At 40.6% G+C, this 269,871-nt stretch overlaps 1 protein-coding gene, 3 long non-coding RNA genes, 1 other non-coding gene and 2 pseudogenes across 10 annotated transcripts; 4 read left to right on the top strand and 3 right to left on the bottom strand.

Moving 5' to 3' along the window:
• Nucleotides 1-12,713: 12,713 nt before the first annotated feature.
• Nucleotides 12,714-17,242, bottom strand: LOC132527822 (uncharacterized). Its single transcript, XR_009543105.1, has 3 exons — nucleotides 17,167-17,242; nucleotides 13,828-13,865; nucleotides 12,714-13,189 (listed from the first exon to the last, which is right to left on the bottom strand). It is a non-coding gene; the product is annotated as an uncharacterized LOC132527822 (long non-coding RNA).
• Nucleotides 17,243-28,449: 11,207 nt separating this feature from the next.
• TMCC1 (transmembrane and coiled-coil domain family 1) lies at nucleotides 28,450-248,063 on the bottom strand. Of its 6 annotated transcripts, XR_009542688.1 has the most exons (8): nucleotides 247,948-248,063; nucleotides 192,251-192,310; nucleotides 187,694-188,391; nucleotides 50,216-51,150; nucleotides 42,612-42,629; nucleotides 34,852-34,987; nucleotides 33,001-33,151; nucleotides 32,320-32,458 (listed from the first exon to the last, which is right to left on the bottom strand). XR_009542688.1 is itself a non-coding variant. In XM_060161081.1 (7 exons), exons 3-7 carry the CDS (start codon nucleotides 188,267-188,269, stop codon nucleotides 32,144-32,146), a joined length of 1,980 nt encoding a protein of 659 aa, XP_060017064.1. In that variant the 5' UTR covers nucleotides 188,270-188,391; nucleotides 192,251-192,310; nucleotides 247,948-248,063; the 3' UTR covers nucleotides 28,450-32,143. The 6 variants fall into 6 exon arrangements, 5 of the variants coding, with proteins under 5 accessions (XP_060017064.1, XP_060017068.1, XP_060017069.1 ...); XM_060161081.1 differs by lacking the exon at nucleotides 33,001-33,151 and having other exon boundaries at nucleotides 28,450-32,458; XM_060161085.1 differs by lacking the exon at nucleotides 33,001-33,151 and having other exon boundaries at nucleotides 28,450-32,458; nucleotides 187,694-187,968; nucleotides 192,255-192,310.
• On the bottom strand, nucleotides 129,078-137,020 carry LOC132526766 (uncharacterized). The gene is made up of 2 exons (XR_009542689.1): nucleotides 136,382-137,020; nucleotides 129,078-129,479 (listed from the first exon to the last, which is right to left on the bottom strand). It is a non-coding gene; the product is annotated as an uncharacterized LOC132526766 (long non-coding RNA).
• LOC132526767 (uncharacterized) lies at nucleotides 136,669-138,090 on the top strand. The gene is made up of 3 exons (XR_009542690.1): nucleotides 136,669-136,955; nucleotides 137,080-137,277; nucleotides 137,749-138,090. It is a non-coding gene; the product is annotated as an uncharacterized LOC132526767 (long non-coding RNA).
• Nucleotides 160,650-160,753, top strand: LOC132528279 (U6 spliceosomal RNA). The gene has a single exon (XR_009543162.1). It is a non-coding gene; the product is annotated as a U6 spliceosomal RNA (small nuclear RNA).
• LOC132526764 (protein SET-like) lies at nucleotides 202,398-203,220 on the top strand (annotated as a pseudogene).
• On the top strand, nucleotides 215,673-216,888 carry LOC132527666 (zinc finger protein 684-like; annotated as a pseudogene).
• Nucleotides 248,064-269,871: the final 21,808 nt, after the last annotated feature.

Genomic DNA, 269,871 nt, shown 5'->3' with positions numbered 1-269,871 from the left:
TTTTTTCCTTTTCTGTCTCTCCCTCCTTCTCGGTAAGTGTCTCTCAGTGTCTCCCTGTCTCTGTGTGTCCCGCCCCCCACCCCAACTCCGTGCGTGCTGTCTCTCCTTTTCTCAGTCTGATTCGCTTTCGCTCTGCCGTCTGTTACCCCGCCCCTCCCCTTTCTCCCCTGTATTCTCTCTCCCCCTTCTCTCCTGTGTTTCTGCCTTTGGCTCTCTCTCCCTCTCTCCTGGTTCCCTCCGCGCCCGCCCCCTCGGACCCTCTGTCTCTCTAGATCCCTCTACCCCCTCTCTCCTCCACCTCTGTCCACCTTCCTCTCCCCCTGCCCTCCCTCTCTCCACCTGACACTCCACTCCCTGTCGCAGGACACTGTCCAGACCTTAGATCCCAAACCATGGACACCCCCAGGGTCAGCTGGGCAGGGGGCACTGCCCCCTCAGATTCCAAGATCCCCAGCCCGGAAAGGGGTCTGACAAGTGGCAGGGACCAGAGATCAAGGGTCAGACATATAAATCAGGGAAAAGTGAAGAGGAGCTTTCAGGTCTGTGCCAAGCCTCGGGGTACCCAGAGCGGAGCCTTGGTCCTGGGGGGTGATGGCCCCAGGAGGCCCACAGTTACCTCCTGTGGAGACCCAGCTGCCCTTCCACCCACTTTATTCGGGACTCCGGAAGGACCTAAAATCCTCCCAGATTTATTGAAGACCAGCCACAGGTGAGCTGGCACTGGGCCTGCTTCTCCTTTCACCTGGGAGGAGAAGGTGGGCCCTGGGGGCCAGGGCAGGCAGTGGTGCTTACAGGGTCACAGAGCTTACGTGAGGGTGCTCAAGCAGGGCTTGCTGCCTATCAGGCACTATGCCAAGCCCTTCATGTGTTTTGACTCACTTCGCCCTCACAGCCACCTTCTGAGGCTGGTACGATTACTGTCCCACCTTACAGATTCATAGCCTGAGGCCCGAGAGGTGAATGGACTGGCCCAAGATGCACAGCTCATAAGAAGGAGAACTACAATGTTTGGAAGCCCCAGTCTGCTGGCTCTGAATCCCACCCCCAACTCTCCCCCAGCCCAGGCCTCTCAGAATGGGGGCCTCCCACATGGTGCCGTGGTCCTGGCTCTGCGGGTGGTGTGGCCTCCCTCACCTGTTCCCGCCTGGTCAGGAAGGAAGAGCAGGGGTTTCTCTGTGCCCCATGGGGGAGGTAGGAAAGGCCAAGCCGACAGCAGTCCCCCACGCCCCAGCACTGCGCCTTCCTGCCATGTGCTCATCATGCCTACCTTTCTCCACCCCCTCCGTCAGTCTGACCACTGCTCTGACAGCCACGAGTATTCAACACAGGAAATCAAAGGTTGTTTTCGGGGCCCCATCCCCCACCCCTGGGGCTCAAGGCCACTCAGGGGGCAGCTTGATAGGACCGATGTCCCCACCTCCATCTCAGGGTGGGGAGGACTTATCTTGTGCTACCTGTGGAAGCAACCTGGGAGCCCTGCCGGGGTGCACCTCACCCCACCCGTCCCCGATCATCCCTCTGTCTGTCTCCCTCCCCATCTTATCTTTCTCAGCCTCCGCCACCCCCTCTCTGGTTTTGTCTGTCTTCTTGTTCCTCCCCGTTTCTCTGTCTCTCTCTCTCTCCCAGTCTCTCCCCCCACCCTTCCACTGTCTGTCTCTTTGTGTGTGTATCTCTTTCTCTCTCTGTGTCTCTGCCTCTCTGTCTCCCTCCCTATCTCCCACCCCTAGCTCCCCCTCTCGCCCCTCCTAGCTTCCTTCCTGTCTCTAGGCTCATCTTGCCGCATCCTGCAGCTCCCCCCACTGAACCTTGAGGATAATGCTCTGTGTGGTCGAAACTCAGTCTGGCGCAGAGTGGATGCTTCCGGGCACTTTGGACACAAACTACCTGCCAAGCTGAGTGCTGGGTCTCAGGAGCCGCCTGGAGCTGGGGATATGCAGGGCCAGGTTAGCCGCAGAAGACATAGCCGGGGTCCAAGTGTCTTCACATAAGCTGGCGGTGGAAGTACTGTGTGGCATAGGGCAAGGCACTTGCCCTCTCTGAGCCTCAGTTTCCTTGTCTGTAAAATGAAGACAATCATAATAGCACACCAGCCCCTGGGAGGTTATATGATGTGAAGAACGGAACGTACCAGAAAGCACATTGCTGGGCACATGGCAGGCACTGGACAAATGCCCACTTTTCCCCTTACACTGAGCAATGGCCCATCAGGGCCTCATGGTAGCTAGCAGAGCCACTGTCTACCAAGAGCAAACTACTGCACCCAGCACTGCCCTGAACAATCTGATGCCATCCTCACAGCCAGCTGAAAAGGCAGGGGTCATCGAACCTATTTCACAGATGGAGAAACTGAGAGCTATTAGCAAGGGGAGGATTTGAACCCAGATCTGTCTCCAAATCCTGTGCTTTCTCCCCTCTGCCCATTAGTTGGGAGCTCCCTCAGGCCAGGATGGATCATGGTGGCAGCCACCCTATACCCCCGGTTGGGCAGAGAGGTGCTGATAACTTGGGCTGAGTGAATGATGGAAGGATCGAATGAATGAAAGAACCCACATCTCCCCTGGCCTTGCTAAGAGGTGGTGCGGTATCCTCCCAGAAGGGATTTTAGAGCGAACCACGGGGATATGGATGGTACCCAGGACGGCAGGTTAGGTAGCACCCAGCATCAACTCAATTTGAATTAACTAAACCAGATTTGTCAACCCTGGAGTGACTGCCGGCTTTTACACTGTGATTCAGGCCCTTTTCAGTTTTTGTTCAAGACTTCTGATTATATCAAGGAGAAGGACTCCGTTTGGGGCTAATGTGTCTTTAATGCCTCTAACATTTGTCGTTGTCCATTTTTAATAGAGAGACGGTCTCAAGCTCAGCATTCTAGAATTTACTTATAGCTCCTTGTTTTCTTTATAATATTTGCAGTTATTTTCTGGTTTTGGCAAGTGATACTACAGGCTTTCCAAGTATAATAATGATGTAAAGCTTGCTTGATAAATGCATTTATCAAAGTTTTTATTTTATTTTATTTATTTTTGGTTGTGTTGGGTCTTCGTTGCTGCATGCGGGCTTTCTCTAGTTGCGGCGAGCAGGGGCTACTCTTCGTTGTGGTGTGCAGGCTTCTCATTGCAGTGGCTTCTCTCGTTGTGGAGCACGGGCTCTAGGCGTGCAGGCTTAAGTAGTTGTGGCACGCGGGCTCAGTAGTTGTGGCTCAAGGGCTCTAGAGCACAGACTTAGTTGTGGCGCACGGGCTTAGTTGCTCTATGGCATGTGGGATCTTCCTGGACCAGGGATCAAACCTGTGTCCCCTGCATTGGCAGGCGGATTCTTAACCACTGCGCCACCAGCGAAGTCCCTATCGAAGTATTTAAAATGTGAGTTAACTTAAAGACAAATATGGTCATAACCCTGGTGGTACAAAATGCCTAAAATTTGGGAAACATTGATCTAATCCGGTGCCTTTGTAGATGAGGACATGGCGGCCCAGACGGTGCAGGTCTTTGCCTGGACACCCAGGGGTAGGTGGCCAGGCTGGCCCAGAGAAGGAGGGCCTGGGCCTTTCACCGCTGCCTGGGCAGGGGCTTCCCCATCCTGCCCCGTCCATCCTCGGCTCTCTGGCTGCCCAGGGCAGAGCGTGAGGAGGAGGAGGAAATGTTTTCCTTCTTCAATTGGAAAAAATAACAGTGGGGCCAGGGCTGCACAGGGAGGAGGGGGTCCTTGCCCTCCTGTCCCTCAGGCCTGGCCTCAGTGAATGCTGCCCCTGCAGGAAGTGCTCCTGACATGCGCACTGCTCTAAGCACTGCCTTGGTGACAGGAACAGAGGCCTCTGGGACGGCTCAGCAACCCCAGCGTGGGCCCCGACGGTGCCAGGAGCTACCCCTGCAGTTCCTTGGGAGCTTTGCCCATCTCATTCCCCCTGGGAACAAGCTTGAGAGGTGGGTTTTATCAGCCCCTTTTTATAGATGGGGACACTGAGGGTCAGGGAGGTGACACCACTTGCCCACAGCTGCACAGCTCACCGGCCTCCGAACTCTGCCCTGGGCCACTGTGTCCCTCTCTACCTCTTGCCTTGGAGTTGAGAGACCTAAGCTCCAGGCGCAGCTCTGCCCCAACCACCTGGGTGAGCTTGGAGGCACCAGCTCCCTTTAAGCCTCTGTTTCCTTACCTGGAAAAGGGGAGTAAAATCCACCTCACAAGGCTGCTGTGAGGATGGAAAAACACACACGTGTCAAAGGCCTGGCACGTCAGGAAGTATGGCGTCCACTGACTTTCCAGCTCTTTATCACAGGGGTCCTCTCCCCAGGGTCCTAAAATTGGTCATCTGTACCCCACTCAGGAGAGCCCCCAGACCCAGATAATTACGTCATCCTCATAGCGGCTGCCCCTGAGACGCCTCGTCGGTGCCAGTGACATTAAGGGCTCGGATACAAAAAATTGCCTTAATTAACCCTCCACCAGGTCTCCCTCCCCTCTTCTCACAAACATGGACACCAGACTCAGAGAGGCCTAGAGGCCTGCCTGAGGTCACACAGCAAATAGGTGGCCCGAAGTGACCCCAGCCCCATCTCTAGACAAACTTGCCCCTCCACACTGGGTCTCCTGTCATTGCCACCATGTCCTACAGGAGTGGCCCAAGAGGGGCCGGGTGACCCTCGACTGGCAGCACTGACAGGGGACACAGGACCCATCACACTCGTGTCTCAATTACAGACCACTGGTGCTGCTGGCGTGGCTCTGCTGGTGTTTCCCCACTGCAGACTCTGTGGAAGACCACGGGGGTTACCCCCCTTCCGAGTTCTGGAGTATTCCCTCCCCTGCCCCACTGGATACCCCTGGGTGGCAGGGTGGGGAGGGGGGGTGCCCTTCTAGGTTTGGTATCAGGGCTCGGGAGGGGTGCCCGCCCTTGCCTGTGATGAGCTGAGCCCCTGCTCGTTTCTGTCTTTGTCTCCCCGAGGGGCTGAAGGAAATGGTTCTCATTCCTGTGTGTGACAGACGCCCTCTCCCGACTCTGGGCACATCCTTGCCCTCTGTGGTGGGGATGCAGCAGGCTGGGGTGGGGACCCAGAGCCCCCATGCACCCATCCCGGGCGCCTGGCCTGCCGAGCCCCCGCGTGGCCCCTTTGTGCTCTGTGAGTCGGATAATGGGCGGCATTCTCAGACGTCCAGTCATGGGTCTGGGCCCGTGAAAGGACCCCGGCAGCTCCACACTGAGGCCTCTGTCCAGCAGCGGGGGTGGGGGAGGGGGCAGGGCCGCCCCCGGGGGACCCCACCCACATTCCCAGGCTGCTGCCATCTCCAGGGGACAGCTGCCCGGGGCAGGCTGGGCAGCAGGGGCAGGTGATTCCTGAGCTGAGCGGAAGGTAGGGACTCCACGAATGGAGCCACAGGGAAGCAGGGGAGGCCCAGAGCAGAAGAGGACAGGGAGTCACGGGGGCTGAGCACCTACTGTGTGCTAGACATTTCTCAGCCAATCCTTGCAAAAGCCGTCAAACGTCCATGCTGGTGATCCCATTTGACGGATGAGTAAACTCAGGCTCAGAGAGGCAAAGCAGTGGTCCTGGATTTGAACCCAGGTCTGTCTAACCTCGCTCATTCCAGCGGATACTGAGTGAGCACCTACTGTATACCCTGGGACACAGCAGCGATGATGCCCTGAGGATACACAGAGGAGCATTCCAGCAACCAGGCCCATGGGAGCAAGCAAGGCAGGCTTCCCAGGGGAAGGGGCACCTGAGCCCAGTTTAAGGAGCCCTCACAGGATTACTGATTATCCAACATAAACTTCATCCTTCACACTGCAGGGACTGTGAGGTCCATTTACAGAGGAGGAGACTGAGGCTCAGAAAAGGGAAATGACTCGCTCGGGGCCACCCAGCTGCTCAAGGTGGAGCAGGAATTCTTAGGTCTGGCTGTTCCCTCTTCTCCAGGAGTAGGGTCCAGTCAAGGCTATGGAATTGTCATCCTGTGGTCCTGGGACCTGGGTTCAGATCCCAACCCTCTGCTTCCCATCTGCATGACCCAGGTGAGTCCCTTCACCTCTCTGGGTCTCAGTTTCCGCACCTGTGAAATGGGTCTCAGAGTTCTTATCCCTCCAGGCTGTGAGGATCAAATGAAATAATCCCTAGAGAGTGTGGAGCCTCCAGCCATCCGGCCCGTGGTAAATAATCAATGACATTTATGATTAAAGTCATTGATGGGGAGGAGACGCTGCTGCTCCCACCATCCTTCCAGCTCTGGCTTCTGGAAAGTTCTGCCCCTGCCCTAGCTGGACAGAGCTCAGAGCTGGCTTGGGTGTCACGTGCCCACAGAGGCAGCTCTTCTCCCTGTCCCTTCCTCTTCCCCCTGCCGCCAGAGCCTCACCTCAGAGGCTTTTGTCCTCTCCAGACTACACTCTCCTCTGCACCCAGGGCTGCTAGAGGATTTCCTCCTGAAACTCCAAGATTTTTATTATCAACCTTCAATAGCCTGATCTCTGTTTTGTAGCGTTCAGCCTGGCCTTGAGTGGTCTAGTCGCTGACCTTGAGTGGTCCAGCCTCTGGCCTTTGGTGGTCTAGCCCTTAACCTTGGGCAGGCCAGCCTGTGAGTATTACTCAGCCTGGCCAAAGTCCCCTCTGTTGAGGAACTTGGAGCTGGTTCTTCAGGGACTTTTGGATGACACCATCCCTCATCTTATTCAAGAGCGGCCCCCACTAACCACAGCCGGGAGTCTCAGGATGAGCCACCATCTTCTGCCTGTATTTCCCCACACACCTCCCCCAGCCCAGGTCAGAACCTGAGTCCCCAAAGCCTTGCAGTCCTCAGGGTCCTGGTGTGCATATTAAGTTTCACCATGACCCTGAACTTCCCTCCCTGCCCTGTCACCCTGGCTAAGTCCCAGGGTGTCTCCAAGACTCGGCTCTGGCCTCTCTTCTTCCAGGCAGCCTTCCCAGATCCCCCAGGCTGGATTAGTCCTCCTACTCTGGGCTCCCATGGCCCCCCTATGCTGCCGCCATCACAGCACCCACACCAGGTGACATTGTGTCTGTTGCTCTGGCTCCCCCACCAGGGGGCATCTCAGGAGCTGGATCTTGTTGGGGGCATACCTCCCCTGACTAGGCAGGAGGTTGGACTCAAAGCAGGCTCACAAGGGTGAATGAATGAATGAATGAATGAATGGGGGAGGAGATGAACAAATGTTCTCTCATCACTTTCTTGGCTGGTACCCACTCCATACAGCTCCAGGGCCCTCCTTCCCCCCGGGATCCTGCTCATATCCCCCCTGCTCTCACCCACCTGCCAGGGAAGGTCGACACCTCCTGGCCAGGCCTGGCCTGGGGAGGGTTTGCGAGTCTAAAAATACAGGTTTTCCTATGAGGACGTGACTGGGCTGGGTTGAAATTTATTGGGCAATTGCACCAGCTTCACCTCCATTCCCCCAGCTTAGGGCCACAGGCAGGGGAGGCGCACTTTGGGATCCCCGTGGGAGGCCATGGGGCCAGAGTGACCAGGTTTACATCCTGCCTCACCACTTCCCAGTGGGACCTGGGACAGAGGCCTTCTCTCTCCCAGCCTCTGTTTCCCCTTCTGCAACATGGGGGTGAGGCTGCACCTCTCTGCCTCAGAGGAGCCTCATCACCCCTTTCACAGCCCCTGGCACATGGCAGAAGACCAGGCCTAAGGCAGAAAATAAAAGCAGCTGAAGTTTATGGAGGCTGCCCACGAGGTTCACATGGATAGTGTTTATTCCTCACAACCACCCGGGAGGGAGGCCCTGTCATTACACCCACTTTGCAGGTGGGAAGTAAGGCACAGTGGAGTTAAGTGACTTGCCCACAGTCATGGACTGATGCATCGTACCACCTGGACCCAGCCCAGGTCTCCACCGCATTGCACTCAAGGCAAAACCCAGGAGGCACCCGGACACCCCGTCCCTTCCTCCCACCTGTCCAGACGTTACCCCCAATCACCTCCCATCAGTCTGAGACTACTTCATTGGTCTGAAACCGCCCCCCCCCCTTCCTGGACGCCTCCTCCTGCCTCTCCTGGAAACACTTCTCCATGAAGCAGCCTAAGGGATATTTTCAAATTGCAAATCTGTAGAATCTGTTTTTCTACAACTTGAAACCCTTCGAAAAGGGGTAAAGCGCCACCCCTTTTTCCTCATCCATAACCTCTGTGGACTCCACCGTGGGTCAGAGGCCTCCACACCCTCCCTGTAGAGGGCTCAAGGCACCTAGTTGCAGAGTTATTTGGTTAGTGTCTGCAGACACCCGAGGGCAGGTCCTCATCTGTTTGTTCACTGCTGCTGCCCCATGGCCAGGCCCCCAGGGGTGCTCCTACATTCCTAAGCAAGCAATGAATGGGTCCTTGGGCTGCTTTGGCATCCAGTAGAACACAGACTTAGTGGTGGGTGCATAGGCCTGGGTAGGGGCGCGCTGTGGACACTCTGAGCAGCTGCCCGGGGAGGGAGCCCCCCAGCGCTGGCCTAGCATCCACGGGAAGCTATTTTTAGCCCCGGGAAACAGGAAGTGAGTCAGGGCCTGAGAAGGCCAGCCGGACGCTCGGCACCTCGGGTGCGATTGATGAGCGCCTGGACGGAAGGGCCGGCTGCACCTAGGGAAGCAGGAAGGAGGCCTGGAGGAAGAGGATAGGAGGGGAGACCCTCTCCCCAGCAAAACAGGCGGCCCTGTGGGGCCCCAGCGGAAGCCGGTGAGCTCAGCACAGATGGCCACCAGCCCATTGTCCTGCCACACCTGGGGTCGGTAGGTGGGGCAGCAGCAGCCCCATGCCCAAACCCCCAATCCAACTGACATCCATCCGGGGCCCACGCAGGGCGGGCCTCTACTTGTCTCATCTACTCCCCACGTGAGCACAAGGTCTCGCTGGTACCATTTTACAGAAGGCCAAAGAGAGGCAGGGGCTTGCCAAGGCCACATCAGCAGCGAGGACAGCACGGGACTTGAACTCAGCTCTGTGTTACCATGGAGATCTCTCAGAGGGTACAGCAGACTCAGGGGACACCAGCACTGACCCGGAGGCCGCCACCAAGAATGTCTGGGGCAGGCGTCTGAGGCCCTGGCTGGACTCTAGTCCTGGTTCAGTCTCTACTTGAAAAGAGGGCCAATCAAATGCCCCCTCCCTGGCCCCAATTTCCCCATCCTCACTCAAGAGGCCTGGCTGGCCAGACCAAAGTCAGGGGTCTGAGGCTGGGACGGTCCCCCTGAGCTGAGGCTCCTTGGGCAAGGGACCAGGGGACCCGCTCCCTCCCTGCATCACAGCCCGCGGCCCCAGGATGGTTTCGGCTGGGTTTGGGGGTGGCACCACCCTGGAAACCTCCATCCGAGACAAGCAGCGGTGATGGCCAGCTGCAGTCAGCCCTGTCGGAGGTCGGGGGACTCAGGAGAACTTTCACTTCCTCAACTGAACCCATGTCACCCCATCCCTGCCCCTCCATTCTCATTTCCCCCTCCGTGCCATGGGCAGAGTTGGGCAACCCCTGCCCCTTCTGAACCAAGGGCTTCTACAGTCAGAGCTCTAATGCCAGGACATGGGCTTGGACGAGTCATGCAGCTACCAATGGGCACCCTGAGACCCCGCCACCGAGGGTGTGCACCCCGGGTTACAGGGTCGGGGAGAGGCAGAATCAGGCAGGATGAACCCTGATGCTTTGCTGGGTGGGAGCAGGGAATTCGAAGTTTTTCTTTCAAGTCTGAATGTTCTAAGTTTCATCAGAGAATGTATATTATTTGTGGTAAAGGCAACACAGGACAAGCGCCATGGGTTGGGGTATGTGGGTCCTGGTGGATTTTTGCTAGGAATCAGAGGCCAAAAGCACAGCTGCACCTACAAAGGGAAGGCGGATGCGGCAGGGAGCCTGTGGGTGGGGGGCACTCACACTGCTTCAGCCCAGCCCAGGCCCTGTCGTCGCCCCACAGCCCAGAGAGAGACTCAGCTCCACCGCAGGGGAGAGACTGAGACTCAGGACAGCTGGCCACCTGTTTGGGGTCACCCACCCAATAAGGGCTAACAGGGTTGCCCACCCCAAACCCTCCCCTCAGACACAACTTCTAGGGCTGGACTCACCTGGGTGGCCCGCAGGCCTCCTCTGAAAGGCGGCATTGGTGGAACCCCAGCTCTGCAGCTCCCCGGCAAGTCAGCGCCCAGCTCTGTGCCTCAGTTTCTTGGGCTGCCCTGGAGCATTAACTCTGAGTGGAACCAGGCAAACGCTGGGCGTGCACGCGTGCGTCTGCTATTTGACGGACAGACAGAGGCGGGGGCGGCCTCAGTGCCACGAGCATGCGTAAGGGTGGGCGGGACCGTACCATCCTGCGTGGGTGCCCATTACCTGCGAGTTACGGCCACAGGCCAGCCCTGCCTCCTTTTATCATCCAGCCCAAAGCTGCAGGTGTTTTTCCCGGTCCCTCTCTCTTTAGCCAACCTCAAGGCCTCCGGACCTCAAGGCCTCCGGACCTCAAGGCCTCCGGACCTCAAGGCCTCCGGACCTCAAGGCCTCCGGACCTCAAGGCCTGGGCATTGGTAGCAGGATCCCTGACCCTCTGGACGCCCTCGTGCCCATCCAGCGCTGTCCCCGAGTGAAAGAGGAGGCGCCGAGAGTTTAAGTGAGGAGCCTCAGAAAAGGCTCTTAAATGCTAGTCACAGCGTGATTTACTTTTGAGTCCCCACCTGACCGTAATTCACTTCCATTTGCAGGACCCGTGGCCCCCTCGCGGAGGATGCCGGGAGAAAGCAGGAGGGGGCGGGGGTCGCACTATTTTTAGCCCCAGTAGCTGAATGGGCCGCAGTGAGTTACGGGTCAGGGGCTCTGCTGTTGCCTCCATGCCCTGGACCCTCCCACACAGAGTTCCCACTGCCTCGGCACCAACCCCAGCTCCCACCCTTGCTAAGCTGGTTAAAGCACCTGCAGGGCGCCTCCTGGGGCTTGTGCTGGGGCAGTTCAAGTTAATTTCGCCAGGTGGTGCTGTTATCCCTTTTACAGAGAGGGAAACTGAGGCGCAGAGAGAACTCACTGCCCAAAGTGACACAGCGAGGGTCGTCGGAGTCCAGTCCTTGTGCACTGTCCCATCCATACCCCCTCTATGCCTGTACCCCCGACACAGAACCCCCCTGGCTTCGCATCTGAGTCTGACTCTCCCTCTGCTTTTTCCCCGGTTGCCTTCTCCTTCCCAGATCAAGACCCCTGAGCGGACAGTGAGGACCACGGTGCAGGGGGGACTGGGTCCCCCTTTCTGTGCTCTACTCAGCTGGTGTCCCCTGAGGGCCGTCTTTAGGCCCTGTGCTGAGCTGAGTCTCATGCAGAGGAGAGGGCTGTAAATCAATAGGACCAGCCCACAGTGGAAGCTGGAGTGTAATGAGAGCAGGAAGGTGCTGACACCGGTTTAGCCCTGGTGGGGGAGGTCAGGGAGGGCTTCCTGGAGGAGATGATGCCTGATCTCAAGGAGGCACAGGGCTACCCACAGGGGCAGGGGCTGAGAGCGGACAGCCCGTGCAAAGTCCCAGAGGCAAGAAGGAACACATCACTCCTTTCCCTACTGCTGGCCCTGCCTGGACCTTCCTTCCCTTTCACCTCCCCACCCAGATCCCCCCTTCCTGACTCCCCCGCCCACGCCCATCCTCTCCTGGTGGCTCCTCCAAAGACCGGAAGATTAGGTGGGAATCCAACCCCACAGCTCTCAGATGAGGAGAAACTTCTCCAAAGAAAAAAAAAAAAAAAAACCACCACCCTCACACACGTTAATTCCATTGTTTCCGCTCCCAGATCCTGCCTGAAAAACAAAAATAAAATCAAAATTAGACCCCAGCTGGGAGGCTTTCTCTGGCAAAGTGTTCACCTAGGGGGTTGAGTGGTGGACCAGCCCAGATCCCCCGGTGAAGTGGAGACAGGAGACCCCAGTGCCCCTTGGTGGGGGCACTGGGGCCTCCACCAGTCCCTCAGGGGGTGAGCGCTGTGGATGCCAATGCTCTTCCCTAACCAGTTCACTTAGTCCCCAAGCAGCCTCCCCTTCACACCCATAAAACTGAGGGGCTGGTTTGTCACACAGCAGAGCTGGGATTTGAATCTGGATATCTCTGACCCCAGAACCCACTAGCTTGCCCACAGTTCACAGGGTGCTAGGAGCAGTTAAAGAAGAGGAAGTGTTGGCAAGTCGCTTCCTGCACATCCAGCTGCCTGTGCTCATACGTCCAGGGATGGGGAGCTCACTCCTCACAATTAACCATTTTCACATATTTGCATTGTCAAGAATGTCTGTCCACTCCTGCCCCACCCCTGGCCTGGTTCCTAATCTCTGACAGTGACACTGGGAGGCTCTGCAGTGACAGGAACTGGACTGGAGGTGTAACCCTGTGGGACACTTTTCAGAAAATGGGAACAAGGGGCTTCCCTGGAGGCGCAGTGTTTAGGAATCTGCCTGCCAGTGCAAGGGACACAGGTTCGAGTCCTGGTCCAGGAAGATCCCACATGTTGTGGAGCAACTGGGCACGTATGCCACAATTACTGAGCCTGTGCTCTAGAGCCTGCAAGCCACAACTACTGAAGCCCGCTGGCCTAGAGCCCAAGTTCCACAACAAGAGAAGCCACTGCAGTGAGAAGCCCACGCACCGCAACAAAGAGCAGCCCCTGTTCAACGCAGCTAGAGAAAGCCCGCGCACAGCAATGAAGACCCAACGCAGCCAAAAATAAATAAATTAAATAAATTAATTTAAAAAAAAAAAGGGAACAAGAATGGGGAAGCCACAGGAGGGAGGTTCTTCTAGCACTGTGGTCCCTTGGGGGAGTCCCTTGGAGCACCCTCCCCAGGCCTCTCACAGCCCTGTGGGCAGTGTCCCCCTCTTGGTGCCAGGCCCAGAGGGTGCTTCTTGCCTCCCTAGGGTCCTCTGAGATGGGTGTGATTAGGCCCCTGGTGCCTCCTTCCCACTTCCCTCCAGGGTTGACCTCAATGGCCCCTGGCTGGGCTTTTCCCAGAGCTGAGGCCGGAAGCACAGGTCCCGAGTGTTTGTTCAGGCCAGGCTGGGGCTCCGGGCAGGCGAGGCGGAAATGGCCGCAAGATGTTTGTCCAAGTGGGGGTCAGACTCCGCAGCCAGGAGTTGGGAGGAAGGGCCGGAGGAGGAGAAGTCCCGAGTCAGCACGCCCAGGGCCTGGGCTCTGCCTCTAGGCCTTGGCTGCCTCTCCCGTGGGCGCAGCGCTGCACACAGTAGGCACCTGGTGGATAAGGAATCAAGGGGCAAGGAAGGGGAAGCTGGTACCTCCCTCAGCCAGGCCCAGGGCGCCATCCCCCTCCCGGCCTCCCCCCTCCCAAATCCATCCTTTGGGAAACCTACAGGCCCCACTTCCCAAAGATAACAAGAGTCTGACCCCTGCTCCCCACCCACCCTACCACCCATGTCCAGCCACTGGCTTCTAGCCTGGACTGTGGCAGTAGCTTCCTCACTGGTTTCCTCCCCAGCAGTCTATCCTACTCTTGGCCGTGGCGCCAGAGGGATCCTATTAACAGGCAAATCAGATCTTGTCTATTCCTGCTCAACCCCTACCCAGGCCCCCACTTCCCTGAGAGCAAAAGCCAACTGTTATGGGCTGAATCGTGTCCCCCCCAAATTCATATATTGAAGTCCCAACCCCCAGTATCTCGGAATGTGACTGTATTTGGAGACAGGGCCTTTCAAGGGGTGATTAAGTTAAAATGAGGTCCTATGGGTGGGCCCCAGGCCAACAGGACTAGTGTCCTTTTAAGAAGAGATTAGGACACAGACAAGTACACACACAGAGGAAAGACCATGTGAGGACACAGCGAGAAGGGGGCCATCTGTAGGCCAAGGAGAGAGACTCAGGAGAAACCAAACCTGCCGACACCTTGATCTTGGACTTCTGGCCTCCAGAACTGTAAGAAAAGAAATTTCTGTTGTTGAGATGTTGGACTTTGTTACAGCAGCCAAAGCCGACCAAGACACCATCTGACCCGGTGCCCTCACCACCCTCGGCTCTTTCCATTGTCCCCTTTGCTCTCTGTTGCTTCAGTCCACCTAGCATGTTCCCACCTCCTGGCCTTGGCCTTTGCTGTTCCCGCTGCCTGTTATGCCCCTTCCCCAGGGCTGCTGCCTTCTTATCACTCAAGTCCCTGCTCAAATGTCCCCCCTTCAAAGAGGCCCTCCCAGACCGATGTGCTCATTGGGGGCTGTCAGCCATCTCTCCTGCCAGACTGGGACCTTCACCAGGGGCTGGTGCTCTGTGCCAGACAGTGCCCAGCACACAGCAGATGTGCAATAAAGATGTGTTGAAGGCAGAGAGGCAGGCCCCTCCTAGCACCACCTCCCTATCTTCCAAAACTCAGATCACAAGGGGCTTCAGAGGCAGAGCCAGGCCTCTAGGTGCCCTGTGTGTTCAGGTGGTGGCCCCCAGAAGTCCAGCCATGAGAACTACTTGCCTGCCAGGTGCATGGGCTGCTGCCTTCCCTCTACATCCTCGGTTTCCAAACATTGCACCTGTGTTCACTCCCCTTTCCTCATTTGTCTTCTTCAGTGATTCTTCTGCTATAGACTGAGTGCATCCCCCTCAAATTCCTCTGTTAAATCCTAACCCACAATGTGACTGTATCAGGAGGTGTGATTTTTTGGGGGTGAGTAGGTCATGAAGGTGGAGCCCTCATGAATAGGATTCGTGCCCTTTATAAAAGAGATGACAGAGAACTCTCTTGTCCCTCCTGCCATGTGAAGGCACATGGAGAATGCAGCCATGTATTGAACTAGGAAGTCGGCTCTCACTAGGCACCAAATCTGCTGTTACCTTGATCTTTGACTTCCCAGCCTCCAGAACTGTGAGAAATAAATATCCGTTGTTTGTAAACCACTCATTCTAGGAATCCTGTTATAGCAGCCCAAGCAGACTAAGACAGGCTCTTTGTTTGGGATGGCTGAGCAGGTAGGACCCAAGTTGAAACCCAGTCCCATCCCTTTTGACCTGTGGACTTAGTGCCAGCTCCTTCCCCAGGGGGCTGGGCATCTGGGAAGGACCTAAGCATAAAAAGCTTCCTGCCAGCTCAGTCCTAGGGACCGATGGGGACAGGCATCTGTCCACCCAGAGTGTGTACATGGGCTGACTCTGGCCCCTCCCTGCACCTAAATACTGCCTGGAAGTAGGGTGAGGAAAGGCTGGGAAACGGCTGGGACTTTCTGAAGGCTGGTGTGCTCTGGGTGTTTGTTCATTTGTTGAGTCAATAATCACTCTCTTGAGACATCTCCATACCCACTCAAATGGCTGAAATTTAAGACTGACAATAGCAAGTGTTGACAAGGATGCGGAGCGACAGGAACTTGTACACACTTCTGGGGCATGTGTATGTGTGTGAAATGGTGCAGACATTGCAAAACAACATAGTAGTTTCTTACAAAGTCAAACGTAGACTTAGGCAAAACATCAATCCGACTCCTAGGTATTGACATGAAATGAGAACACACTTGCACCCAGAAACCTGTACGCAAATGTGTATAGCAGCTCTGTAACTGCCCTAAGCCAGAAACAACAGTAAATTCCCACAACCGATAAATAGATTAACAAATAAGATGCAGCCCTACAGTGGAATCAAAAGGAATGAGCTATGGACACACAACACAGATGAATCTCAAAGCCAGATTCAAAAGTCTCCGTACTGCAGGATTCCAGTTATGGGACATTCTGGAGAAGGCCAAGCTGTACCGACAAAGGAGGGATCAGTGGTTGCCAAGGGCTGGGATTGGGGGCAGGGACTGACTGGGAAGGAGCACCAGGGAATTATCTGGGGAGCTGGAATGTTCCGTCTTGTTCTGAGAGTTAGTTACAGGGTATAAACATGTGTAAAAATTCATTAAACTTCACATATTTGAGATCTGTCCATTTCCCTCGATGTAAATTATACCTCAATAGAAAACTAAAAACAAAAAAGTTTTTTAACCACCACTCCCTTTGCCGGCCGCCCGCGGGGCTGGGTGGGCGCTGGCCCCTAGGGCGCCGCAGTCAGGGGCCCGCGGGGTGCGGGGGGGCGGGCGCGGCGCCCCGGCTCCGGCTCCGCACGGGGGCGCTGCCTAGTCCCGCCCGGGCCCGGACGTGCGGCACCCAAAGCAGCGCGGGCCTCCGCGGTCCTGCATCCCGCCAACCCAGGCTGGGAAAGGCCGGAAGCGGAGCGCAGGGTGAGCGGGGGCCCATTGTCCGCTTGTCCGCTCCGGCCCCGCCCGGTATTGTCCCGGGGGTGGGACCCTCCCCGGGCCTAGGCGGGGCTGGGGTCCCTGGGTCGCGGGGCGGAGCCTCCCACGGCCCACTCCGCCCCTCCTCGTTTGCAAGGGGGAGGCCAGGGCTGGGGACTGAGCCCAGCGTCCCCCGCCTTGCCCCTTGCTCCGCACTGTGTAGAGCGACTGCGCTCCTGGTTCCGGCCAGCACGCTGTCCCCAGTGGCCAGGGTCACTTGAGCCATCACCCCTCATTTCCCCCTTGGGGCTTTGAGCCCCTCAGAAACCACAGACGCCTCTGGGTGGGGGTGGGGGACATTTCCTTGCCGATGGTCACGTGGGCACAATACTGGGGAATCGAGGAGGGGGAGAACATTCCTGCCCTTGCCAGAGCCCCCGCTTTGTACCAGGCGCTGGGGACACACCGGGAAACCAGATAGTGTCCCGTCCGCAGGGGCCCCCATTCCAGTGGGGGCAGAGAGGCAGAGAGCAACAAGTAGACGACAAATAAGTGACTGCACAGTTGCACAAACGGGGAGACCAGTGAAGGAGGGCTCAGGTAGTTGGGTGGTCGCCGAAGGCTCTTGGGCAGGTGATATGCTGGCAGAAAGCACGGGAGAAAAAGGCAGCCCCGGGGGATGTCGGGGCAGAGGGACCGCGTGGACAGAGGCCCGGGGACGAGAATGTGCTGCGTGGGTGCGAGGCCGGGGGTGGGGGAGGCGTGTGGCGGGCGTGAGTGAAGTCATAGAGCGGCCTCGTGGGAGCCCAGACTTGAGGCGAGAGGCCGCATCTGAGTCAAATCCAGGGAGAAGACGGTGGGGTTCGGGCCAGCAGCTTGCAGAGAACAAAGAAGTCAGGAAAACTTCGGTTCTAGCCATGATCGGCGACTTGCCCTCTCCGGGCCTCAGTTTCCCTAGTCGTAGAAAGCATCCGGGTTGGAAGTTCTGAGATTCCTACTCTCAATCCAAGATTAACGCGACCTCACCTTGGTTGCACAAGAAATGCGCCTGCAGAGGTTCACGGACGCGGACAGACCTACGAAAGGAAAATCAAACCGGCACAACCAGAGACGCCGTGGGCGGGAGGGGCTGATCTGCGGGGTGGCTGGGCAGAGGGACGTCGGGAGCCGCTGCCCGAGGCGGGTAGTTTAAAGGTTTCCGACACGGAGGGTGCACTCCCCGAAGAAGCCACCAGGCGACGCCAGAGACCGGGTTTGTGGCGCCAGAGTTTGTTTTCAAATCGTTTCAAAGTTACAGAAAAATTGTGAGAATAATACAGAGAACTCTTGGACCCCTTTCTTAACTCAGATTCAAGTTTTAGCATTCTGACCCCCTCTTTGCATATTCAAGTCCCCCTCCAAGCATCGGGAGAGTAAATTGCAGACGTGATGCCCCTTGAACCCTAAATCCTTCAGTGTGTATTTCCTAAGAACAAGGATATCCTATTACACAACCACAGCAGAGTTTTCAAGATCAGGCGATTTAATCATGATTCAATACTGTTATTTACGCTACAAAATATTATTCAAATATTGCCGGTTGTCCCAACGAGGTCTTTTATAGCATTTACCCACCCCCAGCCTCCATTCCAAATCTAGGATCCACTCCAGGATCACATTTAGTTGTTCATTTTTATTTTAAATGCAATTTATTCACTAGGCTTTCCCGGGCTGAAGTAATTGGAAAAGATGGATGTAAAGAGTTCCAGCTTCACCCTTCTAAACCGCATGAACCTGGGTAGGTCACACTCAGGTCTTCTCCACTGAAAGGTATCAGGTTCTGAGCAAGGGGTGTGAGAGAGGCTGGAAGGGGCAAAGAATGCACTTACATTCTGAGATGGAATCTTTCTTTCATTCTTCCTGGTCTGACCCACTTCCCCAGGTCCTTGGCCAAGGGGTCCATTACAGTCATCCACCACAGTCTTCAAATGGGGCACTGACTCCCTGAGAAAGCAGCTTCTTGCTTTGGGAAAGAAAGACAAATGCTCCCAACTGGCAAGGCCAGTTGGAAGTCCTGCTCTGGGACTGGAGAGGAAAAAGAGCTTAGAGTACTGGGAGACAAATCCTTTGGCCAGTCGAGTAGTTTCTATTTTTTGCTTGCAACAAAATTGCAGGAGGGCCCAATCCTTTTGTCAGCCAATAGAGAGTAAACATAGCGTCTTTAACTTATATTATGATAAATGGAAACATACACAAATAGTATAAGGAACTCTCATTTACCTATCACCAGGTTGCAACAAAAAATAATTCTTGATGATGGATTACTATTGATTTTGAGCATAAAACTCAAAGGGAGTTAAAATAATTGAGTAACATTGCTCCAATACTCCTTCCTTTCGTTTCTGTTCCTTATTTATGTGACAAGATTTCTGAGTGCTTATACCTGTAAAAATGAGAATGAGGAAGAAATGAAGCTGTAGAAATAAGCTTCATATTTATCCATGGGTACACACAATGGGGGAAATCCAATCAACTCATAAAAAAATGAAATATATAGTAACATTTTGTTTAATCAGTATCTATCAATATTCGTAATATTTATAGTTTTGATCAATCACATACTAATATTTGTAATCATACCTTTCCAGAATAACATTTTAAAAACACTTAGTGACTTATGATCACAAAAAATTTTAAAGCCAGTTTACATCCATAGCTTTTGGTACAGAGAAGATGGTGTGATCAATAAGAGATTTTCAGGCATAAGAATATAGTACATTAGGCTAAAACTTTGTGGGGAGAGGAACTGAATACAATTTTCAGAGATAAAAAAGTGAGGTGAAACCTCATTAATAAAGAAGAGCTTGTTTGCGTGCTGTTTACATGGGTGATGATGGGGACGCAATCACTATGCTCTTTAGCTTCTCTGGATGCGTCACAGAGTGACGAAACAGTTCAACCTTACAGTGTCAATATTTAAAGTATCCTGGAAAGTACATCCTTTGCACCCATTTAAGCTTTTTTTTAAAATTTCAATAAATTTATTTATTTATTTTTGGGTGTGTTGGGTCTTCATTGTTGTAAGCGGGCTTTCTCTAGTTGCGGCGAGCACGGGCTACTCTTCGTTGTGGTGCATGGGCTTCTCATTGCGGTGGCTTCTCTTGTTGAGGAGCATGGGCTCTAGGCGCGTGGGCTTCAGTAGTTGCAGCGCGTGGGTTCCGTAATTGTGGCACAGGGGCTTAGTTGCTCCGCAGCATGTGACATCTTCCCGGACCAGGGCTCGAACCCGTGTCCCCTGCATTGGCAGGTGGATTCTTAACCACTGTGCTACTAGGGAAGTCCTCCCCATTTAAGCCTTAATATTGTAGATGTCAACTATAGAATGTGTGAGAGGGCACAGTGTTTCCAAATTCTTTCGGGGGGGCCACTAGCTAAACAGTTTGCAGTTCTCCAATGGGTGGATCCAGGGAGCTGGGTCTGAAGTGTGAGAACCCACCACACGCCGGCCTCCCTCCAGACTCAAGTTCCTCTGTGTACTTGTCCCGTAGCTGGGAGATTTCTATCTCGATCACTGATTGTTTCACACTTGAAACCACTGAGAGTCTGAGGTCCCCCAGGAGAGAAACCGGCCCCTCCCCTGCTCCCCTCACAGTCCAGCGGGGCTGACAGTCATGTAAATGCTCAACCACCACTCACTGTGTAGCTGCCATAGAGCCCAACTCAGCTGGCACTGGACTAGAGACACAGAGAAGGAAGCGAATGTTTGGGGGATGTGGGGAGAAGGGCTGGTCAAGGAAGACTTCTGAGAAGGGGGGCTTTTTGAAGGAAGAAGAGAAATTCCCTAAGCAGACAGAGGGAGGGCAGGGCAGTGAGAACAGCACGCGTGAAGGTATGGCAGTGACTGTAAGCATGGGAACGACAGCATTTTGTCAGGTGTGGCGAAGGGTGTACAAGGGAGCCTGGCTTCTGATAACAGCAAGGCTGGTTGACTTTCACTGAGCATTTACTGCCTGTCAGGTGCTGTTCTGGGTACCTGACAACAGTTAACTCACGACACCCTCCTAACAACCTCCTGAGACTGGTGCCCTTTTTACCTCTATTCCTCAGTGGAGTTAAGGAGGCGGGGACAGCTGGAAGGATTTGCCTGAGGTCACAGGCGGCTGACTTGGGCAGAGACCTTCCCCAGAGGCGTGCTGCCCTTCCTGCCTGACCAGAGAGCCTTTGCAGGACGAACCGGGCCCTGAGTGAGCCCTGCCGTTCTGTCCATGGGCTGGGCTCCCAGGAGCCGCGGGGCGGGCCTGCAGCACCTGCGGGCCCTCAGCCTCCTCTCTCACTGCCCAGGGTGCCGAGGGCAGACGGGCAGGGCGGAGGCTCTGTTACGAGACCTCCGCTCCCTGTCTCCCCTCTCTCACCCACCCACATCACTGAAAGTCAAGGCATCCCCTTGCTGTCAGCTCCACCATTTTCTACCCGGCTTCCCTCGGGCAAGACACCAACCTCGCTGGCCTCATCAGCAAAATACCATTCGTATGACACTGGGCCATATGAAATGGCTGTTTTTATAGCTCAAAATATAGTTGACTATTGGAAATTTCACACAGTTCCACCTACTAGCATCCAGTAGGATCAAACAAGACACCCATACAACAACTAAGCATGGCTCCTGGGATGCACAAGCACTTGACATAAAGTCAGAGGTGTGTCCACGCAGGCAGGAGCCCTGGCAGAGCTCCTCACAGGTATGAATGATGCAGAAGTGAATAAGAAGTGGTTTGTGGCTTAAGAAGCTTGTGGGAGACATGAGACTAGGCATATTACAGAATGTGGCCTGAATTAGATTGGGCCCCCAAAGCGTGACTAGTTAGAGGCACACGGGCATGTCTTACACGACCGAACCATGGCGAGGTCTGTAGGGCCAGCGTTGGCAGCTGGGCCAGGGCCTGGGGCGCTGGGGTGTGCCCTACCTCACCTCTCTTTGCCTGCCTGGGGTCTCTCCCTGCCAACAGCTCTCACGAACTTCACACTTACCTGCTCCTATGACCCAAGAACTAGGACTAACCCTCTTTCTGGTCCCAAGCTCGACAGTACCAGGCTATGAGAATACGGCCCCTCCCATGCAGACAGCTTGGCTGAAGTGTGGGGAGGTGTGGTCCTGGAAGGGGGGGTATTGGCAGACAGTCCCTTATGAGTCCACCGTCATGTGTGTCTCCTGGCTGCAAGTGACAAAACCCAACTCAAACTACCTTAGCCATAAAGGAAATTTACTGGCTCACAACACTGGGAGGTTCAAGAGACAAATCTGTCTTCAAGCATGGCTGCATCCAGGAGTCAAACTGGTTCATCAAGAACCTGTTTCTCTTGTCCATGTCTTGGCTTTGCCTCCCTCCCTCTTGACCTCATACTTGGGTAGGCTGTGCTCCTGGCAGCTCTGGGGACAAAGGGTCCTTGTAGGTAGCCAAAGGAGAAGAGTCTCTCTTTCCCAACTCAGCCAGCAAGAGCCTCAGGACCAAGTGTGACTGGCCTGACTTGAATTACTTGTCCAGCTCTCGAGCCAGGATCATGGGATTAGTTCACCTGAATGATGGGGAGCGAGCATGGGGGAGGGTGTTTCGTGAAAAAGAGCTCAGTTACCACAGGAAGCGATGTAGTGTGGCAAAACCACACATAAACCAAAGAAGTCATAGTGAAGTAGGTGCTGTAACAGAGAGGCTCGCAAAGCCGGGGTCACCTGAATGTATGTGGGGAAGTCAGGGCGGGCTTCACAGGGGAGAGGCTGCCTACGTCCTCAAAAGGTTACACACAGAATGACCACGCGACCCAGCAAGTTCACTCGTAGGTGTACGCCTCAAAAGAAATGAAAACAGGTACTCGGACAAGTACATGGACACCTATGTTCACAGCAGAATTATTCATAGTACCCAAAAGGTGGAAACAACCCAAATAGCCATCAACTGAGAAGGGATAAACAAAATGAGGTCTGCCCCTACAAAAGCATATTATTCAGCTTTGGAAAGGAATGAAGTCATGATCCGTGCTACAACATGGATGAACATTGAAAACATTATGCTGAGTGAAAGAAGCTGGACAAAAGGTCACATTTTGGATGATTACATTTATATTAAACACCCAGAAGAGGCAAATTCATAAAGACAGAGCCCAGGATGGTGGTGGGAGTGTGTGGAAGGGGGAAATGGGGAGCGCCCGCTTATCAGGTATGGGGTTTCCTTTCGGGGTGATGAAGCTGTTTACACTAGATAGAGGCAGTGGTTATACAATATTGTAAATCTACCAAATGCCACTGAGTTGCTCACTTTAAAATGGTTAATTTTATGTTATGTGAATTTCACCTTAATAAAAAAAAATGACCAGAAAAAAACCCCAAAAAGGACAAATAATGTATGCTACCTGGCATTTGTTCCAAATGGATCCAGTTTGAGGGGAGAGGAGGGCAGGTGTGGATGAGGCAAGATTGACCACAAGTTGGTAACTGTTGATTGGGGTTTATTACCCTATGCATTTATGGCCTATGTTTGAAAAATTCCTTAATAAAGAGTAAAATAAAAGAGTAAGAGGGATTCCCTGGTGGCATAGTGGTTAAGAATCTGCCTGCTAATGCAGGGGACACGGGTTCGAGCCCTGGCCCAGGAAGATCCCACATGCCACGGAGCAACTAAGCCTGTGAGCCACAACTACTGAGCCCACGTTTTACAACTATTGAAGCCCGCACACCTAGAGCTCGTGCTCTGCAACAAGAGAAACCACTGCGATGAGAAGCCCGCACACCACAACGAAGAGTAGCTCTTGCTCGCCACAACTAGAGATAGCCCGCGTGCAGGAACGAAGACCCAAAGCAGCCAAAAAAAAAAAAAAAAAGAGTAAGAGCTTGCCAGGCAGATAAATAGGGCTGGGGGTGGGGGGTGTCACTGCAAGAAGAGGGAAGAGCACATGCAAAGGAGCAGAGAAGTGAAGCAGTACAAGGCAGGAAGGCAGGAGCGGGGGACGCGTGCGTGAGGACTTGGGCTGAGTCTGTCACATGACTAGTGGGAGGCCAGGCTTCCTTTCTTCCTTCCTCCCTTCCTTCCCTCTCTCTCTCCTTCCTCTCTCTTTTTTTTTTTTTTAATAAAATCTTGGTTTTAAGCAGAAATAGTCTCAAAGCTGCTAGATCAGCAGTCACAAAGTCCAAGCACATATCTTACTTATTGTGGGGACTCATTCAGAATCCAGTTAACCTTACTTTGGATATAATTCTGACGAGTTGGGTTATATGGAATCCCAGCCCACAGTAGATGAAAAGCAGTTTTTAGTGGGGAAATGAAAGGCTTTTAGGTAAGGCAAGCACAGTGGCAATAATGAAATGTGACAGCCACAGCCTGGGTTGGGAAGATATGGATAGGAAAGCTTATGAAAAGAGATATTAGCATAAAAACACATAAAATGCAAATCAAGACCATGAGATACCACTTCACACCCAAAGGATGGGTATAATTAAGACGTCAGATGATGACAAGTGCCGGTGAGGATGTGCAGACAGCTGGTAGGAATGTAAGATGCGTCAGCCACTTTGGAAACAGTCTGGTAGTTTCTCAAAAGGTTAAACATAGTTACTGTATGACCCAGCAATTCCACTCCCAGGTATATACCCAAGAGAAATGAGACAAAGGTCCATTCAAAAACTTGTACATGAATGTTCACAGCAACACTATTCATAATAGCTAAAAAAATGGAAACAACCCAAACATCCAACAATTGATGAATGGATAAAAATGTATATCCATACAATGCAATATTATTTAGCAGTAAAAAAGAACGAGGTACTGAAACATGCTACCACATAGATGAACGCTGATAACATCCTAAGTGAAAAAAGCCAGTCACAAAGGACCACATATAGTGTGATTCCATTTACATAAAACGTCCAGAATCGGCAAACCTATAGATAGAAAGTAGATTAGTGGTTTCTTAGGGCTGAGAGAATAGGAGAGTGACAGTTAATGGGTGGAGGGTTCCATTTTTAGGTGATGAAAAAGGTCTGGAATTAGTGATGCTGGATGCACAACTGTCAATAAACAAAAACCACTGAATAGAACACTTTAAACACCTGAATTGAATGGTATCTCATTAAAGCTGGTACTTTCAAAAAAGAGTAAGTACAGTAGTCTGGGTTGTTTTAGTGTAGGGGCAAACAGCATAACATTCCAATTATCCAAGTCAGTGTCTCTGGGCTGGCAACCTGGTCATGACGATTAAATGAATTTCAGCAGGAACTGTTTCATTTATGTTCTGGAAGATACCTAATGAAAACACGTAAGAGAGAACAAAATGCTTCCAGTGCATAAAGAAGTGTGATTGAGGGTCTCTGAGTCCAAATCCTGACTTTGCCATCTACTAGTAAAACGACTTGCCCATGGGATAAAACCCAAACACCTGAGTTTGTTTTCACCTGCAACATGGAAATTACACCATCTCCTCTTCAGAGCAACTGTGAGAATTAGCAGTAAAACAAGTGGCACTGTGCCTGGCACAGACTAGGGATTCAATATGTAGCAATTTTAAAATTCCACTTTTCAAAGAGCACCCATTATGTGCGAGGCACCATTCCAGGCACTAAGGACACAGCCATGAACACAACAACGTCCTTACCTGTGGTTAAGAAGTCACCAGTAAAATCTATTGTTAGCCCCTCAGCCCAGTGTATGTGCATCCATTAGCCAGCTTTTGTTCTCTATGGCTGGGATGCTCTCTTCTGTTGTTTCTATGGTCAGAGTATCCTTGACACATACTGATTACTTTTTGGTTTTCCAAACCAACTCAGGAGCCAGAGCTGGCTACAGACAGCCCAAACTCTGGCTACTGAGTCCTTCATCAGGTAAGAATGAGAGACACGATATAGTCTGAAGAGATTCAGATGAGTGAGACAGCTCCCTGCCCTCAAGGAATTCTCAGTCTATTAATAACAATAATTGAGACCATTTGTGGAGCTGGGTGAGGCACCGCACAATTATTTCATTTAATCCTCACAACCGCTCTCTAAGGTATAGTGGTTATTATAATTTATTTTCATCATGGTTTGCTGTACATTTTAATAGTCTCAATAACTACTGAAATGAAGTCTTCTAAAAGAATATTCCTTTGGACAGTTTAAGCATTCATTAAGACAGAAGCCTGAATAAATTTGTAAGCACTCTTGTTGTAGAATTTAACTATTCTAATGCCAGAAGTGACATACATTTATATGTATGGAGTGAACTCTGAGCTTCCTATACCCTCACTATACCCTCACCTCCCAGATCAAATAAAAAGTTTAAGCTCCTTCCATTATAGGATCAAAAGGCAAAAGATCAAATACCTTGGACAGCATTTCTCAACCAGCCAAGTGACTTGGATGACATGAAAAGGAGGCTACTGGTTCCTTCCAGAAGGGCTATAATTGTCTTTAAACACAGGATGGGTCACTACACCACTCAACACCTTCCTGCAGCCACAGGGTAAACCTTCGGCATGGCATTCAGAATTTTTCACAACTATTTTTTTTTTTTTCTTGCGGTACGCGGGCCTCTCACTGCTGTGGCCTCTCCCGTTGCAGAGCACAGGCTCCGGACGCACAGGCTCAGCGGCCATGGCTCACGGGCCCAGCCGCTCCACGGCATGTGGGATCCTCTCGGACCGGGGCACGAACCCGTGTCCCCTGCATCAGCAGGCGGACTCTCAACCACCGCGCCACCAGGGAAGCCCTTTCGCAACTATTTTTAACTTTGTCCCTGATTCACATGTTCTTCCAGGCACCCTCTCAGCCATCTGAGGCTCTGATCCATTGCTTGACCCACTCACCTCGGCCTTTGTCACCTCCGTGGTTTTGCCAATACTGTTCCTTCAACTTGGAAGGCCCTCCTCACTCATCTTCACTCACCATAAACCCTCCTCCATCCAGCTTTTCCCAACTGCCCGGTCAGAACTGCTCCCTCCTCTTCGCTCCCACACATGGCTTCCAGCTCTATTACAACACAGGTTCCTCTCCCCTTGACTGAGCACATCTCCACAGCCTGGTCTGGTACACAGAGTGGCTCTCAAATGCTGTAGGATGAATGAAGGGCTGAACCGAACAGGTGGTACCAGCTGCTGCAAGCCCACCGCCCCACGTCCTGTCTGGCACTGGGATGGCCATCTGACCACAACGCCTAGAAATCCAGGGTGGCAAGAAAGCCCAACGGGTGGCCCAAACTTGGTCCAGAGCTCCTTCTAAGGCAATCCTAAAGCAAAAGATGTTGTATTACAGTCTGGCATGAGTAACACTGTCATCTCTTTTCCACCTCTCAAGGGACCTGTTATTTTCTTTTTAAAAAGTGTTGATTTTTTAAAGATACACAAATACATTTCTATTAAGAGATTCATACTTTATAGGAGTCAAGCATGAAAGTCCTATTTCACGACCATTCCTCCCACTCCCTTTCCCAGAAGTAATTACTGGGGACAGTTTAATGTGGTTTCATTTCTGTATACTTACATACATATATTTATGCAAACAAACTATTTTGAACACACATAGACAATATACTGTTTCACCACTTTTTTTTTTTCCATTTAACACACTGATTTACGCATGAGACCGAACAGTTTCTACTGGATGCTTATTGGTGATTCATTTCTTTTTCTGTGAATCTTTTGCCTATTTTCTACTTAGCTGACGGTTTTCTCGGTTTATATTAACTCTTTGTGGACACCCATCTTTTGTTACGTACATTGCACAGACCTGTTTTCCATCACATTCATTTACCATTTCTTAACAGTATAACTTTGGGCAAGCCACTTAAGTTTCATTTCCTCAGCTAGACAATGAGGATGACAAGGCCTGTGTAAGACCCTGGGGAGAATTAAGTGAGAATTGCATTACAAGTACCAAACATTAAGCCCAGCATTCAGTAAGTGCTCAATAAATGTTAGCTACTCTTCATTACCTAGATTTGGGGTCACAAGTTGGCTAGGAGTTTAGTTTAGCTCACGGAGTTTTAAAACACTACAGTTGCACACTTCAGGTGAGGCCGACATTTTCTAGTTGGCCACACACCCATCCCCTGTCTCTCCAGTCTGTTGTCTACACCACAGCTTCTCAGATTTATGTATCCAGCCTTCCACTCTCCAAAGTCTTTAATGGATGACAATAAATCAGGCTTTCAAATTATCAGCTGCGGTGAGGGCTGTTCTGGGTGCCCACTGTGCACTGTGAAACTCTAGGACGTGTCGTTCACAGTGTAGTTTTCTTACGGCCCCTTGGGATTGGCCGGCTTACAACCTGCACATCTCTACATGGCAGCCTGGTCCATATTTCAAGAAATTTAGGGCATTCTCACAGCGAGTTTAAAAGTTTTCACAAGCGGCATCTCTTATTTTCACATCATCCACAAGGTAGGATCAAGATGGGTGTGATATCTCTAGTTTATAGATGGGGTAGGAGGCACAGAACTAGTAAGCCAGAAGTGTGGCCTAAACATCTCGACATTCAGATTGGGGGTGTGAAGGACCAAGTCATGAGGACCCTGTTTGGTACCCTGTCAAAGGCAAGATTAGGCACTTCCCTGGCGGTCCAGTGGTTGAGACTCTGCGCTTCCACTGCAGGGGCCGCAGGTTCAATCCCTGGTCAGGGAACTAAGATCTTGCATGCCGCAGCGTGGCCAAAAAAAAAAAAGAAAATTACAAAAAGGTAAGATTCGAGCTTCTCGATTTCCAGAGACCTCCCAGAGATCATCAAAGAAAAGCCATAATAGAAACTACTACATCTATACCAAAACCATAGCTGGAGTTAGGCTAGAAGATAACCCCTTTCATGAATGTAGAACTTCAAACCTCAAATGTTTTATAAAGTAAGTTTTCACTCCCATCATAACATTGGTTTATTAACAAAGCCTTGTAACAATAGACAGGGATTATCATACCCATTGTGGGCATCAGATGCTGAATTTGGGGGGTACTGCCTCTCAAGAACTCCCTCCCAAGAACTCCCTCCAAAGCACTAAAAGGCAGTCCTACCGACCAGCCTAAAGGAACTGTGGCAAAATGCCAGTCTGAAGTGAAGTGTATACAATCCAGGGAGACGGTGACAGCTAACCAGCTATCAGCTATCGGTTACAGTTTTAAGATACTGGCTAAACACACACACACACACACACACACACACACACTCACTCACTCACTCACTCACTCACTCACTCACTCACTCACTCACATACTCACAAAGTTTCTAATGCAGAAACTAGTGGGAAGTTTTCAGACTGACAAACTTGTCACCGGAACTGAATATGCAAAAATAAAGAGCAAAACAAACCCGAGTCCAACCACCTCGTTAATAGCTGAGGTCTTTATTTCAATTTGTATGTACAGTAAAAGTGCTGCTGAGAATCTGCAGCAACCAGACAAAACAAAAATGTAATTCTCTCTCAACAATTAGCAGCTTAAGATCTATCAACTACAGTGTTAATGTTCACACGTTCACAAGTGTCATTTCTGTACTTTTCAATTCGTGCAAGTGAGTTTTTATTCTTACACACTTTGATAAAACACACTTACAGTCTAGTAGTCAATCCTACTGAGGGCATCACCCAGCATACACGACACACAGACAGAAATGTTAACTCTTAGAGCCACGTTCAAAATCCCCAGCTTCACGTGGGGGTGGGAACCATAATTTTACCTGTGTCAGTTTTTTGATAATATTTGGTTTTGTTTTGGATGCACATTTTCTGAGGTTGAAAGGCAGCTCCTCACTGGAGCTCACTTGGAATTCAGCATTTCATCTGACTGTACCTCAAAGGAATATGAAATCAGAAACAAAACCAAATACAGCAAAGACCACATGAAAATTATGCTCATTGTTACGACATGGCTAGCAAGGAAGGCTTGATCTGAGTTTTTCTTCGTATCAGATTTTTACCTCAATTGGGTGGAGGGGGTACAGGGGAGAGAGAAAACCCCACCCAGTCAGGCAAGTGTAAAATTTAACCTACTTTTGCTTCTTAAGGAGCCAGTGGAATAGAAAGCCTTCCTTGCTAGGATGCACTGAATATCTTTCCAAAGAACTGAAATTGGAGCAGACAGAAGTGCTGTTCAACTATCATAAAAAAAGGTAAATGTTAGTCACTCTACAACCTGAACAGAGTCACCCAGGCTACCATAGTCAGCCTCACACACCAGCACTAACCAGTAATCCAGGAATGCTTCATTTCAAATGGAATGCTTGTAGTCTTTAAAAGAGAAGAAGCATTAGAGTGACAAGTTTCCATCCACAGAACTGTTAAACCATTAGAGCGAGGTTATAGAAGAGCTTTGAATAGATAAGAGAACCCAGGAACAGTCACAATGCAAAGAAGCTCAAAGGCAGCAGGTATAGGCAGCACAAAGTGGAAGGAAGGCAAGAAAATAGATGCACGGTTACAAACAGCATTAAATGCAGACAACTGTTGGGCCTGGTGAATAATCAAGGGACAAGAGATCTAGAAAGCCATTACCGTGCCTGACCTAGCCTGGAGGTCCTTCCGAGGACATTTTGAGAATGGAGGATGGACAGTCAGCACGGGCCTGTTTGGCTGGGAGCTCAGGGGGCTTTCCAGAGGTGAAAACCTTCCTTTGACAGAAACTGTCCCAAGGCAAATGGGAACAATTTCAATCCATCTAGCCAGTGACTTCCAGTGCCCACAATACTTTGTAGTCTCTACACAGTTCAAGGGACTCAGAAGTTCTGTCTTAGAAAAACTGGAGGATTGTGGCTAGAGCATCTTTCCACTAGCTTTGTGGGACTGTCTTTCCCTCACTAAAGCACAAAATTAGGAAAAACTGTGCTAGTTCGACAAGGTCATGGTGTCCTTTGGCACTTCTGCCTAAAGTCACTGCAATACCTTTAGGCAAAGTTAACATTGTAAATACATAGGCTTGAGAACAATTTGTTTTTGGCCTGAACATAAATTGGTTCCAATTATTTTTTAAAAGAAAAATCACCCCTGTGGTGCCTGCTCTGGGCACTGATTTTGAGAGGTCAACAGAGCTAACAGGTGTACTACAATCATTGGAGGATGGAGTGAAGATTGGGGTACCTGAGTTAAAATATGAAAATGATTATGGAAACAACATGCTGTTTCTGAGAAGGCCAGCCTGCCAAGCCACAGGAGGCTGGAGCTGTCATGTAAGCCATCCTCTCAGACAGACAGGCAGTGTTAACCCAGTTCCAGAAGAATTTCCTGGTATAGGGGAGATGGGCAGGGCATGCTTTGCTACTCTTTTCAGGGCAAAGTATGTGCCCCTTGCTCATCACCTGGTTGCACAGAACAGAGGCCAAGAGGCAACAGCATTTGTGATTCAATACTATGAATACGAAAAGGTTGGCCAAGCTTTCTAGATAGGCTCTAAAAGCCCAAGTTCCGCCAGGATGGTAGAACTGGTTATAGGATGGCGAAGAAGGCTCAGCCCATTTTTCTAAACTGTCTATAAAGGTCCACTGAGCATAGTTATGTTAACAAGTCAGTTTAGATGAAGAGGACGCTGACAACATTTTATACCCCAAACGTGAGTCCTTCTAACCTGACATTTGCTTTTCTGCTCTTTAGGGAGAAATCACCTTCAGTTGATTCTCTTGGGCAGACAGAATAAAGCTTTGAAATTAAAGATGCTGGGCCCAAAATGCAGACAGAAGATTCCACATCACTTTGGTTTCAGTAATTAGGGGGTGTTAAAAAATGAACTAAGAAAACACAAGGAATTGTTTATGACTCTCATAGTACAGTCTCAATTTTTCCTACAGATAATCCCAGCCCAAAGTCACTGGGTAAACATATTGTTGGGGCAAAAAAAATCTCTACCCTATCATGCTGGCTTGTGGAAACAGCCTCCCCCTCTCCCTGCGCACCCCTTTCCTCTCCAACCAAGCCAAGCCCATAAAGTGGTGGTGTGGGGTGGCAGGACACCAAAAAGCAGTAGCAGCAGCCAGAGGATGGAGTTTAAGCTGGGTCTCAAAACAAGGGTGTCAGAGGGTGGCATTTACAGCAAGTGTTCCTTTACTCAAATTGTTTCAAGACAAGAGGGAGCAGCACACTTAAATATCCACACATTTCTTCATTTAAAAACATCACTTCTTTATTTCAAAGGAAAAAATAAAAGACCCTCCCAACCCTTTCCAAAAAAACCCAATAATAATAATAACAATAATAAAAAATCCTATTAGAAACCATAAGGAAGCACTGAGAGTTTGAGTATTACATTCTTCAAGTATGCTGTTCAGATTTTTTGTTTTTTAAATTGGTGACTATACACATATTTAAAAAAACCTTAAAAGTGCGGCCATGGGATTTGCTTAAAGTTAAGTATTTAGAGGGCTACTTCAAAATACTGTAGTAGGACTGTGCAGAGATCCTTTGGGGCATGATGCTCTCACTTGTGTATCCTAGCAAAGGTTAAGGGACCAGGTTCAAAAGTGATCATACTTCCAGGGTTACCATGAGTGGCCAACTTGGGTGAGAAAGCCAGGGAGATCCATGTGTTCTTCCACGGACAAGGAAAATCCACCCTGAATCCAGAAATTCAGACATGGAATGTGGTAGGACTTCACAGTAAAGTTAGTCTGGGAGGGGGAGAGGTGGTGAGCCCAGACAAGGCAGGGTGTTAGGTTTAACTGGTTTCCCTAATCAGGTTTTCGCATCTTTTTAGTGGATTTTAGTGCAGTCCTTCAAGCCACAATTTAGAATGCCCTTCAGTGTGCTCCAGATTGTTGGTTCATGTTAAAGGACTGTTTAAGATCTGCATCCCAAGGAAAATCATGCTACATAAAAATGATCCAAGATTTTTGCCCAAAAAACTTCTTGGATAAAATCTAAAAAATACTATTGCAATTGCGTCTTTTGAAGAAAAAAACATTATTCTAAATGTAAACAGATTCACTCAACTCTTTTGTTGTTGTAGAAAACTTCAGAGTAGGTAAGTTGCTGTCTAATTCTTCGCCGCATGCACTCGCCAGAGGGTAGGGGAGCACTGCCTTCTTGTGCCAGCATCATCTGGAGGAGGAAAAGAACCGTTCCACGTAGCTGAAGAGGGCATCCCAGTGCTTCCAGAGAAAGGCAATGAAAACCACAAGGAATAAAGTGCTGAACGTCCTGTTGCGAGTCTTCATGAGGGGAACCACGCAGTTGGCTACCGTGGAGACAAAGACCAGAAGGACTGCCATGACCGCCAGGAGGATGTTGATGAGTTTGCCCAGAAGGTTCCGGGCAGTGGCATTCTCCAGCCCTTCCAGCTGTACCACCTGCTGCTGCTGCTGCTGCAACTCCATCTTGGAGATGCGGGTCTGGCACGCCTCCAGGGCCTCCTGTGGGCCAGACAGGGAAGAGTTAAGCTTTCTGCTCACAAGGACTCTGAATAGCTGACATGCCCCTTGGGCAAGCCAGATGCATCTTGAGCCACGCCAATGATTTAAAATATGCTAGAGTCTTGAATGTGAGAGGCCAAATGCATAACTCACAATTCAAGTAACTATTATACACCTAAACTGCCTTCCATCGCATTCCTGTGGGACAGCTCACAGGAAGCAGTTGCCACAATTAGATTTGGTCTTGAATATTTTAATAACAAGATCTCAAATATATGATTTTGTTTCTCTTTTCTTCCATTTAAAAATTATTAACTTGCACAGGACACACATAATTGTTCAACATAAAAACATTTCAAATAGGACACAAAGGCAGTCTCTCTTGGTATTTTCCTCAGTTCCAGTCCCTGCCCTTGACATAACTCTGTCAATTTGGTGTGTGTTCATCCTTTCACCCGTGTTTAAGTCTATACACATATGTCCCTAGGGATATGCGTGGAATTATTTAAAAATTGTCTGCCTTAATGAAAATAGTACCATACCCTAGGACTGATCCACAGCTTGCTTTTTTCACTTGACAGCGGGTCCTGGAGATCTCTCCGTGTCAACGCGTAGAGGCCCACCTAGTTCTTTTTAACGGCTACCTAGCATTTATAGCTTGGATATGTCACAGTTTATTCAGCCAGTTCCCTACTGGAGAGACATAGGTTATTTCCAACTTTCCCACTATAACAATGGAGAGGTGAACATTCTTTGGACATCCCTGTACACACTACCTGGTGTTTTTCAAGTTAAATAACTCCCTGACATCAGGGGAAAGGGCTCCCTGCTCTGTCTTCTTAAGAAGAGTTGATCTCTGTGAAGAGGACAGACACTATGCCCAAACACTTGACCAAACATTTCAGGTGATCTGCTCCTCTCAAGGCCATAATCTTGACCCATGAGTTTATATAAAATTTACCATAACACTCAGAGGACAGAACCTATTTCCTTAGCAATGGTCAGATACCCTCCAAAGCTCAGCAGTGGTGGGAGCCCTGGGTTTTTCTGATCTTGGTTTCAGTGGGCCCTGGTTTCCTGGGATTTGAGGTGAAGGCTAGGCAACTTCAGACTGAAGCTAAGCTAGAGAATGGACATACAACAGATACATTCCAGCCCAGAATGACCTTGGGGAAAAAAACTAAAACGTAAGCAGAATTCCAGGGCATGGAGAAGATGGCATCTGGGCAAATGATCTAGACATTCCCTTGATTCTTTGTAATAAAAGGTTCCCGGACCAGTTCCCTTCTCTAAGACTAGTTTATTTCAAGATGCTTTCATATGAAACCACCAACTGTTTTCTTAGAAATATCTCCCAAATGGGATGAGTAAAAGTTAAATATCGTATTTTCCCAGAGATTAAACTAGAGGAGTATTAGCCTTAAACATTATTGCCTCATGTGTTATTCTTGTAAACTGCCTGGCAATGCACCTGTAAAAGGTTTGGATTTGGCAGCTAGCACAAAAGCCCCCTTTACCATAGAAGATAGGTAAGATGGTCCTGAGACGTGTCACAGCAGCTCCTGAAGCAGCAACGAACAGACGTAACACATGTGCTTTTCCATGTACTGAGACAACTGTGATCCTAAGAAACATTTCCTAAGAACGCAAGCAAGCATACCACCTCCAAATGGCATAGACTTTTGAGAAATGCACCTCATCTGAAGAGCAGGCATATTACAGTTGGTATAAGCTTCTCAATATTCTACCCTCTCCATCCTTTTTTCCCCTAAACATTTTTTTTATTGTGGTAAAATACACATAAAATTTACCACTTTAATCATCTTAAAGTGTTTAATTCAGAAGCATTTAGTAAATTCACAATGTTATGCAACCATCACTACTATTAAATTCCAGAACATTTTCATCATCCCCAAAATAAACCCCTACCTTTTACCTATCACTCCCTTCCCCCTTCCCTTAGTTTCGGCAACCACTAACCTACTTTCTCTCTCCACAGATTTGCTTATTTTAGACATTTCTTATAAATGGAATCATACACTATGTGGCCTTTTGTGACTGGCTTCTTTCACTGAGCATAATGTTTCAAGGTGGATCCATATTGTAGCATGTATCAGTACTTCATTCCTTTTTTTCTTGTGGTAAAATACGTATAACATAAAATTTACCATCTTAACTATTCTTAAGTGTACAGTTCAGTGGTATTAAACATTTATAATGCTGTGCAACCATCACCACCATTTATCTCCATAGCTCTTTCATCTTATAAAATTGAAACTCTGGACCCATTAAACAATAACCCACCCCCAATCCCCCTAATGCCTTAGCCCCTGGAAACCAACATTCTACTTTCTGTTAGCCTTTTGCTTTTACACCTGATCCTTCATGCTGACCTGAATGTCCCGAGCCCGTTCATAGGACTGATATGCAATTTTCTCTTCCATGCTGGCCAATTCCTGCTTCAAGTTCAAGATTTCATTCTGGTGGAGCTCTGTTAGGTCATTTAGTTGTTCTTCTAATCGTTCACATCTAAGAAGGGGGAAAAGTTAAATTTTTTATGCATTCTGTATTTTTCTTGGTATTATTCACATCCAATCCCCAAAATCCATTCTGCAAAGGAAGAAAATAAAAGCACAAAGAAATTAAGTGAGTGGCCTGAGGTAACAGGGCATGCTAGTGGGTACAGCTCTTAGTGCCTGGAATGGACAGCTTGTCACAAGGCCATATCATAGCAGCAACATGGCTCTTCCACATCTCTCAACACACGGTATTTGTAGTGAGGCCAGCAGCCCTGATTAGCTTTAAGCATACCCATTATAAACGAGGCAGTTCTTATTCTGTTCTGAGAAGTACATGGGAGAGGCAAAAACTACAGCAACATTAAGCGGGTCTTATCAGAAGATAAACAGCACATAAATGGAAACTGACCTTCTGGCAATCACCAGTAGCTTATTCCAACACCCGGCAGGTCACTCACCTGTATGTTCATTATTCAGAGCCCATCATCACTATAGCCAAGCACAGTGTCTGTGACAGTGTCAACAGATATTTACTGAGAGCCTTGTGTGTGCCCGGTATGTTCAAAGTGCTGCGGACACTGTGGTAATAAGCAAGACAGAACGCCTGCCCTCAGTTTACGTTCTGCAGTCGGGGTGGAAGGCAAGAAAACCAAGATGACCGCAGGCATGGATAAGTAAACCAGGAAAGATCAGTATGGGCATATGGCAGAGTGCCCAGCGGCTGACGAAGCTGGAATGGTCAGGGAAGGCCTCTCCCCCATTCAATGCTCTAAACAATGAGAGCTGAAACCTGAGTGATGACATGAAAAAGCCCCGTGAAGCTGTGAGGGAAAGAGTATCTTAAAGCAGAAGGAATTGCAAGTATAAAGGTCTCAAGATGGGAATTAGCTTGGCAGGTTTTAGGGACAAGAAGTAGGGACAGTGTGGCTGCAGGTGAGTAAAAAACTGTGAGAATGCAGGGAGATAAGGTTACTCAGGAGGAAGGATCATTTTGTTCATCTTGCACCTCTAGTATTTAGGACGACATATGAAAAGGTTTATTCTACATAAATATGGGACCTGGGCAGGGCATCTAAGGACCAGTAGGATTGGAATAGTTTTAAAGGACGAGATCAGAGATTCCGGGTGGAAAAAGAACACAGGTAAAGGACAGGAGGTGGAAATGTATAGGCTAACTGGAACAGTAGACCTAAGTTGGAGAAAAAAAAGGAAATTTACCCGTAAAAGGTAGGTAGGGGAGTGGAGATTCTGGAATAGACAGTACAAGGGCCCAAAGCACACTGCTGGGCGGGGGTGGAGTGCGGTGTGGTGACATGATGAACACGGTGTTTTAAGAAACTGGGTTGTCTGCTAGTGGTGAAGCTTGGGGCAGGTTGTGGGTGGAGTTCAAGGAACCAAAAAAGGAGCTAAGTAGGTAGGAGAAAGGTTGACGACTACACACTAAGAAGCCTAGAAAGGGAAGAATAAAAACAGGTCTAGCTTAGGGCTACTAGAATGGAAGCGTCTCAGTCAGACAGAGGGCTCATCCAAACAGGAGAATATATACAGTTGGGGTTCCACATCCTGCAGGTTCCACCAACCTCGGAGTGAAAATATTTAGGAAAAAAAAATTCCACCAAGTTCCAAAATGCAAAACTTGAGTTTGCTGTGCGCCAGCAAATATTTACATAGCATTTCCATTGTATTAGGTATTATATGTACTCTAGAGGTGATTTAAAGTATGTGGGAGGATGTGCATAGGTTATATAAGGGACTTGAGCATCTGCAGATTTTGGTATCCATGGGGGTGGAGTAGGGGGAATGTGTGTCCCGGAACCAATGCCCCGCAGATGCTACCGCTGAGTGCTGCCCAGGCAAGCACACACCTAACACTAGCATGTGAGTCTCAGCAGACTTCGTATTAAAAAAATAAAAATGTCAGAACAAACTCAAACATTTAAAAGTACCCTCCCTTTTCCTCTTGTTTTTAACCACATGTATAGTACACAAACTTTTAAGGAATACATGCAAGTTCTCTGTTCAAGGTAATTTTTATGTGGTGACATCACCAACATTCTCCCTTCTAATAATTGTATCATGAATAATTATATTCATTTATATCCTAAACTCCATTCCTTCGCTATGAAACAAGGATTTAAAAAAAAGGTGCAGCTGACCCTTTTTACTATGTTACTGAATCCTATTTAGTTCTCCTGTGTCCTTGATAAGAATCTTTGTGCTGCTTTCTTTCCCACTGAAACTGTCACTAAAGTGACTGAACAATTGATCAGAAAGGTTTCCACTTTTTGTCCGTAACTAGGGCGGATTCTCTGTGACTCTGCCTTTTTTTTTTCACTTTATCTGTGACCCTGGGCATGCTCAGAAACAGATGCCACCTCTGGAGTTGATTTTCCACCAAATTTTAAGTTCAACAAATGCCACAAGATTATGTTAATATATTGTCTTTTTATGATTGTCCTATTAAGCTCATCGTTTGTGGTGTTTTCAGTGTTCGATGATTTCGTTATTCTTTCTCCTCACCAGAGAGGGGCTAGACACTTTTTAAAAGTGGTGTTCCATTGTGTCAGTCCCTTGGGATTTAAGGGAAGGGCTGGGCCTGGCAGCAAAGAACTGTCCTAAGCTAAGGATTAATGTGGGGTGGCAGGGAGGGGAGCCTGGTGGTAGTGGCAACCAGCCTGCATGCTGATGAAAGCAGACCCAGATGACATCTTTGGCATGTGTTCCATAGGCTACCACCTCAACCCCTTAGCCCACAAATTGTATAGTCTTTCAGGCCTTTCAGGAATGTTGGAGAATCTTATTTGATATTAAACATGGCTCACAAATACCATTAGAATAAATTAAAAAGTAATAGCAGCAGCTACCATTTATTCAGTGTCTACTATGTAAATTAACTTCCACAACCCCAAGAAGGGAGTAGGTATTATCTTCACTTTACAGATGAGGAAGCTGTAGCTCAGAGAGGTAAAGAGACTTGCCCAAGGGCACACAGAAATTAAGCAGGGGAGCAAAGATTTGAATCCAGGTTGGTTTGACTTTAAAGCCAAAGTTCTTAACCTCTGTGCTATGATGCCACTTTGAAACAATTCAAGAAGCCCAGATAAACTAATTCCCTTCATAAGTAAGAAATGTGAGTCAGGTCTAAAGCTGATCCAAATCACATAGCCACAGAGGGGCCTGGACAGTACTACACTGATGTGATGGTTTGAAGCTTTATGTCAAGGTGGAGTCAATGGGAGGAGGAGTGTAAAAAAAAGATTATGGACCTAGAATAAGAAAGAAGATAATAACAAGTGTCGGTGAGGACGTGGAGATTTCGAACCCTGGTATACTGCTGGTGCAACTGTTCTGGAAAACAAATTTGGCAGCTCCTCAAAGAGCTAAACATAGAGTTACCATATGCTTCAGAAATCCCACTCCAGGTATACACCAAAGAGAAATGAAGACTTATTTCCACTCAAAATTTGTACACAAATGTTCATAGGAGCATTATTTATAATGGCCCCGAAGTGGAAACAACTATCAACTGGCGAGTGGATATATAAAGTGTGGTCTATTCATACAATGCAGTATCACTTGGAAAGAAAAAGAAACGAAGTAATGACACATGCTACAATATGGATGAGCCTTGAAAATACTATGTTAAGGGAAGCATGCCAGTAAGAAAGACCTGAAAAATGTATGATTCCATGTATATGAAATATTCAAAATAGGCAAATCTATAGAGACAGAAAGATTAATGGTTGCCAGGGGCTGGGGCAGGACTGAGAAGATTGGAGACTGATGAAAATGTCCTAAATAGATTATGGTGATGGTTGCATATATCTATGAATATACTAAAACAATTGACTTGTGTATCTCAATAAAGCTGTTAAGAAAAATTATGGATGCCTGTAGTTTACTTTGAAATGCATCAAAAAAATACAACAGATAAAGGATGGACAGATGGAAAGATATACAATAAGACAATATTGTAAAATGTAGAATCTAAGAGGTGGGTGTACGGATGTTCACTGTACAATTTTTTTCAAGTCTGCAGTGTGTTTGAAAATTTTATAATAAACATTGGGAAAAAATGATTATAGGTGTTATAGCCAGGAGCACTTGGGTTTGATTTCTGGTTCTACCTCTCAAAGTTGCATAGCAAGTTCCTTCATCTATAAACTGAGGGTAATAATCTCTACCTTGTATATGCATTTGAGTACACAGGAGGTGTTAAAAAATGTCTCTCTCCTTTCCATCTTCACAGTCTACTAAGAACACACTGGCCCTTTCGAAAATGTTTCTACTGCATTATGAAGAAGGCATCGCGTGAGTACGTGCTCCCAGAAAGGAATTCATGGGCAATTTGAAAACCTTTTTAACTAACCAAATATTTCCTGTGGTGACTGACTCATGGCCTTAGTCTCATCTTAGGCTCATCGGCAGTCCACATCACTGTGCTAACTACAAAATAAATCCAATATCTCACACCCTGTTTTACATGTCTCTAAGATGATCACTATTTCACATACCTCCCCCTTCCCCTTTAGAGTTGTTAAAATCAGTAGGTTACAAAGAGAAATACACCACAAACAGTTAAAGTATTGTTTGAAAGATAAAAATAAGTTCCCTGACTATAAAGAATCTTAAATTCTAGGGATGAGAAAAAGCCTACTTAAATCTCTTTCCATCAAGGAACTATTTCTACAACATCCCTGACAAGCAATCTCTCTGTGAACACCTCTAGTGGCAGGGTATGGTTTTTCCTAAGGCAGTTGTTTTCACTGCTAGATAGATACAGATATCCATCTAAAACTGAACTAAAACCTAGCGACTCATAACTCTCACCTCAAGCCCCCTCTCTCATCTACATTACCTGTGATACCTGCATTCAGCAATAGGAGATAGTTCCCTATGGATTTCCACACAACTAATCCCTAAAGTCCTGACCGCACACGCATCTGTCAGTATCATTTTTTTTTTTTTTTTTTGCGGTACGCGGGCCTCTCACTGTTGTGGCCTCTGCCGTTGCGGAGCACAGGCTCCGGTCGCGCAGGCTCAGCGGCCATGGCTCACGGGCCCAGCCGCTCCACGGCACGTGGGATCCTCCCAGACCAGGGCACGAACCCACGTCCCCTGCATCGGCAGGCGGACTCTCAACCACTGCGCCACCAGGGAAGCCCTGTCAGTATCATTTTTGAACTCAGGCTGCTGACTGGATTCTTTCAACTCATCTCTCTTGCCTTATGTTATTTGTAAAGATAAGCCTGTCTTCTATTCCACTTGTCTTCATCCTGGGTGAAGACACAAAAGGCAGGAGGTAAGGGCAAGGCCACTCAGAGCTTAGAGTTTGCTGCTAGAGAGTATCTCAGCCCCTAAGCCTGGTAACTGTCCTTGCTAGGGTGATATACATTTTGTTGTATATCATAAAAGGTCAGGTGAGAAGAAGAAAGAATAAGTCAGCCTATTTTGTAATTTTTGCCTAGGGCTCAGGAATTTCATACATAAACCTCTAATTGAAAAGCAAAATCGCATTTGCATTTGTGTTTTATTTATCCTCATGCTCTTGTGAGCACCCATCAATTTAAGGGGACAGGAATAAAGTGAACAGAAACTTGCCAGGTGGCAAGTGACAGGCAGATTAGGGTATAAGAAATGTTTTTTCTCCCAAACTTTTAACACTTTAACATTCCTTTGAAATGCAACCCTTGAATCCTATATTCTCTTCCAGAATTTTAGATCCAAATTGATGTAGACATTAAGAATTTTCAATATATATAATTTTAAGTCCCCACCTTAATTAGATTTACCAACACGCTTTATTGATTTCTTTCACCAATGGTGTGAGTTCATGTTTTTTCTTCTTGAAATATATCCTGTAGTATTTCTTTCAGCAAGGTTTTATAAGAGGTAATTTTTATCTACATGAGTCTGAAAGTGTCTTGATTTTATCCTCTTCCTTGAATAATGAATCAGGTGGACAGAGCAGCCTACATGTAGTTATTCTTCCCTAGCACTTGGAAGGTATCATTCTGTTGTTCTCTGGCAGTATAATGTCTCATTTATTTCATCTGTTTCACAGTGGGTTTCTTTCATCAACTAGATTTCCTTGTGACATTTGCAGCTTTTGTTTGAGAGTATTTTATGGAGTTCCCTCCTGCATGTATCTCTTTCAGGTTCCTTTTTGGGCTGTTTCATGGCTTTGGGTTGTGACAAAACATGTTTTGGATACTTACACCTATGAACAGCTAAGATGATTTATTAAATAACACCTGAGGCTGCTCCTCAGATTTTTTAACCCATTTGTGAAAGGAGAAATTCTATAATTATTTAACGCTATGCATGAGTATGTAATACTATATATAAATAATGGAGTACTTGCAAAAGTCCTCAGCACTTGTTTCTAACTCTTGAAGCTTATAAACCAATGTTTGTCATATAATGGTCATTAACATGTCACAGATTCTGGAAGCCATTTTAGGACCGAATTTTGTTCACTCCACATTATAACTAAAGGCTCTCCACCTTCACTGCTTCTGCTTTGCACCTTCTTTTGACTTAGGGATGTTTTTATGCTGTGTTATGCAGTTTGTACAAGCAGATGTATCAGCTCATCCAGGTTTTGGACTCAAATCCTGGCTCTGCGACACACTGGTGTGAGTGACCCTGTTCATCTGTTAAGAAGAAATCTATCTACTCCAAAGGGCAACTGTGTGGATTACATTGGAGGTAGATGCCTGGCAAAAAAGGCTACAACCCCTAGGTGAGGTGGTTCAAAGGCACCGCTTGTCGACTGCCATGTGATCCCAAGTACTACTATATGGCTCCACTGTTCACGGCTTCCTGCTTCTGAGTTTTTCCTCTAATCCTTCATTTCTTCATCTATCTCCACATTCTCAATTTCATATATTCTGGAATTTTCATTGTTTCCAGTATATTCATGTTGTTTTTTCTATGACATCACACAAATGGGCACATATTCTGTCCTTCTCAACTCTGGGCACAAGCCTCTTCTTACTTCCTCACCAGCAGGGCCAGCACAAGCATACAAATGGCTCCTGCCATTATCTGGCTCAAGTCTGCCAGATAATTCAACTAGTTCCATTCACTGGCCTGTTCCAAGCTGTCCTTTAAATTGATAAAAACCTCCTATCTACCTTCCTTTCATGGCATGTGTTTTGTATGTGTGTGAAGGAAAGTCTCTTAAATAAATTTTAGCTGATCTTTGCAAATCTTCAGAAAGAGTTGAGTAGAAAGTGCTAATCCTTACCATGGATTACCATACCCTTGTAGAAAATGAAGTCTTTCAGAAGTTGAACAATTTACTCACAGTTACGTGGGAATTAACAGCAAGATCTCCTCAAGCTGAGTCTTCCTAAATGGGAAAAACTCCAATGGGGTAATTATCGCTCCCAAAGATAGCACTTTATTAGCAAGTAGTTAAATAGCAAAGTAGCATTTCGGTAAGTAAAATGAGCTCCATTTTCCCACAGATGAAACACAAACAAGTTAGGAGACTTGCTGAGGTGACACAAAGCTGCAGAACTCAGGGGTGAAGCAAAACCCACAAAGGGTCCAGATGAAACAGCCCCATTAATTCATCCACTAATGACTACCAGCATTTACTTCCCTCTTCAAGTCATAAGAATTACCTGGAGAATGATGGCTTTCTGAAAGAACAGAAAAGTTGAAGCTGTTATTGTGTAGCTGTAACCCTATGACACTCACACAAACAGTTGTGTTTGCGTTACCATAGTAAGCACCTCCAATCTGCAGGAAACATCAGGGAGGAGACTGAGAAAGCCATAAAATTTGAGGCTTTTGCAAAACATGATGAACAAAGAGGTTGGCAAGATGCCCCTGGTGTCCTGCAATGCAGTCTTCTGGGTTGCCTCAGTACCCTGAAAAAACTGTACTGGCTTGTCATTATTAAAACTTTCCCTAATTTTTTCACCTGGGTCACGGAAGTTTGTTCCTCAGCTCTTTTCACAACCTCACGACCTGCAAACTGAAAGCACAAACCTGACCATGCTTAGCAATTTCCAATCAAACATTTTTTCAGTGTTATCAGCCTGAGTGGCTTATGTAATCCACGTGTGAAATTACGGTCTGCAAACAGGTTAACACAAAGAGCCCAGTGAAAATGATGTGGTGTTATTTGGGGTGGAGGAGTGTGTGTGGTGGATGAATTTGGGGTTCAATCTAACCTACTTAATCACTGTAAGCATCAAAACATCAGCACCAAAAATAACAATAACAACGACAGCTACCCGGTGTCTGCCTCGGAGGAACTCAAATTCATGATGACATTTCTCCATTAATCCTCACCTCCTTCCTCTCTGGGACGTACTTCAAATTATAATTAAGAAATGGGAGACTGAGAAAAACGCTGCAACCTTCCCCTGTTAGTGAGGTGCAGGGAGGGTCTGAACTGCTTGGTTCACGCTACCTGTTTTTTGCGGTACACGGGCCTCTCTCTGTTGTGGCCTCTCCCGTTGCGCAGCACAGGCTCCGGACGCGCAGGCTCAGCGGCCATGGCTCATGGGCCCAGCCGCTCCGCGGCACGTGGGACCGTCCCAGACCGGGGCACGAACCTGTGTCCCCTGCATCGGCAGGTAGACTCTCAACCACTGCGCCACCAGGGAAGCCCAACGCTACCTGTTTTTTAGATTTGTTTTATTGTTGTCTTTTAACATCCCCCCCATTAGTCAAACGCAAAATCTGAATAACAAAAGGAAGAAAATACTTCCCACCAACTTCCTACTCCTCCCGTTTTTAATATTCTAAACTCCTTTGCTCACTTTACTTTCTAGTGTTTACTTCCTGTCTAAATTCTAAAATGGAGAAGCCAGATACCTAGGGAATTCATAGAAAGGACACCTCCATTCTCTCATTAAATATTAACACCAAACCAGCAAAGGGAAAAAAGGGAAAGTAAATTGTGTAACAGCCTTTCATATGTGATTTTTTAAAATCAAGAACTCCCTGTAAGGGATTTTAACCCCTTCATAAGACACTAATTAAAACTCTCTGGACATGAAGGGGGGGTGTTCTTGATCCTACTAGTATATGATTTTGACTGGCACATGCTTTCCATGTCATTCCATCTGGAACAAAAAGTAGCATGAGATTAATATTCTCATTTTGAGACTTTTTACTTAAAGGTCCTTCCTCAATCATTACAACTCAAAGGGAACATAGACAGCTAAATATGATTTGAGCTTAACTATTAGTAAACAGAAAGCTTGAACACTGTGAGATCTTTTTTAAAAAAGGAGGTTATATTATATTTGGGCAGGTGAAATTCTTCCCCCAGAAGCAAGACCTGCTCTATCTACAAAGTATTAAAACACATCCAGATTTTGTTGTAGGTTTACAATTCATAAGTGAATATGGGTCTTGGAAAGTGAAAATTCCAAATGGTCTTAGAAATTGATCCAATTTCATCCACTGGATCAGTCAACACAGTAGTCATCTTCCTAGATCAAAGATAAGCCAGGGCTCTTTTGGGTCAAATTCCTGACAAATGAGAAATTTTGGTGAGTGCACAGGTTGGGAATGCTTCACTTAATGCACCTCTGTTTGGGTGTGGCTCAAAAGTCTGCAGCCACCTCTGAGAGCCAGTGGTGCTTCCCTAGTTGGGCAATAGGTCACCTAGGACAGGATGGCTGAAGAATCCTGTACAACAGGTATTGAGAGAAACAGGAAGAATTAGGTCCCAGGGCTGACTGACACCAATAGGCAACTATGAAAGCAGTCTACTGTATTATTATTTCCCAAGTGCATACCGGAGACCTGAGGTAGTTTCTGCCAGTGTTTGACCAGAATGGACAGACATAGCTGGGGCAGGAGATTATGACATGAAATGGGAGCTTGAATACACTCCTGGCTGAACTGGGGAAAGCAAGTGAATTTTCCCTCCTTACCTTTTGTTACCATATTTGTGTTGAAGCCCAAAAAGAGTCTAGTAAACACTGAACTAGCTAGCCTTCAGTTGAAAAGGAAAAAGCACAGAATCAGTCCCCAATTAACAATCAGTCCCCCAAACTTTCAAGAGAGGCAGGGCATTATCTTAAAGTCAAAAAGCAGCAGATGCCTAAAGCATATAGGGAATAAATAAAGGCTATAGGGGCTTTCTGGGCAATTTGCAGACTTGGTAATGACAGCTTTCTACTATCCTGCCACTTCTCAGACCATATCAGGTGCTTCCACAAACATTATCTCATTTAATAATCTCAACAACCCTGTACAATAGATACCATTACCCTGTTTTTACAGCGGAAACTGAGACTCGGGTGAGTTACATAAGGTCACACTGCTAATTAGTATCAGAACCGGCAGGAAAATTCAGGCTTGTCCAACCTTAATTAATTAATGAAGTAATTAATTTATTTGCTCTCCTTCTCTTCCCCTGTTCCTCCTTCCTCCCTCCCATTCTCCCTCCATTACCTCTTCAGTGGCTAAACTGGGAAGAGCCTATCTGTATGAAAGATCTCTTTGATGGAAGGTCTTACCCTTCTTATGAAGCATCTATTATGAGCACCTCTCAACTGGGCTTTTTTTCCTCTTATAAATGAAGAACTAATTTGATCCAATATTTTCAGTTTCCATTTCAAACGTATGGCCAAACTTAGTCTACATATCCTCTGGAGAGTCTCAGATCAACTTACAGTTGACAAACAGGTCTAACACACGGAATACGGGGCTAACATAGCTATATCTGACCATGTCTGTGTCTTATGCCCAGTGATAGTAAAAGTTCATACTTAAACAACAATTTCTTTAGTTAGAACTCCAATGGCCTGTGCCTAACTGGGTGAGCCTAGTTACTGACTGTTCTACTGCATGTGATGACTGCTCATGGTGACTGCCTCCTTCTGTATTTTTGCTCTTATGACTCAGTGCAATTTAAAATATCCCTGGGCTTAATACAAACAGTCTCAGAAGCCGATTTCCAAAGAACACTAATCCCCTTAAAATAGAAGCTTTCAAATGGCATTACTGTTCATCAACACCAGGAGTGTTTTCAGCCTGCCTAGCATGACACTGCTCTCTATACAGGCAGTAGCTGAGTAAAATTCCGGGCCAGATTCCCTAAGGGGAAAACTACAAAAGGAACCTGTAAAACTGTTGATGAATCGTTTTCCTAGTTCTCTCTTATTTTCAATGCATTTTGCCACAGCTGAACTTTTTCCTACTGTAGCTCAATACAGGATACCCACTTTGGGAACAGACTAATCCTCCAGCTTTTAGCAGCAAGTTAAATATATGTTAAACCATTTTACTGTGTGACCTGGCAAAAGTCATTTTCTCTCTCTGGGGCTCAGTGTACTCATCTGTAGAATGAGATTAAACTAGATATCTAAGGGCCCCTTCTATCTCTGAAGTACTAAAGTGAACCCTGTTGCCACTAACAAATCTGTAATAATGCTCTAATGGGATGAAGAGATTAGCTGGATAAGGAGAATCTGAAGTCAGCACAGATCCCATCACTAAAAAAAAAATGTCTAATTCTTGTCTCCTACCTTCCCAAATTCATGATCCCACTTATATCTAAGAGTCCAATACAAAGCTCAAAGACTAAGTACCTAGTTACTGTCCCAAGGTTGAGGTGGAGTTCAGATCCGAGCTCAGCTACAATGACTTCCTGGGCTAAGTGCATGTGGGTGCTGAAGAAACACTCTTCCGTCATGGCGCAATCACGTGGATGCTGAGAGGTTTCTGAATGCTTCTGATTATTCCAAAGTAGATGGTCTTGGGCAAAACTCTTTACCCTGGTGCTACTCACTGGGGTAGAGACCAATGGGAAGCACATTAAGTGAGTGACAGTGTTGAGAAGGGCCTCTGAAAAGGGGGAAATCAAGACGGGGGTGGAGGTTTACTTAAATAGGGGGTCCCCTATTACTTACCTACACCTGAGAAAACTAGTGTAGATACTAGCTTGAGAAAACTTTCTAGAACTTGTGCATTCACAGAATTTTACAGAATATGTTAAAACAGGGACAACTTTTAGGAAAATATACACTGTGACCTGGAAAAGGCCTAATACCTCTTGCTAATAAAGTCAATGCTTCTTAGAGCTAGACTATAGGTTAGTTTTTCAATCATACAGATGTCAGGTTTGAGTTTGGGAAAAAAACTTGTTCTGGTATGAAAAGAACACAGGCTTTGGAGTCAGATAAAACTGGGTTTGATTCCTGGCTTTACCACTTAGAGAGTAATCTTTGGCAAAACTTAAAAACCTCACTGGGCCTCAATTTCCTCATCTGTAAAATGGGGTAATACAATGCACCTGCAGGGACAATGTGAGGATTAGCAAATATACATGAAGCATCCAGCACTATGCACATCATAGAAGTTTAGTGAGAGAAGCTGCCAGAGGTAGAGTCCTCCTCCTCCTCATTTAATACTGTGCATGGCCTCCCTCCTGTCAACTCAGATATTAGTAAAATAAACTACAGCAGAGAAAATAAGCAGAAATGCATCTAGAGCAGCCATGTACGCGTTAACTGGTTTCTTGGTCACAGAAGAGTCCCTTAAGTCCATCCCTCCCTACTTCCTTCCTAGACAAAAAGCCAAGCCTGTAACAGAGTAGAAATAGAAATTAGCAAAGAGAGGCTGCTGCAGGCAGCTCACTAAGAGTGCGGAGAAGATGTGGAAAGGAGAAAGAACAAACTAAAAAGGCAGACGACAGAAGTTTAAAAAGCAAGCTGCCTAGGACCATTTATTGCAGAGGCATGTAAGCTGACACCCTCACTGAGCTGAGAGTATAGCTCTAAGAACACTACTGTTTGTTTGTTTTTTTTAACACTACTGTTTTAAGCTATTTCCAATCATGTTAGGCTCAATGTAACTACTCTGTTAAAAGAAGGTAGAGAAATTCTGCAAAAACACTTAAAATGTTAAAAGTTTTGGTGCTTAAAAGAATAAACTACAATCTGTGGGGAAAATCTCACTTATGTAGAACAGTTCAAAGACCAACAAAATTAGATAAATATATTTACCGTGTAAAGACATATGGAACGGAGGAGAAATCCCTTACTGGAAATACATGGAAATCTATACATGGAAATACTGGTGCGACGAAATAGTTGAGTAAAACAGTTGTGAGTTTTCCACTGCTTTTCTTGGGGAAAAAAAAGATTCAAGATTCTGTTTTAAGGAAAGACCATTTTCAAGCTGCAGTGATTTGACAGTCAGATTACACATCACATTATGTATCCCTCTCGCCCCCTCTGTTTTTGAAAATTCACAAGTTTCCTTTATTCTCTCTTCATTCCATAAAACAAGTCATTCACTTACTACCAAGAACCCAAAATGCGATGAAAGAAATGCACTTCTCCTTAACGTCATACGTGGCTTGGACATGATTCTTTTAATGAGGTAATAATGAGGACCTAAACTTCTGTCCTGTCTGTGAATTATTTTAAATGGATACAAAGGAGGCCTTGGGAGACTCGTTTTTCCTCCCTGATTTTCTCACGCTGGCCTACACCTGACTTGAAGACGTAACAAACGCTATATGAGTTTTAAGCTCTGGAAGAATTTAAAAACTGGAATGTTTTGCTATCTTTTCAAAATAAAGGGGTCAAAACAACTGACCGTGGAACGCCCAGGTCTCCATGTTCAGAGGGGTGTATTTTAATAGCAGCAGTAGCAGCTGCTACCTAACATCAATCAAGCACTTACTGGGCCAGGCACTGAGCTATGTGCTTTACATAAATTATTTCATTGAAATGGCACAATAATCTTATGAAGGACTATTATTATTTCTATGTTAGAGATGAGAAAATCAAGACTTAGAGAAGTTAAGAATCTTGCCCAGTTTTCAAGATTAGTAAGTGACAGAACTAGAATTTGAACCCGGGAGTTAGGTTTAATGTAGTACAAAGGACCAGGTGTTTTATTTTAAAGTCCATCTGAGTATTATTGCTCGCTGCTTTAGAAATTGTCTTCTGAGTATATTAAAGAATATACAACACAATGAAATAAGAATAGTCATATACTTGCTTTTAGAACTTCATTTCTCTCTCCCACACTTCTCTGTTCTTCTCCCTTAAGTCTTAAGTCAGAACCGAAGGACGGAAGTGAAGATAAGTGGTAGGACTGAGTGATTGATTAGCATTTTCTCCATCTGAAAACAGCTTGCTGAGGTAGCTCCTTTCAGAGCTAATTGATACACACGAACAATTTATTTCAGGCCCTGAAATTATCTCATAAAAGTAAACTTAAAAAAAAATCACTTTTATTATATATTTTTTTACAGGAGGTAAAAGGACCTTAAGAGACTGTCTGTTCAATCCTTGACATTATAGTAAAAGTACTGAGGATTCCCTGTAGATCGTAACTGGGACAAAACCACAATCCAGGCATTTCAGGGCCTAACCTGTGGCTGTTAACAGGCTGTGTGGCTCCTGTAATATTGGCCCTTAATCTGTATCAGTGAGGTGGCCTGGCTCTGGCTGACAAAGTTTGGATCTGAATGAGTACTCCACGTGGATATTATTTCTATCTGCACGTGATGGAAGCAAGGGGAAGGGACACACATTTGGAGAAAAGCTTAGAGTGGTCTAATGTGAATACAGTTTGTAATGTGAAACACAAAAAAGAGACCAGCTTCTACCTTTAGCAGATTATGACTCAAAGCACTTAGTCCTTTGCGAATTCTCTAACTACTGTAGAACGATTTCATGTTTAAGTCCACTCTCGTTCAAACATTTGCCAATTCATAAAAGTAACAGACAGGCTTATCTGGATTTATTTCCAGTCTAATCTTTCTATACCAATTGCCCAGATAAGTGTGTTTAAAGTCAAATATCTACAAGGTTCATTACATTTTGGCTGGGCTATATCTCTGATTTCTACAGAGTTCAGAGGGCTATAGATCTTTTAAATTCAATGTATTATAACTATAGGCTGCAATTGTTTGTGGTTCTGTGATTATAAATAAGTAGGTGGAATGCCTTAGAAAGCTTGGGTTTCATTTGAAATTTGAAGACTAGAGGGCTACAGTAATCATTAACCCCTGACTGAAACACTCCACTCGTGTGTGATCTTGGGAGTCATTTAACTGTGCTTGCCTCTCTTTTGCTCTCTATGATAAGAACTCATGCAAACATCACGTAACGTATCTAAAGTGCTGTGAATACTCCAGAGAAAGACACTGTACCAAGACCTTTTAAAGCTACTCCCCAGTATCCAAAGGGAGGGGAACCTAAACATAAATAATTGAGGATTTTAATTCCACGTAACTTACCTATATCGCTCCTCCTGTAAGGCCTGCATTATTAAGGAGTAGTCCCTCTGATAATGTTCCTTGAGGGTCTCAAAGGATTCCTCTAGTCTGGCCTGGGTCTCCCGGATCTCCTGGATCTCATGTAGTAGTGCATCAAATCCTGAGCTCTGCATGTCCAGGGTGTTTGTTTTGGAGCTGGATGCTCCTACAGCAATGCCTCCAGTGGTGCTGTTGGCTCCCACTGAGCCTGACGTGGCACTAGAACAATCTTCCTCACTACCATATTTGGGGCTGGACTGAAAGTTTGAAATTACTCCCAAAGCCTTTCCCGCATCATCCACTTGCCCTTCCTCTAAAGAGTCCTTCAGGTTAGGGATATTGTCTGCACTGCCAAACTTATTCCGAATTAGTGAAGCGATCTCTCTGGGCTTAGAGACCACGGCCCCTGCTGCTGAATGGGTTGCCTGGGAGAAGCTGGAGAGTCCACCTTTAACACTGTCCACTACACCTTCACTGAAGCCGGTCACCTTTGCTCCCACATCCTTCAGACCCTGGTGCATGTCCCTGAAGACGTCCTTTGGCTGCCGGGGGATCCCATTCTGCTCCACCTCTCGGAGCTTCCTATGGTAGTGCTCAAGCTTCTTTTGTAGTTGGAGGATGGTCTGGGCAGATTTCTGGTTCTTCTTCTCAAAAACCTGCTTGATACGGGCGGCCTGCTGCTTGTCCGCACTGTTGGCAAGCTTCAGATACTCGGCAACGTTGTCGTCCCGGGCTGTTTGTGCAATTTTGATTTGTTCTGTGAGCTTCAGGATCTTCTGCTGCAAGTGAGCAATAGCAGCCTTTGTGCGCTGAGGGTCTGGTGTTCCATCCACAGCGTCTGTGTGGAGGCTGCCATCAGTGCTGGAGGCCACCGCACTGGAAGTCTGGGGGAGGCTGCTTACTTCCAACCGCTCGATCTAGCATAAAAGCAAGAGGCGGATGTTAGAAGGAGCCCAAAAGGAGTAGCTCTCCAGAATCAATGGGCCCAAATGTATTGAAAATTTACTTACTCAGCACAGATAGCTGACCTAATTCCTCCTGCCCTGTACAAGCCCCATCTCCCTCTTGGATACTGTCCTCATACAAGTACCCTTTGCTTTAAGCATGAGTTCTATTTAAGTCTTTTGCTTTAAACAAAAAGACTTACACAAGACGTAAACTGGGGGTATTCTTACTTTGCTAGAGGATTTATTACAGTATTTCTTTAAATAATAAACCTCTCCTAGTGGGTTTAAAGCATGAATTAATTCACAAACATTCAACACACATATTTTTGTTTAGAAGCATATCTATGTACAACAAGGTACATCTGTATTTCAATTTAATTATATGAATATCACCTTAGTATTCAGACATCACTGTATTCCAATTCATGCTTTCAGATTACGGTCATCTGAAAATGTTGGCGAGAAAAGGTAATTTAAGTGGCTAGATATAAAAATCCAATTGTTATCACAGTGTCTTTTTATCAAATCATGTCAAGGTTGATGCAATCATTCTCTCTGTTCTATTAGGGGCACTTAATGGGTAGCTGCAGACAGGTGAAGGAGGGAATGGGAGGGTACTGCTGAAAGGGCAAGGATGAACGTGGTATGTTCTTGAGAGTTCAAATCCCAAATCACAAGTAAATGTGATAAACTTAGGCAAGATAACATAGACAGTCAGGGACACAGACAGTAAGAGGTTAGTAATTAACAAGTCAATGACGAAGTTCAGACCTTTTGAAGCTCAAATTTTGTGAGTTCTATCTAGCAAAAGATTTTTATTAGGCAAGGGACTCTAAAACACATACAATGACTATCCTCTGGTATGCATGAGTGATCATTCAAGGAAGTTGAAGAAAAAGACAAATCGTTCAGATTTGAAAACTTACACTATAATGCTTCAAAGCCATTAGCCAAAGCTAAGGGGAGGTCATGTTTCTCTAACTCAGGAGAAAGAAGTCCTTCAAGAAGGCGCCCCTGGGTGTGGCTTGTGGTAGTGAATTAGGGAAGGGCCCATGGAAAAAGGCTTTAGAAACTTACTCTCTATTGAGTAGTAACCGAAATAAATAATAAAATAACAATTGCAGGGAAACAAAAATTCCCAGTAGGAGTGACAGTGTACAAGTTTACCATCCCGGAGACTAAGGGCACACTCTTTTCCTTGGTTCCCATCCCTAATCTGTCACCAGTAAACAATCTGCCAGGAAGAACTATATGTAGGTTACTCTCATATTTTAAAAAGTTGAATTAATTCTATAATGACAGTAATAAAACAAATCTGAAATATTCATGAAATGCTGATAATTAACTTGTCAGTCTAGAGATGCATTCTCCTTTTTTCATCTTGGCTGTATCTCCTCAGTTTTACTGTCTGAGCACGGACTATGCTGATCTCTAAAACACATTTAGTTCGTTACTGGATTCAATATATTACTACTAATGTGAACAGAAACAATATTATTTTCCTTCTAGATGAACAAACGTAAAATACTGTACATTTAAATAAAAGCAAAAGAATAATTTAAAACTGAAATGAATAACAAAAATGACATTAGGCTCCACTAATAAAAAGAATATGCAGAATAGTTAGGGACTAGCACAGTAACTGTTTTGTGTCACTTCTCCATCTGTCCTGTTCATCTTTAGGTGCGTGCTAATAAGCAGTGAAAGGGCCAGAGGGAAGGCAGCAGAAGAGAGGATGAGCCAGAGTTCCAGATAAACCAAGTCGCCAAGACTTGCAAGAGAAGCTCCTGGAAACCCACTCTCTTCAGTTCCTTCGGTTCACTCTCTTAAGCTGTACAGAGTTCCCATTGTGTGATTTTCCTTCTGAATGGAATTTCAGATCCCATAACTATTGTATGTAATATGACCCTGATTGTGTACTTATGTTTAATAGCTCAAAATCTACCACGGTATAAAAGGAAAGCAATATGAAACGTCTCTGGGCTTCCCTGGTGGCACAGTGGTTGAGAGTCCGCCTGCCGATGCAGGGGACACGGGTTCGTGCCCCGGTCCGGGAAGATCCCACATGACGCGGAGCGGCTGGGCCCATGAGCCATGGCCGCTAAGCCTGCGCGTCCGGAGCCTGTGCTCCGCAATGGGAGAGGCCACAGCAGTGAGAGGCCCGCATACCGCAAAAAAAAAAAAAAAAAAAATATATGAAACGTCTCTAGATCTAAGACTACAAGCTTATGCATGGTCTAGTTTTCTTAGGTTCTTTCTTATTACTTGAATATCAACTGATATGCATTCTTGTTGTCTAAAGAAGTGTAGACATGGAAATCAAGTTTAACTGTTACTCTGGAAGGACAGAAATTGATCATACTGTTCAAAAGATGGCTTTGGGACTAGAATCAAGGTTTGTTGTTGTTTTCTAAATTATTATTTATTTATTTATCAAAAAATAGTTGATTTACAATGTTGTGTTAATTTCTGCTGTACAGCAAAATGATTCAGTTACACATATATAATACATTCTTTTTTTTATTATATTTTTTTCCATTATGGTCTATCACAGAATACTGAATATAGTTCCCTGTGTCATACAGTAGGACCTTGTTGTTAGAATCAAGGTTTGATTACATCTCTAAAATTGAAAAAACCTGAATAAAGTTTCAATATAATTATATACAAATCATCAGTTTAGATGTGTCTTTATTTCCCTGCACAGTAACTACAGAAATAAACCAGACTGTCTTTATTCCAACTCTGTCCTACCTGGCTGTTCGGAGCCCCACTATGTCCTTCCAGTGTGTGACTCCCACTTAGAATCATCAATATGGCTGCAAGAGCACAGCTGACAGAATCCACTGTCCTCGGCCTTGAGAAAGAAAGCTAACCCACAGCTTCAGCAGGAGGGTAGTTTACACTTGAAACCATGAATCACTGGATTACTCAGTAACTCCTCCCAATCCTGGCAGGCACTGTTCTTAAAAAGGAAGGCGAGAGAGAGCAGGAAATCAGGAGAGGAGAGGAGAGGAGGGGAAGGGAGGGGAGAGAAAGAGGAGGAAAGAGAAAGATATATTGAACTACAGAATTATAGGACAGGGGTTGTGCATACTCTCTCGGTATCTTTTGAATTATGAACCAAGTCCTTGGTGGCCTGAATACTTAGCACTGGAAGGGCCTGACTTAGCTTTGAGTTGTGAACGTACCAAGTGAAAAGTTCTCTTTTCCAATAGTCTTTGCTAGCATACTAGGCTATCCACATAAAACAACATAAAATTAGATTCCTACTTCACTCCAGACAAACAACTATTGCAAATTTGAAATGTATAATTGCAAATGTGAAAAGCAAATTTAAAACCTTTTAGAAGGCAGTACTGGAAAATAGGAAAGGGTTTTCTTATACAGGAAAAGGCATAGATCAGAAAAACAAGACTATTAAGTCTGGCTACATTTAGTGTAGCAGTGAAGCATGGATTCTGGCATAAACTGCTTGGGTTGGAAACTGGCTTTGCTACTTACTAGCCATGTGACATTGGGCAAGTTATTTAACCTCTGTCTATATCCATTTCATCAACTGTAAAATATGGATAATACTAATGCCCATTTTCAGAAGACTGTTGTGAGGAGGAAGTGAATCAATGAACATAAAAACTCTCAAAACAGTACCAGGCACAGTGTAAGCTGTTAGTACTGGCTATTATTTTTGTACCATGTAAGCGGTTCTTTTTGAAAAATTCAAATATTAAAAGATTCCAGAATATACTTCCTTCCAAGATCTTTCACATTTCAGGCATAAACTAGGGGATACGAAGAGCCTGAACCAAAGGAATAATGTAATTCAACATTACATAAAGTAACAATAGTCATCTTTCTTGACAGTTGGTCTTGTGGCTAAGCAGCTGGTTGCCTAATCTTCCAGTTCTCACAATAACCCTACAAAGTAGACACTGTTATCACTAATTTACAAGTGAACTGACTGTGAGGTGCCTCCTACTACCTTATCACTTGGCAATTTGACAACAGCAGCAGCAATATCACCTTCACAACAGGGTTTCCTATGACCATACCCCCTGAAGGGCTTTCAAATCTAATCATACCCACTAAATAGCAAGCAGCAGCCCACTTATTGCTGAGGTTAGAATTAATTTGTATAGAAAAAGCTAGGACCAAAAGTCAGTCAGTTAAACATATTTTGACTACTTATTGTAAGTTAGGCAATATGCTACAAGGCTAGAGATATGGTCAGAAGCCACAATTAATATCTAACTGTTGCTATAACAAGCAGACTATACTGCTTTGTTTGTACTTTGTCTCTTACTATTGAGAATTCATTGTTGAAATTATCTATTCACTGATCTGAATTAACTGACCAGAAAACAGCCCAAGAGAAAATTTTCAACAGCTATACCTCAAAACACTGATTAATCAAGGACAGAACTGGAGCCATCTATGGCAGAGTTTTGATAAAGCTTTATAATGGCTTTCAATTTTCATTTGCAAATATATTAAAGATCTGTCGACTTTCTCTAAGTGGATTAAAGTGTTAGAACACGGCAGGACCCAGCTCTGAGAACAGTCATATATAAAGGCAACACGGTGGAAAGGGCAATTTCAAGAGTAAAAGGACCTGGGTTCAAACCTGACTCTGTCACCTCACAGCTGTGTGTCTCTGGGCCATCTACTAGTTCTCTTTGAACCTAAATTTTCTCTTCCATACAATGGGGCTATCATTTTCTCATGAGATTATTTGAAAAGATGTTAAATGTGTGTTATGCCTGCCAAGCGAGGTAAGCATTCAAGAAGTTACCTTTTTCTATTCCTTACCTGGTTCATTACTCAAAATCCAAGATATGTATATTTGTAGCTAAAAAAGATTCAGAAATCCCTGACTTGACATTGCTATCTTCAATAAAAGCCACAGTCCCATTCTGCTTACTTAGTATGATGAAGTCATCTTATCTATGCTTTATAGAGTATTGTCTCTCTCAGGCAACCTCATACTCTGCACATTAAATAATCCGTATCTTTTCTGAGAAAATGAAGAAGGAATTTTACGATAAAAGAAGAAGGGGGTAGAGAGTGAGGAAGTCTTTGTAGTTAATCTGAAAACAAATACAAGCTTGACTATCTTGGTTTTTTTGAAAGGGTATCTTTTCCAAAGCCAATTTCACAGAATGGGTTGTGCCGTCGCCTGTGCAAGTTGACGCTGGGGCACCTGCAGACCACTGTTCTGCCAAATATTTTCTCAGAGATACAGTAGCCATGTTTCGAATCAAAATTGGAGTGTATGGTTCAATTCAAGTACACTTAGTGGGGGCAATAAGATAGAATATTTGATTTGGGGGAGGCCACTCCCCAAATCCAATACAAATGGTAATCCCTAGAGATTCTTAATCTTGGCCCTAAGAACCACAAGGAATCTACCTTCTAATCGATAATAAACATGAACAGGCTCTGGTTGGTCTTATAAGCTTTTCTTCTTCTGCCAGGCGGATTGTGTTGAGAACATAAAACACAAGAAAGAGTCCTGCCTTAGGTGTTACACAGCTCTGGATCTGAATTTTGCATCATCTCCTTCAGGCTTGCCTTTCCACCTCCCCCATGTCTCATCCCTAACAAAAATAAAAGAAACCCCACAGTCTATCAGCACTTTGTGAAGGAAGTATATCTTAATCATGACAATGTTTTTTCACCTATCTTCACAGTCTCACTGTAGAAACAAATGCCCTTCCCTCCTCACAGTCAGCACAACTCTGTTGAGCAAATTTCTCCTGTGCGATTCTGACCGAAGTTGAATTTGCCATGCTGTGAAATGGAGAGTAGATCTCAAGTGGGTGTAAAAGAAAATAAAAATAGACTAAATTCCACTATCCCACAGCAAGCAAGCCTTTTCTCTAAGCATTCCATATTCTGCTTTGGACCTAAAACCAAGATTCATGTCATAGTCTAAAAAACAGGCCTTTTCAGTTGTCATAAAATTTTTTCTTAATTTGATAAATAATTCTTATACAGACCGAAGAGTTTCCTATAAGTTCTAGGAATCACCTTTGCACTTTTTTACACAGAACTTTAGTACATGAAACAACCCTAGGTTCCGTGGAGATGTGTCTGGATCACCACAAAGGGGAATAGTGAAGCCAAGTGAGCAGGACTCCTGGAACCCTGATTACCTCTTCTTTCATTTATTTTATATGGGTATCCTGGGAAATTTTTGCTTAGAAAAAGAAAAGGAAACAATGTTTTATTGTTTATTTTTAAAAAGTTTGACAGGGATGCAAGCATGGTTCAACATCTGCAAATTAATCAATGTGATAGACCACTCTAACAAAATGAAGGATAAAAATCATGTGATAATCTCAATAGATGCAGAAAAAGCATTTGACAAGATCCAACACTCATTTTTGATAAAAAATTCTCAATAAAATGGGTATAAAAGGAGGATATGTCAATGTAATAAAGATCATATATGACAAACCCACAGCTAACATCATACTCGATGATGAAAAATAGAAAGCTATCTCTCTAAGATCAGGAACAACACAAAGATGCCTACTCTCACTATTCTTATTCAACATGACATTGGAAATCCTAGCCAGACAATTAGATAAGAAAAAGAAATAGAAGGTATCCAAATTGGAAAGGAAAAAGTAAAACCATCACTACTTGCACATGATATGATTTTAAACACAGAAAATCCTAAAGATTCCAAAAAAGTACTAGAAATAATAAACGAATACAGTAAATTTGCAGGGTACAAAATCAGTATTGAAAGATCTGCTGCATTTCTATGCACTAATAATGAACTAGCAGAAAGAGAAAATAAGAAAACAATCCTATTTTCAATCACAACAAAAAGAATAAAATACCTAGGAATAAATTTAACCAAGGAGGTTAAAGACCTGTACACTGAAAACTATAAGACGTTGTTTAAAGAAATTGAAGAAAACACAAAGAAATGGAAAGATATTCCACTCATGAACTGAAAGAATTAACATTGTTAAAATGTCCATACCACGTAAAGCAATCTACAGATTCAGTGCAATCCCTACCAAAATCTCAATGACATTTTTCATAGAAATAGAACAAAAAATCCTAAAATTTGTACAGAACCACAAAACACCCTGAACAGCCAAAGCAATCCTGAGAAAAAAGAACAAAGCTGGACATATCACACTCCCTGACTGCAAATTATACTACAAAGCTTTAACAATAAAAACAACATGGTACTGGTAGAAAAACAAACATACAGATCAACAGGACAGAATTGAGAGCCCAGAAATTAACCCACAATTAATTTATGACAAAGGAGCAAACAACATACACTGGAGAAAGGACAGTCTGTTCAATAAATGGTATTGGAAAAACTGGACAGCCACATGCAAAAGAATGAAACTAGACCACTATCTTACACCATACACAAAAAATTAACTCAAAATGGTTTAAAGATTTGAAAGTAAGACCTGAAACCATAAAAATCCTAGAAGAAAACATAGGCCTTATAGTCTAACATGGGTCTTGCAATATCTTTCTCAGTATGTCTCCTCAGGGAAGGGAAACAAAAGCAAACATAAACAAATAGCACTGCATCAAACTAAAAAGCTTCTGCACACCAAAGGAAATCATCAACAAAACAAAAGACAACCTACTGAATGGGAGAAAACGTTTGTAAATGATATGACCGATAAGGGGTTAATATCTAAAATATATAAAGAACTCATACAACTCTACAATAACAACAACAAAATACAAACAATCTGATTAAAAAATGGGCAGAGTGGGACTTCCCAGGTGGCGCAGTGGTTAAGAATCCACCTGCCAATGCAAGGGACACGGGTTCCATCCCTGCCTGGTTCAGTAAGAGCCCACATGCTACGCAGCATCTAAGCCCGTGTGCCACAATTACTGAGCCTGCACTCTAGAGCCTGCGAGCCACAACTACTGAGCTGCATGCTGCAACTACTGAAGCCCACGTGCCTAGAGCCCATGCTCCACAACAAAAGAAGCCACCGCAATGAGAAGCCTGCGCACCGCAACAAAGAGTAGCCCCCGCTTGATGCAACTAGAGAAAGGCCGCACGCAGCAGCGAAGACCCAACGCAACCAAAAATAAATAAAAATTAAAAAAAAAAGTTACTTCACACCCATTAGAATGGCTATTATCAAAAAGAAGCCAGGGCTTCCCTGGTGGCGCAGTGGTTGAGAGTCCGCCTGCCAATGTAGGGGATACGGGTTCGTGCCCCAGTCCGGGAAGATCCCACATGCCGTGGAGCGGCTAGGCCCGTGAGCCATGGCCGCTGAGCCTGCGCGTCCGGAGCCTGTGCTCCGCAACAGGAGAGGCCACAGCAGTGAGAGGCCCACGTACCACAAAAAAAAAAAAAAGAAGAGAAATAACAAGTGTTGGTGAACAGAGAATAGGAAATCCTTGTACACTGTTGATGGGAATGTAAATTGGTGCAGCCACTATGGAAAACAGTGGAGATTCCTCAAAACATCAAGAACAGAACTACCATATGATCCAACTATTCTACTTCTGGGTATTTACCAGAATAATAGGAAACACTAATTTGGAAAGAGCACCCCTATAATCATCACAGCATTATTTATAAGCCAAGATACGGAAACAACTTAAGTGTCCATTAACTGACGAATGGATAAAGAAGATGTGGGGTGTGTGTGTGTGTGTATGTGTGGTGTGTGTATACACATACATATACATACACACAATGGAACACATACATATACATACACATATACACAATGGAATACCACTCAGCCATATAAAAAGATGAAATCTTAACATCTGTGACAACATGGATGGACCTTGAGGGTATTATGCTAAGTAAGTCAGATGGAGAAAATTTCACTCATATGTGGAATAAAAAACAAAATAAAACAAATAAATGAACAAACAGAACAAAAACAAAACACGTAGATATAGAGATTAGATTGGCGGTTACCAGAGAGGAAGGAGGGTTGGGGGAGGGCAAAATGGGTAAAGGGGGTCAACTGTATGGTGCCAGATGGAAACTAAACCTTTGGTGGTGCACATGAAGTAGTGTATACAGAAGTTGAAATACAATGTTGTACACATGAAACTTATGTCAAGTTACAGACCAATGTTACAGCAATTAAAAATACACACACACAAAATCACACTCAAAAAAAGTTTGAAAAATCATTGATACACAAGTAATACTCATGACAAGAATCCTGGTCACTTGTGAATTTGGCACTACAGTCTAGTTTGTCTCAAACTTCCCTTTTCAATTGAGAACCACTTAAGGCCCCACTCTCTTTTCTACCACCAGCACTTTTCAGGTCCATCTTCATCAAAAACAAAGTTTTAAAATCACTTCATGGGTGACGTGCACTGAAATGTGAATTCTGGTGGGGTTTACTCTCTAGCTTTGTAGCTGAAGATCCTACCATGTGCAAAATTTTGACAAAAAAACTATATCATGGATCACTTGGAAATAATGGAAACTTTAAATCTATATATGCTAAGGGTCAAAACTATAATTTGGTTCTTCTGACATGGCACACTGTTTCACACTTCCAGGCTTCTGCCCACAAGGCTCCCTCGGCCAGTCCAGGGCATATTCTCCTTTCCTTTTCTGGCTGAAGGAAACCCAGTTCAGGCATAACCTCCTTCAGGAAATCTTTCCTGACAACCTCCCTCTCCCAGCTGGATTAATGGCTCCTCCTTTATATTCTTTTACCTATGTTTCTGTATCACTTGTCCCTATCACATTATGCTGAAATGACTGCTTGAGTGTGTTGCCTCCACTGACAGTTCCTGAGGGCGGGGGTCACATCACATTCATCTTTGTGCCCCAAGAAGGTACCACAATGCCTTGGACAAAGAAGATATCAAGTAAATGTTCAATATAAATGCTCATCAGCATCTCCTTAAAATGATTCTTTTAGATCTCATATGCCATGCAGTGACTGAGCCTATGTTACTCTGAATGGAAAAAAGGTCAGAATTTTTGTAAGAAAAATAGCTTCCAACAGATGATATTCATCCCTCCAAGGCTGCTGAGGAAAAACTGCTGACTGAGTTGAATATGAGTTTAGATTATTAACATCCTAAATGGCCAACCTGTTCCAACCCCACTGCAAAATATCCATTATGGAATCTAGGGCTGTTGCTCTGAATTGCTTTGTCACAGGAGGACTGATTTCCTGGCTTACGTGAAATACATCATTGAGGATTTGCACTGCCAGATGTACTTCAGGCCCGATGTTTGGATTTAATAGGTTCATGTGAGACTGGGAGGGAGGGAGGAAAAGGGAGGAAAAGGAAGGAAGAAAGGAAGGAAGGGAGGGAGGGAGGGAGGGAAGAGAAAGAAAGAAAGAGAGAAAGAAAGAAAGAAAGAATGAAAGAAAGTTAGTCCATAAGGAGCCTACCAAATCACAGTATCGATGGTGTAAGTATAAAATTATATTCTGCTTTGTTATGGTTAGGAGTTTTTTTTATAAGCACAGATTCTTTGAGCTAGAAAGGAACCAAACAGGTCATCCAGTGAGCCATGGCCGCTGAGCCTGCGCATCCGGAGCCTGTGCTCCGCAATGGGAGAGGCCACAACAGTGAGAGGCCCGCGTACCGCAAAACAAAACAAAACAAAACAAAACAAAAAAACTCATATAAAACCCATGTGTGGATAAGCCAATTTGTAAAACTGCCACCAATGAGTTCCCCTTTACAGGTTAATTCCCTGCAAATACTTTTATGACACAGTCTAATTAAGACAAAAGATTTCTAAGCCTCAGCTTAATCCTATTTATTTCAAGCAATTCTGATAAAACAAATTCTAAAAAGCAATGAAAGAATTTGGAAAGCTCCATGGGTTTGTGATAATCTGGCTGTCTCTGAACTGGCTACTGTTAGGCTTGTTAGCTTGTGAAGAGTAAAGGCTCTAAGCAGGGGCTGTCCAAACTGTATACCCCCAATTCCATTTTATGGCTTAATTACTCTTCTTTCTCTTAAAATGGTCTTAAATATCATTTATTTGCTAACGGCTTCCAAATGCATACCGCAGCCCATACTTCCCTTAACTCTAGACTCATATATCCAACTACCTACTCAATATCTCTACTTGGATGTCTAACAATCATTTCAAATTTACTATGTACAAAACTGTGGGGCTTCCCTGGTGGCGCAGTGGTTGAGAGTCCGCCTGCTCATACAGGGGACGCGGGTTCGTGCCCCGGTCCGGGAGGATCCCACGTGCCGCGGAGCGGCTGGGCCCGTGGGCCATGGCTTCTAAGCCTGTGCGTCCGGAGCCTGTGCTCCGCAAAGGGAGAGGCCACAACAGTGAGAGGCCCGCGTACTGCAAAAAACAAAACAAAACAAAACAAAACAAAACTGAGTTCCTGACATCCCACAAACCTGCTTCCCCTGCAGTCTTTCCCATCTCAGATAATGGCTACTTCACTGATCCACGGGATCAGATCCAAAGCCTTAGTGTCATCTTCGACTCCTCTTTCTTTCTCATACCTTACCCAGTTAACATTAATAAAGACAGATGCTAATACATATAGTATAGTACTTACTGTGTGCCAGGCACTGTTCTAAGTTCTTTTTCAGTTTAGTAAATTGTTCAGTTCTCACAATGACACTGCAAGATGACTATTATTATTATCTCTATTTTATAGCTAAGAAAACCAAAGCATAGAGAATTTAAGTTGTCCGAGATCACAAAGTAAAGAAGTGGCAAAGCCAATGTTCGTACCCAGATAGTCTGGCTACAGAGTCTGCGTTGTTACCCCCTATGCACACTACACTGCCCCAGCAAAATGTTTTGGGCTCTACTTGCTAAAGAGATGCAGAATCTGACTACTTCTCACTATATCTCAACTGCTGCCACCCTGGTGTAAAACACTATCAGCTCTTGCCTGGACTACTGCAATGGTTTCCTACACTATTATTGCAATGATATTTTAATAATCAATTATATGAAGAGCAGCCAGAGTGGCCCTTTAAAAATGTAAGTCAAATCACAACAGTCTTTTACATCTAAAACTTTCCAGTGGCTCCATAACTCAGTCAGAGTAAAAGCCAAAGTCCTTACAATGGCCTAAATGACTATGATCTGGCACCTGCCCCACATCCATAATCTCTCTGACTCCACCTCCTACTACTTACTCATCCCTTCACTCCACTGCCACCAGCTACAAAGGCTTCCTTGCTACTCCTAGAATGTGCCAGGCATGCACCATTTCAGTGCTTTTTCACTTCATGTTCCTTCTGTCTGGAACGCCCCTCCCCAGACACCTGCATGGCTTACTCTATCTACCTCTTTTAAGTCTCTGCTCCAATGTCACCTTAGTAGTGAGGTCTTCCCTGACACTGTATTTAAAATTACAGCCTCTGCTTCCATTATGAACTCCCTATTCTAGCTTCTAGACTTCTTTTCTCTCCATAGAACTTTTTACCTCATGACATATATTTTGATATATATCAACAAAAACTAGAATGTAAAGTCCACGAAGGTAGTGATTTTTGTGTGTTGTCCACTTCTGTTTCTCTAACACCTAAAACTGTGCATATAGCACTTAATAGCTGCTTAAATGTTTCCCGAATGAATGAAATTATTTCCTATTCACTTATCTATTCAGAAACTATTTTGGGTACTGGCTGTTTACAATTCTCTTTCATTACAACCTAAAGTGTTTTTGTTTATTGTAATACCAAGAGGTCTTAACAAGGTTATTTATAACTTTATCTGCATTATAATAGGATCCTATTAAATCAAAGACTGACTTCTAATGCTCCTTGAAATATCTTACCGTCATACATTAAGAATATTTGGCTCACTATGGAAAATCATGTGGAGGTTCCTCAAAAAACTAAAAATAGAGTTGCCATATGATCCAGCAATCTCACTCCTGGGCATATATCCAGACAAAACTATAATTCAAAAAGACACATGCACCCCAACATTCATTGCAGCACTATTTACAATAGGCAAGACATGGAAACAACCTAGACATCCATCAACAGATGAATGGATAGGAAGATGTGGTACATATATATAATGGAATACTACTCAGCCACAAAAAGAATGAAATAATGCCATTTGCAGCAACATGGATGGACCTAGAGATTATCATACTAAGTGAATTAAGTCAGAAAGAGAAAGATAAATAGTGTATGATATCACTTATATGTGGAATCTAAAATATGACAGAATTGAACCCAGCTACGAAACAGAAACAGACTCACGAATATAGAGAATAGACTTGTGGTTGCCAAGGGGCAGGGAGTTGGGGGAGCGATGGAGTGGGAGGTTGGGATTAGCAGATGTAAGTTATTATATATAGAATGGATAAACAACAAGGTCCTACTGTGTAGCACACGGAACTATATTCAACATCCTATGATAAACCGTAATGGAAAAGAATAATAAAAAAATGTATATATATGTATAACTAAATCACTTTGCTGTACAGCAGACATTAACACAACACTGTGAGTCAATTATACTTTAATAAAAAAATTTTTTTAAATATTTGGCTCAGACATCAGACATTTTTCAATTCGAAAGGCTTATGAATTAAATGCCCAACATTATTACTTTCCTATGTGAACTATTTGAACATTTCTAGGATTATCTCACTAGGTTTATTCCTCAGATAGGTATCTTCTGAGGCTATGAAAGCTCAAGGTTCAATCCGCCTTATACGTAAATCTGATGATGATGGTGATAGTCTTAAATGTACTAGTAACTGAATGTTTACTATGTACCTGGTGTTGCTGTAAGTGCTTTGCTTATATTTACCTAGTTAACCCTCAAAACAACCTTAGGAAATATATGCTATTATAATCCCTAATTTTACAGCTGAGGAAACTGAACTAGGAGAAGTAAAGTAACAAGGTCACACAACGGTAAGCAGCAGGGCCAGGACTTAAATCCCATAGGTTTTGGCTTCAGAGCCCTTGTCCTTAACTATTTCCCTATAATGCTTTTTGTAACAGCCACGATTACCACCAGTTGGATCAACATAAAAAGGAGGCATTGATGATTTCTACAAAGTCAGACTCCAGATGGGAATCCCATATTTAGGATTACAACCCCCTTCCTAAAGTCTATTAAATATATATATTATATATATGGAGCATGAAGTGAGGTACTACTAGAGCTATCCAGATAGTAGTAGTATGGCACTGTCCCAAAGCAGCTAACATAAAGGGAAGTACAGGCAAAAAGTAATTTAACATTTCTATGATCTTTAAAAACTGATGACTCTCAAGATATTAGATAGTTTACACAGCAGGTATTCAAACTTTATATGTGTATCTGCTTTATTCTACTGTACAAAAAAGCAGCTATGTTCTCAAAATTAAGTACAAATTCTAAGAAAGGTAAGAGCCTAGAGTATCACTTGTCAAAGATTTTATATATTTTTTAATGAACAGAATTGATCTGAGAAGAGTTTATCAAGAGTGCAATAATGATCTGTCCCTCTTTTTAAATAAATTTATCTTAAAATAATTTTTATTTAGTTGCAAGTAATCAAATCATGGGAGAACTACAGTCATTCCTTTGTGATATAATGTTTAGAGCTGCTTAGATTCTTCTCATTCAAGATCTGTAACGACAATGGATGATATATAAACCAACGTTCTCAAATAGAACATAAGGGATACAATCTAGTTCATATTTCCAAGTTATAATGGGACAACTACGCTAAAAGAAAGGTCTAAATTGAACACATCTATATAAAAAAAGCATAAATATGTGACTGGTATAAATTTCAGAGGGTAGTCCAATTGTCTCTCAGGTTTTTAAATGGAGGTATCTATAACTCCTAAAAGGGGTAAGAAATCACTGAAATTCAGGCTTCCAAAGAATGAAAATCAATACATACAAATATTAACTGAGATAATAGGAAGGAAATTCAACTATTTAAAGATGTCTGAAGAGACAAATTGAATGCTTAAGCCTCTGTGAAAGAATTACTTAAATGGGAAGGAGCCAACCTTCATAACTTGTTTGTGCATTTCTACACTCTGTTCCCTGGGGGGAGGCTTGCTCAACTGTGGACAGTGCTATCCTATCAGGGAGCACTAGGAAATATGTGGGTCACGCCTCCTGCAACGCACAGCCTTACCCAGTCTTAAACGCCAATAAGTGACCTCACTGAAAAAAGTACTGCATGGGTTCTAGAATTATTCCAGAGAATGGGAAAAGAGGAGACACAGAGAACAAGATCAGCCATGAATTCTGGTCCTTCCTGTCTTGGTCAATTCTTTCACGTGTGATAAGTAACAGCAAGATTTCAGTTTTTCTGATAAATTACAAATAAAGTAAAAGTAAAAAAGTATGTGATGAAAATGACTAGCTTAGGGATTTTGCGTATTAAAGGAAGAACTTTTCTACTATGTAGGTAGAAAAGTTGTATGTAGGTATCTATAAGGTACAAATGTAAGACAGCCTAGAGAAAATGAGTAGATAGATGGACTTCATGGTGCTATGAGACTAAGGAAGCAGGGTGTAGAAAAGATCAAGGCTTCTACTATTTAATTAATTTTGCAATTATCCTTTGTTCTTCTTAGCTAACGTACTGAATAAAGGTGGAATCCCTGCTCTCAAGAAACACACAACCTAGTTGGTGAGACAGAGAAATGAAACACAGGTCTGATTAAGCAAATGATATGGTAGATATGAAGGCAAAGTACTTCTTGAATACAGGAACGGAGAGGGAACAGGGAAGGCTTCTTGGAGGAGGTGAAAAACGAAATGAGCCTTGAAGGAAGAAGTTTTTGATAAAAATGAGAAGGGGTAAGGAAAGGCATTTCAGGTTGACCGCCAGTATGAGCAAAGCCCCAGAAGAAGGAAATGTAATAGCCTCTTCAAGACGACTGAATGGTTATTGAGACTGTAAAAGTATGGCACAGGAGAGGGCTATGGTGGGAGATAAGCTCCCAAGGTACGTCTAAACTGTTTTGGACTTTATTCCGAGGATATCACTAAAGGTTTCCCAATGGTAAAGGTAGTACAATCTCCTTTGGAATCTAGATGTACAGATCCAAAGGGCTACTTGACTATATCAAAATCTACATGACCAAAACCAAACACTGTGATCCTTCTCGAAACCTGGTTCTCTTACAGTATTCTATACCTCAGGGAAAGCATTACTATCCATCAGGTTACACAAGCCAAACCAAACCATGCCAAAGCCCAGGAATCATCCTTGACATCATCTGCCTTCTACCTATATCCAATCCAATACCAAGTCCTATGTATTTTACTTTCCAAATTTCTGTCAAATTATAATACTTCCCACCTATCTCTACTTATTTCTACCGTCAAACCCTTAGGACAAAATCTTGTCCTCTCAGGACTTCCCTGGCGGTGCAGTGGTTAAGAATCTGCCTGCCAATGTAGGGGACACGTGTTCTAGCCCTGGTCAAGGAAGATCCCGCGGAGCAACTAAGCCTGTGTGCCACAACTACTGAATCTGTGCTCTAAAGCCCGCAAGCCACAACTGCTGAGCCCGCACTCTAGAGCCTACGAGCCACAACTACTGAGCCTACATGCTGCTACTGAAGTCCGTGCGCCTAGAGCCCGTGCTCTGCAACAAGAGAAGCCCACGCATGGCAACGACAAGTAGCCCCTGCTGGCTGCAACTAGAGAAAGCCCGTGAGCAGCAACGAAGACCCAACGCAGCCAGAAGTAAATAAATAAATACATAAATTTATTTTAAAAAAAAGATTAAATTGAGGAACAGAACTATTAAAAAAAAAATTTTGTCCTCTCTCTCCTGAATCACTTGCCCTGACTGATCTAGCTGCATTCATTTAGGCCCTCAATTAAACTAAAGAATTAAAAGAAGAAAAAAAAGGAAATCCTAAATCACCCAATGCTTAAATTATTTTAGTAGCTTTCCACACTCTTAAAATATTAAGAACAAGAATGTGAACTTGGTCTATAACGTCCTATGTGATTGATTGGGCTCTGGACCTCTCTCTAGCTTCATCTTATAGCATGCTCCTCTCACTCTAGCCACACTGGCCTTTTTTAGACCCTGCTGCTCATCCTGTTTCTTCTCACTGTGGATGAAGAATTGTTGCTCACCATCTGCCTCTACAAGGATGAAGTCACTAGCCACCATAATTGCTGACCTTCAACACACCCTGAAAGGAGCCAGGGCAGAGATCAGGAATGAGGCACTCTGTGCTCCGGGAAAAACTGGCAGAACAGGGCTTCAGATCGTTAGATATTTTTCAGATTTTATGATCCCAATTTCTTGCATCTTCTCATATTTAGAAAAGCACTTAAATCATTAATGGAGGCATCTGCTCCTTGTGACTAGTGGCAACTTTCTGTCAACATGTGTGCTTGACTGCATGAATCCCCCTTCACCAAAATCACATATATACTGAACTCCCCACCTACCTCTTTGGAGTAGTTCCTCACAGCTATCTGAGAGGCTGTCTCCCAGGCTACAGTCCTCATTTTGCCCCAAATAAAACTTACTTCACAACTCTGACATTGTACATTTTTTTTTCAGTCGACATCAGCATAGGGTCTTTACACATGTAATACTGCCTATTGTCATTTCTTCAACTCTCAGCCAGGCGTTTTGCTAGGCGCTTTGGCATATATTGACAAAAAAATAAACTCTCTGCCTTCACGACACTTAGGGCTGAGTGGGGAAAAGTGGCAGAAACAGAAAAACGGGTAATCAAATAACATAAACTGTGAAAAGTGCTGCAAAGAAAAAGAACACAGTGCTGTGAGAAAAGGAATAATGTAAGGCCGAGAAACCTACTTTAGACTGGGAGGTCACAGAATAATTCTTTGAACAGGGGCATTTAAACTGAGTTCTCAAAGACAGAAAAGGAAGTTTTTACTTTAACTGGCCCACAAATGAAAAGATGTATTAATACTGTAGGTTTCATGTGCCAAGAAAATATAGAATTTGGAATTTTAACATAATCAAGATGAAAATACACAGTTAACCCAACAATTCAATAGAAGAAAAAAGATTTGTCTATTCACTGCTTCTTAGAACTCACTTGGTGAAAGGTTGAGACTGTGTTACCAAAAACTTAAGGAAGAAGCAGAAGGGTGATGAGAAAGGAAAAGGCCAGTAAACAAGGAGGGGGCCACCTGCCCAGTAACCTAATGGAGTATATGGATAGCTGTATTTACAAGGCTTATATAACCAGTGAGTCAGCAAAAAGCCAGGTGTCAATGGTTTTCTTCTGTGCCCCTCTAAGCAGCTAGAAAACTTGGCTCTCTCCACTGGTGAGAAGTGGGGGGGCTCAAGGACAAGGTCTGAGGTAGGCTAATAAAACAGTCACCATACCATCCAGCAACACTTGCCTAAGAAAGGATGAGGAAAAGTAAACCTTCATGCTTAGAAAAACACAAGAAACAGGATCCAACTTAAGGCAGATTAGAGTAAGGTAGGATTTCACAAAACTAATGTGACTATTTCTTTAACTTGCAATAAAATGCTTATTAAAGATCCCCAAATCAAGACTCCAGAATCTGCTGAAAGCAAACCCTAGATTTTAAAGAGAAAATATCTTTACCTTTCTTGAGGTCCATAAGTATTTCAGGGCTACTTTCTACAACCATCTTTTCTCTAATAAACGTTAATATGTATTAATAATAACAGAAAAAGGCCTCATAATGATACAACTGGGCCTGGCAAAGAAAAATTGTACAAAATAAAACATAAAAGGGATTAAATCACAGTACAGGCAAAGAGATAAAGCACTAACAACTACTTGATAATGAACATCAATGCTAATGAATCTAAGATAAACACCCACCAATGCACAGCTATGAAAATAGCAGACTCCTCAACCTGCCTTCCTCCACCTCCATACTTATATTCTCAGCCTATTACTGTTCCAGTGGCAACAATTTAATAAGAGCAAGAAGACTTTATTTTTTCTTCTCCACTTCAGGCCATAGGGAAAGCTGGGGGGGTGAAAAAAAAGGAGCGGGGGTAATTATGACTGTTCAAAGAAGAGAAGGGATATCTTATTGTTAGCGTTCTTTGCTCTGGAAATTCCTAGCTTCTGCCTCTTCATGGATATGGAGAAAACTTGATGATTATTTCTGAAGGTCACAAAACTGAATGACCAGAAATAATGGTTTCCTTTCAGCTCCCTTGGCTATCCCTTACCACCAAATGTGAATCTCTAAAATGTTTTAGTTATTGTTAACAGTCAATTCTATATAGCTGATACAGAAAAGTAAAACCAAAAAAACAAGAAAAGATGGGGGGCAAGGTGGTGGAGACCCAAAACACAAGCAACACATTTATCTTACCAAAACCCCCTGTCAGGCAGTCTGCTGATTTTGCTTGCCACAAAGCTCATCCTTCATTTGTGCACTGCCAGAGCAAGCTTGGATCGTGCAAACAATCACAACCTCTTTTGGCTCTAAGCTCTTTCCATTTGTCCCAGCTTCCAAACTGCAGAGGAGCTGTGGCATAGTCTGTCAAGGCTGCACATACTTGGTTTCCGAGAATAACGCTGTAAATGAGGACAGCTACCACTGGGAATGCATTCCCCCGCCAACAGCCGGCCGAAATGAAGCTTCTAGTTGATCCCTGGGCTTCTCACCTTCACAGCTTCAGAGAAGTGACTTTCACAGAACAGGCAGGTACAGCCACACCACATCAACATCCCTGCATAGCCAATCCTCCGCAGTGCCTTCCTCAGCCTTCATACAGTTCCGGTTCTGTCTCCTGCATCAACTCTTAGAGCTTTCTACATCTGGGAGCCAGGGAGGACTCTGCTGAATAAACAGAAAGCTTCTGCCAAACAAGCATCCGTGTGTGTATGTGTGTGCGTGTGTGTGTGTGTGTGTATGTGTATGCGCGCGCCTGGATGTGGGTGCAGTTTGCTAGAGCTGCTAATGCAAATGAATAGTTGAATAGTTTGAGAATGGAGATCACAGACAGTAGCTGCCTCTCTTCTCGAGCTGTGAGCATCTTTTATAAGAGACAAAAGCACCAAACTGGCTAATTTAAAGCTACAGAACATTAATTCACCATCCACATTTGTATTTTCCTTTAAAACCAGATAAGGTTTAGAGAATAGCTTAAAGAAGGTTAAAAACATTCTAAATAGGATAACACTGTTTAGGTAGCTTGGTTCAATAAATACAAAGAGAAAACAATCTACCCATGTTTCGACAAAGGACTAAAAGATCGGCAGGACAAATTTCTATGCTTTTCTAATGTTTCTTCTCTTATTTTCATTTTAGGTTCACAAAGTCATTTAAATGAAAACTGAGCAAGAGAAAGACTTCAGAAAGACTTCTTGTGCAGAGCATGAGACCCTGAAGTCTTTTTCACTATGGAAAAAGGGAGAAAAAGCTTCTGAATGAAAAGCATTAAGGTCTCTGAAGTTTAAGCAACAGATTAAAACACCACAATCGTAAACCTGAGCTCAGCTTCTGTACCATCACATACTATTTATTCAATACCCACGATACTGCATGAAAGAACTGAATGTCTTGAAGAAACTGTTTCTGCACTGAAAAAGTCACTTTGGGATTTATCCTTAAACAACCTATCAGATCTGAGCTTTATTTCTTCATTTATAAAAGTAGTTTTGGGAAATGCACACAGGAAGAATTTTAATGATTATAAAATATAGTGTAGCGTGTACAATGTATAATAGCTAGTAACATTTTTTTGAAGTTAACATGCACGAAGGTTAACATGAAGACAATTTGATATAGTACAGTATAGTCCTTTCTATGAGCCTAAAGCTGTGATCATTTCTATACTTAAATTTAAGTATGGGGCTGGAAGCTCAAGCCAGCACAGTACTGAGAGGTCAAAGAAGGTTCTTCTATCAGCATTCACCAGCTTCCTTAGCATTTTTCATTTAAAATCAGAGAAAGTACTCTGAATGGAATCCAAAGTATCTTGAATGAATTTGAAGAAAATTCTGGGTTAAAATCATGGCTCCAGAAATTCCTCTTTTATCTCTAGAGGCACAGAACTCAGACCCTGACTCTCCAGAACAAATTAATAAAGAATTTTATGACTTAATATAAGTTGTGTCTTTGCTTAAAAATTAGGTTATAAGGTTTCAACAGAGTAAATATTTGTTTCTACAAAAACAATGACAAAAAAACAAAAAAAAACCCCCAATCCTGCACTGCTAGCATCAACATTAGCAGATGTTTGCTCAATTCTGTTTATTAGCATTTTAAATATACCTTCTTTTAAGACAATTATGTTCACTGTAGAAAACTCTGAAAACACGAGTGGGCGTAAAAGAAAGCAAAATTATGTGTAACCTCATCACTTAGAAAAAACCAAACCAAACATTTCTGTCATGAGCTCTTTTATTCTCTTTCCTTCCCACTGAGATCACTGAAGCAAGTGTTGAGACAAGGTGTCATAAGATCAAAACTGCCTTGACTGGATGAGCTGCCATATGTAGAGAGCAGCCCTGAAGAGTTTCCTGGGTGTGTAAGACCTTGTGTGTAAGAAATGTTCACTGTGTATTTATATGAGGGTCATGATCTTACCTTACAAAAAATTATTCTCAAACAGTTTTTGAAGTTCCACCAAGATGCTAATGAATTTACCCAAGTTGTCAGAGAAGTACCCCTCACTGGCTGCCTTAGCCTGGGTACAAGTCTTCTTGGCTCCCAAAGAAAATCTCAACTGGCAACAGAACATTAATTTTGCTACTTTCTGGTTCTTTTGATTTTTTTTCTCTTGCTGATTTTGTTTGTTTCTGCTTTATGATAAATTACTCCTCATTGATGGCAGCACAGAATGAGAATTTGATTTTAATAATTTGACCATGTGGTGGTCTCTTCAGAAAAGTGATACACAATAGATCTATTTTCTGTTGGGTAATAAACCAAAAGAGAATTCAGTTTGTTAGACTTTTCTTTTTGCATTTGTCTACATTGAGCTCAACTCAATTTGTCTACATTTGTCTACATTGAGCTCATTTGTCTACATTGTCTACATTGAGCTCAACTCAATTAAAAATGCTGTATATATTAGAAAGGGGAACAGCTCTTTGAGATCTGTACTGGTAAGGTTTTGCGCTTACTTTTGATTCATGGCTGAAGTTGTAGAACTGAAGCCATAGCTCTCTGTGTGTCTGTGTCTGTAATTCAGAAAGATCTTGACTTCTTGTTGTGTAAGTATAAAATGTTTTCCTATTTTTAGAAGACATTAAAAATTAATTATAATAGCTCTTAAATTAAGGGGTTCTGTTCTCGTTGGTTTTATAGAGCTAAATAAGCACTTACGTATCAAATATTCTTAGAAGTCCAAGAAAACGAACTGAACATGTAATACTTCAAATATGTTAGACAAAGAAAAAAAATCCTTCCTACAGAAACTACTGGTTCTGAAACATTTAAAAAATCCAAATTCATATAATTAAGTTAAATATTTTGCAAATCAAGACTAGATTTGTAAACAAAAAAAAAAACAAAGAAAAAAGATTAGTTTTGTCCAAGTATAATACTGCACACATTTTAATTTACTTGGGTTTGTTTTAATTCAGATTAAAATTAATCTGAACTTCCTAAATTTACTTATACAGGTTTACTGATCAAACAAGTTAATAGTATTCTTCTTATATGATGTCTGATATTTAGAAAAATGAAAATTTGTGTTCATCTAAATTGAGTCGTAATACTGAAGAACTTTTTTTTTTTTTTTGCGGTACGCGGGTCTCTCACTGCTGTGGCCTCTCCCGTTGCGGAGCAACAGGCTCCGGACGCGCAGCCTCAGCGTCCATGGCTCACGGGCCCAGCCGCTCCGCGGCACGTGGGATCCTCCCGGACCTGGGCAAGAATCCTTACACTCCGCATCGGCAGGCGGACTCCCAACCACTGCGCCACCAGGGAAGCCCCCCTGGATAACTTTTTATATCAATAGCAATTATGTGTCAGCTTAAATACCTCCAAGATCTTATGGCAATTTAAAATCTTGGACTAACGTTAAATGAAGCTAATTAACAAATAATTCTTAGATGCTCAGATAAATTTCTAAGTAAATAGAACACTAAATGTTGATTATTAAGCATAGTTTTAAGTTGATATACATTTGCTTCTTATTTCTATATGCTGTTAGAGTGGCTATATCTTCAGGTCATATTACCAATCGGGTTCATTTTGCCACTTTAAGAAGGTGTAAGAGAAGTGTGGGGCTGTAGAAAATCTGTTATCTGTATTCAGGAGCCTTTCTGTTCTGCTAAAATCCTTGTGTGTGACAGATATTTCTTATTATCCATTCCCTCCACCTAATCTTCTCTCTGAAATATAATTGATATAAGAAGTTCGAACTACGCTAGGAGCAACAGTACAAGGTGTAAAGTCCTTTTGTTTCTGAAGGAAAAAGAGCATTTTTGTCCCAAAGTAAAGTGGCAGTTTGTTCCAGAATTTGAAAGAAAGACAAGTCTTAGAAACTGAATTTGATTTGCCTTGGTTTATACTACTGGGATCTGAAAAGAAGATATGAAATATGTCCAAATTTTGCAAAATTCAATCAGTTTTGATGGGCTAGTTTCTTTGGCTTACTGATTAATGCCTTCATCTATAATATGAAAGATTATTCTTTATCTTCTGTGTAATTTGCCTAGATAGCAGAATAACTTTCTGGCCTTATGTTGGATTTACAATGTTCTTAATGATTAAAAAAACAAAACAACCAGAAAGAACAAAGGTTTTTTACTTGTGAAAGAGCTAAGTTCTTTAAAATTGCATTCCCTTACATGTTTATTATAATGTTTTATTGTCATTTTGATTAAATAACCAAGTACTGTTTCTCATCAATGCTCCTATCTTAATGAAGGGTCCAAATCTCTTTCAACAATTCTTTTGATTTGGCCTTCCCAAGACTGGCTCCTAAATATAGAAAAATGAAACTTTCAGGTTAACTGTTACACCTAAAACTATCTTTGAGAGTCTCATGGAAAGGAATGTATAAGTTACTCTACAAACTATTGCTATTCCAAAGAACAGACCCTTAGGTACATGTTTCTGAGCTGACATCACTTAGATAACTTTCAGGATTTACCAGTGGACTAGACCAGGATTTCCATGATGCTTTTCAGTCCAGAAGCAGATGTTTCATGAAAGCAGACTGCTGACCCAAGTTCCATTTGAGCAAGAACTAACTATACAGGACGGAATGAACTGATGAAGGAAATTTTATTGTGGTTTTTTGTTTAGAATACTGTTGATGTTCTCTTAATGTTCTATTTTTTGTGGCTACATGAGAAAGCCCTTTTACTTTCTTCTTAAACTATTTCTAACTCACATTTTAGTAGACTCTGCTTTTGTGATCTCAAATAAAACATTAAGTAGTATCTGATTTTTACTGAATCAACAGCATTCAGAAACTTACTGAGTTTTCCTTAACTTTTTATGGCAATACAGTTATTTGTATAGGATCAATACTAGTATCTTATCTCCTTTTTATTAGGATATAATTGGATTTTGTAACCATACATACCTGGAATGTCATATTTGAGAAAGATTCTCATTTAATCATACATGAAAAATCATATTAAGAATAGTTGACTTTATATATGGAGCCAATGTCTAAAAAGAAGCCCTCCCAGGAAAACCGACCTGATGCCTGATTTACAGGGTCCCTGGCTTAGCGGTGGTAAGGAAGGTCACTTACTTCCTAGCAAGCCTCAGCAAATGCTGGGGACCTAAAGATGAGATTAACTCATTCAAATTCATCAGCTCTGTAGATGAAATCTAGTCAGAGAGTTTCTTAGGTGTGGTTTCCTAACCTTGGGATAGTAAATAATAGAGGTGTTTAAAAGTCCAATCTAAGATTCTTTACGAAAACTTCCATACAGAAGTTAACCTTGTAGCCTTAGTAATTGCTCAAAACTGTATCACTGTGGATTTTCAAAGAAAACTCAAGGCTGTCTGTATGATTAATTAGCACTCTTAACGCATCTATATAAATAATCAGGTCAAATCTAAAGAGACCAACTATTTTGCGATCAAGAAAAATCTTTGGAAATTATTTATGATCACAAGAGGGATGGGAGATTGTCAGCAGAAACTGTGAAAGACTAAAATGGTAAAAAATTTTACGTGCCCTTTCAAGGGAATATCTGGTGTTGTCTATTGGATATTTTGGAGTTATCTGATAGTATAAAGGTCTGCATCTTTGTCTCTGGCTAGGTTATTGTGAAACTCTGTAGAGACGGAAATTACCTTGTGGACAGCGCTGGTGATGAAATACAAATCAATTTTGTCTGGTAGAGAATATAAATTTCCGTAAGTCTAATTCTCATTTTAATATCTTAGTGGCTCCTAATAATTGGTTAATTAGTGAGTTAAATACAATCTTTGACATATGTTCATTTTGTATAAGAGTCATAATTTTACCTTTGAAAATAACCTTTAACATTTGGGTCCTTAATTTTTATTAATATTTTGTAAAGCATCTAATTAAAAAGCAATTGTTTAATTCTGCCTGTTTTAATAAGGATCTTACAAAAAAGCTAAGAACTATTTTTAAGAGTTCTAAGAACAAAAAAACAAAGAAGAATATGTAATAGAGCACTTTTGTGGCCCTCAAAGCCTAAAATATTTACTATCTGGCCCTTTACAAAGAAAAAAAAAAGGTTGCTAACCCTTGCTTTAGATCAAAGTTATAGTATCTCAGTTGGCATAGATATTTTAATAAGTGTGATCACTTGACAAACTACAAGACACCGAGGATTTAGCAGTAAAGTTAAGTTAGGACCCAGACCGAGAAAATAGGCTCCTTTACTAAATACCACCCAAAGATATATCAGGGATATTTTAACGATAATACAAAAAGTTTCCTTTACAAACAACTAAAAACGTTTAAGTGTTACTTTATAAAGAAACTGTTTAATACTATTTTTTCATTGAGTAGTTTTCAGACTTCTCAATACTGATTAAAGTTTACTGAACATGCCTTCAGATGGAAACAAAGCTGAACACAAGTTTCACTAGAATCTAGTTTTTGAAATAATTTCACACATTGCTGTATAAATAAAACAATCTGGACAATAACAAAACAAAAATAACAAAAAACTGTACTAAATTCAGAATTATATCTGACAAGAAAATATTTTTTCCCTCAGTAATACAAACCTACAATAGTATCCTCATGGTGTTCAACACTGTTGAGTATTGCGGGGGGGATGCTGAAAATTTCATAAGGAAATAGATTTTATCCTTCCAAAATTCCTGGGGAAAAGATGTCTTTTAAAAACCTCTTTGTTATACAACATTTCAAATATATATAAAAGTAGAGAGGATAATGAATTTTATGCATTCTTTATCCAGCTTCAATTATTAATTCATGGCCGGTACTTCCTCCCTCCCTTGCAATTATTTGGAAGGAAATCCCAGACAAAAGATACTCCTTATAAAAACCAAGACTAATTCAAGAGGCTTTTCTATATTATTAAAACCTACCTCAGCTGTCAGACCTCATGGATACTACTTTATTTTTTGGATAAAATGCCTAATGTTCTCCTTCTCTTTCACGCTTTACTATATTTTATTCATGAAGGATCCACTGGGGAAAAAAGTCCGAAGACCAAGGAACTTGTTCTGTTTCTACAGACTGACCTTCTTGATGTTGATGCCTGATGACTGGCTGGATAAATTTTTCCAAAAGTGGCAAAAGATGGGGAAAAGTAAAGTTGAATCAAGGAAGAAAAATGATAAATCTAATAAATCAATTACTATCTGTACTTGTAGAAAGCAGAGAACAGATCTGCAAGGAAGGCACTGAAGTTAAAACCTGTCGCATCAGTTGGCTGTGCATTCCTCAAGGAGTCTCTTCTCTTGCCCTCCTCCAGCTGGCAACCAGTTCAGCTAAAAAGTCTCTAACTGTATGAACCTCCCACTGGGATTCAATAAGAGGTAGCTTTTGACTTCAGCGGCTTTCTTTATGAAAAAGTAAACCCCCATAACCAGCCAGTGGGTGGGGGAGCAGAAAAATGACAAAGCGAGGAACTGTAAAGGAGTTTAAACTCTTTTGAGATTAGTATAGTCATATGAACCTCTAAATAAGGCAAGTACTTTATTTTACTGCTTAGAACCAATTAGTTCAGAAAGGAGAGCAACAGAAGCTTTTGCTTAGTGCCAAAGCCAATACCAGAATTATGAGGTTTTAGGAAGGAAGAACAGAGGCACTGACCTTCTTTAGAAATTAGTTAAATTACCTGCCTTCATATTCAAGACAATTAACTGAAGAAGTACAATAAGCAGTGAAGGTTGCTTATTTAGGCTCTGCCTACCTCAAAGGAATCATGTACCACCTAAGGGGCTCAAAGGTGTTGGGGAGCTATCTCACATCTGTAAAGTACCATAAAGCCCTGATGGGAATATCAGCCTCCAATCAAGGAAGGGCCAGGTAACCCCCAAGCACCACCTGCAAAGCAAGTACAGAATCATACAGCAATTTGTGTCATAAGATGAAATGGTATATTAAAATAGTATCTATGATGTCATGAGACATAGTATAGAACAGTGGTCTCCAACCTGAGGTGTGTAAAAGGGTCAAGCTGTTTTCCAGATTTCCAAGGGCCCAATAGAAAGTGTACATTCACCCATAATGAAGTCGTATATGCAGATTAAAATGACAAATATTTAATTTTATCTGGAATTTTAAGGACTCCAGGTGGTATCATTATACTGGTGCTGCTCAAAAATGCTGACTGGCTCTTAGTTCCTAATTACTTTTCTTTTTTTCAGGAAAAATAATATATGTTGTTTGTAAACAAACATTTTCAAAATAGCAGGCTTATGAGGAAGAAAAAATATAGCCTTTAGTGGGACCAGGTTGATTTCAGTTTTCTAAGTGAGGTCATACCTTCAGTGTTTTTCAAAAAATTTTTTTCTTTATTGAGGTAATATATACAAAACACAAAATTTACCATTTCAACCATTTTTAAGTGTACAAGTTAATGACATTAAGTACATTCACAATATCGTGGAACCACTACCATTATCTATTTCCAGAAATTTTTCATCATCCAAAACTGAAACTCTGTACTCAGTAAGCAGTAATTCCCCATCTCCTCTAATCCCAGATCATACCTTCAATGTTAAAAAAAAAAAAAGGGGCATGACATGATACTATACATAGAAAAGCCTAAAGATGCCACCAGAAAACTACTAGAGCTAATCAGTGAACTTGGTAAAGTTGCAGGATACAAAATTAATACACAGAAATCTCTTGCATTCCTATACACTAACAACGAAAGGGCAGAAAGAGAAATTAAGGAAACAATCCCATTTACCATTGCAACAAAAAGAATAAAATACCCAGGAATAAACCTACCTAAGGAGGCAAAAGACCTGTACACAGAAAACTGTAAAATACTGATGAAAGAAATCAAAGATGACACAAACAGATGGAGAGATACACCATGATCTTGGATTGGAAGAATCAATGTTGTCAAAATGACTATACTACCCAAAGCAATCTACAGATTCAATGCAATCCCTATCAAATTACCAATGGCATTTTTCACAGAACTAGAACAGAAAATTTTACAATTTCTTTGGAAACACAAAAGACCCTGAATAGCCAAAGTGATCCTGAGAAAGAAAAACAGAGCTGCAGGAATCAGGCTCCCTGACTTCAGACTATACTACAAAGCTACAGTAATCAAGACAGTATGGTACTGGCACAAAAACAAATACAGATTAATGGAACAGGATAGAAAGCCCAGAGATAAACCCACACACCTATGGTCATCTAATCTACAACAAAGAAGGCAAAAATATACAATGGAGAAAAGACAGCCTCTTCAATAAGTGGTGCCGGGAAAACTGGACAGCTACGTGTAAAAGAATGAAATTAGAACACTCCCTAACACCATACACAAAAATAAACTCAAAATGAATTAAAGACCTAAACGTAAGGCCAGACACTAGAAACATAGGCAGAACACTCTATGACATAAATCACAGCAAGATCCTTTTTGACCCACCTCCTAGAGAAAGGGAAATAAAAACAAAAATAAACACATGGGACCTAATGAATCTTAAAAGCTTTTGCACAGCAAAGGAAACCATAAACAAGACGAAAAGACAACCCTCAGAATGGGAGAAAATATTTGCAAATGAAACAACAGACAAAGGATTAATCTCCAAAATATACAAGCAGCTCATGCAGCTCAAAATCAAAAAAACAAACAACCCAATCCAAAAATGGGCAGAAGACCTAAACAGACATTTCTCCAAAGAAGATATACAGATGGCCAACAAACACATGAAAAGATGCTCAACAACACTATTAGAGAAATGCAAATCAAAAGTACAATGAGGCATCTCCTCACACCGGTCAGAATGGCCATCTTCAAAAAAATCTACAAACAACACGCTGGAGAGAGTGTGGAGAAAAGGGAACCCTCATACACTGTTGGTGGGAATGTAAATTGATACAGCCACTATGGAAAAGAATATGGAGGTTCCTTAAAAGCTAAACACAGAACTACCATATGACCCAACAATCCCACTCCTGGGCATATACCCAGAGAAAACCGTAATTCAAAAAACCACATGCACCCCAACGTTCATAGCAGCACTACTTACAATAGGCAGGACATGGAAGCAACCTAAATGTCCATCAACAGAGGAATGGATAAAGAAGATGTGATACATATATACAATGGAATATTACTCAGCCATAAAAAGAATGAAATTGGGTCATTTGTAGAGACATGGATGGCCTTAGAGAGTGTCATACAGAGTGAAGTAAGTCAGAAAGAGAAAAGCAAATATTGTATAACAATGCATATATGTGGGATCTAGAGATGATCTTATCGGCAAAGCAGAAATAGAGACATAGATGTAGGGAACAAATGTTCAGATACCAAGGGGGAAAGGGGTTGGGTGGGAGGAGCTGAGAATGCACTGTGGTAACCTAAATGGGAAGGAAGTCCAAAAGGGTAGGGATATCTGTATGTATATGGCTGATTGATTTTGTTGCACAGTGGAGACTAACACAACATTGTAAAGCAACCATATTCCAATAAAAGTTAATAAAAAAGGCAAAATAAAACAACTCAAATTTCAAAAGTATATGGTAAACCATTAGAATATGTTCAAGCATATTCTATGTCTGAGAAACTACCAATTGGAGGAAATACGTAGGTAATGCTATATTGTTTTAGAAAATGTTATTCGCCACAGTAAGGAGCTGTTTTCTTGCTATGCTCCATGAATGTCAGATCTACATAAGCTATCTACTGAAAATCCTTACTTAATATCTATTTTATACCTTCCAATCACAGGTGAAGAACAGACCATACTGGGCTCTCAGGAATAAAAAAACAAACACATTTTTCACATTCTCAGAAAATATAAAAATTGCTAAAAGAGCAAGAAAATGGCTTTTGAGGGCTAGTTCAAGTCCATGTGAGAAGAACAAGGATTGACTCAATTTATTCTTTCCAAAATCTTACTAGCCGTAGATGGCTTCGGCAGGGGAAGATATGAAGCTTTTACATTTTTAAATAACCTGGCTTCATTGTTCTTTGTTGTTTAATTTCCCACTAAACTGCATATAGCCCTAGTGGTTCCAAATATTCTCTAAGAATAGCAAAATAAAAATACAACCAAGAAGGAGTAGGAAGCAAGTTGAAGACACGTATGCTATTAACTGGCTACTTATGGGAATATAATGCTTTCCAAACTTCTTAAAGTTTGTTATAAAAAAACAATATAAGGGCCAATTTCTCATTCCTTTGCCCTTTCTCTTGAGATACCATCACATTATAGTATTCCATTGTTTCATGTCATTAAGCTTAGACAACAGGCCTTATTATATTAGTAAGATGCGGTTGGAAGGCTGCTGGTCTGCAGGAGAGATGGAGTTGAGTCCTTGCTTTGCTATCCATCAGTTTTGGAACTTGTGTGATGTATGGAGCTTAAAATGAATCGAGGTTTAGTACCTAAGAAATAGGACTAGAGCTTGCAAGGTTGAGGTTGAAAAACTAGAGAAAGCATAAATAGGATAATTGAAGACAACACATGAATTGTCAAAGGAAAATGCAAAGACAATAAATATAATATTTAGCTATTTACACCAGAACATATACTTAATAAATACTATTAAATATTTATTAAATGAAGGAATAAATGAGTAAGTAAAACTCTGGGAATAGTTAAAATTTAGGACAAAAGACAAAGATAAATTTTACTCTGTTGCAGATTAGATGATCTCAGAGTAAATATTCACCTGTCTCCTGTTTTTTCCTGAGACATTATGTCTTAACGCATTCTGCCATCTACTTTGGTAGTTTTAACCTGAGAAGTCAAAAGCTTGAAGAGAGCTGAGAAACTAGAGGTGTTCTTAGTGAAACATGATAAGGATTGGAGTAAAGTAGTGGCAGAGGAAATGTGAAAGAAAGGCCTAGTGATTCTTCTGAAGAAGGAACCAATAGGATTTGTTGACTACACATTAGAGATGAAAGAGAAGAATGAATAAAGATGAGGCCCCTATACGGGAAAAGAATCTAAAAAAGAGTGGATATACGTATATGTATAACTGACTCACTTTGCTGTACACCTGAAACTAACACAACATTGTAAATCAACTATACTCCAATAAAATTTTTTTTTAAAGTTAAAAAAAAAAAAAAGATGAGACCCAAGTTTCCAGTCTAAGAGAGTGATGACGCAATAGGGAAGATGAAAAACAGGGTTAGTTTTAGGAAGGACAATTATGAATTCAAATTTAGATATTTTGAATTGCAATAAGGAAAAGATAATCATTTAGAAATGGTTAGAAAGAAAGTGAAGCTGGTATTCTGATCCAAAGAAAAGGATCTCCTAGACAAATTTCTATTAACTAGTGTCAACATTTAATGTAAGATGACAAATATGAAGCCAAATATTTACATGTTCTTTGGCCCAAGTGTGCTTACATTAAATAGGAACAGCGTATAAGGGAACAAGTCTTGCTAAGGTCAAAGCAACTAACTTCTAAATTCCAAACTCACATCAGGTTTATAGTAGTCAAAGTGGCTGAATGAGAATCTGTACTGTTCCTGAAAATATCACAAGCACAGGTTCACTAAGCTGAAGCTAGGAAACAACTCACTCCAATGAACTCACTTCAGTGAACTGCAATCAATGTATATACAACAGATATATACACAGCAATAGTATACTTATGATTATAATCACAGAGGGGAAAAGGAAGAAGACAAGGAAGATAACGCACACCTTCTACTGGGGTCAATAAATATGTTCTAATATAAAAAGTATAGAGAATTAATGTCCCTTCAGATGCTAACTCATTTATTATATTAAAAAAATCTTAAACTGATGTAGAGTTGATTTACAATGTTGTGTTAACTTATGGTGTACAGCAAAGTGATTCAGTTATATATATTTTTTCATATTCTATTCTATTATGGTTTATTTCAGGATATTGAATACAGTTTCCTGTGCTATACAGTAGGACCTTGCTGTTTATCTATTTTATATATCATAGTTTGTACCTGCTAATCCCTAACTCCTAATTTATCCCCACCCCCACCCCCTTTCCCCCTGGTAACCATAAGTTTCTTTTCTATGTCTGTGAGTCTGTTTCTGTTTTGTAAATAAGTTCATTTGTGTCACAGTTTAGATTCCACATATAAGTGATATCATATGGTATTTGTCTTTCTTTTTGTCTTACTTCACTTAGTATGATCATCTCTAGGCCCATCTACATTGTTGCAAATGACATTATTTCCTTTTTTATTGCTGAGTAGTATTCACATTGTGTTATCTATGCCACATCTTCTTTATCAATTCATCTGTCAGTGGACATTTAGGTTGCTTCCATGTCTTGGCTATTGTAAATAGTGCTGGTATGAACACTGGGGTGCATGTACCTTTCCAAATTAGGGTTTTTTCTGGAAATGTGACCAGGAGTGCAATTGTATGACAACTCTATTTTTTTTAATTAATTAATTAATTTATGGCTGCATTGGGTCTTCGTTTCTGCGTGTGGGCTTTCTCTAGTTGCAGTGACTGGGGGCTGCTCTTCATTGTGGTGCATGGGCTTCTCATTGCGGTAGCTTCTCTTGTTGCGGAGCACGGGCTCTAGGCACGCAGGCTTCAGTAGTTGTGGCGTGCAGGCTCAGTAGTAGTGGCTTGTGGGCTCTAGAGTGCAGATTCAGTAGTTGTGGCACACGGGCTTAGTTGCTCCGCGGCACGTGGGATCTTCCCCGACCAGGGCTAGAACCCGTGTCCCCTGCATTGGCAGGCAGATTCTTAACCACTGCACCAGGGAAGTCCAGCAACTCTCTTTTTAATTTTTTAAGGAACCTCCATACTGTTTTCCATAGTGGCTGCACCAATTTACATTCCTGTCAACAGTGTAGAAGAGTTCCCTTTTCTGCACACCCTCTCCAGCATTTGTTATTTGCAGACTTATAATGATGGCCATTCTGACTGGTGTGAGGTGGTACCTCATCATAGTTTTGATTTGCATTTCTCTAATAACTAGCGATGTTGAGCACTTTAGATACTAATTTAGACATCAATGTTTCCTCAGAAAAATATCTTAGATGAAAAAGACGGAATGGCACCAAATAAGTGCTGTGACAAGAGCACCAGGGTGCTAACAGCATACTGCTACCCCTAATATCTGTACTGCTGGGGTTCTCCCTTTCCAGTGAGAAAAGAAAAGAAGAGGGAAGGGCAGAGGGAGATGAAATATGCCTGGGGGCTCTGCTTCCAACCAGGGTTACTCCTGACATTTTGGCCATTATGTCATCCATGGGCTCTATTCACTAAAGCCAGAATCACTCCCCTCTCCACATCTTTGCCACAACCAAAATACCCTCTCACATTTCCAAAAGCCAGGGTGGGCAGTGGGGTGGAGAGGTGGAGGTGGGGTAGGAGTTGATAAGTTCCTGGACACCTGAACTTTAAAATTCAAGAATTTTCATGAAATATGGTTCATTCACTAAATATCTATAAGTCTTCAATCTTGATTTTACTTGTCAGAATCCAGTAATAAATGCCATCATGTTCACTGGCCTGATTTCCTTAGGCTCAACCTATTTGAAATACTTCCAAAAAAAAAAATCTAATATAGCAATAAAATGATGTATTCACACAAGAGAGAGGAAACCCTGTTCCGAGGTTCCTGTATTCCGTTAGACTACACGTAGGTTTGCTACAGTATTTGAATGGGTTAATTAACACAGGCTATCACTAAACTCTGTAATTTCACCACGGTAACAGTGAAATAAGGACTTACAGCCGCAGGTCAACAACCTGGGGTCCCAGTGAAACTACTCATAAAGTAAGGCTCCCTAAAAGTTATGAGACCAATTTATTTATAATTACATAAAAGAAGGGGGATACATATGGTGGGGCCTACATTTGCTTCTGGTTCTCCAGGACCAGGCAGACAATGTAGGCTCAATAAATGTCTGTTGAATGAATCCATAAGAAATAAGAATATAAATCATATCACCTCAAATACATGCTTATGCTATTTAAATCTACAGATAGTTGTGGCTGGTTTCTGAATTGGAATCTTCCATTTTTTTGCATTCAATGTTTTACAGAGCCACCTCTGATTGCTAGACAGTGTTTGCCTATGAATTAATTTTAGTCCTCTAAGGACTGAGTTAGTTTCTGATATTCTACAACCACATAAAAGGTAGAGTTACAAATTTTTTTTCTCCACAGAATTCCAAGCCAGAGTTGTAACAGACCGTAAAAGACAGTTTACCCCATGATTAAGTGAAAGCATCCACAATTAAAATGAGGAGACAAATTTCTCACATAAGACTAAGAAGCAATAAATATGGAAGACCTCTGTTTCCAAGCCATTATTTAGAAAATCAATATGGAACTGCCTCTCGTTTGTTCTTGACTTTGGCAGTCACTCAGGAGAAAAACATTTTCTATCCTCCCATGAATATTTTCTGACAAAATTACCTCTATCTCCTAATGATTTGATAAAAATTAATTTTCAAAACATTTTAAAGTTAAAATTAACTTTAAAGTTTAGATGATTGCTAAGGCTTCATAGGGTATTATAGAATTTGTAGACAATTAGTCTAGGGAGCTGGAAAGGAAAAGTCCTAATTAAAATTCCTAATAACTTCATGCTGTCTCTCGTGCACGTTAAGGGGAAAACTTTAATAAGACAAATTTGCCCATGATCAACTGACAACAAATGTTCTTTGTTCTTAGTGGCCCCTTGTAAACAAAACTGAGATGGGGATATTGTTAAGCATCTCTCTTATTCTTTTCAACTACTGGGAACTCTGTTTTCTCTCAGGGTGTTTTATGTTGTAAGTATATCAACAACAATGTTTCTGTTATAACATCCTAATATTAAGGTAATATTAATAATGCTTCTTTTCTAGAATTTCAATTTCAAAGAATGACTAAGACAACCTAATTTTTTTTTTTTCCTTTGGCCACGCCGCACAGCTTGTGGGATCTTAGTTCTCTGACCAGGGACTGAACCCAGGCCCTGGCAGTGAAAGCACCAAGTCCTAACCACTAGACTGCCAGGGAATTCCCAAGACAATCTAATTAAAATGTATTGCAATGTAACAAGAGCTTTGTCTAATTTAGGTTAATTAAGATCTTACCCACTAGGTAAGATCCCACAGTATCTAAAATACTTTGAGTTAAGAGATCTGCTAGAGAACCTAGTCACAGCATCTAATTTAGTCCCCGTGTTTGCTTTCTCTTTACTTGAAAATGGTGTTAAGAACAGTTGATCTTTCCATAAATCACATAATGTGGTGACTTATGTTTTACGTCTGAGAATACCACTGGATTCCAACTTTACAGCTCAAAAATTTAATTATTCTTTTCAGCTGCTTGACATCTTCAACTCTAAGCATGGCAATGTCTTTAGCCAAGGATTAATGAAGAGGTTGAAAAGGACAGGAAGCAAATTGCAACAATTCATCAGGAAGCAAATTGCAACAATTCATCAACAATTCATCATTGCAACAATTCATCAAATGCCGCGGAGCAACTAAGCCTGTGTGCCACAACTACCGAACCTGCACTCTAGAGCCCGCGAGCCACAGCTACTGAAGCCCACATGCCTAGAGCCTGTGCTCTACAACAAGAGAAGACACTGCAATGAGAAGCCTGCACACCGCAACAAAGAGTAGCCCCCGCTCACAGCAACTAGAGAAAGCCCGTGCAGAGAAGCGAAGACCCAACGCAGTCAAAAATAAATAAATTAGTTAAAAAAAATTTTTTTAATGTACTGCTGAAATCTAGATATTCTATGTCTTCAGAATATCCCTACTACTATAGTAATCCTATTAAAAAAGGAAATGAATTTAATCTAGGGTAATTAAACTTAGAAAATCTAATGCCCTAGGAACTAGGGCTTCTTTTGTAAAGTACTTATTTATGTACTCCTAACCTTTAATAGTAACAATTTAATGCTAAGGAGACTGAAAATTTGTCCATTTTTCGAAGAATTAATAGCAACCAGAAAATACCTTTTTACACCTAATTTTAACATTAATAAGAAAACTGAGTTCAGTTCCCCGACAGGGAGCCAAAAAAAAAGAAAAAAAACCCCTGAAGCATTACAGTTTTACCTTAAGACTCTCAATGTTTTAGAAACGTTAGATCAAGTAAATGTTTAAAGTACATATATACACCATATGGTTACACCCATTTCACTGTACATTTTTTAATTAATTTTAAATTTCTATTTATTAATTGGTAGGCTACAGAGATTAATCTCATGTAAATTAAGGTATGCCATTCTCACTTAAGGCAGATTTTGTTTCAGCAAAATAATGTGTAAATTAAGGATTTACATATAGAATGATATTTATTACATTTAAAAATATTATACTGGACTTAAAAGTGGCTATTTAAAGGAATCTAGAATGCCTGCTTTTGAAAGTAAATAATCACCCTACCAAAAATTATAGGGCTTTGTCTAAATCCAGATTTTCCTATATACTAGTAGTTCCAGTTTAAGTCCAGTAAAATCCCTCATTTAACTTCTATGAGTACTTTGTAATCAAAGAAAAATAATCAGTTAAGAAATTGCTTTTTAAGTCTAATAAACTAGAAAGAGAAAATATGCTAAGTTTGAGACCTGTGTCTGTCCATTTCTGAGTCATAGGAAAATGTGTTACTTTATTTTTAAAATCAATCTATACATGTCTGTACCTGTAAATTCTGAATCTGCTAAAATCTAAAGATCTTGAGAGGTTATCTTGTGAAATAGTCTTATTTTACAGGTGAGGAATAAAAGCTCTTGCATGTTAAATGAATCCCCAAGTTCCTATCTAGTTGTGATAGGGCTGGGACTATAAACCAGGTCTCTTGAGCCTCAGCCTCTGGCTGATATTATTCTTCTCTTTAGAGACAACTGAGGCTCTAGTGGCACTACAGCCTAGAACCCTTGCCTCCAAGGTGAAAATGTTCACTCTGATCGTCAAAACCACAACCACCTGGTCAGTGAGAACCAGTAAGAGTTCTGCCTTACTCTAATCCTGCTTTCATGCCCCCAAAGAAATAATTAATTGTGTATAGTCTTTAGATCTTGCTCATTGTTTGAGGTATGAACAGCTGCCACCTGGATGTCCTGCACTTGGCTTTACTATTTCTCCCTACCCAGCTCCAAAACTCAGAGGTAATTTGTATATAATTAACTCAGTGGAGAGTAACAGTGAGTCAAATGATGCAAGCAATTTACCAGAGCTTGTACTGGGGAAACCTAAGATAAACAGACAAAAATTAGATTGTTTCATATAATAACCTTATTTGATAAATCATGTATGATAAAATGTATGTAGGATAAATGTAAATGTAATGATGTAGAATGTAAAAGCAGCATTAGTTTAGGAAGAAGTATGTAATAAAAGTTCCATCTTCTTCTACTGCTCTTGCAAATTTTGTGACCTAGTTGGCAGTTCTCTTCTTCAAAATGAAAACAGAGCTTTTAGAAATTAAAAGAATTATCTGAATAGAGAGAACAAACTACTGGTTACCAGTTAAGGAGAGAGGAGAGGGAAGGGGGAAGGGGCACCATGGGGAGAGGGGATTAAGAGGTACAAACTACTATGTATAAAATAAATAAGCTACAAGTATATATTGTACAGCACAGGGAATATGCCAATATTTTATAATAACTATAAATGAAGTATAACTTTAAAAATGGTGAATCACTATGTTATATACCTGAAACTTACATAATACTATAAATCAACTATAGTTCAATATATATATAAAAAAGAATTATCTGAAGATGCAGAATTATGGTAAACTTCCTCTAGACTACTCACTCCCCCATTTCATTCACATACTAATCCATGTAGTCTTTACTTCTTTTTTTTTTTGGCGGTACGCGGGCCTCTCACTGTTGTGGCCTCTCCCGTTGCGGAGCAGGCTCCGGACGCGCAGGCTCAACCGCCACGGCTCACGGGCCCAGCCGCTCCGTGGCATGTGTGATCTTCCCGGACCAGGGCACGAACCCGTGTCCCCTGCATCGGCAGGCGGACTCTCAACCACTGCGCCACCAGGGAAGCCCCCTAATAGCTCTTTTGTGAGAATCATCTTGGAGTATTAGATCTTTCTGAACACCTCATCTCCAGTGATGGCCATTAACAGAATAAATGAAAAGCCTTTAACTCCAGGACACTTAAAAAAATTCCTGTGAACCCACCAGATAACTGTAAAATAGGATGATATAGGATCCAATTCCCTAATAAGGAAGAAGGCTTCACTTTGGTGCAGCAGGGGATGTCAAAGACATTTAATATTGTTGAACTTCAACTGGGCATCAAAAGCTCCTTGGGACCCTCATAAGAATGTCTTCCCTGAACTTGCAATCAGTCCCTAGATTGATTAAATTGATTGATTAAATTGATTGATTAAATTAACAGGTCCCTAGATCTTTCAAATAGACAATATGTATGAGGAACCACTAAAAAAAAAGAAAAAAAAAAAGCCAACTTGAATTAGGCTTCTCCACTCCCCAGGAATGATTCTGTATAAACTTTTCCTCACAAGGTTCTACCGAACAAAAAATACTGTCTTCCACCCAAGTACCAATTCTAAACAGTTTGAATTCTCTATTTATCCTCAGACTTCAAACAACCACTAAACTTTTCATTAAGAGCAGATAATAATGAAAGGACATATTCTAATCATATTTCCTGGGATTCTATATCTCAACTTTTCTTATTTTATTTGTCTGGAAAAAGAATTCTAAATTGTTCCCCAAACTATTTAAAAATCAAAGACAGGCTCCTAAATATATCTAACTGGTAGAGGAATCCCTGTACTTTAGGTACTGAAGATGCACATGCAGTTCATACTCATACACACACATACACATGCACACGCACACTCGTGCCCTTCCCTTGCCATCAACCCCCAACCCGCCCCTTACATATGGAGGTTAGGACTATAAACAAGAAGATGACAATTATGGTGATTTAGAAAGGAGCATCTCTGAGGTTGTCTCTTCTGTATTAGACCTCTTTAGACTATTTATTGAAGAGAAGAATGTTTTCCTTCCTACCTCCAACCCTGTCCCCATTCCACCTTATAACACACACGCACACACACTCCTGTCCACGCTCAAGGTGAAACGTATATGAATTTAGGTACAAATGAGCCTACTTTTAGTTTAAAGGACTGTTATTTAATTAGAATCAAATTAGTGACATTCCTTACTCTCCAGCTGAAAGTAATCTCCCTTCTCTGAAGTTCTAAACTGTATCCTTTTTGTTATGTATTACCTTCTTATTTTCATTTTTTTGCAAGCTTTTATATTTTCTAATAGAGACCACAAGTCCTTAGGTCAGGGCTGTGTCCTACACATCCCTGAACTCCTTATAGCACCCACCACAGTACTTTATACTGAGTGGCCAGTCACTGTTTTCATTCTTTTTTTAAAAAATTATTATTTATTTATTTGTTATTTATTTTTGTCTGCGTTGGGTCTTCGTTGCTGTGCACAGCCTTTCTCTAGTTGCCGTGAGCAGGGGCTACTCTTCGTTGCGGTACGCAGGCTTCTCATTGCGGTGCCTTCTCTTGTTGTGGAGCATGGGCTCTAGGTACGCGGACTTCAGTAGTTGTGGCACACAGACTCAGTAGTTGTGGCTTGCGGGCTCTAGAGCGCAGGCTCAGGAGTTGTGGCGCACGGGCTTAGTTGCTCTGCGGCATGTGGGATCTTCCTGGACCAGGGCTCGAACCTGTGTCCCCTGCGTTGGCAGGAGGATTCTCAACCACTGCACCACCAGGGAAGCCCTGTTTTCATTCTTATATTAAATGAGTTCATATTTGTAAAGTGCTCTGAATAGTGCCTGCACATGCAAGTGCCACTGAAGTTTGTTAAATATTATAAATGAAAGAAACATCATTTTTCTCTTCTCTCTACTGAATTCTTCCTATCAGCATGATTTTTTTCCATCTCCCACCTTAAAGAAATTTCTTTTTGACTGCATTTCCTCTACCAGTTACTCCCTACTTCTCTGCTCCTTATTACAGTAAAACTCATAAAAATGGTATGAAACTCACTGTCTTCAAATTCCTCTCTTCCCATTCTCAAAGCCATTCAACTGGATTTTATCTCATTCTATCAAAAAGTTTTTGTCAAGGTGACCAATCATCGTCACATTACTAAATCCAAAGACGAGTTCTTAGTCCTCATCTTACTTGACCTATCGGTGTGGCATGTGACACAGCTGATCTTTCCGCCCTCCTATGAAGTCTTTCTATAGTTGGCTTCCAGTACACATACTCTCATTTCCCTCCTCCCTCACAGGCTCCTCTTCCACTTCTCAAACTGAAGTGCTCAGGGCTCAGAGCTTTTTCCTCTTCTCTTCTTTACACTCATTCTCTCTCTTGATGACTTCACCTAGTCTCATGACTTTAAATATCATCTAATTGTGATACCTTCTTAAATTTTATTTTCGGTCTCAACATCTCCTAAATTCCAGTCTCATACAGCCAACTGTCTATTCGACATTCCCACTTGGATATCTAATAGACATCTCAAACTGAACTCTTCCTCTTTCCCACAAAACCTGCCCCACCAGCAGACTTTTTATCTCAAGGACAAATCCATTCTTCCAGCTGTTCAAGCTAAAATCCTTGTAGTCATCAATTTCTCTCTTATAGCCAATCCACCAGAAAATCCTGTTGGTTCTACATTCAAAATACATAAAAAATCTAAATACTTCTCATTATCTTTACTTCTACTACTTTAGTCTGAGCCATGATCATACCTCGTCTGGATTAGTACGATGGCCTCCTCACTGGTCTCCCTTGTTGCCATATAATCTATTCTCAATACAACAGCCAGAATGATCCTTTAAAAACCTAAGTCAAATCACGTCACTCCCCTGCTTAATTTTTTCTATGTGTCCTCCTTACACTCAAAGAGAAAACTAGTCCTTAAAAATGGCTTTCAGGGGCATACCTGATTTGGCCCTCTGTGTGGCAGATTAATAGCACAAATTCACATCCAATCTAGTATGCCCTTCACTTTACAATTTGACTTTCCCATTCCTCCCATCAAGAGATGGAATCTATTTCTCCATCCCGTGATAAGGTCCAAGGTTTGGCCATGGACTTGTTTTGGCCCAGTGAAACATTACCAAATGTCACACAAGCAGAGATTTGAAAAGTGTTTGTGCCTGGGGCTTGCTTTCTCTTGCTATACCGAGACCTTCAGCAGGCTTTACAGCTCAGTCAACGACAACTCTATCCTTATAGCTGTTCAGGCTAAAATCCTTGTACCACAAGGAGAGAGGCTCAGCTGTACCAACCGCCAAACATGTGTTGAACGACCGAACAACTACAGTGACTCCCCAGGCAAGACCAGCACAAGAACACCTAACTGAGCCCAGTCCAAATACTTGACTCGTAGAATTATGAGCAAATAAAATAGTTGTTTAAAGTCACTAAGTTTTGGGGTGCTTTGTTATACAGCAATAGATAACTGAGGCACTCGATTACATCTTTGACACCCCAATTACTATCACTCTACACTCCCTTATTCTTACTCTAGTCACACCAACCTCTTTCCTATTCCTTGTATCCATCAGGAACACTCTTGCCTTTGTTCTGTACCCTCTGTTGGGAATGCTCACTGCTCAGACAGCTGTATGGCTAACCTGCTTGCCTCTTTCAAGCCCTTCCTCAAATGTCTTCTTTAATGAGGCTTACACTTACTATCCAATTAAAAATGGCAGCCCAGGGACTTCCCTGGTGGTGCAGTGGTTAAGAATCTGCCTGCCAATGCAGGGGATGTGGGTTCGAGCCCTGGTCTGGGAAGATCCCACATACCACGAAGCAACTGAGCTCATGCACCACAACTCTTGAGCCTGCACTCTAGAGCCCACAAGCCACAACTACTGAGTCTGTGTGCCACAAGTACTGAAGCCCCTGCGCCTTAGAGCCCGTGCACTACAACAAGAGAAGCCACTTCAACGAGAAGCATGTGCACCACAACGTAGAGTAGCCCCCGTCTGCCGTAACTAGAGAAAGCTCGTGTACAGAAACGAAGATCCAACGCAGCCAAAAATAAATAAATAGATAAATCTATCCCCCCCCAAAAAAGGCAGCCTGCCCGCAGCACTTCCAATCTCCCTTTCCCAGCTTTATTATTTTATAGCCCATACCTAACATACTCCTAGTTAACTTAATAGGCTTATTACTTGTTGTCATCTTCCCCAACTAGAATGTAAGCTGATATACAGCAGAATCTGAATAACTGTTTGTTCAGTGAACAAATGATTGGTCTATACCATCCTCTCTTTCAGATAGGATATACTGGAGCTCTGGCATTTAATTTCTGGCGTGAATTAAAATAATCAATGACAAATGACAAATGTTTTTAAGCATTAGGTCAGAGTTCTCGACCTGTTTTCCCTCTAACAGTCTTAAGGGATATAAAACATTCTCATGAGGAGAAGGAAGGCATTTTGAGCACTGGGAGGAGGGAAACACTGCAACATGAAACAGTCTCCTGCTGCTGCCTTACTGTACACTTCTCATCCACCATTCAAATCACTATTCTAGCTATTTCTTTTGAATGAAACTCAATTAAAAAGAAATCCCACAATTACAAAATAATGTGGGCAGAACTTTGCATCGTTCCTATGGAATCTGACTTTTATGTGGCATTCTGAGCTCTATGGAGTGATGAGATTTAGGTCAAGCAGCAGTTTGAGGGTTTAGATGGGAGGGGAGTTTTGTTTTATCTTTCAAAAGTTCACCATTTAATAAAGTGACAGCCCAATGTAAATAACAATTGTTTAAAAGATAGCATCTATACAGAACCAAATGATTACACATGCTATGTTCTAAATTGTCACTGTAATTTCTGTGCATTTGTACAGAAAAGCAAGGCAACTTATACAGATGAGTGGTGCTGCAGGGTTATTAAGAAAGGAAAGAGGAAATTATTCATCTTTAAAACTGGTCAACAACTGGGAATATTATCTTATGTATTTAAAATATAAGTTCAATATATATACAATGCATTCTATAATATCCCACTTCCTGAAACTCTCCATTTATTTCCTAGAGTCCGATATGTTTTCCCCCCTAGAGTTTTCTTCCTTCAAAATGTTTATTCTGTAGCTTTCACAAAGTGTGTTGCAACCTCATGCAAGGAGGTTATATGTAAACCCCTATCTAGAGCAGTTTGATGTATCCAGATAGCCATATTAAGAATTTCAGAAACTAGAGCAAGTACCTCATTTCTGAACATTTTAATCATTGTTTCAATAGGAGTATTTTAGTTCACCAGATTTGACGAATAGTTTGGGTAAGTGAGACAGAGACATGGGTAGTGAAGCAAGGAAACACAATCATTCACTCAGGTACTAAGTATACACTTTTGGCAAGCTTCCTCTACTCATGGATTAATGCAATAAATGGAGAAAATAAAATCAATTATAAATATTTAGATTATGTTTTATGTTTCCCTCCTCTTTTTGGACTGTCAATAATGGTGAAAAAGGAGTTAACTTCTGTTTTACTATCAGCCTCCACCCCCTATCCTTTTAGGGTTTACCTATGAATTCTTTCCTTTTGACCACCCCATTCAACCTGGGCTCGCATTCTTAATAAAACATAGATAAGTAAACTGACCTTTTATTACCTCAGAACAAACAGAGATGTGCCAGGGTTTTAAAATCCAAGAGACAGAACAAACAACAGAAAAAAAAAGGGTACAGAGCAGGGAGGGGTACAATCTGTTAATAAAGTTGGCATTTAAATTATCAACCATAAGGAGTAATAGGAATTTAATATCAAACTTCAGGGTGAAAAATCTGTTTGGATCTTAAATCCAATGGCTCACACCAAACAATATTAATAAACGTTAGTTTTAGAATCAGGTAAAACTACAAAGAATCTGCTTTTCTTTAGCATTTATCTCAGAAAATATCTATGCATCGTTTTTAAAGCCAACACCAAAAAAACATGGTAAAATCAAGCTATAGGCAAGGTTTTGTACGCATGACTATGGATGAAATGTGAAAACGGTGGTTGTGCTGCATAAAGCTGGATCACCCTCCCATCTAGCTGTATCTCAGGGACTTGCTCTGGTGATCTGAAAACATGAACTTAGCACCAAGATATGTGCATACTGCTTTACAATTCAGAAAATTGCCAAGTCTTCGGGAAAAATACACTGAAAACAAGTAGCTGAGTAATAAGAACCGTTTTTGGTTTTTTTTTTAATGTGAGAAATATTTCAAATGGTTTTAATCCAAATTCTCATTTGTTATGCATGCCTGGCATCTTCAAATTTAACCCAAGCTTTTCCCAAGCTGCCAAAGGCAAAACGAAACTCTTTTGTTCATTGAAGAAAACACTTATTTTTGGATAACTATTTAGCCTGAGAGAGTGAGGATGACATTTACTCTGGACTGAAACAGCCCATCATATGGGAGCATGGGGACACTCTGGTATGATCTCAGCATGACCACACAGCCAAAGAACACCCTGTGCATTCTGCCTAAACACCTATGGGTAAAATGAACAACTAGGAAACACATAATATGCTTCTCAGTTATTGCAGTCTCACACAAGTCAGACCCAAAATAGCAAATACCCGTGGCTGAGATCTAGTGCTGAAAAACGCTAAGTTTCAGCAGCTCACAGCATTTCCTGTGTCTGTCTATTCAACCAGCCCCCACTTAAAGCTGTAGAATTATAAGATTAAGGAAGAGATTTTTTAAAAAGACAGATACACACACATATACAACATACGGTTTCCGAGGAGAGTGAGGGTTCCATGCTTGTGAGGGAGGAGGAGGAGGAATGTGTCGAATAACCCTCGGGTTTCTCCCAGATTTGAACATGCTGTACTGTGGCATGAGGTCAGCAGAGACTGACACCAGCCCTGTGAGGCTGAATTCTACCCTGACAAAGCAGTATCACTGTAATATGAAGCAAGAGGATCCAGGGCATGTTGGCCGGTGTACAGAGTGGCTGTTCTAGAAAGTAATGGCAATTCCAAAACAAGAGATCTATGCTGTCACATGAGATAATCTTCAGCCCAGTTAAGCAATAGGCACCCAAAATACATTGAATCCCAAACACAGGCAGCTCAAAGCATCAGGAAAATACTTTTTTCCTCAAACCTATTTTGTGTCTGGAGGAAATGAACAGGAAGTGGGAATCTGAAGAACTATTGGTTACTTTGTTTTGTATCACAAATAATATACTGATTCTATTCTAAGACGAGGCACAGTCTTTTGGCCACTGTGACCTAGCTGCGGAGCCCCAAAAGTTCTCTGTGACTTTACAAGGAAGAAGGGAGAATATTCTGAAAAAATATTTCTGGTAATAGATATATGCTGGAACTTAAGGTATGGTTAAAAAACTTCATTTCTCACATACACCCAAAAAGCAGAGGTTGCTACGAACCTAATGCATATTATTGTTTCTTTTTAGGTCACCAAGAATGTATACAACTGTACTGTTAGAAATTCTTCCCTGAAATAAGGGGAACACACAAAAAACGTCCTAAATAGAAAAAGGAACCAGAAGATGGAATTTTTGTCAAGAAAAAACATAGGACAATGTATATAATCCTTTACATTTTGTGGTCTCCCTTACATTATGAAAGTTTCACTCTAGACCAAAAGTGACGCAATCCTTTTATCATTCTCAAAAAGACAAAACTATGGTGAAAAGAATGAATTATGAATTATGGATTAATGGTGGGGTTAGGTGTGACTAACAAGGCAGTCTTTCAGAGTGATGGAACACATGAACACACACATGCACATGCAAAATTAGCACACAGCATCAGCTTTCTCTCAAATGTCTCTCAAGTTTTCTTCTGAATCCCAGTTCTGCCATTTCTGAGAAGCACAACAGTATTAATGAAAACAACTCAGGCCTTCATAATTTCGGAGACTCTTACTTCCTCTTCAAGTGCTTCAGACTGCCTCACATAAAGCATGAGCCCAATGTATATTAGCTACCTTTTCTATTCATATTTGCATCACAGATGTATTCTCATAGACACCAATCACCATGGATTTCTATGCAGAAACTGAAAGTTTGCAAATCAGAATGAGAGTTCAAAGTTCTTTGCTTCCCCTGTGGCAGCTGACGACATCTCCAACAGATAAACTGCATCAAAGAGAAGCATGTCTACTGCTTGTTAATTTAGTAGCAGCAGCAGCAGCAGCAGCAGCAGCAGCAGCAGCATGACAACTAAAGCTTGAACTTTGCACTTGTTGTCAAGAAGAAAATGGCACAGGATAAATCAATGAATAAAAACTGTTCTGCTCTTGTATTCTTTTCTGGTCTTTCTATACTCTTTTTCTGGTCCATTAGTCTTATATTTCCAAACAATATTTCTCAACTCAACCATGGGAAGGATAAGAAGTGTGAAAAGAGCTGAGAGATCAAAGCTATGAAGCACTCAAGACCTGCTTAGTTCCATATTTGGAAATTAATCATAGATATTTTATTGGTGGGGTGAGAAGGGTCTTCAAAGGGTATGAATATGAGAATTAATTCTAAGAAGTGACATCCTCTTGGTTCAAAGCAAAGTCTACCCATCTCCACAAACTATAGTACTATTTTGGCCTCTTGTACTCACCTCTGTTTTCCACTCAGACTTCATTACCTCACCAGTGTTCTGTCCTCCCTGTCTCCTGAAGAAAAATGTCCAAGATTCCAGAAGACACATGGATAAACTATTATATGACTGTGCTTCATAACATTTAGCTCTTCTGGGACTTACAAGTTAATCAAATGGGATATACCTATGACCTTATTAACATGTGGTAGTGTTCCACCTCACCACTGAGATCACCAATCTCAGGACTTTGGAATCATCCCTTTGGAACTACATCTTAAGCTTTCATATATAATAAATTAAATCTCACTGGTGCTACCCTATTCCTTCCCCTCCTCTGCCCACCAGGATCTACTATCTTTCAAGACAAAGTCAAGGTGGTATAAAGAAATCAGGCAGAACTGGATTAGAAACATGACTCTACTGATTCCTGACTGTGCAACTTTCATAACCACTGAACATCAGTTTCTTCATCAAAATAAGAATACAGCACACCCTTCAGAATTGTTTTGAGCACTGACACACATACTATCAGATGCTACTACTACTACAGTGAATAAAACCAAATTTCAAGAATTATCTCTTCTATGTACATGGCTCTTTATGGAAGTTTTCAGAGTAATTAATTCAATATAATCTCCATTTTACAAAAAAGGAGATTGAGGCTTGCACAAGGTCCGGAATATGGTAGGGCCTCTGTAAATATCACCTACTATTCTTTTTTTTTTTTTAGATTTTTGTTGTTGTTGTTGATGTGGACCATTTTTAAAGTCTTTATTGCATTTGTTACATCATTGCTTCTGTTTTATGTTTTGGGTTTTTTGGCCCCGAAGCACATGGGAACTTAGCTCCCTGACCAGGGATGGAACCCGAACTGCCTGCATTGGAAGATGAAGTCTTAACCACTGGACCACCAGGGAAGTCCTTATCAGCTACTATTCTGAAGACTGACTTACTCAAGGTTACATAACTAGTGTAGGTTAGGATTAGAATGGAGGAATTCTGACTCTTCACTAATATTTTTTTTTGTTTTTAAATTGATTTTTGGCTGTATTGGGTCTTCGTTGCTGCGCGGGCTTTCTCTAGTTGAGCAGGGGCTACTTGTCGTTACGGTGTGCAGGCTTCTCATTGTGGTGGCTTCTCTTGTTGCGCAGCATGGGCTCTAGGTGTGCGGGCTTCAGTAGCAACATGTGGGCTCAGTAGTTGTGGCTCACAGGCTCTCGAGTGCAGGCTCAGTAGTTGTGGCGCACGGGCTTAGCTGCCCCGCGGCATGTGGGATCTTCCTGGACCAGGGCTCGAACCCGTGTCCCCTGCATTGGCAGGCGGATTCTTAACCACTGCGCCGCCAGGGAAGCCCTAAAGCACCTTTTAAAAACTGCTTTTTGGGGCTTCCCTGGCGACGCAGTGGCTGAGAGTCCGCCTGCCATGCAGGGGACACGGGTTCGTACCCCGGTCCAGGAAGATCCCACATGCCGCGGAGATGCTAGGCCCGTGAGCCATGGCCGCTGAGCCTACGCGTCCGGAGCCTGTGCTCCGCAACAGGAGAGGCCACAACAGTGAGAGGCCCGCGTACCGAAAACAACAACAACAACAACAACTGATTTTCTGTTACTCATGGCACCCGTTTCTCTTTCCGTTTTTTCTGTGTAGCCACTGGGACTCTCTTTCTTCCACTGCCAGTGGCGGGGGTGGGGGAGGGGGAGGGCTTGCTTTGGCTTTGTGTGTGTGACATGAGTGGGACCAGGAGGATCCGAGCCTGGCAGCGAGGTCTGGGTGATGGGGGTGGTGGTGGTGGTGCAAGTTAAGAGCCCAGTCAAGGTGGGGTTGGGGTTGGTTTGCGCCTCTGTCCGTGATGACGAGTTCCTTGGCCAGCAGGACGCGGCTGTTCAGCTCCTCTCGGCCCTGGGAGGCGCCTGCATCCTGGAACCACTAAGGCAGGAGCGCCAGGGTCCCGGCTCCTGGCTCCCGCCACCCGCGAGTACAGGCGTCTTCTGCCTTCACTAACATTCTTTCCACTATTTTGCCATTCAGTTATTTGCATCCATTTCTGTGCTTCTGTGTTTACTTGGAGGAAATAAAATTATAAATTATATTTCTCATGCTCTAGCTCTGTCATTTATTTTTTCTACATTGGCTTTACCTTATAAATTTACAGCAGCTTTTGCATACTTAAAGTTCCCTCAAAGTTTCTCTGTACATTCATCTTAATAACTGAAGATTCCATGACTTACTTCAACAAAAGAAGTTAAGACCATCAGGTCATTTCTTTTGTTTTTTGCGGTACGCAGCCCTCTCACTGTTGTGGCCTCTCCCGTTGCGGAGCACAGGCTCCGGTCGCACAGGCTCAGCGGCCATGGCTCACGGGCCCAGCCGCTCCGCAGCACGTGGGATCCTCCCAGACCGGGGCACGAACCCGTGTCCCCTGCATTGGCAGGCGGACGCTCAACCACTGCGCCACCAGGGAAGCCCAGGTCATTTCTTGATAGACTTCTAACACTACAACTTAACTCTGTAATTCCAACACTGTAATTCCTCCTCAGCAGATGTCTCATCTATTACTTACGGTTTCCAACGGTCTGCCATGGGGAAAGGACCCTCTGATCTAAATATCTTTTTTTAAAAAATATATTTATTTTACTTATTTATTTTTTTGGCTGTGCCAGGTCTTAGTTGTGGCATGCGGGATCTTTGTTGCAGCATGCAGACTTCTTAGTTGTGGCATGCATGTGGGATCTAGTTCCCAGACCAGGGACCGAACCCAGGCCCCCTGCATTGGGATCGCGGAGTCTTACCCACTGGACCACCAGGGAAGTCCCTGGTCTAAATATCTTGACCTCACACTCTTCACATAATTTACCTAGAAGCCAGATCAGAATTCTTTCATTTCTGCCATTTACAGCTCTCCTTTTAAAACAATGCTTAAGAATCATTTCCTTTGCCAAGACAACTCAACAGTCTTTTCAACAAATGATACTGGGACAAGTGGCTATCAACATGCAAAAGAATGAAGTTGGACTCTTCCTCACACAATATACAAAAATTAACTCAAAATGAATCGAGGATCTAAATGTAAGACCTAAAACTATGAAACTCTTAGAAGAAAACATGGGTGTAAATCTTCATGACCTTGGATATAGTCAATGGTTTCTTAGATATGACACCAAAAGCATAAGCCACAAAAGAAAAAAAATAGATAAAACAGACCAAACTTCAAAGGACACCATTAAGAAACTGAAGAGACAACCCACAGAATGGGAAAAAATGTTTGCAACTCATAAGCGTTATAAGGGACTTGTACATAGATTATATAAAGAACCATTACAACTAAATATTAGAGAGAAAACCCAATTTAGAAATGGGCAAAGGACCTGAAGAGACATTTCTCAAAAGGAGACTGACAAATGGCCAATATGCACATGAAGAGATGCTCAACATCATTAGCCATTAGCGAAATGCAAATCAAAACCACAATGAGATACCACTTCATACCTAACTAGGATGGCGATAATAAAGAAGACAGACAATAACTAGAATTGGTGAGAATGTAGAGAAAATAGAACCCTCATAGACTGCTGGTAGGAATGTAAAATGGTGCAGTCCCTTGGTAAACAGTCTGGCAGTTCCTCAAATGATTAAATAGAGTTACGAAATGATCCAACAATTCCACTCCTAGGTACATGCCCAAGAGAAATAAAGACAAATGTCCATACAAAAACTTGTGCACAGATATTCACAACAGCATTATTCATTGTATCAAAAAAGTAGAAACAACTCAAATGTCCATCAACTGATGAATATGTAAAATGTGATATATCCATATAATTGAATATTATTTGGCAATAATAAGGAAATACTGATATACAACATACAGTATAATCTTATAAATTTATTTATTTTTATTTATTTATTATTTTTGGCTGTGTTGGTTCTTCATTGCTGTGCACGGGCTTTCTCTAGCTGCAGCAAGCAGGCGCTACTCTTGCGGTGTGCGGGTGTTGCGCAGTGCGCGAGCTTCTCGTTGCGGTGGCTTCTCTTGTTGTGGAGCACAGGCTCTAGGTGCAGGGGCTTTAGTAGTTGTGGCTCGTGGGCTCTAGAATGCAGGCTCAGTAGTTGTGGCGCATGGGCTTAGTTGCTCCGCAGCATGTGGGATCTTCCCAGACCAGGGCTTGAACCAGTGTCCCCTGCACTGCCAGGTAGACTCACAACCACTGCGCCACCAGGGAAGCCCCACACAGTATAATCTTGAAAACAGTATGCTAAATTAAAGAAGCTAGTCACAAAGGACCATATATTTTATGATTTGATTTGTATAAAATGTCCAGAACATGCAAATATATAGATACAGAAACTAGATTAGTGGTTGTCTAGGGGTGGGGTGAATGGGAAGATTGGGCAGTGATGGCTAAGATGCATGGGGTTTCTTTTTTGGGTAATAAGAATGTTCTAAAATGAATTGTGGTGATGGTTGCAAAACTCTGAAAAAGGTAAAAATCACAGAATTGTAGAGCTTCAATGGGTGAATTTTATAGTATGTGATTATACTTTTAAAAAACTGTTAAAACTTGTTGAAAAGCTGTTAAAACTTAAAAATCATTCTGTGATGAAATACTCCTAACAGGATTTGTGCCCTCCTCGGCCACCCCAACTCTTAAGATCAATACAGGTTTACTGCATAGATGTACTTGATTACAGACAGCATGGTATATACCAAAGAAAGAGTCCTAGCCAGGGAGAGAAGAAAACAAACTCAATTCCAGTTTTAGCACAAATAACCTGTGCAGACAAATCTCAATTAGCCCCAGTTTCCTCATCTCTGAAGTCTCTTATGATAAAATTCTTGGCTGAATCAACTCTCTTAGAAAGATTTTCTTGTAGTTTGCACAAATTTGAACTTAATGAGCAGTTGAGAACTCTAGGGAGGCTGGGATAAGGGATAAAAAAAGAATTAAACATTCCTATAAAAGGCTTCTGTAGAAAAGTGTCATTGTACTTCATGGTATCTATTATGGTGAATCTTTGGAATATGCAGCTACTCCTCTACTGTTATATAAAGTATTCAGAGTAAAAAATTTTATCATGAAACAAGAAAAACAAAGTTGTATTTACATTACACAAATGGCACTGTGAAGTATATGTGATTGACACCAGAATTAGAAAATACTCATAAAGCTGTTACGCTCTAATGCACCATTGATTCTTTTGGATAACAAAATGTCTTTTCATCCCAAACAACATGTTACTATTTTCATTACAACTACTACTTTCGGGACTTCCCTGGTGGTACAGTGGTTAAGAATCCACCTGCCAATGCAGGGAACACGGGTTCGATCCCTGGTCTGGGAAGATCCCACATGCCGGGGAACAGCTAAGCCCGTGCACCACAACTACTGACCTGCACTCTAGAGCCCGCGAGCCACAACTACTGAGCCTATGTGCCGCAACTACCAAAGCCCGTGCGCTCTAGGGCCCATGTGCTGCAACTACTGAAGCCTGTGCACCTAGAGCCTGTGCTCTGCAACAAAAGAAACCAGCGCAATGAGAAGCCTGCGCACCGCAACGAAGAGTAGCCCCCACTTGCTGCAGCTAGAGAAAGCCCGTGCACAGCAACGAAGACCCAACACAGCCAAAAACAAATAACTAAATAAATAAAAATTTTAAAAGATATATATGTATTTATATATAAACATATATAATATATACAACTACTACTATCAATAACCACCAAAAGAATAGTGACCTTCTAAGTACTAGGCTCTTCATATACATTACTTCATTTAATCCTCAAAATACCCCACACTCTACTTATTCATTGGCCTCATTTTTAAAGATGGGGAAATTAAGGCTCAGAGAAGGTAAGCCACTTGGTTACCTTTGCTATTCGATCTATCTTCGATGTTCTCATAGAGGGGCCTACTTCAAATGACAAACCAAATCCCAAGGGACAGGCTTCATTTTATTCTACCTATCCTAAAGGAAGGTAGCTACCTTGCTAGCTTCATTTTTGTTCCTATGTCTTTAGATTCACATTGTGACAGCAGCTCAAAAGAACTGGATGGTTTGTAAACAACGTATACATTAGGACGGTATCCATCACCATTGGGCCTTGGCTCCTGAACCTCTCTCATCCTGGAATGCCCTTCTAACTCTCTCTATATCCGAGATCACCATGATCTTAAAGGCCCAAATGCCAATGCTCCCATGAAGCTTTCTCTGAGTTCCCTTTCAGGAAATCCTTTTCCCAACTCTCATAGCATTTCACGAATGAATAATAAAATACCTACTCTGAGCCAGATATTGTGATAGGCACTGAGTTAGTTATATTTACTTTTTTATTATATGGTACAGACCAAGGAAATTAACTGTATGTATGTTTCGCTCAGTGTATAAAAACTGGTAAATAGGTTAAATGGTCCGCAAAATGCACTGCCCCGATAAAGAAAAAAATCTTGATCACAGCTTCAAAAACACGGATAGGGACTTCCCGTGGTGCTGTGGTTAAGAATCCGCCTGTCAACGCAGGGGACATGGGTTTGATCCCTGGTCCGGGAAGATCCCACATGCCTCGGAGCAATTAAGCCCATGCGCCACAACTACTGAAGCCCGCATGCCTAGAGCCTGTGCTCCGCAACAAGAGAAGCCACCACAATGAGAAGCCCACGCACTGCAAACAAGAGTAGCCCCCGCTCACCACAACCAGAGAAAAAAGCCTGTGCGCAGCAACGAAGACCCAACGCAGGCAATAAATAAATGAATAACTGACTGATTGAATGAATAAATAAAAACATAGATAATGGAGGGTGAGAGAGGCATTTTTGAGTTCAGTTTCTAAACTCTAAGAAAAACTTAAAACTCATAACCTGGTTGCTATTTATTAACTTATTTTATTAACTTATTTAAAATTCAGGTTTTAAAAAATACTTTCACTGTTTCATAAAACCTAAATCAAAGTTTTTCTTGTACTTTGGTAGGTTTCGACTGCCAAGTTTCATTTGTTTTAAAAAACAATTACAGTCATAACAGCATCTAATGAAGCTGTTCACAGTGAAAAGCCTCTTTAATTCTAGTGACACCAAAGAGTATGACTTTTAAAAAGCTTCTTTGAAATTATCCAAATCTCTAGAGTAAATATGACTAATGTTGTGTTCCATGTACCTAATTAAATTAGGTGCAAAATGGATGCTTACATTGCTGATAAGATATTTAAACCTTAATTTCACCTTGTAACTTTAACATTGGTACCAAGTAGGTATCTAAAGGTGAGAGAGCTCTTGTAGCAACTTCAGGGAAAGAGGTAGAAGGTGGCAATGAGGCTGGTTTGTTGTAGAAGTTTTTAGAAAATCAAGTATTTTTAAGTTGAGACAACCCATTTATCTTCACCATTTTCTAAAAAAAATAAGAATAGCATATTATGTAATCTTAGTATACTACTATATTGAGAGTTTTACACATATTCACTATAATCTCATAACAGCCCTAGGAGGAAGTTGCTACCACCACCATCTTCAACTCAAAGATGAAGCTGAGAGGATAAGAAACTTGCTCAAGGTAACAGAACTGATAAGTAAAGAAGAAGGGATTTGCACCTAGGTTTTTCCAGCCTATAAAGAAAGCCTATCTGTGCTTTCAACTTGTATGATAATTTTTGGTAATCATTTAGAACACAGCATGAATTTTCAAGACTTCCCCATTATCACACAATATAAAGAGAATAAAATTTCTTAGAAAACACACACTTCACTGTCATGTGTTAAATCAAATTAAACTAGATTTCAAGGTACCAGCTATTAGTGCTGGAGACACTGATCTCGTAGGAAAATTCTTCTATTCAGGAGTACAAAAAAAAAAAAAAACAAAACAGAGAAAAAAAATTTCCCAACAGTTTTAAACATGCATTCACATTTCTTGAAACTCACTCTTCTCTTTGGCTTGTATCATGAGATTATAAAACATTTTGTTGTCATGTCCTGCACCAACTCCACACCTTCTCTTGTGGGCTCATAATCAGAGTAACACCAACAGCTTCTCAGCCACAGTGCCAAAGCCGAGCGCTTCACTCTGTAGCTCGACCTCTTCCAAGAGCAGCTTCACATTTCTCTAACCCCAGCTGTTGCCACAAGAATCCTCCCCCTTCAAAGCAAATGCCCTGATGGGAAACCTCGTACATCTACAGTTGTGGTGTGTAGCCTCTAGGGCAGCGTTGCCAGATGTTCTGGATCCTAAGGGTATTGGTCTCTCTTTCTCCACTTCAGGAGCACAAAGCATGCATGTCCTCTCTACCCAAAGAGACAGACATGGCTGAACCTCTCTTCTTTTTGTCTATTTTTTAAATCCCAGAAAGGGAGGAAAAGAAATTAAGTACTCTTAGAGAAGATTTAATGAATATACATGTAGCTTTAAAAACTGTTTTAATTTTCAATAATATGCAGACTGATGACTACTGTGTAATATCAAGTGTTAGAAAACTTGGTCCTAAAGTGATTCCACTAATAAACTCGATGATAAGGAGACAATCATAATTACACTCAACACTACTTGTGCATTTGTATAATAAATGTTTTTTCCATAAGGATATTGGAAGGCTAAGGAAATTCAATAAAGCATTCCCAGCATTCTTAAAAGAGAAAATGGACCACTGTAAGGAATATCTGAAATACTTACATTCTCACTAGTTTTAAAATTAGATGAAGTCACACCAGGTTTATTATTCTATATACTTAGTCCCCTCACCTTCTTTTTGAGACAGAAGGGGACAGGGGCAAGTGTCTGCTGTTTTCAACACTGTGGCAACAGCATCTGTGCAATGCCCAGCATGTCACCAGTACTCAGTTGGAGATAATAGTATGGAGGAGCAGAAAGAACACCTACTTACTTTCTTATTTTGTTTTGTAAACTTGGGCAAGCTTTTTGAATTTCAGTCTCAGTTTCCTCATCAGTAAAACAGGAATAATATTTACTTTGTATAAATGCTGTGAGAATGAAATGAATTAATGTATGAGAGCTTTTTCTTCTAGGCACATAACAGGCATTCAATAAAATGTTAATCCCCCATATACTTGAAGCCTAATCTAAAATATAAATTTAACCCTGAACGCATGCTCCATTAATGCAGGCTGCAAAAGGATTCTTAAAAATGAATTTTTACAGGTTCCTCAGTTACCCACCCTCTTTTTGTTTCATTTTATTTTATAAATAGTTTATTTTCCCTACAGTTCAATTTTTTTTTTTATGACACAATGATTTTTTTTAACATCTTTATTGGAGTATAATTGCTTTACAATGGTGTGTTAGTTTCTGCTGTATAACAAAGTGAATCAGCTATACATATACATATATCCCCATATCTCCTCCCTCTTGTAATTTTGTTTATTATTTTATTTATTTTTCGCTGCATTGGGTCTTCGTTGCTGCGCACGGGCTTTCTCTAGTTGCGCTGAGCGGGGGCTACTCTTCGTTGCAGTGCGTGGGCTTCTCATTGCGGTGGCTTCTTTTGCTGCGGAGCACAGGCTCTAGGTGCGGGGGCTTCATTAGTTGTGGCACGTGGGCTCTAGAGCACAGGCTCAGTAGTTGTGGCACACGGGCTTAGTTGCTCCGTGGCATGTGGGATCTTCCCAGACCAGGGCTCGAACCCGTGTCCCCTGCATTGGCAAGCGCATTCTTAACCACTGCACCACTGGGGAAGCCCCCAACCCAGTTCTTAAAAAATATTTTTAAAGATGGTTTACAATAAGAAACAGGGACATCCCTGGTGGTCCAGTCCTCAAGACTCTGCGCTCCCAGTGCAGGGGGCCCAGGTTTGATCCCCCATCAGGGAACTAGATCCTGCATGCCGCAACCAAGAGCCTGTGTGCAGCAACCAAAAGATTCCGCACACTGCAACGAAGATCCCGTGTGCCGCAACTAAAGACCCAGAACAGCCAAATAAATAAATATTTTTTAAAAAAAGAAGCAAAACAAGACAACTGAAACAAGGAGAAGTAAATATGTACTACCATATAAGTAAGTAGAGAAATAATTCATAAACTTAGACTAAATATTACAGCACTTGCTAAAACTAGACCTAAAGTTTAAGTCGAAGTCTTCCTGGTAGACAAAAAAAGTAAAAGCAAAACATGATGAGCAACTTTTCTCTTCTCATACATAAAAACACGGATTCTTTCAAAACTGGAATTTTTTTTTTTTAACTCTGTAACATTTACCATCTCCGCTGTTTGCCATACCTAGAAGAGTAGCATCATTACTCAGCCTCCACTGCTGATCAGTTGAAAGCACAGACCTGGTGATTTTCTAGGCCTCAATATAAAGATTACAAAACATTCTCTCTTCAGGCTTTAAACATGACCAGCTATCAAAGTAAATTAAATGTTGAACCAAAGTTTCCCTTCATCTAGGCTTTGACAATTTCCCCAATGCCATTATACAGTTAAGCACTTCCTTTCAGTTTGGTTGTGACAACAATGGTCAAACTTCTCACTTCCTTATGATAATAATAATTCATGAGATGCTAAAGGGAAAGTAGGCTGATACAGTTCCTGCAGGCAGAACTGTAATCAACAGGTGGGGGTGAAAACTGCAAATGGGGGCTTCCCTGGCGGCGCAGTGGTTAAGAATCTGCCTGCCAATGCAGGAGACATGGGTTCGAGCCCTGGTCTGGGAAGATCCCACATGCCGCGGAGCAACTGGGCCCGTGAGCCACAACTACTGAGCCTGCGCGTCTGGAGCCTGTGCTCTGCAACGGGAGAGGCCGCGACAGTGAGAGGCCCGCGCACCGCGATGAAGAGTGGCCCCTGCTCGCCGCAACTGGAGAAAGCCCTCGCAAAGAAACGAAGACCCAACACAGCCAAAAATAAATAAATAAATTTATTTTTAAAAAATCACAGCGGAAATTAAAAAAAAACTGCAAATAGAATTATAAATCATTTAGCGATTCAAGCACAAAAGAAATCATTCTTTTCAGATACTCCAAAATATTTTTTGGAATAAATAATTTTTAAATTATCTCTGGTTGGCTTGGTCCATTTTAGGTGAAAGATGGATAAAAGTTGCAGCCTGCAACACTGTACTACTGATTCAATTCCAAAATTTCAAATACTCAGGAAACAAAACAAAAACCTGGGCCTCTACTTAAAAACAGGAATTTTATGACACAGAGCAAGAGTTTTAATGATCCAGCAATCCCACTCCTGAGCACATACCTGGACAAGACTATAATTCAAAAAGATACACGCACCCCTATGTTCACAGCAGCACTATTCACAATAGCCAAGTCATGGAAACTATCTAAATGTCCATTGACAGATGAATGGATGAAGAAGATGTGGTGCATATATATATAAAACAGAATACTACTCAGCCATAAAAAAGAATGAAATAATGTCATTTGCAGCAACATGGATGCAACTAGAGATTATCTACTAAGTGAAGTAAGTCAGACAAATACCATATGATATCACTCATATGTGGAATCTAAAATATGACACATATGAACCTATCCACAAAACAGAAACAGACTCAAAGACATAGAGAATAGACTTGTCGTTGCCAAGGGGCGGGGGTGGGAGAGGGAAGGACTGTGAGTGTGGGATGTAAACTATTATATATAGGATAGATAAACAAGGGCCTACTGTACAGCACAGGGAACTATATTCAATATCCTGTGATAAACCATAATGGAAAAGAATATAAAAAAAAGAATGTCTATATGTGTATAACTGAGTCACTTTGTTGTACAGCAGAGATTGGCACAGCACTGTAAGTCAGCTATACTTCAATAAAAAAAAAAGAAATCAGGCACAAGTCTTATAATAGGTGATGAAATGGTTAGAGCCTATTATGAACAATAACTGCTTTAAAACTCTAAGAAATGGAGAGGAAAAAAAGAAAAAAGAATGCTTTTAATATTGGTATTTTTCAGCATAAGATCCAGTATTTATTGGCAAATAACTTTCTTATAAAAATAATTATCGGGGTGGGAACTGGGAGAGATCCTATGGTGTAAGTGTTTGTGTCCCCCCGCCAATTCGTATGTTGAACCCTAAACCCCAAAGTGATGGTATTAGGAGGTGTGTGGGGGTCTTTGGGAGGTGATTAGGTCATGATGGCGTAAACTTCATGAGTGAAATTAGTGTCCTTACAAAAGCAGCACTAAAAAGAGGCCACAGAAAGCTTCCTTGCCCCTTCCATCATTTAAGGTTATAGTAAGAAGATCCCCGAATATGAGGAAGCAGCCTCTCACCAGAAACTGAATTCTGCCAGCACTTAATCTTGGACTTCCCAGACTCTAGAACTGTGAGCAATAAATTTTCATTTTTATAAGCCACCCAGTCTATGTTTTTTTTCTGGTATAGCAGCCTGAATGGACTAAGACAGAGGGCTTTATAATCATCATCGTAGTATGCAAGATTTTTAGAATTGTAGAAAAGGAAAAGTTTACCTGACTCTTAATAAGTGACGTGTAAAAGACTGGCAAGTTTGGATTAACTATGAGTAATGAATAAAACTGTAATTTCTCATAATTCAGTAATTATCAGCACAGGCTGTGGAGAGAGGCACCTTCTAGTTGACCCAGAATTCGAAGGAATATACATATTACAGTATTAGAGCAATCTATACCAGGATATGAGGTCATCAGGATTCTAGACGGTCCTGGGTTGCAGAGCTGAACTATATTATTCGTGTATTTAGTCAGCATCCAACTAATTATCCTAATTCAACTATCTAAAAGTAAGAAGAAATTGTGACCTTCACTGTAAGAGTTTGGGAATCTCATTTCTATTCTGAAACTGAAACAAAAAAATAGAAATATCACCTATGTAGAAGATTTTGAGAGGCATTTTCCCGGACTCTGATTCAGGCATACTTGAAGCCAAATTTGTTTGGGCTAGTGTTCTCCTTAAAAGATCTACAGGAAGATTAAACCACTACTTCCAGAAGTAAATATAAAGACTGAAAGCTAAAGATGGGTTGCTGACTACTCGAAATAAGGAACAAACAGAAGGAGGGCAATGCAATAAATGCCCTCTTCTTCCTTTACTTCTGTGGAAACAGCAAAAGCAAATCAGAATAATTCTTCCATTTGATACAATCATTAATCCCCATGTGAGCTAAAACTGCTTGCTAGGTCTGAGACTATACTGACAAAAAGAAAAGGAGAAATCAAAACTCTGATGTCCTGGGATGCCAAGCCAGAGTGCTAAATTCATTCGTTCATAAATTCATATATATAGTCATTCATCCAAATGTTTTGAGCTTATGGCATTTGTAAGGCTTTGTGCTAGTATGCATGGAGAATACAAAGATGACTGTGTTGCTGAAAAGCTGTATGGAAACTAAAACCTAATGTAAGAAAATGTAGGTTTTCAAGTATTTAGCACAATGCCTGGCACATAATAGGCAATTAACAAATGCTAGCCATTATTCTCAAAAAATCAAATGGTTATTTAGATGATATAACAATGTTCACTAAACAATTCTTTTGATAAATATTTTTTAAATCACTTTGAGATATAATTCACACATCATTATAGTTCACCCATTTAAAGTGTACAATTCCATGATTTTCCTTATATTCACAGAAATGTGCACCCATCACCACAATTAATCTTAGAACATCTTCCTCACCTCAAAAAGGAACCCTGTACCCCTTAGCCATCACCCTCCTATTCCCCCATCTCTCCTGGCCCTAAGTAACCACAAATCTACTTTCTGTCTCTATAGACTTGCCTATTCTGGATATTCCATATAAATGGAATCATACAATACGTAGTCTTTTGTAATTGGCTTTTTTTCCTTAACATATTTTTAAGGTTCATTCTTGTTGAAGCACATATAAGTGCTTCTTTTGGATATTTTCTTAAAGTGAAGCCTTCTTTTGAAAAGCAAATAATCACTCCCTAATTTTAAGAATAAATAAATATTTCAGTTCACTTGGGGTTTGTTATAATAGATGCCAAGACACAGCTCTTCCTCATAAGTTTGAAGACATTTCATTACAAAGTAAAATTTTAAAGTCCCCAAATCTAAACAACTTCTGAAAATCATTTTTTTAAATGCCCACATATTTAGACATAAGGACCTTAATGTGTCCATGAGTTTATTACAAAACAAAAAAAAAGTTTAGTGAGAGGTGCCTAGTGAGAGATAAATGATTTAAGCAACTAGGTTTAGGTATTTTGTTTTGATTTATCATAAATCCTACTGAATAGGTGTTTCTTTCCCTCTCCTATTGTCCTCTGCCCTGAGAAACTTAAACCAGCCATTCTTTTTCTAACTCAAGAATAAGATTTGAGGACTAAATTGCAAAGGAAAACGGATCTGGTTTAAGGCTTTACACCACAGTCCCAAATGAAATTAATCTATCCCACAAGAGAAAATCAGGATAAAATATAACACGGCTATTTATTTAGTTCAAAGGATTTCTATTCTCACATTTAGAAGAGCCAGGCAGGCAGGATTTTTTCATCCACAAAATAAGGGGTTGAATTATGTACTCTTTAAGGTCTCTTCCATCTCTAAGAGACTATGATTTTCTCTTTAATCCTTTTGAAAACAGGCATAAGGACAGAGCTGTACTATGACTTGCCTGAGGCTAAACACAAGCTTGTCAGTATGGCTAGGGTTAGACTCCCAATTCATCCCTGCATTCACTGGGGATAAACAGAGAAGTCAGACTCATTTCTGACCTCACAGAGTTCACAGTCTAGTAGGGGAGGAAAGACAAGTAAATGGTAATGGATGTGACAGATTTTTAGATAGAGAACCAGGGGTAAGAGCTGGGAATTTTGTCCTTTCTTCTTTCAAGTACTTCACATCTCTCTGTCAAATATGATTCTTTTATAAAGCAGTCTAGATTAGACCTCATTCACTTATGTTCTTACACTAATCTCTGGAAATGATGTAAAGTTTCACATATTTACTCTTGACCAGGGGTAAAAATAAACCAAGAATAATTAAACCACTTTTCTTCTTATGGCACATTAAGTTATACTGATTTCAAGAGGGGAACAAAACTGCAAAATTTATTTTTTAAATGCTCTTTATTATTAATCAGAAACTCTGCCTGGATCAGAAGCAACAAAGAATATTTTGCCTTTAGCAATTAAAGGTCTTTCTATAAGGTGATAATTACCAAAGGATTATTTTAGCCAACATACTCTTTACTTTCTCATTTTATTATGTTTGTCATGAATTCAAATGGACCTATCCTGCACCGCATTTTTGGTGCAAAATGTAACTTTCATTTCCCTTATATTATTAAAGGGAAACGTTCTGTCCTTGGCAAGCGAACAATTTTGCCTGAGGTTGGTAACTATTTGGGTCTCCAAGGGATTCTGTAATTATCTCAGGTCCAATTAAATGAAAGAGCAAAAAATTTAAAATTGTAGATGTATTTACTGAGGCATTAAGAACACAGGTTTGGGGCTTCCCTGGTGGCGCAGTGGTTGGGAGTCCGCCTGCCGATGCAGGGGACGCGGGTTCGTGCCCTGGTCCGGGAGGATCCCACGTGCCGCGGAGCGGCTAGGCGCGTGAGCCATGGCCGCTGAGCCTGCGCGTCCGGAGCCTGTGCTCCGCAACGGGAGAGGCCGCAGCAGTGAGAGGCCCACGTACCGAAAAAAAACAAAAACAAAAAAAGAACACAGGTTTGAGACAATATTTTAAACACTATCAAAATACTCCTAAGCTACAGATTTTAATTCTAAAATCTATCAACTTAGAGGTTATCTCTAGAGAGTGTGAAAAATTTCCCACACCTATAGAGAACCCACTCTGAATTTGAGCTCAGGGATACTACACAGTAAAACTGAATTTGCAACTGCAATTTGTACACTTGAATAAAAAGATGGACTATAGTTAGGTTAAACCTAAAATTAAATTTCTGGTCTAAGCACTCTAACAAAAATGAAGAGATGTGGATAACAGAAGTATCACTGGCACTGCCCTTGGGAGATTAGATGAATCAGTTAAGAAAGTGTTTGTGCTGTTAGTGTTCTGTCAGTGTGATACTACCAGAATACGATTTATCAAAATCTCTGGATCTCTGATGACTCGCTCTAATACTTAATTCTAATGGTCCCCGACTAGGATACTCTCAGAAATCAACACGACTGTAGTAAGAAATGTGAGAATGGTAGAGGAGGGGTATTATAGGAAGGAAGCATCTGATCTTGGCTTAAAGAATGGGTAAGATCTGGATAAGGTGATTGGGGTGGGAAGGGGACGATAAAGTGATCCAGGCTGTAATAAAAATCTGAGTGAAAAACAAGAGTGAACAAATATGGGAGCCTGTATAGGAAACAAGGAACAATTCAATTTGGCTGAACATTAGGCTCACTGGCTAATGAAGTTAGGTTAATTGGTGCTATGTCATGAGGGGAGTTAAACAATAAGCTGAGGAATATGAATTTCACTCCAAGTACGGAGGGGGCAAATGAAGATTGTATGGCATGATTAAGACTATGAGAGACATAGTTTAGAAAGATTTATGCGGAGCATAGGCAAAACAGATATGGGAAAGGCAAAGCTGGAGATGGGGTGGGGAACAGTTAAAAAGCTAGATTTCTCTGAATGTACCCTGTTTTGCAGATTTGACTTTGGAAGCATGTAAATGTTTTATGTGGTTATGTTAAAATCAAATTAAATCAGAATGGGAAAAGACCCTCTAAATGTAAAAAGTGAAATGAAAGAAGCCCAACAAATATCAAGTTGGTAGGTTAACAACACAGAAAATAAAATTATTTCAAGTGATTTTAAAACTTTTTTTTACCTGTTAATCACATTAGTAAAAAAATATATATATTTTATATATATATAATATATATACATTTTTAACATCTTTATTGGAGTATAATTGCTTTACAATGGTGTGTTAGTTTCTGCTTTATAACAAAGTGAATCAGTTATACATATACATATGTCCCCATATCTCCTCCCTCTTGTGTCTCCCTCCCTCCCACCCTCCCTATCCCACCCCTCTAGGTGGTCACAAAGCACCGAGCTGATCTCCCTGTGCTATGCGGCTGCTTCCCACTAGCTATCTATTTTACATTTGGTAGTGTATATATGTCCATGCCACTCTCTCACTTTGTCCCAGCTTACCCTTCCGCCTCCCCGTATCCTCAAGTCCATTCTCTAGTAGGTCTGCATCTTTATTCCCATCTTGCCCCTAGGTTCTTCAAGACCACTTTTTTTTTTTTAGATTCCATATATATGTGTTAGCGTACGGTATTTGTTTTTCTCTTTCTGACTTACTTCACTCTGTAGGACAGACTCTAGGTCCATCCACCTCACTACAAATAACTCAATTTCGTTTCTTTTTATGGCTGAGTAATATTCCATTGTATATATGTGCCACATCTTCTTTATCCGTTCATCTGTCGATGGACACTTAGGTTGCTTCCATGTCCTGGCTATTGTAATTAGAGCTGCAATGAACACTTTGGTACATGACTCTTTTTGAATTATGGTTTTCTCAGGGTATATGCCCAGTAGTGGGATTGCTGGGTCGTATGGTAGTTCTATTTTTAGTAAAACGTATTTTTTACTGTACTTTGTACCTTAAAGACCGAAAGAACTACAAAGAAATATTAAACTGTTTTCAGTTGTCATACTGGCACAACACAGAAGCAATGAGCATACTTAGTGCTCAGAATGGTCTCTAAATACTATTTCCTCCTAAAAGGAACCAGGGCTCCTTGGAAGAACATAGCTTATTCTAGGTCTGGAGAAGAAAATTTCTTGGCTTTTGTGTTACATAAGGACTGCTGGGGTCATGTCATAAAGTCTATGGGCCATTTCCAAGAATAACATTATTCAGGCCACTGATCAGTTTATCATTTAGCCAGAGGTATCAGTTTATTTATAAACTAAATATATTGAATATTATTTCTATAAAAATTTCAGTAGGCTGAATAAATTATTGTACCCCAAAATGCTATGAATGTTCTATTAATATACTACATTTCTTACCACAGATCACCTTCAAGAAATGTATATTAAGAATCTAGAAGTTGGAAGTATAATGGTGAACATGGAAGAGTTCACCCCTGTCCTCATGAAGCTTACAGTCTAGTGGAAAACAACAGCAATTCAGAATACTGAGATAGTGGCCTGGTGGGAGGTAGTACAGGGTGCTAAGAGAACACAAAAGAGGGGCAACTGGCTTACAGCTGGTGGGTCACAAAGTTTCTCTGGAGAAATGACATCTAAGCTGAGACCCAAAGGACATTCAGGAGTTTTTATACATTTGCTTGTTTCTTGGGGATGGAAAGTGGAGAGTGAGTAGCAAGAGAATTAGGAAAAGGGAGGGAAAACAATGCAAAAACAGTCACAGCGTGGCTCACTGAGAAAAAATTAGTAATTTAGTGTGGCTGGTGGAGAGCAAGGGTGGGAAGTGTGAAAGATGAGGAAAAAGAGGTGAGCAGAGGCCAGGTCATAAAAAGTCTACAGATTATGTTAGGGGAGTTTTAACTTTATCCTGAGGGAGCCAATGAAGAACTTTCAGCAGAGAAAAGCTTTAATTAAATCTGTCTGCAGCATCCAGAATAGATTAGAAAGGGGAATGATACACGATACAAGGAGACCAGTTAGAGGTCTGCTGTTGAAATTCACGTGTGACACAGGGCATGGAGACGTGCACTCAAATACTTGCAGTGTGAGAGAGATTTAGGAAGCGGAATCAGTGGCTTTTATTGGTTGGGGGTGGGTGTGCCGGGGAAAAGATAAGACTGAAGATAATGCCTAGGCTTCTGTCATAAGTAACTGGGTACATAAGGGGTGACATTTAATAAGAAAAACACTGGGAAAGAAGTAAGTTTCAGGGAAGGGGAGGGAAAGATGACTTCAGTGCTCACCATATTAAACACTGAGTGACTATGAAAGATCCCAGAAGAGACATCAAGTAGGCAACGAGCTCTTTTTCTCATTCCCCACATTTAATCCACCACCAAATACTGTCAAGACCACTTTCAAAAATCAAAATATAGTACTAATCTGTCCACCTCTCTTCATCTCCACTGTTAACCACCCTACTGCAAAGCATCAGTATTTCTCTCAATGGTCTCCATATATCCACTTCTATTATCTAGTCTCCATACTGTAGCTAATCTTTCTAAAATATAAATCAGATCACCCTTGAAGGGATTCCTATTGAATTTTAGAATGAAATCAAATTCCTTACCATAGCCAAAAAATTCCTCCATGATATGTACCCTTTTTCATCTTTCATCAACTGCTCTCACTTATTAGGCCTTACCTACACTGGCCAAGTTCTCTGCTTTTAGAATCCTTGCACTAGGGAACTGCCTCACCTCCCTTTATTCCCCTTTCCTCCCTCGACACACAAGTCCCGTTCTTTGCCTTTAGCTCTCATCTCAAATATTGATATCTCCTCAAAAAGTCCTTCTCTAACCACTCTCTACCACATTGCCATGATTTACTGGACTACAATCTGTAATCCTGTTTGTTTAACTATTCCCTACAACATAAACTCCATGAGAATTGAAATCTTGTTTATCTTTTTCACTGCTCTACTTTGTATAGATGGTACAGAGTTGCCCTTCAATAAATGTTTGCTGAATTAACAAATGAATAAACAAATAAATGGAACTGAAGCTCAGTTCAGAAGGAAAATCTCTGCTGGAGCTACTAATTTGGGCATCTTCCACATGTGCATGACAAATGATACCAAGGAAGTAGGTATTTTCCATGGGAAGTATAGAGAGAAAATAAAAGAGGGCTTAAAACAGAGCCCAGAGGAACATCAACACTTAAGGGATGAGCAGAAGAAGAGGGGTTGTACACAAAAAGGAACAAAAAGGAAGAACCAGAGATAAAAAAGGAAAACCAGAAAATATTCCCAAAGTGCTGAATGCTGTAGGAGAGCATTCTTTATTAGAAAGGCAGCTTGGCATTAAGGAAAAGCATGTATCACTGAAGTCAGACATATGTTCAACAAACATATTAAGTGCTTACCATGTGCCAGGAACTATGCTAGGAGTTGGGACATAAAATTAAACAAGAAAATAGATCAAATGCTATTTGATGACTATTCAAAGACTGGTACATGGTACAATCTTCTCTAAGTGTGCTATGAGAAAGTCCCAAACTGAATCTTAATTATCACAACTGCTTAGAAGATTAAATGAGATCTTGTTGGTAAACTGCTGAGTACAATTTCTGGTACACAATAGGCACACATTCAATCACAGCTACTACTATAAAACTATCTTCCCTTCACTGATAAAAAAAAAAGTACAAAAAATTACAGCACACTATAGCAATTTACAGTAATCTTCCTAGGGGAATAATTTGATTTAAAAATTCCTATCTATTCTGAGAACACTAAAATAAGCAAAGGGACAGGATTCTTTATAGGGAAACAACTGATAAGTACCAATCCAAGGTTTCTTCCAAGATTCCAGTTTGGTTTTAGCACAGGTACAGAAGTATTTAAGTGACTTAAAAGTAGGTCAACTGACTCACTTCAATACACAGCTATGTTAAGTTCCCCACCCTTCATACACAACTCAGAGAAAGACCATATACCTGCCTTTCCCCTCAAAACACAAGCTCCTTGGGCTTATCTTATTCCAAAACAAGACTTCTTGACTTTTCTAAAACTAGACAGATTAGAAGGAAAAGTATCATAGTTCAGTTATATCTCATTTTTTTGGCTTTTATTTTGTTAGATTATATTCTTTAGTTATCCCCTTTAGAGTCAACAGGTTTGCTTGTTTTTAAATAAACAACAAAAGTCAACTGAACTGAAAGAACATAGATTCCTCAAAAACACTAAACAAGATAAAAATGCCAGAATATTTCTCACTTAAATTCCAACTGGGAACATGAGGCTGAAATACCATTGAGCAATAGGAACCTTTATTCTGCATGCCATGCAATCCAACCCCCAACCAGAATGCCTCCTTCCTACCAGCACACACTATTTTCCATTGATTTCCCTCTACTTCAGTTGTTGTCTAAACTCTAGAGATCAAGGCTTCAGTGATATCTTCCAGGCAAAGGAAAATTATTTTCCTTGCTTCTCTTTTGTTCTTCTCTAACAGACTGCTACTTCTTTTATCCAGACCATGTGGGCAGCAGGGCTAAAGAACTTCTGCCAGTCATACATGCTTAGCAAGCAAAAAGTAAACAAGACACATTCTTCTAAGCTGAAATGTTTTAAAAGCAAACTACAGCATTTAAGTTTCTGAATATTCCCAGGTAAACAGTCTATTTACTAGGGTATATTAATAGACTAAGGTGTGGAATAAAAAAAAAATTCAAAATTTAAACAGAGCAAAATTTTCATTTAATATTAAGGCCAAAAGAGCATGAAATTGGAAAGTGAGACAGAGAAATCCTAATCCTGATTGTATCACTATGCAACTGTGCTTTTGCCTTTATTTGCTCATTGATGAAATAGGCTAAAGTTACTTTCCCCTTTTCTGCCTTCAAAACAGGTTGAATTTCACAATATCTGATCTCCCTGTAATACAGCATAATTGCCAGAAGTGTACTACTTTCTCAAGGTAATATGCTCCCTTTTTAAAAAGTTAATGAAACAGCCTAACTCCATTCTAACACGGCTTTGTTTTGAGGTTGTGTGTGTGTGTGTGTGTGTGTGTGTTTTCTTCCGAGAATCTAGCGTCAAACAACTGTATCTTGATTTGGCAATTCGTCCGGAATTCAATGACTTTGAGCAGAAGCACAACATTCTCCATCATGATATACAGAGACTCTCTAGCAGCAGTAAATCAACTAAGAGTGGTCATGTGCCCACAGAAATAAATTGGTAGCAGAAATTAAACACCAAGATGTAATTTCTAGCTTCAAACTCCCTTGTCAGTTTTTATTTCTAAGACATCATTGCAATATTAAAAGAATTCCTATATTTTACCTATTAATTTTCTACATAAGGCTAAAGCCTAGGAAGTCTCTTAAGATCACTTTTTTCTAATAACAACCATAATATAAATCGATATTCTGGGTCCTTAACAATCTTCAATTGTTTCTCTTTCTCCAACTTATATTCTCATTGTCTGTAATCACCATTTCAGTAAAAGTTCTTTCTAATATGACATCATACTTTAAAGCTGTAAAAAAGTATCACCTGAGGTGCCTCTTTGGAGTGGAGGGAATCAGGGAAACTTCTTCTCCTACACCCTAGCTTTACTGAGATATAAATGACATACTGAGGCACATTTAACTTACATAGTGGTTGGTTCTTTAATATCATGGGAAATATCCTCAGACTGGTGGTTAGGTAATTAAAAGTTATAAAAAAAAAAAGTCCTTAAAGTATTCACGCTAAAAATATGTCTCTCTGAATTCCTTTTAGATCTTAGTGGATCAAGTGGCCTGAAGAACAGGAAATATTATGAAGTCATATCTTTCCAAGTAAAATGCCAATCACACCAAAAATCAACATCTTAAACCAAAACAGAATAATGAATAACATGCAGTAAGGCATGACTCTTTTTCTGTATACACACAATCAGAAGGTTTGGTCATTAAATAGTTTCAGTAGATCTAAGGACTATTTATTTCTGGCTCCACTGATGATAATCTTAAGTCAATTACTTCATACTCCTAGGCAGCAGTAAGAGGAAGGTACGACTACTTTGTCCCTTTTATCCCCTGCCTCTCATGCCAGAATATTCAGTGATATTTCTGTAACCAAAAAAACTTCGGTTTGATTTTACTGCCTCTTCCAATTGCATTCCATTTCAATCTCTTTTTTTTTCACTGCCAGCCTTCTTAAAGAAGCTGCCCACAGGCTTCCCTGGTGGCGCAGTGGTTGAGAGTCCGCCTGCCGATGCAGGGGACACGGGTTCATGCCCCGGTCCGGGAAGATCCCACATGCCGCGGAGTGGCTGGGCCCGTGAGCCATGGCTGCTGGGCCTGCGGGTCCGGAGCCTGTGCTCCGCAACGGGAGAGGCCACAGCAGTGAGAGGCCCGCGTACTACAAAAAAAAAAAAAAAAGCTGCCCACACTTACTAATTCCATTTCTCTATCCCATATTCCACTTTCTTATCACTGTGCTAGCTTCCAACCTGCTCTACTGAAATTATATTCTTCAATAAGATTTTCCTGTTTTGCCAACACAATGGGAAAAGGAGTAAATTGAAGGGGTCGGCAGACAATTTAGGTTCAATACTTCCCTTTGACATTTACAAGCTGTGTATATTTAAACATTTCATTTCACATCACTGAGCATCACTTTCCTCATCTGTAAATTGAATGGACTGATTAGATGACAATCTCTAGGGTCTCTTCCTCTACGACACCTATAGTTTTATGACTAAATTTAATCAGTCTTCATCTTTTTCTCTTTGGCATATGACACTAATCACCACCTTCACTCCTCTATTATTTGCTCAAAGCTCTTCCACTCATGACTTCAGGTATTATCTCTAAGCTAATATCACTACCATTGCTAACCCCAAATTCTGTTTCCAAATACACAGTCTCTCCACTTAGTCATTCTACCTTCACCAAAGACATAATATACCCAAACTTGTATTTACACCCAAACCAACAAACCACCCTTCAGCTTGCTCCAAATGTCCTATTTCCTTAATAATTCAATTCCTCATTACCCAAAGTCTTGGCTTAAAAGGCAAGTCTGAGTCTTCCTTCTTTCATCTCATTTATTAAATCCTGTTGTTCCTTCTTTCTAGATAGCAGATATTCTCCCTTTTAAAATTTCATCATTCGTGCCTGGATTACTCTAAAAGCTTACTACTTGTTTTCTTCATCCTACTCTGTTCACTCTCCACACCATCCAATATTCTCTTGTACTGTCCAATATGGTAGCCACTGTGGGTGGCTTTTTAAATTAAAATTAAATAAAATTTAAAATTCAGTTTCTCATTCACACTAGCTACAGTTCAAGGGCTCAACAGCCACACGTGGCTAGTGACTATTATATTGGACAGCATACATTCCCATCCTCACAGAAAATTCTACTGGAAGGAGATATAATCTTAGACAACACTTCTTAGCACCCTATTTACATCATGGGTTTTCTTCTATTTAAGAACATGGGCTGGATTGCTAACACAATCAAACCAGTCCAAAATCTGTATATGGGCATCTACACCTTCCAGGCTTGGCTTCATCAAACGTCTTTCTATATCTTCTTTGCCAACACATACTCTGTTGGCTAAACTGTTCTCACTGATCATGTAGGCGATAATGCTCTCATTATCACATTCATTCATTCTTTCATTCAATAAATAAACAAACTACCTGTGAGACACTTACAGGTTCCAGGAATAATGCAGAAAAGAAAAGACAGTAATCTTCCGCCTGGCTCTTTGCTTCCTCTCCTCTCACTGGCTTTCTGCCCATCTATCTGTCAAAGCCCATCTCCTTCAAGCTCTCCTAGCTTACCTTCCCCTCTCTAAGTTCTCAGAGCACTAGTATATAGCCCACATATGGACACAATTAAATAGAACTTAGTTTTGTCTTCTTTCATTGCTTTATCTTCCCACCTAGAATTTAATCTACTTAAGGAATTTGGCATTTACTACCAAAACAGGAGAAATTTCTGTGTTAATATGAATTTAACTAAAATCAAATAGTTATAAGAAACACTGAAATCTTATTTTATATATTTACTAAGTAGGACAATAACATTTGTTCTATCTAGTTCGTAGGATCAAACTAAATAAGACTGAATAACTTTGATTTTTCTTGTTGGCAAGAAGAAATCTCTAGGGATTTATTATTTATAAAAAAGCTAAAAAATAAAGACTAGGCAAAAGATCAGTTTTGCTGTTGTTACATTCAAGGGAAACGATGAAATCACTTTTAATAAGTTAAACACTAAGATTCCTGTTCGATAATAAAACACAATGATCCATGGAATATTATATTCTTAATTCAGGATGGCTCTTTTCTTTCCTTCCATTTCTTCAAATAAATGATTCATTCATGTATTCAATAAATAGGAACTAGACATCTACTATATTCTAGGTGCTGAAAATACATTAGTAAAACAGACAAAAACTCTCCAAGGAATTACATTCTTGAGGTGGGCGCGGGGAGGGGGAAAGAGAACAGACAAAATAAATTAGTAAATTATATAGTATATTAGAGTTATTATATACTAGAAGGTAATAAATGCTAGGAATAAAAAATAAAACAAGGAGATATTGTAATTTTATATTTTAGAGTGCTCAGAGAAGGTCTCACTGAGGAGATGTGAGAAGATGACATTTAAGGTAAGATTTGAAAGCCATGACCAAATGAGTGATGTAGCTACCTGGAGGAAGAAGAACCCAGGCAGATAGTAAAGTATACTGCAAAGGTACTGAGGGAGGAGAATGCTTGGTATGTTCCAGGAATACATAGAGGGCCAGTATGGTCAGAGAGTTTAATGAAGAAACTGATTGTGTAGGGCCCTAAAGGCCATGTAAAAGTGAGTGAGAGAGGAAAGCACTGGAGGATTTTAATCATATGAATAATATCATCTGGCTTCAGTTTTATTAGTATCATTGTGTTTCTTGTGATAAGGATAAATTCTAGTGGGGCAAAAGTTGATGCTAGGACACTGGTTAGGAGGTTAATACAGTAATACAGGTGAAAGAGGGTGGCAGCAGAGAACAGATATTGGCAAATTTTAGATACATTTAAAAGTGGAGTCAAGAGGATTTAATGATATATTGGGAGTGAGAAAGAGGCACCAAAGATGACTCAAAGATTTCAGGCCTGAAGGGTGGAGGTGCCGTTAACTGAGAAGGGGAAGTTCAAGAGAACCAGGGAGGGGAAAAGATACCAGAAGCTTAGTTTTGGACATATTAAGTCTAAAATGTCCAATAGACATCTTAATGGAGATGTCAAATAGGCAGCTGAATATACAGGTCTGGAATTCAAGGGGAAGATCAGGACTGGGAATATACATTTGAGAACTGTCAACATATAGATGGTATTTAACACTGTAAGACAGGATGAAATCACCAAGAAAGTAGTGAATTGGACTAAGTCTAGGCCATAGCTACATTAATTAAAAGATCAGCAAAGGAGATTGACTAGTGGGGACTAATGAGGTGGGGGAAAACCCATGAGTGTGGTATCCTGAAAGCCAAGTGAAGAAAGCGTTTCACTGAGGACAGAGTGACCAACATGCCAAAAGTTAAAATCAAGATGAGAACTAAGAACTGATGACTGAATTTAGCAACACAGAGGATGCACTGGAGATCTTGGCAAAGCATATGTGGTGAAGTGACATGGGTGAAGTTAACAATAATGCCAGAGTGAAGGTCTCTATTTCTAAGTCTTCAAAGCTATACAATTAGAGTGGTACTGACAGACATAGTCTCCCTCACTGCTTACTCCTCCTTTGACTCTCACGGGGAACTACTTTTACTTGAGTAGCAGGACTTGGGAGAAAAGGGAGACGGGCATCTATTGGGAATGTGTGCCATCTTTTCTATGACTTTTCAGGTGCTTGCTGAGTACAATTTGATTATCATATGAGCTGTAACATGTTATTACAATATAATATTGTATAGTAGTTGTAATATGTTATTTCCTTCTTTTTTTTCTTTTATTTGAGGCTAGACACAGGAAATACGAAGGGTAGTGGTAGAAAGAGCTTCCACTTATCAGCTAAAGCACAAGTATTCCTGACAACTTTAGAAGATGAAAAGTTGTTTAAAAACTCAGCTAATTTAGAGACCAGAATGGGGAATTCTATTTAGCTTGTCCTATAAGATAAGCTATTTTATAACAGCCTTTTGCCCTTTCCCTTATATTGAAAAACAGGCAAGGCGACTCTTGAAGCCACTATATATATTCAAACACAAATGTGTTTTGTGGTTAATACAACAGCTGGGTTAGGTTTGTCAAACCTAGTGACAGCTCAAGTGTTGGGTCACTATTCTCTTCAGCAGAATGAAGTATGAGTCCTTTTTCTCAGTTTAGCCAGACTGAAAGATGTCAGGTCCCTAAAAGTCTCTACATTATAATGTCTAAATACCTAAATGTATTTGTTCATTGAATAACAGAGAAAGGAAATTTCATTAGGATTTTAGTTTCTAAGTAGTGATGCTTTTATGCAGGAGTCTATATGACAAAATCTATAGAGGAACAATTTCCTAAATCTCAAAGTCTAGGAAAAATGCAGATATAACACAGAAAACTTCCCAATAGTCAGTACAGCTCTAGCATTTCTTTTGTGATCATTTTTTTCATACGATGTAGCACTCAGTAAAGGTGGCTATCACCGCTTGACACAGAGCTTTAAAAGGTGGGGAGGGAAAACCTCTATTTTCCAACATGTAATCAAAGAGAGAGAGAGAAAAAAAAAAAGACTGAAAGCCACATCAGTGGCCTTGACTATTTAGAAGTATTTGATAGTTGTAAAATGTGATTTGTAATATTACCTTATATTTAAGAGTTTTAAATACCATTTCAAACATATTCAATGTTTACTTGTTTCTATGAGGTAGCAAGAGTATCATTATGCTACTTTAAGATTCAGGAACTGAAATACAGAGAAATCAAGTGATTTGTCAAAAATCACACAGAACAGGAAACCTGTGGGTTTCTACTTCTGGGCTCTTTTCATCATATCAAAAAGATGAATTTTAAAATGTGGATACCAATAATTCAAGAACTAGAGTGAGGTTGACAATTTATTGCCATTTCTGATTTTTAGACTTGTCTGATATCTGGGAGGGAAGGTAATATTAGCAGAGATTCATCGAATATTTAGCTGGTGTCTACTAAGTGGCAAGTCTTATCAGACATGAGATTACTGTGCAGCAGAAGGGAGGCTGGATTAGAAGCAGCCTGAGGTGGTGATGGTGGTACTAGTATGGGAAGAGATGGAAGAAAGTAGACTAGCCACTTTTTAATTATTCTTTATACTCAAATTCATTCATAAAACAAATATATATTTAGCACTTACCAAGTACCAGACACTATTCTATGTTCCTGTATATAGACATGAACAAAATAGATAAATATCATTACCATAAAGTTTACATGATTGGGGGGCAGAGTAAGAAAAATATATAGCACATATATCAGATGACAATAAATAAACTGGAGGGGTAAAAGAAAAGAAACTGAGAAGGGAAATAAGGAGAGCTGGGGAACAAGTGTGTGTGTAGGGAGTAATTTTGCTATTTTAAAGAAAACAGTCAGCCAAAGCCTTGCTGAAAAAGTGACCTCAGAGCTGAGACTTCAAGGATTTACAAGCCAATATTTCGAGAAAAAGGATTACAGGCAGAAGGAAGGACAAGTGCAAAGGACCTGAGGCTGTGGTGCATTTGAAAAAACAGCAAGGACAGGGTACAGCTCAAGCAGCTTGAGTAAAGGAAAAGAGTAGTAAGATGTGAGGGAGACGCTCATCTACATGCACGACCTCATTTACTGTGTTCCAAGTTCTCTCCAAGTTAGAATATACACAGAATTTCTACTATATGCTCTAAAATTTCTTGAAGTCCCAAACGTTGGGTGTTATCTCAATACAGTGATCAATAACATCATTTCCTAAGACTCAAAACTAAAATAAACACTCACCACTAGATACTGAATAGCCTGGGTCAGATTTTCAATTTTGTCCAAAGAGAATTTGTTAATTGAGACCAACCTTTGTGGCTAGTTTCCTAAGTCTCAACACACAGACACACACACAAACACTCTGCAACAAAAAGAGAATGGGCAATTATACTCAGGTGTTGTTTGTATCATTTCAATGTACATTTCATCAAATGATTAGAAGATGGAAAGAATGTTAGAGAAGTATGCTAAGACTCTGCAGTTAAAATTCCATACACTAAGCGGCAATATTAAACAACCCACATACATTATCTAGAAGACAGCTTCCTAGTTTTACCCCTCTGTTCACTCCACAGAAGTTACGGCATTTAGGCTGGCAACCCCCCTCATTACCTTGGTTAAATTTCCCCATGGAAAATATAAACTAACTCTTGGATTAGATTTTTAAAGGATGTTCACATTAGAACTCCCTAAAAATAACAGATATTGAATATGACATACCTCTCCCTCTCAACAAAACCATATCTGGTGATCTTGCCCCCTTCCTGGAATATTTTCCTCTTGTCCTTCATCGACATCAATGATTTGCAAAGGAAGGGGTTCTCCAGGAGTATGCATCAGAAGGGTGAAGGATTTTGTAAGTCACCTTCCAAATGACTACTACCTTAAGCCTAAGTCACATTTTTTTTTCCAAAACCAAATGACAATTTTATTACAGATGCAACTAAAATACCTAGAATATATAATTCATATCAAACTATAAAGTTCAATAGAACTTCCAGGGACGTAAAAAAGACTAAGGAATCTTTTAAGTTTAGGTGATTAAAATTAATGAGAGGAAACGTTCATTTCTTTGTTCACTACAAAGAGTTATTGGACTAAGTTGCAATTCTGAAGTATGTTGGGGCTAACAGGAAGGGAAAGTCGAGAACCACTAATCCAAATCCTTTAGGTCCAGCTAAAATCCCACTTCCTCTACAGGGCTTTTCAAGCCCACCTCAGGTTCAAAGGACGAGTTAATTGGTAAAAATAAGAAGCTTCTATTAGCTTTTTACCTTTCTCCCCCCTCTCCCCCAGTTATGATTAACTTTTCCTTAAGAGTAAGAAGAGTGTGTTTTGTCCAAGAAAAAGGACTTGGATTCCAATATACCATCATAAGAAGAAAATTCTGTTGTGTATAAGGTAAATTTCCATTATAAGGAATATCTGTTTCCACAGAGAAATTTTAAATTTTCTCCTGACAAAGAAGAGGTAGAAGAAATGTACATCATCTCAGCGCTCGGTCTCTAATAAGTGTAAAACTAATTTTCTTGCTATTTTCAAATCTGAATTATCCAGAGCCGGCTAGAATCTAAACTCTAAGCCTATCCATTAGAGTCATGAATTTATTTACTTTAGCTAAGAACAACTGTGTAACATTAGATCCCTCCTGGTATAAAACTACATACTTTCCCTGGTGTTTACTATATAAAGTCATTTTTCTTAGGACTATAATCTGGCTCACAAACAGATCACATAATTTTACATCTCTCAAGGATCCTCGATGACACTTTTCAGATGAGGAGAAAGAAAGCTTCAGAGAGGTCAAATTACTTGTCTAAAGTCACACAGCCAGCCACAGTTTACTTAATTTCAATGATGAACACCTTTGGGATAAATTTTATTGAATGAAAAGGAAAGCTGTGAAATGTTTATTATACGTGTTACCTTTGGATTTTAGACACTGCTGGCTTTAACATGGATTCTTCTCAAACACTAAATTTCTAATAAAGGCACACAAAGTAATCTGTTTCTTACAAAACTTTTGATGGAAACAGGTTGAAATTTAATGGCAATTTCCTGTGCTACCACAAGGCAAATTCAATTTGCATTGTTTTCTTTTTTAAAAAAAATTTATTTATTTATTTTTGGCTGCATTGGGTCTTCGTTGCTGCGTGCGGGCTTTCTCTAGTTGCAGCAAGCGGGGGCTATTCTTCGTTGCAGTGCGCGGCTTCTCATTATGGTGGCTTCTCTTTGTTGCGGAGCACGGGCTCTAGGCACGCGGGCTTCGGTAGTTGTGGCTCACCGGCTCTAGAGCACAGGCTCAGTAGCTGTGGTGCACAGTCTTAGCTGCTCCACGGCATGTGGGATCTTCCCGGACCGGGGCACAAACCCATGTCCCCTGCAACGGCAGGCGGACTCTCAACCACTGCGCCACCAGGGAAGCCCCCTGCACTGTTTTCTTATTCAACATGTTTTGCGGTAGGACTGTTACAGGTCCATATATATAGCAGAGGTTAGTCGTAACTAACCCCAACGTATCCAAAAGAGCAAATTCTTCTAATTTTCTCATGTAAGCCAAAATGATTAAGAACAAATCAGAATATTTTATTAAGTATTACATGCCACTTCTACATACAGATATAACAAGTAAAATGTCTTCTTGCCTTTATACACCATTCCCAAAATGTGCTTTCATTATAGTATGGTTAACTTACTCCAAAGAGGTCCATCTAAAAAATTTCTTAAAGGGTTGGTAACTCTATACTACAAACTTATGTGTTACATGCAGAAGTTATCTTCAGGGCTTCCCTGGTGGCGCAGTGGTTGACAGTCCGCCTGCCGATGCAGGGGACACAGGTTCGTGCCCCAGTCCGGGAAGATCCCACATGCCGCGGAGCGGCTGGGCCTGTGAGCCATGGCCGCTGAGCCTGCACGTCTGGAGCCTGTGCTCCGCGACGGGAGAGGCCACAACAGTGAGAGGCCCGCCTACCGAAAAAAAAAAAAAAAGTTATCTTCAATCTGTGAATAACATGTATGGTTGGGAGAAAGTATCAAGCCCAGAAGAATATCATCTTCCAACCATTAATGTTTAAGTAAACTATTGGCAATGGTTTTCACTGAAGAATAATGAGTCTGAAATTCAATTCTACATTTTGATCTTTTAACACATTTGACTTAGACTATTATTTAACAAAGTGTATGTACATGGTAAATAATTTTTAGAAAGCAAGTCTCCCAGGCTTACCTGGTGGCGCAGTGGTTAAGAATCCGCCTGCCAATGCAGGGGACACGGGTTTGGGCCCTGGTCCGGTAAGATCCCACGTGCCGCGGAGCAACTAGGCCCGTGCGCCACAACTTCTGAGCCTGTGCTCTAGAGCCCGCGAGCCGCAACTACTGAAGCCCGCGTGCCTAGAGCCCATGCTCCACCACAAAGAGAAGCCGCCGCAATGAAAAGCCTGCACACCGCAATGAAGAGTAGCCCCCCCACTCGCTGCAGCTAGAGAAAGCCCGGGTGCAGCAACGAAGACCCAATGCAGCCAAAAATAAATAAATAAAGTAAATAAATTTATTAAAAAAAGATCTATAACACTAAAAATGGGGATATCAATTTATTAAAAAAAAAAGTTAGTCTCCCTCCCACCCCCAACCCAAGTCTCCCAGGTCCAATCTTCTCAGAGGCAATCAACTGCTACCTATCCAAAGATAGCCTATGTGTATGAAAAAAAAGGTGTGTGTGTGTATATGTGCATATTTCAAAGTGTAGTTTTAAAGTACAGTCACTTCTTTGCAACAATACTTACAGAATGACAGAATAAAAACACCATAATCTTAAATTCTTATATTAATATAGTGCTTCATAGTTTTCAAAGTGCTTTCAAGTATATCAGCTCATTGATCTTCAAAACTAACAGCCCTTGGTAAACATATTCCAACTTCAAAGAATCTAATTGAGTCATTTAATATAGCCATCTCTTTCAGGAAAATGATACTCAAGTCAACACCAAATGAAAGTTGTGTACTTAAAAAACAAAAAAGCAACGCACTCCAAGGAGATTTTACTGTGTCTTCTCTTGGTAGCATATTCCAGTGTCTCAAATCTATAGTCAATAACTTACTGTTATTGACTATTATTTTTAAATAATAAACTGGCATCAACATCATGAAAACATTTCAGAATTACAATACACATATTTTTAAATTAGTTTCTCTATTTCAGCCTATTATTGCCAATATAATTGAATAGGAAAGCCATTCTCTATTCCTTATCTGTTCCCACCACATCCACAATATATGGAACTGATTTTACTAGGGTCTCATTTCATGTAACAGAAGAGCAGCATCCATCAGTCTTCCTATTTTGGTTATGTAATGCATCAGAATGACCTTATAACGTTGATGACATTACTACCTGACTTAAGCCTCCTAAAAGTGGGTTAATGATTAACATGAAGATGTAACATTTAACTGATAGCAAAATATAAATATAAAACATTATATTTACAAGTATGAAACAAGTTGATGTCTGAAGTAACTTATAGAAAATTAAATTTTAAAAGCTTGAAAAAGAAAAAAAAAAGCATGAAAGAAATGTTGTATACATTTTCATTATTTAAAAGCACCCATCTGGTACTGACTCCCTGGCCTATGTATTTGAGTTGTTTAATTACATAAAATACTACTTCACTGTACCCATATAGTATTTATCATTAAAAGGGTTTGAAATATTTTCTTTTTAATTGTGGTAAAAATACATAAAATTTTAGCCATCAAAATACTTTTTAAAGACCCCAATTAATGTACTTAAAATGGAAATGAGAGATCCCTATTCCTTTTACTAATAAGAGTACATTCATTGAAAGATTAAGTCAATCATGTATATTATCACAGGTCATAAACCCAAAAGAAATCAGGTGGAAATTCAAAGGAGACTACGTTTGAAAATTTAATAGTTTTAAGAATTCAGATTATGACCAACACTTCTCTAAATCTTAAGTCTCTTAAGCTGGTACCAAACTGACACCAAATAATAGGACACTATCAAATGTAGGAAGGGCAAGAGTAACCTTTTTAGACAAAAATATTTTCAAGTGCTCTACAAGTCTGAATGAAATTATTTCAGTAAGTCAACAGGTGAATTGGGGGACAAAAGTCCCACAACTCCTATTTCTCGGCCATTAATCTCTTCACAGGCCAACCCAGAATACACTGGTATGGTTTTTATATTCTATGTTTTTCACCAAATGAAAAATTTTAATATAGCCAAAGAAAGCTCTCCAACTGAGTAGGAAATAAATGTGATATGAATGAAAAAATAATCAAGTCATCATTGATTTGCTGTTATTTTAATTATCTTTGATATAGAAAGTAGATTCTGTGTGGCTATATCTGTCCTAAAGGAAGTAAGCCTCCTCTGAAAATGTGAAAATAAATGTGAACCCCAAACTGAGATAACTACTGAGCATCCATTCCTGGAAAATTAAAGTTCAAGCTATTACCTTAGAACAAACTGTATAGCCTTCATCTTTCATTTTAGAAAGGTCAGAAAATACATGTTCACATTTTCTTACATGTGAGTAAAGAAACAATGGAAGGCTAAACAAGAAACTGGTTACCTATGGAGGCAGGGATACGAAACCGTTGAAAAGACATGGAAGCAAGAGTTCACAGTTATGTAATTTCTTATTTTTGAACTACAGAAATGATTACTATTAAAAAATAAAAGAGTATAATATTCTTACCAAAACAATCTTAAAACTATTTTCTCAGACTCTCCTCAGCTTTTACCATACCTTCTAAAAAACTGAAATTCCAGAAAAGAAGAAAAAACCTGATTTTCTATTACCCATTTAAAAGATTTGAGGGGGTTGGCGGGGAGGGACAACAGAGCCAGAGTGAGTTAAAACAAGACTTTCTGAATTTTTAATTCATTGTATTTCATCCCTTAAACATTATTATAGAAACTCAAGAGTAAATTCTTCTCCTTAACAAAGACATTTTCTAAAAGGCAATACAGTTTATAAAGTTTCATGTAAGTACATGCAGTTAAGCTTCAACTACATTTAATATGGCTTTATTAAATCAACTATCTTACTCAAATTGATGTTTCTCTGGCCAAAGAAAACAACTTTGTGGAAAACACTTACCAAGTTTGACTGATATATTCAAACCCTATCAGACATTAATTTCAGCCCTATTGAAAAGGGCTGCTCCAAAGCAGTTACCTAAGTTATTTACTACACTGTTTTCTATAAGCATGGAGAAATATCATAGTCCATGAGAGTAAACTGATTAATACACCAGAAATTTAGGGAGGCAGTTGGTGTGGGGAAGCAGAATGGGTTTAGAGTTAGACCTAAGTTTAAACCTGAGTCTGCCTCTGGCTGATCTTGGGAAAATTAACTTCTCTGAACTTTTTTTTTCTTTTCTTTTCTTTTTTTTTTTTTTTGGCGGTATGCGGGCCTCTCACTGTTGTGGCCTCTCCTGTTGTGGAGCACAGGCTCCGGACGCGCAAGCTCAGCAGCCATGGCTCACGGGCCCAGCCGCTCCGCGGTATGTGGGATCTTCCCGGACCGGGGCACAAACCCGTGTCCCCTGCATCGGCAGGTGGACTCTCAACCACTGCGCCACCAGGGAAGCCCCCGTTTTTTGTTTTTTTTTTTAAAGTAATTTATTTATTTATTTTATTTTTGGCTGCGTTGGGTCTTCGCTGCAGCGAGCGGGGTCTACTCTTTGCTGCGGTGCATGGGCTTCTCATTGTGGTGGCTTCTCTTGTTGTGGAGCACAGGCTCTAGGTGTGCGGGCTTCAGTAGTTGTGGCATGCAGGCTCAGTAGTTGTGGCTCGCAGGCTCTAGAGTGCAGTCTCAGTAGTTGCGGCACACGGGCTTAGCTGCTCCGCAGCACGTGGCATGTTCCCCGACCAGAGCTCGAACCCATGTCCCCTGCATTGGCAAGCTGATTCTTAACCACTGTGCCACCAGGGAAGCCCCTGAACCTGTTTCTTTAATGACAAAATGAAGCTGATACCACCTAAGTTTAAGGATCATTAGGCGAATTAAATGTAATGTCCAAACTGGCAGGTTTCAGACTATTTCGGCTGGCTCATGAAGAGGACTTAGGGAAGAAAGAAAAAGCTTTCCTTAGCGACTATTGTGAAATCACATGTGAGAAAACTATAAAGGAAGAAAATAATCTAAAATGGCAAGGAAAAGGAACTTTTCTGGGAGTCAGGTAACTGGGATCTGGTCAAAAAGAATAACTGAGCATCTCGCTTTTAAAATGAAGATTTTTACTTCATCTATTTAATTTACTTCCTCCTTTTTACTTAGTTCAGATGTCAAAATACACTAGCCTGAAGGAATCATTTGAATATTCTAGGGGAAATACCCAGTGTAAGTAAACATGACTATCAAACTTAAAGATAAAAAGCAGCTAAGGACGGCTTCCCTGGTGGCGCAGTGGTTGAGAGTCCGCCTGCCGGTGCAGGGGACACGTGTTCATGCCCCGGTCCGGGAGGATCCCACATGCCGCAGAGAGGCTGGGCCCGTGAGCCATGGCCGCTGAGCCTGCGCGTCCGGAGCCTGTGTTCCGCAACGGGAGAGGCCACAGCAGCGAGAGGCCCGCGTACCGCAAAAAAAAAAAGCAGCTAAGGAATAAAAAGAAGTTTGTTGGTGGAAAAAAAAACCATTTAAATTAGATACTGGGTTTTAAATCACTGCAAACATTTATAAATAATTTCTTTCAGAAAATTTCCAACAAAATTTAAAGATGATCACAAGAGTATTTCTTCTCATCAAAATAGGAAATTGCTTTATAAATATGAGATCATCTTAAGACAAGTCTACATTTGTGGGAGATTATCTCTTATTGACAAAAACACTTGTTCATAAAGCTGGAATCATATGAAATTGCCATTGTTCAACTGTTTTTGACCTGCAAAAAACCAATTTCACTTTAAGTGTTCCACGTGTGCCAGAAATACCATGCACTGGGGTACAACAGGGCCTCTGTTTTCAGGTAATGTGGATTTAGCCAAAAAGACAGAATAGGGGCACAGTGCATTCACTGTAGTTAAAAAAATTTTTTTGACATAACTATTCAGTTTCTCCTCCATATTTTAGTGCCATACAGACTGAAACAATTAAGAATATTATTTTTTCAATTCATTACTGAATTTTTTTCAATTCATTACTATGCTAAGGACTCTGGATAGAAAACAAATTTCCTTCGATTTGGTCCTGACCATCCAGTTTAGGACCCAGAAACCATGTTAAAATGGAGAGGGATGTTAGAAAAAGGAATTAAAAGAGGTCAACTCTTGGAGTCTTTTTACATAATCTGTACCTTTTATTTCTTCATGTTATAGAGAAGATGTGCTCCTAATCCCCCTAAAAGTGTTCCCCCCGCCCCATAAATCACAGTCATGCATACAGTACAGAGTGAAAAGAGTGTTAAAAGTTCACAAAATTATTGGGAGAGAAATACCTAGAAAGCAGTTATTTTCTACTTAGAAACTTATCACCTAGCTCTCACTTGTTTCAAACATCCTTATGCAGAAAGGTCACTGCCCTGACAATCTACACAACTTCCGTTTTTTAGTTGTACTATATATTTGAAAATACGTGATCAGAGGATCACGTGAAGGAGAAACAAAAATGACTCTCTTTATTGTTCAGGAGAAATGTGGAGGCCTCCCAGCCCCCTCACCCCCACCCACACACCTGGAATGAGGAGAAGGGAAGCAAGGAAAATTTATTCTAATACTCCTAAAAAGTCCCCGTTAGGCTTGGAGATGCAAGAAAAAAGACAAAATTTGACATGGGGATGAAGGCAAGAGCTTTGCTCATTTTTGCTTGCATGCACACATCCTACACTGAGGTCACCTGTGAGGAACTAAAGGTTTCCCCTTAAGACAATAACGCATTTCAGGATTTAACAATTCTGACTAACAACCAAGGAAGTGTAGAATGTCTACTGATTTACTATTTGTTTAAGCTTCTGTCTGCAGAGAATGAACTGTGACACAATTTAGCCACCAACTGCTACATTTTAAAAATAGAGCTTTTAAAAAACAGAATGGGTTTCTGAAATAAGCTCAACTCTCAGCACACCTCTTTCCAAAGTAGTTTCTGCACTCACTTAAAAAGAGAGCTCAGTGACTGCGTCAACAGAGGTCCACTGCCAAGGCTGATTCATAAAATCAGCAGCCCCTCTTCTAAGAGGGCTTTGCTTTCTTTCTTTCTTTCTTTTTTTAAATTTAAGTTTGATTTTCTTAGTTTAAAAGTTTTCCCCCAAAGCTGCACACGTGAAACCTGTTTTTGAAGCACAACTCTATAAAAATTGATTCCTGAGCCTTCAGGTACTGCTTTTCACACACTCCTTAATGAAGGAATAAGCGAGTTTCTTAATACAACCACTCATGTTAACATTTTCAAGGCGGTCATGCTTATTGAACTATTTTATGGTAGTTTTCCCCAGTTTAATATTAAACTCTGTATGAAAGCACTGATTCCAAAGACCAATAAAGCTTTCTCATTTTGGCCAAAAGCTGCTACATGAATTGCTAATTAAACATGCACTTTTTACTCACTATTCTCTCCTTCACTCACACCCTCTGGAAACTGTAACTGAGAAGCAGACTACAACTTCCTGCAAATTCACAGATGATAGCTTTAGTTTTAGGGGAACAAAATCTGGGTTTCCAGTGCAGTCAGCCTTAAACCTTTGTGTCTGTCTGAGGAAAGAACAAAAGGCGGCGCTTCCTCCCTCTGTCCCTCCTTAGCACCGGAGGAGGCAGGCTTGACAGAACAGTTCTAGCGAAAAAGGAGACCACGCCAAAGCTGGTGAGAGTTTCCCCTAAACACACACACAAAGCTACCCAAGGTACCCACCTTGGATAGCTGCCTCCTGAGGCTAAAGCGCTGAACCATGGTCACCCTGAGTAATCTTCAGACAAAGCAATCCACGAAGGGAAGGGCTTTTTAAAAAACAGCTTCTTGTAAAAGTCGGTGGCAAAACATTTTGAAGACTATCACAGAAGTCCAAAGAATGTGCCTGCGAGTCTTAGCAAACTTGGAAGTCCTTCATTGTTCTACGGGAGATACGGCAAAGCCCACGTAGGAGGGAGAGGGCGGCAGACGCGGCGGGGAGGGCGGAATCCTGGAGCTGCTGCGCCCAGTGCCCGGCCCTGCTAGCACTTCCTGTGAGTCAGCCGAGAGGGGTCCAGGCAGAAGGACCACCCCTTCCCTTTCCACCAAATCATTAGCCTAGGATGCCGCCGTGGTGCCACCTGAGACTCCGGGGACGGACCTGATTGTCTGTGTGGGAGGTGGACCGGAGCGCTGGGGTCAGAAGGCATCTGCCTCCAGGAGAAACTGGCAACCTCGACGATTCCTCCCACCCGACCCCTCCCAGTGGAGGGGGTCCGCGGCAAAGACAACAACCCCTACTCAACCTCCGCCGCAGGTAATCTTGCTGGGCGAAACCGTGTGAAAGAAGCCCTACTCCGAGAAGGAAACTCCTCCCCGCCGGCTCGGCAGCCGTCCGGCTTTGTCTAAGTAATTGGCCAAGCCTTTCCTCTTACTCACAGGGAGGGGTCCGGCCGGCCTGGGGCAGGAATGTCAGGTGCAGAGACGCCTATTCCGAGGGTGACTTCAACTTCGTGAGCAAGTTAAACAAATTGAAACTGTCTCCTGAGACGCTTTCCCTCTCTCATTAGAACAATGTAACTTTAAAAAATCTACACACAAAAGGAACAGCTCAGACTGAATTAATGCAGGTAAAAAAGGTATGAAAAAATGTCAATTGTGAGGGCAGTTCCAAAGATAAAAAAATATTTTGTTATCATTTACTAGTCTCTTCCTATTTGATTCTGCTTCCAGACAGCAAATTTAAGGAAAAAGCTTCATTTTAATGAAACTGTCCACTCTATATGCTCCTCTCCAAATTTTTCATTACTTCTGAATGAATTTAATAACTGACCAAGGCAGAACTTTTTGGCATATATTAATTTTTTCCTGCTCCAGTGACTCTCAATTCTCTGTGAGGAGGACGACGTGTTAGGCTACATACAGCCTTTTTGAAGTGAACCTACTATATGCAGTTGTTGAGTACTTAACATCTTTCATCCCATTGATTTCTCAAACAACCCTGTGAAATATGTATTAATATCCAACTCAGATAAGCAAAGCAGGCATCTTCTCTCTAAAATCTCAATATTATAAGTAAACCATATAGTGTTACTAAATTTTTTCTTCAGGTGAGAAAAATGAATTCGAAAAGATAGATCTTGGGGCTTCCCTGGTGGCGCAGTGGTTAAGAATCCGCCTGCCAATGCAGGGGACATGGGTTCGAGCCCTGGTCCGCGAAGATCCCGCATGCCATGGAGCAACTAAGCCTGTGCGCCACAACTACTGAGCCTGCACTCGAGAGCCCACGAGCCAAAACTACTGAAGCCTGCGCGCCTAGAGCCTGTGCTCTGCAACAAAGAGAAGCCACCACAATGAGAAGCCCGCGCACCACATCGCAGAGTAACCCCTGCTCGCCGCAACTGGAGAAAGCCTGCGTGCAGCAACGAAGACCCAATGCAGCCAAAATTAAATAAATCAATAAATAAAATTTTAAAAAAAGATCTTTGAGCAATGGTTATTCTCAACTATGCCCATATCACATACTACTGTTTCCAATTATCAACAAATATGATGCACAATTTTTAAAAATTCACCTGAAATATGACACATTTCACAGTACCTTCGGAAGAGGAGAAAAGAGGTACCAAATTCAAACAAATAGCAGGATGCCAAGGCTCCAAAAAATTACTCTAACCCAAACGCATATATGAAATTTTTATTCCAAAAAACTTTAAATGGAAAAGAATTGCACATATTTAACTAAACTTTGTGAAATTCCAAAGCTTACAAAAACTACTAGATGAACAGCTCTGAATGAAAGTGAAGACTCCTTCATATCTGGGTTCAGAGTATGCAATGTAACCTAACAGTTAAACTAACTGATTGAAATTTAATTCGAAGTGGAAAGTAGGTTGACAGAGAACTTGAATTCCGTGTGTTTTCTTTTTAATGGTAAGAGTACCAGTACCTCCGTTTTTCTCCTACAAAGAAAGAAACCAAGTAATCAGAAAACTTCTCCTGGGAATGCAGAAGAATTAATGAGATGCTTTCGGCTTGCATGATCTTAGTTCCCCAACCAGGGACTGAACCCACACCCTTGGCAGTGAAAGCGTGGAGTCCTAACCATTGGACTGCCAGGGAATTCCCAAGACATAGTGTCTTTAAACATAAAAATGAGGTGTTTCTGATACAAGCAGCCAGAATCCCAGACCATTGCTGTAAGATTCTTTCTAACCCTACCCCCACCAACAAAAAAAAAAAAAAAAAGGAAAGAGGAAACGGAATTAGAAAAAAATGTCAGAAGTCTACAGACTCAAGTACACATTAAATATCAATCATAACTGAACAGGGTATAAATCCTCAAAGTGCCATATACACATAAGAAGACTTAAAAGGATGGTGTCTTCATTCTAGGAGGAACCTACTCAGTTTTTGCCTATTAAAATAAAGATAAAACTGGAATTGTTTAAATGCAATAAAACCTGTTAAAAGTAATTCAAACACATGAATCCAATTCATTCCTTGATAAAGCAAAAAACTGAAAAGATCCTCAATAAATTGAGCTGTTAGGGGAAAGACTAGAATCTCTAAATTTCATTTATTTTGAGGAGTCTGGCAGCTTTCTGGATGAGAACAGCAGATCAAGATCAAAGGTTACAAAATAATAACAGGAAACGTTAAAATGCATAACCGAGAGAAAAATCAACAGCCCTGTAATCATTCCCTATTACTCCGGGATCCAAATATACAATGCCATTTTCAGTAGTCTGTGACTAAAAATCCACATCTTCTTTTTTTTCTTTTCTTTTTTAAAAATAAATTTATTTATTTAATTGATTGATTTTTGGCTGCGTTGGGTCTTTGTTGGCTGCGTGCGGGCTTTCTCTACTTGCAGGGAGCGGGGGCTACTCTTCGTTGCGGTGCACAGGTCTCATTGCGCTGGCTTCTCTTGTTATGGAGCACGGGCTCTGGGCACATGGGCTCCAGTAGTTGTGGCACACGGGCTCTAGAGCGCAGGCTCAGCAGCTGTGGTGCACAGGCTTAGTTGTTCTGTGGCATGAGGGATCTTCCCGGACCAGGTCTTGAACCTGTGTCCCCTGCACTGGCAGGCAGATTCCCAATCACTGCGCCACCAGGGAAGCCCCACATCTTCTTACACTCTATGCAGAAGCAGATAAGAACTGTCCATAGTGTTCTTAATACTTTTTGCATCATGTACTCTTTGTGAATCTGTTAAAACCTATGGACTCAGTCACTGGAGTGACATACAGGAAATGCATGAATGGACATACTCAGTGTTTTTGACACCATTCCAAATGGTTCATGGATTCCACTAAAGCTTGTCGACAGACGCTATATTAAGAACTCTTGGAAAAGGGAACCCTCATACACTGTTTGTGGGAATGTAAATTGGTGCAGCCACTGTGGAAAACAGTATGGAGGTTTCTCAAAAGACTAAAATAAGTAATAATAATAAATAATAGCTACTATGTAAAAAAAACAAAAAAACAAAACCTAAAACAAGAACTACCATATGACCCAGCAATTCCACTCCTGGGTATATACCCAAAAAACCCCGAAAAACACTAATTGGAAAAGATATATGCACCCCAATGTTCATAGCAGCATTATCTACAATTCCCAAGATACGGAAGCAAACTAAGTGTCCATCAACAGATGAATGGATAAAGAAGATGAGGCAAATATATATATTTCATTCTTTTCTACGGCTGAGTAGTATTATATATAATGGGAAACTACTCACCCATAAAAAAAGAATGAAATCTTGCCATTTACAGCAACATGGATGGACGCAGTGGCTATTAATGCTAACTGAAATAATTCAGAGAAAGACAAATACTGTATGATATCACTTATATTTAGAATCTAAAAAAGTACAACAAACTAGTGAATATAACAAAAAAGAAGCAGACTCACAGATGTAGAGAACAAACTAGTGGTTACCAGTGGGGAGAGGGAAGGGGTAGATATTTTATAATAACTATAAATGGAGTATAACCTTTAAAAATTGTGAATCACTATATTATACACCTGTGACTTATGTAATATTACTGTACATCAAGTATACTTCAATACAAAAAAAAAAAAGAACCCTTGTTCCTGTCATGACTGAAAAAGAGCTGATCATCATCAATCACTAAGCCATCTTGTTTTCTGCTTTCCCCCATAGGTAACAGTTCTTAGTAAAACTGGGAAACAGAAAGAAAAAAAAAAGCCTGTTCCTTACATTTTCCTTACTGTATGTCATAAGATAATCTACCTCCAAAGCCACAAATGGTCTTTATATGGTCTTTTATTTTGTTTTAATTTTTCTTCATTACCATTATAGAAAAAAAAAGAAAATTATTTTATTCTCCTTGTTTTATCCATCATGTACAACTCCACACTGAGGATAATATTAAAACTTATTGAACTGTATGTTTTCCTGCACATGTATAAACATATTCATGTCTGTTTGTTTGACAAAACTAGGACTGTACTGTTACTACTGAAAAAAAAATTCAGAAACACCTTGGATGAAAACTTATGAAATTTAAATAATTATCCCAATTTAGCTGGTTTCTATATTCAAAACACGTGCCCCTCCCTTTACACCAGCTTAATTCTTAAAATTCTCTGTAAACACATTTTAAAAATAAACTGATATTAAAGTTTTGTATTTACTATTGAACATCATGTATTACAAGTTACACTTTTACAGAGAAGGAAACTAAAGTTCAAAGAGATTTTCAAACTTGCCCCAAATCACAAAATTGGTATTAGAATTGGGACTAGAACCCCAAATACCCAAATACCCCAAATACACTGCTTTTCCCATTACATCATGCTTCCTCCTATTAGGCTAGCCCAAAAAGTTCAATCGGTTTTTTCCGTAAGATGGCTCTAGTAGCACTTAGTTGGCTCTAACTTCATTCGAAACAATTTTGTTATACTGTATTGTGACAGCTGTCATATCAGCATGCATTAAAAAAAAAAACTCATCAAAACTGGTGAATTTTTGGGTAGCCATTTTAATAATGAAGATGGAAGAAAAAAAGCAACATTTTTGGCATATTATGCTTTATTATTTCAAGAAAGGTAAAACCTCAACTGAAACACACAAAAAAAGATTTGTGCAGTGTATGGAGAAGGTGCTGTGACTGATTGAACGTGTCAAGAGTGGTTTCTGAAGTTTCATGCTGGAGATTTTCTTGCTGGACAATACTCCATGGTCAGGGAGACCAGTTGAAGTTGATAGCAATCAAATCGAGACATTAATTGAGATCAACATCATACCACAGGGGAGATAGCCGACATACTCAAAATATCCAAATCAAGTGCTGAAAATCATTTGCACCAGCTTGATTATGTAAATCGATTTGACCTCTGGGTTCCACATAAGTGAAAAAAACCTTCTTGATGGTATTTCCGCATGTGATTCTCTACTGAAACGTAATGAAAACGTTTCATTTTTAAAACAAATTGTGACAGGCAATGAAAAGTGGATATTGTACAATAATGTGGGACAGAAGAGATCGTGGGGCAAGTGAAAGGAACCACCACAAACCACACCAAAGGCCGGTCTTCAACCAAAGAAGGTGATGTTGTGTACATGGTGGGATTGGAAGGGAGTTCTCTATTATGAGCTCCTTCTGGAAAACCAAATGATTAATTCCAGCAAGTACTGCTCCCAATTAGACCAACTGAAAGCAGCACTCCACAAAAAGCATCCGGAATTAGTCAAAAGAAAACTCATAATCTTCCATCAGGGTAACGCAAGATCGCATGTTTCTTTGATGACCAGGAAAAAACTGTTATAGCTTGGCTGGGAAGTTCTGATTCATCTGTCACATTCACCAGACATTGCACCTTCGGATTTCCATTTATTTTGGTTTTTACAAAATTCTCTTAATGGAAAAAATTTCAATTCCCTGAAAGACTGTAAAAGGCACCTGGAACAGTTCTTTGCTCAAAACGATAAAAAGTTTTGGTAGGATGGAATTATGAAGTTGCCTGAAAAATGGCAGAAGGTAGTGGAACAAAATGGTAAATACGCTGTGTGATAAAGTTCTTGTGCTATAATATAGGGACAGTGGTGGCACAAAGAAGGGAAAGATGAACTTTCTGTGGGACAAGAAAAATCTTAAAGTTGGAGTCTTTAAGGCTGGATAGAAATTCTGCAAATGGACAAAAACGGGGAAGGGCATTCCAGGCAGAAGAAAAAACACAAGTTAAAGACACAGAGGCGCAAAACAAGTGATGGGCTTCCCTGGTGGTACAGTGGTTGAGAGTCTGCCTGCCGATGCAGGGGACACAGGTTCGTGCCCCGGTCCGGGAAGATCCTATATGCCGTGGAGCGGCTTGGCCCGTGAACCATGGCCGCTGAGCCTGCGCGTCCGGAGCCTGTGCTCCGCAACGGGAGAGGCCACAACAGTGAGAGGCCCGCGTACCGCAAAAAGACACAAAGGCGCAAATCAAGGGATAAGTAAAATTTAGTTTTTCCACACTAACAAGGCAACATGTTGTAAGCTTGAATATTTTTCAGAATACTTTTTCTTTGTGGAATGGGAATATAGATTATAAAAAATTCATTTATTCCTTCTTTCTAAATTGCACATGTTTTTTAACTATTTTGCTATAAACTGCCCAAATGGGTATAGCCCATCATTAACGAATAATAATGTGATAGGTTCTTTCTTTACAGAAGTTATGATTGTTTCAGTTGTTGTCTGTCTTTAAAGCAAAGAGAGAGAAAAATCTATTTTCAAAAAGTTTAGTAAATAATATCTCCAGTTTCAGGATTCCCTATGGCAATTCAGGCCCCTTGAATGATATGATCATTCTGTCTTGCAGAAATAAATTTCTTTTGGGAATCCCACAATAGATAACAATAAGATACCATATTTTATCTACCCAAGAACAGATTAAGTAACTTGTGAAGTTATTTACAAAAGTCCAAGCCACTGTCAATATAAATAACCCTGAAAATAGTATAATTTATTAAGTAGTAAGATGTTAAAAGATATTGATGATTAAAAAAATTTGAACACCTGGGCTTCCCTGGTGGTACGGTGGTTAAGAATCCGCCTGCCAATGCAGGGGACACGGGTGTGAGCCCTGGTCTGGTAAGATCCCACGTGCCGTGGAGCAACTAAGCCTGTGCGCCACAACTACTGAGCCTGCGCTCTAGAGCCCGCGCTCTAGAGCCTGCAAGCCACAACTACTGAAGCCCACGCGCCTAGAGCCCATGCTCCGCAACAAGAGAAGCCACCGCAATGATAAGTCCATGCACCGCAACGAAGAGTAGCCCCCGCTCTCTGCACCTAGAGAAAAGCCAGCGTGAAGCAATGAACACCTACCACAGCCAAAAATAAAATAAATTTAAAAAATTGTTTTGAACACCTACTTGTATTCAATTCCATAACTCATTGTAATGGCTGATTTAAGCAGCATCAAACCATGTCAAATTAACATTTTTATTTTGATGAACTGGACATGGCTCTTTTAAATATGCTAGATTAAGGCTGCCTCCTTTTATTACATCAGCAATGTTTTAGGATTTGCGTTTATTTCTCCCCCAAAAAACCCATGCCATGCATCACCTGCACTGAATGCATACAAGAGGGAGAAAAGTAAAGGGAGAAGAGAGGGAGGGAGGAAGAGTTTATAATGTGCCTACTAAGTACCAAACAACCAACATGATTATTGTTTGCTATGTTGCAAAGAACACCCAGCAAGATTATGTATTTGAAATATTTAAACACTACAAAATCAAGTTCTTAAAACGGTTTACAACGTGTTTCCTGTGCTGGTCCCTGCTTTCCCTCTCCAGACATCTCACATTACTTTCAACTTAACTCCAAATCTCAGTTTAGACTTCTGCTCCTTCAGGAAAACCTTCTCTATCAACCCTCAACGACCTCTTTCTCCACCTTACTAATTGATTCTTCCTTAATACACTGTAATTTCCTTGTCTGCATCCCCTTCATCAAAACATAAGCTCCTTAGGGGCAGGGACCCTGGCACCTACTAGGCCAAATATTTATTAAATATTTACTGAATGAATGGCTTAAAAATATAATGACTCTATAAAACTTTAAAAGTTTCTAAGATATTCTGGATTTCCCTCTCTCTCCCTCAACCATCTCCCTTACCCATAAACTCCCTGATCTCCCCACCTAATTCTACTCGTTCTTCTATTCCACTTTGTGAAAATTAATTTTATTAACTATTTGTCAATTACTTATCTCCCACTTATTCTTTATAATTTAACATTTTCCAATAAAATGGTTCCTGTAAAAATTCAGAAAATACAGTAAAATATAAAGAAAATTTGTTAATAATCTCACCATACAGGAGTAACCACTAATTGTGTTTACACAAATTTTCTTCTGGGCCTTTTCTTTATTTTTAATTATACAAGTAATTTATAGATGCTTAATTGTTGTAACCACTGTTATCAGTTTAAACTTCCTTTAGTATGAATTTATATATTATTTACTTATAAAAGTATACAGTATTATTTGTAGGTTTGTTTTTAGTTTGGTTTGTTTTTTAACCCAACTAATATCATACCATACATATTATTTGAAACTTCCTTTGCTGTGGTCTGAATGTTTGTGTCCACCCAAAATTCTTATGTTGAAATCCTAAAACCCAGTGTGATACTATTAGGAGGTAGGGCCTTTGAGAGGTGCTACAGTCGCCATGTGGGACTAGTGCTCGTATAAAAGACACCTCAGAGCTCCCTAGTCCCTTCCAACATGTGAGGATACAAAAAGAACTCTGAGACCCAGAAAAGGGCCCTCACCCAACCACACTGGCACCCAGATCTCGAATGTCTAGCCTCTGGAACTGTGAGAAATAAATTATTGTGTTTATAAATGTCTCAGTCTGTGGTACTTGGTTATAGCAACCCAAATAAGCTAAGATATCCGTTTTTAAAAAAATTTACTTAGAAAATTTTGTCAGTACATATGGATCTCCACTATTTAATTGCTACACAGCAGTCCACAGTATAGACAGAACAGTTTATTTATCCATTCTCTTTTTTAATTAATTAATTAATGGCTGCATTGGGTCTTTGTTGCTGCAGGTAGGCTTTCTCTAGTTACGGTGAACAGGGGCTACTCTTCATTGCGGTGCAAGGGCTTCTCATTGCAGTGGCTTCTCTTGTTGCAGAGAACGGGCTCTAGGCGCATGGGCTCAGTAGTTGCGGCACACGGACTAAGTTGCTCTGCGGCATGTGAGATCTTCCTGGACCAGGGCTCAAACCCATGTCCCCTGTATTGGCAGGTGGATTCTGAACCACTGCGCCACTGGAGAAGCCCTATCCATTTTCTTATGACCATTGAGATTATTTCCACATTTCTGCTAGTACAAACATACTGCCTATACATGCCTGCTTTGGGATGTGTGATTTTTTTTTCCTCCAGGATAGACACTAAGATAAGATCCTACCTACTGAAGGTCCATTTTTTTGGAAGCCATTCCTGTTCAGTTCACTGTCATTTCTGCTTCTGCATAGCTCACAGTGATAGTTCTTGTACTTTTATATTTCGTATGTAGATCCTGTACTGTTAGTTTTTTATGCATTAACGTTGTCTTTCATCAAATTAAAAATGAGCACCTTGAAGGATTACATCTCATACTTTCTGTATCCCAGTTGCATAGTACCTTACACACAGTAAACGTTCAATTAAATATTTGTCAAATGCCCTGAAAACCATAAAAGAAAACATGGTCTTATCTGATAGGATTACCTTATTTCTTTATTCCAAAATAAAACATTACATAGGATATCACTGCTTTAGATTTCATCTTCTCCATTTACAGACATGAACCTCACAAAGGACAAATTACCTTACTCAAGTCCAAAATATTACATTTTTGATTCCCTTTTACCTACATGTCTTATAAAGAGAAACATTATCTGGCAGAATTTATATTTCAAAAAATGATACTAGGGAGAGTGATGTCAGCAAAATGGCAGACTAGGAAAATACAGGCCCTCCTTCCCCTACAGAGACACTGAGTTAACAACAACAGACCGACCAGAATAACCACTGCAAAAACTCTAGAGAACACTTAAGAAGCTATAGCACCTAGGCTATTGTAAATCCAACACAAGATTCCAATGAAAGGGGTAGGAAATTTTGGGATGTTTGGCATACCCGTTCATGCCGCTTCCCCTGCAGAGCATAGTGTGGAGCAACCAGGAAGAAACCCCTCATGCCAGGCTCTTCCCTTGGGAACACAAACAAAACAGACAATACATCCATTTCTGGCTGGTCTGGGAACTGCCTGAGGGACTGGCTTCTGTCTTAGGTAACTCAGAGCCCTAAGAGAATAGGAACCAGAGTTGTAAGACACTGTAAACAAGATGCAAAAAGCACCTTACAGCTGCAGTTCTGCAGGCAAATCCCAGGGGGAGCTAAGATCAGAAAAGGCTTGAGAGGTCCTAGAAGGAATCCAGTATGCAAAGGCAGGGGGTAGGTGACTGTTTTTTTCAAATGCCCCCAGCAAAAAACCACAAAGCATATAAAGAAACAGGGAGGTAGGGCACAATTAAAGGAGCAAAATTAAACTCCAGAAACCAACTCTAAAGAAACAGATCTATGAGTTGCCTGACAAAGAATTTTAAATAACTGTCATAACAGTCACTTCAATACATGGTATTGGAAAAACTGGACAGTCACATGCAAAAGAATAAAACGGGACCACTAGCACAAAAATTAACCCAAAATGGATTAAAGACTTGAATGTAAGACCTGAAACCATGAAACACCTAGAAGAAAACATAAGCAGTAAGCTCCTTGACATGAGTCTTGGCAATGATTTTTTGGATTTGACACCAAAAGCAAAGGCAACAAAAGTAAAAATAATCAAGTGGGAATACATCAAACTAATAAGCTTCTGCAAAGCAAAGGATCCCATCAACAAAATGAAAAGACAACCTACTGAATGGGAGAAAATATTTGTAAGTCATATATCTGAAAAGGGCTTAATATCCAAAATATATAAAGAACTCATACAACTTAACAACAAAAAATCAAACTGATGAATAAATGGGCAAAGGATGTAAACTGACATTTCTCCAAAGATGACAAAAGACAGCCAACAAGCATATGAAAAGTCGCTAAACATCACTAATCATCAGGGAAATGCAAATCAAAACCACAATGAGATATTGCCTCATACCTGTTAGGATGGCAACTAACAACAACAACAACAAAAAACCAGAAAACAAGCGTTCGCAAGGACGTGGAGAAACTGGAACCCTTGCATACTGATGTAAATACAAAACAGTGCAACTGCTGTGGAAAACTCATATGGCAGTTCCTCAAAAAATTAAAAATAGAATTACCATATGATCCAGCAATCCCACTTCTGGGTATATATGCAAAAGAATTGAAAGCAGGGTCTCGAAACGCTATTTGTACACCCATGTTCATAGCAGCACTATTCACAATAGCCAAGAGGTGGAAGCAAACCAAACATCCAACAGATAAATGGATAAACAAAATGTGGTCTATACACACAAGGGAGTATTATTCAGTTTTAAAAAGGAAGGAAATCCCGTAACATGCTACAAGATGGATGAACCTTGAGGACATTATGTTAAGTGAAATAAGCCAGTCAGAAAAAGACACATACTGTATGATTCCACTTATCTGAGGTACCTAAAGTAGTCAAATTCAAACACAAAGTAGAATTGTGGATACAGTGGCTGAGGGGAGGGGAGAAAGGAAGAGTTTTTAAATGGGTATAGATTTTCAGATTTGCAAGATTAAATGGTTTGGAGATCTATTTCACAACAAAGTGAATATATTTAACACTACTAAATTGTACAGCTAAATAGTAAATTTTGTTATGTGCTTTTACCACAAATTTTTTAAAGTTACACTAATTGTATTTCTGTCTATTTCCAAGTATGCTCTTTGATTCAGCACTTTTCTTTCCTTAAACCTCTCTCCTTTTCTTACATTTAGGCATGAAGATCAACCAACAGATGTCTTTTTCCAGAAAAATGGAATATTCTCTAAATAACAGGACATTCTCTCCAGATAGAAATGAAGATTTTTGACAATAACACATCACTGCAGGGCTTTAAAAACCTAATACCAAAAAAAAAAAAAAAAAAAAAAAAGGCTTACTAACAAGAATCCAGCTTCTCCTTTCTGATTTGTTCTTTATAGTACCTTATTACTCATAATCACACAATGTTAAAAAAGAATTCTTTGAAACATCACGTCTTTAGTCCTCATCTAAATTCTATTTCTCATGCATGGCATGTTTTAAAGGACAATAATTACATTAAAAGTAACTACAACACTAAATGAAATAATTATAATTGTGAGGCTTTGCTCTCTCAGGTGGTACCCCACACAATCGTTTACAACGCCCAGAGCATGTGCTAAAATGAACATAACCACAGTCAGACACAAAGCAACAACAACTCTTCCCTCACAGACTTCAGAAACATCTCTAGCAGTGAAAAATGACAACACTCGTGAAAAGAAAAGACCCAAACACCACACATGTATGGTCAGCAAAGCAAACAACAAGAGAAGGTTGCTTAGGATTGTTATGTCTTTCTACTGAGAGGACCATTTTAGCATTATGAAAATGTCGTTCTTTACCTTTAGCAATACTTCCTGCCTTAATGTCTAACCTATCTGATATTAACATAGCTTTAACAACAGCTTTCTTTTGGTTAGTGTTTGCATGGTCTTTTTTCTGTCTTTTTACTTCCATCTTGCTATTTGTTTTAAATTTGTCCCATGTGTTCTTTATTCTTCTTTTCTATTCATCAAGTATTTTTAATATTCCATTTAATCTCTTCTATTATTTTTTATGCATTTTGTGTTATCCTTTTAGTGGTAATCCTGTAAATTATAGGGTTACAGTCTACCTTAACCACCTTCCAAACAAACCAATCCTTCCCCCAGTCCTTTTTGCTATTGTTGTTGTATATTTTATCTCTACAATGTTTTAAATCTCACTGACAGTCATATTATCATTTTAAAGTTCAACTTTTAACTAACTTAAGGAAATACACATAAAGGTTGTATACAGAATATACAATACTAAGTGATACTATTCCAGCTAAATTGATATTTGCTGAAATCCTCTACAGATTTGTAGCCTGGCAGCCAGGTACTCAGGTAGTGTGTGTTAGTGTCCAAATTCACAGGCATCGTGTATCTAATTGGCACTCCATGGAATTTATAGCCTCCAGCCTCAGTAGTGTGGAGCTTCTAGAACACCACAGGAACCCTGATGCAACTCTTGGACGTACAGTTATACTGAACAGGGACCTCAACTCTTCCTCTTACTTATCATTTTATCTCATCCTTTCCTCCTACTGGAATATTTCCAAAAATGCTATAGAACAAATTCCTACATTGGACAGAAAGGACTGTTAACTAAACTATTAAGATCTTTTAACTTTGTTATGTTGAATCACATAAAATTACCATTTTTATAGGCTAGAACTGCTCAACTATTGGCAATTTCATATGGCTCAAAGTACTACTTAAGTATAAAACATAATAAAAACCACAGTTTGGTTAAACTTAATCTAGATTTCCTTCACCCAAATCAGGATTTCGAAAACTAAGCTTTAATATACAAATTCAAATTTTAAAAAGATTATTCTGTCTATGACACTCTAGGTCAATGAAAAGAGAATGAACTTTATGTTTAGCTGTAACATATGTTACAGCTAAACATGTTTAGCTGATTCCAGTAAAAAGAATCTGAGACAGAAGATAACTACAAAATTGCTATAGGAATGCTATTTTTTAAGTGGCTACAGAAAGAAACAAATGGATCCTAGCCTTTTCTACTTTACAAGAGTGGGACCCTATATTTCAAAAGGCTCTGTATGTGCTGAAAAATAGACTAACCTGGATCACAACCAGTAGAAATGAAATTTTTGCTGATTTCTACTTTGAGGACAAAGAAGACTTTAGAGGGCAATTCTATATCAAAGTCCCTCACGTTTCTGTTGTAATAAAAGCTTCCTTAGAAAGGAATCATGGATTAAACATGAAGAACTGAACATATTTATCTTGGCTTTCTACTAAAATTGAATAACAAAAGGCATATACCCAGAAAGGCACAGCAAACTTGAAAGGAGACAACAGTAAATAAGAGATGTCAATAAAACTCTCTGGGAGGTGAAAAAACGATGGTCCGGTAATAAATGACAGCTTTTGGGTTTTCTCCAGTCAGATAAGTACTTGGCAGGGTAGTGGGTGGTGTGAGGAAACCAACAAGAAGCAAGCCTATTTATGCCAAAAGTATAGAAAGGTCAAGACTTAGAAGTATCAAGGGCTACTCAAAAACAAGGGCATTGGGTTGGGCCTGAAAACAGAAGGATTGGTTGTAAGTATTTATAATGAACACTTAGATCTAGATCAGCAGCTCATTCTCCTAACACACAGGAAGGTGACTGGTCCAGAGTTTTATTTTCTGGGGAAGACTGAAACAAGGGACGAGAAGGATTCTAGACTGAGAGACTCTAGACACAGCTGAGGGCTGGAATGAGGTACCATTCTAAGGACAGAAGGATTAAACTGATAAATGAGAATTTTAGTCCTCTTCCTCCTAGCGGAAGGCACTAAGCCACAAGGCAGCCAAGCTATTACCACCACCATCATTCATCCACCAGCAAATGCAAAAGTTTGAAGATTCTCTCTTGAAAAGGTGACTGTAGAACTGAAGACAAGACCTACAGATACTGACAAGTGGAGGGGTCTGCAATAAAATGGGTCTCTGCCTAATTACTCCATAGTAAAAAACCATAAACCTACAAGCCTTTCACAAAGAAGAGCTTCCCACAACATTTCAATGCCTCCCTCAAATACGAAGACAAAGCCATGGCAAGAAAGATACTTGAGAAAAGCCTGTAACAAAAAAGACAGAAACTGAAACACCCAGGAAAAAAGAAAAAGGGAAAGAAACTCTGAAGAGACAGAGACTATATAGGAAGCAAAAAAAAAAAAAAAAATCCTTCGACACAAAAGAAAACATAACCTATAAAAATAGGTTGTTATAAAAAAGTTTTCATAGAGGAAAAGCACTTCAAAAATTTAAAACATGATAGAAATGAAATATTTTAATGGAATTACTGGAAAATAAGTTTTAAGGAAATTTCCCAGAAGCCAGGATACAAAAGAGTCAGAAAATAAGGAAACAAAACAAAATAGGAGATCCAACCTCTGACTAAGAAAAAGATAAATGGGGGAGAAAATTAAATAAACAGTACAAATGAACTACAACTGTATGCAATAACATGGATCGACCTTAGAAAAATATTTCTGTGTAAAAAGCAAGCCACAGAAGACTACATAAGCTATAATGTCATTTTATAAAGCCCCCAAAACAAGTATAACTAAACAGCATCACATACAATATGTAATTAAATATTTTTTTTTAAGTAAAGTGAGTGAAATAAAAAACTTTCAACAGTGGGAGAATCCCATACAGTTCCAAGAACATGGTGATGGTAATGTTCTAATGTTCCCATTCTGTTTTTTGCGGTACGCAGGCCTCTCTCTGTTATGGCCTCTCCCATTGCGGAGTACAGGCTCCGGACTCGCAGGCTCAGCGGCCATGGCTCACGGGCCCAGCCGCTGCGCTGCGTGTGGGATCTTCCCGGACCAGGGCACAAACCTGTGTCCCCTGCATTGGCAGGCGGATTCTCAACCACTGCACCACCAGGGAAGCCCTAATGTTCCCATTCTTTACATTACGTGGTAGGTTCACAGGTCTTGTGTGTCATAGTACATAAGTTTATTTTTATATGAATAAAATATTATATAATAAAAATTTAAAACAAAATCAGCTTTTCTCCCATCAGGTAAATGCTTGGCAGGTTAGTGGGAGGTGTGGTGAAAACAAATTTGGGAGGTTTGATGGAATAGAAATTAATATTGCAAGATAGTTTTCTAAAACTACTGTTTCTAGATCCAGTCTTTGAGTTGTCCAGATTGAAAGGACCCACAGTATACAGACCAAAAAATGCCAGGACTCACACCAAGGCACATCACTGTAAAACTTCAGGAAAACAGAGATAAAGAGAAGACTTTTAAAAACTGCTACCCAGAGGACTGCGAATCAGTATGGCACCAGAAGCTAGTAATACTAGCAGCTAGAAGATAAAGACACAATGCTTTACAAAATTCTAAGGGGAAATTATTTCCAACCTAAAATTCCACACCCAGTCAATTAAATTAAGTATTAGAGTAAAATAAAGAAAATCTGAAATGAGCATAATTTCTGAAAAATGATCTCCCATGCATCCTTTTTCATAAGGCTCCATGGAGAATGTGCTTCATAAAAAGTAAGGAATAAGTCAGTAAAGACAACAACATGAAACCAAGGAAACAGGGATCTTTTATTAACAGAGGAAGGAATTCTGACAAAAGGTGTGTGGTCTTGGACAGCAATCAATTCAGACTATAGGAGAAGTGAGGGCTCCAGGAGCTATACCACCAAGAAAAAGATAAAACAGAAGAACATATGATGCTTTTGAAAGTACTGAGAGAAGATTTATAGTTCTTACAGAATCTGGAGATGACCCAATTACAGCTATAAAGAACAATAAAAATTGAAGCAATTAACTCCATAGACAACAAAAAATTGTATAAAAAGGGAAATGTAATCATATACTATAAGGTTAAGGTGTAAAAAATTTAACATTGATATTGTAAACAATATATTGAAATTTAACTAAAATCTTAGTAAGATGTGAGCAGGAGAGATAAGCCACATCATCATCTTCATCATAGGAAATCAACAGATGTTATCTAAAATAGAAAAAAATAGAGTTAAGCATATTCCAGAATAAAAACTTAAAAGTTTAAATATGGTTGCCTGAGGAAAGTAGGAAATAGGATCAAGAGTTCCAGTTATTAGAACCTTGTACAGCATGGCTGTTTGATAAACATAAAAATTAAAATAACTTTTCCTTGGGTTAGATATACTGAAGAAAATACTTGTTTGTGAGAGCTCTGAGAACGAGAAAGATGGCAGTAAATGAGTCTATGGATACTTCTTCACAAAAAAACGTAAGGGAATTCCCTAGCGATCCAGTGGTTAGGACTCTGCTCTCTCACTACCAAGGGCCCAGGGTTCGATCCCTGGACAGGGAACTGAAATCCCACAAGCTACATGGAGCAGCCAAAAAAAAAAAAAAGTAAAATAGCAGATTTGCAAGCAAGTAAAATATTTTATACTTCTATGTTGAAAAGCGGAAGTCTGCGACTTTTCAATTCTTGGTTTCAACAATTCTCTGAAGGACCAAAGACACAAACACATATTGAAATAAAATTAATTTTTTAAACATCATTTGTTCCTGTAGCTTATTGTTGCCCTAAAGTCACAATTCAGTCTTCCTTTATCAGAATGCTTTTCAGTGTTTCCAGCTGTGATTTTAAAAATGGTAACTAGGGGGCTTCCCTGGTGGCGCAGTGGTTGAGAGTCCGCCTGCTGATGCAGGGGACACGGGTTTGTGCCCCGGTCCGGGAAGATCCCACATGCCGCGGAGCGGCTGGGCCCGTGAGCCATGGCCACTGAGCCTGCGCGTCCAGAGCACAAAAAAATGGTACTAGGACAATACTGAATTGTGAAGCCACAGACAGTGAATGACAAGAGATGCAAACTAACAGGAAGAAAAAAATCACAAGGGTACAAATCTTAAAGAAGAGAGATAAAAGACAGTATCTATAGAAAAACATATAATTAAAACATTCAAATTACACAAAAAAGAATGGCTTTTGTTATTTTTCACATTGAACATATGATATTGTGATTTACAATACATGTCTATTTTGGTCTTGTGTCCATGGTTCCTAGATCATGGCTCCCAAGACTCTTGGAATTCTTAAGGGTAAAAGCAATGGGAGCGTCTTGTTATAATATTTGGTGTTTCGTCCTCAGTTCCTAAAATAGCTTCAGAGTATAAAGGTGAAATGGGTGTCTTATTATTCATAACAAACCCCTTTCAACTACACCTGAATTTGTGCTAATGAGGTGACTTTTATAAAGCCCCTAGGTAACCTGGCGGCTAGTTACCAGGGGAACCAAACCATGTGATTTCAGTCCATCCCATCCCACCCAACCCAACCCCTACCCCAGGGAAGGAAAGAGGGACTAGAGATTACACTCAGTCACCAGAGGCCAACGATTTAATCTATCATGCCTATGTAATGACGCTTCCATAAAAATCCCTGAACCACTGGATTTGGAGAGCTTCCAGGTTGGTGAACACACGGAGGTCCTGGGAGAGGGCAGGGAAGCTCTAAGTCTCATCCCACATACCTTTCCCTATGCATCTCTTCCATCTGGCTGTTCCTGAGTTACATCCTTTTGTAATAAAGCTGTAGTGTAGTAAGTAAAATATTTTCTCAAGTTCTTTTATCCGTTCTAGTAAATTAATCAAACCCAAGGAGTGGGTCATGTAGAGGTTCTGGAACCAGCTGGTCAGAAGCACAGGTGACAACCTGGATTTGTGATTGGCGACTAAAGGGGAATGGGAGGCAGCCTTGTGGGACTTAGCCCTTGACCTGTGGGATCTGATGCTATCCTCAGATAGTGTCAGAATTGCATTAAACTGTAGGACACCCAGCTAGTGCTGCAGAGAATTGCTTGGTGTGGGGGGAAAAAACCCACACATTTGGTAACCAACAGAGAAGTGTTCTGTATGAGTAGTAAAGGAGAAACACATAGGAATGTTTTTTCCTTTATACAAACATCAATGTCTTTTGCAAAGATTTTTTGCCAGTTTCAAGGGTAGTTAATTTTTTTTAAACCTCATTTTTAGGTAAATCCCACTAAAAGTAAAAAAATAACTACCCAGTAAAGTTAGTCTGGATGTGACAAACTGTGTCTCATCTAAATGAGGAAACTGATTTATTTTATTCAATTGATTTTATTTAGTAAAACACTAGAGCCACAAATCCTCATAATGATGAAAACAAGATGTAAAAGTCGAGGGACCTAGAGTCTGTCATACAGAGTGAAGTAAGTCAGACAGAGAAAAACAATTACCGTATGCTAATGCACATACATGGAATTAAAAAAAACGGTACTGATGAACCTAGTGGCAGGGCAGGAATAAAGATGCAGATGTAGAGAACGGACTTAATGCAGATGTAGAGAATGGAGGGGAGAGAGGGAAGCTGGGACAAAGGGAGACAGTAGCACTGACATATACACACTATCAAATGTAAAATGGATGGCTAGTGGGAAGCTACTACATAGCACAGGGAGATCAGCTTGACGCTTTGTGACCACCTAGAGGGGTGGGATAGGGAGGGTGGGAGGGAGGCTCAAGAGGGAGGGAATATGGGGATATATGTATACATATAGCTGATTCACTTTGTTGTACAGCAGAAACTAATACAACATTGTAAAGCAATTATATTCCAATGAAGATTAAAAAAAAAGATGTAAAAAAGTCAAGCTTATCTTGATCTCTGTACCAACCTACAAACCTCTGTATCCTAATGCAACAGAAGATAATGAGACAGAACTGTAAGCAGACAACAAGGAATACGTATCACAAACTAGTAGGTAGACCCAAGGCAGGTAATTTATACTGTGGCCTAAATTCTCCTGAGCTATAATCAGATCATAAACCTTTATTCCCACTCTCACAAAGCTAAACTTCTGATAATTAGAAAATAGGCTGAATTCTATCTTTATGCAAAGAAACTTAAGCAAGGTCACCTTATACCCTAAGGCCCTCTGGGCAAACATCCCTAGGAAGAATATATTAATCTCACGCATATTTATCTACTTAAACTTAATTTGATTCTATGTTCAGTGTAACTCATCACAATTCATGTAAAGACAAAGTATGATAACCAAGGAATATGGAAAATGGAAGAAACCTTATCAAAGAAACATTTCAAGTCATAACAATCGCACTTAACAGTAACAAAATGGGGTAGATTATTTTCTTCAGCTGTTTTGCATTCTTGCATCAGACAACAGTTCCAAGGAGTAGAAAACTTGGACCCTGTTCTTTTGCTAGAAGAATGTACAGTTGTGACCTGAACCATCTACGATCATTGAAAACAAGTCTAATGTTTTTGGAAAGCCTGTGGTGAGCTTAAGCCAGAAAGCAAAGTTTAAGATATTCTAGTCCTACGGTGGTTATTTAAATGTGCATTTGCATAACTGCTTAACAGGAGGCTTTTACTAATAAACCAAGAGTATGTTCCCTAAGATTGTATATGTTCTAATAAGCCTCTATTTTGGTAAAGTCCTAGAAAACATTTTCCACAGAGCATCCATATGGGGGAGGTTATACCAATCTTCAGTTCCTCTGAAGCACTAGTCCACTATTAAACTTCTTATAAAGAAATGCTCAGAAATAAATAGATCAGAATTAGGGCTCTCTTTCACTCTTACGGCCTTTCATTCATTTCGTGATTTTTACATTGTTAAGAGAAAAGTGCTGTTGAGATGCAAATCTTCTCAATAAATACAGGATCAGCCATTACGAAAAAAAAAATCTCAAATTTTGGTGATTCCAGTATCACTTTTAGATTCACTGGTGCAGAAGGGCTTTTGCCTCTGTGTTAACAATGAGAGAGAACAGGGTATTATATAAACCAGGAAAGAAGAAATCCACCACCACAGCAAAAAAACTTCAGCAGGTACTCTATAGCACTGGAGTCACATTCACAATACTCAAATCAAGATATGTATAGTGAAGAAGTTGTAGGTTTACTGCTCACTTACCTTTGTTAGTTGCATTTCACAAACCAACCATCCCCTCACAGAAAACAAAAAAGGGAGTTTAGGGAGAAGCTAAGGTTTTTGTTTTTAAGGTGATAGAATTTTGAGGTTTAAAAGATGAAGCTGTTCAAGTTCTACTGCAGAACAGACTAACTTTAATGAAATAGTACTTATATATGCTACACGGAATTTAACAAATCGAAACATATTTACTAAGCCATCTGTGATACTATACACTTTAAAATATTTGCTCATCTATTCTAAACTTGTTTTCATTTCTCTCTCTTTGATATAATGAAGCGGAGTAAATGATAAAGTCCATTGTTGGAATCCCTTGTAGCTTATATATTTACTCTCCCATTTAGTCAGGCTATAGGCTTGAAAGAAACCTTAATACTTTTTCCTACGTAGAGATGGCTTGAGAATCAGAAACCTTCAGATTTCTAAAGGTGACAGCAGAAGAGCTGAGCAGAGGTTTGGATGAAGTTCAACAACTTCCTAGCATACTCCTGAGCCAGATCTTCATTCACAGCCTAACTTCCCCGCAGTGTTTTAAATTTAAGTGCTCAACCTATGAATTCCTATCTGTACTCCCAGAATCTTAGAAGAAATATCAGAAGTCGTTTCGTCCAACTCTCGATTGGAGTCGTGGATTTTTCCTACAACATGCATGATGTGTGGTTCTCCAGCCTTTGCCTGATCACCCCAAGGCAGCCTACCTCAAAACTGGACAGTTCTACTGTAAAATTTGTTCTTATATTGTACTAGTGTCATATTTCTCAGACAAGTACAAATGATTTTCATATTATCCAAAAATTCTTTAGAGGGAAATTATCCTGACTTTTAATTTTGGCCTGAATACAGGATACATGCACCCCAGTGTGTATACAAGACAATCAATGAGTCATGGAAAGAAAACATTATAACTTTCATTTATATTTTTTATTCATCCCTTTCATATCTATTTTTGTGTTATATGAGATATATAATATACAGGAACAATTATATAAAATATTAAAATACATAAAATATAAAAACATTAGAGATACACTAAAAGGTGTGGGTGAGCAAAATAATTTGGAGGCCACTACTCTAGACAGTTAATGAACTTTCCGTTATTTTTTTTAAAAATTAGGTCATAGGAGGCCTACCTATGTGATTATGAATTTTTAATAGATATTAAATACTCATAAACAGTGTATCACCAACCATGTATAAATAAATGTTCAGCATCAGACCTTAAGGGCACCCAAATAATCTTTCAAAATATCAAAATAATAAAGTGAGTTTCTTGGCAAAAGAGTGCAGAACTAGTGGCAAAGAAATGGACTATCCAACTCTCCATCAAGCTTACACCAGGCGTGTGGCAATTGTGTACACGTACACATACACTTATACATACGTACAAACATACACACACGCCCAGAGAGGGGATAAAGACCTGTGAGGATATCTTTCATTATCCCTCCAACCTAAATCTAAAAATTCAAACTAAGTTGACTGAATTTATCTACCTTTAAAGGCCTAAGCTGGATTCTCCAAAATCTTAATATTGTAAGTGACCCCCAGAACATACCAAGTCCATTTCAATTAACATTGAAAATACTGTTATCCTTGAAATTAGTTTTCAAGTACATTACTGTTTAGAGCACACTATCAAAATGCTTTATTATTTGTTCATGTTGTCATGAGTAGTATTCTAAAAAGAAGGCAAGGGAATAATGAATGAGTCTTTGGAAAATCACTATATCTAGCACCTTTAGAAAGACGAGCACATTTAAATTAAATTAGGTTTTCAGGGCTTCCCTGGTAGCGCAGTGGTTGAGAGTCCGCCTGCCGATGCAGGGGACACGGGTTCGTGCCCCGGTCCGGGAAGATCCCACATGCCGCGGAGTGGCTGGGCCCGTGAGCCATGGCCGCTGAGCCTGCGCGTCGGGAGCCTGTGCTCCGCAACGGGAGAGGCCACAACAGTGAGAGGCCCGCGTACCGCAAAAAAAAAAAAAAAAAAAAAAAAATTAGGTTTTCACAGCACATTGTCTACTTTCTGTTATTTAAAACCAAAACAACCTTATTGACCAAAGTAAAAATCCTGAAGTTATTTACCAACCACAGGGTCTCTGCAAAAGTTCAGAATTTGTGCCAACATTTGTTAAAAATTAGCTCCAAAACAAGATTGGTAATTAAAAATAAGACTTTGGGATTATTATTAGGGTTAACCAAGAAAATTATGTTTAAAATACACTGCAGCCAGTAAGAATCACTAGTACAATGCAGAAGAATTAGCAATTTCATTAAATACTCTCAGCAGTACCAGAAGGTACCAACAGAGGGCCTCTAGAAATAGTGGTAGTAAAGCTTTCTAAAAACATCTTTCCCAAGTAAGCTAGGGAATGAATTAATTCCCTAGTACTGATTTTTGCTAAAAAGAAACTTTAAGTTCAAATTAAATTGTCAACAACTGATTAAGACTCTAGCTCAGAAATTAAATCTGGGAATTTCTCTTAAACTAAAAAAATTCACCCCCAAACCAGGACAGCAATATTCAAATGTCAAATACTGCTTTCCAGATTACAACTTTGCACTGTAGGATCAAACTTTTCTAACAGTTTAAACAGAAGTGCCAGCTCTTCAGAATATTATTTTTTAAAAAACTATGTGACATCTAAGAAGATCATAAAATCACAAATATGGTGGAAAAGGAACATTTGCTATCTTACTATCCTGAAAATAAGTAAATTGCTAACAAGAATTTCTTCCTCTTAGGGCCCTACAGACCCAGACCAATCCATATCATCACTTCTGATTTTCTGAGAGATACTTTATTACAACTTCAGAGGCTGAAATTTCTATTATTTTGAGCTGGGAATTTTTTTTTTAAGACAAAACAAAAAGTTCACTAGAAAAGTCTTCTAACATTCTCAAAATTACTGAGCATCTATATTTTTAAAGCACTATCTACAAAATTTTCAACTGCTCTGAATTAAATTCTATGATTTTCACCAGGTGAAAATCAAAGATGATATGAAAAATAAGTCAAACTGCAAAAAGGAAAAACAGCTTCAAAATAGAGCTGTGTATATTAAAAGAAGCATATAAGACCTTAGAATTAGAAAAGCAATAGCTAAGCTCTAGTCACCACTGTAACCATATATGGACGTTGTATTTTGTTCTGGAGACCATCATTTAAGAATTACCGAAGAACTAGAACAACCAAGAGTTGATGGACCAGTGTGACTAAGTATTCAAAATTACAATGTGAAAGAACACCCTAGTGCTTGCTTCAGCAGCACATATACTAAAATTGGAACACAGAGTGCAGTAACACGGCCCCTGAAAAAGGATGACATTCAAATTCGTGAAGCGCTCCATATTTTTCATGGGCCTCTAGGGTCCTTAGTGAATTGTTTAAACCACAAATTTAAATCTGTGACTGCCAAGAATCTTCCTGATTTGGAGCTTCCTGGTAGAGCCCAGGGAGATTCCAAATTCATTTGGCAGCCCAGAATCTCATAGCTAGAAGGCCATTCTTTAGGTCAGTTTTCTCTTTGAGCTATCTGCTCCAGGCCTTACTGATGGCTACAAGATTTTTCTTGGCAAGACCCACAGCAGCAAAGGGTAGTGGTCAAAAGCATGACTTTTGGAGCTAGAAAGACTTGGTTCTGATATCCAATAAACTTTTACAAGTTGTGTGAACTTGACAATCACTTCAACCTCAATTTTTTGTTTCCTCACTTATGATATAGAGATAACTTCACAGTACAGTGTTCGCGAGGATTCACTACTGCATTCTACACTTAGAATGCTTGGATAAATAAATATTTGTTGAATTAAAAACTAAAAAAGAATATCCCAAGGACTACGGATTATTAGCCTCTAGAAGGGACTATTCAGAGACAACACACTGCCAAAGCAATTCATACCTGCAGAGGCAGTACACATTCTGATTGGCCCTAACTGGAGAAATACAAGGAACCAGATTTTGGTTTAACATGTTAGATTTGCCTAACAGAGGCATCCACAAGTAGAATGGGCTTCTTTGGGAGCCCAGACAACCACCTGGGGAGAATGTTACCAAGCTTAATGACTGTAGAAGTACCCCCCAATTTAAGATGTTGTGTTAATTCAAGGCTTAAAAAAAGAAGTAGAACTTTCTTAGGACAATGCTCCAGCACTCTTGCCTTACCCCTCCAGATGGCTATAGAAATGTGGCAGGGCAGGGGATGGCAAGAAAAAAACACAATTAAAAATAATCATTGCTACTAACTGCCATGTTACCTGCCACCAGTCAGATTACCTGGAGGCAAAGATAAATCAGTCAATTACTTCTCATTTCCTACTTTCTTTTTTTTTTTTTGCATTATGTGGGCCTCTCTCTGTTGTGGCCTCTCCTGTTGTGGAGCACAGGCTCTGGACGCGCAGGCTCAGCGGCCATGGCTCACGGGCCTAGCCGCTCCACGGCATGTGGGATCTTCCCAGACCAGGGCACGATCCCGCGTCCCCTGCATCGGCAGGCGGACTCTCAACCACTGCGCCACCAGGGAAGCCCCTCATTTCCTACTTTTAAAACAGTGGAGGTTATTAAGACTGTGGTTACTTTTGGACTTTGAGCAATTTCACTGTGGTCTTTTGACATAGATATGAAAATGAGAAACACTTCTTTCTTTTAGTTAAATTCCTACTTTATTCATTTCTAACATAAGAGTTGATTATCAGACTTCAAATCTTGTTTTAATTTAATCATTAAGACCAACTGTTTAATTTTTTTCCTTAGGTGTTTCAGGAAAATTAGTCTACTTAGATGTATCTTCCAACCGGTTGGGAGGTTACCAATTTTTTGGCAGTCTAGAGCCTTCTAAGATTTTCTACACTCTATGCCCTTATATTATACTCTTCACACTAACTACATGATAACAAACTTACAATATTAAGGCACCTGTGCTTAGTAGAGTCGAGCAAGCGACTTAGACTCAGCCATGTAAGCTCACTAGTCTTAGGCAAATTTAAAATTTTCCCTAAGCCCTACTTACCTCATTTGTAAAAAAGGAGATCAGACCTACCTCAAAAAGCTGACATGCAACTTAAATTACACAATGTGGATGTGTAATTTAAATTACACCAGATACTCAAAAAGCTGAGTATGATCTCATACAATGATATTAAAACAAAGTCACTTCCATAAAACATTCTTGCAAAGACTACTACCAACTACACGGAAAAGATTCTCAATTATCAAATGAGTCATTAAAACTCAGTATTCTTGGGTTTCCCTGGTGGCGCAGTGGTTAAGAATCCTCCTGCCAATGCAGGGGACACGGGTTCGAGCCCTGGTCCGCGAAGATCCCACATGCCGCAGAGCAACTAAGCCCATGAGCCACAACTACTGAGCCCGTGTGCCGCAACTACTGAAGCCCGTACGCCTAAAGCCTGTGCTCCGCAACAAGAGAAGCCACCACAATGAGAAGCCCGTGCACTACAACACAGAGTAGCCCCCGCTCGCCACAACTAGAGAAAGCTCAGGTGCAGCAACGAAGACCCAATGCAGCAAAAAAAAAACAAACCCTCAGTATTCTCAGGGCAGGTTTCTTGGTATCTTAAGGCCATAAGAAAGATGATAAAGGATAGTTCTCACCTTCATCCCTTAACTATAATTCTGCGAATTATGTTATGGTTAATATTAGACTTTAAGTATGAACTCTCTTTTCCACCCCAGTCTCAACCTCACAATGCAGAAATAGCTCCATGGAGGCTATTTAACTGCCTATCTAACTAAATAGAAGAGGCCTTATTTTACATACTATATACAATTAATACACTTTTCCTTATTATTTTATTTAGATATCTGAGAGTCCAGAATGTCATTGCTCATATTTTAATTATAAACAGTATTAAAATAACTCTAGGGAATCATTACAGTATTCTATTTCCATCGTTACTGTAAAAGATGACAAGAGTTATTTAAAAGTATTAACATAAGAAACCAAACAAGGGTAGTGTTGAAATCAGCCTTTGTCACTGCTCTTAGATTTCTGTCCTCATTCAAAAAGCTTATCTAAGTTACCAATGTTTGGAAAAAGGAAAAACTTTCTTGTCCCCTTTTCTTGTCCCCTACATGGCAGAACTGGTGTTCTTCAATTCTTTGACATAGTCAACAGGATAAAGAGGCGAGAATGCTGAACACAGAATCAGAAGGAACCCAGGGATCTGGTCCTGATATCACTCATAACTTAGCTGCATTACCTCAGGCAGGTTTTAACATTTTTGGACCTGTAAAATGAGGAGCCTGATTAGGATTAGCCCAAAGGCTGAACAGTCTCTGAGTCTTTGCTAATCACCTGGCAATAGCCAGTGATCTTTTGACTGAAAATCATTTGTGTTGCAAGGGACTCATTTTGTATCCGAAGGTTTCTAAATTCTTAGCTTCCTTGTTATTACAATATCGAAATCTGTGTCAGGGCTCCTCACTCTAGTAAGATGTTACCGTGATAAAATAAAATGTAATTGTCAGTTCTTAATAAATATTTGACTTGATCTTGGGCTGAAGATATGAATATTTTTATAATATATAAACCAATAAATCCTTGCTAATCCTTTTTACAAAGGGATTTGTCATAATATTAATTTTTGAAATCAAACATATTTTATATATTTTAAATGATTCTATTTAGGAAAAAAAGATGTTTTCAAAGTCTAACTATACATAAAATGAGAGACACAAATTAATGCATAATAAATATACGCTGACCCTGAAGTATGAAAGCTCAAAAGTGAAATCCGGTCTGCTCCCGCTGACTGACAAGATCACAGGACATAATGAGGTAACATCAAAATAAGTCAGTTTTTAACAAACACTTACTAAAGCCCAATATTATGCTAACTGGCCAAAGTTGCCTATCTTTCTTTAGATAAAATGCTGTACTATGATCGCTGAAGAAAAACCAATCTGTTCTAGTGATTATCTTCTATAATACACAATCCTGGTCTGTCCTTCTGCCTATTTATTTACCTATAAGTCTTTGGAAGCTAACAGTCACAAGACAAATCCTTGTATCAGTGTTCTGGATAAACAGAAGAGTAGTGGACTTTGAGTGCTAAAATTCTCCCCCACTCCTAAGATTCAAGGCTATTGGTAAAGTACTCAAATCCCTTGTGAATAAAAGGGGAAAGCAGAAGTTAAGTCACATACTACAATACGTTCCTTTACAGGTCTAATTACTCTCAAGACTCTATTTATTTTGCAATATAAAGGAAAAGGAGGTTAAATTTAACTTAAAGAGTGAACTTGACTTTGCATTATGTTGAGCGTTCTCACAAAAGCTGCTGCTTGGAACAGAAGGAATACAACTCAGATTTAAAAAACAAAACCAAACAAAACTTGAGGAGGCATCCCTATGATGATAACTGTGCATGATAAACTTAGCAAGGTCAAGAACATCCTATCTATACCTTCAATTCCACTCTTAGGACAACCATATTAAAAGTCAACATAGGATCATTAAGGATAATAAACATATCTTTTAGGTCACTACATAAATATACTATATTAAAAGAAACATACACATTCTGGACATCTAAGCTAGGGTCAATAAACCTAAAAGTTACTTCCTTTGGCACGCAAGTTTTGTTCTATAAAGTACCTTTACTGGAGAACAACTAAAAAGCCAAAATACATCTTCATCTCTAACTTATTCCTACTTTTGCATTCCCATATGATTCCCTTGATAGGGAATAAAATATTCCCTTAACAGCATCAGCTACCTAACTGACACTAAATACACAAAAAAGAGAGATCTGTATTGGTTTTCATTTAAAAACTACAATTTTCAACTGTTTTTTAGGAAAACAGACATTACTTTACTAGTTCTCCCAAGCATATCTTTGGGTTTTAAATTTTGTTTGTCTTTAACTATTTTAAATTCTAACATTGTCATTAAATTCTACCTACTCTACTGTTGTCTATTCCATTTCCATAGTTATCAATTCAGTTCAGTATTTTAAAAGAGCACCTACCACTATATAATAGTCACTACTCAATCCAGCCCATATCCTAACGATTCCCTGTAGTAGTTACTTCTCAAGGTATAATCCCGTCATTATTAATGGCCTGTCAGTAGGAGTCATCCCCTCACTTCCACCTACTTCTCCTGGTCTAGGGGCACCACCTTGTGGTCAGCAACAGGAATTACCCTTCCCATCATCTCATTTCTTCCCCCATGGGAGAACATTACACCTGGGCCTTCTGGTTTTGCTTGCAGCTCAATTAATTCAATCTTACAAATCTCCCTTTCATTTGAACAGAGCAGAATGTCATCCTGGTGCAATTTACCACAGAGGATAGAGTTCCTTATTTATAAACGCTGGATAATTCACAAACTCTTAAGTCTACAAATTATTTGTTACTGAGTAAGAATGAGAAGGAATGGGTTTTTGAGAGGTAATTCAAAGATGAACTCCAGACAGCAGCGGGTGCTGAGCTCTGCGCGCCTTTTCCAGCGTTGGCCTCAGCTGGGAAGTCCTTCCGGGCCTGCTTAGGCCCGATCCCACCTTGTGGAGATACGGGCCAATGGGGAAAGACGTCTGAAGCTCCTGCTGCTCCTGAGGTGCCAGTGTGGAAGCAGTGTAAGCAGCTGGGGCGGTGCTGCGTGGGACCTCCAGTACAGGAGGAAGGTGACAGGTGGTGCCTTTCCCTTGAGCCCTGCCCACAGCTATGTAGTCCCACTGTATGGAAAATCCACACGTAGGCCTGGAAACCATAATTCTATCAAAGGTGGTTCAGACTATTATTCAGTGTGAAATCATCCCAACATTTTGGGCTCTTAGCCACCAAAAAGTGGGAGTTACAACAGGAAGAGTAAACCTACCTCTCTCCTTCTACCTCACCTGCCTGCCTCAACCCTTTCCTCTTTTCTCTAATCTCCAGATTCAGCCAGGCATTACCAAAAAATTCCCTTTCTTGAGAGAAATGTGCTCTCATGCACCTCAGGAGATTTGTTTGTGGCCTGTGGTTTTAAATAGCCCATTTATTTCCCAGTGGGTAGAAAATCAATTTTATGGATCTTCAAACAAATGTAATAACCATCATGAATAATAAAATTAAATATTAAAGTGGCAAAAAAAATTCCCTTTCTCTCTGTCCAAACTGAAAGCAGCCCATGAAACTTCCCTAACTGCAGCCTAATAAAGGTATATTACTTTTTCTAAATTCATCTATAAACAGGGAAGTGATACAGTGAGCTCTGAAGTGATAGTAACCTTTAAATAGAGAACCAGGATCACTAACCTCAAAGTTTCCCTTCACACTTGAATGTTGTCTTAGAAGTTGGTGGATGCTTATAATACAAGGCAGCAACTTCTTAGCTGAGCTCCCTGTTACCTCAGCTTTTTTTTCTTATTTCATTCCACCTTGAACATAACTATTTAAAAAAAGCAAATATGATATTTTCAACAAGCAACCCCCCTTTCAAAAATAATGAGGGGTCCCTATATCCAATCACATCATCAAAATTATTGTTTCACATTCAATATGCTAAATCAAAGACCTACCCTAAACTGAAATTTTAGAAATCAGCTATATATAATCATATGCTCTTCCAATCTTATCTTTCATTACTTCCTCTAAATTTCTTACTGGTCCTCATACTGGTTAGGCCCTAGGGTTCTATGTGGGGTATAAATAAAGATAACTAGCACATGGTCCTAACTCTTGAGAGGCTCACAATTGGGGTTTCTTCTTCTTCTTTTTCTTCCCTTTTTTTTTTTTTTTTTTGTAAAGGTCTCACATATTTATTACTGAGCCAAACACTAGTGCAGAAACACTGACACAAAGAGAAAAATGATTTTCCCAATAAAACACATCCAGCTGTTCTGATGGTAGTGATGTTTTCAGAGTGATATGGTAAGATGCAAGTGACCCTGACACAGCATAAATATGTGTGCCATCCCATGTGTGGGGCTCCTTACAGACCCAGCTTGGTTCTTCTCCTATGTCTTCTCTTGGAGACATACCTGATTTTATTATCAGCTTTCATTCGAATCCTTTGGGGAATGGGACAATTCTCTTTTGTTTCTTGGCCAGGAATCGCTTGACCCTGAAAGTTTGCGAGAAGACATGGCAAGGAGCAAATTCAACCGCACACAGGATGGCGGAGAAGAAAGAGGAATTGATTCTTCTTCTTTTTAAAAGCATATCTCAGCTATTTTGAAACATGAAATCTGCATGTATTGTGCTGTCTTACAATGGAGAAGATCTATACTGAGTGTGCTTCATACTCCTAAAACATCTCCAAGGAGCACATTCTCTATAAAGCCCCCGTCAACAACTTGACCCCATACTTAGCGCTCCCTTCTAGGAACTTCTACTGTCCTTAATTTCAGTAACAGCTGATTATAGAGTGTTCTCTAACAAAGCTTTTAACTGATGAGAAAAGGTTATAATATGCTATAGATATTAGTAGCCTCAGACCTCTTAGGTGGCCAAGTAGAGCCTACAGTGATTGGATCAACCACCTCAGTTGTAAACATGTCATCACTTTATCCTGCTTCTAATTTTCAAATTAGAAGTAACTTTAAATATTATTTAGTACAATGATCTCATCTTGAAAATGAAGGAAATGAAACCTAGAGAATTTAATTTGTTTAAGGTCACGCTGATATAAAAAAAAACAGAAATAAGGCATTCTTAGAACCCAAAACTGTACGCTCCTGACTTCTGGGCTTGATTATACCACATCACACTGCTTCTTTAATTGCCACTTAACATAAATCTTGCTGTCCCAACAAGACTGTGAGGTCTCTGAAAACAAGGTTGTAACATGATTTATATGTAGCTCTCATCTCTCTCAAAGTGCCAATCTCCAACTGAGGAGTACTTAAGGGATAATTGTTGGTGGGATAAAAGTATCTGTTGTAAAGATAGGTCTCATTTAATAAAAAAGATAATTTTAATTTATGTATTTAGAAATGTGTTTGAATACTATAAACATTTGTGTGTATTCATATATGTACATAAATAGAAAATGAGAAAGAGGACAAACACACTTTAGAAGAGTGACCTGAAACTACACCTTAGACTAGGCAACTTGACTATTCTAAAAGCTACATCTAAGCACAGTAAGCTTGTTAAAAACAAGACAACAGGCCCCAAATGGAGTCACTTATGCTAATCCTCACATCGTCAAACTGAGAACTAAATTACAGTTTTGTCTCTCCCAGAAATGGACTCAAACCAGCCAATCAGGAATTGCCTGATCAGCACTAGTTAGGTAACCCCTGCCATCTTCTACAGGGAAAGTAATCTAGCAATAACCAATATACTTTTTTGCCTAGTATAACTTCCTTGTTCCTGCTCCCTTCGGCCTATAAAAGTCTTTCATTTTGTACAGCTCTTCAGAGTTCCTTCTATTTGCTTAGACTGAAGGCTGTCCAATTCATGAATCATTGAATAAAGTCAGTAAGATCCTTAAATTTGCTCAGTTGAACTTTGTTTTTTAACAAAATGAAAAGTACTAACACTTAAACCATACAACATAAGTTTAAATAATGCATACAGCTCAAATTCTCATTGGTAAGAACTATTCTAAGTATTGCTCCTCACCTATCTGGCACATGTAGACAGGAGGCTATGACTTACGGCCTTGATGTGCATTATCATTTTCTCCCCTAAACAATGCCCCCCAAAATCCAATTTCAATAAAATTTCTTTATAGTATAGGCCTTTGGGACCTTCCCCTTTGCTCTTCCCTCTGCCTGGTCTGCTCTTTCCCTAGTTATCTCCTCACATCCTTCAGGTCTTTGCTCATGTATCAGTGAGGTTTTCCCCGATCACTCTGCTTAAAATTTCCTACCCTAGAATTCTTTATCTTCTTTCACAACTGTCATATTGTGCATTTTACTTATATGTTTTGTTTACCTCCTCTTAAACTTCACCAGGGCGAGCATTTTTGTCTGTTTTATTCACTCATATATTCTTAGCACCTAAAACTGTGGTGGGCAAAGTATGGGCCAAGGCCCAGATACTGTTCACCACAGTCAAACCCAGGCATGCCCATTCATTTACATATTATGGGTGACTGCTTTCATGCTACAACATGGTTGAGTAGTTGCAAGACAGACCACATGGTCAAAAATATTTAAATGACTCTTTACAGAAGAAGTCTGCAGATCCCTAACCTAAAACAATGCTAGGTCAAACACTCTATAAACAATACTGAACAAATGTACAAACAAACATACATAGGGGGAAAACATTTCTGATCCCACGGTATTTTATACAATATATAACAGAAGAGCATCTAAACTATCACCATGAAAGCCTTTAGTATGCTTAACCAGGCTTGCACTTTCATCTATACAATTTTTCATATTCCACATCATAAACAAAGAAAAAAATGGGCAGGAGCACTAAAGATGAGATAGTTAAGTGACTTCCCTAAAATCACGTGCTAGTAAATGGCAAATCAAGGACAGAAGCTTTTTTTTTTAACACTATTTTCCATTATAATCAAGCACATTTTAATCAATCATTTTACACTCTTCTATTTGAGAATGAGGTACAGAATTTGGCTTTATAATGTTACAAGTAACCTGAGTGTTTACAAGTTTGACTCATCATAAAACAACAATTACAATATAAAAAACTTGAGGGAATTGAACCAAATTAAACTACCCTGAATTAGCAGGCCTCCTTTCTCCTCTAACTCTACTGTCCATTTCTCCTCTGATGACACCACGTTATTTTTAAATATAACACTAGCCTAACACTGTGGCACATTTATATACAATTGACCCTTGAACAACAGGGGTTTGAATTGCACAGGTCCACTTACATGTGGATTTTTTTCAATAAATATAGCACCTGTATTTTCATCCTACAGATCTTTAACTAAGTGTGGGGGGAAAGTCTGTGTTTGATTAGAGATCACAATAGTGAATTCAAAAGAATTAGGGTTTGAGTCCGGATTCTACCCAAACCAAACTGTTTCAGCTTCCTGTCCTTGGGTGAGTAATTTATCAACTCCTTTGGGGGTTTTATGGGGTTTTTTGTTTTGGTTTGGTGTTTTAGGCAGTTCTACACTTTATAAATCATTTCCCCCCCCTCAAATCCTTTTCCCAATCAGGTTGCCACACAATACTGAGCAGAATTCCCCGTGCTACACAGTAGATCCCCGTCGGTCACCCATTCCAAACATAGCACTGTGAACATGTCAATCCCAAACTCCCCAACTAACCCTCCTCCCCACCCTTCCCTCCCTCCCAACCATAAGTTCGTTCTATATCAATTCCTTTGTTTTTGATGCAGAGATGGCAATATGTGGATTTTCAACTGGGTGGGGGATTGGCACCCTGAACTCCCACTTTGTTCAAGGGTCAACTGTACTACACTGAAATTTCAAAGCATTTACTTAAATAATCTCAATTTACACCATGAAATGTATACTTGACTTCTGAACCACTATGAATCTTAGCATTGCTTCAAAACATGGCCTATCTCTAACCTACTGTCATGAAAACATGTATTCAATTGCCAACTCCTTAAATTTTGATTCTTTCATTGGGCCTCTGCTGAATAATTTAGTAGTTTTTCTAAAATGTTTTATGATGTTGCATAAAATCTACATCAAAGCTCATTATTCTTTTCTTCATAGAGAATCCCTTTCTTGACATACTGTTAATTAACTCCACTTGCCTTCCAGGGACATACTATTGGGACCTTCAAAATCTTTCAAACTGACCATTGTTATTCTCTTGCTTTGATCTCTCTGACTGCTCTATTTGAGGCAGCTAAGACCCTGCTTTCAGTATCATTCTTTCTTGCCTAGATTCTACAACAGACTCCTAACAGGTCCTCCGAGTATCCACCCTCAACCCCCTGCAGTCTATTCACACAGCAGCCAGAGTGATCCTTTTTAAAAAGTAACTCTTTTTTTTTTTTTTTTTAGATTCCATATATATGTGTTAGCATATGGTATTTGTTTTTCTCTTTCTGACTTACTTCACTCTGTAGGACAGACTCTAGGTCCATCCACCTCACTACAAATAACTCAATTTCATTTCTTTTTATGGCTGAGTAATATTCCATTGTATATATGTGCCACATCTTCTTTATCCATTCATATGTCAATGGACACTTAAGTTGCTTCCATGCCCTGGCTATTGTAAATAGAGCTGCAATGAACATTGTGGTACATGACTCTTTTTGAATTATGGTTTTCTCAGGGTACATGCCCAGTAGTGGGATTGCTGGGTCACATGGTAGTTCTATTTTTAGTTTTTTAAGGAACCTCCATACTGTTCTCCATAGTGGCTGTATCAATTTACATTCCCACCAACAGTGCAAGAGGGTTCCTTTTCTCCACACCGTCTCCAGCATTTACTGTTCATAGATTTTTTGATGATGGCCATTCTGACTGGTGTGAAGTGATACCTCATTGTAGTTTTAATTTGCATTTCTCTAATGATTAGTGATGTTGAGCATTCTTTCATATGTTTGTTGGCAATCTGTTATGAAGAACCTAGGGGCAGGACAGGAATAAAGACACAGACGTAGAGAATGGACTTGAGGACACAGGGAGGGGGAAGGGTAAGCTGGGACGAAGTGAGAGAGTGGCATGGACTTATATATACTACCAAATGTAAAATAGATAGCTAGTGGGAAGCAGCCGCATAGCACAGGGAGATCAGCTCAGTGCTTTGTGACCACCTAGAGGGGTGGGATAGGGAGGGTGGGAGGGAGATGCAAGAGGGAGGAGATATGGGGATATATGTATATGTATAGCTGATTCACTGTTATAAAGCAGAAACTAACACACCATTGTAAAGCAATTATACTCCAATAAAGATGTTAAAAAAAAAAAAAAGGTAAGTCAGATCATATCACCCTTATGCTCAAAACCCTCCAATGGCTCCCTGTCTCATTCAGAGTACAGCCAAAGTCTTTATGATGTCTATGAGGCCCTACCCCATCTGGCTACCTGTGACCTCTCTGACCCCATCTCTTACTACTGTCCCCTGCTCACTCAGCTTTTCCTCACTGGCCTCCTTGCTATTCCTTGGACATGTCAGGCAGGCTCCCATCCTGGAGTTACTTCATCTGCCTAAGTACTTATCCCCTAGAGGGCCAGCCTTGTGACTTAACTCCTTCATCTCAAGTCTGCACTCAAATGTTACCTTCTCAAAGAGGCTTACCCTTATCATCCTACTTTATACTGCAACTCACCTCCCCTCTATACACACTCCTGATCTCTTATCTTGGTCTAATTTTGTTCTTTTTTTTCCGTAATACTTATCATCTTCCAACATAACATACCATTCATTTATTGTATCTATTGTACGATATCTCCTTCAATACAAAGTAAGCTCCATAAGGACAGAAATTTTTGCCTGTTTCATTTTTTGGTGTATTCTAACTACCTAGAACATTGCCTAGTGCATAGTATGTATTTAATAAGTACTGATGAATAACTGAATGAAAGCTTACTCCATTTCAGAAACTTATCCATGTACATTCTCAAACTCACTAATTAGACATCCTTTCTTGCTCCCTATCTCTATTTACTACTAATTCATCAAACAAATAATCCAAAGGCCAAAGTATTAGGCATGGGGAATTGAAATATGAATAAGACACACTCCTGCCCTTAGGTAATTCTTCTTTCCACTCCCATCATCACTTCTTTGATCCAAACTACTGTCATCTCTCACCTGGACACGACAGCCATCTGGTTCATCTACCTGCATTCCATCTGAACCCAGTCAATCCATTCTCCATGCTATAAGCATAGTGATATTTTCTAATCACAAAGGTGAAACTGCCCCCACTTGCTTAACACATTTTTGACTGGAGATGTATTACGGCCCCAGGTGTTAGTTTCTGCAAAAATCGCCCGGTCAGTAACGTGTTAAAATGCTTTGATGCTACTCATTCCTCTTAGGTAGAGAAAAACCCCTTAACACTCTCTGCAAACCTCTGTATGAACTGCTTCCTCTCTCTCTCTCCAGCCTTAACCATTGAGTGCTTCCATGTGCACACACACAGACATACACACCTGCCATCCTATCCCTCATACTCAGTAAACTTCCTTCTATCTTAGCACCTCTACACCTGCAGTTCTCATTCCATCACCTAATTACCCCAGCTTATCCTACAGATCTCTATCACTTCCTCATGGAAGTATACCCTGACTTCCTTAACTAGGTCAAATGCTCCAGTAACAGGCTCTAGTAGCACTTGTCACAGCTGAAAATTTAGATTTGTTTGAATGATTTTTTTTTAGTTTAGTTTTGTTTGTTTTGGCCGCACTGTACAGCATGCAGGATCTTAATTCCCCGACCAGGGATCGAACCCGCCCCCCCTACAGTGGAAGCATGGAGTCTTAACCACTGGACCGCCAGGGAATTCGCCAAATGATTATTTAATATGTGTACCCATCCGATAATAAACTCCATGAGAGTAAGGATCACATCTGTTTTTGTTCATCACAGTATCCACAGTGCCTAGAATATATCAATATATGTTTGTTGAATGAATGACAATGAAAGCATAAGCCAAAATATGGAAATAGGAAAAACTTTAGAGGAAGAATAAAAAGTGTGGGAAAGGAGTGCTAGTTGCTGTATGAGCTGGGAGTGGTATGAGGTAAAGAAGTCCACATGGGCTAAATCATAGAAGGTCTTGCATGTCATTTCAAGGAACATATCCCTCAGGAAATGATGGAGCCAGTGAAGGGTTTTTAAGCAGTGGAAATGACAATGATTTGTTTTGATTTTAGACAGCTCTCACAAGCTGTGCACAGCATGGAGAAAGGCTTTGAAAGGGCAATGAGATGAATGAAGGCCTAAACTAGGACACTGATTTAGGAATGGAGAATGGGGATCATGTGATTAAAGAGTAGGAGGGGTCCAGATAACTCAAAGCTTGCCAACCCGGGTGACTGGTGGCTCCAGAAATTCAGATCCAGTAATTCTTAAACTCATGGGCTGACTGCACTAGAATCATCTGACGCCTTGATTAAAAATATACATTTCTATACTGAGCCTGCGCTCTACAGCCCGCAAGCCACAACTACTGAGCCTGCATGCCACAACTGAGGCCCACAAGCCTAGAGCCCGTGCTGCGCGACAAGAGAAGCCACCGCAGTGAGAAGCCCACGCACTGCAATGAAGAATAGCACTCCCTCGTCGCAACTAGAGAAAGCCCTCACACAGCAATGAAGACCCAACACAGCAAAAAATAAATAAATAGATTTATTTTTTTTAAAATATACACATTTCTAGGCTCCATACCAGATCTTCTAAATCAGAAATTCTGGGAATGGGGCACGGAAATCTTATTTTCAACGAGTGTCCAAAGTGATTTTTACTGTGTTCACTCAAGTTTTGAAACAACTGAGGTAAAAAACACAATAGAAGGCAAAAAAGTTTATGAGAGATGATGATGATGAATTTAAATTTGTAAATGATGAGTTTGAACTGTCTATGCAGACAACCAACAGATGAATAACCAATTCCAAATATCATATAGGATTGGTCAGGTTGGAGACCAAAATTTTGTGGAAGCATTTAAGTTCACAAAGGAGTAAAAAGAGTGGTACAGGCTATGGTTAAAACTTAGAAGGACACAACACTTAAGATATAGACAGAGAAGAGGATTTGCTCAATAGTTAGTAAATACCCTAAAATGCTATTTCTGCATGAGGTATTTGTGTGTCAAATGTTGTCCTTTTAGGTGCTCGGAGGGATACAAAGCTAAGACCTGGCGCCTGTCTTGCAAGCCCTGTGGACACTAGGCACTCTCAACATATCATCCAAAATGTCACAGGCCTTATTGTTCAAGTCTGTAATATACCTTGAAAGACTGTAAGTTTACTAAGAAAACACTAGTTAGTTTTATTCCAAAACGTCTTTAACGTAGAGGATATCCTTACTCCCTATTACCCCCAACAATATCCTGCTGCCCTTCCTTCAAAGCTTTCCCAGATTCCTCTGACCAATGCCCAATACATAAAAATGGAGAGAGAGTTCAGTATGATAAAAGATTTTTCGAATCAGATAGTGTCTAGCACACAGCAGTTACTAAAACATACCTAATCAAAATATAAATGGCCTAGACTTATTATTTTAGTTCTGAAACACTCTAGTTGGAAATATGCTAGCTGTGAAATCATGGCATACTTAACTGTTCTATGCCTCTGTTATTTCATCAACAAAAAAGGGAAAATACAAAAGAGAGGGCTGTTTTAGAATTAATGAGAAAATTACATAACTTGTGTAAACACACTGTCTGCCACATAATAAGCACAAGACGAATGGTAGCCTATCATTATCATCACTACCACTAGGTACTCCTAAATATCTCTTGATTAATATTTCATATAGTTTTACATAAAGGAAATTATATTGAAAATGTAAATATATTAATTTCTCCAACTGAATATCTAAAAATGGTTAACACAAATTATGGCATTACAAAATATGTTATAATATTATGCAGTCAGTAAAAATCTATGAAGAATATTTATAAGTATCTAAAAATGATCACGATAGAACTTTAATAAAAAATAATAGAAAAACAAACTGTGCATTTAATAAGATTCTGGTTTTATCTTAAAATGTTAATCTTAATAAAACTAAATAAAAATAAATTTAAATTTTCTTCTATATGTTTTTCATATGTAAGTAATATATTGAGAAAAAACACCAAAATATTTGGTATTTTCAAAGTTTTCTACACTGGACATATTTCTTTCGAATTCAAAAAAATTAACTTTTTAACTTTCAAATCACAAAGCACTTATAGATAAAACTGCTTATGACTATATCAATCTGCCTGTGTAAATTTAAAGATGATCCTTTAAATAATGTAATTTGACCAAGTATATACAAGTACTGTAGCGGACTGAATTTGTCAATAAGATTTTTCTGCAAGAAAAAGATTGACGTTAGTAAACCTGAAAAGAAAGGGAATACAGAACCTTTGTATTCAACATGTCATGGCTGTTCCAACCAGGTCCCATTTCCAACATTAAGTCAAAGCCATGGTCTGCACATATTAGGCACAAATAAATACTTGCCATATTTGATTTTTTTTTTTTAAAAAAGTAATCGAGCTTAAAGGCCAAGAATCTAATTTAAAAACTAGACTGGGGGCTTCCCTGGTGGCAATCTGCCTGCTGGTTGAGAATCTGCCTGGTTGAGAATCTGCCTGCTGATGCACGGGACATGGGTTCGAGCCCTGGTCTGGGAAGATCCCACATGCCGCGGAGCAACTAGGCCCGTGAGCCACAACTACTGAGCCTGCGCGTCTGCAGCCTGTGCTCCACAGCAAGAGAGGCCATGATAGTGAGAGGCCCACGCACTGCGATGAAGAGTGGCCCCCACTTGCCGCAACTGGAGAAAGCCCTCGCACAGAAACGAAGACCAAAGGCAGCCAAAAATAAGTAAGTAAATAAATAATAATAATAAAAACAAAAACAACTGGACTGGTTATGTGGCAGATGGCTAAGGCAAAAGCAGGTAGCTGTCAAACACAATGTATACACTTGAAAATCAACTCAACATTTGTCTTCCAGTTGTGTGTGCGCATGGTTACATGCACGTGCAAGTCTATAAGAATGATATTAACTCCATGGGACAGAAATAGCAGTGTACTTAAATGTTTATAACCAGTACTGAAACATTTTCATACTCAGAACTTTGACTCAAGAGAGAAAAAAATAGATATAAAAATAGAGGAGCCAATATTTAGAATTCCAAATGATCAATCTCACATACTAAGATACAGCAGAGTAGAAGTTCTCCAGACTAATCTCTACTTAACCAACTTGTCATATTATTCTTTTTTTTTATGTCATATTATTCTTAAACTCTCTCTTTTCTTCAAAAGACATATGGACTTTATGCCCTCATGAGAATCAATGTTCATGGCTAGTACTTTCGTACATATCTTGCTCCCGTATCAGTTTCTTATACTCATTATAATTAAATAGTTTAACTAAATAAACCAATCAGATATGAGTAGAAAAAGGGCTGTTGTTTCTATGAAAACTAAGTAAAGCACTTTAAGACTCAATACAGGTAAGCTGCTTTTAAAAAAATGAATTTAAGGTGGGCAAGACATTTCAAGAGATTATTAAAACCTAAGATTCGGACCCCAACTGCTTCACAAGTGTCATTAAGATATCACTCCACTTTATAAAAATTAAATCTAGAAATTACAGTCCATACAATGAGTACAAGAAAGGAACAGAAGTCCAATAGTAGATTTATGTTTTTAAAATGTTATGCTCTGGGGCTTCCCCCAGTGGCGCAGTGGTTGAGAATCCGCCTGCCAATGCAGGGGACACGGGTTCGATCCCCAGTCTGGGAAGATCCCATATGCTGCGGAGCAGCTGGGCCTGTGCGCCACAACTACTGAGCCTGCACTCTAGAGCCCATGAGCCACAACTACTGAAGCCCATGCGCCTGGAACCCGTGCTCCGCAGCGGGAGGAGCCACCGCAGTGAGAAGCCCACGCACCGTGACAAAGAGTAGCCCCCGCTCACCGCAACTGGAGAAGGCCCGCGCACAGCAGCGAAGACCCAACACAGCCAAAAATAAATAAATAAGTAAATTTATTTAAAAAAAAAAAAAAGTTTGGCTTTAAAAAAAAAAAAAACTGTTATGCTCTTTGACATCAGTCTTAGCCGTATTTTTTTTTTGGATCTGTCTCCTCTGGCAAGGGCAATGAAAGCAAAAATAAAAACTCAAAAGCTTTTGCACAGTGAAGGAAACCATCAACAAAACGAAAAGACAATCTACTGAATGGAAAAATATATTTGTAAATGATATATCCAATAAGGGGTTAATAGCCAAAATATATAAAGAACTTACGCAACTCAATATCAAAGAACCAAACAATCCAATTAAAAAAATTGGCAGAGGACCTGGAAAGACATTTTTCCAAGGAAGACATACAGATGGGTCAACAGATACATGAAAAGATGCTCAACATCACTAATCATCAGGGAAATGCAAATCAAAACCACAATGAGGGCTTCCCTGGTGGCGCAGTGGTTGAGAGTCCGCCTGCCGATGCAGGGGACACGGGTTCGTGCCCCGGTCTAGGAAGATCCCACATGCCGCGGAGCGGCTGGGCGCGTGAGCCATGGCCACTGATCCTGCACGTCCGGAGCCTGTGCTCCGCAACAGGAAAGGCCACAACAGTGAGAGGCCCGCGTACCGCAAAAAAAAAAAAAAAAAAAGAAAAAAAAACTACAATGAGATATCACCTCACAGTTCTCAGAATGGCTATCATCAAAAAGACAACAAATAACAAGTGTTGGCGAGGATGCAGAGAAAGGGGAACCTTCACGCACTATTGGTGGCAATGGAAATTGGTGCAACCACTATGGAAAACACTATGAGGGTTCCTCAAAAAAATTAAAAATTGAACTACTATACAATCCAGCAATTCCACTTCTAGGTATTTATTCAAAGAAAATGAAAACACTAATTTGAAAAGATATATGCACCCCTATGCTCACTGCAGCATTATTTACAATAGGCAAGATATGGAAGCAATCTAACTGTCCACTGATAGATAAATGGATAAAGAAGATATATACACAATGGTGTATTACTCAGCCATAAAAAAGAATGAAACCCTGCCATTTGCAGCAACATGGATGGACCTAGAGGCTATTATGCTAAGTGAAATAAGTCAGAGAAAGACAAATACCATGTGAGTTCACTTATATGTGGAATCTAAAAAACAAGACAGAGAGTGCCATAGATAGAGAAAACAAACTGGTGGCTGCCAGAGGATGGAAGGGTGGGGAGGCGGGCAAAATGGGTGAAGAGGATGTAATGTACAGCCTAGGAAATATAGTTAATAACATTGTAATAACTTTGTATGGTGCCAAATGGTTACTTAACTTATTGTGGTGATCAATTCATAACGTATGTGAATGTCAAATCACAATGCTGTACATCTGAAACGAATATAATATTGTATGTCAACTATAGTTCAATTTAAAAAGGAAAATAAAATGTAAGACAACCTTAGTTTTAAGTTAAAATAAAATATTCAAATATACTTCAATAAAATTTTTAAAATAAGGGAATTCCCTGGTAGTCCAGTGGTTAGGACTTGGTGCTTTCACTGCCGGGGCCTGGGTTCGACCCCTTGTCAGGGAACTAAGATCCCACAAGCCATGCAGTGCAGCCAAAAAAAAATTAAATTAAAAGATAAAAATAAAATAAAATATTCAAAGTACATATCTTTTTAAATAATTTTTTTGATAATAAAATCTTTTACTGACTGTCTGTAAGACCTATATCCAAAAGTTCATAGCAGTTTAATTCATTATAGCCAGAAAATGGAAATGATCCAAATGTCCATCAGCTGGTGAATGGATAAACAAATAGATACACAATGGAATACTATTCAGCAATAAAAATGATGCAAGAACATAGGTGAAACTCCCAAGCATTATGCCAAGTGAAAGAAGCCAAACACAAAAGACTATGCACTGTATGAGCCCATTTACATTAAATTCTAGAAAAGGCAAAACAATAGTGATAGAAAGCAAATCAGTGGTTGCCAGGGGCCAAGGGTTGGTTAGAGAACAGAGGACTTACAGCAAAGGAGCATAAGAAATCATTCTGGGGTGATGGAGATGTTCTATACCATGATTGCTGTTACATGACTATTCATTTCTCAAAACTAATAAAACTGCACACTTAAAATTACTGGGTTTTATTGAAGTATATGTCAGTAAAGTTGACAAAGAACATTAAAAAAACAATTTTATTAAAAAAGATTCTCCCTTGGCTTTGTTTCTATGAAGTTTTCAAAACAATATAAATGCATACAATATGCTTTACTTATGCTTTTTCATTATAACATAAAAGTCTGTAATCCTAAAATCACTACCAATAAATTTCTTAATGTTCTCTGGTACAGATTAAGACAAATTATACAATCACATTGTTAGTTTGTATTGCCAAGTATTGCATAATTGACAACAAATGTCCTTTTTACTTGAATTACATCATAAATATATGCTACTTTTCCTCATTTATACTTTTAATTTTAATGAAGTGAATCATTATTCTGATGATTCTGTTATTCTGGTGGATTTGCTTTTCTGACACATTTAACTTCTTAAAGTGATTTACTGTCCACTATCTGTTTCTCTTTAGTGTCTTTTTTATTTTATTTATTTATTTTATTTATTTTATTTACTTATTTTTGGCTGTGTTGGGTCTTCGCTGCTGCGTGCGGGCTTTCTCTAGCTGCAGAGAGTGGGGGCTACTCTTCGTTGTGGTGCGCGGGCTTCTCATTGTGGTGGCTTCTCTTGCTGCGGAGCATGGCTCTACGCATGTGGGCTTCAGTAGTTGTGGTGCGCGGGCTCAGTCGCTGTGGCTCACGGGCTTCTCATTGTGGTGGCTTCTCTTGTTGCAGAGCACAGGCTCTAGGCGTGTGGGCTTCAGTAGTTGCGGCACACGGGCTCAGTAGTTGTGGCTCACAGGCTCTAAAGCACAGGCTCAGTAGTTATGGCGCACAGGCTTAGTTGCTCCACAGCATGTGGGATTTTCCCAGACCAGGGCTCAAACCTGTGTCCCCTGCACTGGCAGGTGGATTCTTAACCACTGTACCACCAGGGAAGCCCCTAGTGTCTTCTTTAGATAGGAGAGGTTTAAAGGTCCTAGACTCAATATTTAGATTTCTAGGTTAAATATGCTGTAAAATAAACTTACTAGTGCCAGAAGGAGACATAGAATGAAAGTGATTTACTATCATAAAAGCCTTAAGGAATACATAAAAGTAAAGCCAAAAGATAGCAAGTTGGTGACACTAAGGGACAGACCTCACCCACAAATGTGTTCTGTTTTGGCTTGCACAGTATGTTAAAAATCAAGAGATTATTCATTTAACTTTCTAGTTTCTCTTGAAAATTCAGAAGCCTTGGCAATACTGGGCTCACAGTCCTAATTTACAACAATCAGCTAAAGTTCAGAAGACACTGTCCCTTTAGACAGGGCACATACTCTTTCTTTAGTCCATCCAAGCCTCTAACACTTGAGTTCACTCATTGTCACTATGTACCTGGCTACACGTATCTGAGTTTTCAAACCCTAGTTTGAAATAATTTGAGGTTAGTGCCTCAACTAAGCATAACTGAGAGATGAAGTTAGAGTTATATGAATGGAGTTCCCCCTAAATTTGTTATGCTTAGTTCTCCTTCCAGGCAGACCAAAAAAACCTGTTCATTAAGAGTAAATGATAAGAGTCCCTCCCATCAGGAAACTTACACAAGCCTCTTAGGTAGCCTCATCCACCAGAGGGCAGACAGCAGAAGCAAGAAGAACTATAATCCTGCAGCCTGGGGAACAAAAACCACATTCACAGAAAGACAGACAAGATGAAAAGGCAGAGGGCTATGTACCAAATGAAGGAACAAGATAAAACCCCAGGAAAACAAATAAATGAAGTGGAGATACGCAACCTTCCAGAAAAAGAATTCAGAATAATGATAGTGAAGATGATCCAGGACCTCGGAAAAAGAATGGAGGCAAAGATCGAGAAGATACAAGAAATGTTTAAAAAAGACCTAAAAGAATTAAAGAGCAAAGAAACAGAGATGAATAATACAATAACTGAAATGAAAACTATACTAGAAGGAATCAAAAGCAGAATAACTGAGGCAGAAGAACGGATAAGTGACCTGGAAGACAGAATGGTGGAATTCATTGCTGTGGAACAGAATAAAGAAAAAAGAATGAAAAGAAATGAAGACAGCCTAAGAGACCTCTGGGACAACATTAAACACAGCAACATTTGCATTATAGGGGTCCCAGAAGGAGAAGAGAGAGAGAAAGGACCTGAGAAAATATTTGAAGAGATTATAGTCGAAAACTTCCCTAACATGGGAAGGAAATAGCCACCCAAGGCCAGGAAGCACAGCGAGTCCCATACAGGATAAACCCAAGGAGAAACTCGCCGAGACACACAGTAATCAAATTGGCAAAAATTAAAGACAATGAAAAATTACTGAAAGCAACAAGGGAAAAACGACAAATAACATACAAGGGAACTCCCATATGCTTAACAGCTGATTTCTCAGCAGAAACTCTACACTGCCAGAAGGGATTGGCATGATATACTTAAAGTGATGAAAGGGAAGAATCTATAACCAAGATTACTCTACCCAGCAAGGATTGCATTCAGATTCGATGGAGAAATCAAAAGCTTTACAGACAAGCAAAAGCTAAGAGAATTCAGCACCACCAAACCAGCTGTACAACAAATGCTAAAGGAACTCCTCTAAGTGGGAAACACAAAAGAAAAGGACCTATAAAAACAAACCCAAAACAATTAAGAAAATGGTCATAGGAACATACGTATCAATAATTACCTTAAACGTGAATGGATTAAATGCTCCAACCAAAAGACACAGGCTTGCTGAACGGATACAAAAACAAGACCCATCTATATGCTGTCTACAAGAGACCCACTTCAGACCTAGGGACACATACAGACTGAAAGTGAGGGGATAGAAAAAGATATTCAATGCAAATGAAAATCAAAAGAAAGCTGGAGTAGCAATACTCATATCAGATAAAATAGACTTTAAAATAAAGAATGTTACAAGAGACAAGGAAGAACACTACACAATGATCAGGGGATCAATCTAAGAAGACGATATAACAATTATAAATAAATATACACCCGATCGACAGTAACACAATAACGGTGGGAGACTTTAACACTTCACTTACACCAATGGACAGATCATCCAAACAGAAAATTAATAAGGAAACACAAGTTTTAAATGACACAACAGACAAGATAGATTTAACTGATATTTATAGGACATTCCATCCAAAAACAGCAGATTACACTTTCTTCTCAAGTGCGCACGGAACATTCTCCAGGATCGACCACATCTTGGGTCACAAATCAAGCCTCAGTAAATTTAAGAAAATTGAAATCATATCAAGCATCTTTTCTGACCACAACACTATGAGATTAGAAATGAATTACAGGGAAAAAAACGTAAAAAACACAAACACATAGTGGCTAAACAATACATTACTAAATAACCAAGAGATCACTGAAGAAATCAAAGAGGAAATCAAAAAATACCTAGAGACAAATGACAATGAAAACACGACGATCCAAAACCTATGGGATGCAGCAAAAGCAGTTCTAAGAGCGAAGTTTATAGCTATACAAGCCTATCTCAAGAAACAAAAATCTCAAACAATCTAACCTTACACCTAAAGGAACTAGAGAAAGAAGAACAAACAAAACCCAAAGTTAGCAGAAGGAAAGAAATCTTAAAGATCAGAGCAGAAATAAATGAAATAGAAACAAAGAAAACAACAGCAAAGACCAATAAAACTAAAAGGTGGTTCTTGGAGAAGATAAACAAAATTGATAAACCATTAGTCAGACTCATCAAGAAAAAGAGGGAGAGGACTCAAATCAATAAAATTAGAAATGAAAAAGGAGAAGTTACAACACACAGCAGAAATACAAAGCATCCTAAGAGACTACTACAAGCAACTCTATGCCAATAAAATGGACAACCTGGAAGAAATGGACAAATTCTTAGAAAGGTATAACATTCCAAGACTGAACCAGGAAGAAATAGAAAACATGAACAGACCAATCACAAGTAATGAAATTGAAACTGCTTAAATATCTTCCAACAAACAAAAGTCCAGGACCAGATGGCTTCACAGGTGAATTCTATCAAACATTTAGAGAACAGCTAACAGCCATCCTTCTCAAACTCTTCCAAAAAATTGCAGAGGAAGGAACACTCCCAAACTCATTATATGAGGCCACCATCACCCTGATACCGAAACCAGACAATGATACTACAAAACAAGAAAATTACAAACCAATATCACTGATGAATATAGATGCAAATATCCTCAACAAAATACTAGCAAACAGAATCCAACAACACATTAAAAGGATCATACACCATGATCAAGTGGGATTTATCCCAGGGATGCAAGGATTCTTCAATATACACAATCAATGTGATACACCATAATAACAAATTGAAGAATATAAACCATATGATCATCTCAATAGATGCAGAAAAAGCTTTTGACAATATTCAACACCCATTTATGATGAAAACTCTCCAGAAAGTGAGCATAGAGGGAACCTACCTCAACATAATAAAGGCCATACACGACAAACCCACAGCAAACATCATTCTCAATGGTGAAAAACTGAAAGCATTTCCTCTAAGATCAGGAACTAGATAAGGATGTCCACTCTCACCACTATTATTCAACCTAGTTTTGGAAGTCCTAGCCATGGCAATCAGAGAAGAAAAAGAAATAAGAGGAATATAAATTGGAAAAGAAGAAGTAAAACTGTCACTGTTTGCAAATCACATGATACTATACATAGAGAATCTGAAAAATGCCACCTGAAAACTACCAGAGCTAATCAATGAATTTGGCAAAGTTGCAGGATACAAAATTAATGCACAGAAATCTCTTGCATTCCTATACACTAATGATGAAAAATCTGAAAGAGAAATTAAGGAAACACTCCCATTTACCACTGCAACAAAAAGAATAAAATACCTAGGAATAAACCTACCTAGGGAGACAAAAGACCTCTATGCAGACAACTATAAGACACTGATGAAAAATTGAAGATGTTACCAACAGATGGAGAGATATACCATGTTCTTGGATTGGAAGAATCAATATTATGGAAATGACTATACTACCCAAAGCAATCTACAGATTCAACGTAATCCCTATCAAATTACCAATGGCATTTTTTACGGAACTAGAACAAAAAATCTTAAAATTTGTATGGAGACACAAAAGACCCCGAATAGCCAAAGAAGTCTTGAGGGAAAAAAATGGAGTGGGAAGAATGAGACTCTCTGACTTCAGACTATACTACAAAGCTACAGTGATCAAGACAATATGGTACTGGCACAAAAACAGAAACATAGATCATTGGAACAAGATAGAAAGCCCAGAGATAAACCCACGCACCTATGGTCAACTAATCTATGACAAAGGAGGCAAGGATATACAATGGAGAAAAGACAGTCTCTTCAATAAGTGGTGCTGGGAAAACTGGACAGCTACATGTAAAAGAATGAAATTAGAACATGCCCTAACACCATACACAAAAATAAACTCAAAATGGATTAGAGACCTAAATGTAAGACTGGACACTATAAAACTCATAGAGGAAAACATTGGAAGAACACTCTTTGACATAAATCACAGCAAGATCTTTTTTGATCCACCTCCTAGAGAAAGGGAAATAAAAACAAAAATAAACAAATGGGACCTAATGAAACTTCAAAGCTTTTGCACAGCAAAGGAAACCATAAACAAGATGAAAAGGCAACCCTCGGAATGGGAGAAAATATTTGCAAACAAATCAACAGACAAAGGACTAATCTCCAAAATATATAAATAGCTCATGCAGCTCAATATTAAAAAAACAAACAACCCTATCCAAAAATGGGCAAAAGACCTAAACAGACATTTCTCCAAAGGAGACATACAGATGGCCAAGAAGCACATGAAAAGCTGTTCAACATCACTAATTATTAGAGAAATGCAAATCAAAACTACAATGAGGTATCACTTCACACCAGTTAGAATGGGCATCATCAGAAAATCTACAAACAACAAATGCTGGAGAGGATGTGGAGAAAAGGGAATCCTCTTGCACTGTTGGTGGGAATATAAATTGATACAGGCACTATGGAGAACAGTATGGAGGTTCTTTAAAAATCTAAAAATAGGGCGCTTCCCTGGTGGCGCAGTGGTTGAGAGTCCACCTGCTGGTGCAGGGGACACGGGTTCGTGCCCCGGTCCGGGAAGATCCCACATGCCATGGAGTGGCTGGGCCCGTGAGCCATGGCTGCTGAGCCTGCGCGTCCGGAGCCTGTGCTCCCCAACGGGAGAGGCCAAAACAGTGGGAGGCCCGCGTACTGCAAAAACAAACAAACAAACAAAAAAAAACAACTAAAAATAGAATTACCATATGATCCAGCAATCCCACTACTGGGCATATACCCAGAGAAAACCATAATTCTAAAAGACACAGGTACCCCAATGTTCATTGCAGCACTATTTACAATAGCCAGGTCATGGAAGCAACCTAAATGCCCATCGACAGACGAATGGATAAAGAAGATGTGGTACATATATACAATGGAATATTACTCAGCCATAAAAGGAATGAAATTGGGTCATTTGTTGAGACGTGGATGGATCTAGAGACTGTCATACAGAGTGAACTAAGTCAAAAAGAGAAAAACAAAGATCGTATATTAACGCATGTAGGTGGAACCTAGAAAAATGGTACAGATGAACCGGTTTGCAGGGCAGAAGTTGAGACACAGATGTAGAGAACAAACGTATGGACACCAAGCGGGGAAAGCTGCAGGTGGGGGTGGGGATGGTCGTGTGATGAATTGGGTGATTGGGATTGACATGTATACACTGATGTGTATAAAATTGATGACTAATAAGAACCTGCTGTATAAAAAAATAAAATTCAAAAATTTTTTAAAAAAGTAAATGGTAAGAATGCATACATTCTACTGTAGAAAGCAAAATGTATACTGAATGCTGATAATGTAGTACAGTGTGTAATGAAATTATAAGCAATTTAGTATATTTCCATGCTAAGCACAAACCCAGATTCCAGAACTCTATTCATTATGTTCACTAATGTAAGAAAGCCAGTTCATGTGCAAAACTAAAGCAACAAGAACAAACAAAGCAACTTTATTTCTCTACCATAAAACTGAGCCTTTTCATATAATACATGAAGAGCACATGAAATATACTGAAGGTTTTAGCAAAAGGTCAAAATAAATAAAATATAGCAATATGTTAGAAAGCAAATAGGAATATAATTATAAGCATTCATTATTAGCTATAACGATTATTATTCATCTCACTTATTTAATGAAAAGGGAAACCATCTTTTGCCACAACTTTGAGGTACTTGATGAGATAGATACCTCTTTTTTTTTCTTTCTTTTTGTGGTACGCGGGCCTCTCACTGTTGTGGCCTCTCCCGCTGTGGAGCACAGGCTCCGGACATGCAGGCTCAGTGGCCATGGCTCACGGGCCCAGCCGCTCCGCGGCATGTGGGATCTTCCCGGACCGGGTCCCGAACCCGTGTCCCCTGCATCGGCAGGCGGACTCTCAGCCACTGCGCCACCAGCGAAGCCCAGATACATCTTTTTAGTCACCAAAGCAAAGTTTGCAGAGTCCTAGATACAAAGAACAATAAGTTAACAGATAATCTAACAGACTTACCCGTTCTGCAGATGCCTCATCCCCTGGCAGACACGCAGCAGCAGCAGCAGCAGCAGCACAAGCTATTTCCATCACAGTGGAGCTGGTAGGAGCATCAGTAGTGGATGAAGATCTGGGTCGGCCGGACTGCATAACAGTTGCCATCTCCTGGCCAGACTTCCTGTTGATTTGGGGACTTCCCTTTGGGGCCTCTGGCTTGCCCCGCCTACTATGCAAGCTCGTCCCTCTCTTCATCTTGGGTGGCACTCGGATCTGCTGCAGGACACGATTCAGAGCTGTGGGGTGGGTGGGGACACCATCAATCTCAGCACACGCGTTCTGGCTTTCTAGATCCATTTCAGGTTCTGGGTCTGCCTGAATTTGTTGCACATCATGTGGAGACACTGATGACCTCCTGCGCTGGTGCTGGAAGAGGTGCTTCAAGCCTTGGCCAATCACATTAATGTTCTCCAAAGCATTGTGGGTCATTTTAGACAACTTTTGTTCTGATTCTGTCTGCCTTCTGGCCTCTGCATCTTGGGATCTGCCTCCAGGATCAGGGTCCTCAAATAACTGTTCACTGCCCGAAGGCTCCATCAGTAGACTTAATACGATTATTTGCAAACTCAAAAATTTTTAAACACACCAAGACTGTCAAATTAGGTAGGCATTGCTTCAACAGTAACTACACATGCAGCTTTGAGGCGAAGGCTTCATGCCTATCTAATGTTAAAAAAGAAAAGAAAAAAAAAAAAAGAACCTCATATTATAAATCCATGCAGAAACTCCAGGGTTAAAACAAAGAAAAACATGCCACTAGCCAAACAATTAAGCAATCTTTAATCAGAAGATTAAAAGATAGTTTTCCAGATAGTGGGTAATGATTATCTTCTAGAATAGGAGAAAAAGCTCAGAAACAAGTACACAGGAAATGAAAAGAGCAACGTTTTAAAAAATCCCTGCAAGTTTCAATATGAAGAAGAACTGAATACTAGAGGAGTCATCTTGGAATGGAAACCATAATATTTAAGAGAACAGCCATTACTTGGGGCATAAGAGAGAACAGAGCACAGAGCATTCAATATATATAGTCTTGCTGAGGCAATTTAAATTATTCCTCTCATTCAAAATCACAATTATCTGTACGCTAAAGCTCAGTAAATTCAAAGAATAATAGTGAGAAGTGAATATCCCAACCTAACTATATGTGGATTTTAATGGAAAAGAGGAATTTCTGGTTAACTTTCATACTCATCAAGGTCACTGGCAACTAGAAGTGATAGTTCTGCTCTTTTGAGAAGAAAATGTAAATTAAAATCTTATAAGTTGAATTCTCTGCTGAAGCCCAAATGACCTTTTGGCACCATATGAGTGAATGATCCAGAGAGAATCTGTCTTCAGAGAGACTAAAGCTTTGCTCAGTACCAGCTATCAAGATAAGATACTCAAAGAAATGCTTTTCTTTGAACAGTGTCAACCCGGACAGAGGCTTCCCATACACAGTCAGTCCTCCATATCCACAGGTTCCACATCTGCAGATTTAACCAATTTCAGACAGAAAATATTGGGCGTGGGGGAGTTCCAGAATGTTCCAAAAAGCAGAACCTGAATTTGCCATGTGCCCAGCAACTATTTACATAGCATTTACATTGCATCTATAACTATTTTCATAGCATTTACATAGTATTAGGTATTATAAATACTCTAAAGATGATTTAAAGTATATGGGAGGATGTGCATAGTTATATGCAAATACTATGCCATTTTACATAAAGGACTTGAGCATCTGAGGATCTCTGTATTTGCAGGGGTCCTGGAACCAATCCTCCAAGGATACCAAGGGACAACTGCATTCACAAAAATTCAAAAGCAAAGAAGTGACACAGTAACTGGGTATGACTGAAAGTAGAGAAAAAGAAAGGTCAAATAGCAACCACATACCAATATTAAATGCAGGAAATTAAAAGGAAGTTGAAACTAAGAGATGCAAGGTCAGCACAATTGCCATGGTTACAGGAATCACATGCCCAAAAAAGGAGGGGATGGTAAGGATGAGATTTTTCAAAGCAGAAAGTGTGTTTTTTTTTAATTGAGTTTCTGCAAATATATAAAACAAAATTGTATTAATGTACAGAACCTGCTAGGGAGGGCAAAATATGGTGTAGGAAGGTCTTTATTTCCATATTTTACCTCAGACTTTCATTCAAACAGCTTTAAAACTCCCCTACACTACACCAAGTACTTTGAACAGTCTAAGTCACTACTAGTGAAGCACCTAAGGCGGTCACGTTCTGGGGATATGCAGACCCCTGGCCACCAAGTAGCAATCTAAAAGGCATAAATTAGCTGGATTTAAGAGTTCACTGTGATCTCTAGGCTACTAGAGGTCAAAGGGACAGGAATGCAAACCCACTAGACCTTTCTTCCTGGTAACTACTCTCAGAAGACCTTCTCATCATGTATATGGACATTGTCACTGTGGCTCTGCTGACCATATTCTTTCATGCCTATTTTCCCATCTGCTAACCTCTTCATGACTCAGGAGAGTAAACTGTGCTGACAGGGTTAAAGACCTTTGTCTCTTACCGGTACCTTCCTACTGTCTAAATACCACAAAATTCTTTGCTCCCAAACTAAGCAAATGAGTAGGAGCCATGAGAATGGGAAATTTCACGGCCTTTCACTCAAATTCTTTGTGGCCACACCGAAATCTTGCCACACCACTGGGGGCCTCCTACCTTTTTCCTGACTGTGTATTGCTTTATATTTCCTTTTCCCTTTTCAAGAGCCAAGAAAGAGGCCCTTAATCCTTACTAGATTAACAACTGTCTTGGTTTGTACTGGAGTTTTCTGTGGCTCCTTGTGGGGAAAAATGTTGACAATAGTGTATGTGTTTAATTATCCTCATCTTCTCTCAAGAGTTTGTAGCACATACTAATAGTTATTGAATTATTTTCACTCTGCAAAGCATTAAGCTTCTCAGAGAAAAAGGGCTATGTAACCAAGATAATCCAGTAACAGTGTATATCAAGTAATCTCTTCTTCCACTGTGAAAGCAGCAGGCTGATAATGAGGAAGTAATTTACTTTTTTTCTTATTTATATTGCATTAGCTAAATAATACAACTGATTTTTTTTTTGGTTGATTTTGAAAGTAAATATGTAAAATAAGCTTCTCCCATGAGAATAAAAGATACCATGAAGAGAGGAATGGTGTCAAGGTTAGCTGGAAAACCAAATGACCCACTTGTCTCATATATAAACATATCAGGAATTTATTACTCAGCAAATCAGTTTTATTAGGCAGTATTATAAACTAATCAGGTGGTCACCTGCTTCTTATTTTTTAAAAAATGGAGAATCTGGTATATTTTAAATGTCAGTAACTTCATTTGAGATTTCACTAGCATGTCTACATTATTTATTTTCAAATAATTCAAAATGATCAATTACAAGGAAATTCCAGCATGTCTAGGAAAACCTAGAAATAAAGTGTTAATTTTCAAGCCAAAGCTTGCACAGGATATCGACATAGCTGCGAAGATTACCTAGAAGAAGAGTAATAAATTCTGGGATTTCTAAAGGCAAAACATATATTAATGATACTAACAGAAGCTTACTTAACATGGAACACTAAAGAAACTTAATTGAGCTTTGAACATCAAGTTGTTAGACAAGAATTTTGAAAAACAACCTGTTGCACTGATTATAAAATGTAATCTGGTACTTGTACCTATCATCTGCATTATTGCTGTGATATCAACACAAACAAGAAATATTGCTTGTCCAAAAAAAAAAAAGAAAAAGAAAGAAAGAAGTATTTCTTGTCAAATACTGTGAAACTTGGTAAAACTTTCTGTAGGCCAAGAAAAAATCTTTAAGGCCACCTTTTAATTTGCAACAAATATTAAGGAAGGTCAAATGCTATGCCAAAAATACCAAAGACAGTAATGCTATAATAATTAATTATATAAAACTTGTGACAGTAAGAAAAGCAAGCACTAAAGGAATTCAATAATGTGAAAGTTTTTTAGAACTCCCCTATTTTCTTCTGTAAAACAGTAGTAAAATTCAAATCAATAATAACTGTTGCTCAGTTTATAAAATTTCTCAAATAACCATATTGGGGTCTCTGGTTTAACACAAACAAGTACAACAGTAAAGCTAAGTGTGCTTTCGAAAGAAGGAAATGTTAGCTTCTCTTTTATTCATTCAGCTTCTCTGAAAAGTAAAGTTCTTTTAGTAAACCAGAGGAAATGGGTAAAGAGCAAAGGGAACAAAAGGACATGGGAGAAAGGGGGCAGGGGGAAGGGGTGAAAAGTGGGGAAAAAAGAGGAAGAAAACTGGTAGCCACCAACAAACCAAGTATTTCAGATAACTTTGTTAAATTCTCAGAATTTTTAAGAATTTTTCTACAACAGTTTTGCAAAAAAATTCCAAATTATATATGAATTATCTTTCTTTTTTTCCTTTAAGTTTTTCTTCCCAACTGTTTAGTTTTTGTGATAGATATGGTGACCAAAGCTTTCTGGTTTGGCTATGAACCAAGTTATTTCATTGATGATAAAGAGTTGGATACTTGCCTTTATCACTCTTCCTCAAGCACTTCTAAGGTGTTCTGGAATCGTTTTAGGAAAAGCTGAAAAGCAAACATTAAGAAATACAAAGTGAGAAACTTACAAGATGGAAACATCTATATAAACAAAGAAAAGTAAGTATACACATAACAAAATGTTAACATTTATCTCTCACTGGTGGGAGTAGGGTAATTTTTTCTAGTGTTTTTTAGTATTTTCTAATTTTGCAAAGGTATAATAAAAAACTGTAATCAAGGAAAAATACCTTGGGAAAAAAAGAAACTTGTCAATACTTAAAAAAGAAAGTGGCGTGTTTTATAAATAGCAATGAATATTTTTACACTATGATACTGAATTAGGAATGGTTATTCCATTAATTCTGATCTTAAAGTAACATGAAATGCAAAACAAGTACATACATGAAAAACAGCATAATTTTATAAGCAAATATTTTTCAAGTAGCTTCCAACTGTCTATCTGCATTTTATATTTAAAAGCAACTCTTAAAAACTATATCTACCCTGAACAATTGAGGCTCAAGATGCACCAAAATTGAAAATTTCCTGGAAAACAAGTTTCTGACAGCCATTACCAGAGAAGCAATTTACTTAGGCACATATTTGGGGGGCATCTGCTTTGTGCTCAGCATTATACAGACCAAATAACGTATCCTATCTTACCCTCAAGGAACTCACAATCTAGGATGGAAAGTAAGATTTACATACTTGCAACTTAAGGAAAACAGCACAAAACAACATAATTAAGTGCTAAATTGTGGGAGGAAAACTGTGATTACCATCAGAAGCAGAAGATTAGTTAGATTAGATTTGTTCAGAAAAGCTTCAAGAAGGAGAAAGAAGCTTTAATGAAGGATGAGAAGATGGATGAATAAGCAGGAAAATATAGGCCAAGATTCCCAGCTAGAGAGCAGTAAACACAGCACAGATCAGTAAATACAGTATACGTTTGGGGGCTAGTGAAGAGGCCAGATGCCTGTACTGGTGGATACTCATTTCTGAGTCATCTGGAGAACTAAGTGGCTGGTGGGCAGATGTGAATGGAGGATTTTCCATCTTTAAACTTCTTCTACCTTTTGAATTTTGTACTTTATGACTATTATTATATTGAGAAAAAATAAACTTACATATTTGAAAAAAAGAAAGTAAATACATGTTTACATGTTTTAATCTCTAGGGTAAACATTTAAAAATAGTAGAAGAGTATATAACTACTAGGCTAATAGAAAGGAAAAGTAGAATTAAAATACCCAAATAAATGCAAAAAGGTGGGAAAGCAAGATCACAGATAAGTAGAACATATAAAAAGCAAAATATAAGATGTCAACTGTAAACCCAAATATTCTAGTAATTACATTAAAAGTAAGTGGACCAAAAGAAAAAAATCATTGTACTAAATAAAAAACAGGGAATTGGTGGTCCAGTGGTTAGGACTCGGTGCTTTCACTGCAGTGGTCCAGGTTCAATCCCTGGTCTAGGAACTAAGATCCCACAAGCTGCGCAGCATGGCCAAAAAAAAAAAATTTCAATCTTATGGTGTCTAAAAGAATCACACCAAAAATATAGAGAACAATTAAAATAAAACGTATGGAAAAGGTCACACAAACATAAACTAAACAAAAGCTGCTCTAGCTTTATAATAGTACTCAAAGTAGATTATAATGCAAAAAGTGTTAACAGAGGAGTAATTCATAGGATTAAATGTAGAATTCATCAGGAAGACATAATTTTAAATTTGTATGCATGCAATAACATAGCCTCCAAATACATAAAGCACAACTTAGCAGAACTACAAGGAGAAGTGAAATATATCCATAATCATAATGGGGAAATTTTTAACATCTATCTCAGTAATTGATAGAATAAATGACCTAAATAGGAGGAAATAAAGAGATAAATATAGATTTGAATAGCATGGTTAACAAACTGGAACTAAACAGACATTTATATAACACAGCACCCAGTAACTGCAGAATAAATACTCTATCAAGCACAAAGAGATCACTTACAAAAACTGATCCATATGCTGAGCACTAAGGCAAGTTTCACAAGTTATTCTCTGACCACAATGTGGATTCCTAAGGTTTAGAAAGAGTAGATGAAATCACATTCTCCCCACCACCCACACTGTCTCCTGACCCAACCTGTCGGCAATACAGATGGGATGAAGCAATACAGAGGCTGGACAAGCACCCAAAACCCTAAAAGACAGAAAGCTTTCTCTCTAACCAAAGGAAATATAGCCCCAAGAGCATGACAGAATCCCATTGCGGTCAGGAAGATTAAACCACAAATTATGATAAATTGCTGAAGACTGAATGTGGGCTAGCATGAGAGTGTAAAGTCTCTGGGGGCTGCAATCATAGGAGAGTTTCCAGCCTATTACAGGCTTTTCCTCCAGAAATCCCAAAAGGCTCTCTAATGCGGGGGCGGGGGGGGGGGATCTGAGAGAATGCAAAGAAAGTTCCTCATCCCTGCCCCCACCTCTGTGGAGCTTGGCAGCCAATGCCAATCAGCCCAGATCTATTTCCTCTATCTCCCTATGGAATGAAAGACTTAATCTGCAAGAAAAAAAAAAAAATCACCAAGGCCTGTACCCTGAGAACACTGGCAGAATCTCACTATAGCTGGAAGAAAGAAAAGGAGACTACACCCAATCTTCACTATTTCTCTAAAGTAACAATCTTAATACAGGGGGAAAGGGCTTTAAAAACTTTAACTTAGGGACTTCCCTGGCGGTCCAGTGGTTAAGACTCCACACTTCCATTGCAGGGGGCATGGGATGGATCCCTGGTTGGGGAACTAAGATCCTGTGGTATGGCCAAAAAAATAAAATAAAATAAAATACAGGGGCAGAGAAGGCTGCTTTAAATAGAAAATTCAAATAAAGAATAAACCATTATTGGTTAAAATCTATTTAAAAAAAAAACTTTGCCTTAAAAAAAGGGGGTGGTGGTGTTAGAAAACCTAACCCAGACGCAGCAGTTGGGGAAAAACAAGGACGGGGAACAACTCCACTCCTAGAAGTAGAAAGTTTTATGAAGGCCACAGCTCCGAGATCCAGGTTCTAGTGCCTGCCAAAATCTGAGGTTTAACAAACCACCACAAAACTCCCCCCACCCTCCACTACCAGGCTAATAAGCTTTGAGTAAAAATAACAATGGAATATAGCTGCAAAGGACGAACTCACTGTGTGAAACAGCACAAAGGGAAAACCCAAAGCCAAGCAGGGAGATAAGAGACACTAGGGAAATCTGAAGTCTCTGGTTTCCATGGCAACAACAAATGTCAACTCTGGTAACCATAGCAATAATAATGTTTAAACATAGCTCAACCCCTAACAGATTAATTCAAATTCCACCCTAAAGGACTAGCAGAAGGAAACTTGCAGTGTTCTCCAAGCATATCAGATATTTACCTCAGTACTTCCTGTTCTATACAAAATGGTCACGTTTCAACAAGAAATTATGAAGCATGCCAAAGGCAGTAATAAAAACACAGTTTGAGGAAACAAAGCAATTATCAGAACTAGATTCAGACATGATATAGATTTTAGAGTTATCAGGGAATTTAAAACATGATTAATATGGTGAAGACTCTAATGGAAAAGGTAGACAACATGCAAGATCAGATAGGTAATTTCAGAGAGACATGGAAATCATAAGAAAAAATCAAGTGGAAAAAACATGGTAATAAATAACAAATGCTTCTGACAAGCTTATTAGTAGATTTGAAACAGCTAAAAAAAGAATCAGTGAACTTGAAGACCAGCTAATAGAAATTGCTCAAACTGAAATGTAAGGAAGAAAAAGAATAGGAAAATAAAACAGAAAAAAAACATCCAAGAACTGTGGGAAAATATCAAACCGTGTAACACTCAGAGTGCCTGGAGAAGAAAGAACAGAGCAGAAGAAATATTTGAATGGCCAAGAACTTACCAAAATTAGTAACAAGACACCAAACTACAGACTTAAAAGGGTCCAAAAACATCAAACAGGATAAATAACAAAAAAACAAAAACAAAAAAACTAAGCATATCATATTCAAATCGCTGAAAGGCAAAGAGAAAATCTTGAAGGCAGTCAGAGAGGGGAAAAAACATATTATATACAGAGGAACAGGATAAGGATTATAATAAGCTTCTTGTCAGCAACTGTCCAAGCAAGATGATACTGGAGTAGCAACTTTAAAATGTAAGAAAAAACTGCCGAACCAGTATTCTATATCCAGTGAAAATATCCTTCATAAATGAAGAGGAAATAAGGACTTTCCCAATGTAAGCTGGTGCAGCCACTATGGAAAACAGTATGGAGGTTCCCTAAAAAACTAAAAATAGAGTTGCCATACGATCCAGCAATTCCACTCTTGGGCATATGTCCGGAGAAAACTCTAATTAAAAAAGATACATGCACCCCAATATTCATAGCAGCACTAGTTACAATAGCCAAGACATGGAAGCAACCTAAATGTCCATCAACAGATGAATGGTTGAAGAAGATGTGGTATTATGTATACAATGGACTACTACTCAGCCATAAAAAAGAATGAAATAAACTTATTTACAAGACAGAAACAGACTCACAGACAGAGAAAACAAACTTACGCTTGCCAAAGCGGAAAGGGGGTAGGGATAAACTGGGACTTTGTGCTTAACAGATACATACTACTATATATAAAACAGATAAACAAGGCCTACTGTATAGCACAGGGAGCTATGTTCAATATCTTGTAATAACCTAAAATGGAAAAGAATCTGAAAAAGAATAGATACATGTGTGTGTGTGTTTGTGTGTGTGTGTATAACTGAATCACTTTGCTGTACACCTGAAACTAACACAACGCTGTAAATCAACTATACTTCAATTTTTAAAAAATCCTGATTTCAAATTTCTTACATCATCAAGCAGTCACAATATGTCATTCAAAAGAAAAAGGAAAAAACACTCATAATAAACATATAACATATGTTACATTTCAATACGCCTTCAGAATGTCAAATTTTGCTCAACTGCCACAGAGCCAGTCGTAAATCTCTCTAGAGTAAATGGATGAACACAAAGTTTAGAAATGAAACTTCGTCATGTTTTTCAGATTTTAAAAAAGTCTCTAACTTATGCTCTTTCTCCTTCACTGTAGGTCATTTGAGATGGTTTCAATGGTAACACATACTTTATGCTTTGCTACACTGCAAATTTATTCAACAGTTCTATTCTTGAAGTCATTATTTCTTCTCATGCTTCTATTTTATAAGGGACAACATTTTTCCAGCTACCTCCTAAGGGGATTTGTGATTTAGCAACATCTTTTCCCAGCCCAGTCATTCACACTCAAAACAAATCTTTCTCTTGAGACAGAAATGAGAAAGATATAATCAAGGAAATTCAATAGACATTTACTACTTTGAAAAATGTAATCTCTTCAGTCACAAATACAGTTTTATCACCCTTCCTTGAGTTTATTCAATAAATATGGCCAAAGCAAGAGGACCTTACAGTGACTACAAAGAACAGGTAGTTATAGGGCCTTAGCTTAAACTGTTCTGTGAATGAATGAACACGCAAACATGAGAATACAAAATACTAAGATACAGTGTTTCATTAAAGTGAGAAATATGGTCAAAGTGAGACTGCCCAGTGAGTAGTTGATAACTGCTAGACAGCAAATGCACTGGCAGACTCTATCTGATGTATTTTGGAACTATGGAGTCTATTTAAGGCTTGGATCTTCCAAGGGGGAAGGCTTGGACAATAAGTTGCATTTAATTTCAATTTCAACTCTTAGCACTGTAGCAGCTACACAGCTTCCTCCAGCAACATGGACGTGAGCTGAGCAAGGTTCCTACAACAGCTTGGACACAGCTTGTGGGACCTAGGGTGGGCAAAAAAAAGACCCTGTCTTCCAAATATCACAGATCTATGCCCTGATCACTGATTATTGCTTCTGATCACAAAGCTGCAAAGAGACAGGTGCCCATTTTTGTTGCACCTTACCTCCCCACCACCCCGCACCACCCTGTAGTTGCAAGGCCCTCCCTCTCCAGCTAAGTGACTTCCAAGGGATTTATTTAAAGGACTGGTTTCCTGTTCTCCCAATCCTTCTCCCCGCCTCCTTTCCCCCCTATCGGGAGCAAGAGCCTAAAGACTAGGATGTTGGAAAGCAACTGCATACACATTCTTCTCAAGTTCACATGGGACACCTTCCAGGACAGACCATATATTAGCTAACAAATTCCTAGAAACACAAAATCTACCAAGACTAAATCAAGAAGAAATAGAAAGGGACTTCCCTGGTGGCGCAGTGGCTAAGAATCCGCCTGCCAATGCAGGGGACACAGGTTCGAGCCCTGGTCCGGGAAGATCCCACATGCCGCAAAGCAACTAAGCCCGTGTGCCCCAACTACTGAGCCTGCACTCTAGAGCCCACGAGCCACAACCACTGAAGCCCGCGTGCCTAGAGCCCGTGCTCCACAACAAGAGAAGCCACCGCAATGAGAAGCCCACGCACCACAACGAAGAGTAGCTCCCGCTCGCCACAACTACAGAAAGCCTGCGCACGTGCAGCAACAAAGACCCAACACAGCCATAAATAAATAAATAAATAATTTTTTTTTTTAAAAAAAAGAGGAAATAGGAAAATAGACCTATAAAGAGTAAGGAGATTGAATCAGTAATCAAAAATCTCCCGACAAATAAAAGCCCTGACTTGATTTGTTTCACTGGTCAATTCTACCAAGCATTTAAAGAAGAACTAATACCAATCTTTCTTAAACTTTTCCAAAAAATTGAAGAGGAGGGAATACTTCCTAATCATCCTATGAAGCCAGCATTACTGATACCAAAACCGGACAAAACCACCTCAAGAAGAGAAAACAACACGGTTATTATCATAACCCTTATTATAATATTGAGACATTTTTTGCCTTTTTCACTTTCACCCTCTCATGAGGATAACGTGACGTTCTCATGGCTCTTAGGGCTAATGGGATATAAGAATCTAGCTGTCTTGTATGAAGTCAAACATTAAAGAGATTGGCACAAATGTAAAATAATCCTACTCTTATTAAATATTATTTTAGAAAATGACGTGTTATTCATATTAACATGTAATGGGTTTATTACTTTTTAAATTAATTAAATATTCTTTAAAATCTGTTTTGATTGCTAATACAGTAAATATCAATAAACATAACCCAAATAAACAAAAGCTTTTTGGGGTCCTCAATAATCTAAGTATAAAGGAGGCCTAATACCAGTTTAATACTGGTCTAACTCACGAAAGTTAAAGAAAGACTGAGGAATCGTCCCAAATTAAAGGAGACTATACCGACTCTGCCCTAGATCTTGGACCGGGAAACAAAAGAAAAGATAATTGGCAAAATTTGAACAGGATTTATAGGTTAGATAACAGTATTGTATTGATGTTCACTTCCTGATTTTGGTAATTGTACTGTGATCAATAAAATGTGAACTTTGGGGACTCTGGGTGAAGAATTCGGGGGATTCTTTGGCTAGTTTTGCAACTCTTTATAGATTTGAAATTATTTCAAAATGAAAATTAAAATTCTTTTAATTAAATTGATTTAAAAGATCACTCAAACTAAGTATCAGAGAGGATGTGGAGCAACTGCAGCTAGTGCTAATACTAAATGGTATAACCTCTTTGGAAAACGTGTGGCAGTATGGTAGGCAGAACGGCCCCCCAAAGATGTTTCTATCCTGTGAATATGTTACCTTACCTGACAAGAGAGACTGCAGACGTGATGGAATCAAAGATTTTGACACTGGGAGGTTATCCTGCATTATCCAGGAGGGCTCAATGTAATCACATAGGTCCTTATAAGTGAAAGAGGGAGGCAAGAGTGTCAGAGTCAGAGGCGATGGGACACAGAAAGAGAGGTCGGTGTGATTATATTTTGAAGATGAAAGGGGGTCATGAACCAAGGAGTATAAACAGCCTCTAGAAGCAAGAGGCAAGAAAATAGGATTCTCCCCTAGAATCTCCAGAAAAAATACAGCCTTGCCAACATCTTGATTTTAGCCTAGTGAGATCCATTTCAGACTTCTGGCCCCCAGAAATGTAAGACAATAAACATGTGTTGTTTTAAGCCATTAAGTTTGTGGTCATTTGTTACAGCAATAGGAAGCTAACAGCACTTTCTTAAAAAATTTAACAAACACCCTCCATATGACCTATCCATTCCATTCCAGATTTTTACCCAAGAGAAATGAAAACATACATCCAAAGACTTGTACATAGATGTTTACAGCAGCTTTATTTATAATAGCCCCCAAACTAGATGGATAACAATCCATATGATAGAACACTGCTCAGCAATAAAAACTAAAAAAAAAAAAGATCAATACATGCAATAACATCAATGAACTTCAAAAGCATTATGCTGAGTAAAAGAAGCCAAGCAAAAATACAAGCTTTATGATTCCATTTATATAAAAAATTATATATAATATACATATATATGTATGCATATAAAATTAACCTACAGTGATTGCCTGTGCATGGAATTGGAGGGAAAGATGGATTACAAGGGACAAGGGGAAACTTTGGGGGGTGATGAAAATATTTATCTTGATTATGGTGATGGTTTCAAAAGTGTATACTTATGTCAAAACTCACTAAATTAAAAACTTTATGTGCAACTTATTGCATGTTAATTATACTTCATTAAAATTTAAAAAAATTTAATAAAGTGATAAAGAAACAAACATTAGTTTTGAACACCTACATACTCAACACTGAGCCAAGAACTGTGAAACAATCAGGAAAGAAATGCAAGGAGTATGAAATAGTAGATAAGAATCTAGACCTTAGAACCAATCAGTCCTATATTTGATTGTCAGTTTCAATAATTGGTAGCAAAGGGAGTCTTGGCTTTCTAAGCCTCAGTCTCATTTTCTATAATAATATCTAACTCATATGGTTGTTGTAAGAATTAAAAGAAATAATATATGAAAATCACCTCTGCCAAATTTGGAAGTACGCAATTAATGGTAGCTATAAGAATACTATCTTTTTTTCCCCCCAGAATCTGGTGAGCTGCATGCTTCTTTACAGGTGAGGCCAATCTAATTCTTGACTTACATATTAATTCTTACGTTTATTTAAATAAAAGAATTATAAGAAGCAGCGTGCACAAACTATAAGAGAACTTAGAGCAAGGGAAAAGAAAAAAAGTAGTGCATTACAGTGAAATAAATTAACTGATGGTCCTAACAAAAGCCCTGAGTTATCAAGAACAGATTCATTAGGGACTTCCCTGGCAGTCCAGTGGTTAAGATTCTACGCCACCAATGCAGGGGGCCCAGGTTCGATCCCTGGTTGGGGAACTAAGATCCCACATGCCATGGAGTGCAGTCAAAAAATTAAAAATAAATAAATAAATAAAGAACAGATTCATCATACACAGAAAACTGTCTTTAACAGGGTGAAAATTTTTTTCTTACAAGGCCAAAAAGGAACACACATTTCAGAAAAATTACTATTCTAAAATGGTTAATTTCTTTGAAAGCTACATTTCTTCAACAGAGGTAAACTTTACCAATCTGGAAACATTTATAACTCTTTATCCCCTTTCAATATTAAACAAATGAAATATTACCATATATGACAAAACATTTTCTGTAGCTCTAAATAATTTACTTTGTATGATTCTCAACAATCCTAAAGATATAAATTCCTCAAAGCTGAAACAAAATGGTCTACTGAAATCAGACTTTCATACAAAACCTTTCAGTATTTCTTAAATGAAGTAAAATTTTAAAACATGCAGTACATGCTATTATGGCACACTTGCCTACTAACTGTGGGTCCTTGAGCAAATTACTGAATTTGATCTCTAAAGTATGGATTAAAATATTTCCCATCTCATGGGGTTACTGTAAAGAATAAATGAGAAATGCATGCATGGAAAGTACTTTATATAGTGCCTGGCAAGAAGTAAGCAAATACTCAGTAAGTGTTAGCTGCTATTTTTTTTTTTAAACACATACCTCTAACCTAGCCTTACACCTAAAGCAACTAGAGAAAGAAGAACAAACAAAACCCAAAGTTAAAGTTCTCAGAGCTCCTGGTACGAGCCTCTTTCCTTGGGTGGATTCTTGGCTTTTCTCCCAGCATGGCCCCCAAACACCAGTTTTCACTTCCACCCCAAGCAAAGAAACCGAAGAAACCGAGACTGACTCCTGCCTCCAGGCCAGAGGAAATATCTGCTTCTCCGAACTTGCCGAAGGAAGAAAAAGAATAGCAAGAAGCAATTGAACATACTGATGAAATACAAAATGAAAACGGACAGACTTGACGAACAAGCCAGTGAGGAGATTTTGAAAGTACAACAGAAATATAACAAACTCCGCCAACCATTTCTTCAGAAGACGTCAGAATTGATCGCCAAAACCCCACATTTTTGGGTAATATCATTTGTTAACCATCCGCAAGTGTCTGCACTGCTTGGGGAGGAGGATGAAGAGGCGCTGCATTATTTGACAAGAGTTGAAGTGACAGAATTTGGAGATATTAAATCAGGTTACAGAATAGATTCTTATTTTGATGAAAACCCTTACTTCGAAAATAAAGATCTCTCCAAAGAATTTCATCGGAATGAGAGTGATGATCCGTCTTCAAAGTCCACTGAAATCAAATGGAAATCCAGAAAGGATGTGACAAAACGTTCAAGTCAAACGCAGAATAAAGCCAGCAGGATGAGACAGCATAAGGAACCAGAAAGCTTCTTCACCTGGCTTACTGATCATTCTGATGCAGGTGCAGATGAGTTAGGAGAGGTCATCAAAGATGATATTTGGCCAAATCCATTACAGTACTACTTGGTTCCGGACATGGATGATGAGGAAAGGGAAGGAGAAGAAGGTGACGATGATGATGAAGAGGAAGAAGGATTGGAAGATATTGATGAAGAAGGGGATAAGGATGAAGGAAGATGAAGGAGAAGATGACTAATGGAACACTGATGGATTCCAACCTTCCTTTTTTAATTTTCTCCAGTCCCTGGGAGCAAGTTGCAGTCTTTTTTTTTCTCCTCCTCCTCTTGTGCTCAGTCGCCCTGTTTTTGAGGTCTCTTTTCTCCTTTATACCATGGCTCACAACTTATTTTGGGGGAAAATACCTTGAGCAGAATTCAGTGAGAAAAGAATCTCTACCCCTTTCTGTTTCAAATTCATTTTTATCCCTTCTTGTCTCAACAAAAACTTTATGGAATCAACACCACCATGCTCTGTGGGAAAGAAGAAAAACCTTCTGCTCCCTTAGCTCTGCTGGAAGCTGGAGGGTGCTAGGCCCCTGTGCAGTAGTGCATAGAATTCTAGCTTTTTTCCTCCTTTCTCTGTATACTGGACTCAGAGATTGCACTGTGTCTCTATGTGAATATGGACAGTTAGCATTTACCAACATGTATCTGTCTACTTTCTCTTGTTTAAGAAAAGAAAAAAAACTTTAAAAAATGGGGTTATAGAAGGTCAGCAAAGAATGGGTTTGAGATGTTTGGGTGGGTTAAGTGGGCATTTTGACAACATGGCTTCTCCTCTGGCATGTTTAATTGTGATGTTTAATGGACATCCCTGCAGTTTAAGATGACACTTTTAAAATAAAATTCTCTCCTAATGATGACTTGAGCCCTGCCACTCAATGGGAGAATCAGCAGAACCTGTAGGATCTTATATGCAATTGACATTCTCTATTGTAATTTTGTTCCTGTTTATTTTAAAAGTTTTCTTTTTGTTTCTCTGGAAAGGAAAGATGATGCTCAGTGTTAAAGTTAAAAGTGTACAAGTTGCTTTGTTACAATAAAACTAAATGTGTATACACACACACAAAAAAACCCTAAGTTAGCAGAAGGAAAGAAATCATGAAGATCAGAGCAGAAATAAATGAAATAGAGACGAAGAAAACAATAGCAAAGATCAATGAAACTAAAAGCTGGTTCTTTGAGAAGGTAAACAACATTGATAAACCTTTAGCCAGACTCATCCAGAAAAAAAGGGAGAGGACTCAAATCAATAAAATTAGAAATGAAAAAGGAGAAGTTACAATGGACACCACAGAAATACAAAGGATCATAAGAGACTACTACAAGCAACTATACACCAATAAAATGGACAACTGAGCAGAAATGGACAAATTCTTAGAAAGGCACAACCTTCCAAGACTGAACCAGGAATAAGTAGAAAATATGAACAGACCAATTACAAGTACTGAAATTGAAACTGTGATTAAACTCTTCCAACAAACAAAAGTCCGGGACCAGATGGCTTCACAGGCATATGCTATCAAACATTTAGAGAAGAGTTAACACCTACCCTTCTGAAACTCTTACAAAAAATCGCAGAGGAAGGAACACTCCCAAGCTCATTCTATGAGGCCACCATCACCCTGATACCAAAACCAGACAAAGATATCACAAAAAAAGGAAATTGCAGGCCAATATCAATGATGAACATAGACACAAAAATCCTCAACAGAATACTAGCAAATCGAATCCAACAACACATTAAAAGGATCATACACCATGATCAAGTGGGATTTATCCCAGGGATGCAAGGATTTTTCAATATCTGCAAATCAATCAGTGTGATACACCACTTCAACAAATTGAAGAATAAAAACCACATGATCATCTCAATAGATGCAGAAAAAGCTTTTGACAAAATCAACACCCATTTATGATAAAAATCTCCAGAAAGTGGGCACAGAGGGAACCTACCTCAACATAATAAAGGCCATATATGACAAACCCACAGCAAATGTCTTTCTCAACAGTGAAAAACTGAAAGCATTTCCTCTAAGATCAGGAACAAGACAAAGATGTCCACTCTCGCCACTTTTACTCAACATAGTTTTGGAAGTCCTAACCACAGTAATCAGAGAAGAAAAAAATAATAATAAAAAGAATCCAAATTGGAAAAGAAGTAAAACTGTCACTATTTGCAGATGACATGATACTGTACATAGAAAATTCTATAGATGCTACGAGAAAACTACTAGAGCGCAACAATAAATTTGGTAAAGCTGCAGGATACAAAATTAATACACAGCAATCTCTTGCATTCCTATACACTAACAACGAAAGATCAGAAAGAGAAATCAAGGAAACAATCCCATTTACCACAGCATCAAAAAGAATAAAATACCCAGGAATAAACCTACCAAAGGAGATAAAAGACCTGTACACAGAAAACTATAAGACACTGATGAAAGACATCAAAGATGACACAAAGAGATGGAGAGATATACCATGTTCTTAGATTGGAATAATCAATAATGTCAAAGTGACTAAACTATCCAAAGCAATCTACAGATTCAATGCAATACCTATTAAATTACCACTAGCATTTTTCACAGAATTAGAACAAAAAATTTTACAATTTGTATGGAAACACAAAAGACCACAAATAGCCAAAGCAATCCTTTTTTTAAATTTTAACATCTTTATTGGAGTATAATTGCTTTACACTGTTGTGTTAGTTTCTGCTGTATAACAAAGTGAACCAGCGATATGTATACATATATCTCCATATCCCCTCCCTCTTACATCTCCCTCCCACCCTCCCTATCCCACCCCTCTAGGTGGTCACAAAGCACCAAGCTGATCTCCCTGTGCTATGTGGCTGCTTCCCACTAGCTATTTTACATTTCGTAGTGTATATATGTCAATGTCACTCTCTCACTTCGTCCCAGCTTACCCTTCCTCCTCTCTGTGTCCTCAAGTCCATTCTCTATGTCTGTGTCCCCAAGCAATCTTGAGAAAGAAAAATGAAGCTAGAGGAATCAGGCTCCCCGACTTCAGACTATACCACAAAGCTACTGAAATCACAACAGTGTGGTACTGGCACAAAAACAGAAATACAGATCAATGAAACATGATAGAAAGTCCAGAGATAAACCCATGCACCTATGGTCACCTAATCTATGACAAAGGAGGCAAAAATATACAATGGAGAAAAGACAGTCTCTTCAGTAAGTGGTGCTGGGAAAACTGGACAGCTACATGTAAACAAATAAAATTAGAACACTCCCTAACACCATAAACAAAAATAAACTCAAAATGAATTAAAGACCTAAATGTAAGACTGGATACTATAAAACTCTTAGAGGAAAACACTCTTTGACATAAATCACAGCAATATCTTTTTGGATCCACCTCCTACAGTAATGAAAATAAAAACAAAAGTAAACAAATGGGACCTGATTAAACTTAAAAGTTTTTGCACAGCAAAGGAAATGATAAACAAAACGAAAAGACAACCCACAGAATGGGAGAAAATATTTGCAAATGAAGCGATCAACAAGGGATCAATCTCCATAATATACAAACAGCTCATGCAGCTCAATATCAACAACAAAAAAACCCAATCAAAAAATGGGCAAAAGATCTAAATAAATATTTCTCCAGGGCTTCCCTGGTGGCGTAGTGGTCAAGAATCCACCTGCCAATGCAGGGGACATGGGTTTGAGCCCTGGTCTGGGAAGATCCCACGTGCCGTGGAGCAGCTAATCCCGTGCACCACAACTACTGAACCTGCGCTCTAGAGCCCACGAGCCACAACGACTGAAGCCCGTGTGCCTAGAGCCCGTGCTCCGCAACAAGACACCTCAGTGAGAAGCCCGCGCACCACAACGAGTAGCCCCCGCCCGCCACAAATAGAGGAAGCCGACGCGCAGCAACAAAGACCCAACGCAGCCAAAAATAAACAAATAAATTAAAAAACAAAAAATTTCTCCAAAGAAGACATTCAGATGGCTAAAAAGCACATGAAAAGATGTTCAACATCAGTAATTATTAGGGAAACACAAATCAAAACTACAATGAGATATCACCTCACACTGGTCAGAATGGCCATCATCAAAAAATCTACAAACAGTAAATGCTGGAGAGGGTGTGGAGAAAAGGGAACCCTCCTACACTGCTGTGGGAATGTAAACTGGTACAGCCACCATGGAGAACAGTATGGAGGTTCCTTAAAAAACTAAAAATAGAGCTACCATATGATCCAGCAATCCCACTCCTGGGCATATATCCGGAGAAAACCATAATTCGAAAAGATACATGCACCCCAATGTTCACTGCAGTACTATTTACAATAGCCAAGACATGGAAGCAACCTAAATGTCCATCAACAGAGGAATGGATAAAAGAAGACATGGTATATATACACAATGGAATATTACTCAGGCATAAAAACAGAATGAAATAATGCCATATGCAGCAACATGGATGGACCTAGAGATTGCCATACTGAGTGAAGTCAGAGAAAGATAAATATCATATGATACCACTTATATATGGAATCTAAAAAAAGGGTACAAATGAACTTATCTGCAAAACAGAAATAGTTACAGATGTAGAAAACAAACTTATAGTTACCAAGGGGTAAGGGGGAGAGGGATAAATTGGGAGACTGGAATTGAGATATACATACTACTATATGTAAAACAGATAACTAATAAGGACCTACTGTGTAGCACACAGAACCCTACTCAGTACTCTGTAATAACCTATATGGCAAAAGAATCGGAAAAAAAAAATATATATATATATATATATAAAACTGAATCACCTTGCTGTACACTTGAAACTAATACAACATTGTAAACCAGCTATAAAAAATTCAATAAAAATTATTTTTTAAAGAAATGTACCTCATCGTGATCATAAATTTAATAGTAAGATTTAAGAAGGATTACATTTAATGCAAAATTGTAAACTCTTTTCTAATTAACACTCAGATTAGGTCTCATCTGAAAACTGTTAGTACTTTACTGAAATGTCTGCATTTCTTTTGTAAATATAATTGCATAATCTGTAACCAAATCTAAATCCTGATAGTCAAAAATGTAGAAGGATACAATTACCTCATCAATTCATGTTCTTCTACTTAACACTGTTCAAACACTGAATGTCCTGTTCTTCTGTCTATCCTTTTCCCACAATTCAACTAAACAAATGTTTGAATGCCTTAAAAATGCAAGACATAATATCCTAGCTGGATCAACAGAAATTAGAAAAGAATCCTACGGTTTTTTCCACTATGCTTTCCTGAAACCAGAAGAGAAAGCTTATGTTATATCCAACTCACTCATGTTTAACAATATCTACTTAGGCCAGAGCTAAGATATATTTAATTTCACGTTTTGTCTTCCTATCACACAAAGTCTCTTCCATGAACTAACTTGCGTCCAAAAAACTGGCAGTTCCTGCTGAGATGAGGCAAAGGTTTAATCACTGGACGGCACTCACAGAAAATTAAACCAGTGAACCCAAGACCTGTTCAACAGTGGGGTTCCTCGGGTGGGTTTTTTTTACTTCCCTCAGAAATCGATACAACAACTTTCCAAACTGTACTCATAATGTATTCATTCCCAAGATCACTACTCAGAAGCATATAAATAAACCATGGCACAGCCAGAACCAACCAAACCTGTTTTGACAGATCCAGGCCAACCAACTGCACAGCTTCTGAAATATGCACCCCCACAGGCCTATGCAACATCAGCCTTTGGCTCCGGAATACGTTCCTTTCCTTCCTGTAGGCCTAGTTCTGGCTTTTGAGGAAAGAAAAATAAAGCTGTCAGCTGAGTGGATCAAACTTCCAGCAGGGTAAACAGAAAACGCTTGTCATTTAAATCCCTTCGAGCAAGCATCTGCTCAACAGAAATGAAGGCAACTTAGTTATAAAAGACAACAACGAGGGGACTTTCCTAATGGCGCAGTGGCTAAGAGGCTGCCTGCCAATGCAGGGTACACAGGTTCGAGCCCTTGTCTGGGAAGATCCCACGTGCCGCGGAGCAAATAAGCCCGTGCACCACAACTACTGAGCCCGCGCACCTAGAGCCCGTGCTCCACAACAAGAGAAGCCACCGCAATGAGAAGCCCGCGCAAGGCAATGAAGAGTAGCCCCCGCTCACCCAACTAGAGAAAGCCTGTGCTCAGCAACAAAGACCCAACGTAGCCAAAAATAAATTAAATAAAATAAATTTTAAAAAAAAGACAACAATGGGGCTTCCCTGGTGGCGCAGTGGTTGCGAGTCCGCCTGCCGGTGCAGGGGACACGGGTTCGTGCCCCGGTCTGGGAGGATCCCACATGCCGCGGAGCGGCTGGGCGCGTGAGCCATGGCCGCTGAGCCTGCGCGTCCGGAGCCTGTGCTCCGCAACGGGAGAGGCCACAACAGTGAGAGGCCCGCGTACCGCCAAAAAAAAAAAAAAAAAAGACAACAATGAAAATTCAATATAGTTTTTTTAATGATCAAAAGAATAATAAAATAAATTTTAAAAAAAATGAATTCAATATATTTTAGTTTTTTTAATGATCAAAAGAATAAGAAAATACTCAAATATGCTACTTTCATCAAATTATAAACCAGCTAGCATAAGTAGAGAACAAAATAACTCAAAGCTAAATAATACCATGCAGATAGCTATTTTTAATTTTCTATGTTGATTCCATTAGGTAACATGCTTCTGAGCAATCAGGTCATGGCTTATGGAAGGGGAAGGGGTTGTTGGGTAAGGAGAGTACACTATTATTAAGTGCAAATATCAATTAATAATGCAGCCTTAATTATCTGCCAACATGAGAAACATGAGCAGGAGAACACTATTTCTGGAAAGCATTAAAATTACTGATCTAGTCATTCATTCAGGAAATATTATCCAATGCCTACTCTTTGGTTAAAACTGCAGTACAGGCTTCCCTGGTGGCGCAGTGGTTGAGAGTCCGCCTGCCGATGCAGGGGACACGGGTTCGTGCCCCGGTCCAGGAAGATCCCACATGCCGCGGAGCGGCTGGGCCCGTGAGCCATGGCCGCTGAGCCTGCGCGTCCGGAGCCTGTGCTCCGCAACGGGAGAGGCCACAGCAGTGAGAGGCCCGCATACGGCAAAAAAAAAAAAAAAAAAAAAGCAAGTCTGGGGAGTTCCGTGGTTGCCTAGTCATTAGGATTCCAGGCTTTCACTGCGGTGGCTCCAGGTTCAATCCCTGGTTGGGGAACTGAGATCCCACAAGCCATGTGGCACAGCCAAAAAGAAAAAAAAGAAAAAAAACAAGTCTGACTTTGTCCTTTCTTGCTTAAAGCCCTCTAACGGTTCCTTGTTCCTCTTAGAATAAAGGCAAAAACTTAACAAAATCTTTAATAAAAACCTGCAAGAGAAGGCCTATCTCTCCACCTCAAACCATTTCATTCTCCCTCTAGCTGTCACTTCTCAGGCCACACTAGCCTCATTTCACCATTTTCCCTTCTACCACAGGGCCTTTGCACCTGCTGTTCCTTCTGCCTGGACAACCATCCTTCCTCTCTTTGCCAAGTCAATACCTACTCTTCCATCAAATCATAGCAGAAGTACCATTTCTTGAGGATGCATTTTCTAACCTGGTCAAGTTTCACTAATATCACTTATACCACTGCTGCAGTTATAATTTTACATTTAATTTAATATTAATATTTATTTCCTCCACCAGCCCACAGGTTCCATGGGGGATGGTATCACATCAGGGTTTCCTCCACATTATATCCTCAATGCCTGGTTACTTCAATAAAAATATGTTGCATGAATGATCAAATGCATGAACCATGCTCAAGAACCATCAAACATGGTCCACATTGCCTAGGTCAAAGTTCAGGTGCCTGAAATCACAAAACGTTCAATACTAGGTCAAGCTCCCAACATCATGATCTTTACTACATCTAATTTCCTTTAACAAGGTCCCTTTAGCAGAGATAATGAAGTTTATTCATCACAGGCCTTCTTCTGCTGGCTTCCTATTTACATGAGGAAACCATCAAAAAATCAAACTCCATTGAATACTCTAAAATAAAGCAATCTAAATCTAAGTTTGATTACAATTTTCAAAACAAAATTATTATTTTTTTAATATCTCGCTGTCAAGTCCCAAAGCAAAGATAAATCCCCGTTTGTCTTGGAATCTGAACCTCCTACTCAACTTATCTCAAAACAAATTACTGAAAATAAAAGTCTACCAAAAAATAACATTTAAACAAGTTTACCCATACAACTATGGTCAATTAATCTATGACAAAGGAGGTAAGAATATACAAGGGAGAAGAGACAGTTTCTTCCATAAATGGTGGGAAAACCGGCCACATGTAAAAGAAAGAAATTAGAACACTAACACCATACACAAAAATAAACTCAAAATGGACTAAAGACCTAAATGTAAGACCGGATACTATAAAACTCTGAGAGGAAAACATAGGAAGAACACTCTTTGACATAAATCTCAGCAATATCTTTTTGGATTCACCTCCTAGAGTAATGAAAATGAAAACAAAAATAAACAAGTGGGACCTAATTAAACTTAAAAGCTTTTGCACAGCAAAGGAAACCATACCCAAAACAAAAAGACAACCCTCGGAATGGGAGAAAATATTTGCAAAAGATGAGACTGACAACAGATTAATCTCCAAAATATACAACAGCTCATGCAGCTCAATATCAAAAAAACAACAGCCCAACCAAAAAATGGGCAGAAGATCTAAATAGACATTTCTCCAAAGAAGACATACAGATGGCTAAAAAGCACACGAAAAGATGCTCAATATCACTAATTATTGGGGAAACACAAATCAAAACTACAATGAGGTATCACCTCACACTGGTCAGAGTGGCCATCATCAAAAATCTACAAACAGTAAATGCTGGAGAGGGTGTGGAGAAAAGGGAACCCTCCTACACTGTTGTGGGAAACTGGTACAGCCACCATGGAGAACAGTATGGAGGTTCTTTAAAAAACTAAAAATAGAGCTACCATATGATCCAGCAATCCCACTCCTGGGCATATAACTGGAGAAAACCATAATTCGAAAAGATACATGCACCCCAGTGTTCACTGCAGCACTAATTACAAGAGCCAAGACATGGAAGCAACCTAAATGTCCATCAACAGAGGAATGGATAAAGAGGATATGGTACAGGGACTTCCCTAGTGGTGCAGTGGTTAAGAATCCACCTGCCAATGCAGGGGACACGGGTTCGATCCCTGATCCGGGAAGATCCCACATGCCGCGTAGCAACTAAGCCCGTGCGCCACAACTACTGAGCCTGTGCTCTAGAGCCCACGAGACACAATTACTGAAGCCCGCGCGCCTAGAGCCCATGTTCTGCAAGGAGAAGCCACGGCAAGGAGAAGCCCACGCATCGCAACAAAGAGCAGTCCCCGCTCACCACAACTAGAGAAAGCCCACAGGCAGCAACAAAGACCCAACACAGCCAAAAATAAATAATAAATTTTATTTTAAAAGAGATGAGATGTGTATATATATACAATGGAATATTACTCAGCCATAAAAAAGAATGAAATTATGCCATGTGCAGCAACATGGATGGACCCAGACATGATCATACTAAGTGAAGTCAGACAGAGAAAGACAAATATCAAATGCTATCACTTATATGTGGAATCTAAAAAAAATGATACAAATGAACTTATTTACAAAACAGAAACAGATTCACAGACTTAGAAAAGAAACTTATAGTTACTAAAGGGGAAAGGAAGGGGGGAGGGATAAATTAGGAGGTTGGGATTAACATATACACGTTATCATATATAAAACAATCAACGAGGACCTACTGTATAGCACAGGGAACTCTACTCAATACTCTGTAATAACCTATATAGGAAAAGAATCTGGAAAATAGATGTGTGTGTGTGTGTGTGTCTGTGTGTATAACAGAATCTCCTTGCTGTACACCTGAAACAGTGTAAACCACTGTGTAAACCACTATACTCCAAAATAAAATAAAAATTTAAAAAAATAAATTTTTAAAGAAGTTAAATCTCTAGACATAAAAAAAAAAAAACCTCAGTAGGAAAAGGAAAAAACATTGGGGCAATGTTTGGATGAAAAACCCTCTTCCACCATACAAAACAAGAAGACAACGTCCCCATGAATTCTGGCAAAGTCAATACTCAGCCTTATTCACAAAATTCTTGGATAGCTTCCTTGGCCTAAAAACCCCAGGCTATTTCAGTGACTGAGTAAAGCCTGTGTATAGATATGGTTGCTTAGGGGAATTGCCTGTTTTGACGGTAAGCAAACAGTTCTCAATGGTGTTTCAATAATTCAAAGTCATTAAAAACAGTGGATAAAATAATTCATGACAAAATATTAGATGTAAAAAATAAGGTTAGGCCTTGTTCACAGGGTTACACAATGGCACACGTAGAAGGAAGACTGGAACTCACAGACCTTGAACAACTTCTTCATTCATCTGCCCAAACAACTTTCCTTTTCCCACTTACTTACAACTTTCCAAATAAACTGACTTTCAGACAACCCAAAAATTTTCAGGAAAATGTCTACACAGAAAAGAAAATGCTGGTAAATAACACTGCCCCTTTATCAGTGTAAAACTACTCCCTCTGGGAACATCCCTGGCAGTTCAGTGGTTGCAATTCCCCCTTCCCCTGCAGGGGCTGTGAGTTCAATCCCTGGTCAGGGAACTAAGATCCCACATGCCTCACAGCCAAAACCCCAAAACATAAAACAGAAGCAATATTGTAACAAATTCAATGAAGACTTTAAAAATGGTCCACGTCAAAAAAAAAAAATCTTAAAAAAAAACTACTCCCTCTGTAGCCTGGATTAAAATTTTATTAGAAAAGCATTTTTACACAATTATGCCTTATCTATTTCTAAAAGGCTAAAGACCTTACGATCTACAGATCAGACTTTATTACAGGTTTCAAGATTCAAATTACTGATGAAACATAAAAGATTTGCCCTCACTGGCTTTCTTTTTCTTTTTTTGCGGTACACAGGGCCTCTCACTGTTGTGGCCTCTCCCGTTGCGGAGCACAGGCTCCGGACGCACAGGCTCAGCGGCCATGGCTCACGGGCCCAGCCGCTCCGCGGCACGTGGGATCTTCCCGGACTGGGGCACGAACCCGTGTCCCCTGCATCAGCAGGTGGACTCTCAACCACTGCGCCACCAGGGAAGCCCCTTCACTGGCTTCCTAATATGAATAATAAAGCACTCAAAGTGTTCAAAAAGAGGGTACTGACTGGAAAGGGGCATAAAGGAATTCTAGGGGGAGGAAAATGTTCTACGCCTTGGTCTGACTGGTAGTTATAATTATACACATACAGCAGCATACATATGTAAAAATTCATTAAGCTATATATACATCTTAAATTTATGCATTTACTAGAAATTGTACATCAAGCTTTTTTGGTTTTTGTTTTTTGTTTTTGCGGTACGCAGGGCTCTCACTGCCGCAGCCTCTCCCACCGCGGAGCACAGGCTCCGGACGCGCAAGCCCAGCGGCCATGGCTCACGGGCCCAGCCGCTCCGCGGCATGCGGGATCCTCGCAGACTGTGGCATGAACCCGCATCCCCGGCACCGGAAGGCGGACTCCCAACCACCGCGCCACCAGGGAAGCCCCATCAAGTTTTTTTAAATGAAATTTTTAAAAAGGTTCCAAAGAATTACCTCATTATCCCAAAGCACATAATGTAAGAACAGTCAGATTTCGTCTTCTATTAGTAAAAAGAATCAAGCATAGAGAAGTAAAGCAATTTGCTTTGTTAACTCAAAATGAAGAAGGAAAACAAGTCTCCCAACTCTTTTCTATCACTGATCTAACCTATGTGTGTCACAGACAATGAGACTGAATCTCGAGAGCCTTCTACTGAGAGTAAAAAAAAAAGTCAGAGAAAGAAAGAGGACACAATCAATCCTAGTTCACCAAGTTACCCAGAATAAGGCTAGAAAACTGAGGAACCAAATCAACATCCTCTCTATCCCCAAGTGACATATTATTATTCACAAACAACATAATTATTTTAATCTAGAACTGGTTATGAAATAATGCAAAGAATGCAAAAGAAGTTTCAGCTTCATACTTCCTCTAAACACTATCACAGTGCTACCTCTTGCTTCATTCTGTAGTTTTTCTAAGGGTCTGAGGCACTATACTCCCCGGCCTTTACTTTAGGCGATTTACATGTCTTGAGTGAGATAGTAAGAAGTGTATACAGTTTAGGCTTCAATGGACCAAGGTAAAGTATGGCTCTTATTTCATAGTCACAGAGTTTTAGAGTTGGGCTAGATCTGAGCAGCCAGTTATTCACTTAATGAATAAAGAAAGTAAATCTTAAAATGGTTAAGGGACTTGCCTAATATCTCAGAGCTAATAAGTGGCAGAGTCAAAATTGAATCCTGGGTGTTTCAGTAGTGAGCGGCGGGTGAGCCAGAAGGGCTTGAGGGACAGGTGGAGAGCAGAGATCGGCTTCTCAGTTCATGTGAAGAAAGCAAAATTGAAGGCTGTGTAATTGAACCTGAGGGTCCCTCTTGTATATTCCTGCCTGTTTCAGTTTCCAGCGGCCCTGGTTAAAATCTACAAAAAGCCAACCTAGGGCCACAGGATGGGATCAGTGACATTCCAGGATGTGGCCGTGGACTTCACCCTGGAGGAGTGGCAGCTGCTGCGATGTGCTCAGAGGAAGCTGTATTGGAATGTGATGCTGGAGAACTTTAGAAACCTCATCTCAGTGGAAGTTATCTGCTTACTTGATGATGAGCTAGAGGGACAGGAAGGAGAAGGAAGCAAAGACAAATTTTTAAACCAAGGTATGTTCACCTTCAAGAAAACACTGACCAACAAGACAGTCCAAAATTGTAAACTGAGTATAAATTTTATTTCTTCAAGACAAAAACAACATAAGTGTGAATCAAATGGAAAGTGTTTGCAACCTAACATACTTTCTTAGTTAGAATAAAAGTTATATCAGAGAAAACTCATGAATACAAGGAATGTGGAAAAGCCTTCAGAAACAAGTTGTGTCTTATTAGACATGAAAAAAAGCACAGAAGGAAAAAAACCTTTGGGTGCAGTGAATGTGGGAAAGCCTTCCAAAAAGAAGTCTCGTCTCATTAGACATGAAAAAAGCATACAAGAAAAAAAAAACACCTTTGAACGCAGTGACTGTGGGAAAGCCTTTAACAGTAAGGGACACCTTGCAGCTCATCAAAAAATTCATAGTGGAGAGAAACCCTTTGTGTGCAGTGATTGTGGGAAAGCTTTTACGCATAAAGCACAACCCGTGGTCCATCAGAGACTCCACACTGGAGTGAAGGCTTATGAATGTGGTCAATGTGGGAAATCATTCACCTGGAACTCCTCCTTTACTCAGCATGTGAAATCGCACACACCTGAGAACTCATTTGAATGTAGGGAGTGTGGGAAAAGCTTCAAGTATAGCTCATCCCTTTATAAACACTCCAGAATCCATACAGACGAGAAACCATACCAATGCAGAGAATGTGGCAAAGCCTTTGCAGACTCATCAGTGTTGATCATGCATCAGAGAATTCATACAGGCGAGAAACCCCACGGGTGCACTGAATGTGGCAAAGCCTTCATCAAGAGATCACATTTCCTTAAATATTACTCAACTCACAGCAGAGCAACAAAATAAATGCAACACATGTGGGAAATCTTTTAACTGGAAGATACATCTCAAGCTCCATCAAAGAAGTCATAAAAACAAGGGAGCTTTGTTAAATGTGGGAAAACTTAAAATTAGCCTTTTACTGAAGCAGCAGCAAAGAATTCATCATGAGAAAAACCCTATCAGTTAAATAAATGTGGAAAAGCATGTTCTGAAATTCATGTTCTATAAGTGATATTACTAATTTTATTGAAAAGATTACAGGAAATTTTGAGCTACAGACAACTTTACAGTAAAACTGAGGAAGTTGTGAAAAAATTGAATTAAGGCATCAGACTGACTATAATTGCATGTGTACACTGCCCCTAATTTATGATTTTTACACAATTTATACAAATGTCTGCATTGCTTAAGAAATTTGTATAACTGTGGGTTTGAAATATATGCTATGCACATTATACAAAATTATATCTGTTATAACGATGGTTGCACAACATTGTGAACGTACTTAATGCCAATGAATTGTACACTTAAAAATGGTTTAGGGCTTCCCTGGTGGCACAGTGGTTGAGAGTCTGCCTGCCGATGCAGGGGACATGGGTTCGTGCCCCAGTCCGGGAAGATCCCACATGCCGCGGAGCAGCTGGGCCCATGAGCCATGGCCGCTGAGCCTGCGCGTCTGGAGCCTGTGCTCCGCAACGGGAGAGGCCTCAACAGTGAGAGGCCCGCATACCGCAAAAAAAAAAAAAAAAAAAAAATGGTTTAGATAGTACATTTTACATTCTGTATATTTTACTACAATAAAAAATGTATAAAAAAAAAGTTGAATCCCACCTTCTATTCACCACACCACACCTATATCGCTGCTCAAACAGAACCTGGATACCACCTTATCTAAAGGAATAATTATACTCTGGAGAAAAAATGGTTCATATTATCCAAAGTCTCACACTCATCTGTCCCACAGCACTATTATTTTAATTTATAATCAGAATTATAACTGTCAACCAGTTTACAGTCAGTACCTTCTTTTCTCAGCAGTAAAATCCCTGGTAATTAACTGGTAAACTGAATTAATACCAAAACGTTACTTGGTAAATGAATAATCAAAGCAAACAGAGATAAGTGGTTTTAAAGAATACATGCGGCAAGTTCTTTTCATGGCAAACCACCTTACTTCATCTAAGACATTCATACGGTCATTCATCCATTCAGCAAACACTGAAATGTCCACTAGGTGTCAGGCACTGTTCTGGGCTCAAGGAATACAGAGACAGATACGGGGGACTTTGGTTTAAGTAGACAAACAACGGAATGCAGTAAGGGCCATGATGGGACAACCAGGGTGCTGTGGAAGCCCAGAGGAGCAACATCTACTCTAATCTAGAAGGTCAGGGAAGTCAGACCAGCTTCTTACTCTCTCAAGCAAGCAGGCTTCTCATCATTCTTTTTATTTTTTTTTGGGGGGGGGGGGTATGCGGGCCTCTCACTGTTGTGGCCTCTCCCGCTACGGAGCACAGGCTCCAGACGCGCAGGCTCAACGGCCATGGCCCACGGGCCCAGCCGCTCTGCGGCACGTGGGATCCTCCCGGACCGGGGCACGAACTCGTGTCCTCTGCATTGGCAGGCGGACTCTCAACCACTGCGCCACCAGGGAAGCCCCTCATCATTCTTGAAATATACCATTTTGGGAATTGCCTGGCCGTCCAGTGGTTAGGATTCCGCCCTTTCACTGCCAAGGGCCTGGGGTTCAATCCCTGGTCAGGGAACTAAGATCCCCCAAGCTGTGCAGTGCAGCCAAAAAAGAAATATACCATCTTGAACACTGGTCTCTTATTGACACAAAAATCTCCAAAACCTATGTCTGAGGCAAAAGAAAAACAGCATTATAATATTATCCTATTTGTGTAAAATTACTTCATATTCATACATCTATATGTGTAGATACATTTTCAAAGACACACGTATGGAAAAATATTTACAAAACTTTTAATGGTAATCATCCACGTGAGATGGAATTTCAGATTGTTTCAACTTCTTTACACTTTTCTGCTTTAATTTTTAAGAATACTCCTGTAATTTTTTTAATTTTCCTGTAAACAAGGTGAGTGGGAGAGGGCAAGCACACAAAAGAAAACTGAATAAACTATTAGTGTACTTGTATCAACCTGTCTCCCCTATTTGGAGTATTATTTGTCACATGGGGGACACTAATGCAGCACACTTGAGATCTTTTATTTACACTTGTAAGAAGGGCTACTTCTGGGAAAGTTTCTAGAGAAACAAGAAAGTGAGATGGTAGAAACCTAATGGGTGGTAATCACTACGTTAAGGTGTTCAGACTTCCTTCTGTGGATGAGAGAAAAACACTGAGGGGTTTTTGAACAAAGTAACAATCAACTGTTTTTTAACAAGATATCTTTGGTAGCATTTATAATACAGACAGACAAGAAAGGGAGTAAAGGCAAAGAGATGCATTAGAAAGTTTTGGTTACATTGTTTTTTCTAATCTGGAGAAATGGTACCAAATTTTTATCACTGGTATCTCTGGTAGATGAAAATATAGGGAGTCTCCCCCTTTTGGTGTTTATACATTTCAACAACTCTTGCACTTCTTAAAATAAGAATGTATTATACTTATAATCAGAAAAAATAAGAATGGCTATCACAGAAACTCAAAGAGGGTGCAGGGGAAATGATGAAAGCTTGGACTATAAGCTCTAAAAGGGCAGGAAATTGATCTGTCTTATTTATCACTATATTCCTAGTACCTTGCACACTGCCTAGCACATATGAGGTGCTCAATAAATGTGTCAAAATAAACAAAAGAGTGAATGAGTGAACAAATGAATATCCTGAAGGCTCAAAGAAGAAGACACATTTCAGAAGTAAAATATACGTTTGTTGATCAACATAAAGGCCAGCAACAGGAAGAAATCAAAGATAACCCTAAGTTTTTTGGACTACTTGGCTGAGAGAATAATGAGCCATTAATCAAGATAAGTAAATCTACAGGAGGTATAGGTATAGAGAAAAGCAAAGAGATCATGGCAAAATGCCAATGAACTTGGAAGACATTAAGTTTCAGGAACCAGTGGGGAATCTACCCTGAAGATACAGATTTGGAAGTCACTCCTAGAAGTTTAATATCAGAGATCAGAGCTACCACACACCATAGTTTATGGACCCTCATGCTCTTTGTCGATGACAGAGTAGAACATGCAGATCAAAACAGAATACACCACTCTTCTGGGTGCCCTGATGCCCTAACCTGATCTTTTTGCCTCACCGATTTTTAAACGCAGATTATGAATAAATATACTTTATAGAGTCTTCATCTCTCATTTGCTTCCTAATAGGATACAAAGGCCCACAGCTATATTTCATATTTTCACTATTTGCTACAGACAGAATTCTGGGTTCACAGATACAGGAAACATAAGAAATTCAATACACATGGTATTATTTACCATAAACATACAAAATTTATATACTAGTTTTATTCAACATTATTCACTGGCAAACTGTCATGATACAATAATTTTCCACATACTACTGACTTTTTAAAGTTTCAGTTTGAAACTTGAAATACTTTTGAAAAAACAAGTGTTTTGAGAGAGCATCCTTTATCAATAGACCATGTCTTTACAGATGTTTATTCACATGATAGGGCAGGAAAAGGGTTTTTTTGATACTTTTTTCCAACTTATTCCGGGATTACAACATGATACTTCCAACTATCCTCACCTATCCGAGTCTCTTCCCCCTCCAATTCATTCTACCTATGAATTGAAAACAAAATCAAAACCTTCTCATTTCCTTTGTTCCAACTCTACCTCTCAAAATCCATCCTTCATATTTTAAACTGACCTTACTCTAAGCTCAAAAGGTCAACAAGTAGGTTAGGCTATACTCTAAATGCAGAAACACACAACATAAGGCTAATCTGAATTGGAAACGAAGAAGTAAAACTATTCATTGTTTGCAGAAGACATTATACAAAGAAAGTCCTAAAGACACTACTAAAAACCTACTAGAGCTCATCAATTAATTCAGGAAAGTTGAAGGATACAAAATTAACATACAGAAATCTGCTGCATTTCTATACACTAACAACTATCAGAAAAGAAATGAAGGAGATAATCCCATTTACAATCACATCAAAATGAATAAAATACCTAGGAATAAGGAGGTAAAGACCTGTGCTCAGGAAACTTAAGACACTGATAAAAGAAAATGAGAACAACACAAACAAATGTAAATATATACAGTGTTCATGGATTTGAAAAATAATGCATAATATGCATAATAATTTGATTTACATACATCATGAAGTGATTATTACAATAAGTTTAATAAAAATCCATCATCTCATATAGGTACAAAATTAAAGAACTAGAAGAAAAAAAATGTTTTTCTTGTGATGAGAACCCTTAGGATTTATTCTCTTCACAACTTTCATATATAACACAGAGCAGTGTTAATTATATTTATCATGTTGTACATTACATCCCTGGTATTTTGTAACTGGAAGTTTGTACCTTTCGACTGCCTTTATCCAATCCCCCCTTGACCCACCCCATCCCCCCACCTCTAGTAACAACAAATCTGATCTCTTTTTTTATGAGCTTGTTTGTCTGGGTTTTTTTGGTTTGTTTTTTTTTTTTTTAATTTATTTTTGCCCTGCGCCGGGTCTTAGTTGTGGCCTGTGGAATATTTTAGTTGCCGCATGCGGACTTCTTAGTTACAGCATGCATGCGGGATCTACTTGTCCGACAAGGGATTGAACCCGGGCCCGCTGCATTGGGAGCGGGGAGTGTTACCCAGGGAACCACCAAGGAAGTCCCTGTTTGTCTGTTTTTGAAGTATAATTGACCCTTAATACTATGTTAGTTCCTGTTACACAACATAGTGATTCAATATTTCTATACATTTCAAAATGATCACCATAATAAATCTAGTTACAATACATCACCATAAAAAGATATTACACAGTTATTAACTATACTCCCCATGCTGTACATTTCACACCCAAGACTCATTTGTTTTGCAACTGGAACTTTGTACCTCTTAATCTCCCTCACCTATTTCTTTCTTCCCTCCGCCTTCTAGTTTACTTTTTAAATGGCCAAGTCCATCATCTCATTTTAGGACCACAAGAAAGAAAAGCCTAATTACCAAACCACAGTAAAAGAAAGTTATTTCTGCAAAATAAAAGAGAAAAAGGCAATTCTTATTTCAGAATACTTGAAAGAGCAATGCAAATTCTCTAGGTACATAAAGAAATTAAGCAGCAGAGGGCAGACAGCAGAAGCAAGAAGAACTACAATCCTGCAGCCTGTGAACAAAAACCACATTCACAGAAAGATAGACAAGATGAAAAGACAGAGGTTTATGTACCAGATGAAGGAACAAGATAAACCACAGAAAAACAAATAAATGAAGTGGAGATAGGCAACCTCCCAGAAAAAGAATTCAGAATAATGATAGTGAAGATGATCCAGGACCTCAGAAAAAGAATGGAGGCAAAGATCGAGAAGATGCAAGAAATGTTCAACAAAGACTTAGAAGAATTAAAGAACAAACAGAGATGAACAATACAATCACTGAAATGAAAAGAACACTAGAAGGAATCAATAGCAGAATAACTGAGGCAGAAGAATGGAGAGGTGGCCTGGAAGACAGAATGGTGGAATTCACTGCTGTGGAACAGAATAAAGAAAAAAGAATGAAAAGAAATTAAGACATCCTAAGAGACCTCTGGGACAACATTAAACACAACATTCGCATTCTAGGGGTCCCAGAAGGAGAAGAGAGAGAAAGGACCAGAGAAAATATGTGAAGAGATTATAGTCGAAAACTTCCCTAATATGGGAAAGGATATAGCCACCCAAGGCCAGTATCACAGAGAGTCCCATACAGCATAAACCCAAGGAGAAACATGCCGAGACACAGTAATCATACTGGCAAAAATTAAAGACAAAGAAAAATTATTAAAAACAGCAAGGGAAAAACGACAAATAACATACAAGGGACCTCCCATACGCTTAACAGCTGATTTCTCAGCAGAAACTCTACATGCCAGAAGCAAGTGGCATGATACACTTAAAGTGATGAAAGGCAAGAATCTACAACCAAGATTACTCTACCCAGCAAGGATCTCATTCAGATTCGATGGAGAAATCAAAAGCTTTACAGACAAGCAAAAGCTAAGAGAATTCAGCACCACCAAACCAGCTGTACAACAAATGCTAAAGGAACTCCTCTAAGTGGGAAACACAAGAGAAGAAAAGGACCTACAAAAACAAACCCAAAACAATTAAGAAAATGGTCATAGGAACATACATATCGATAATTACCCTAAACGTGATTGGATTAAATGCTCCAACCAAAAGACACAGGCTTGCTGAATGGATACAAAAACAAGACCTGGGGCTTCCCTGGTGGCGCAGTGGTTGAGAGTCCACCTGCCGATGCAGGGGACACGGGTTCAGGCCCCGGTCCGGGAAGATCCTACATGCCGCAGAGCGGCTGGGCCCGTGAGCCATGGCCGCGCGTCTGGAGCGTGTGCTCCGCAACGGGAGACGCCACAACAGTGAGAGGCCCGCGTACCACACACACACACACAAAAAAAAAAAAAACAAGACCCATCTATATGCTGTCTACAAGAGACCCACTTCAGACCTAGGGACACATACAGACTGAAAGTGAGGGGATGGAAAAAGATATTTCATGCAAATGGAAATCAAAAGAAAGCTGGAGTAGCAATACTCATATCAGATAAAATAGACTTTAAAATAAAGAATGTTACAAGAGACAAGGAAGGACACTACATAGTAATCAGGGGATCAATCCAAGAGAAGATATAACAATTATAAATATATATGCACCCAACATAGGAGCACCTCAATACATAAGGCAACTGCTAACAGCTATAAAAGAGGAAATCGACAGTAACACAATAATAAGTGGGAGGCTTTAACACCTTACTTACACCAATGGACAGATCATCCAAAATGAAAATAAATAAGGAAACAGAAGCTCACAACAGAACAGATAGATTTAATTGATATTTATAGGACATTCCATCCAAAAACAGCAGATTACACTTTCTTCTCAAGTGCGCACGGAACATTCTCCAGGATCGATCACATCTTGGGTCACAAATCAAGCCTCAGTAAATTTAAGAAAACTGAAATCATATCAAGCATCTTTTCTGACCACAACGCTATGAGATTAGAAATGAATTACAGGGAAAAAAAACGTAAAAAACACAAACACATGGTGGCTAAACAACACGTTACTACATAACCAAGAGATCACTGAAGAAATCAAAGAGGAAATCAAAAAATACCTAGAGACAAATGACAATGAAAACACGATGATCCAAAACCTATGGGATGCAGCAAAAGTACTTCTAAGAGGGAAGCTTACAGCTATACGAGCCTACCTCAAGAAACAAGAAAAATCTCAAATGAACAATCTAAACTTACACCTAAAGGAACTAGAGAAAGAACAAAACCCAAAGTTAGCAGAAGGAAAGAAATCATAAAAATCAGAGCAGAAATAAATGAAATAGAAACAAAGAAAACAATAGCAAAGATCAATAAAACTAAAAGCTGGTTCTTTGAGAAGATAAACAAAATTGATAAACCATTAGCCAGACTCATCAAGAAAAAGAGGGAGAGGACTCAAATCAATAAAACTAGAAACGAAAAAGGAGAAGTTACAACACACAGCAGAAATAAAAAGCATCCTAAGAGACTACTACAGCAACTCTATGCCAATAAAATGGACAACCTGGAAGAAATGGACAAATTCTTAGGAGGGTATAACATTCCAAGACTGAACCAGGAAGAAATATGAACAGACCAATCACAAGTAATGAAATTGAAACTGTGATTAAAAATTTTCCAACAAACAAAAGTCAGGACCAGATGGCTTCACAGTATCAAACATTTAGAGAAGGGCTAACAGCCATCCTTCTCAAACTCTTCCAAAAAATTGCTGAGGAAGGAACACTCCCAAACTCATTATATGAGGCCACCATCACCCTGATACCAAAACCAGGGAAAGATACTACCAAAAAAAGAAAATTACAGACCAATATCACTGATGAATACAGATGCAAAAATCCTCAACAAAATACTAGCAAACAGAATCCAACAACACATTAAAAGGATCATACACCATGACCAAGTGGGATTTATCCCAGGGATGCAAGGATTCTTCAATATATGCAAATCAATCAATGTGATACACCATATTAACAAACTGAAAAAGAAAAAGCATATGATCATCTCAATAGATGCAGAAAAAGCTTTTGACAAAATTCAACACCCATTTATGATAAAAACTCTCCAGGAAGTGGGCATAGAAGGAACCTACCTCAACATAATAAAAGCAATATATGACAAACCCACAGCAAACATCATTCTCAATGGTAAAAAACTGAAAGCATTTCCTCTAAGATCAGGAACAAGACAAGGATGTCCACTCTCGCCACTATTATTCAACATAGTTTTGGAAGTCCTAGCCACGGCAATCAGAGAAAAAGAAGAAATAAGAGGAATACAAATTGGAAAAGAAGAAGTAAAACTGTCACTGTTTGCAGATGACATGATACTATACATAGATAATCCTAAAGATGTCCCTGAAAACTACTAGAGCTAATCAATGAATTTGGTAAAGTTGCAGGATACAAAATTAATGCACAGAAATTTCTTGCATTCCTATACACTAATGATGAAAAATCTGAAAGAGAAATTAAGGAAACACTCCCAATTACCACTGCAACAAAAAGAATAAAATACCTAGGGATAAACCTACCTAGGGAGACAAAAGACCTCTATGCAGAAAACTATAAGACACTGATGAAAGAAATTAAAGATGATACCAACAGATGGAGAGATATACCACGTTCTTGGATTGGAAGAATCAATATTGTGAAAATGACTATACTACCCAAAGCAATCTACAGAGTCAATGCAATCCCTATCAAATTACCAATGGCATTTTTTACGGAACTAGAACAAAAAATCTTAAAATTTGTATGGAGACACAAGAGACCCTGAATAGCCAAAGCTGTCTTGAGGGAAATAAACGGAGCTGGAGGAATCAGACTCCCTGACTTCAGACTATAGTATAAACCTACGGTAATCAAGACAATATGGTACTGGCACAAAAACAGAAACATAGATCATTGGAACAAGATAGAAAGCCCAGAGATAAGCCCACGCACCTATGGTCAACTAATCTATGACAAAGGAGGCAAGGATATACAATGGAGAAAAGACAGTCTCTTCAATAAGTGGTGCTGGGAAAACTGGACAGCTACATGTAAAAGAATGAAATTAGAACATGCCCTAACACCATACACAAAAATAAACTCAAAATGGATTAGAGACCTAAATGTAAGACCGGACACTATAAAACTCTTAGAGGAAAACACTGGAAGAACACTCTGACATAAATCACAGCAAGATCTTTTTTGATCCACCTCCTAGAGTAATGGAAAATAAAACAAAAATAAACAAATGGGACCTAATGAAACTTCAAAGCTTTTGCACAGCAAAGGAAACTATAAACAAGACGAAAAGACAACTTTCAGAATGGGAGAAAATATTTGCAAATGAATCAACGGACAAAGGATTAATCTCCAAAATATATAAACAGCTCACACAGCTCAATATTAAAAAAACAAACAACCCAATCCAAAAATGGGCGGAAGACCTAAACAGACATTTCTCCAAAGAAGACATACAGATGGCCAAGAAGCACAAGAAAAGCTGCTCAACATCACTAATTATTAGAGAAATGCAAATCAAAACTACAATGAGGTATCACCTCACACCACTCAGAATGGGCATCATCAGAAAATCTACAAACGACAAATGCTTGAGAGGGTGTGGAGAAAAGGGAACCCTCTTGCACTGTTGGTGGGAATGTAAATTGATACAGCCACTATGGAGAACAGTATGGAGGTTCCTTAAAAAACTAAAAATAGAATTACCATATGATCCAGCAATCCCACTACTGGGCATATACCCAGAGAAAACCATAATTCAAAAAGACACATGCACCCCAATGTTCACTGCAGCACTATTTACAATAGCCAGGTCATGGAAGCAACCTAAATGCCCATCAACAGACGAATTGATAAAGAAGATGTGGTAAAGATATACAATGGAATATTACACAGCCATAAAAAGGGATGCAACTGGGTCATTTGTTGAGATGTGGATGGATCTAGAGACTGTCATACTGAGTGAAGTAAGATAGAAAGAGAAAAACAAATATTGTATATTAACGCATATGTGTGGAACCTAGAAAAATGGTACAGGTGAACCAGTTTGCAGGGCAGAAATTGAGACACAGATGTAGAGAACAAACGTATGGACACCCAGTGGGGAAAGCGGCACGGGGGTGGGGGTGGGGGTGTGATGAATTGGGCGATTGGGATTGACATGTATACACTGATGTGTATAAAACTGATGACTAATAAGAACTTGCTATATATAAAAAAAAGAAATTAAGCAAACTCTCAATAAAATCAAACTAGAAATCTGACAATCATAATACTACACTTCTTCAGTACACTTATATCCATTGTCCAAAACATGACATATTTAAACATGGGAAAAATGTCTACAATTCTTTAAAAAGTTTGGTCAACTGGCTAGATTTTTCTAAACCTACCTTAAGAAAACAATTTAAAAAATAAAAAAATAATAAAAAAGCTTAAATAGTATTCATCTGAACCCGAACTACACTGCACACAGCACCATTTAGGGTTCTATATGACTGGAAAAATGATCAGTCATTTTACGAAGCTCCCATTCCATCCTCTTTGGATAGGTGCTAAAAAAAATCTAGTTATTGATAAATACCTAGTCCCAACTGAGTATGAGTAGAAAATCTAAGGTAACTCTACTAAAGAAAGAACATGTGGCCAAGCAAATACGTGAAACCACAGAGGGTGTGTAATTTCACAACACTTCCCAGTTCAGCCTATCTGGTAATTCTGTGTTTGCTTGTTTTCAAGAAACTGACTTCAAGGCCATACTGAAACTAAATTTTTAAAAATAAGGTTAAGAATAAACTGAGTCGCAGAATCAGAGCTAGAAAGGATTCTAATGATTTTAAAGATAAAAAATGATATTCTACTTAGTTTACACAGGTAGTTGGTAGCAAAGGTAGAACTGAGGCTTCTAACTCCTGGAAGAGCAACAGGTGTATATTGAGTGCCTAATACCTGTGGCGAACTCTGCTAGGCACTGTGTTAGACCACTGCCCACTACTGTATATCAAGATACCTCCTGGAGACGTTCAAAAACATTTAAGGGTTACATTCTCTCTAAGTAAATTTCTCTATAAGGACAAGGCCAAGCATATTAAAATAAGCAGACAGAGGGGAAAAAAACCTTTAAAGTAGGAACGAATTTGGAACTCAAACAATTTACCCTTCCTTCCTGGCTACGAAAGTTCACATGCTGTTTACCACTAAAAAGATTTAAACCATCAAAAGACATCTCTACCCAAATTTCATGACCCAACAGTCTAAGAAAAATGAGCCTTATTCCTGTCAGAAAAATGATCTGTTTTTATCACACTAAAGAATTAGCTCTGTCACAGGATTAGAGTACAGCCATCTGAGGACAAAAGTCTAGGCAGAAAAAGAACTGATACTGGAATTTGATAAAGACCCTCCGGAAAATGACATTTAGCTGTTTCAATGGCACCTTTCATCTAAGGATCTCAAAACAAATGTTATTTATATTACCAAGAATCAAAACGGTGGCTCCATGGCCCAATAAAGAAACATATCAATGACCTAGAGGTAATTCAATACTGATGTTCTGAAACTCAGCCTTCTACTCTAAAAACAAAATCTAGTTTTATGTAATCGTACTACGATTGAAATCGTACTATGATAAGAAATACATATTTGGTCTTTGTCTCCAGTTCCTGACACAGAGCTCCTGAAACTCTTGGAATTTCCTGAGTTACAGCAGTGTCTTTTGTTATTCAAAACAAGTCTCTTTCAACCATACCTGAGTTTATGCTAACAAGACGACTCTTGGTGGGAACCCTAGATAGCTTCCAGATAGAAGCTGGTTGCCACAGGAACTATCCCTGTGATTACAGGTTTGGAACTTTCAGATCCTGACCCCAATCTGTGGAAGGGAGAGACTAGACACTGAGTTAGCCACCAATGCCAATGATTTAATCAATCATTCCCAGGTGATGGAAACTCCACAAGACCCCCTAAACAATGGGGTTCAGGGAGCTTGTGGATGGGTGAACACATCAAGGAACTGGGAGAGTGATGCACCTTCAGAGGGCAAGGAAGCTCCCCATACCGGCCCTATACATCTCTTATATTTGGCTGTTTCTGAGTTGTATCCTTTATAATAAACCTGTAACTGTAAGTGAAGTGGTTTTTCTGAGTTTTGTGAGTCATCCCAGCAAATTATTGAACCTGAGGAGGGGGTCATGGGAACCCTAGAATTTGCAGCAAAGTCAGAAAGGAGTACAGGTGGCCCAGGGCTTACAACTAGTGTCTACATTGGGGGCAGTCTTATGGAACTGAGACTTTTAACTTATGGATCTGACACTAACTCCAGGTAGACAGAGTCAGAATTGAATAGCTGGACACTCAGTTGGTGTCACAGAATTGAACAAATGGTTGTGGTATGGAAAAACCCACACAAAAGTAGTTAATTCCTAGTCTATATTTGTAAAGCTTGAAGATACAACTGGATTTGTTGATATAATCTCCCAGCTTACCTTGCTGCACACACATGAACAGAAAACCCACAAATTTAAGCAATGTTGTCAGAATAGTTGCTACCAATAATAATTAGCAGTAATTTTATGCCATCTATGTGCTTTGTACCAGGCATTAAACTCAGGATAAATTATTTCCAGTGTATGCAATTCTGAAAGGTAGACATGGCCCCCAAAAGCAGATAAGAAAATTAAATCTCATCGTTAAATTTCACACTGTACACAGCAAGTGGCAGAGATGGGGACGAAATCTAGTTTTAACACACACATCCCTGCCTTCTTCTACACTATAGCAGCCTTTACTTTTTATTATGCAGAGTAAAATTATAAACTCTCTAACAATCCTTGAGGATAACATGTCCCAAATTATGCCCTTGAAAGACTAGTCTTAAGAGATGCTCTGTTGAAAAAATAATTATAAAGTAAAAATGAAATTCTATGTACAGACCTAGTATTCTACTTTACACACTTTTTAAAAAACTGCCTTTTTAAACTGTACTCTCTTGCTGGTTGGCAAACATTTCATTTTTTTTTTCTTCCCCTTATTAGGGAACTAAGTCAGTAAGATTTTTTATTACTTTCTCATCATTACCGATATTAGCACTAAGGAAAGAGACCATTTGAAATTAGAAAATCTTAAGAGCTCTGAGGGATGAGAAAAACCATGCAGTCCAAACTCTTGCAGGAACTCCTCTCATATTATCTCCAGAAGACAAGCATCCAGCCTACATCTGAATATGTCTAATGACAGAGACCTCATAATTTAGCTATTCCATTGTTGGACAGATCTTATGTTTGAAAGGTCTTCCCCACAGCAGGATGAAATTCACCTCCCCTGATGTAGCTTCTACCTGATGTCTGTCCTCTGGAGCAATACAGAAGAGAAGTCTGCTCCCTCTTGCTTAAAACTCTACAAATATATCTAGATAGTTAAGTTTCCAAGTGTTATCTTCTACAGCAAAATAGCTCCTGACTCTTCCACTGTTCTTCACTAGATAAAGGTAGCTAGAGCTCTCAGTAGTATTCTGTTCACTTTAATCTGGACAATTTAGATTATCATTGTCCCACTGAAGTGTAGAATCCATAGGTGGACACAATACTCAAGACATAATCTGACAGTACAAGAACAAAGGGACTATTACTTCTTTTAATCTTTACATCTATAAATGTTCATCAATGTTAGCCTCTTTTCACAGCTACATCATACAACTACTTTATAGATTATGGTGGCTTTCAAATGAAAAACAATTTGGGGCCAGATCATTTCTGTTAAAGAGTAGGACCTTCCATTTCTATCACACCTATCTTGCCACTTTCATACTTCATCCTGCTTAGATCACCTTGATTTTCTTTGATGCAACATATTAGATACCCTCAGAGTTTTAGCATCATTTACAAAATTTTTGGTAAGCATGCATGTTATAGCACTATATTCAAATTCAAATCCAAATCCATATAGGTTGGCAAAAGCAGAACTTACAACCCTGTGTAATCACTGTGCTTTGTAACAAAATAAATAAGCAAATTAAGTTTAAAAGACAAACCAGGAAAAGATATTTGCAATACATAGTAATAGGCTGATTTCATTACCAAAAATGGCTCCTACAAATTCATAAGGGAAAAAAAATCAATTAATCAATGAAAAAAGAACCAGGACTTCCCTGGTGGCCCAGGGCATAAGACTCCGCGCTCTCAATGCAGGGGGCCCAGGTTTGATCCCTGGCTGGGGAAGTAGATCCCACATGCATGCCGCAACTAAAGAGATCGCATGCTGCAACTAAGATCCCGCTTGCCGCAACTAAGACCCAGCACAGCCAAAATAAATAAATAAATAAATAAATAAATATTTTTTAAAAAAGAAAAAAGAACCGAAGTCTAACATGAACAGCCAGTTCACAGAAAAGGAAATACAAATGATTATTATATAGATGAAAAGATCTTCAACCTCTCCCCTCAAAAAGGGCAATGTAAATTAAATCTATCAATATAATGTGGTACCATTTTTTACCTGAGTGGTAAGATCAAAATGTCTGATATTGATAACACATCTAATTTGTAAGGAGTGTGGGGAAACAAGCACTCTTATAGATTGCTGATGGGAATGTAAACTGATTCCAACTCTTTAGAGTACAATGTGGAAATATCTATTAAAAATTTAATTACACCTATCTTTTCTATGGAACATGGATATTCAGCACAGCATTATTTGTAATAGAAAAAGTGCTAGACACTGTTAGTGGTCCACCCAACATCCATTTTTCCCTTCTACCTCCTTAATCAGAACTCAAATTTTGTTCAGGGTGGTTATTTGCCCAACCCCAAAAGATGACTCCTAATTGGCTGAAGCCAACTATGGCTATCACATTCTCTTTGCCAGATAATCACTTTCCAAAACACGCTGGAGGTCAGGGGCAGCAACATGACCCTCACTGAAATGTAAGAAGATGGCGTACACAGCAGTGCTACTCAAACTATGGTTTGCTGATCCAAAGCATCAGCATCACATGGGACCTCATTAGAAACACAAATTCTCAGGCCCCACTCTAAACCTACAGATTTCAGAATCTCTGTCAGTGGATCCCAGGAATTCATATTTTAACAAGCTCCCTAGGTAAGTCTTACACACACTAAAATTCATGAAACACTGTTTAAGAGACTTCTGGGAATTATTTCCTTCCCATTTAAAATGACAGTCTTGGACTCCCCTGGTGGTGCAGTGGTTAAGAATCCGCCTGCCAACACAGGGGACACGGGTTCGAGCCCTGGTCCGGGAGGATCCCACATGCCGCAGAGCAACTAAGCCCGTGCACCATAACTACTGAGCCTGCGCTCTAGAGCCCGCGACCCACAACTACTGAGGCTGCGTGCTGCAACTACTGAAGCCCGCACACCTAGAGCCCGTGCTCTGCAACAAGAGATGCCACTGCAATGAGAAGCCTGCACACCACAACAAAGAGTAGCCCCTTCTTGCCGCACCTAGAGAAAGCCTGAGTGCAGCAACAAAGACCCAACACAGCCAAAAATAAATAAATAAGTATAAAAAATTAATAAATAAAATAAAATGACAGTCTTCCCAGGAGAAAAATATTTTGTCCTCCATTCCCTTTCTTTAACTGCAGCTAGTTGTACTGCTTAGAGCTGAGGTGGCCACCCAACAACCATGAGGCTACACGGGAAAATGGAAAAGCCAACCTACTGAGGATTAACTGAGTTAATGACTGGAAAAATGTTGGTCCTAAGTATTACCAAACTATTGAACTAGCCCTGAGCCACCTATCTCCTTACTTCTGTTTATATCAGACAATTTAAACTTTTTACTGTTTAAGTCAGTGTTAGATATTCCGTTACTTTTACAACTGAATGTATCCTAAATGATACACTTCATGTCTATCCATGGAAACTAATGGAGCTTAAATACTTGTGGAAATAAAGTGGCAGATTTGGGGCCAAGACTTGCTAGTGGTCTCAGACTAGTCCTGGTTGTCTTAATGTTGGGCACATGGGAAACCGAAAGAAATAAAATTATAGTAAATACATGACATGGAACACTATGCAGCTGTTAAAAAAAATGACAAGTTTTTAAGTAGTGATATATTTTATGAGAAAAAAGCTCTGCACACAAAAATGGAACTGTTGGAATAGTAGGGCTCCATGTGAATTTTTAAAAGGTGAGATATAAATAAATACATATACAAACATGCATGTAAAATATCTCTGGAAGGATATACAAAAAACTGGTAAAAAAATAAATGGTCGCTTCTAAGGAGAAGAACTGGGGGTTGGCCATCAGAGATTAAAGGGACATTTTTTTTCATTCCTAAATTGTTGCAACATTTGAGTATTTCTATTCAAAAAATGTTTGAAATAAAAAAATAAAAATTGCTTTTAGACTTACATTATGCAAGAAAAAAAAGAATTTAAAAAGTGGGTCAGGGGTTTCCCTGGTGGCACAGTGTTTCAGAATCTGCCTGCTAATGCAGGGAACACGGGTTCGATCCCTGGTCCGGGAAGATCCCACGTGCCGCGGAGCAACTAAGCCTGTGCACCACAACTACTGAGCCCGCACACCTAGAGCCTGTGCTCCACAACGAAAGAAGCCACCGCAATGAGAAGCCCGCGCACTGCAACAAAGAGCAGCCCCCACTCGCCGCCAACTAGAGAAAGCCCGCGCATGGCAACGAAGACCTAACACAGCCAAAAATGAATAAATAAAATTTAAAGAAAAAATACACTTTACTTAAAAAAAAAAAAGGGCCAGAGTAGTGACAATGTCAAAATGGAAGTCAGATCATGTCATACCACCGCCCAAAATCCTCCAAAGGCTTACTTCACTCAACATAAAGCTAAAGTCTTGGGCTCCCCTGGTGGTGCAGTCGTTAAGAATCCACCTGCCAATGCAGGGGACACAGGTTTGACCCCTGTTCCGGGAAGATCCCACATGCCGTGGAGCAACTAAGCCCGTGTGCCACAACTACTGAGCCTGCGCTCTGGAGTCTGCAAGCCACAATTACTGAAGCCCGCGCGCCTAGAGCCTGTGCTCTGCAGCAAGAGAAGCCACTGCAATGAGAAGCCCATGCACTGCAAAGAAAAGCAGCCCCCACTCGCCGCAACTAGAGAAAGCCTGTGCGCAGCAATGAAGACCCAACGCAGCCATAAATAAATAAATAAATAAAGTTATTTAAAAAAAAAAGCTAAAGTCCTAGAAGGACCAACAGGACCAGCAACAACTGGAAGCTTAGAAATGGGCCCCACCTCAGACCTAAAAAATCAGAATCTGAAGTTTAACAAGAACACCCTAGGTAATTTATGTGCACATTAAAGTTTGAAAAGCACTTCCATAAGGCACCATAAGATAAGAACCTACCCTCCCCAACCCTTGCCATTCCTCATGCAAGCTTGTGTCTCAGGACCTTTACACTTGCCATTTGCTATGCCTGGAATGCTCTTCTCATATTTCTGCATTTCTCTCTCACCTCTTTCAAGACTTGACTCAAATGTGACCTTCTCTGTAAGGTTGTCTGTGACCACTAAATCCCTCCCCTCAATAAGCCCTATTCCTCTTTCCCACTTTTACTTTTCTCATCAGAACTTGTCATCATAGGTTAAAAAAACTACATTTTTACTTATTTGTTTATTCTATCTCCTCATATAACATATAAAATAAGCTCTATAAAGGCAGAGATTTTTGTCAGTTTTCTTCCCCGGTGCCTAGAACACAGTAAGCACTCAATAAATATTTTTAAGACATAAAATAAACAAATGAGGTCTCTCTTCAAAACACTACCCAAAAGATCTTGTAAAATGGTTCCTTACCATACAAACCAACATTTTCTCAGCATTACATTACACAGATCCACTTTTTATAATATAATGAGCACCTACTATATAATTAGGCACTATAAACACTAATGTCCAACCATGATTAAATATGGAGATTTAAAAATCTGATTCATACAACCTAAGTGTCCATTATCGGATGAATGGATAAAGAAGTTGTGGCACATATATACATGGAATATTACTCAGCCATAAAAAGAAATGAAATTGAGCTATTTGTAATGAGGTGGATGGACCTAGAGTCTGTTATACAGAGTGAAGTAAGTCAGAAAGAGAAAAACAAATACCGTATGCTAACACATATATATGGAATTTAGGGGAAAAAATATGTCATGAAGAACCTAGGGGTAAAACAGGAATAAAGACACAGACCTACTAGAGAATGGACTTGAGGATATGGGGAGGGGGAAGGGTAAGCTGCGACAAAGCGAGAGAGTGGCATGGACATATATACACTACCAAACGTAAGGTAGATAGCTAGTGGGAAGCAGCCACATAGCACAGGGAGATCAGCTCGGTGCTTTGTGACCACCTAGAGGGGTGGGATCGGGAGGGTGGGAGGGAGGGAGACGCAAGAGGGAAGAGATATGGGAACATATGTATAACTGATTCACTTTGTTATAAAGAAGAAACTAACACACCATTGTAAAGCAATTATACTCCAATAAAGATGTAAAAAAAAAGAAATTTAAAAAAAATCTGATTCATGACTGGGCTGTACCATCAAAAAGTTTGCAGAAATAAAAACTGAGTCTTTGAGTGAAAATAAAACAGATATGCCTACAGCTCTCTCAATGCAATAACAATCCTTTATATTGATAAAACAGTCTTCCAAATTTTTTCATCTGATCCTCAACAATCCAATAAGGTTTGTGTAAAGCAAGCACCGATAACACATTTTAGAGATGAGAAAACAAACACTCTTTAACTCTCAAAGTATGGCCATAATAATGTCAAAACTGGGACTGAAGTCTCTCAATATTTAGTTCAAAACTCTACAATATCACACCTCCTCTTGCAAATGATACTGAACGAGACTATAAAATCATATAGCCATATATTATGCTGAAGACAGTGAGCTTTCCCAAACCACCCAGTGCCTATGCAGAATGGGAGCAAACAAACTCATCAAAGTCACAACCTCAAGTTGAGGAATAAGGATTCGGACTGCTTCTTCCTGTTACTTTATAAGGTTAACCCAGAGTCCAATGACATTCACCAAGAATATAAGAAATGAGGGGCTTCCCTGGTGGCGCAGTGGTTGAGAGTCCGCCTGCTGATGCAGGGGACACGGGTTCATGCCCCAGTTCGGGAAGATCCCACGTGCCGCGGAGCGGCTGGGCCCGTGAGCCATGGCCGCTGAGCCTGCGCATCCGGAGCCTATGCTCCGCAACGGGAGAGGTCACAACAGTGAGAGGCCCGCGTACCACAAAAAAAAAAAGAAATGAGCTTGTTATATTGCACATCAAGAAAGTTATTCCTGGGACTTCCCTGGTGGTCCAGTGTGTAAGACTCCGTACTTCCACTGCAGGGGGCAAAGGTTCAATCCCAAGGAAATAAGATCCCGCATGCCTCGCGGCGCAGCCAAACAAAAATAAAGTTATTACTGAGCTATGATGACTGCTAGAAAAAAGGAAGAATAGGAGAAAGTAAGATGGAATAAATGAGAACTGAGTTCTACTGAGGAAAGAGTCAGCGTTATAATATGATGTCATACTGCTGAGTGCCTAAGTGATGCAATTTTGCAACAGAAGAAAAAAGACATACCTCCTCAAAATCCCAGCACAATGGCTTTCTTTTCTTTGCATAGGTGAGGATCAACAGTTGTAATCCAATGTTTCCCAAAAATTTATTTTTAAAAAAGACAGAGAAGGGCTTCCCTGGTGGCGCAGTGGTTGAGAGTCCGCCTGCCGATGCAGGGGACACGGGTTCATGCCCTGGTCCGGGAAGATCCCACATGCCGCGGAGCGGCTAGGCCGGTGAGCCTGTGCGTCCGGAGCCTGTGCTCCGCAACGGGAGAGGCCACAACAATGACAGGCCCGTGTACCACAAAAAATAAATAAATAAAAAGACAGAGAAGTAGAAGATCAATATAAAAAGAAATTTAATCTGGGAAGATGGAGACTGTCTTCTAAATCTTATGCTCAAGAGCAGCTGTTCACCAACTGTGAGCATCTTAATAAAGTGCTGTCGAGTAAAGAGAGTAATACCTGCTGGAACAGAGGAGCTAGAAGAGAGTCTTAAGAGTCTATTACTCTCAAGAGAGTAATACCTGTTGGAACAGAGGAGCTAGAAGAGAAAAAAATACTACTGAATGCAAACGTCTGGCTAGCAAACAATTACCAGTTGTTACTCTGCAACATTTTTCAGGTTGATATAGTGAACATCAGAAGATCACATGGAGGTAACACAAGTGACCTAGCCCAGTCAGACTGGGGTTATCAATGACAGCAGCAATCCAGCTCTCTGATTAATAATAAATAAGCAATAAAGAAAATATAGAAATCTATTTCATGTTTTTTATTGCAAGATGATGGTCATATCATACAACCAAACATAGGCAAATAATATTGCCAAAAACACCAAAGCACTCTAGTGCCTTATAAAACAAATACTGTAGAACTACCAATGCAGATGTCTATGTCAGCAAAAAATACAGAATAATCATGCAAAAAATACATATTTAGGTCTCACAGAAAAGCAAAGTTAATGTGGAAACTGAGGGACATCAAAGTTAATTTAACACATAGGGTGATTTTGTGTACCCCTGTTAGGTATCTTACAGAATTTGTTATATCTTGGCGGCAGATTAAGGTAGTGTTTCCTAATACCTGCCATATCACCACATTTCTATCACACTACAAATTATAGAATATATAGAAGGCAGAAATGAAATACAATTGACCCTTGACCAACATGGATTTCAACTGTACAGGTCCACTCATACATGGATATTTTTTGATGGTAAATATTACAGTACTACGCAGTTCACGGCTGGTCAAATCCGAGGATGCACAGGAACCTTAAATACAGAGGGCCAACTATAAATTATATGTGGATTAACTCCTGCACTGCTCAAGGGTCAACTGTACATTGAATGGCATTAACAGAAGATAGGGACAATGCATTAGAAAGGATTAGTGAATGTAAAGACATAACAACAGCAACTATCCAAAATGAAACCTGGAATACAAGAAGAAGAAAAAGAGCAGAGTATCAGTGACCTATGGGACAAACTCAAGGAACCTAATAATATATGTATAATTAGAATCTTGGGTGTGTATGGGAGTGGAGGAAGTTTGAAAAAATAATATACAAAAATTTGCCAAATTTGATGAAGACCATATACCCACAGAGCCAAGAAGCTCAATAAACACCAAGCACAAGAAACATGAAGAAAATGAAAATTCCAACAAGGAATAACCAAAGTCAAAATGCTTAAAATCAGAGATACAGGGGGAAAAAATCTTAAAAGCAGGTAGAGGAATACAAAATGGGAGAAAACATTTGAAAATCATATATCTGGTAAGTAATTAATATCCAGAATATAGAAAGAACGCCTACAAATCAATGATCATAAAAAAAAATCCAATTCAAAATGGGCAAAGGACTTGAAAAAGACATTTATCCAAAAATATATGAATGGCCAATTAGCACATGAATGATGCTCAACATAACTTATCAAGAAAACACAAATCAGGGCTTCCCTGGTGGCGCAGTGGTTGAAAGTCCGCCTGCCGATGCAGGGGACACGGGTTCGTGCCCAGGTCTGGGAAGGTCCCACATGCCATGGAGCGGCTAGGCCCGTGAGCCATGGCCACTGGGCCTGCGCGTCCAGAGCCTGTGCTCCGCAACGGGAGAGGCCACAACGGTGAGAGGCCTGCATACCGCAAAAAAAAAAAAAAAAAAAAGAAAACACAAATCAAAACCACAATGAGATACCACCTCATACTCATTAGGATGGCTACTATCCCAAAACAAACCAAACAAACAAACAAAAAGAGAAAATAACAATGTTGGCAAGGATGTGGAGAAACTGGGACCCTTATGCACTGTTGGTGGGAACGTAAAACATTCCACCTTTCCACAGCCGCTATGGAAAACAGTATGGCAATTCTTCAAAATTTAAACACAGCATTACCATATGATCCAGCAATTCCACTTCTGGGTATAAACTCAAGAGAATTAAAAGCAAGATCTGAAATAGGTATCTGTACATCTCTGTTCACAGCAGCATGAAGCACAATAGCTGAAACATAAAAACAAGCCAAGTGAAAACAAAACAAAGAACAACCCAAGTGAAAACAAAACAAGCAAACAAAACAACCCAAGTGAAAACAACAGATGAATGGATAAGCTAAATGTGGTATATACCTACAATGGAATATTATTTGGTCTTAAAAAAGGAAGGAAATTCCAACATATGCTACAACATGCATGAACTTTGACAACATTATGCTAAATGAAACAAGCCAGTCACAAAAGGACAAATACTATACGATTCCACTTATATGAAGTACTAAGAGTACTCAAAATCATAAAGACAGAAAGTAGATTGGCAGTTGCCAGGGGCTGGAGGGAGGGGGGAATGGGGAGTTATTGTTTAATAGGTATAGCATTTCAGTTCTGCAAGATGAAAAGCGTTCTGGAGATAGATGGCTGTAATGTTCACAAAATGATATAAATGTACTTAATACCACTGAACAGTACTTAAGATGATTAACATGGTAAATTTTATGTTATGGTAATTTTATGTTATACCAGAATTTTTAAAAATTGAAAGAAAAATGAAAGGTAGCCAGAAGAAAACAATCGCACATTATGTACACAGGGATAAAGACAAGAATGACAGCCAACTTCTTATTGGAAAGAATGCAGGCCAGAAGACAGTGAAGCAACATCTCTAAAGTACTGAAACAAAAAACAAACAAACAAAAAGACTGCCAGCAAAGAATTCTATATCCAGCGAAAACAGCCTCTATAAATCAAGGCAAATTAAAGACTTCTTCAGACATACAAAAATCCATGAAAGGATTCATTGCCAGCAAATCTGCACCACAAGAAATGTTAAAAGAAGTCCGTCTTTCAGAAGGAAAATGTACCAGGTAGAAATCTATAACTACAAAGAAAAATGAAGAGCACTGGAAATGGTAAATAGAATACACATACAGTACTTGACAAAGCCTTCAATTACAATGAGATAGCAGATTCACCTACATTATTAAAATAAAGGGTTAGGGTTAACACTAACAAGATACACATATCATAATACACGTTAACTTCCAAAATGCCTGTCTTCCAAAATAAAGTACCTTGATTAACCAAACTCATTTCCCATCACACATTTCTGTAAATTACAGAGTCAATATTATCTTTTTTATAAAAAGAAACCCCAAGGTACAAGTTATTTGTCCAGTAATAGTGAGTCTTTTAGAGAAGTGAAATTAAAATATTCTTGGTTCCAGTCCAGTGTTCTATTACACAAACCCTTTTAAAGGGCCTGCCTACAGACAGTTCCCTGGAATAAAGTATGATGGCAGTTAATATATAATTTATCTATTTTCCATCATCTCCAGGGAACCCCAGAGTCACTTAGAAGCTACAAAGACAGCAAAGAATGTTCCTTGCTTTCAAGAAGTCTGAAAAACAATATTAGCTTTTAATAAATTGGTCAGGTTACCCCAAATTGGCAAAAGAAGAAAACATTTGCCAAGTCTTCTTGAGGAAAATGAATTTATCAAAGCAAAGGTGTCAAAGCAGTAACAGCAAAACAAAGCTTCAGGGTTGGGTGCTGAAATAGGAAAAAGAAAACACTAATATTTAATGCCACTCTATTATAGTCCAAACCTCAGAGGGAATGTGGTTAGTAAGAATAAAACCTCTGTAAAATCACTGATGCCAAACAGACTACAGAATGGGAATCTTGCCTACTATCCCTCTGAATACAAAATGTTAAACACAATTCATACACTCAGATTCCTTGAGACCACAGGCAGATCTTATAATCCAACTTCACAGTGAGTGAATCTCACTCTCAGAAAGACTAAATGGTACACAGCATAATTCAGGATATTCCTCTAACAGAATTCTGGGGGAAAGCTACTGCTGTTACCCTATCTGGACCAACATTCTTTACTCTGTAAAGACAAAAGGAAAATTATGTGATTTCATAATGAATATCATGCCAAGAGAAAGTAGCATTCTTTCAGCACTTTACTCCAAGTAAGCCATCAGGTAACTGTCCTCTTAATATAAAAATAAAATTTATCAAAAGAAATATTATTAGTTATAAATCCAAGAGAATTTAAAACATATGTTCAAACAAAAACCTATACATGAATGTTCATAACAGCATTATTCATAATTGCCAAAAAGTGAAAACAATGCAGATGTCCATCACTGATGAATGATTCAACAAAATGTGATCTATCCATACAATGAATTATTATTCAGCCATAAGAAAGACATTAAGTACTGAAACATGCTACAACATAGATGAACCTTAAAAACACTAAGTAGGGCTTCCCTGTTGGCGCAGTGGTCAAGAATCCGCCTGCCAATGCAGGGGACATGGGTTTGATCCCCGGTCCGGGAAGATCCCACATGCCGCGGTGCAACTAAGCCCGTGCACCACAACTACTGAGCCCGCGCGTCTAGAGCCCGCGCTCTGCAGCAAGAGAAGCCACCTCCATGAGGAGCCCGTGCACAGGAACGAAGACCCAACGCAGCCAACAAAAAATAAATAGTAAAAATAAATAAATTTTTTAAAAATTAAGTAAAAGAAGCCAGAAACAAAAGGCCATGTTATATGATTTCATTTAAATGAAATGTACAGAACAGACAAACCAATAAGGACAAAAATCAGACTAGTGATTGCCAGAGGATGAGGAAAGGAACTGCTTAACAGATGTGAGGTTTCATTTTGGGATGATGAAAATATTCTGGATCTAGACACTGGTGGTGGTGGTGGCTGCACAACATTGTGAATGTACTAAAAGCCTCTGAACCACACATTTTAAATGGTGAAAATGATGAATTTTGTTATGTGAATTTTACCTCAGTAGGAAAAAAGAAGTATTTTCTAAGTGTTAGTTATTTAGTACCTGTATCTCTCACTACTTAACCAAATGCTGTGTTCATAAAAATCTTTCAAAAACACTTTTTAAAAATTTAATATACTGACATTCTAGAAAAGAATAGAGACCGTACACGGATCACTGGTTGTCAGGGGCTGGTGAGGGGGGAATTAAATAGGTGAGGCACAAGTTTTTTAGAGCACTGAAACTACTCTATATGACACTGTAATGCTGAATATAAAATATTAAAAGTTTGTCAAAACCCATAGAACTTTAAAGCACAAAGAATAAACCTTAATGTGTGCAAATTTTGAAACAATCATTTGAGAGATAAAGAGATCTCAGCATGGAATGCAGAATGCAATAAAACAATCTAAATCTATTACACATATGAAACCACCTCATTTGGGGGTGGAGGAATAAGGTGCTGACCCCTAAGTAATGCTGGAAATAAGTGGAGTCTATCAGTCTAAAGGCAAAAGGAACTATCCATAAGCACTATACTCTAGTTGATAAAGTGTTTTCCCACAGGGGGACAGATTAACAATTCTCAAACCACTTCACATTAATACTGGAACTGAAGAATTAAGTAAATGGATGCCAGAGGGTGGGAGCCAGGTTTCTCATTGGTGGAGTGGAAGAGGTTACAATGATCCATGTGGTAAGGAATTAGCGTTGGAAATATCAGTATGAATTCATGTTTAGCTTCATAGACAAATGGCTACATACAGAAATATTTATAGATATGTGTATATACACAGCTTAATATATACACCCATCTCCTTGCTCTGTCACTCAGACTGCCTAGAAGCAACAACACTCTGGTAGCAACCAGCACATCTAGCACCCAAATCTTGGTTTCAAATACCAACCATTTTCCAACACAAGGAACTAGAGCTCCTTAGAAAAATGACTGTACGACTGAGGAATGACATATAAAAGATGAGCCTGAAGCATTTTATGTTGCCAAAAAGAAAGTATTCACACACAAAGGGGAGGGATACAGGAGCCAACTGAAAGGGCTCCCAGTGGCCAAAGCTGGACAATTTGAGCAATGATATTTATGTAGATACTCTACCTTTAAGGAGGTAGAGCATAACTCATCACTCACCAAGTGTGGGCTATGCATAGTGACTTTCTTCCAGAGTATAGTATAGAAAGGGAGGCACAAAAGGGTAGCTTTACAGTGGAGAAAACAAACACCAGCACAAGTTAAGTGATGAAGGTTAACAGTAACACTGATAAATCATGTGTACTCTTGATATGTGATGAGAATGGCACTTTACCTCTGTGGTCTTCCTTCCAAAATCATATTACATCAGTCTAACCATTAGAAAAACATCAGACAAATGTCCAATTGAAAGACATTCTACAAAAATACCTGATCAGTTATCTTCAAAATTGCCAAGGTCATTAAAAACAAGGAAAGTCTGATATATTGCCTCAACCAAGCGAAGCTAAGGAGACATGACTATTAAATGTAATGTGGCATGCTGAATGGGATCCTGGAACACAAAAAAGGACATTAAAGAAAAAACTGTGGAACTCTGAATAAAGTATAGACTTAGTAACAATGCATCAATATTGATTAATTGTGACATATGTAACACACTAATGTAAGATGTTAATAATTGGGTGTGGGAAACCGGGTGTGGGATACACAGGAACTCTCTGTACTATCTCTACAATAATTCACTAAATCTAACACTGCTCTAAATAAAACATTTATTATTCTTTAATTTTTTTTGCGGTGCGCGGGCCTCTCACTGTTGTGGCCTCTCCCGTTGGGGAGCAGAGGCTCCGGACGCACAGGCTCAGCGGCCATGGCTCACGCGCCCAGCCGCTCCGCGGCATGTGGGATCCTCCCAGACCGGGGCACGAACCCGTGTCCCCTGCATCAGCAGGCGGACTCTCAACCACTGCGCCACCAGGGAAGCCCCTAAAACATTTATTTTTAAAGTTTATTTTTATAAAGTTGTAAACATTTATACATGGTCTTGGCCCTCAAGAAGCTTGTTGTCTCATTGTGAGGTAAGATACATGCTCATGAAAGAAGTATAAAATACAAAAGTAAGAAAATATTAAATTGAGAAATACAGATAAAAGTATTTAGGAATATGGAGAAGGTCTACAAGTGTAAGGGAAAACTTCATCAAGGAGGTAAAACTTAAGTTTGTACCTTAAAATGTACTTCAGGGTACCAAAGTAAAAAAGAACGATGATAAATTGGTACACCTACAAGAAACAGAAGGGTGAAGAAGCAAGGAAAAACTAAAAGAAATGAAAGTATTTAGCCCTGAAAAGTGAAGACTTAAATAAGAGGCATAAGAGCAGTGTTCAAATACTTCAAGGGTCATGTAACAGAACTAACAGAGTTACATCATATGCCCATTTAACTTACTAGCTGACCTCTGGTAAAATGTGACCAACACTCAAGGACAAAGAGAGTGACAGCTGCTCTACAGAGCCACAACAGGAAATGCCAATTTGGAAAGACAGGAAGCAGGTGGCCAAGTTCTTCTCTACAACTTTCAGAGGACAGTGTGCATGTGAGCCCAATGAAGCAGAAACTTAGATTCAAATCCTGCAAACATTTATTGACCACTTACCATGTGCCAGGTGCTTCCATACATATTATCTCATTTAATATTCATAACATATCGATAAACATTTATTAATGTTTTGTATTTATACATTAACAGCCTCAATGTACAAATACAGTAAAATTAATCCTGCAAGAAAGCAGGAACACATTAAAATTCTCCACCATCCCCCACTCTCTGATAAGCATTTGATAGCTCTTAAAAGGCAAAATTTTTTTGAAGGCCTACATATCTACATAATTTTCTCCCTCTTGCTCCTTCCTTCAGTCAAGCTGAGTGGCTCTCGGTCTGTAAAATGCTTAAGAACTAAATAATTATAAATGCAAAAACATGCACACTACGCTTTTTAAACAATTTAAGGGATTTTCAAGTACAGTTTTCATCTTATGTAATTTTTGTCTCAAGCACTGACTTTAGAGCCAAATCCTGTGGATGAGGTGCAGCCCCATCTCAGGCTTATTCCATGGGCACTGTAAGGCAGCATCAGGGAAAGGAGGTAGAGAGGCTGACTCCTACTGCAACATGAAGAAGAACATTCTAACAACAATCAGAGCTATCTAAAAATGGCACGGGCTACCTCAAAGTAATGAATTTTCTGTCATCAAGGGTGTTCAAACAGAGGCTGAAAAATCACTGAGAACATTTGAGAAGAGAGCAATTGGGTAAGAAGCTAAAATCTCTTCCAAATCTTAGATTCTATAATGGGGAGACTTTTAAAACCTGACAGGTGGGCAATCTAGCTAAGAACAACAAAATGAAGAAAGACACCAAGGCAAGAATGACATGGTATGTGGAAAAGCCCAATGCTGGGGAAACACAGAAGCTCATTTCCATCAGCAGATGCCTGTATTTGCTATTTCATCTGCCAGGAAAGCTCTTCCATCTCTTAGGCCACAGCTCAAACATCTTCTCCTCTTTGAGGCCTCCCCACCACCCCCACCAGTCACTCACTTGTCACATCAGCTTGTTTTATTTTCTTCATGGTTCACATTAGGAGTCAGCAAACTTTTTCTTTAAAAGGCCAGATCACAGGCCAAATCCAGCTTGCCCCATGTTTTTGTATGGCCTATGAGCTAAGAATGGTTTTTACATTTTTAAATGGTTGAAAAAAATCAAAAAGCAGAATTCAAACGTTTTGTGACACGGGAAAATTGTATGAAATTAAAATTTCAACGTCCAAAGTTTAATGAGAACACAGACACACTCGTTCATGTACTGTACTGCCGGTGGCTGCTTTTGCACTAAAACAAGACAGTTGAGTAGCTGCAACAGAGACTGTATGGCCCATAAAGCCTAAAATATTTAGTTTCTGGTCTTTTACAGAAAAAGTTTGCTAATCACTAATTTGTAGCATTACCTGAAATTATCTCTATTTGCTTATTTGCTATCCTCATTCTCACACACACAGAATAAAGCTCCATGAGGGCAGGGACTCTGCCCCCCACTGTTGCTCAGTACTTACCTAGAAAAAAATCCTGGAACAAAATAAGGGCTCAACAAATACTTGACTGATAAATTAATGAGTGATCCATAAATACCACTCTGAGGAGTTCAAACTTAAGCCTTCAGCCATTATAGGTTTTGTACATATATGACAGGCAAAAGAAAAGGGGAAATATTCCAGTAGAGGGGAGCAAAGAGTTTAAAGTAATGGTGGTCATCAATTAGTCCAAGTTATTGGGTTTCTTCATTAAATTGTACAGGTTTTTTGTGCTCATAAAAGATTCTCTCAACTACTGCAAGGTGGCACAACACTGTCAGCTGACTGTGCTTCTGTTTATCATAAGATGCAAATACTCTGAGAAATCTCATTTCCTATACCTGGTACACAGCAGCCACACCATGCCAAAGCTTAATAAGTACTCATAATTTTAACAGATCTAGATCACGTGCTAATGAATTTTTAATATCTGAATCCTTCCTATGCTGCTGATCATCAATCTATTCTGTAAGCAGCTGAAAACTCTTCAGAAATTAAAAGGTTACCGCCCACAGACCAGAAGCAGCTTTATAATCTTTCTATACTAGCCAGAGAGTGGGTGTGTGATTTCAAAAAAAAATACAAGTCAACTCTGTCGGTAGAGGACAAGGTATTGTTGCATTAAAATCCCACCCATAAGCATCATTTGTTACACACTAGTAAAACTACCACCTACTCATAATCCGAGTCTCACTCTTCCAATACAAGTGGAGAAAAAAATGTATCTACCTCCTGGAGGAATCTTGTCATTAACACATTAACATTTTCATAAGGTTCTCTCCTTCCAGGCTTCGCAACAATTTCTATACACAGGTACTTCAAAGACAAGGATTTGGTTTAGTCAATAACTTCCAAATGTAAGATACTGGTCAGACGGCATAAACAAATCAAAGTTTTGCTTTATTCTAAAGCAGCTACCTGCTTTTTAATTTAGGAATTCAGACCTTTCATAGAGATGCTTATGGTACAGGTACCTCTGATAAGTATGTCAGACTTAACAGCAACCATTTTGGATTAAGACAAGTGTGTGTTCATCTTCCTTTCCTCTATGACAAGTCAGGATGAAAAGGCAGCCTGCAAAAGCACTGGCTAAGATCTACCAAGACTAATGTGTAAAGTGTCATAAAGAAGAGAGGGGAAATCAGCCAACAGTTTAAGTGGGCTGCTTCAAGAAACTACTGCAGATTCACCTGGGGGATGTTCACCATCAATGTTAGCGATGAACCAAACCAACCCCTGGACAAACACTACACATACCTTTGCTTAAGCTGAAAAAGCTGGGGTCTGCAAGCTATAAATGGATCTCTGGCCCTTTAGAGAAGGTGCAACTCACTGAGCCCCTCTTCCCTTCCTAAAAGGGTTAATAAAAGGCACCTGGGACCCAGCCCAGACTCGCATGCCACCGCGCACCACCAATTCTCCCCGTTCCCAGAACTGCCGGCTCCCTCCTCCCCTCAAACGACAAGTTCAAAATCAAAACAAAAGGTGCAAAACTGCTTTCAGGTGGCAACGGCTAAGCCCCAGTGGCCAACTTCTAGGGACGCCAGGGCAAGCGAGGGCTCGTAGGATCTCCGACCCCCTAGAGCCAGCTTCCAGACAGTCCTTCGGGCCTCGGCCCACCTCCTCACACGTCCCTCCCTCCCCGCGGCCCTGGATGGGGTGCTGGGAAGGGGGCGAGGCGAAGGGGAGGGGAGAGAAACCCCAGGGTCAAAATGACAGCGGAACGGGCCAGGAGAGGAAAGAGGCCCGGAGGGATGCTGGGGGTCGAGCCCTAGGCCCAAGGCTTCAGCCCCGAACGGTGGCGACCAAGGGTCCCACCCGCGCCAGGCCGCGAGCGGGAGGCCCGGGACGCGTCGGCGCCGCCGCCCGGCCACGCTCCCCTCACAACTCTCCCCTCACGGGCCACAGGGGCCGTTGAGGGGCCGCGGCCGCCGCCAGCGTCGGAGGCGGGGGCACTCACTCACCGGCGGGGAGGGGAGGAGCAGCCGGCGTCTCCGCCAGCGCCGTCGCTCGCGCTCAAGCACCGGCTCCTGCCGCTGCGGCCGCCGAGCCCGGTCCATCCCCCCCCCAACCACCCCCCTCCCGGCCCTCCCCCCGCGCCGCCTCAGCCGCCTCAGCCGCCGCCTCCGCAGCCGCCGCGGTCGCCACAGCCGCCTCAGTCCCAGCACGGGAACGCGGACCGGCGCGAGGAGGCGAGAGCGCGCGCGCCTGCCGCCACCACCCACAACCTCCGCCCCCGGCAGGCGACGCACGCGCGAGGCGGCGGCGGGCGCGCGCACGCTGCAGGGGGGGCACGGCCCCGAAAGACGTGGTCCCGCCCACCCACGCGGTCCCGGAGGCCTGGGCTGTTTCGCTGCAGGTTAGCTCTTCACCGCCTGAAGCTCTGGGAACCGAGCTCCTCTGGCCTGGCCCCGATTTCTGAGAGCGAAGGGCCACGGCAGCTCAGGTGTGAGCGGATTTCTGACCGCCGCTCCGGGTTCCTCACCTGTTCTGCTTACCTTCAATCGTAAGGCCTTCTTTCCTCCTCGGATCCAGCAGGTTTTCGGCCGCTGCTGGCAGGGGCTTATTACTATTTCACGTCCGCTTTTACCACTCAAGGGAACACAAGCAGCTATCAGCCTACCCCTTTATTACTGCATTTTCCTAATTCATTTATTCGTTCATCGCTTATGTATTGAGCCTCCTTCCGTGTGCTAGGCCCTGTATGAGTTACTGGAAGTACAACGTGGGGATAAAGAGTCATGAAGTTAGAACCCGTGAAGAAGGAAAACGTTAAAGGGAGAATCTCAAAAAAATTAAAATTTGCAAATAGTAAAATCTCTTCTGAGAGGTGCATGGTGCTAAGAGAGCCTGTATTAGGGGGAGGAAGGAAGGAGATTGATTCAGGCAAGGATTTTCCGGCTGGAATCTGAAGGCTGACTTGGAGGGACTTAATTATGTCCAGGGGATGAGAGCTTGGCGTGGCCGGAATGGGGCACTGAATGTGGAGTGGAGTGTGAGTCGGGGCAGGGGACCAGTTAGGAGGCTGCCTTAACAGTCAAAGCAAGGTAGACTGGTGGTAGAGAAGCGTCCTTTTTAGGGAGTTAATGGACAGGACTTGATAGATTGATTAAGATTGAGGCCAAGGAGGTGGCAAGGTTGACTGTTAGATTTGAGGTTGGTGGGGATGTATCTGTAGATCTCAGGAGCTCTTGAAGAAGGCCGTTGAGGAAAGTAACTCAGAATGGATGATAAACGTAAAAGCTAAAACTATTAAGTAAATTTCTAGAAAAAAACATACAGAAAAAAGTCTTTGTGATTATGACATAGGCAAAGATTTCTTAGGACACAGAAAGCATGAACCATAAAAGAAATGATTCATAAGTTGAACTTAATCAAAATTTTAAACTTTTGTTCTTTGAAAGACACCATAAAGAAAATGAAAAGCCAAGCCATAGATAGCAGGGGGGATTTGGAGTACAATATATTTGACAAAAAACTTGAATCCAGAATATATAAAGAACTCTTATAAGCGAATAGTAAGACAACCCAAAAAACAATGGGCAAAAGATTTTAATAAACACTTCACTGAAGAAGATATAAAAATGGCAAGTAAGGGACTTCCCTGGTGGTCCAGTGGGTAAGACTCCAAGCTCCCAATGCAGGGGACCTGGGTTTGATCCTGGTCGGGGAACTAGATCCAACATGCATGCCGCAAGTAAGAGTCCACATGCCGCAACTAAGAAGCCCACGTGCCGCAATGAAGATCCTGCATGCTGCAACTAAGACCCGGCGCAGCCTAAATAAATAAATATTTTCTTTAAGTGGCCAATAAGCAACAAAAAGACGTTCAGTATCTTTTGTCATCCAGGGATTTGCAAACTAAAACCACAAGGAGATGCCTCTACACCCTCATTACAGTAGCTAGAATTAAAAAGACTGATGACCCAGCAACCACATTCCTACACATATCCTTAACTATACTTAAGCTCCAAATAAAGATAATAACAAAGTCATACTTCCACCTAACATGACACAATTAACCTGCATACAACCAAAACACATATAACACTTTCCACAAAAGAGGATGCAGCGCTTTCCTGGTGGTGCGGTGGTTAAAACTCCGCCTGCCAACGCAGGGGACACAGGTTCGAGCCCTGGTCTGGGAAGGTCCCACATGCCACGGAGCAACTAAGCCCGTGTGCCACAACTACTGAGCCTGTGCTCTAGAGCCCACAAGCCACAACTACTGAGCTCTCATGCCACAACTACTGAAGCCTGCACAGCTAGAGCCCGTGCTCTGCAGCAAGAGATGCCACTGCAATGAGAAGCCCGCACAACGCAATGAAGAGTAGCACCTGCTCTTGCTGCAACTAGAGAAAGCCTGCATGCAGCAATGAAGACCCAACACAGCCAAAAGTAAATAAATAAAATAAATTAAAAAACAAAAGAGGATGCAAACTTCTTGGGTGATATTCCCTTTCTGCTTTTGACATCCTGTAACTTAATACTGTGCTATAAAGTTAACTGTATTATTAATACATCTCCGTCGTGCAGCAGCAATCAAATCTTTGCCTGTTGATTGAGAAGCATGAGATTCCCCAAAAGACCAAATGACAACCTCAACTTCCAATTTAACAAACATTTTTGTGTCTCCTGATGGAAACATTTTTCCCTTTGGAACTAAGACCTCTAGACTAGCAGAGCTTCTGGCCATTTCTCCTTCCAGGCAAAATGAGCAACCAGGTGCACTGCTTGAGGTTTTGCCAAAAGGTAGGCTATTCCTTCACTGTTATTCTTCAAGAGTATCCCAGAAAGGGGCTGCAGTGCTGCAGCAGTCTGTTTTCACCGAGCCTGCATATTGTACGGGACCTGTGTAAACCAGGCTGTAAACCACGACTGAATTTTCTCTTCCCCAGTCTGCTGGTCATAGAGGATGCCCCATGAGACTGTAGGTGTGGGATGAGAGAGAGAAGACAGTGCAGCAGGAGCAGTGGCCGTGGGCATGTGGGCCACTTCTTCACACAACTTACTTGTGCCTTATGTGTGCTCATTCAAGCCCAGTCTCATACATGCCACTTCACTGAAAATGGAGCGCAGCTGGGCATGCACAACTTTATAGCTTGTGGATCAGACAACACCCAGGTCATTCGTGATGGGCAGCTCCAGTCACATGGTAACTTGATGGCTCATGGTTAAGAGTTCAGTCTCTGTTAAGGCTCTGTAGCAAGCCAAAGGCTGTTTCTCAAAAAGAGAGTAGTGGGACCTCCCTGGTGCCACAGTGGTTATTGCATATATAGTATACCCTAATGAAGTTATTGTTAAAAAAGAATTCATTTGATGGGATTTATAGCAGGTTAGAAACAGAAGAACAGAGGATTAGTGAACTAAAAGACATGCAGCAGAAAGTATTCACATTAAAGCACAGAAAGGGACCTCCCTGGTGGCGTAGTGGTTAAGAATCCTCCTGCCAATGCAGGGGACACGGGTTCAATCCCTGGTCCAGGAAGATCCCACATGCCGCAGAGCAACTAAGCCCGTGTACCACAACTACTGAGCCTGTGCTCTAGAGCCTGCGAGTCACAACTACTGAGCCTGTGTGCCACAGCTACTGAAGCCCGCGTGCCTAGAGCCCAGGCTCTGCAGCAAGAGAAGCCACAGCAATGTGAGGCTCGCACGCTGCAACGAAGAGTAACCCCTGCTTGATGCAACTAGAGAAAGCCCACGCACAGCAACGAAGACCCAATGCAGCCAAAAATAAATAAATAAATAAAAAATTTTTAAAGTTTATACAGAGAGACAAAGACCCAGAAGAGTCAACACAATATTGAAGAAGAGCTTAGAGAACAGACACTATCTGACTTTAAGCCTCACTATAAAGCTACAGTAATTAAGATGGAGTGGTATTGGTGAAAGAGTGGACAAATAGATGAATGGAACAGAATACAGAACCCAGAAATAGATCCATATAAATATAATCAACTTTTCTTTGACAAAAGAGCAAATTCAATGCAATGGAGAAAAGCAATCTTTTCAACAAATGGTTCTGGGACAACTGGACATTCATATGCGAAAAATGAATCTAAATACAGACTTTATACCCTTCACAGAAATGAACTCAAAATGTATCATAGGCCTAAGTATAAAAGACAAAACTTGAAACTCCTAGAAGATAACATAGGAGAAAATCTAGACAACCCTGGGTATTGTGATAAGTTTTTAGATACAACACAAAAGCATGACCTATATGTCTTAGTCCATTCAGCCTGCTATAACAATGTACCACAGACTGGTTAGCTTGTAAACAGCAGAAATTTATTTCTCCCAGATCTGGAAGCTGGAAGTCCAAGGTTGTAGTGTTGGCATTGTTAGGTGAGAACCATCTTCTGGGTTTCAGACATCTTGTATCCTCACATGGTAGAAGGGGCTGAGAAATCTCCCTGGAGCCTCTTTTATGAGGTACTAATCCCACTCCTGAGGGATTTAAAAACCTCTTACAGGCCCCACCTCCTAATATCATCATCTTTAGGGGTTAGGATTTCAACATATAAATTTTGAGGGGACACAAACCTTCAGACCATAGCACCATGAAAGAAATAATTGATAAACGGAACTTCATTAAAATTAAAAATTCTGATCTGTGAAAGACACAGTCAGGAAAGTGAGAAAACAAGCCACAGACTGGGAGAAAATATTTGCAAAAGACATACCCAAAATATACAAAGAACTCTCACAACTCAACAATAAGAAAATGAACAACTGATTAAAAAATGAGCAGAAGATCCAAACAGACACCTCATCAAAGAAAATATACAGGTGGCAAATAAGCACATGAAAAGATGTTCCACATCATCTGTCATTAGGGAAATGCAAATTAAAACAATGAGATACCACTACACACCTATTAGAATGGCCAGAATCTGTAACACTGACAGTACCACTCTTGAGAATGTGAAGCAGCAAGAACTCCCTTTTTATCGCTGGTGGGCATGCAAAATGATACAGCCACTTTGGAAGAAGTTTGGTGGTTTTTTACAAACCTAAACATACTCTGACCAAACAATCCAATAATTGTGCTCCTTGGTATTTACCCAAAGGAGATGAAAATTTATGTTCATGAAACAAACTGCATACAGATATTTATAGCAGCTTTACTCTTAACTGCCAAACCTTGGAAGCGACTAAGATGTCCTTCAGTAAGTGAATGGGTAAATAAACTGTAGTACGTCAAGACAATGGAATATTTTTCAGTGTTCGAAAGGAATGAACTGTCAAGCCTTGAAAAGACATGGAGGAACCTTAAATGCTTATTACTAAGTGAAAGAAGCCAACCTGAAAAGGCTATACATTGTATGATTCCAACCATATGACGTTCTGAAAAAGGCAAAACCATGGAGACAGTAAAAGGATCAGTGGTTGCTGGGGGAAGGGGGAGAAGGAGCTGAATCTGCAGGGCACAGAGGATCTTTAGGGTAGTGAAAATACTTTATATTACACTATAATGGTGGATACACGTCATTATACATTTGTCAAAACGCATAGATTGTACAACCCCAAGAGTGAACCCTAACATGAACTATGGACTTTGGGTGATAATGATGTGTCAATACAGGTTTATCGGTTGTAACAAATGTACCACTCTGGTGGGGGATGTTGATACGGTGGAGGTTGGGGGTGGGCAGGGAATATGTGGGAAATCTCTGTAACTTCTGCTTAATTTTGCTGTGAACCTAAAACTGTGTCAAAAAATAAAATCTATTTAAAAAAATACATTAGCACAGTGACACATAGTAAGTATTCAAAAAGTGCTAGCTATTATGATTATTCCCATTATTTCATATGTCCTATCCAGCACTGACATGTAATGATTCTATGACAGTAAACAGGCGAGCACAGTAAGAAAAATAACTGTAAAAATATGTCCAGTTCCTATTTTAAATCCCCAAGTTTAAATTCCCAAGTGTAAACTGACAGAGAAGGGGACACTGGAAAACATAAATACTGAGCACTTATTGAGTACCTACTAGGTGCCAAACAGCTTTATTTATTTTTTTTTGTTTTTGTTTGCTGTACGCGGGCCTCTCGCTGTTGTGGTCTCTCCCGTTGCGGAGCACAGGCTCCGGACGCGCAGGCTCAGCGGCCATGGCTCACGGGCCCAGCCGCTCCGCGGCATGTGGGATCTTCCCGGACCGGGGCATGAACCCGTGTCCCCTGCATCGGCAGGCGGACTCTCAACCACTGCGCCACCAGGGAAGCCCCAGCTTTATTTATTTACTCATATCACCCTCACAACATCTGCTGATGTAGCTTCTGAGAGGCAGTAGAATCCCTCTGCAGTTGGGCTGCATGATTTTGAACACTGACCCTGCCACTTACAAGCTGTGTGACCTTGGGCCTCAGTTTTCTTTCTCTCTTTTTTTTTTTTGACCATGTCGCATGGCTTGCAGGATCTTAGTTCCCTGACCAGGAATAGAACCCCGCCAGGGCCCCGGCAGTGAAAGTGCCAAGTCCTAACCACTGGACCACCAGGGAATTCCCAGTTTTCTCATTTGTTTAAAATAAAAGGTTTTCATACCAATCTTAGAGGGATGTTGCATGGATTAAATAAAGCACATAAGACAGGGACTGGCACATAGCAAGCATTTTGTGTTGCTGATACTATTTTAGAGATGCAGAAACTGAAGCACAGAGAGGTTAGGTCACTTGCTCAGGGTCACACAGCTGGGAAGTGGCAGAACTGGAATTTAAACTCAGGTATTCCCTGATGATAGATAAACAAATGTAGAGGCAATTACAAAGGTACTATAAGTGCTGTGATAGGAGTTACCTTGTAATTTGTGGCAGCCCCAAGGAGGCCTTTAGGCAGGTCTGAGACAGGACTGGAAGGCTTCCAGGAGGAGATGGTGCCTGAGTTGTGACTTAAAGGATGGGCTGAGGTTTGCCAAGTGACCTGGTGAAGGATAGCAGGGGTTATGTGCAAAAGCCTGGGATGAGACAGGCTGGGGGAGCTGCAAGGTGTTTAGGGCAGATGGATTGAGGGGTGTAACTTGGGTGTGACGGCAGCTGAAGTTAACCACAGACCACGGGAGCCAGAAAAAACCTTCACAACCTTGAAACCTCTCTATTTTAGTAGCAGAACCCTTTTTCAGATGAAACCTTATGATTCCTAGGACAGAAAACAGGTGAAAGAAGAAGAGCTTCAGGTGAAGTGGGGATGGTTCCCAGGGACCCCCCCACCCCAGCTTTCCTGCCAACTTCCCTCACATCTTTGCAGAATCCCACAGGGCCTCACCCCTCACTCCTACACCTGAAGGAACTGAGGCCCAGAAGCAGGTGACAAGTGAGGGCCCACCTCTCCTGGGAGACTGGAGCCAGGACTTTGAACTCGCAGTGCAGCCCAGCCCGTGGACTTTTCTTCTCGGGATCCTTAGAAGCTTTTGTGGGAGATAACAGCTTTGAATAAAGTTGGGAAAAGGCAGGGCGGGGCGGCGGGGGGGAAGGCAGTGCAGGCAGCTCAGAAAGCCACAAAGCCTCCCCTTTTGGGGACTCATCGTTTCCAACTCTACAAAGGGGAAGGCTGGCCAAGATGACCTTGGAGACACTGTCCATCCCTGGATCCTGAGGCCATCAGCTGGGCCTCAGCCCCTCTTTAGGAGACCCCCACCCCTGAGCCCCAGATCTCAGGCTCTGTCTCTCCAAATCCCACTCCGCAGTGTCAGAGTGGGGAGTGGGTGCCCCAGAGATGCCAGTGAGTGAAGCCCACACGGAATGCCGAGCAGAGGCCGGGCAGCCTGGCGGCCAGAGGCTGATGTGATCCAACCTGGCTCACAGTATTTTTAGGCCTCTGTGCCCCTGTCACTGGGCTGGAAGCATATTAGAGAAAAACAAAAATGGAATGACCTCTGCCTGACCTGACAATGCCACCAAAGGGAAGGAAAGAGTTTGAGAAAAAGCTAAACACCTTTTTTTTTTTTTCCTCCCTCTACTCTCAGCAGTACGAGCAAGGCTGGGACACACGAGGGGTTTCAGGGGCATGGGGAGAGCCCCTCACTCCTGCAGATACCTCTCTGGAGACCAGGAATGTCCTCCCATCTGCCCTCAAAACCCATGCACCTGCCTTCACTCCCCTTTGCTTAGGGCCTTGGGTGGGTCTCCAGTGGGACTTACAGGAGCCTCTGTAACCTGCCCGCACTCCCCAATCTCGCCCTCGCTCAACACCATTTATTTACTTCACAAACACATACATCCCAGGCTTTACAGTCTGCGCTTCCCACTACCCACTCATTTAATCCTCACACAGCCTCACTTTGACAGACGAGCAAATTGAAATCAGAGGGAGATGGACTAACCTGCGGAGTCAGGCAGCCTGGCTGCAGAGAACCCTGTGAACATCCACGCTACAACACTTCTCCAAAGTCTGATTCGCTCCAGGCTGCAGGACACCAGGCGCCCCACCTCTGAAGTAGCCCCGAGAACCCTCCAGCCCCCCACCATGACCCCTAGGGTCACTCACTCGCAGTGGGAGCCTGTGGTCCCAGAGTCATCGTGAACAGATGAATTGCTTGTTCACCCCGTCCATCAGCTGCCTCTGACCTGCTGCTCTGGGCTGCCGGGCAGGTTGTTCTGGGACCTTCCCACACTGCTCCTCTCCAAATTCCTCTGAGGAGCGCGAGTCCAGCCTGGAGTCCTTACACAATCTTGCTGAAAGCCCAAGGGAGTGAAAGGAAAGCTGAAACCCAGTCAGTAGATATCTGCCCTGGCCAGCTCCTGCCCTGGAGAGCCCTGCCCTGGGGGCCCCTGCTGGCTGCTTCTCTCCTCAGCCCTTTGCCTCTGATTTTAGTGAGCGGCCACGCCATCAGAATCCCTTGTTCTCTTCCCAGAGTCTAGGAATCCTCACTTCCTAGGCCAGGCCCCAGCCAGAGCAGTAAACCAAGAAAAAAACCCAACAGTCTCTTCAAAGTTGCCGCCTCCTTGCTCTGGCAGAACTCTGGGGCCAAGGTTACTTCCTTCTAGAAGAGGGATCTCACTTTATCTTAGATAATAGAAGGGCCCTTGGAAGTGCTTTTCCAACTAAAAGAGCGATCTTTGCCCAAAGGGTAACTCTAGTGCCACCAAAGAAATGGGCCCCTATTAAGAACAGCTTTTCCCCTCCACTCCCTGACAAAATACAGGTAACAGCTGTAACGACTGAGCAATCTACTCATGAGGTAGAATCACAAATGTTTATTTTGCTTCCCATTACCTTTTTAAAAGGCATTCAGTGGAGGAAGCTCTACCCTTGTCCCTGAGTGAAAATGTGGACACTCCCGGAGGTTTTCTGATCATTCCCAGGTGTGATGGTTCATTTCATATGTCAATTTGGCTGAGCCACTGGGTGCTCAGATATTTGGTCAAACGCTATTCTGGGTGCTTCTGTGAGACACCCAGATGAGATTAGCATTTGGATGAGATTAGCATTAAAATCAGTGGACCCTGAGGAAACAGATTGCTCTCCAGAATGTGAGTGGGCCTCACCCAATCAGTTGAAGACCTAAATAGAACAAAAAGACAAGCCTTCCCTGAGCAAAAGAGAATCCCCCCCAAAAAGAGAGAGAGAGAGAGAGAGAGAGAGAGAGAGAGAGAGAGAATTCTCCAGCAGACAGCCTTGGACTCTAATTCCTTATAATAAATTTCTCTCTCTCTCTCTCTCTCTCTCTCTCTCCCCGTAGATAGATAGATAGATTGATTAATTGATAGATAGGCAGAGAGAGAGAGAGAGAGAGAGAGGGATTTTGCTTCCCTGGAGAGCCCTGACAAATACACCAGATTAAGCAAGCAAACAAACAAAACTCTATTCATTTTAGGTTTGTAAACACAGCCTTAGTGCAGAAGTTAGAATGTCCGGTATGGGGAATAGCCAAAGCTTCCAACTTTTTGAAAAGTTACAGATGGCCCCTCCCCCTACTAGCATGTGGATGGATCCTTCTTTCTCTTTTCCCACCTTAAAGCCTCCTCTATCTTGCTCAGGTGGTTTCCAACCCCTGCCATGGGACAGGGGTGGAGAGGCAAGGAGGAAGGAAGGGAGGAGATGTTGGGAAGCGGAAAAGTCCTTACCGGCCTGATGCTGCTACACAGGATGGTTTTGTCCTGACCTGTGTGTAAAGCTGATCCCTCTCAGGGGATGCTTTCGTAGATTCTAGAGACCCTTGAGAACATTTCATTTTACCTTTTTGATTTGGGCAACACATTTACCTCCTGCTGGTGACTCTCAGCTCCTGTTTTTATTCTTCCCTCCCCACAACCTGGACATAAACAACATGGAATCTCTGTTAACATAACATCATTCCTTAGATGTCCTCTGGGGCATGATCAGGTCAGCTCTCCTGAGGGGCCCACATCTCATGTAGGGGAAATCCTCACATTTGCTCATTCTTCTGACAACCTGGAAGGCAAGGCTTCCCTCTCAGCCTCTTCTCTGAAGCTCTTTTTCTCCAGCCCTTTAGAGTGCTCTCCCTGTGGGTGGGGCAGGGCTGAGGGAGAGGAAAGTCAAAGTTCTATTCTCTCCAAAGAAGTTCTCCTCACAAATTTATTTAACCTCCAATAACTACATCATTAGATCCTCAAAGCTGGGAAGACCTTTTCAGGTCTTATAATGGGTTTTTGCTAATTTCCTCTGAACATTTACCTCTTGGTCTGGAATGTCTTATCTATTTTATCTTGGTGACTGAGTAGGAAGTTGCAATTTAACATCCTGTTACACACACAATTACATGTGCAAAGAGATAGAGAACAGTTTATACTACTGAATTTTTGCAGGGAGACCTCCATGTGTTTCTGTACAGGGGCAGGAAGGAGAGTTGGCTTGGGGGTAGAAGTTGAGGGCTCTGCACACTCTGATTCTGGTGCCTTCCCTTCCCACCCTACCCTTTTACAACTTCCCTGCCCTACCAGCCCACCCCCACCCCTAGCTCCCAGGTCAAGAAGGTGAGAGAAAATACTTTGCATGATGAAGAAATAATTTGAAGAGCAAAAGTAAGGGAGGGGAAACAGAAGCAAGGGGGAAAGTGCAGTGCAGAAAATGTGAAAGATGGCCTGATACCTAGAACTCTCTCCCTAATGCCAAAGCCTGACAAAATTCTTCTAAAACTCACAAGCAGAATTCAGCCCCTCCCCTGTGAACAGATGCCGAACCATTCCTTCTCATCCCTTCTGTGGAGCCTGCAAAGGCAGGGATGACTGGGTCTGCCTTGGCCACCACTAGATCCCCCAGAGGAGATGAATAAAGGTCAGATGATTGACTAGGGAGCCAGGGCCGGAACCGAGCTTTGGGATGGGCTGAGATTGCCGAGCTGTGTGCCCAGAACGCCTATATATTTCTGTTCCCTCCCCTTCTTTGTTCTCCTATGGTCACACAAATTATAGCTTCATGTATTATAAACTCATCAACACAGTCTTATAATTATTGTTTTATGCAACTGTTTCTTAAATTAGACAAAAGAAAAAAAGAGCTTACAAACCAAAAACTACATTTATGCTACCTTCTATATTTACCTATGTAGTTGCCTTTACTGGTGCTCTTTATTTCTTCAGGTGGATTTGAGTTACTCTCGGGTGCCCTTTGATTTCAGCCTCAAGGACTGCTTTACGTAAGCATTAAGCAATAACTTTCTATTAGTCTCTCCTCCCTGCATCTGGGAACCTGTAATCTACTTTCCACTCTGTGAATATGACCTCTCTGGGTACCTCATATAATTGGAACCCTATAATATTTGTCCTTTTGTAGCTGGCTCATTCAGTTAGTATGAGTTCAAGGTTCATCTGTGTAGTGACACGTGTCAGTACTCCAGACCTTTTTATGGCTAAGTAATATCCCATGGTATATATATATCACATTTTGCTTATTGATGGACATTTGGGTTGTTTCCATCTTTTGGCTATTGTGAATAATGCTGCAATGAACATTGGCATACAAGTATCTACTTCATTTTTTAAAAAAATTACTTAATTAATTAATTTATTTTTGGCTGCGTTGGGTCTTCATTGCTGCACGCAGGCTTTCTCTAGTTGTGATGAGTGGGGGTACTCTTTGTTGCGGTACGTGGGCTTCTCATTGTCATGGCTTCTCTTGTTGTGGAGCACGGGCTCTAGGCACACAGGCTTCAGTAGTTGTGGCACGTGAGCTCAGTAGTTGTGGCTTGCAGGCTCTAGAGCTCAGGCTCAGTAGTTGTGACACATGGGCTTAGTTGCTCCACAGCATGTGGGATCTTCCCGGGCCAGGGTTCGAACCCATGTCCCCTGCATTGGCAGGCGGATTCATAACCACTGTGCCACCAAGAAAGCCCTATCCGATTCATTTTTGAAGGATAGTTTTGATAGGGATAGAGGAGGGTAATCAAATAGTCCAGAAATCCCACTGGGGGATTGTAGATAGAGAGGGAACTTTAGGGGGCTTTGAGAGACCACAGTAAGTTAATGATCACTCAAGAAAGCAATGGGAGGGGACTTCCCTGGTGGCCTAGTGTTTAAGACTCTGTACTGCCAGTGCAGGGGGTGTGGGTTCGATCCCTTGTCACGGAACTAAGATCACGCATGTCATGCAGCCAATAGATAAAAAAAAAAAAAAAAAAAAACCAGCAATAGGAAAATCCTGAAACAATGTGGGCTTGCTTGACTCATGAAGCAGAGCAAGTTGCTTAGCATCAGAGCCAGACAGGCTTGCGTAATAATAAAACCAAGCTCACTTGCTTAGCAACAAAGCCATGCAATGAAGGCACGAGTCATGTCTCAAGATAATAAAACAATAGTGGAAAAATAAGGTCTACATCCTGCCCAGTGATATCAACAAGTTAATGACCCTTAGGAAATTCTCTCTGCACACACAAAAAACAATAATTTAGGGAAATGTGAAAGACCCTCATTACACTGAGACCTGAAATAATTTTTCCATAGCACCATGACCATCCCAGATGAGCCATATAGGGTCAAAAACTCCCCTGCCTGACACGTAGGAAGAGTTAATGATGGAAGACTTGAAGAACAAGGAAGAAGGTGGTCTTCTACCACTGCCCTCTTTTCCTTTGATTTTAAAAATGTAACCCACTAAGTACTCAGGGCAGTGCTAAGCTTGTTTGCCTGCCTGCTTGTAAGCCTCACAAGCATCCTATTCTAATAAATCACTTCTTATCTGTCACTTTGCCTCTTACTGAATTCTTTCTGAGCTGAGACGTAAAGAACCAGAGCTCCTCAGAGCCCTGTGAAATGCCACCCAGTGGTTTCAGCTTTGCTAGGTATAGAATTCTTTGTTGACAGTCTTTTTCTTTCAGCACTTTGAGCATGTCATCCCATTGCCTTCTGTTCTCTATAGTTTCTGAATGAAAAATTATCTGTTAAGCTTATTAAGGACCACTTGTATGCAATGAGTCACTCTTCTCTCTTGCTGCTTTCAAGATTTTCTCTTTGTCTTTGTCTTTCACCATTTTGATTATGATGTATCTACGAGTGGATCTCTCTGAGTTTATCCTACTTTGGGTTTATCTCTTTGAGTCTGTTGAGTTTCTGTGTCGTGTAGGTTACTGTTTTTTCATCTAATTTGGGCATTTGACATTATGTTTTCAAATATTCTTTCTTCCCCTTTCTCACTTCCCTTTCCTCTACTTCTGGGATTACCATTAAATGTATTTTGGTGTCCTTGATGGGATGTGTCCTTGATGGTCTCTAAGGCTCTGCTGCTTTTTCCTCATTCTTTTTTCTTTCTGTTCCTCATTCTAGATAATTGCAGTTGATCTATCTTCACATTAACTGATTCTTTCTTCTGCCAAGCTCAAATCTACTGTTGAGCCCCTCTAGTGATTTTCCATTTCAGTAATTATACGTCTCAATTTCAGAATCTCTACTTAGTTCTTTTTACCTGTCTTATTTTATCATTTCTAACTCTTTATTTATATTCTCTGTTTGGTGAAACATTATTCTCATGCTTTCCTTCACTTCTTTTGACATGGTTTCCTTTAGTTCTTTGAATATATTTAAAATAGCTGATTTAAAGTCTTTGTGCACACTACCATATATAAAATAGATAACTAATAAGGACCTGCTGTATAGCACAGGGAAATCTACTCAATATTCTGGAATGGCCTATATGAGAAAAGAATCTAAAAAAAAGAATGGATCTATGTATACGTATAACTGATTCACTTTGGTGTACACCTGAAACGAGCACAACATTGTAAAACAGCTATACTCTAATAAAAATTAACAAAAAAATAATAGTCTTTGTCTAGTAAGTCCACAGTCCAGCGTTCCTCAAAGACAGTTTCAACTGGCTTCTTTTTTCCCTGTGTATGGGTCATACTTTCCTGTTTCTTTGTGTGTGTTGTAATTTTGCTGAAATGTTTACATTTTAAATAAGTGCGGCAGTTCTAGAAATCAGATTTTGCCCCCTCCCCAGGGTTTGTTGTTGTTGCTATTCATTGTTGCTGTTGCTGCTGCTGTTTGTTTGTTTGGTGACTTTCCTGAACAAATTCTGTAAAATCTGTATTCTTCGCCATGTGTGGCCACTAAAATCTCTTCCCGGTTAGCTTAGTGGTCAGCTAATGATTGAACAGAGATTTCTTTAAGTTCTTTGAGCCAATAAGTCTCCCAGCCTTGGATGAGAGGCTGTGTGTGTGTTGAGACATGCTTTTAATGTTCCATCAGACAGTTTTGCAACCTTCACTTTCTGCTTCAGCAGAGCCTCAAGGTCAGCCAGAGGTGAGGGATTAGGGCCATCTCAGGTATTTCCTGGGCAGGTGCCCAGCCCAGCCCATGTGTGTGGCCATCTAGATCCCCAAAAATCTATTGGAGCTTTTCAAAGCCCTCTATGGATATCCCATTCCCCAGCTTTTCTTTTAAATTTTTTTGTTCAGCTTCTTGTTTGTTCCATCTGTTATCAGTGCCTCAGGCAGCTTCAATGTTAAATTATTGCTGCTGATCTTTTTTTTCTTTTGTGAAAAAAGTCCCCCAGGGAAAAGGCTGTTCACACTGACAGAGATAGGTCAGGTCAAATAAAGACAAACTCTGGGAGTGGGGATTACCAATTAACTTCCAGCAGGTCAAAGAATGACAATGCTCTGGAGATAGGGCATTGTAGGGAGCACCAAGGCCTTCTTCCCCCTCCAGATGCTGCTAAGTTGCTGGTTTTCCTAGCTATTATGATCGTAAAGCTATTGGTTTTCAAGGCTACTGCAGAGCTGGGAGAGGAGAATGGAATAGGATAATAGCCACAAAGCTCACTGTTCTTACTGAGATTCAGTTTGTTCTTCTTAAAGTAAATGTTCCTGGGATTGTTGTAAGCCTTTGGTTAATTTCCAGAGTACTGAAAAAGTTAATTTTGACTATTTTTGCCAGCATTCTCATTGTTCTTATGGAGGACTGGATTTTCAGAGGTCCTTACTCCGCTATTCTGGAAGGGCTCTCCCCTCCCACAAAGACTTTTAAATTAAAAAATGTTAAATGTGCATCCCAAGTTAAAGAGCCTGCAGATTGAGACGGTCTGTGCGCCATCAGATTTGTGGTCTCTGGCCCCTAAAATAAACCCTCTAATGTTTATTTACTTGTACAAAGTTGTAACACTTGGGTTGGGGGGGAGCAGTAAATGATTTCATAGCATGTGGTCCCAAGACTCCCTATGTCCCTTCCCACCTATCAGACCACACACCTGGCTGTTGGCTGGGATCCATGACAACTGTGGCTATTCCCAGTGGGCCTGGGCCCTGCTCCATCACTTTTCAATCCAGGACTTTTCTCAGGTCCCCCGAGGTGGGCAGTGAGGGGGCTGACCCCTGAGGGGAACAATTTCCAGGGGAGATGCAGTGGGTACAGAGTCTGGCAGAGTCCAGAACCTGTTCTTGGGCAGTTTCTCATCATTTGATCAGCACACTAACTCCATGACACAGGTGGCACAGGAAGGACCACAAAGGAGATGTCTTTTGGATGCTACTGACTGGTTAGACAATTGGGCACATCTCCCTTATATGAGTGAGTATGTGACCTTGTAAATTTTTGTGTATCTGTAATTATGTGAATGTGTGAGTGTGTGTGTATAAATATGTGAGTTGGAGTATGAACATGTGTGAGTGCTCGAGTGTGTATAACTGTATGACTCTGCGTGTAAGTAAACATGTCGGCAAGTGTATGTGAATGTGCATATGAGTGTGCAGGGATGGCTGTGTGGAATATATGTATATTAGGAAATGCAGCATAGGTGTGTGAAAGTGTGAGTGTAAGTGTTGTGAATACGAATGTGTGTGAGGTATAGAACATTTGAGTATATGGGTAAGTGTATGAGTGTGTGTTAATTAAATGTGTGAATCAATGTGTAGATATATCAGCATGTGTGAATGATTGTGTGTGTGTGTGTGTGAATGAGTATGAGTATATGTGAGTGGAAATGTGTGTAAATGCTTGAGTGTGTATGTGTGGGAGCAGATTTAAGTATGTTTGAGTGTAAAATTGTGTGACCATATTCTTGAGTGTGCATTTAAAGGTATGAGTGTATAAGTGTGAGTGTATATGTTTGAGGGTATGTAAATATATGGGTGAGTGAATGGACACATGGATATAAAGTCTGAGTGTGTAAGGTATGAGCACATGTGTAAGTATATGTGTTTGAGCACATGAGTCTGAGCAGGTGAATCGTATGGGGGTGTGAACATGTGGATGTAAATGTTTGGGTGAACAAGTGTGTGCATGTATGAGTGTGTGTGTGTGTGTGTGTGTGTGTGTGAGATGAGTGTATGTGCAGAGGGTACCTGCAGGTCTGGAGAAGCAAGCAAGTGGTCAACCACAGCTTGGGGATAAAGCCAAGCTTCTCCCCTGGGATGTGCAGGGCAGCTGTCCTCAGGCAGTGTCTTAGGTCACACTGGGCAGAAGTTCACCTGCCCAGTGCCAGTCCCTGTATTGGACCCTAAGGCCCCTGGCCTCCTGCTCCCTCCTCACTCACACTCCTGAGGGGCAGCAGGTCTCCCAGGCACTGGTCTCCTGGCTGTGGCCTCGTCTGCCCCCTCCGAGTTGAAGAAGTCTGGAGTTTACAGGTCACTTTTGCCTCCAGGTTTGTTATCTGGGTAATGTAGGTAAAGCACGTCTTATTGGCACTGTTATACTTTTCCCATCAGCCTCATTGCAAAGGTTCTGAGGCAGGAAAGGCAGATGTGATCTGGAGGTTGCTTTTAAATTTATTTATTTATTTCATTTTATTTTTGGCTGCATTGGGTCTTTGTTGCTGTGCGTGGGCTTTCTCTAGTTGCAGCGAGCGGGGGCTACTCTCCGTTGTGGTGCACAGGCTTCTCATCGCGGTGGCTTCTCTTGCTGTGGACCATGGGCTCTAGGCACGCTGGCTTCAGTAGTTGTGGCACACAGCCTCAGTAGTTATGGCTCGCAGGCTCTAGAGCACAGGCTCAGTAGTTGTGGCACACGGGCTTAGTTGCTCCGCAGCATGTGGGATCTTCCCCAACCAGGGCTTCAAACCCATGTCCCCTGCATTGGCAGGCGGATTCTTAACCACTGCGCCACCAGGGAAGCCCTGAAGGTTGCTTTTAAAAGCCTGCTCCTATTTGAGGAATAATAGGGTAGCTCCATTTTTTAGAGCCAGACACTGTACGGAGGGCTTTGTGTATATTACCTTATCCAATCTTCCCAAATACCCATTAGGAATCCCCATTCAGATTCAGACAGACCTGTGATCCTGGTAGTAGTTAGCTGTGTGACCTTGACAACCAAGAGTCCCTTCTCGATCTGGAAAAGGTTGCTGGGGTCCGTCTGGAGGGGCGCAGCCTGTTCTCATCTGCCAGGCCTCCCCCCAGAACTTCACCTCCTCACCTAGTTCCCTCCCTCCATTTTCTCCATCACATAATCCTGTTTGTTTCCTAGATCACACAATCTACAATTATCTTAGTCTTTTATTTGTCTGTTGATGTTTCCACCTCCAAACTCCTCTGAGGCAGGTACTAAATCTGTCCTGGTCACAGCTGAATCCACAGCACTTAACACAGCTTGTGGCACATAGTAGGAGCTCAATGAATAACCTCACTGACTGGCAAGGAATTAACTCATGTATATGCCATGGAGGTAAACACCTCTTGAAACCAGTTACCCACTGGAACCTCCCATTCGCAGAGCTCAGGTGTGGCATTTCCTTAATTTTCCAATTGGCTGATCCTAAGATTCTAGAATTGTACTTTTACACATTTCAATTATTTGAAAACTCCAGTTCTTGGTCCTGGGTCCACAGGCCACTGTCTGGCTATTTCTGGCACTGCAGTGCCACCTACTGGTTACAGATGGATCTGCAGTCTCTGGAACAGTCCCCACCCCGCAGTCTTCAAACTAGGAATGGAATTGTGAGGGTGGGGGGGACTGAAACTGATGAGAAACTGATAAAGTGAAGCAATGACCATGGAGAATTCTGAAAAGCAACTTGACGGTAAAATATAGGAAACTTCTCTTCTCCCTCTGTCCACTTTCTTGAAACATTAAATTCCTCTTAAGACCAATTCTCAGGTTCCAGGGACCTCAGAATCCAACAAAACTCCTCCCCCTCCCTTCAAGTCGGCATCCCCGAAGCCTTCCCCATCTCACTAATTGCTCTGGCCAAACCACTGGAGAGATCCTGGGAGAGTCTTTGACTCCTCCCTTTCTCCCATGCCCACGTGTAGTCCATCAGCAAACCCTGTCAGCTCCATCTTCAAAAAATATCTACCTTCCCTGATCTTACTCTGGTCTGAGCTGACAGCATCTCTCTACTGGAAATGACTCCTCCATAGACGTTTCTCCAAAGAAGATACACAAATGACCACCAAGCACGTAAAAAGATGCCCAACAACGTAAGTCGTTAGGGAGATGCAAATCAAAACCACAATGAGATACCACTTCTCACCAACTGGGATGGCCATTATAAAAACCAAAAACACAAGCGTTGGCGAGGATGTAGGGAAATTGGAACCCTCATGCACTGCTGGTGGGAATGCAAAATGGTGCAGGCACTGTGGAAAACAGTCCGGCAGTTCCTCAAAAAATTAAATATAAAAGGTTAGTTCTTCCTCTCACCACAGTTGCTTGGAGTTTGGATTTTTCTCGCTCTTTCTGGGCTCTATAGTTCTTTCCAGGCTACTTTGTAGCAATTTGAAGGTCTTGAGCGTCACCTTCTGGGGAACCCAAAGATCCAGGAGGAGTCAAGCTGTGACTAGACTTCCCATACACTCATCACAGAAGCTGAACCCAACCTGGATCCTGGCGTCTTCTCAGATGCCCAGTGAAGAAGATTCCTGGGAAGATTCCTCACAACGTATCTCAGGAGTATTAATAAAGAAGCTTAGTAACTTTACTCTCAACCCTAGTACCAAATTCCCTTCTTTTCTACTGCAATGTCCACCCCAGCAGGGCGGACAAGACAGACAAAAGAACTTACGAGGGTTTGGTGGAGACACAGTCTACAGGAGGAAGAGTGGGGTAAGGACAATGATAAGTGCTTGGAGAGAAAGTGTGGAAAGGATGATACAAATCCAATCATTAAATACCACTACCTCAACCAACTTCCTCCACTTCAGAGAACTGCAGGAGAAGGAAGTGGATGTAAGTAGAAATTTTATGTGGATGGGTATCTGGTTTGCTTTTTTGGAGATGAGGAAAGGGGAATTGGCTTGGACTTCCTGAATCTCCAGGAACTCTGGAGAAATCAGTTCATGTTTGCAATTTAAAAAAAAATAGTCTATTTTTCTTAAAGAGAAGTTTTAGGTTCACAGCAAAATTGAGGAGAAAAGTGAAATAGCCATGTACCCCCTGGCCCAACACATTCACAGCTTCCCCACTATCAACATCCCCCACCAGAGTGGTACATGGTTACAGCTGATGAACCTACATCGGCACATCATCACCTAAAGCCTATAGTTAACGTTAAGGTTCACTCCCGGTGTTATGTTTGTACTTTTTTAAAAAATTTATTTATTATTTATTTATTTATTTTTGGCTGAATTGGGTCTTTGTCGCTGCTCACGGGCTTTCTCTAGTTGCAGCGAGCAGGGGCTTCTCATTGCAGTGGCTTATCTTGTTGCAGAGCATGGGCTCTAGGTGCGAGGGCTTCAGTAGTTGTGGCACGCGGGCTCAGTTGTGTGGCTCGCGGGCTGTAGAGCACAGGCTCAGTAGTTGTGGCGCATGGGCTTAGTTGCTCCGCGGCATGTGGGATCTTCCTGGACCAGGGCTTGAACCCGTGTCCCTTGCATTGGCAGGTGGATTCTTAACCACTGCGCCACCAGGGAAGCCCTATGTTTGTACTTTGTCATGTCTTGTCACAAACATGATGCTCGTGACAATGCCATGTAGTAAGGGAACAAATACCCGAGCACAGAATGTCCCGTAGCTGAATGAGTCACATTTAAGGCATTTAGAGAACTGATACTAAGAACATTTCTATGGACTGACAATCGGCAGCTGTTAACCATTATAAAATGACCCACAATTTGGCATTCTTTGGTACCCATACATTTCAATCCTGCCTCTTCTTTTTCACCAAAACGTTTTGGTTTTGATCTTTTTTTTTTTCTGGTGTTCTGTGTTCCAAAGGTTACTCTTTTTTTTTAATTAATTAATTTAATTTATTTATTTTTGGCTGTGTTGGGTCTTTACTGCGCAGGGGCTTTCTCTAGTTGCAGCGAGCGGGGGGCTACTCTTCGTTGCAGTGTGCCGGCTTCTCATTGCGGTGGCTTCTCTTGTTGCAGAGCACGGGCTCTAAGCACGCGGGCTTCAGTAGTTGTGGCATGTGGGCTCAATAGTTGTGGCTCATTGGCTCTAGAGCGCAGGCTCAGTAGTTGTGGTGGACAGGCTTAGTTGCTCCGTGGCCTGTGGGATCTTCCCGGACCAGGGCTCGAACCCATGCTCCCCTGTGTTGGCAGGCGGATTCTTAACCACCACGCCAGCAGGGAAGCCCCCAAAGGCTATTCTAATAACCAACATTAGATTTGAGGATTGTTATATCTCTTTGGGGTAAAATTAATCCATTTCATTATTTTAATTATTAACCCAATTTTTTCCTGACAATCAAGAATGGAAAGATTCAGAAGTAGCTGTCATTAGTGCCTTTATCATAGAGGTATCTCTGAGAATTCTGGTATGGAGAATAATGATGACACAGACTCTATTTAGCCAAAATCCTTATTCTTGTACTGTTTTTTCTTGCTAGCAATTTTAGGATCATTATGGAGCAGCCTGGGCAAGCTACTCTATGCTAGAACAGACTGTATACCAATATTTTGATAACCTACAATATAAGTTCTGTGATATTTTTTTTCCTGCATCTTCTTTCTACCTTGATACCTGTAACTTATAAGGAATCTATGTAGTTTGCGTTTGAATGACTTCAAAATACTGTACTTCCACTTTTTGATTTGACCCAAAGAAACACAACAGATCTCAACTATTGCCTGTTTTAGAAGACTGAAATCAGTAAGTAAGATGAAACCAAACAACAAGAATTTGAAGCAAATTCTTAATTTGTGTGGAGGGAATGTAAAGAAAACATTGGGTGGTTTGGCTAGAACATAATTAGGGCAGGGTGCATTAACTAGATTCTCTGCTTTCAAAAATTTGAATTGCAATAAAAAACTTTGATGTGCTATTTCACTTTTCAGTAGCAAATAAATGCGTGTACAGAGGATCTTATTAAAATTTGAGACATATTAGAGTACTTTTAAAAATTCTTGTTCTTATTATTTTATATTTGTTTTTGATAGCCATGTATTCAGTGAATGGTAATTCTTATTTTCATAACATTTCTAGTATATAATTGTCTGGCACTCTAATATTTCATGATATTGTCCTACTGGTATGGAACTTTATGCATTTGAGTTAGGAAACAAGGGCACAGGTATTTGCACATATCAACTTCCTGGAAGAGATGTCAAAAA

This window comes from Lagenorhynchus albirostris, chromosome 10 (genome assembly GCF_949774975.1).
Source record: "Lagenorhynchus albirostris chromosome 10, mLagAlb1.1, whole genome shotgun sequence".
NCBI classification, from domain to species: Eukaryota; Metazoa; Chordata; class Mammalia; order Artiodactyla; family Delphinidae; genus Lagenorhynchus; species Lagenorhynchus albirostris.
The sequence above is the reverse complement of the archived record's forward strand: the minus strand, read 5'-3'. Positions and strand labels throughout refer to the sequence as shown.

Bases quoted from the DNA above. Each gene is read 5' to 3' on its own strand.
- TMCC1 (XM_060161081.1), bottom strand. From the start codon at position 188,269: ATGGAGCCTTCGGGCAGTGAACAGTTATTTGAGGACCCTGATCCTGGA. The intron at 51,151-187,693 runs GTAAGTCTGTTA...CTTTTATGCTAG, and splicing joins ATGAGGCATCTGCAGAACGG to ATCGAGCGGTTGGAAGTAAG. The intron at 32,459-34,851 runs GTCAGCATGAAG...TCTGGCCCACAG, and splicing joins AACGGGCTCGGGACATTCAG to GAGGCCCTGGAGGCGTGCCA.